The sequence below is a fragment of the Lutra lutra genome, chromosome 10 (genome assembly GCF_902655055.1).
Source record: "Lutra lutra chromosome 10, mLutLut1.2, whole genome shotgun sequence".
Taxonomy (NCBI): Eukaryota; Metazoa; Chordata; class Mammalia; order Carnivora; family Mustelidae; genus Lutra; species Lutra lutra.
The window spans coordinates 14,682,515-14,942,363 of NC_062287.1; the positions used below are offsets into that span (position 1 = coordinate 14,682,515).

General features: G+C 47.3%; 6 protein-coding genes, 3 long non-coding RNA genes and 2 pseudogenes across 32 annotated transcripts; 4 read left to right on the forward strand and 7 right to left on the reverse strand.

The window, feature by feature from the left end:
- Window positions 1-3,047: 3,047 nt before the first annotated feature.
- LOC125078991 (uncharacterized) lies at window positions 3,048-9,187 on the forward strand. The gene is made up of 3 exons (XR_007121026.1): window positions 3,048-3,578; window positions 3,728-3,952; window positions 9,064-9,187. It is a non-coding gene; the product is annotated as an uncharacterized LOC125078991 (long non-coding RNA).
- On the reverse strand, window positions 5,954-24,097 carry IFT46 (intraflagellar transport 46). Its single transcript, XM_047692293.1, has 12 exons — window positions 23,837-24,097; window positions 23,062-23,158; window positions 20,157-20,236; window positions 15,593-15,720; window positions 12,059-12,133; window positions 11,820-11,913; window positions 11,262-11,390; window positions 9,484-9,605; window positions 9,084-9,150; window positions 7,265-7,325; window positions 6,917-7,002; window positions 5,954-6,443 (listed from the first exon to the last, which is right to left on the reverse strand). Exons 3-12 carry the CDS (start codon window positions 20,199-20,201, stop codon window positions 6,348-6,350), a joined length of 903 nt encoding a protein of 300 aa, XP_047548249.1. The 5' UTR covers window positions 20,202-20,236; window positions 23,062-23,158; window positions 23,837-24,097; the 3' UTR covers window positions 5,954-6,347.
- A 1,888-nt stretch (window positions 24,098-25,985) lies between these two features.
- Window positions 25,986-30,003, reverse strand: LOC125078648 (60S ribosomal protein L7a-like; annotated as a pseudogene).
- On the forward strand, window positions 29,848-58,943 carry ARCN1 (archain 1). The gene is made up of 10 exons (XM_047692013.1): window positions 29,848-30,004; window positions 40,765-41,028; window positions 41,561-41,740; window positions 41,871-42,076; window positions 42,926-43,090; window positions 47,985-48,150; window positions 51,169-51,316; window positions 51,820-51,928; window positions 54,372-54,576; window positions 57,193-58,943. The coding sequence occupies exons 1-10, from the start codon at window positions 30,002-30,004 to the stop codon at window positions 57,280-57,282; spliced, it is 1,536 nt and encodes a 511-aa protein (XP_047547969.1). The 5' UTR covers window positions 29,848-30,001; the 3' UTR covers window positions 57,283-58,943.
- A 4,506-nt stretch (window positions 58,944-63,449) lies between these two features.
- PHLDB1 (pleckstrin homology like domain family B member 1) lies at window positions 63,450-107,068 on the forward strand. 19 transcript variants are annotated; one of them, XM_047690412.1, is made up of 26 exons: window positions 63,450-63,545; window positions 69,057-69,137; window positions 69,813-69,936; window positions 70,879-71,049; window positions 78,076-78,201; window positions 79,644-80,992; window positions 83,406-83,678; window positions 84,102-84,242; window positions 84,357-84,494; window positions 87,103-87,231; window positions 87,597-87,752; window positions 91,080-91,190; window positions 91,370-91,459; window positions 92,033-92,173; window positions 93,743-93,913; window positions 94,325-94,465; window positions 96,029-96,169; window positions 96,324-96,426; window positions 96,862-96,906; window positions 97,485-97,779; window positions 97,859-97,949; window positions 99,557-99,703; window positions 101,546-101,662; window positions 101,922-102,024; window positions 104,741-104,826; window positions 105,717-107,068. In XM_047690412.1, the coding sequence occupies exons 2-26, from the start codon at window positions 69,078-69,080 to the stop codon at window positions 105,855-105,857; spliced, it is 4,590 nt and encodes a 1,529-aa protein (XP_047546368.1). In that variant the 5' UTR covers window positions 63,450-63,545; window positions 69,057-69,077; the 3' UTR covers window positions 105,858-107,068. The 19 variants fall into 19 exon arrangements, with proteins under 19 accessions (XP_047546368.1, XP_047546369.1, XP_047546371.1 ...); XM_047690413.1 differs by having other exon boundaries at window positions 69,816-69,936; XM_047690415.1 differs by lacking the exon at window positions 63,450-63,545 and adding an exon at window positions 65,601-65,815 and having other exon boundaries at window positions 69,807-69,936.
- Window positions 107,069-107,275: 207 nt separating this feature from the next.
- On the reverse strand, window positions 107,276-122,640 carry TREH (trehalase). The gene is given in 16 exon segments (XM_047690430.1): window positions 107,276-107,466; window positions 107,711-107,764; window positions 108,054-108,166; window positions 108,552-108,663; window positions 108,934-109,150; window positions 109,681-109,810; window positions 109,813-109,854; window positions 109,952-110,001; window positions 110,211-110,333; window positions 110,441-110,557; window positions 110,677-110,769; window positions 110,918-111,018; window positions 111,791-111,878; window positions 111,959-112,103; window positions 112,239-112,339; window positions 122,485-122,640. Coding segments are annotated over 16 exon segments (1,722 nt in total). The 5' UTR covers window positions 122,568-122,640; the 3' UTR covers window positions 107,276-107,313.
- A 7,589-nt stretch (window positions 122,641-130,229) lies between these two features.
- LOC125078332 (uncharacterized) lies at window positions 130,230-131,654 on the reverse strand. Its single transcript, XR_007120864.1, has 4 exons — window positions 131,520-131,654; window positions 131,020-131,132; window positions 130,676-130,729; window positions 130,230-130,431 (listed from the first exon to the last, which is right to left on the reverse strand). It is a non-coding gene; the product is annotated as an uncharacterized LOC125078332 (long non-coding RNA).
- A 1,850-nt stretch (window positions 131,655-133,504) lies between these two features.
- LOC125078331 (trehalase-like) lies at window positions 133,505-134,513 on the forward strand. The gene is made up of 4 exons (XM_047690789.1): window positions 133,505-133,773; window positions 133,922-134,014; window positions 134,134-134,250; window positions 134,358-134,513. The coding sequence occupies exons 1-4, from the start codon at window positions 133,520-133,522 to the stop codon at window positions 134,482-134,484; spliced, it is 591 nt and encodes a 196-aa protein (XP_047546745.1). The 5' UTR covers window positions 133,505-133,519; the 3' UTR covers window positions 134,485-134,513.
- A 3,036-nt stretch (window positions 134,514-137,549) lies between these two features.
- Window positions 137,550-156,705, reverse strand: LOC125078330 (DDB1- and CUL4-associated factor 13-like; annotated as a pseudogene).
- Window positions 156,706-156,792: 87 nt separating this feature from the next.
- DDX6 (DEAD-box helicase 6) lies at window positions 156,793-191,639 on the reverse strand. Of its 6 annotated transcripts, none has more exons than XM_047690785.1 (14): window positions 191,550-191,639; window positions 188,052-188,524; window positions 184,128-184,191; window positions 182,898-183,002; window positions 174,200-174,329; window positions 172,923-173,069; window positions 171,749-171,843; window positions 170,522-170,644; window positions 169,912-170,040; window positions 168,734-168,850; window positions 166,978-167,041; window positions 163,645-163,746; window positions 162,820-163,002; window positions 156,793-161,193 (listed from the first exon to the last, which is right to left on the reverse strand). In XM_047690785.1, exons 2-13 carry the CDS (start codon window positions 188,249-188,251, stop codon window positions 162,827-162,829), a joined length of 1,452 nt encoding a protein of 483 aa, XP_047546741.1. In that variant the 5' UTR covers window positions 188,252-188,524; window positions 191,550-191,639; the 3' UTR covers window positions 156,793-161,193; window positions 162,820-162,826. The 6 variants fall into 6 exon arrangements, 5 of the variants coding, with proteins under 5 accessions (XP_047546741.1, XP_047546740.1, XP_047546744.1 ...); XM_047690784.1 differs by lacking the exon at window positions 191,550-191,639 and adding an exon at window positions 191,336-191,472; XM_047690788.1 differs by lacking the exon at window positions 191,550-191,639 and adding an exon at window positions 191,304-191,412 and having other exon boundaries at window positions 162,796-163,002.
- A 31,625-nt stretch (window positions 191,640-223,264) lies between these two features.
- LOC125110222 (uncharacterized) lies at window positions 223,265-242,809 on the reverse strand. The gene is made up of 3 exons (XR_007130528.1): window positions 242,643-242,809; window positions 240,189-240,290; window positions 223,265-223,575 (listed from the first exon to the last, which is right to left on the reverse strand). It is a non-coding gene; the product is annotated as an uncharacterized LOC125110222 (long non-coding RNA).
- Window positions 242,810-259,849: the final 17,040 nt, after the last annotated feature.

The window sequence follows — 259,849 nt, forward strand, 5'->3', positions numbered from 1 at the left end:
AGCCTGCTTCTCTTTCTCCCTCTGTGCCTTCCCCTGCTTGTATTCTCTCTCTCTGTGTCTCTCTCAAATAAAATTTTTTTTAAAAGTTAAAAATAAAAATAAACTCTACTCCATTGTGGGGTTCAAACTAACAACCCTGAGATCCAAAGTCTCATAATTACTGACTTGAGCCAGCCAGGTACCCCCCTTAGGTACTTTTTAAAAATTTTTAATTGTTTATTTGAGAGAGAGGGAGAGAGAAAGTATGAAGGGAGGGGCAGAGGGAGAGAACAGACTGCTGAGCACGGAGCCTGAACCAGGGCTTGACCTCACACCCTGAGATCATGACCTGAGCTGAAATCAAAGAGTTGATGCCTAACTGACTGAGCCCTCCTAGACACCCCCCTTAGGTACTTTTTTTAAAAATTGAAGTATAATTAACACAGAGTGGTATATTAGTTTCTGGCATACGACATACTGATTTAACAATTCTATACATTACTCAATGGTTATCCAATTTGTTGGCATACAGTTGTTCATAGTACTCTACTTCTTATTTATTTTTTAAGATTTTATTTATTTATTTATTTGGCAGAGAGAGAGTGAGAGAGGGAACACAAACAGGAGGAGTGGGAGAGGGGGAAGCAGGCTCCCTGCGATGTGGGGCTCAATCTCAGAACCCTGGGATCGTGACCAGAGTCAAATGCAGACTATGACTGAGCCCCCAGGCACCCCCCAGGTACTCCTCTATTTTCTATTCCTGTGGAATTAATAGTACTGTCCCCACATTCATTTCTGATTTTAGTTATTTGAATCTTTTTTTTTTTTTTAGACAATTTGGCTAAGGCTTTTCAATTTTTTTAATGTTACTTTTTGTCTCTAATTTTTAAAAAAGATTTCATTTATTTGAGAGAGTGAAAGTAAGAGAGATCACAGAGGGAGAGGGAGAAGCAGACTTGCTGCTGGGCAGGGAGCCCAACATAGGGCTCAATCCCAGGACCCCGAGATCATGACCTGAGCTGAAACCAAGAGTCAGATGCACAACCAGCTGAGCCACCCATGCACCCCTATTTGAGTTCTTTTTCTTTAAATGCGAATTCCCCCTCTGAGCACTGCTTTTGCTGTATCCTGTAAGTTTTGGTATGTTTTGTTTTCATTTTCATTTGTGTCTAAGTATTTGCTAATTTCCCTTGTGATTTCCTATTTGACTCATTGGTTAACACTGTATTCTTTTATTTCCCCAGATTTGTGAGTTTTTCAATTTTGCTTCTGTTACTGATTCTGACTTCATCTTATTGTGGTCAGGGAAGATACTTTGTATGATATCTACCTTTTAAAATCTATTGCGAGGCGCCTGGGTGGCTCAGTGGGTTAAGCCGCTGCCTTCGGCTCAGGTCATGATCTCAGGGTCCTGAGATCGAGTCCCACATCGGGCTCTCTGCTCAGCGGGGAGCCTGCTTCCCTCTCTCTCTCTGCCTGCCTCTCTGTCTACTTGTGATCTCTGTCAAATAAATAAATAAAATCTTAAAAAAAATAAAATAAAATCTATTGCGACTTTAACTTGTGGCCTAAAATATCACCTGTCCTGAAAAATGTCCCATGTACACCTGAGAAGTATGCCGTTGCTGTTGGACAGGTTGTTCTGCCCATGTCCATCAGAGCTGGTTGGTTCACTTTGCTGTTTAAGCCCTTTGTTTGCTTATTTACCTTTTGTCTCATTTTTCTATCCATTATTGACAGTGTGTTTTTTTTTTAAGGTTTTATTTATTTATTTGATAGATAGAGATCACAAGTAGGCAGATAGGCAGGCGGAGAGAGAGAGGAAGGGAAGCAGGCACCCTGCTGAGCAGAGAGCCCGATGCTGGGCTCCATCCCAGGACCCTGGGATCATGACCTGAGCCGAAGGCAGCGGCTTTAACCCACTGAGCCACCCAGGCGCCCCTGACAGTGTGGTATTTTTTTTTAAAGGATTTTATTTATTTATTTGACAGAGAGAGAGAGAAAGAGCACAAGCAGGCAGAGTGGCAGGCAGAGGGAGAGAGAGAAGCAGGCTCCCTGCCAAGCAAGGAGCCTGATGCAGGACTGGATCCCAGGACCCTGAGATCATGACCTGAGCCGAAGGCAGAGGCTTAACCCACTGAGCCACCCAGGCGCCCCTGGTCTATGAGTATTATTAATTTTTTTCCCCCTTAGCTTACCTGCTTTGTTTCTCTGATTTACTTTGTTCTGCCAGTTTTAGTCTCTATTTTTCTGGCTTTCTTCGAAGTCCAGAGATCCCCGATTGTACATCCATGTTTAAAATGAGAGTTGCAAACAGGTGTACAAACACAAGAATGAGATAACCAGAAAACCGATTGGAAGCTGATGGGGAGGTTGGGGTCTGGACATGTGCTTAAAGATTCCATGTCAGTATCTAAAGGTCTTTTCTCTTTGGCTGATCCGTTTGCTGAGAGGATTTTTGCAATAATCTGCGTTGGAGGTATAAATAAGCATGGGAAAGGGTGACTGTCTCATTGCTCACTCTGTTTTATCCACTTCTTTTGAATATGGCCCCTTACGGCTGTCCTCATAGTGTCTTGGTGTTCTCATGTCCAGAGCCTTCCTGGTTCAAAAGTGACTGTCTTCTGTTGGGATATAAGAGGTAGGGTCTGCAGTGTGACATGGCTCACTTCGTACCAGTTTCTCTGTCTCTCTCCTCTGTAGGTAAATTTCAGAACCCCCACCCCCTTAAATTAGTTACCACTTCTCCATCTTCCGAAATTGTTGCTGCCTAGTCTCCCGTCATTTCCTTTCCTATTATCTATCCTTGCTGGTCTGTATCTTTTTCAAAATTATTATTCTTGGGGCACCTGGGTGGCTCAGTGGGTTAAAGCCTCTGCCTTCAGCTCAGGTCATGATCCCAGGGTCCTGGGATTGAGCCCCGCATCAGGCTCCCTGCTCAGCGGGAAGCCTGCTTCCCTTACTCTCTCTCTGCCTACTTGTGATCTCTGTCAAATAAATCAATAAATAAAATCTTTTAAAAAAATTATCCTTACATCGTCATTGTATATATAGGGTTAAAGGAAGGAGTGAAGATGTAAATACGATGTTCAATGTTTGTTTATTTCGAAGTGTTGAGAGCCTACGATCAGCAGAGAAGGAGGAGGACACTTCCGGCTGGGGAATTAGCCAGCATAGAAGTTTAGTTAGAAGGAGGACTTCCTGAATCCCGGGTAGAGCCTGGCAAACAGATTGGTTTTGCAGTTTGCCTTGAGGGATTATGGAAAATGAGGATCTACAGGTAGGGAGAAAGTTGCCAAATGCAGTCTTCAGAGGCCTAGTTGAAAATTTATACTTAGTAATATAATTACTACATATGACATTTTGGGGCACTTAATCTTTTCACATAATTTTACCCATGGGACGAGCCTCACAGTTAATTAGTGTTTATTGTAACTGTTTCATAGCTAGGTTAACTGAGGTATGGAAGTTACTGGCTTTTTTCTAGGGCCACAGAGCAAGGAGCCAACGGGGAGGAAGGACAGGCGTTGAGGCGGAGGGAGGTGTGCAGGCGAGCCGTGTCTGGGTCGGTCGCTGGACGGTGGTGCTGGAACAGAGAGGTAAGCTAAGGCTGTGGCCGGACAGTGCCTTTGGCAGGAAGTACCCTTGATCTGTGTGACTTGCAGATTCTGCCTTTGTGAATCCACTTTCTCACTAAATGTGTTTACTATCCCAAATCAGTACTGGCAGTGTTTTCACTTACTTGCAGACATGCTCAGAGCAGTGAAAAATTTGTCACCCGACACCTATCTTCCCTGCTGAGGCTAAAAAGAGAGGGACATTCTGGCTCCTGGTTTCAGCTCTCCTACTGTAAACACGTTCTATGTATTGCTACGTTTTCTGATCGCTGGTGATTCAGTGCACTAGAATGACCCCTAAGCGCTGACGTGGTGGCCAGCGCTCCTACATGTCATAAGGCCGTGTTGTGTGTCAGGTAAGCTTCGGTACGGCACGATTCAGAGGGCTGGTGGTTCTGAGTTCAGCGAATGCGTGGTTGCTTGATGAACATGGTGTGACCAGGGGCTCATAGAAACCTTGCATTTCCCCGAGGAGCAACGGTTCAGTGTTTGCTGGTTGGGTGTTTGCTGTGATTGGGAAGAACAGAACCACTGTGCATAACGGGGCTCCTGGCGGCCTTGGTCCGTAGAGCCTGTGACCCCTCATCTCGGGGTTGTGAGTTCAAGCCCCACATTGGGCTTGGAGCCTGGTTAAAACAAAACAAATCTACTGTGGATAACGAGAATCAATGGTATTTATTAGTGCTGACTCTCGGCTCTAGCTGAAGAAAGCGGTCTGAGTGTTCGCTGAGAAAGGAATGGAGAATTTGAGCTCCTGTCGTGCTTTACCTGACTTCTCCCCTATGAGTTAAATGTCCCAGTGGGATGTCACAGTGAGGCCTGAGCACGGATGTTCCGGCTCCTCAGACTGAAGCATGATAGGACCGTCACGCCTGGTGGAAGAGTCTGTGGGAAACAGTCCCCTCCCATCTCCGTGTTCACTGTGCATAGATTAGGCTGACAGGGTAGCACTGTAATGTAATTCTCCCTTCCAATCACTTCTTGTCCCCACATCCGTTCTTGGTTCCTTTACCCCTTTGGCTGCTCCAGCCAAACACCTGGGTGTCATCCCTAATTCCCTTCCTCCGTCCCCTGCATCCAGTCTACCAGCAAGGTCTGTGGATCTACCTGTTGCCTCTCAGCCCCATGCCCTCCCTTCCGTTCTGTTTTCTACTGCTGGGTTTTCCAGATCCCCTTGCCACCTGTTGATTTCTGCCAGTGGGAGGCGCCAGCAGGATATGAGAAGGTGGGAGACAGGAAGCAGCAGCTGTTACTCATAGTTGCCATGGTAGTGGGGTGAAGGTGTGTGGACTTTAGTGTCTTGGTGTGGCACCCCCTCAGCCACTCAAGACCAGTGCAGCACCCCTTCTGCCCCAGCACCTGCAGCAGATACCTCCCCTTGCACCTCTCCTTCCTGCAGTCCACCTTCCCGTCTCCCTTTTGCTCTGTCAGCCCTTCCAACGCTTTGTGACCGATTTCCCACATTTAACACCCCATGGTAGAATAACTAGCATGGGGGCCACCTGGGTGGCTCAGTGGGTTAAGCCTCTGCCTTCGGCTCGGGTCATGATCTCAGGGTCCTGAGATCGAGTCCCACATCGGGCTCTCTGCTCAGCGGGGAGCCTGCTTCCCTCTCTCTCTCTGCCTGCCTCTCTGTCTACTTGTGATCTCTGTCAAATAAATAAATAAAATCTTTAAAAAAAAAAAAAAAAGAATAACTAGCATGGGGGTGCCTGTGTGGCACAGTCGGTTAAGTGTCCAACTCTTGATTTCAGCTCAGGTCATGATCTCAAGGTCAGGAGACTGGGCTCCATGCTAGGTGTGGGGCGTGCATCAGATTCTCTCTCTCTCTCTGCCCCTCCCCACCCTCTACAAGAGAAAAGAAAGGGAAGGGAAGGGAAGGGAGAAGGAAGGGAAGGGAAGAGAAGGGAGAAATAAGGGAAGGGAAGGGAGAGGAGAAGGAAGGGAGGGAGGGAGGGAGTGAAGGAGGAAGAAGGAAGGAAGGAAGGAAGGAAAGAAGGAAGGAAGGAAGGAAGGAAGAACTAGCATGATTTCTGATTTCCTGACTGGAGCATGGCTGATGTAGCCTCCAAATTATTTCCTGAATTGCCCCGTCTCTACTTCCACCACTACTTCCTCCCTCATCTGGGGCACAGTCACCTGTCACCTGGATGGCGCACCAGCTCAGCTGTCTGGAGACCACAACCACACAGGTCTGGAGCTAGACAGTCAGGGAACCCGTAAGGCAGCGGCAGTAACTGGTGAGAGACCCCAGGAAAATCAGTTCCGGGAGAATATGATTCCCTTAATGCCATTATTGGGCCCGATCCTTATCTCGGCCTGCATAAGGATCAGTCTGTCCTGTCTCTTTCATATTATAGAACAGCACAACAACCTGAAAGAGCATTTTATTTGTGAAATCTTTACCAATAACATTAAGAATAGAAGAAATTGTCACTGTCTCAAAAAGAACATCTTTGAAACTTTCCTCCCAACCTGAGCACCCCAGCAATCCCAGACATTCCAGTACTTCTATTCTTCTAACATAAGTCCCCACAGCGGTGTAGATGCGTATTCCCATGGGAAGAAAGCCGGAAACAGGCAGAAGCCGTTTAAAGAAGCCGCACAGTATGTTCTGGCAGAGGGGGCAGCGGACTTCAGTGTCCGATCAGGCTGTGGTGCAGGCACGGTTGCCACAAGGCTGATGACCGTCTCTCCTCAGCCAGGGCAGCGGCGCCAGCTCAGCCTTGGAGCAGAGAGACCCAGCATGTCTCAGCTGAAGGTTAATGTCTCTGCATCTCCAGCTTGGGAAGCGGAGTTGGATGGAGGGGTGAATGCTTTCTTGCCTTCAGCAAGAGCTTTAAAATGCTGTGAGGAGAGAGGAGAGGGTACCTGGAGTATTTGGCATGCTAGCGGCTATATTTGAGCAACAACTATCCTCTTGATAACCTGTTCAGCTCCAGTATTTTCCCAGTTCTACTTTTAGAACAATTCCTTGGTGTTGTCTTTGAAAAACAGCTAGGAATTTGCCCCACCTCCTTCAGAGATGAACCCCTTTTTTCCTTCTGCCCTGCGTCCATTCATTAAGCCCTGTGGTTCTCCCACAGGAGGGAGTGTCCCTGCTGGACCCTCACAGGCTTGGTCACTCCAAAGGCCCACAGCTCTTCTGCTTCCCTGCCTGTGCAAGTCCCACCCTTCCTGCTTGCTGTTCTTTGAATGACGGGGAAGGGTGAGTTACCAGAAACATCCTTCCTTGTCCAAGGACGAATCCCAGCTGGCTGGGAAGAGTGGAGACTGGAGCGCTTCTCACTACAGCGGAAGACACTCTGTGCTGGTCTTACCTGTGAGTTCTTGAATTCCGAGTAGAGGGAGAAGAGCAGGTGCAGGGACTGAATCCGACTCTTGTAGACAGGAATGTCTAGGATGGCTGAAATCAAGAGCTTGCATGAGCAGAACCAAATGCAACTGGGCATTAACGTTTAGGAAAGCCATGCCCCTCCCAGATGGGATGTGTCGCTGTGACTCTGGGGGCATAAGCCCAAATACACCTTCAGGGCTGCCAAACAGCAAAATGGCTTGGAGTGTGGGGTGTAACTCAAGATACTATCTTCCCAGAGCAAATGAGCTTTTTCAAAAGCCCACGATGTATTCGTTCAGAGACGGGGACAGGAAGGGACGGAAGAGCTTACCACAGATCATGTCAACGTACTCCGCCAGGCTGCAGTCGATCTCTGCCGTGGGCAGGCTCACCTAGAAGTTAACGCGGGGCGGACCAGAGTCCGAAGGCTGAAGTTTCAGTGGGGCCAGCACCTCTGTCTTTCTCTCTCTCTTTTTTTTCTTCCAAAGATTTTATTTATTTGAGAGAGAGAGAGAGAGAGAGCGCACACAAGCAGGGGGAGTGGCAGGCAGAGGGAGAAGCAGACTTCCTGCTGAGTAGGAAGCCCAAAGAGGGGCTCCATCCCAGGATCCTGGGATCATGACCTAAGCACAAGTCAGATACTTAACCGATGAGCCACCCAAGGGTCCCTTTCTCTTTCTCTCTGAAGGAAGAGAGCTCCTAGCATAAGGTGTGTCATGGGCTGAATTGGGTTTCCCCCAAATTCATATATTGAAGTCTGAGTGCCTAGTACCTCAGAATATGACTATATTAGAGACATACAGTCTTAAAAGAGATAATTTTTTTAGAAGCTTTTATTTATTTACCTATTTGTTAGAGAGAGCACGCACAAGCAGGGGGAGCAGCAGGCAGAGGGAGAAGCAGGTTCCCTGGTGAGCAGGGAGGGACTCGGATGAGGGACTCGATCCCAGGCCCCCAGGATTATTATCTGAGCCGAAGGCAAACACTTAACCCACTGAGCCACCCAGGCGTTCCATCAGTTTCCTTTGCTTGATATTGAAGAGCTCTTTGCTTAGACAGTAATTGTTTCATATGTATATATATATTTAAATAATTTTTTTTCAGTCTATCACTCTTTTGTTTGCTTAACAGTAACTACTGGTACTTAGAACTCCATTTTTGAATCTAAATTGTCACATTTTTCCTACTATGACTTTTAACTTTCTTTCTAAAAAAATTTTTTTTTCTTTATTTACTTGAGAGAGCAAGCAAGAGAGAGAGAGAGAGTGCACACGAGAAGGGGGAGGGGCAGAGGAAGAGGGAGAAGCAGGCTTCCCGCTAAGCAGGGAGCCTAATGCAGGACTTGATCCCAGGACCGTGGGATCATGACCTGAGCTGAAGGTAGATGCTTAACTGACTGAGCCACCCAGCCACTCTGACTTAATTTTCTTAAAAGCAAGAGAAATATGACGCAAAAGAGGATGATAAGATTTAGACAGCACATAAAATAGGCAGGTTGGTCTGGGCTGTTAGAAATCAGGACAGTGATTACGTTGGGAGGTGGAAGCATGAATGGGCCTCCAAGATGGTAGTGATGTTCTGTGTTTTGATCTGATGTGTTTGTTACACAAAGGTGTTCGGCTGCTGAAAATTAATGTGTGTGTGTCTCTGAGTGTGAATTATATTACAATTAAAAAGCAAATGATAATAAAAATACAGGAAAAGGGGCACCTGGCTGGCTTAGTCAGTAGAGTATGCAACTCTTGATCTCAGGGTTGTAAGTTTGAGCCCCACGTTGGGTATAGAGATTACTTAAAAATAAAATCTAAAAAAAAGAAAAACTTAAAGGGCACCTGGGTGGCTCAGTTGGTTAAGTGTTGGACTCTTCATTTTAGCTCAGGTTGTGATCTCAGGGTCATGGGATCGAGCCCCACATCAGGCTTTGCACTCAGTGGGGAATCTGCTTCTCTCCCTCTCCCTCTGCCCCTTCTCATGCTTTTGTGCTGGTGCTCACACACACTCTCTCAAATAAATATAAATAAATAAATAAATACATACATACATACATACATACATACATACTTAAAATTGGTCAATTAAAAAAAACTTTAATACAGGGCCTTCAAGTAAATGACACACTTTTTTTTTTAGCTCCTGCTCCTTCCACTTACCTTGCCCAAAAGCTCTTCAAACTCTGGGGACCATTCCTGCATCAGCGTGTCAATATCAGGCATGGGCCTACATGGACAGAGGTAAGTATGAGCAAGAAACATGGACCAATGATATCAGCAACCTCTGGGTCAGGAGATTGTAGGATGAAGGGAGGTGGTCATTCTGAGAACACAGACTGGGCCGACGTATCCAGGGTCTGGGGGTCTGGAAGAATGGTTAAGGAATACCAGATAAATCACAATCTTTATGTCTGCAATTTCAGCCAGTAGCTGTCAAGATCGACAGGACCTCAGGTTAACCCAGTATGTGCTCTGCCTGTGGGCCTTCCTCTCAGAAGCAATGGGTCTGCGGGTGGTGAAGGTTTCCGGGGGTTACTGTGGGGAGGGTAGTACTTCTTACCTGGTATAGTGCACAGTCGCAGGGGGCTTAGAACGGTGTAACTCCGAGATGCTCTCGATCCACGTGTCAATGGCTTTGGGATTCTTCTCTGCATCTTCTAGGCTCTTTACTTTCATATGTTGCTATAAAAATAAGGGGAAACCCTGGCTGATGGGATTAAAATAATTCTCTTATTTTTTTTTAAGATCTTATTTATTTATTTGTCAGAGAGAGAGAGAGAGCACAACAAGGGAAGCGGCAGGCAGAGGCAGAGGAAGAAGCAGGCTCCCCGCCAAGCAAGGAGCCTGATGCGGGACTCAGTCCCATGACTCTAGGATCATGATCAGAGCTGAAGGCAGCTGCCCAACCGACTGAGCCACCCAGGCATCCCAGTAGCTCTTATTTTAACGGCATGGCTCATCATTGCTACTGTTTCGTATATAGCAGGTAGCTGATGAATGGGGAAGCGTGACGGCAGCCAATGGAGATGAGAGGAAACTCTGCTGAATTTTCTGGAGCCATGCAAAGGGGGCAGCTCAACAGGATAGAACTGACCACACCAAGATGGTATTTCACACCACTAGGATGGCTGGACTAAATAAGACAGGCAGTGACAAGTATTGGCGAAACTGCCACTCTCATTCATTGCTGGTGGGATTATAAAATGGTTCAGCTGCTTTGGAAAACAGTGCGGCAGTTCCTCAAAGTGTTAAGCAGTTAGCATGCAGCCCAGCAATCCCTCTCCTACATACATACCCAAGAGAAATAACAATATATGCCCAAGCAAAAACTTGTACGTACACACAAGCTCACAGCAGCATGTTAGTAAAAGTGGGAACAACTGGAGAACGGATAGCCACATTGTGGTATGTCCACACAACGGAATATGAGTGAGCCATAAAAAAAGGAGTGAAGGGGACGCCTGGGTGGCTCAGTTGGTTAGGCAGCTGCCTTCGGCTCAGGTCATGATCCCAGCGTCCTGGGATCGAGTCCCGAATCGGGCTCCTTGCTCAGCAGGGAGCCTGCTTCTCCCTCTGCCTCTGCCTGCCACTCTGTCTGCCTGTGCTCGCTCTCTCTCCCTCTCTCTCTCTGACAAATAAATAAATAAAATCTTAAAAAAAAAAAAAAAGGAGTGAAGTATGATTTTACTTATATGGGGAATCTTAAAAAAAATGAATAAACAAAAAGCAGAATCAGACCTACAAATACAGGGGACGACCTGGTGTTTGCCAGAGGGTAGGAGGTGGGAGGGATGGGCAAAACCGGTGAAGGGGAGTGAGAAATACAGGCTTCCAGTTATGGAGTGAGTCACAGGAGTAGAAGGCACGGCCTAAGGGCTACAGTCGGTAGTGCTGTAATAGCGCTGTGTGGTGGCAGACGGTAGCTACGCTTGCGATGAGCACAGCACAAGGTACAAACTTGTCCAGTCACTGTATTGTACACCTGGAACCACCGTAACATTGTATGTCAGCTGTACTCAAACAGAAAAAAGAAGGAACTGAAGTACTTAGCAGGGTCTAGGAGGAGTGGGGAATGAGGAGTGACTACTAATGAGATTTCTTTCTGGAATAATGAAAGTGTTCTTAAATTAGACAGCAGTGATAATTTGTACAGCTCTGTGAATACACTAAAAATCACTGAATTGTACAATCTAGAAGGGCAAACTTCATTGTAAGTAAATTATATCTCAATGAACTGTTTTTTAAAAAAATAGGGTTGGCCTGAAACCACAGCCATCCCTTTTGATGGGCAGTAAGTCAAGTGCACAGATACCAGCCTCTCCTGGGCCATTATCTTACTGTGATGTTGTGCTGTTTGGAATTCTCAGTTAACCAGAGCGAGAGCACTGTGGGGTCCGACTGCTTTGTAGAAGGCTCGTCCAATACCAACAGGCCAAGGTTGTCAGGCTTTCCATCAGGACGTGGGACCTGGTTAAGAGAAAGGAAGATACAGAAAAAAATGGGAGGGGGCACATAAAAAGGTCAGACCTGTTGTTTCCAATAAGTCGAAGAGGAAGACCTCTTCCCACTCATCGTTAATTACTGGTATTAAAAGGCATGCTTGTCTATCATGCAGTACTAAAGCACTATCTACAAAAAAACACAGATCTACTGTGCCTTTAATGTAAAGCTAATAATTAGGAGGTCAATGAACGACAAGTTTTTAATATATAATGATTCAATCAAGTATTACCTAAATAGCAATGAGTAGAATTAGGAGAACCAGATTGAGAACGCCAATGAAATGAAGAACATATAAAGGTAACCAATGCTAGCCAAGGGAATTAGTTGGATTGTTAACAGTAATAGGCCAGAAGAAACACCGAAGAGGTCATTTTTAGGATGTGCCAACTGTACCTTTAAGAATGCGTCAATATCCCCCACAGCAGGGATAAAATCAGGAATGAAAGGTTTCAGTTTGTGGTCCAGGTCAATCAACTGAGGTGTGTACCTAGGAGACATCACCAAGGGAAGGTGGAGAAAGTCAGAGGAGTGGACTTTACCACTCAGGCTGAAAAAAATCTAGGAAGAACGGGCTTGTTCCAGACTAGAGGTAGGAAGGGGTGGGGGTCACGGGAGGAAGGCCTCGTGCTCACCTGCTGATATACTGGAAGAGTTCCTTAATCTCCGCGGACACTGGCAAATGCTCATAATCTGCGGGATCGTAGGCCCTGAAGAAAGGTGGCCAGAGAAGGGCAGATGGAGCAGATGTGGCCGAGCCCAGGTTCAGGATCAGTCATTGCGGCCCCCCGCTGCCCAACTTTGACCACAGACCCTGGGACTCTGAACCTGGTTTGGGTCCCACTGACATCTGCCTTTCCTGCATGGTTGGCAAGGGAACTTTAAAGATTTTTTTTTTTTTTTTAATTTGACACAGAGAGAGAGAGAGTGTGTGTGAGAGAAGGAATACAAGCAGGGGGAGTGGGAGAGGGAGAAGCAGGGTTCCATGGAGCAGGGAGCCCGATGCGGGGCTCCATCCCAGGACCTTGAGATCATGACCTGAGCTGAAGACAGAGGCTCAACCCACTGAGCCACCCAGGTGCCCTTAGGCATCCCAAGATTTTATTTTATTTTAAAGATTTTATTTATTTATTTGACAGACATAGATCACAAGTAGACAGAGAGGCAGGCAGAGAGAGAGGAAGGGAAGCAGGCTCCCTGCTCAGCAGAGAGCCCAATGCGGGGCTCGATCCCAGGACCCCGAGACCATGACCCGAGCCGAAGGCAGAGGCTTCAACCCACTGAGCCACCCAGGTGCCCCTATGTTGAAGATTTTAATTATTATGTTCTTAAATTTTTTTTTAATTTTTTTTTTAAGATTTTATTTAATTATTTGACAGATCACAAGTAGACAGAGAGGCAGGCAGAGAGAGAGGAAGGGAAGCAGGCTCTCCACTGAGCAGAGAGTCCAACGCGGGGCTCGATCCCAGGACCCTGAGATCATGACCTGAGCTGAAGGCAGAGGCTTAACCCACTGAGCCACCCAGGCGCCCCAAGATTTTAATTTCTGACATGAAAATAGTTTGCCTCAAGAGAAATAAGAATTTTTACAAAGATGTTTTTAACAGTTGTATTTATAAAAGTAAAAAATTAGAAACAAAATATCCAATACTTAAAAGATGGTTAGGTATATTAAGTTGAATACTATATAGTTATTATTATTTTTAATTTTTAAGTAAGCTCTACACCCAACATGAGGCTTGAACTCACAACCCAGAGGTTAAGAGTCACACACTGTACTGATGAGCCAGCCAGGAGTCCCAGATACTGTATGGTTATTAAAGAGTATTTGTATTGATACAGGAAATGTATGCAGTAAAAAAAAAAAATAGAACACATTAATTATAACAATTATTATTTTTTAAGATTTTATTTATTTGACAGAGGGAGAGAGGGAATATAAGCAGGGGGAGTGGGAGAAGGAGAAGCAGGTCTCCCACTGAGCAGAGAGCTCGATGCAGACTCCATCCCAGGACACTGGGATCATGACCTGAGCCAAAAGCAGACACTTGACTGGGCCACCCAGGCGCCCCAATTATAATTAAGTGAAGTGTAATGAACACTGGCTAAGTACATAAGTGACTTGAAAGTTATTTAAAAAGTCCTTCTGGGGAGATTAGCTTTAAAAATTAAATATATTATTGATATGAAGTTTCCATTTCCCCAGATTATAATTTATGAAAGCAGGATATGATCATGAAGTAAATTGGGAAGCATGAAAAGTCAGTCTGGAATTAAACCTTTGTCTCATTAACTAGTGTCTACCTGCAGGTGAATAATCCACAGGGAACTTATCTTTATTAAACTATGTCATAAGTGATACATACAGATGATATAAAGTAAAAGGAACAAATGTATACAGTGAAAAGTCATGGCTCACTTCCACCCTTGTCCCCTTGCCACCAAGTTCCTCCTTCAAAGTAATCACTATTATTAGTCTCTAATGTTTCCTAGAGATAGTCTCTGTAATATCTGTCTTATACACATGGTAGCACAGCATAAACATTCTTTATATCTATTTTTGTTTTTATTTTATTTATTCTTTTATTATTATTATTATTTATTTATTTGACAGACAGAGATCACAAGTAGGCAGAGAGGCAGGCAGAGGCAGAGGAGGAAGCGGGCTCCCCGCTGAGCAGAGAACCTGATGCGAGGCTCGATCCCAGGACCTGGAGATCACGACCTGAGCTGAAGATGCTCAACCATCTGAGCCATTCAGGTGCCCCTCTTTATACCCTTTTAAAATTTAACACTCTCTCTTGGATATTGTTCTTTACAGTGTAGAGAGTGCTGCCTTATATTTTTTAATGGCCATTTTAAAATGGAATCCTACTGATTGGCTACACCAACTTCACTTTGTTTAACCAGTAATGGTATTTGAAATGAATGGGTTTTAGAATCCACTCTGATTAAAACTTCTAGGGGTGGGGCGCCTGGGTGGCTCAGTGGGTTAAGCCTCTGCCTTCGGCTCAGGTCATGAACTCAGGGTCCTGGGATCGAGGCCCGCATCGGGCTCTCTGCTCGGCAGGGAGCCTGCTTCCCCCTCTCTCTCTCTGCCTGCCTCTCTGCCTACTTGTGATCTCTCTCTGTCAAATAAATAAAAAAAAAAACCTTCTAGGGGTAGGTCATGACTCATCTAGCTCAAGGGCTGGAACAGGGTAAGGAGATTTTTTCAAAGATTTTATTTATTTATTTATTTGACAGAGTGACAGGAGACAGGGAACACAAGCAGGGGGAGTGGGTAAGGTAAAAGAAGGCCTCCTGCTGAGCAAGGAGCCCGATGTGGGGCTCGATCTCAGGACATTGGGATCATGAACCGAGCTGAAGGCCGATGCCCAATGACTGAGTGCCCTAAGGAGATATTTTTAAAAGATTTATTTAGTTATTTATTTGATAGAAAAAGAGATAGTGAGAGAGAGGGAGAAGTAGGGAGCCTGACTCAGGGCTCAGTGCCAGGGTCCTGGGATCATGACCTAGGCCAAAGGCAGATGCTTAACTGACTGAGCCACCCAGGCATCCCAGAGATTTTTTTTTTTAAGATTTTATTTTATTTATTTGAGAGAGAGAGAGAACATGAGTGGGGGTGGGAAGGCTCTCAGTCCCAGGACCCCAGGATTATGACCTAAGATGAAGGCAGATGCTTAACTGACTGAGCCACCAAGGCAACTGGGTAAGATTTTTTTTTACCAAAGCATCACCAGGGACATCTGCCTCCATGTGGGGCACCGGAAGCACTTACTCTCCACTCTCTCAAAAGGTGCTGAACCTAAAGCAGAAATGTTCCTGTGCATGTGTTTTCCTTGCTAAACAGAATTGCTTGGGTATGTATATAAATTTTATTTTCCCTTTCCCAAAATAAGAGCTCCCTGAAGGCAGGGACCACCTTTTAGATTTATTCAGCAAATCCGCATGAACCCCCCGAGCCCACAAATATTTCAGATAATGCAAGTGACATCACAGAACTCAGTGAGGCAGTGTAGCCAGGAAAGAAGGAAAATTCATTCTGTTGGTTTCTGAGACATCTGATAATCCTAAGTAAGGGAGATCAAAAGAGATGCTAGAATTTCACTCCCAACTCATCTCCTCCCAGGCCAATGTCTTCCTCCCTGCCAGGGGGCTTTCCTCACCCTTCCAGAGGGGCCCCGTGCTCTTCGTCATCATCATCTTCATCAGAATCTGTCTCAGATGAGTCGTCATCATCATCATCATTTTCACTGAAGGCCCGCTGAGGTGTCAGCTGCGAGGTCTTCTTCTCCTGAGATGGGGCAGGGCAGGCATGAAGAGAAGCTTAGTATACCTATGCCCGTCCCTCCCGCTACTCCCACAGCTACCCTCCCACCTGGCACCACTTTCTGGTGAAAGAGAAAGCCCAGAAAGGCTGAAAGAACTTTTGTCTACTCCTGCTTAGCTACAAACTGGGTCCTCACTTTCTTTTTCTTTCTTTTTTTTTTTTTTAAGATTTTATTTATTTACTTGTCAGAGAAAGAGCACAAGGAGGGAGAGAGGCAGAGGGAGAGGGAGAAGCAGATTCCTCCACTGAGGAAGGACCCCGATGTGGGACTTGATCCCAGGACCCTGGGATCATAAGCTCAGGCGAAGGCTCGGGTAGCTTAACCAACTGAGCAGCCCCCCCGACCCGGCATCCCGGTCCTCACTTTCTATAACTATATTCTATTTTTCTCCTTGAGGCTTCAGTATAAATTTTATCCAATAATTGTCCATTTTGTCTATTACTTAGGAGTAACTTGTCCAATCAGCTTCAACTCTAAAAGTTAGCGGATTTTGCATAAGAGGAAGGCACCTGGGATGAGTTATTTGGAAGGAGATGGGGGAACATGAAGTTGGAAGACAACTTCACACTCACAAGGATCACAAGAAATCTAGCATTTAATTTGCAAGACAGCCCAGGGTTAGCTGCTTATAACTCTCAGAAGAAGGTGCATAATGAACCCTGTGCCTGAATTCCGACCCGCAGTTCCAGGACCTGGGAGTCTTCTATTCTATTCAGTGATACTTCTCTTTGGTGGGGAGCCGCCCTGCCTGTGTTTCCCTTTCCCTGCCCCATCAGTTAAATGTAGTGACTACATGTTCTATCTCAAGATGAGAGACTCTTCCATTCTTGGCATTACATCCTGACCTTTCTGGGTCTCTAAGTACCATCTTATCCTCTCAAGTGTATGAGGGGTCTGCTTTGCGGATTTGCAGGGGCTTTTGGGACGGGGTCCATGTCTTTGCCTCTGTGGCCTGGAGCCTGTGGCATGCCCTCCCTTAGGACCTGAAGAATAGCCAACTGGCCCCCTTTGTAAGTAGGTTTGTTTTTTTCAATATAAGTAGGTTTTGAGGGGCCCCTGGGTGGCTCAGTTGATAGGGCATGGACTTTTGGTCTCGGGGTTGTGAGTTCAATCCCCTCTGTGGGTGTAGGGCTTACCTAAAAATAAATAAGTAAACAAAAGATTAAAAAAATAAAAGTAGGTTTTGAAAGCTTGATTTCCATATACCATATGACTTATACTGAGGTTAGCAGACGTTTGGTTCTAGTTTTAAAAATTATTTAATGTTTCAAAAATGTGACACATTACAGGACATCAGAAATGCTTTTAGTCGCATGTTCTTCTAAGCATAACAGATTTGTTATACATGGATAAAAATATATTTTAACGGGGCGCCTGGGTGGCTCAGTGGGTTAAGCCACTGCCTTCGGCTCAGGTCATGATCCCAGGTCCTGGGTTCAAGCCCCACATTGGGCTTTCTGCTCAGCAGGGAGCTTGCTTCCTCCTCTCTCTCTGCCTGCCTCTCTGCCTACTTGTGATTTCTCTCTGTCAAATAAATAAATAAAATCTTTAAAAAAAAATATATATATATATATATATATTTTAACTAATCTGTAATATGTGTGTGACAAAAAGTTACACAATTTATTTAGTGACTATGACCTACTGATATACATTGATAAGAATCTCTTAATGTGTTGCTTTTTTTTTTTTTTTTTTCCTAAAGAGGAAGAGTGGGGAGGAGCACGGGGAAAGGGAGAGAAAGAATCTTAAGTAGACTCCATGCCCAGTGCTGGGCCCAGAGCAGGGCAGGCGGCGGTGGCCGGGGTTCTGATCTCACTCCCTGAGATTATGACCTGAGCCAAAATGAAGTCTGATGCTTAACCAACTGAGCCACCCAGGCGCCCCAAATTGTTCTTTCTCAATTCAAAATCTGCCAAAGCTATCTTTGTTTGGCAAAGGGAGCTTTTTAAGAATACTGATGGTCAGTTTAAAGGTCATTCAAAAATATATCCTTTCGGGGCGCCTGGGTGGCTCAGCTGGTTGAGCGTCTGCCTTTGGCTCAGGTCATGATCCTGGAGTCCCAGGATCAAGTCCCACATCAGGCTCCCAGATTCATGGGGAATCTGCTTCTCCCTCTGATGCGCGCTCTCTCTCTCTCACAAATAAATAAATAAAATCTTTAAAAAACAAAAAACCAAAAAAACCCCAAAAATATATCCTTTCTGCTGATTCTGGTTGCACACTGAATTAGAAAGATGAGTCTTGAATATTGGCCACAGCATGATTCAGACTAGATAAATTTAGGGTGAATATGCAAAATTAGGTCAATTTAGGAAAACTCATTTTTTTTTTTTTTTGGTCTGCTTTTTCAAAACTGTGCTTTGTTGGGACGCCTGGGTGGCTCAGTGGGTTAAGGCCTCTGCTTTTGGCTTGGGTCATGATCCCAGGATCCTGGGATCGAGCCCTGAATCGGGCTCTCTGCTCAGCAGGGAGTCTGCTTTCCTTCCTCTCTCTCTGCCTGCCTCTCTGCCTGCTTGTGATCTCTGTCTGTCAAATAAATTAAAACAAAACAAAACTGTGCTTTGCAAAATCTCTGATCTAAAGGCTTTATATGCCATAGACTAATGCCTAAAAAATTACTTTGTGGGTAAGGTGTTAAAACAGCACACTAGTCACAAAGGAGGAATACTTTATTTACTAAAAAAAAAAAGATTTTATTTATTTATTTGAGAGACAGAACAAGAAAGAGAGCATGAGCAGGGAGGAGAGGGAGAAGCAGGCTCCCCATTGAGCAGGGAGCCCGATGTGGAGCTCAAAACTAGGACCTGGGATCATGACCAGAGCTAAAGGGAGATGGTTAACCAACTGAGCCACCCAGGTGCCCCTACTTACTTCTTAAAAAAGATTTATTTATTTATTTGAGAGAGAGTGCACATGCATATGCATGAGTGGGGGGTGGGCAGAGAGACAGGGAGAGAAGCAGACTCTGCTGCTCAAGGAGGTGGAGGCCGGGCTCCATCTCACAAACCGGAGATCATGACCTGAGCCAAAATCAAGAGTCCGACATGCAAATGACTGAGCCACCCAGGTGTCTCTACTATTTTTAAAAATACTTTATTATATTTTTTAGTAATCTCTACACACCCAACGTGGGGCTCGAACTCAGGACACTGAGATCAGGAGTCACATGCTTTTCCCACTGAGCCAGGCAGGTACTCCAATGTGGGACTACTTTAAAATGTGACCTTTTAGGCTTTTTATGCTATCAGTCTACATTACTACAGCTTTTTGCATTATTTCAAATATCCTTCTTCACTTGTTTGCAAAGCTCCTGTTGTTGAAGGACAATTAAAATGTAACCATTGGGGGCGCCTGGGTGTCTTCCTTAAGCCTCCACCTCTTGACTTAGGCTCAGGTCATGATCTCAGGTTTATGATCTTAAGGTCATGAGATACAGCCCTGTCTAGGGCTCCCTGCTGAGCAGGGAGTCTGCTTCTCTCCTTCTCCCTTTCCCTCTGACCCCCCTCTCTCAAATAAATAAATCTTTTTTTTTTTTTTAAAGATGCTATTTATTTATTTGACAGAGAGAGAGAGAGAGAGCAAAAGCAGGGGGAGCGGCAGGCAGAGGGAGAAAAAGGAGCCTGATGGGGAGCTTGATCCCAGGACCCTGGGATGATGACCTGGGCCAAAGGCAGATGCTTAATGACTGAGCCACCCAGGTTCCCCCTCAAATAAATAAATCTTAAAAAAAAAAAAAAGTAATCCCCGGATTATGTGCTAAGACCGAACACAGTGGCAGTTAAGCAGAGCACGTGCACAGCTTCAAAGGCCTGCCTAGAGCTATAGACATCGTTCCATCTTTCATTCAGTAATCCTCCAGGTTCACAGAACAACAATGAAGCGACAACTTCAAAATTAAAGTCTCTTTCACAAAATATTGGCAGTATCCTGGGCGCCTGGGTGGCTCAGTGGGTTAAGCCGCTGCCTTCGGCTCAGGTCATGATCTCAGGGTCCTGGGATCGAGTCCCGCATCGGGCTCTCTGCTCAGCGGGAAGCCTGCTTCCCTCTCTCTCTCTCTCTGCCTGCCTCTCCATCTACTTGTGATCTCTCTCTGTCAAATAAATAAATAAAAAATCTTTAAAAAAAAAATATATTGGCAGTATCCCAAATGCTGACAATGAACAGATGCTAGACCAATAATTCCAAACTTGCTTTACCATAAGACTTACTTGGAGTGCTTGCTAAAAATACAAATTCTCAGGCTTTTTCAAGATTCTGATTCAGTAGTTCCAAGTGGGAACTATTGGAGAATGTATTGTTAAAGATAAGTATCCTACTTGACTCTTATGCCCAGTAAAGGTTGCAAAACACTGGCCTGTATTTTTTTTTTTGCGAGAAGCTGTGGCTTGTACTATACCTTGTTGTTTTCCTCTTCATACTCATCACTGCTGTTGTCAGCCATAGTCTTGTTAGGAAGATCGGTGGAATGAAGAAGTCCTTAGAAGACAAGTTTTCTCATTAGATTATTAAGATGATTTTTAAAGATAAATATTTTTAAGTTTATAATATTTTATGTTCTGTTTTATGGAACAGTGTCTTTAAGAACATCTAGTTAAAGGAAAGGAGACTGAATTCTAGCCATGGTTCTGTCAACTCAATTCAGGATACATTTACTAAGTATTACTGTGCGTAAGGCATTAGATTAGACATTATACTAGTCGATTATCTGCCATTACATAAATCATATAAAATCTTCCCTTAGTTTATACATTGGTAAGATGAGGTTAGTAATTAATAAAATGACTGGAGGGCTGGATTAATGGTCAGAGACTGGGATTAAAGAATAACTCTAGGGGTGCCTGGGTGGCTCAGTCGGTGAAGGCGATTGCCTTCAGCTCGGGTCGTGATCTCAGGGTCCTGGGATCAAGCCCCACATTGCGCTCCCTGCTCAGCGGGGAACCTGCTTCTCCCTCTTCCGCTCTGCCTGCTTGCACTCTCCCTGTCTGTCAAATAAATAAATAAAATCTTAAAAAAAAGAACAATTCTCTGACATGTACAAAATGACTTAACCTGAGTCTCAGTGTTCCCACATCTGAAGGGAGGCAGTAATATTTATCACTCAGAACTGCTATGAGGATCAAATGACAAAACTCAAGTGAAAAGATATGACCCCGCAAATGGCAAATAATAGTCACAGGTATAAATCTGAATCCATATAATAAGAGGAATAAAAATATTCTGAACAATTAAAAGTATAATCAGATGTAAGATAGTAACCTGCAAGAAAATCATGTTCAATGATCGCTTTTTAAAAAAGACTTATTTTATTTTAGGTGTGGGCAGAGGGAGAGGGAGAGACAATCCCAAGTAGACTCCATGCTGAGCGTGGAGCCCGACCTGGGGCTCGATCTCATGACACCGAGATCATGACCTGAGCCGAAACCAAGAGTCAGACACTCAACCAATTGAGTTGGGCGCCCCATGTTCAATGAATTCTAAATCAAATTAATGCAAATTAAACACCACTTTTCAGCCTACTACATTACCCAAACTGAAAACAAATGATAATGTCCATGGCCAGCAAGATTATATGCATGCTCAAATCAAAAACCTTGTCTGTGTGTGTGTGTGTGTGTGCGTGTGTGTGTATCTCCCCCAGAAGACTGAAAGCAGGAACTCAAATAGATTGTACGCCCATGTTCATAGCAGCAGAGTCACAATAGCCAGAAGGTGGAAAAACCCAAGTATCCATCAACAGACAAATGGATAAACAAAATGTGGTTATACATACAATGGAATATTATTCAGCCACAAAAAGGAAGGGAACAAACACAGGCTACACCATGGATGAACCATGAAAACATTATGCTAAGTGAGATAAGCCAGGCAAAATAAACCAGGCAAAAGGACAAATGTTGTATGATTCCACTTTTGTGGAGCACAGAATGGATGAAGTCATAGACACCAAGGAGAACAGAGGCTACCAGGGCCTGCCAGGGACAGGGGAATGGGGAGTTATTGTTGAATGAGTACATTCGGTTCAGGATGATGAAAAAGCTCTGGAAATAGACAGTAGAGATAGTTACACAACAATATGAATGCATCTAATGCCACTGCATTGTACACTGAGAAATAATTAAAATGGCAAATTTTATGCTGGGTATACTTACTGCAATAAACAAGCAACCCCAGATGTCATCCTTGATTCCTAACTCAAGAGCCAAACCCAACCCATCAGCCATTTACAACCCAAATACATTTCTTGTATTTGCCTCCACTCTCTATTCTTATCTTCCTCATCATATCCAAGTCACTGTCACCTCAGCCCAGCCATTGCAACAGTGCTTGCAACTGCCTCCTGACTTTCATCATTGCAACTTTCAATCCAAGACACACATACCAGCAACATGACCTCAAAAGCTCCTCTTGTTAGGCCTCCTGCCTACCTCTTGCCTACCTCTGCCTACCTCTTGCCTGCCTGCCTTTGATACCACTCCTTCCTACCATATGCTGGTCTCTTTAAAGTCCTCAAACGAACCCAAGTTCTTTCTGGCCTGAGGTCCTTTTCACATTTCACTGCTGCTCCCTTTTCCTGGCCTACTTCTCCTCAAAGTCCGTCTGGATCCTTCCTATCTTCCGGTCTCAAGTGTCACCTCCTCAGATCTTCCCTGACCATCCCATTAAAAGTAGATCCCCTGCCTCACCGTTATTCTCCATCACATCAAACCCTTTGTCTCCATCAGTGCACTTACCACATTTGTAATTATGTCTGTTTACTCATTTGTCATCGATGCTTGTCTCTTACAAATATCAGGATGGCAAGGTCAAAGTCTCTTTTAATACTGTATACCTAGTGCCACACATAAAGCTGACACATGGTAGGTATTCAAGAAATGTCTGCTGAATAAATGACCGTGTCAAGTCCTGTTAAAAGATTCTACTGAGATTTTCATTAGGATTGCAAGGGCAGGTTACTGAAGCGTCTTCAAAACTGAGCAAGACAGTTTTGATACGTTCAAACCAACCAATCAACCAGCCCAACCAACCATGAATCAGTGGCAGATTGTGAGCAGAGTATCATGAAGCAAATGGTAACAGAGAACACTGGTCAGGTTGGAGGAAAATCCTGAATCTGGGGGGCTGTGTTTTCTCCCCCCTTAACTAGTTAGAAAACACAAATAATGGCAAGCGTTTGCCAAACTGGATTCTGAAAGCCAACATTTGCTATTATAAAATGGGGACTTCTTGGAAACTATCACGGATCCATCCTGTTCCTTGTTCTGAGAACCGTTTCTCTTCTTTCCTCTTTATTCGTCTCTTACCTGTGTGTCTTGGGGTTGGAGTATGAATACTTGGAACCTCTTCAGAGTCGTTAATCTCTAGACGCTCATCATACGTCTGGTTTTCAACAATCTTGGTCTAAATGAAAGGAGACATGACTACATAGCTCATATCACAGGATATGAGCTGATTCCTGACCAGCCTTGGTTCCTCCTCCTTACCCAAGTCACTGGTCTTACATGTAACCTTCACCCCCATTCAAACCATTCTGCTGCCGCTCTTATTTAGCAACTGCCGGCCGGCTGGCTGAGGGAGGAGGGAATCGTGGAGGGAAACGACAGCTAACTTCGGCAGCAGCTCCCCAAAGCTGTAGATACACGCGCGAGAGCGCTACACTATTCGTCTTAGAGGGCAGCTCTCTCCTTAAGTTCGGTCAGTTTTCCCAAGGATGCTGGGGTTTCTCGGGATTGGCGGTGGGGTGAGAGGGAGCTGCAGAGGCTCTAGAAAGAATTCTGTCTCCGGAGTCACCTTGTTTAGCAGAGGAGAGGGTGAACTCCAGTCTCTTGGTCCCATCCATTAACTCCAAGAGCATCACCCCCATCTCCACCCCCTGTCTTGGGGGTCGGGTCCCACTTAAGTTTCTTGGGGGAGTGAAGGAAGCAGAACGGTTGCTGGTGGCGTGAAGGACGAGGAGAAGGAACGGTTGTCAAGGAGATGGGAAGAGATGGGGAGTGTTGGAGGGAAGGGGAGTCCCTTAAGATTCCTCTTGGGAGGGAGAAAGGCAGTGCTGTTTCTGCTAGGGAGAGTACGAATTACCTGTAGCCCCTCTGAATCCGTCTCCTCTATATGGGAAGAACCCCAGCCTAGGGCCAGGGTCTCACTCCAATATTAGGCCACTTGAGGGGCTTCGACGTGGAGCTACCGGCCTTGTTGTCAGTCGCTAGGCAAAAAAAAAAAAAAGAAAAGAAAAGAAAAGAGAAAAAGAAAAAATCGCGAGACTTGCTTTCAGTCTCGTGAGACTTCCCCACTCGCGCTTTGCTTCCCTTCCAGTGGCAAAGGGATCCGAGGAGGATCTGGCGGCGTTTGGATAAAGCCTCTCGGGGCAGTCTAGTCCCCTGTTTTTCTATGGTTTTAGGAAATGCGTTTGTGGCGGCATCTAGCGACCACGTCTTGGCAAAGCCGGCTGATGAAGCCCTCCGATCGGGAAATACCGTGCACGTTTCTCCCCCAGGATAGGGAGTTTTTCCTCAATCAGAATTTAGGTCGACTCTCGAGGGAGCATCCCCACAGCCCTTCGTATGTCCCTTTACAGCATTTCTATTACATTATAGTCCGTCCCTTTCACGCTGTCTCATTGTCTGGGACATGTCATACATGTTATACCAAGAAATTATTCGTTATTTGAGATTTAAATTTAATTTAGTTTCCTATATTTTTATTTGCTGAGGAAGACAGAGCTTCTTTAGACAGGGTCTGTGTCTAATTTTTAAGTTCTTTGTAGCAGCAGTGCCTTGCATAAGTTAGGCACTTCATGTTTGTTGGATGGGGGAATTTGAGGGAATAAGTGAATGAAGATGTAAGGAACAAATATTTCAAAACTAGAGGCATAGTTAATTTGGGGAGTCAGAGAGAGAAAGAGAGAGAGAGAGAAAGAAACCAAAGAAACAAAGTATTGAAATTTGACCCTGAAAACCTGCCAGAGGAAAATGGGATGTCGCTTTAAAAAGGAAAATGAGAGACACCTCTTCTGAGATATTTCGCGTTAAAAATGGAACTGCAAAACTTTCAAATTTTTGTGTCACCTGTTATTGCTAATAATAATGCATACGTCTTGTTGAGCACTTACTATGCAGGAGCACTTAGATGATATAATCTTATTTATTAATATATTATCTAACTTCACAACCTTATGGGATAGATGTTCCTGACAATTGACAGATTAGATAAGAGTTACCTGCCTGGAGTCACTCAGCTAGTAAGTGGGCAAAATGGAAGTCCAACACAGGTCTAATGCCCAAGTCTTGGCTTCTAACCATTATGACATATCACCTGTAAGGCTCTTGTCAGGAAGCACTTACGGGGTGCTGTTCTTATGCAGTGTAATTTAGCTAATGTCTTATTTCATAAGAATCACCATCAGTTGGTCTTGGCTGAGCTTCGGTGGTCCATATCAAAGGCCCCTGGAAGCTGCCACAAAAAAACGATAATTCCAGGCAAGATTTTTACTTTTTTAAATTAAGAATTTGTCTTTTTTACAGTATTTTCTTTACAATATTTTTATTTTTAAAAATTTATTTATTAGAGAGAGGGAGCATGACAGATCAGCATGAGAGCAGGGAGGAGGGGTAGAGGAAGAAGCAGACTCCCCACTGATCAGGGAGCAGAATGTGGGACTCCCATCTCAGGACCCTAGGATCATGACCAGAGCTGAAGGCAGACACTTAACAGACTAAGCCACCCAGGCACCCTACAAGATGTTTTTATAACAAAAATATAAAACACAGTTTGACATATATCCTCCCAGACATGCCAAGTTTTTAAATATACGAGCTTCTATAATGCAGTGCTTAAGAGCACAGGTTCTAAAGTTGAATAGCCTTTGTTTGAATCCTGGCTTTGCTACTCTGTAACCCTGAGATCTGTGATAGAAGTTTTCCTCTTTCTGTTTTTGTTTTCATTTTGTTTTAAGTAGACTCTTCGCCTACTGTGGAGCCCAACTGGGGCTTGCACTCACCACCCTGGGTCAAGCCCTGAGCTGAGATCGAGTCGGATGCTTACCCAGCTGAGACACCCAGATGCCCCTAGGTTTCCTCTTTATGTCTTGGTTTCCCCACCTGTAAAATAAGAGATATTGGGGGTACCTATTTCCAAGAATTCTAGTGAGGTTTTTTTTTTTTTTTTTTGGACGCTCACTGAAAGACAACTTTTTGTTACTTTTATGTACAGAAAATTCAAAAGCATCCACTTAGCCTAGTTTGGTGGCTAGTTCTTTAGCCTTTGCCTTTTCTAAGTTGGCAATGCAAGCCACCAACTTTGCACCCTGGACGGTGCCTCCCAAGTGTCGGCAGATCTCGTCATATCTGTCAGTGTCATTTGTCCTGATGGCTTCCACCAGCTTAGCCAGAATCCTTTGTCTTCTGAGTTAGCCTGTGTGAAGGCAATAGTGGTGCAGGTCTTCCTGTGCACCAGACGCCCCAGCCTGGCCTTCTCCTTGATAATGCTAGCCGGGAACCCCCATCCTATGACACAGCGCAGGCAGGAAGACAGCCAGCTCAATGGGATCCATACCATATGCAATCACTAACAGCTGAGACTTCCTGTTTTCCACCAAGGTGGTGACAGTGTTAACCCCAGCTCAGAGGACAATCACCCTCTTAGTGGGGACATTCCCTTTGCTGACAGCTTTCTTCTCAGCCCCAGCCAACAATCTCTGCTTCTTCCTTGCTTTGTCTCTGGTCTGTATTTGTGGGCCAGCTTAAGCAATTGAGTGGCCATTTGGTGGCCTAACAGCTGGGTGAACTTGTTAATCACAGGAGGCGCTTGTAGACATTTACAGAGCAGCCCTTTGCTGCTGCAGCCGGAGGTAGTGGAGCCATTTGACAAAGCAGGTGAGGTCCCTTTTAGATGGGATGTCCTGTCCAATGCCAAAATCATTGGGCCTTTTCTCAAACAGGGGATTGACCACCTTCTTGGCCTCCTGCTTCTTCACAACAGCAGGGGCTGGGACCACCTTGTTCCCCTTAACCATCCTTTCTTTTGTCATCTTGAATGGCTGGAGGGAGTTTTGTAGGGGAACTAATGAGATAATCCATGAATGAGATAATGCATTACTTTAGAGTAATGCCTGACTCATTTTAAGTGTTCAGTAAGCATTAAGGAATATACAAGAGATAAAAAGAGACAGTGTCATCAGGAGAAAAGGTAGCTTTGAATCCTGGCCCTACCATTCATTTACAGACTGGAGAGGTGTTTAACTTCTTTGATCCTCAGTGTCCTTATCTGGATTGTTGTAAAGGGTTAGAGATAACGTATAAAGTACCTGACACAAAATAAACACTCAATAGGGGCGCCTGGGTGGCTCAGTGGGTTAAAGTAAAGCCTCTGCCTTCGGCTCAGGGCATGATCTCAGGGTCCTGGGATGGAGCCCCACATCAGGCTCTCTGTTCAGCAGGGAGCCTGCTTCCTCCTCTCTCTCTGCCTGCTTCTCCACCTACTTGTGGTCTCCATCTGTCAAATAAATAAAATCTTAAAAAAAAAAAACACTCAATAAAAGAATGCTGTTTATCCATTTCAGCAGTGGATGCGTGCTGTAGAGCCGAGCCAATGGTACGGGATGAAATGATATAGGATGTCCGAAAGAACAGGTCTACTCAAAGTCTGACTTTTGGCTTTGGAGAATTGCCAACAGAATCAGAAAACTGGATCTGAGTTTTATTTCCATTATAAACTGGCTTAGAACTTTGTGTAAATTTCTTTTCTTTAAAGATTTTATTAATGGGGAGCCTGGGTGGCTCAGTGGGTTAAAGCCTCTGCCTTCGGCTCAAGTCATGATCCCAGGGTCCTGGGATCGAGCCCCCATTCTGGCTCTCTGCTGGGCAGGGAGCCTGCTTCCCCCCACCAATTGCCTCTCTGCCTACTTGTGATCTCTGTCAAAAAAAATAAATAAAATCTTTAAAAAAAATAAAGATTTTATTTATTTATTTGAGAGAGGGCAAGAGAGAGAGTGTGAGCTGGACAGAGGGAGAGGGAGAAGCAGACTCCCCAGTGATCAGGGAGCCCAATGCAGGGCTCAAATCCAGGACCCTGGGATTATGATCTGAGCTGAAGGAGGACACTTAACTGACTGAGCCACTCAGGCACCCCTGTGTAAATTTCTTAAACTTGTCATCACCTTCTTCATCTATAAAATATCCTTTTTTAAGGTATAGAATTTAGGAGCACCTTCCTGGCTCAGTCTGGGAGCACCTACCTGGCTCTGTTGGTAGAGCATATGACTCTTGATCTCCGGGTTGTGAGTTCAAACCCTACGTTTATTTAAAAATAAAATCTTTATTTTTAATTTAATTTTATTTTAAAGATTTTATATATTTGATAGAGAGAGACCAGCAAGAGAGGGAACACAAGCAGGGAGAGTGGGAGAGAGAGAAGCAGGCTTCCCACAGAGCAGGGAGCCCGATGTGGCTCAATTCCGGGACTCTGGGATCATGACCCAAGTCGAAGGCAGACACTTAACGACTGAGCCACCCAGACACCCTAAAAATCTTTTAAAAAAAGATATAAACCATAAAAATTCACTCTTTTAAAGTGTATAATCTGTGGTTTTTAGTATAGTCACAAAGTTGTGCAACCCTCACCTCTAATTGCAGAACATTTTCTTCACTCCAAAAAACAAATCTTACTCCCCATTCCTTCCCTCTCCTAGTGCCTTGAAGCTCTATTTCCTATCTTATGGATTTGCCTACTGTGGACAGTTGACATAAATGAAATGAACAGTTTCAGAGCAAGTCCTCCCATATAAGATATGGTCTTTCATGACTGCCTTCCTTCACTTAACATACTATTTTCAAGGACAATCCATGTTGTATCATGTATCAGTATCTTTTTATGACTGATACTCCACTGTACAGATATACCACATTTTGTCTTCCATTCATCTATTGATGGACATTTGCATTGTTTTCACTTTTTTGGCTATTATGAATAATGTTTCTAGGAACATCATTGTAAAAATTTTGTATGAACATATGTTTTTTAAAAGTTTATTTATAAGTCATCTCTACATGCAGCATGGGCTCAAACTCACCACCTGAGTCACATACTCTTCTGACTGAGTCAGCCAGGCGCCCCTGTATAAACATATGTTTTTAATTCTCTTGGATATATTCCAAGGAGTGAAATTGATAGGTCATATGGAAACTCTATGTTTAATTTTTGAAAAACTGCCCAACTGTTTTTCCAAACATCTGCACTATTTTACATTTCCACCAGCATTGTGAGAGGGTTTTAATTTCTCCAAATTCTCACCAACACTTATTATTATAGCCATCCTATTGGGTGTGAAGTGGTATCTCACTGTGGTTTTGATTTGCATTTCCCAAAGAACTAAGGATGTTGAGCATCTTTTCATGTGCTTTTTGGTTATTTGTATACTTTCTTTGGAGACACGTTTATTTTGCCCATTTATTCATTTATTTATTTAATATGTGTATGTACGTATGCAATGTGTACAACCAGCATGGGGCTTGTACTTAGGACCATAAAATCAAGAGTCACATACTCTACAGACTCAGCCAGCCAGCCAGACATTCCTATTTTGCCCATTTTCAAATTAGCTTTTTTTTTTTTTTATTAAAGATTTTACTTATTTATTTGAGAGAGATAACGAGTAGGGAAAGGGCAGAGAGAGACAAGCAGACATCCTGCTCAGTGGGAAGCCCCACAGTGGGCTTTCATTATGGCCTTAGCCAGAGTCAGAGGCTTAACCGCTTAACCCACTGAGCCACCCAGTCACCCTAAAATTACCTTATCTTTTTATTGTTGAGTTCTAAGAGTTCTTTATATATTCTGGATACTAGTCCCTTAGGCACATCAGTTTGTTTGTAGATTAAGTGATATAGTGGCTATGAGAGCTTTATAAACTGTAAGAGGTGTCACTAATTAAACGAAGGTGATTACAGACAGTGAAAGGACAGCAACATGAGGTCCCACCGCTATAGAGCGAGCCCCCATACCTCCTCGGCAAAACCTGCCCAGCAGCCGGGTACCGACACATTCCCCACCCCACGGAGTCCCGCCTTCCGCCCTTTGACCCGCGCCATTTCCGGTTGGAGACGTGGCTCGAGGCCGCCATCTTGGCAAAAGGCAAAGCGGTAGCGGCTCTTGACAGGGGGGCAGCAGGTCTGGAGCGGCCGGTGCTCCCCTTCCCCTGACCCCAGCCCCAGTGGAGCGGGAAGCGCGGGTGAACCCCCCACCGTCCTCACCATGGTAAGACCCGAGCCAGGCCGAATTCCGAGGATCTGGCTTCGGTCGGCCGCTCTGCCTGCGGGACGGCCTGGTGCTGGAGACGAGGAGTCCCGCCCCGAGGGCCTGGAGCCGGGCGCTTCCCTCAGGGATCCGCAAGCAGTGTGGCCTTCCCCGCCCTGTGTCCGACCTCCCGGGAGATCCGAGGGACCTGCCTGCAGTCCCTCTCCCGTTGCTCCCACACCCCTTCCCCCGCCCCCAACTGGGCACCCTCCTCTGCTGAGCCCGGGGTGTTTCCTGTTCGAGAACCTCTTGGTGGTGTGGCTTGGACCCTCGCGCTGCAGACCTCGCACCTCGACGCTAGTGTCCAGCGGGTTTTATGGGCGCCGGGCTCGGCCGATTGGGCTTCTCTTGTGGGGGTGGGGGGGCTCCCTGTCTTAGGGAACCCGCTCTCCTCTCATCCCCGGTGTTTGGTAGGCCCGGGATACTCGAAATCCAAATCCATTGGTGTTCAGGGCTTCTTTTGTTTGCTCGGAAGGGGGAAATAGAGGAAAGTTCGAAAGGAGGCGTAGAACAGGAAGGAGTAACTTCTAACACGAATCTGTAGGACCCAGGTGTCCCTGAAACCTTCCACTACTACAGAACTTAGGTGTGTCCGTTTGTCAGTGTTAGTATCTGCGGTGTATGGAGCGTTGGGAAAAGGTGAGCGAGTCCTAGAGAGCACGGGCTTTCTGTTTTCAGGGAACTTAGGGTTCTGGTGAAGTTAGATGTGTTGTTGGCATATCCTTATCAGAAGTCTCAGAGAGGAGGAGGAGGAGTAAGAAGGGATTATACCGAGGGACCTGTTACTTGCCCTCAGATGCGTGATCTTTGTGTTCTCATCTGGGGTAGAGGGGGAAAAATTAATGTGTGTGAGGATGGGACCGACAAAATACAGTGGTGACTCCACGAAATCTTGCTTTATCACATTTGCGGGTATCTATGAAGTAGGAGAAATTCTTTGGTTTCAAATGAGCCAGTAATTTATTTTTTTAGTGTACTTTATGCCTTTCAGTCTTTTGAAGGATTTTCTTATTTTCTAGTTAATAGATTAATAGTTGATTTAAAGCATCTTCCTACATACTTGAGATGACGTGTAATTTGGTGCCGGTCATATTAAGTTCTGCTGACACCCCCCCCCCTTTTTTTTTTCTTTTTAAAGATTTTATTTATTTGACAGAGATCACAAGTAGGCAGAGAGGCAGGCAGAAAGAGAGGGGGAAGCAGGCTCCCCGCCAAACAGAGAGCCCGGTGCAGGGCTGGATCCCGGGACCCTGAGATCATGACCTTAACCCACTGAGCCACCCATGCGCCCCAGCTGACAACCTTTCTAGATGGGATGGTGGTCTTTCAACTTGGTCTTTCAACCACTGAAAGGTTTTTGTTTTCAGCTTCAGGCAAATAAATTGCATCTAGACTGTTTGCTTCATAAAACTTTACTGTTGGACATAAACTTTCCAAAAACTCCTTTGTTCATTTCCACTAGGAGTCTCAGTATTTGGATGGTGATTTTTTAATTCCTTTTCTGTTTACATCCTGGTTGTATTTGTAGTACATTTTGGAGGATATTATAATTTTAATAGCAAAATTAAACCCTTGTATTATATAAAGCAGATATAATCTTTACAAAAATCTTGTTTGTTGAAAAGTTCTTAAACTTAATATTTTTAATTCATTGATAACTGAAAGATGGTAAAGCCCTAGTTGTTAAGTGATAAACATAAAATATGTTTTGCATGTCATTTGGATATCTGTGCATATACATACAGTTGTGTCATGTATAAATATGCATTTTTAAGAAATATATGGGACTTGACCCAGATACCCAGATTGGTGTATTCTAGAGAAAAACTTAGTACATTCTGTTCTGTTGAGTCTTAAAAGTTACTAAGTATTATTTCTGTGTAATGTTTTTGGGTCTTATTCCTTTACAGAGAGATCCCTGGACAGTGGAATTGTCCAAATAGGGTGACATTTTGTAAGATTTCTTGGATCTAAAAGTTGTGTGAAAACTTCTGAAAGTTGGGGTGCCTGGATAGCTCAGTCGGTAGAGCATACGACTCGGTCTCGGGTGGTGAATTCAAGCCCCACATTGGGGTGTGGAACCTACCTAGAAAAAGAATAATAATAAAATAAAACTTCTGAAAGTTGATTTTTCCTCAACATTGTATTATAAATTTTAATTTTTTAAAAAAGATTTTTAACATTTATTTGACAGAGAGATAGCAAGAGCAGGAACACAAGCTGGGGGGGGGGGGTGAGAGAGAAAAGCAGGCTTCCTGCTGAGCAGGGGCCAGTTGCGGGTCTTGATCCCAGGACCCTAGGATCATGATCTGAACTGAAGGCAGACGCTTAGACTGAGCCACCCAGGCACGCTAAATTTTTCAAACATCTAGAAAAGTTGAAACAACTTCACAGTGAACACCCATATGAGGAGTAGCGAGATTCTGTAACATTTCACTGTGGTTGTTCCATCACTCATTTAATCATCTAGCCAGCCAAGCCTCTCTCTCTCTCTCTCTCTCTTTTTTTAAATGCATTTCAGAGTAATTTGCACATATAAATACATAAATGTTGTGTGTGGGTTTTTGTTTTGTAGCTATATCATGTCCTTATTTCAGATTTGTAAAGTTGATACACAGTGGTAGCATAAGTTTCAAGTGGGGGAGCCTAGGTGGTGCGGTTGGTTGAGTCCAGCCCTTGGTTTCTGCTTGGGTCATGATCTTGGTGTCCTGCGATTGAGCCCTAAGTCAGGCTCTGTGCTCATTGTGGAGTCAGCTTGGGACTCTCTCTCCCTCTTCCTCTTGCTCCCTACTGCTTGTGCTCTCTCTCTTGCAAATACATAAATCTTTTTTTTTTTTTTTAAGATTTTATTTATTTATTTGACAGACAGAGATCACAAGTAGGCAGAGAGGAAGGCAGAGAGAGAGAGGAGGAAGCAGGCTCCCCATGGAGCAGAGAGTCCGATGTAGGGCTCGATCCCAGGACCCTGGGATCACGACCTGAGCTGAAGGCAGAGGCTTTAACCCACTGAGCCACCCAGGTGTCCCTCAAATACATAAATCTTAAAAAAAAAAAAATTTAGCCAGATGTAATAAATGTTGATTTTTGAAAAATAAATTACCTTTGGCTTTAGCCTAAGATCTTATCTTAGCTGAAATTAAGAGTTGGATGCTTACCCAACTGAGCCACCCAGGCGCCCCCATAAATTTAAATTTGAATAAATGACATGAAGTCTCATGGTAGCAACAGTCTGTAAGATCTTTGCTTACCTACAGAATGCTGTTCTTATTCACTCAGTAGAGCAGTGAATGAACTAGAGTGGACACATTCAATATAAATAATAGTATTCAGTTCCAAAAGTCGTTAGTTATTAGAAAGCTAGATTTGGGTTTGTGTGGGTGATCTGTACATACTGAGGGAGAAACTGAAATCCTACACGGTAATAGCAGTCCCCAATTAGGGGGTTATTATTGCTTTTATTTTCTTTTGTATATAATACAGCAGCTGCACAGCTTTTTGTTTTCTTTATGTATCTTTTTTATTGTTGTCTCTTTTTGAGAGAACAGGAAAGAATGAAAATGATTTTCTTGAGTTTCTGTTGATTTGCCATCTACTTATTCTCCAAATAGAGAGTTTACTGCAGAAACTGAGAATAGTGTCCTTTTATTTTTTTTTCTCTACAAGAAACTTGTGATGAGCTTAAAACTCTCACTGAGTAACTTTCCAAGTTTTAGGTTTTGTATGTGATCTAGACTTTATTGTAATTTTCCCTCTGCTTCTCTCATGCAAACAGGAAAGAAAAAATGGTCCTCTATGACACTTGTAGAAACTACCCTTAATATGATCATGAGTCATATATATATGAATATACATATATATGACAATATTTATATATATATATATCCTCATTACAGTGAATTACAAAGGAGAAAGTGACTGCCTAAATCTGAAAGTGAGAAATATGAACGTATTTAGAGCTTCGAGGAACTCTTTGGCTTTTTTTCTTTAGAGAATAATGCATGTTTATGCTGAATTACTACCTGTTATTTTCGGATATCTGTCACTAGTGAAGATGAAGGAATGGTACAGCAGCTCGTCTCACACACCTACTGTGCACACTCATGATTTGTTTGGAGGAGGTACTTGCCTTTTAGCAGCTTAGTATTGATGTAAAATACTGTTCCGAAGTAGTTGCCACTGGAGCAGTGGGTGTAAAGTGGAGGTATTGTACATTTTTAGTTGCTGTAAAGTTTTCAGATGCTTAACTTGTAAAATCATAAAGATGGGAAATCACTTTAGATTTCATATGAACTAATCTCTATTTTGGGGAAGCAGTTAAGTGACTTATGCAATACACAGTGATAGAAGAACAGAAACCTAATTCTTTAGGTTTCTTTTCTTTTTTTTTTTTTTTTTTTTTAAAGATTTTATATTTATTTATTTGACAGACAGAGATCACAAGTAGGCAGAGAGGCAGGAAGTGATAGAGAGGGGAAGCAGGCTCCCAGCCGAGCAGAGAGCCTACCACGGGGCTTGATCCCAGAACCCTGGGATCATGACCTGAGTGGAACGCAGAGGCTTTAACCCACTGAGCCACCCAGTTGCCCCTTAGGTTTCTTTACTCAAAGAACTTTCTGATTTGTGTAGTTAAATCTGGGTAGTAGAGAGTTGTTATTTAATCCAAACATAAATTATGATATATTCAAACTGTTTAAGTATTATTAAAAGAAAATTTGGGGCGCCTGGGTGGCTCAGTGGGTTAAGCCGCTGCCTTCGGCTCAGGTCATGATCTCAGGGTCCTGGGATCGAGTCCCCCATCGGGCTCTCTGCTCAGCAAGAGGCCTGCTTCCCTCTCTCTCTCTGCCTGCCTCTCTGTCTACTTGTGATCTCTCTCTGTCAAATAAATAAATAAAATCTTAAAAAAAAAAAAAAAAGAAAATTTGTCTGACAAAGCTCAACTTAATGTTTTTTTTTTTTTTTTTTTTTTTTTTTAAACTAAACAGTCTTGGAGAGATCATCTAACTTTTGGGCCTTCAGTATCTACATCTATAAAAACAATCAAGGGCTCTTGAAGGGTCCTGTTAGGTCTAAATGTTCTTTTCCAAAAATGAAAAAAAATTAAAACAATTTTATAGAGAATCATACTTACTCTTCCCCAGAGAAAATCAGATCAAATTACAGTTGGAAAAATTAACTTACCTTTTAGTGTATACTGGATTTTAATAATTGTTAAACATTGGTAAACCCTGATGTGAAGGGAAGCTTTATTATTTCAAGGCATTTAAGGAAATGAATATTAACTTAGAATAGGTTAAATTTACCTTGTTTAGAGGTGACCTTATGTTCCAGAGGTGACATGAATAACATAGTGCATAGAAACCTGTATCAGCTTTGTTGTCTCTCTGATCGTGGTATCTTGGGTATTTCCAGGCTTAGAGCCATACTTAAAGTGGGCACTTTGATCCTACTTTGGGAGCCTTATTTTGCTTGTACCTGTGTAATGGAATGACTCAAAATCTTAGTTTTCCAGCTTAGGTCCTACTAAAACCCCAGTGTTTCTTCATCTTTACACACTCAGATCCCCCAGTTAATCAAAGCATAATTCTTTTTTTATGGGAGGGGCAGAGGGAAAGGGAGAAGTAGACTCCCCACTGGGCAGGAAGCCCAACACGGGACTGGATCCCAGGATCCCTAAGATCATTACCTGAGCCAAAGACCGACACTTCACCACCTGAGCCACCTGTGTGCCCCAATCTTGTGACCAGGAGTCACAAGCTCTACTGACTGAGCCAGCCAGTCGCCCCTGCCCTCCTTTTTGTTTTTAATTGAGCTATAATTTACATACCATAAAATTTAGCCTTTTAAATTCTATGGTTCAATAGATGTTTTAGTATATTCACAAAGTTGTACAACCATCACCACTATCTAAACTTAAAACATTTTCATAACCCCAAAGAGAAACTCCATACTCATTAGCAGCCACTCATTTCCCTTTCCCAGCCTCTGGCAACCACTAATCAATCTACTTTCTTCTCTGGATTTGCTATTCTGGATATTTCATATAAATGGAACCATGTAAGATGTGGTCTAGTTTCTTTCATTTAGCACAATATTTTCAAAGTTCATCCATGTTGATTTATTTTTATGATTGAATAATATGCCATTGTATGGATAAACCACATTTTGCTTATTCATTCATCATTCAATAGACTTGGGTTTTCACTTTTTAGCTTATTTTCATTATTATGAATAATGCTGCTATGAACAAGTCTTTATGCAGTACAGCTATTTTCTCAGGGATAATTTTGGAGCAAAATTCTTACCTTCTTTGGACATATGTGGCATGTAAGTCTTCATTGACTAGCACAGAGACTTACCTGCTTGTCAGGTATAAGCTGAAACAGTGATGGGATTTTTATTTAAAAGAATTTTTTTTTTTTTTTTGCCAGAAATATGTAGATGGTTGAAACATGAACCTCCTATAAAAATTAATGTGAAATTGAATTTCCTTGAGTACATTTGGTTTTAGCCTTCTGAACAAATAACTTGGCCTGGTTTTAGGTCAGTTTCATCTCCTTAGTGATTAAAATATTACCATTATTTGTGTACTAAAAATTACCCCTCCCCTTATCTGAAGAAATATTTATTTCGTATTGCTAATTTAAAGTTAAAGACGGGGCGCCTGGTTGATTCAGTTGAGCATCTGCCTTTGGCTCAGATTATGATCCCAGGGTCCTGGGATCAAGCCCCACATTTTGGAGAGGTGGGGGGGTCCCTGGTCATCGGGAAGCCTGCTTCTCCCTTTCCCACTCCCCCTGCTTGCTTTCCCTCTCTTGTTGTGTCTGTCAAATAAATAAAATCTTTAAAAACAAAATACAAAGTTTGGGGCGCCTGGGTGGCTGAGTGGGTTAATGCCTCTGCCTTTGGCTCAGGTCATGATCCCAGAGTCCTGGGATCGAGCCCCGTGTCAGGCTCTCTGATCGGCTGGGAGTCTGCTTCCCTTCTCTCTTTCTTCCTGCCTCTCTGCCTACTTGTGACCTCTGTCTGTCAAATAAATAAATAAAATCTTTTAAAAAATATGTATATATAAAGTTAAAGACAGGGAATTGCCACAATGTAAACTTTAAATATCTTATGATTTTATATGTCATTTATATCTTAATAAAACCAAATTAAAAAATAAAAATCTATACCCAAAATAAAAATAAAGTTAAAGACATAGAATGGAGGATTTCTTTTGAGAAATATGTGTTATAACCATTTTGCATTTTTATTCTTTCTCTGGTATCCTTTACTGTACTCAGTATATCCTCTTTCCTCATACAAAGGTGATGGCAAAAACCTCCCAACTGGTTAGTGATGGGAAAACTACATTTCTTTTTTTTTTTTTTTAATATTTATTTATTTGACAGAGAGACACAGCGAGAGAGGGAACACAAGCAGGGGGAGTGAGAGAGGGAGAAGCAGGCTTCCCACCAAGCCGGGAGCCCGATGCGGGGCTCGATCCCAGAACCCCGGGATCATGACCTGAGCCGAAGGCAGACGCTTAACGACTGAGCCACCCAGGTGCCCCGAAAACTACATTTCTTGAGTACAAAACTATTTATTTTAAATAAATATAAATATCTGGGGGAAAGTGACTGGTTTTGGACTTCTAAACTAGCTTATTTGCCATTCTTAAAGTAATCAACTGATAATTTTTATACTCTGTACCTCTCTAAAGGCCTAAAACATTTTCTGCTCTTTTAATTTATTTTAATTTTAATTTAATTTATTTATTTGACAGAGAGAGCACAAGTAGGCAGAGCAGCAGGCAGAGGGAGAGGGAGAAGCAGGCTGTATGCTGAGCTGGGAGCCAGGATCCCAGGACCCTGGGATTATGACCTGAGCCGAAGGCAGCTGCTGAACTGGCTGAGCCACGCAGGCGCCCTTGCTCTTTTAAAAAGTAACTGATTTTAAAATAAATAAATTAATTAAATAAAATAAAAAGTAACTGATTTATAAAACAAGATTCTTCCTAAGAGTATTTATGATCTAGGACTTTAAAAAAAATGTATTTATTTGACAGAGAGAGAGCACAAGCAAGGGGAGTGGCAGGCAGAGGCAGAGGGAGAAGCAGACTCCCTTCTGAGCCGGGAGCCCAAATTGGGACTCGATCCCAGGACCCTGGGACCATGACCCAAGTCGAAGGCAGACGCTTAACTGAGCCACCCAGTCCCCCCGATTTAGGACAATTTTAAAAACTTTTCCCTTACTTTCAATTCTTCTTCTCCCTGCTTTTGGTTTTATTTGTATTTATTTTGTGCAGAATTTACTCCCAGGCCATAAGTCTTTGTTTCTTCATTTTCTTCTGGGGTATTTTTTTCTTCTGTGCAGCCTCCTCTTCTGGTTTAGGAACAGCCTCCTGTTTTTCTTTCTTTCTTTCTTTCTTTTTTTTTTTTTTTAAAGATTTTATTTATTTATTTGACAGAGATGACAAGTAGGCAGAGAGGCAGGCAGAGAGAGAGGAGGAAGCAGGCTCCCTGCTGAGCAGAGAGCCCAATTCGGGGCTTAATCCCAGGATCCCGGGATCATGACCCGAGCCGAAGGCAGAGGCTTTAACCCACTGAACCACCCAGGCGCCCCAGTCTCCTGTTTTTCAGTAAGGATCATCTCAGTGGGGCAGAGTGAACGCATGTCTGGGTAAATCCGACCATGGGCTCTCCAAGTTCTTGCTGCATCTTGGGGGCTTTGTTCCATTGGATGTGCTCAGTGACCAGAGAATCTGTGTCTAAACCCTTAAGTTCAGTAATACTCTGCAATTTTAGCATTTGCAGTAAAAATTCAGCACTCTTTGGGCCACCAACCTTGTGTTCGGCTCCACTGTTTGGCTTGGGCACATCTACCAACTCCACCAATACAGTGACGGGATGGCACACATTGCTTCTGTAAAGTGACTTCCTTCAGGTACTTTGTGGCTTTCAGATACACATACCCTTGATGGCTTGGAAGGTTTCACATGTGTTCTTAAAGTGAACACAAAGATGTGAACCTATTGATTTCCATGATTTTTAGGGTTGTCTGGGTCGAGTGAGTAGTGAACCATTTTCAGAGATCACCTCAGGCTGCTTATGGGAACAGCTAAAAACTTTTTAATTCTGTGCAGCATAAAAGTAATTTTAAGCTGGGATAATTAAGTTTCTGTGTAGAGTTGATAGTAGCAAAAATAAAAATCCATTTGATAGAGGGAAATTATTTGTACAAGATACAGATCACTTTTCCAGTATAAATTTTTTTTTTTTTTTTTTTTTTTTTTTTTAGATTTATTTGACAGAGATCACAAGTAGGCAGAGAGGTAGGCAGAGAGAGAGGCGGGGCGGTGGAGGGGGAACAGACTCCCTGCTGAGCAGAGAGCCCGATGTGGGGTTCGATCCCAGGACCCTGGGATCATAACCGGAGCCGAAGGTAGAGGCTGAACCCACTGAGCCACCCAGGTGGCCCGGTATAAATTGTTCTTACATGGCTGCTTGGAAAGAAATATGATGGTAGTTATCTCCCAAATACCTGGTTACCTATTCTTGATGGATAAGGACATTGTGTTCTCCTATTATTATTATAGAACTATTTTGATGTACTTAGACTGTAAGAATATTTGAATTGACTAACTTGTTTTTTCTTCCAGTTGTTCACCTGTAGAGGACAGGTTTCTGCATAGCTGAGAAGCCTGGCCAGTGGGATGTTGATATTTCAGAGGTTGTATTGTAGCATTGAGGCTTCCAAAATGTTACTTGTATTTGTGAATTCTTGGGATCCTATACTGCAGGGACGATAACACTGTCCTTAATTTCCTTACTCCCTTGCTAATGACATTTGAGGTCTCTTGTTCTTCCTTTGGTGCTTCTTTTTTTTTTTTTTTTTAAGATTTTATTTCTTTATTTGAGAAGAGAGAGCAGGAGCGCACAAGCAGGGGAAGTGGCAGAGGGAGAGGCAGGCTTCCTGTTGAGCAGGGATCCTGATGCAGGGCTCCGTCACAGAACCCTGGGATCATGATCTGAGCCAATGACAGACACTTAACCGACTGAGCTGCCCAGGCTCCCCTGGTGCTTGGTTTTGTTAAATGAGTGCCATAAAAAAGGCAGTTCATCTTTATCCTTGACCGGTGTCAAAACCTGTGTGAAACATTGAGTCACTTAGTTTTTTTATTTTATAGATTGTTTACATATGTAGAAGTAAGATAGTGGGATGGGGTTTATTAAAGAACAAAAGATAAATTTGGACATGCTAAATTAGTTTCATGTTCTAGAGAAAAAAAAAGGAAAGATCAGGGGCTTATATATGAACCTTTAATCTGTCTGGTCAGACCTCTTTTTTTGCTGTGGAGACTTCTGTTCCAAGAAAAAGTTTGAACTATTCTTTATGGGTCTGCCAAAGCAGAAAGCAACCCATTTCTGAGTCATTGGAAATCTGTTAACAAATGTATTTGTAGACTTGGCAAAAGTTTTTTTTTTTTTTTAAACTAAGTTTTTCTTAAGGTAAGTTATTGAAAAATAGGACTGATAGTTCCATTTTGCTTCACTGTAGTTTTATTTTATGAATTATGTACTAGAATTAAAAGAGCAATGAAGGAGAGTTTGGAAGTCAGCATTCTAGTAGTCATATCACTAAGTAACTGCGTGTGTCATTCTTTGGAAGATCTGAGGGTGCTAAAAGAGAACAGATGTGAAGAAATAATTAGTACTTACTTAGACATATGTTTCTGGCAGGTGCTGTTGGCAGCTGCGGTCTGCACAAAAGCAGGAAAGGCTATTGTTTCTCGACAGTTTGTGGAGATGACCCGAACCCGGATTGAGGGCTTATTAGCAGCTTTTCCAAAGCTCATGAACACTGGAAAACAACATACGTTTGTTGAAACAGAGAGTGTAAGATATGTCTACCAGCCTATGGAGAAGCTGTACATGGTGCTGATCACTACCAAAAACAGTAACATCTTAGAAGATCTGGAGACCCTAAGGCTTTTCTCAAGAGTGGTAAGAGTCTTTTTGTAATCGTGGGTCATAGTTTTCTGCTTTAAATTTTCACTGTGAAACTCCTTTTTCCCCAAGTGGCTGATGCTTACCAGTTTGCCTGCTGTATGCTTCCCGCCCCAACAGTTTATTGTTACAGCTGTTTATTCGTTCAGCAGACACTGTGTGTCCTCCTAGGCTAGGGTACCCCAAAAGAGAATGTGTGAACTGACCTTTCATTTCTTAAGCTGTTGCTTCAGTCTGTTTTTGTGGTTCTGACACTTGTTTGTCCGTATTTTTAGATAATATTCATTAGGTAAGCCTTATTGGTACAGACACAACACACACACACACACACACACACACACTCTCTCTCTCTCTCTCTCTCTCTCTCTCTCTCTCTCTCTGCCAAAGTCGTGCTAACTTGCTATTTGGGTTCTTTGAAATTTGTGTATTTTATTTTATTCAAAATTTTTGTATTTTAAAGGTTAAGACTTAGGAAACATAAAGGCTACTAAGTCTTAAATGTTTCTTTTCCGTCACTGCCCACAATTAGATCCCGGAGTACTGCCGAGCCTTAGAGGAGAATGAGATATCAGAGCACTGTTTTGATTTAATTTTTGCTTTTGATGAAATTGTTGCCCTGGGATACCGGGAGAATGTTAACCTGGCACAGATCAGAACCTTCACGGAAATGGATTCTCATGAGGAAAAGGTGTTCAGAGCGGTTAGAGAGGTAAATACATAGGGTCTTCTTTGGGACTTCTTGTTTGTGTGTCTTTCTTTTAGGCTTTACTGTTTTCCTGTTCTCATTTGCTGGTCCAGACTGTACTCAAAGCTACGTCCACGGATGTCTCTTTTTGTAGACCCAAGAACGTGAAGCCAAGGCTGAGATGCGGCGTAAAGCGAAAGAATTACAACAGGCCCGAAGAGATGCAGAGAGACAGGGCAAAAAAGCACCAGGATTTGGAGGATTTGGAAGCTCTGCAGTATCTGGAGGCAGCACAGCTGCCATGATCACAGAGACCATCATTGAAACCGATAAACCGAAAGTGGCACCTGCACCAGCCAGGTATAATTCAGTGTATCACTGGCAACCCTAGACAGGCAGATGAAGGCTGTATGTGTCTCTTTTGGAGTGATACCTGATTTCTGGGCAAGTTGAAAATAATGAGTGACTTGATGTAAGATGTAATATTAAATTTGGCTACATAATAACGGGATAAGGGAGAAATCTGAATGTGGTGGGGGATTTTTTGTGTAAAAGAGGTTTCTTTTATGGATTATACCATGAGAGTTGGCTTATATATTTTGGGAGAAGAGGGGATATTTAATTGTTTATAGAAAATGGATTTTTTAATCTTGGTGTGAATAGATTTCTGGGAGAATCTGTCAACTACCTGGAAGTATATGTAAGAGTTTTTTAATGCACGGGTATATTTATCAGGATGGAAAGTACAAAGTTTTCATCCAATCATGCATGCTTTTATAAATGTACCTTTGGTCTTTAGGTCTTTGAAGCTTATGTATTATTTTATTTATTAGAGAAGGAGAGAGAGAAAAAGAGGGAGAATGAGCAGAGGGGAGAGGGAGATGCAAGCTTCCCACTGAGCAGGGAGCCCAGTGTGGGACTCAGTCCCAGGCCCCTGGGATTATGACCTGAGCTGAAAGCAGACGCTTAACTGACTGAGCCACCCAGGCACCTGAAGCTTACGTATTAATAGTGACTCAGCTGCCAGTTTGGGCAGGGAATAGTCTAATGTTCCACTAAACCCTAGGATGCTTGAGTTTTTCCTTTGATATCTTCACTTTTGTCTTAAAGAACAGTTTCAGGGAAACCTTGAATGCTAGGGGGTTATTAATTAATGTTTGTTAGTTGTGATGTTTTTCTTATTTTGTTATTTCTTCTTATTTCACCTAGGCCTTCAGGCCCCAGCAAGGCTTTGAAACTTGGAGCCAAAGGGAAGGAAGTAGATAATTTTGTGGACAAATTGAAATCTGAAGGTGAAACTGTCATGTCCTCCAATATGGGCAAGCGCACTTCTGAAGCCACCAAAGTGCACGCTCCACCCATTAATATGGAAAGGTAAGCAGGAGCTCTTTCAATAAGAACATACCACATAATGTGTAAAAATGTTTATTTCAGTGCAATACAAATTTTTTGTGTATCTTTTAATTTTTCCTGATTTAAAAGACTTAGAATATACCCTAGATTTAACATGGCATTTTTTTTTTTTTACTCCCATTACCTTGACTGGGGGGCTCTCAGCTATTTATTTTCTGTGGGATTTAGAACTTACCTTTCATGAAGTCTCTGCTGGCTAAGTTTTTGTTTTTGTTTTTTTGACATGTGTATGGAGGAATGCAAAGGGAAAGGGAAATTGTTTTTTAAGATTTTATGGGCGAGAGAGTTCATGGGCACAAGCATGGGGAAGGGCAGAGGAAGAAGGAGGGACTCTCAAGCAGGCTCAGCACTTAGTGCAGGGCCCCATGGGGGGCCATGGTGGGGCTCGATCTCAGGACCCTGATATCATGACCTGAGCCAACATCAAGAGTCAGACACTTAGCCGACTGAGCACCCCAGTCCCCCAAGTGTGCTGGGTAAATTTAATAGTAACTTGTGGGGCGCCTGGCTGGCTTAGTTGGTGGAGCACGCAACTCTTAATCTCGGGGTTTTAAGTTTTAGCCCCGTGTTAGGTGTAGAGATTACTTAAATAAATAAAACTTTATGTAAATAAAAACTTGAGATAAAAAAACAATAAAATAAAACTTAAAAAAAGAAAAGTAATTTGTCTTTATGCCAGGTGTATGTCTGTTCTCTTAAAGTGTACTTGAATTAGAGCGCTAGAGCTGTGGTGTCCTCTGTGCTGTATTTTGGCAAGTCTTCTTTTAATTAAACTTTAAGGGGATCCAGTCTTTAATACAAAATTTATAAATATCTCTAACAGCAAATTAACATTATCTTTTGCCTTTTCAGTACTTAAACGCAGTAGAGAATTTTTTTTTTTTTTAAGATTTATTTATTGGGGGGGCGCCTGGGTGGCTCAGTGGGTTGAAGCCTCTGCCTTCGGCTCAGGTCATGATCCCAGGGTCCTGGGATCGAGCCCTGTGTCGGCCTTTTTGCTCGGCAGGGAGCCTGCTTCCTCCTCTCTTTCTGCCTGCCTCTCTGCCTATTTGTGATCTCTGTCTGTCAAATAAATAAGTAAAATCTTTAAAAAAAAAAGGTTTATTTATTGGACAGAGAGATCACAAGTAGGGAGGTGGGGGGAAAGCAGGCTCCTCGCTGAGCAGAGAGCCCGATGTGGGGCTCAATCTCAGGACCCTGAGATCATGACCTGAGCTGAAGGCAGAGGCTTAGCCCACTGAGCCACCCAGGTGCCCTGAGAATTTTTTTTATTTATTTTATTTATTTTTTTTAATTTGTTTATTTTGAGAGACAGAGTGGGAGAGAGCATGAGAGGGGAGGTCAGAAGGAGAAGCAGACTCCCCATGGAGCTGGGAGCCCGATGTGGGACTCGATCCCAGGGCTCTGGGATCATGACCTGAGCCGAAGGCAGTTGCTTAACCAACTGAGCCACCCAGGTGCCCCTGAGAATTTTTTTTTTAAGATTTTATTTGTCAGAGATAGAGAGCAAGTGGACAAGCAGGGGGATTGGCAGGCAGAGGGAGAAGCAGGCTCCCTGCTGAACAAGGAGCCTGATGCAGCACTCGATCCCAGGACCTTGGAATCATGACCTGAGCAGAAGGCAGATGCTTAACTGACAGCTACCCAGGCATCCTGAGTTTAGAATATTTTGATTTGTCTCTTATGTCAGGACTGGTTCATAACATATTTAGTTACCAAGTTCACATATTCATGACTCAGATTTCTTCACTTGAAGCCCAGGCTTCTCTGTTGCTGATAGTTTTGGGGTCAAGTGAAAGATGAGTCTGAGGGGCGCCTGGGTGGCTCAGTCAGTTAAGCGGCTGCCTTCAGCTTAGGTTGTGATCCCAGGTCCTGGGATCGGGCTCCCCAGGGAGCCTGCTTCTCCCTCTCCCTCTTCTTCTCCCTCTGCCTGCTGCTCTGTTTGTGCTGGCTGTCTCTCTCTCAAATAAATAAATAAAATCTTAAAAAAAAAAGAGATGAGTCTGAGAGGGTACTTTTATCAGGTGTGTGCAAGGTTATCTCGTATGTCCTGTTCTGTATGAGATGAACAGGGTTGCATGGATACAAATCTGAAGTCACTACAGCCCCTTGCTGCTCCTAGTGGCTTTGAGTGAGACAGAGACTTGACACTATTTAAAAAAGACGTTGGGGGGCGCCTGGGTGGCTCAGTGGGTCAAAGCCTCTGCCTTCGGCTCGGGTCATGATCTCAGGGTCCTGGGATCGAGCCCTGAGTTGGGCTCTCTGCTCAGCAGGGAGCCTGCTTCTGCTTCCTCCTCTCTCTCTCTCTCTGCCAATTTGTGATCTCTGTCTGTCAAATAAATAAATAAAATCTTAAAAAAAATAAAAAAATGTTGGAAACCATCATGTATCAGAGAGGGCTTGAGACTCTTTTTATTTTTTATTTATTTTTTAAAAAGATTTTTATTTATTTATTTGACAGAGAGAGATCACAAGCAGGCAGAGAGGCAGGCAGAGAGAGAGGAAGGGAAGCAGGCTCCCTGCTGAGCAGAGATCATGATGCGGGGCTCGATCCCAGGACCCTGGGATCATGACCTGAGCCGAAGGCAGAGGCTTAACCCACTGAGCCACCCAGGTGCCGCTTGAGACTCTTTTTAAATGATGAAATGTTTCTTGAGCATGGAGCAAACTCTTGTGAAAGTAAATGGGATCCTGTGTGTGCGTGAGCAGGGGAGGGGGCGGAGACAGAGGGGCATAATTGTAAGCAGACTTGCTGGTCCGTGTGGAGCCCAGTATGGGGCTCGATCTCACGACCTTGAGATCATGACCTGAGCTGAAACCAAGAGTTGGAGGCTCAGCTGACTGAACCACCGAGGTGCCCTAACCCTGCGTTGTTTTAAGATACACTCCTTTGGGGCAATCCTGTTGGGATGACTCTCACTCTTGAGAGCTTTTTCTGTATTTCCACTTAATAAACTTCTGTGGCTTTACTCACTAAACAAAACAAAACAAAAAGATACACTCCTTTGTGGTCTTGTGTATCATGCCTTTGTTTCTGGGAAGACTTTTATATGTTGGAATGAAGTAGGATGCCAGAGTATTCTTTTTAGTGTCTGCAGTTCACCCAGTTAAAAATAGCTTTAGTAAAAAAAAAAAAAAAAAAATAGGGATAGATTGTACTGAGTAATTGCCCAGAGCAGTAACACTTTTCATTTTACTGATTTTTTATTAGGTTATACATTCATATAGTTCAAAATTTAAAAGATTCAAAAAGTATTACAGGGGCCCCTGAGTGGCTTAGTCTGTTAATTGTCCAACTCTTGATTTCGGCTCAGGTTGTGATCTCAGGCTCGTGAGACTGAGTGCCGTGTCAGGCTTATGCTCAGCATGTAGTCTGCTGGTCCCTCTGCCTCTGCTCCTCCCCCTCCCTATTTAAGTAAATTAATTAAATTAAATCTAAGGGGAGAAAAAGTATTACAACAAAAAGTCTTCCTCCCACCCATCCCGGCAAGTTTCTCTTTTTGGAGGCAACTAGTATTAACTAGTTTTTTGGTATATTCTTTGGAGAGTATAGTCTATATGTAGGTGAATAAAAACATGTTTTCTTCTTCTTCTTTTTTTTTTTTTTTATACCTAAGTGGTAGCATACTAGACGCATTTCCCAATTACTTTATTCACTTACTTATTTTGGAGATGAAAATATTCTTATTTGAAGCTATAAATACGTAACATCTCATAATACTTGATCCTAGATTGGATCTTGTACTACTTTATTTTTTTCTCCTATTATAGCTTTTACCCATTTATTTATCTCATAGAGACACTGAACATGCTTGAGTGGGGGGAGGAACAGAGGGAGAGAGAGAGAGAGAAAATCCCAAGCAGACTGCACTGAACGTGGAACCCAGTGCAGGGCTCGATTCCAGGATCCTGAGATCATGACCTGAGGCGAAATTAAGAGTCGGACGCTCGACCGACTGAGCTGTCCAGGCGCCCTGGGATCTTGTACTACTTTAAAGGACATTACTAGGTCAACTGACAGAACTGGCATATGGATGGTTGAGTAGAGAAAGTATCGATGTCAGTTTGCGAAGTTAGTAACAGTGCTGTGGTTACGTAAGAGAATATCCTTATTCTCATAGGATGTACTCTGAAGTGTTCAGGGGTAAATGGCCAAGAGGTGTATAATCTGCTTGTGAGTGGATCAGGAAGAAAATAGTAGTTGCAGAGAGTATGCAAATGATAAAACAAATAGTGGGATAAAATGTTAACAGCATTTTTAAAAGGTATAAATGTATTCCTAATTTAATTTTAATTTTTTAGTTTTTGAAATTATTTTCAAATGAAAAGCATTTTTAGTTTTTAACCTCTTTTCACAACTGCTTAGGATTCATTTTTGTGGATATACCTTTATGTATTTTAGCAGCTCCCTATTAACGGACATCTGTTTCCAAACTTCTCTTGTAAACAGTTCTTCAGTGAATGACTATTATTGTTCGCACAGGTGGGAACTTTTCCGTGGGATAAAAGGTTTAATGCTTTATTTTTTAATTTTTTTAAAAGATTTTTATTTATTTGACAGATCACAAGTAGGCAGAGAGGCAGGCAGAGAGAGAGAGGAGGAGGAGGCAGGCTCCCCGCTGAGCAGAGAGCCCGATGTGAAGCTTGATCCCAGGACCCTGGGATCATGACCTGAGCCGAAGGCAGAGGCTTTAACCACTGAGCCACCCAGGCGCCCTGTTTAATGCTTTAAATTCTGGGTATACAGCAACAGCACCTTAAAATAAGTTGTTGATGGCTAATCACTGTTAAACCCTGGAGAAAGGGAATTCTGGTTTCTGCCTTTATGAACAAATTTATTACTTTTTCTCTACAGTGTGCACATGAAGATTGAGGAAAAGATCACACTGACTTGTGGACGGGATGGAGGATTGCAGAATATGGAATTGCATGGCATGATTATGCTTAGGATCTCAGATGATAAATTTGGCCGAATTCGTCTTCATGTGGAAAATGAAGATAAGAAAGGGGTGCAGCTACAGGTGTGTAGAGGCTGTGGATAAGTATTAAGACTTCGGATTGTCTGGGATGCCTGGGTGGCTCGGGCTAATAAGTGTCTGCCTTCAGCCCGGGTCATGATCTCAGAGCCCTGGGATCCAGCCCTGTGTCAGATTCCCTGCTCAGCAGGGAGTCTGCTTCCCCTTCGCCTTCTGCCCTTCCCCCCACCTGTGCTCTTTCTTGCTGTCTCTCTGTCTCTCTGTCTCTCAAATAAGTAAATAAAATCTTTTTTTTTTTTTAAAGATTTTATTTATTTGACAAATCACAAGAGGAGAGGCAGGCAGAGAGGGGAAGCAGGCTCCCCACTGAGCAGAGAGCCCAATGCAAGCTCGATCCCAGGACCCTGAGATCATGACCTGAGGCAAAGGGGGAGGCTTAACCACTGAGCTACCTGGGTGCCCCTAAATAAAATTAAAACAAAAACAAAAAACAACGACTTCAGTTTATTTGCCTAGCATAGTGTTTTTCAACTGGAGTTTCTCATGTGAACCACAGAACACAGAAAATTAATTTAGGTAGCTAGTGCCATTCTAGATGCCTAGGAAAGAAGTTAATTTATTATATACAGTGGATACCTTGAGGCAGTATATCTGTTACCAGGTGGGTTGAGAGCAACTGACAGTTGTATTATAATACACTTTTAATAGTAGAATTAAATGAAAGGTCATTTTGAAATTGAATTAATGACTTCATACTCTTTAAGAAAGATACAGATAGATGCTTTTTTGTTACTGTTACGCAAAGAGTAAAGTAGTTCAGGATATTGCTTGAAATACAGTTTTTTAAAAATCGCAAAGTTTTTTAGATTTATTTATTTACTGAGAGTGCGTGTGAGAGCAGGGGGAGGGGCACAGGAGGATGGAGAGAAGCAAACTCCATGTTGAGTGCCGAGCATGCTTTGGGTCTCAGTCCCAGGACCCTGAGATCATGACCTGAGCTGATGTCAGAAGCTTAACCAAATGAGCCACCCAGGCGCCCCTGAAGGGCAATATCTAGTGGTGTTTTTGAAAAGTTAATAAAAATCCTTACAAAATAAATATGTATGTCCTTCTGCCTGGATATGTATGAAGCTTCTTTGTATCATTGCAGTTGTTTTGTCACATTTTATTTAAACGGCTGATCTTGTATTTCTTGTCACAAAAACAGATCATTTTCAGGGAAGAATATATTTTTGTCTGTTTTTCCCCCATAATCAGCACAAAGTTGCCTTTTGGAAGTACTGCTTTATAGTTTTGATAACAGCTTTGCTGGCTCTTAAAGTATATATAGGCTACTGTCCAGGAGTTATTTCTTTTCCCTTTTCTGTCTGTCTGTCTCTCTCTCTCTTTTTTTTTTTTTAAAGGTTTTATTTATCAGAGAGAAAGAGAGGGTACAAGTGGGGTGAGGGACAGAAGGAGAAGCAGACTCCCCACTGAGTGGGGATCCATCACTAGTCTTGATCCTGGGACTCCAGGATCATGACATGAGCAGACGTTTAAGTGACTGAGCCACCTGGGCGCCCCTCCCTTTTCTCTCTTAATCTGACTTCTTTTTAAAAGATTAGTCCATCTTGTTGGCCTGCGTTGAACAATTTATTGCTGTGCGCAGAATTGCAACTAACTTTCCACAGAGCTTTTCCCTCTCCTGCCTTCTGACTGTAAGGCCAGGACTGCTATGTGACCCAGGCATCTGATCAGTTGTCTTCTACTTGGCTTGCTTGGCCCTACCAGGATGTTGCTTCCTATGAAGTATTTTTAGAAAGGGCTTGGTTACAGGTCTTCAGCTTTTTAAATTACAAAATTATTAACTTGTTCAGTTACAAACAAAACACCTTAGAGTTGAAGTTACTTTTTTTAATTACTATTTTTTTAAAGATTATTTATTTTATTTTATTTTTTTTAAAGATTTTATGTATTTGATATAGCACAAGTTAGAGGGTAGGAGAGAGAGAAACAGGCTCGTGTGAGCAGGGAGCCCAATGTGGAGCTTTGTCCCAGGCCCCTGGGATCATGACCTGAGCTGAAGGCGGATGCTTAACCAACTGAGCCATCCAGGTGCCCCTAAAAGATTTATTTTATTTATTTATTTTATATAGAGAGAGTGCACTTGTGAGAGTTCAGGGTGGGGGTGGGGACAAGGGACAGGGAGAGAGAGAATCTCAAGCAGACTCCTGTCAAACACAGAGCCCGATGCAGGGCCTGATCCCGTGACCCCAAGATCATAAACAGAGCTGAAATCAAGAGTCAACCACTCAATGAACTGAGCCACTCTGGTGCCCCCAGTTCCTATTTTCAAAATGTCTTAAATCTTTTTAAAAGTCTTTAAAGAAGGGACATCTCTCTTTAAATCAAAAGAAATTGACATTCTTTTAGGTACTCTATTTTTTTTTAAGGATTTTTTTTTTTTTGAGATTTTTAAATTTATTTATTTGACAGAGAGAGATCACAAGTAGGCAGAGAGGTAGGCGGGGGGGGCGAGGGGAACAGGCTCCTTGCTGAGCAGAGAGCCCAATGTGGGGCTTGATCCCAGGACCCTGGGATCATGACCTGAGCTGAAGACAGAGGCTTTAACCCACTGAGCCACCCAGGCACCCCAGGATTTTATTTATTTATTTTTAAAAGATTTTATCTACTTATTTGACAGAGAGATCACAAGTAGGCAGAGAGGCAGGCAGAGAGAGAGAGAGGAGGAAGCAGGCTCCCTGCAGAGCAGAGAGCCCGATGCGGGGCTCAATCCCAGGACCCTGAGATCACGACCCGAGCCGAAGGCAGAGGCTTTAACCCACTGAGCCACCCAGGAGCCCCCAGGATTTTATTTTTAAGTCATCTCTACACCCAGTACAGACCTTGAATAAGAACCCTGAGATCAGCAGCTGCGTGCTCCACTGTCAACAGAGCCAGCCCGGTGCCCCGTGGTCCTCTATTTTAGATGTTTAGATTATGGACCATGTAGGACCAGAGGGAGTTTGTTTCCTATCTTGTCATGTCTGAACTCAGAAGTTTTTCTTTTACTTTTCATTTCAGACCCATCCAAATGTAGATAAAAAACTTTTCACTGCAGAATCTCTGATTGGCTTGAAGAATCCAGAGAAGTCATTTCCAGTCAACAGTGACGTAGGAGTGCTAAAATGGAGGCTACAAACCACAGAAGAATCCTTTATTCCACTGACAAGTAAGTGCTTCTGGTCAGTCCCACTAAGCTGGTCTGCACTGAGAACAGAAATAGCCTGGCCTTGTGCATGCTTATCTTCATTGCTGTAGCCAAATTCTTGTTGACGAAATGTCTTTCTTTCAAAATGGGCTCAGTGCTGCATTTTGTGTATTTTAATCACAAGTTTTCATTTTTTAATAGCTTTAATTTTGCAAGTTTTTTATAATAGTTTATGCCTGCAGTTAGCTGTCAGCTTTCATTTGCCATTTTAACTTTTCTCTCCCCCCCTTTTTTTTTAAAGATTGTATGTATCTATTTGACAGAGAGAGACACAGGGAAGAGGGAACACAAGCAAGGGCTGTGGGAGAGGGAGAAGCCGCTTCCTGCTGAGCAGGGAAACCGACTCGGGGCTCGATCCCAGGACCTTGGATCATGCCCTGAGCCGAAGGCAGCTGCCACCCAGGCGCCCCATTCTCCACTCTTTTTCTAATATTCGAGTATTCCTGCTTTGCTTTTCTTCTCAGTTAATTGCTGGCCCTCCGAAAGTGGAAATGGCTGTGATGTCAACATAGAATATGAGTTACAAGAAGATAATTTAGAACTGAATGACGTGATTATCACCATCCCGCTCCCGTAAGTGGTATCCCCTACATAATCTTTTTTTTCCTGTACTGAGTTCATAGAAATAGTCTTTTGGAACTTGTTTTGGAGGCAGCACTTAGTTGGCCTTCCATTCTAAGATATCTGCTTCTTAAAATGTCCAGTTGTAGAAGAAAGCAGTTACAAAAGTCCACAGTACCATATGCTCCTATGACATTGGGACAACGTTTTTCTTTTGGAGCAGAAACCAGGAGGTGGAGGGGAAGGCAGTTGACTGCAACAGGGCACAAGAGAACTTTCGAGGACAGGGAAATGTTCTGCGATTTGACTGTGATGGTGTTTATAAGGTTACATACATTTGTCAAAGTGTATTGATCTGTACACACTAAAAGGAATGGAGTCTACTGGTTTTAAAACCAACTCAAAGCCCATTGTAGTAGAGCTGTGTTTCCAGATGTTGGGCCTGTGTTTGTTCTTGTAGTAATGAAGACTTCCAGAAGGAGGAGCCACTTCTCAGTCCAAAAAAAAAAAAGTCTTGGTTTTGTTTTGCAACTGAGAAATTGAATCTGTCGACTGAATTTTTTCTCTTTCACTTGGCTCACTAAACTTTCAGCTAAAGATGAGAATATGTTTTCAAGGGAACTATTGATTCTTGCTGGAGCACATATTTACATTAGTTTTCATAAATTTTCTAAGTTTTATTGGTATAACTGACATACAGTAAACTACACATATTTAAGTTGTACAGTTTGATAAGTTTTGACATGTATACACCTGTGAAACTGTTACCACTTTTAAGATAATGAAAATGTCCAACATCCCCCAGAGGATTAGTTCTAATAAGTTTTTATTTTTTTATTATTATTTTTTTTAGTTCCAGTTAAGTTTTTAATGTGTGCTTATTAAATGGCCTACTTTCTAGGATCATCTGGAAATACTCTTTCCCTAAAGTTTATCTCACTAGCACTTGCAGTGACTGGGCCCTGTTATTATGTCACCAGTGAATCCAGCTCCTTTCTTCCACCTCTCAGCACCTGCCCCTCCCACGATTAAGTACAAGGTGTAATTATGAACACCCAATAAATGTATTCTTAGTGTGTCTTTACTGTTATATTGCTTAATTATTATTGCAGAGAAAATGATATTAATTTGTCATTTTGTTTCACTGTTGATAATTCAGCCATTTACACGGCCATGTCTGGTTTTTTCGTCATAATTTTCCATTTTAAAAAATATGCTCTGTTATCAATCTGTCCTTGATTGGAGTAACTATCTTATTCTTCACAGCTTGGTTATTCTTTCGGAACAATAGATGGCTGCCTTGAACCAATGTAGGGCTTGGGCATTGCTAACAGGTGCGGGTTTTGTTTTGTCAAGATTTATTTTACTAGGCTATTTTTAGGATTCCACAATTTTTAGGCCTCTCCATCTACCCTATAATTGTGGTTATGGTGGTTTCCTGTGTCTTAGTCTACTTTTGCAATAGTCTCCAGAAGAGACCCTTCCTTACACAACATTTTACCCTATTGTCTAGAACTGTTGTCTAGAACTGATCAAATTTGAGAGATCGGAATCGGAAGAACAGCAGAGAGAAGAAATATATGTACAATTGGGACCATAGAATTGAAAGGGAAGAGCTGATCATGTTGTTAAATTCTTCTCTTTGTCTTCCTTATTTACTCTGCCCCTAATACAAGCACTGAGTGGCACTGGTGAATGAAAAGATAAATTTGCAATGTGTAGGAGTGGGTGACACTGCCTGTCAGCCACATGTGAGGGTGCAGAGTACATCCTACCGCCCTGGTTCTCTAGCAGATGAAGGACAGCTGTGTGTCTCTTTTTCTCATCATGTTCACATACTGGGCAGGGCTGATTGTGTTTTCACTTATCATGTAAAAAGTCCACTTACTGGATTGTAAATCAGACCCACTGGCGTCATCTACAGGTTTTGAAACATTCTAAAATCTTTTGAAGACATCTTCTCACAGGCCCAAATTCATCTCCATTTTAATTAACCATATAATGATGTATTTTTTTTTTTGCCCTGATACTATCAACCTGTTTCCCCCCATGGTCACCAATAAAGAGAGCTGCAGTATGGTAAAATTCCTTCTTGACAAGGCAACAAACCCTTGGTGCAGAATTTTTGAAAACATGTCCCACTTCACACATTTGTCAGTTTTAGTCCCCTGCTAGGTCTGGATCTAATCCACAAGCTGGAGCCACCCATGGATCTCTCTGCCAGTTAACTGTGGTTGCATGTATCTGTATCTGTAAAGGCAGTGAGTGAGATCCTTGGCCAAGGTGCTAGGACTTTGTTTGGTCCTTGAAGTTATTAGGGAGCCTCATTTTTTTTCTAGAGCCATAAAAAATTAGGCAGAATTTGAGGAACATACTGAAATTCAGGGCTGATTTTCCTTGGCAGAGTTCTTCCAGCTTTGAACAGCTAAGGTGACACAGGCGTTTCTCATGACAGATCTGGGGTGGGCGCCCCAGTGATTGGGGAGATTGATGGCGAGTATCGACACGACAGCCGACGGAACACCTTGGAGTGGTGCCTGCCAGTGATTGATGCCAAAAATAAGAGTGGCAGCCTCGAGTTCAGCATTGCTGGGCAGCCCAACGACTTCTTCCCTGTTCAAGTCTCCTTCATCTCTAAAAGAAACTACTGCAACATACAGGTATTCCCTTTTAATCAAGAGCACATGGTAGGACGGATGCCAGGTAAATAGAATGGCATCAAAGGTTAGAAAAGCTGGGTGCTTGCCTGGCTCATTCCATAAAGCATGTGACTCTTGACCCTCAGGTCATGTGTTCAAGTCCTGTGTTGGGCTGAGAGCTTTTTTTTTTTTCTTTAAAAAAAAAAAGAAAAAAAAATCAGAAAAGCTGGTATTCCCTGTGGATTCCATTATTGAATTTCATTGTGTGATCTTAGTCAAATTCCTCTCCTGCTTTAACTCAGTTTTCTTCTCTAGATTGGACATGGTAAAGAAATTGAATATGAATACATATAAAAGTATTTATGGATTGTGCAAGATTTGTATATCTTAGTTGCCTATTTTTAAAAAATAATCTCATGCATTTTAAAAGCTATTTACCAAAACAGCCAACCCATGGTTTTATAATGCCTCTTATTTTTAAATTTTATTTATTTATTTCTTATTTTATTTATTTATTTGACAGAGAGTGCACAAGCAAGGGGAGTGGCAGGCACAAGGAGAAACAGGCTCTCCCCGTGGAGTAAGGAGCCCAATGTGGGGCTCGATCCTGGGACCCTGGTATCATCATCTGAGCCATCCAGGCACCCCTATTTTTTAATTTTTAAAATTTTTTTTAAAAGATTTTATTTATTTATTTGACAGAGAGAAATCACAAGTAAGCAGAGAGGCAGGCAGAGAGAGAGGAGGAAGTAGGCTCCCTGCTGAGCAGAAAGCCCGATGTGGGGCTCGAACCCAGGACCTGGGATCATGACCTGAGCCGAAGGCAGCAGCTTAACCCACTGAGCCACCCAGGCGCCCTAATTTTTAAATTTTTGTTTGCGCTTTGTTTTGTAATGTCTTGTATATGTTGCTTGGTTTGAACCCAAGGATGGAAAGAAAGTTTTGTTTCATTTTGTTATTTGTTTATTTATTTTAAAGATTTATTTGTTTATTTGAGAGAGAGAGGGAGAGAAAGAGCACGAGCGGGGGTGAGGGCCAGAGGGAGAGGGAGAAGCAGACTCCCCACTGAGCAGGGAGCCTGATCTGGGCCTTGATCCCAGGACCCTGAGATCATGACTTGAGCTGAAGGCAGATACTCAACAACCTGAGCTACCAGGCGTCCCCAAGAAAGTTTTTTATTTGTAAGGTAAAATTACTTCCCTGCAAAAATGATTCTAGTACAAATGAATATAATATTTGGACTATTCAGGGCACCTGGGTGGCTCAGCCAGTTAAGCATCCAGCTCTTGGTTTCAGCTCCAGTCATGATTTCGGTCCTGGGATCAAGTTTCCATGATCAGCATGAAGTCTGCTTTTCCCCCTCCCTCTGCTCCCCTCCTCGCTCATGCGCGCACTCTCTCTGAAATAAATAAAGAAAATCTTTTTTAAAAAACTCATAATAGGGGCGCCTGGGTGGCTCAGTGGGTTAAAGTCTCTGCCTTCGGCTCAGGTCATGATCCCAGGGTCCTGGGATCATGCCCCGCATCGGGCTCCCAGCTCAGCGGGGAGCCTGCTTCCCCCTCTCCCTCTGCCTGACTCTCTGCCTACTTCTGATCTTTGCCTGTCAAATAAATAAATAAAGATCTTTAAAAAAAAAAAACACCAAAACAGTATTTGGATTATTTATGTTGCAGTTTCATGAATACAGAAAATCATGAGCCAGTTCTGTTGCAGACCTTGTCCTTTAGATAAGCAAAGTGATGGATATTTGTGAACTGTTTCTTTAGATCATTATTTTTAACTCATTGCTCCTCTTTGTTTTTTGAAGTTGCATTACAAGGGCCCAATTTATGTTTTCATTTTCCCCTCTGACTTGTTGATTTGCTGGTTGTGGCACTATCTTGTCTTCCCAGATGGCCTCTATTTCTCCTATAAGTACTTAGGAGATTACAGTTTCCTTCCTGTGTTGGGTAATTCCAAAAAGCACTTCTCTCTCCACTCTCAGTTATTGGCATAAGCCCATGATTATTGGGAGTACAAGACATGAGATAGAAATGGGTACATTTTCCTGTTTGGGACAATTCAAAGAGTACGGCTCTCTGAAAACCTCATTAGAAAATATAATCAGTGGTTCAAGCTTGTACTGATGCCATTACAGGCACTAGTGTTACAGGTAATTCGTTGAACTAGACATTTGCAATGAAAAAGAGAAAACAAGATCTCATAGAAGGATCCAGCCATGTCTAGAAATAAGTGTGATAGGGCACCTTAGTGAGACTTGGAGAGCAAATCAGGCAAATGAAGTTGAAGAGTCAGAATATTGCATTTTGGGTCAAAATATTAATCGATCAGCCTAATTAAATGTCTGTGAACTTTCCTTTGGGGCAGGACCTGAGTAGTGGCCACTCATTCTAGATCTTTTACTTGATAGCACTGTACATCTCATGCAAACGGCTGTCTTTTCTGCCTAGAAAGTAAGTTAATCCTGTTGGTGGGAAGAGTGATGCTGTAAGCCATAATTGTGAATTGAACTTTTTAGTGTTTTTGCGTTATTTTTAATATTGCTGTAAGGGAGTTTGTTCTGTCCAGAGAATATAGTCAGCACCGTGGAGACTCACTCTCCTGCTGCTTTACCTCACTCTTTGTTTGTTTCCCTAGGTTACCAAAGTGACCCAGGTAGATGGAAACAGCCCCGTAAGGTTTTCCACAGAGACCACTTTCCTAGTGGATAAGTATGAAATCCTGTAATACCAAGAAGAGGGAACCAGAAAAGAAAATTTTCAAATTAATAAAGAAGAAGCCAACTGTGGCTGAAGAGTTTTTTCCAAATCTACAAGCCATTGGAGACCCTTTTTTTCTGGTACAATGCACGATTCTCTGCGCGCAAGGACCCTCAACTCACCCTCAGTGTTCAAGTGTCACAGAGACGTTCTTTGGCAAAGAAAGACACAAACATAAAGGGAAAGGCTGCTGATTTCTTTGGCAGATTTTACTGGCCAGCAGGAAAGCAAGCTCTCCAGAGAAAGCCCCCCAGTTAAACAGCTTCTCTTCCTTTGCCTCATTGTTGCTCCTTTGTTTTAATCCCTAAATATGGTTACATTTCATACTTCATTTTTAAAAAGTTTTCTCTGCAAATTTTCTTTTTCTCTTTTTCTCTGCAAATTTTAATCTTTCATACTCCTTTCCTTTACCTTCAGTTTTTCTCTTTCTGTACCTCAGTCAAGTGCTAGGATCATCGTATATAAGCATTGTATTTGTTTGGCACTCCTGGGAACTGGTTGAACTAATCCATCCTCGATCTTTGGACTATATAGGTGAACTGCTTAAGGGGTATGAGGTGTAGAAGTGAACAGATAAGGGTATACTTTGTCCTTTTCCTGTGTCTACTCGTCCCTCCATTCCTTTGCATGTTATTTTCCTTCCAGTTGTGTCCTCTAGTTTAGAACAGTACTGTGAATCCCACTTGTGCCGGTAGTAAAGACCACTGAGAAGCAGCTTTTGGATGGCACAGCCCCGTTATGTCCAGTGAGGGCTTTCACATCTGCAGGTAATCCTGTCTGCTGCTGGTGCTACCCAAGCTTCTGGTTCTCTGCACTCTGGGTACTTCAGCTAAAACATAAAAACTCATGGTCTTTGTAATCCATTCACATGTCCTTGAATTCACCACCTCCTTTTTCCTGGCTCTTCTCTGTGTTCTCAGTCCTTTCCTGTCTTTTCCTGTCTCTGAAGTCCTTCATTTTTGTCCCTTGAGCCCTCTTTGATGAGTGTCCTCATGTCCCCTCTCATCCATTACTTGTGCAATGGAGAAGGCTGCATCAGGCAGCCCAGCGTTGGCTTTCTAACTCAGTATTGCACTCGGTAGGGTTGCTGGGGCTACTGCTAGGCTGCGGCCCCAGGAGGGGGGAGAGGCAGATGACGAGATGACCTGCTGCACTTCCAGCTGGCTGGAGAGGACCACTCCCACTTGGGATGACATCGGGCCTCCCCTGCAAAGAGTGTACTGTCCTCGAAGCAAAGCAGTCACACACAGATGGCCATGGATGGAATTGTTTGCCAAAGAAATTTCTGGCCTTTCCCTTTCCCTTAACTGCATCAGGGAAGAATCCTTATCTCTGGCTTGGTTTCCACATGAGGTTTTTTTTTGAGGAAGGGGACTGGGACAAGAAATCTGTCATGTAGTTAAGTAGGCAAGAGATCTTATTAATCCAGTTTTGTTTGAAAGTTGCTTGTCCATATGATTTTTTTAAAGTTGTTTAGTTTCACAATTTTTTTTTTCTGAAATTACTTTTGGGGTAATATTTAAAATGAGAGATGTTTTGTAACCCTGTAAAATACATAGGGAATATAACATTCCAGTGTACACAAAGAAGGAAAATTCTTTAATCAAATAAAGAGTATTATAAAATGAATGTTTATTAGATTCTTGACTGTCTCATCCTCTGATGTCTCCTTGCTAATTCGAGATAATGTAATGGGATCTAAGTTTAAAAATTAATGATATGTTTTTTTTAAGAGAAAAGAATCTCTATCCGAGAGTACTCGCTGCCTTCCCCTACATTACAGGCATGATGCCTCTGCGTGTGTTCTCTGAGCACGCACATGCGTACACACGTGTGCTCCGGTCCGTGGAGCTTCTGAGGTTGATGCTACTTAGGGACTTTGGGTTTTAATTTTGTCAGGGATATTTGTAGAGTCGGAAACATGAGGCTTCATCTGTTAAAGAATAACAATGATCGGTGATCTCTCAGAGCATTCTCTTCCCCATTAGAGCAATGGTGATAAGAAGTAAGTGATCCCGTGGTGGGGGGGATAGATGCTTGGGGAGTTTTGCTAATTCCCTCAGGGAAGATTTCATCCTAACTTTGTTTTTATTTAACTTAAAAGAACTATTGACTGTCAACAGATTTTTTGGAAGACAAATTACTCTCTGTAGTGAATAATGAGTGGGAATGATGAAGTTTTTATCGCCATGGTGAAAGCCAAGAGTGAATTTTTTTTTTTTCCTTAAGAGAAATAAAGTCTCCGGTCCCTGTCGCTGCAGTGTGGCATGGCTCTCTGACAATGTAACCTTAGCCCAGGGAAGCTTACCAGGGCGGAGCGACGGCCCTGACTGGTAGCTAAGTCCCACCACCGCGTCCGGTGGACTTCTTGTTGGCCTCCTGTGAGGGAGACTAACAAAATAATTAGATCTGACTGAGCATTCTGTTTAATGTAGGAGGTTTGTACTTCCTGCTTTGAATTAATTCCACACAGAGGAGGTAGGGAACACACCTTGTGGTCAGGAATTCCTTTTTAAAAAGATCTGTAATTCATCTACCCACAGTAGTTTCTAACCCCTGGATCTATCAGCCGGTGCATCTGGGACTCGGGAAGCTTTGCCCTCCAATTAATGGGAAGTTGTTCACACTGAGTAGCGCCTGAGAGATTTCTAGGGTTGATACAGAGTAGCTTTTTAAAAATGTTCAGATCTAGTCGGGCTCATTGGAGGAAGACAGAAAAATAGAAAAAGCCCCTATCCTCAAGAAGATGAAAGTCTAACTAGAAGCAATGGCTGAATCTGCTTACAAAATCTTTTCGCCTCAGGTAGACCAGACCAACCACAGCTGGTCTTAGTGAGGGTGAGGAATAGGGAGGGGTCTGCCTTGTAGGCTTCAGAGGAATCTCTCAAAAGAAAGTAAAAACTCCGAATTAACTCCCCTTTACTATGCACATCTCATTGCAACCATCCTCTCCCTCCATTCCCTCCCCCGATGCCCCCTTTGGTAAATCTGTTTGCCGCTACAGAGCTTTGAAAGTCCTAGAAGCTCCACAGCAATTGCGTGCTGTACGTTGCTCTTACCCAAGGTTAGAAAGCCTCCCCCCAAGTGTCTGTCTCCCGTATTACCCTCGGGAGTTCGGGGTTTACGTGGCGCTAGACCTTAGGAAGACTGTACCCTTCCAAACTAAGCTTCTGCCCACTCAGACACGAGGTCAGGCAATCCAAGTTTTCAGGAGCTCGGGTCACTTCTCACCCCCCCCACCTCCCACAGACACATTTTTTTGCCTTGCTGCTCATAGGGCAGGGGCTAAATGGTTAATTAGGGCTTAGTCCAATTCTCAAAAGCTCCCATAATCGAACTCGGTGTGATCAGGTTGCTAACCAAACGGGCTAGTTGAAAAAGAGGCATTACAATGTCAAGGCAATGAGGGAAGTGGAAATGGGTCTTGTTTCCCATTCTTTTGCCCAAATCAGTGCTTGTTCTATTCAGCTCATAGGAAGGTCCTGAGCCTACACGGATGTAGATGAGACAGTCTTCCCCCATGACCCAAACTGCCCACTCAGCTCCCGTGTCTCTCAGCTTTGGGCCTAAGCATGGATTGTGCAATTTTTAGGAGAGACCTCCTGCTGAAGAAAGGTTTGAACTTTTCCCCAAGTCTGAGGCAGGGAGGAGTCACTTGGCGTCATTGCTGTCACCGCATCAACACCAATGCTGCCTGACTTCAGGACCCAGAGAGGCCAGAAAGGAGAACTTGAGAAGATGTGACTCTACAGGGTTGGCCTGCTGTAACCAGCAACAGCTGCCGCCTCCTGGGGCTGGAGGGAGCGTGGTGCGAGAGGAGGGACAGAGGTGGGAAGAGGGTCTAGGCGAAGGCAGGAGGGATGTGGAAATAGACTCCTGACATTCATAGCCAAGTGCAGAGCCTTTGCAAACCCACTCTTCCTTCCACACCCAGCCTTTGCCCTCTCCCCGCTGCTTCCACTTCGGAAAGTCTGAAGCATGCTTGGAAAGCTGTTTTCTGCTTTCTTCTCTCTTCCTCCCCCTTTCCTGAGCTCCCAGCTGCTCGACCTCTTGCGTAATTGTGAGAGAGCACTGAGTTTTTTGATGGGCTCCAGATGTGCAGCGGGTGGGGGTGGAGGGTGGGGCGGTAGGTCCCCGGTCCCCTGAGTGCTCTAACTGTGGGAACATAGGGCCTCAACCCAGCAGGAGGACACATTGCACAGAGCGTTGGGGTTAGCTGGTCCCTGAGTGGGAGGACAGAGAAGGTGGGTGCTGTTTCACCCCCTTCCTCAGCATCAGCTGCCTTGTGGCAGGCTCCATCCTTCCCTGAAATTCCTCCCGACCGAAATGGTAAAGAAGATCCGGGAGTTGTGAAACAGTTACGTGAAAAGACTGAGGTACCCCAATCAGAGCCCCTTCCCTCAGATGCTGGGTCTTGGCATCTAGGATACAATAGTTTGGGTTTTGTTTCTTTTTCTTTTACCAGAATAGTCTGAAACTTACTGTTGTGATCTGTCTCATGAAAGGTGGCCAGAGTCAAAACACTTTCATGAGCTTCAAACAGTATGAAGAGAGGAAGAATAAGAGGCTTCCTCCCCATCCCCCAAATTCTGAGGCTTCCTGGTACCCACGACGCCTGCTGGAACCTTGCTTGTTTGACCTCTGTTAGCCACAGCTGGTAAGTGCAAAGTGTCTTTCCCCTCCCCCTCCTGTCCACTGCCTGGCTCCAGTCAGTCCCAGCCTCCAGCAGTGGGGGGCCCCCCTGCTAATGCTGGCCCTGTCAATGAGTGACCAAAGACCAATGCAGTTCAGCCTCCTGCTGTTCCAGGGTTAGGGAAAGAGGGCACAAACTGAAGTCACTGAATCAGAACAAGATATGTTCATCCCAAAGAGGGCAAATTATTTTCTGCTCTCTGCCCCAGCTAGAAGCCTCCTCCCTCATTCAGCGAGGAGGAGTCTCGGGCTTCCCTTGAGGGCAGGTTGAAGAGGTCTAGCCTAGCTGAGGTCAGCTCCCTAGGGTCTCCCCAGTCAGTCTCCTGGGGCAAGAGCTGGCTTTGCAAGGTAAGGATCCACTGTCAGCTGAATTTCGGGGTGGGGGTTGAGATGAAGAATGACCTCAACCAGGCTAAGTTTCTAGACTCCTCTTAGGTTTTTAGTCCCTCCTTCTCTCTCTTTCCTTCTCTCTCTCTCTCTCTCTCTCTCTCTTTGTTTCTTTCTTCTCTCTCTTTCTTTATTTTTAAAGATTTTATTTATTTATTTGACAGAGACACAGCAAGAGAGGGAACACAAGCAGGGGGAGTGGGAGAGGGAGAAGCAGGCTTCCCCATCCCAGGACCCTGAGATCATGACCTGAGCCAAAGGCAGACAATTAATGACTGAGCCACCCAGGTGCCCTGAGTCCCTCCTTTTCTTCCATATTAACCCCCTACTCCTACAGAGACCCAAATTGCTCTAGGATGGTGTGCCCAGTTGTCTGCCTATAGCTTGCCTCGCCCCAGTTGTAAGTCAGCAGGTGGTAGTCAGATGGACCTACATGGATGGGGGCAAGATGCTGATTCAGTTCAGGTTTCTGTGCTTTACACTTTCCATGGCACTTTAACATGTCTTCCACCTCTCAGAAAAGTCTGTGAAGCTGGATGTGGAGGGTTATCAACCCCATTTACAGCTCTTCATGGCAGGGCTTGGAGGTGAGCACGAGAGGGTGTACCTGGGTACCTTCAGCAGATATTTTCTGGAGATACTGAGACCATGTTGGAAGGCTCTATGACCATGAGGTTCACTGGGAGCTACCGAGGACTCAGGCACCTAAGGTTTTAAAAAACGGAGCGTGCAGGGGGAGAGAGTGAGAAAACACCCTTTCAGAAGAGCCTTAAGGCCTAGGGGTGGAGGGTGGTCTAGGGGAGTCGGAAGGGGAGGGCAGGAGGGAGGAGGGGTGTGCGTGTGTTGATGGTAGTGGAGAGCCCAGCTGCAGAGAGGAACAAAGCGGGCGCTGTGCAGGCGGGGGGTGGGGGGGCCTTGGAGGGAGGTGCTGCTATGGGAAAGGGTGGGTGGGGGGACCTTGGGCTCCAGTTCCACAAGGGCGTCTTTGGCTAGCCTGGCAGGACGGGACGGGGGCGGGGACTGGGGGCGGGACCTTCTCGCTCTCCTCCCACTCAGCGGGCTCCCAGGGAAAAGCAACAGTGTCCTCCAGAGCCCGAGGCCGCGGCGGCCGAGCAAGGCGAGGGAACCGGTGTCCCCCTCTCCCCGCGCGAGGTAAGGACGCTCTCTACCACTAGGCCCGTGGGTCTCGCTGGCTGCGCTGCTGGGACTGGATAAGGGGAAGTCCCAGGGCCTGGCGGGAGCCCTCAGATCAGCTTTGGGCTGGAGGGCCCAGAAGAAACCGTGTGGGAGGAGGGGGCGCCTCAGGTGTGTGCGGTGGGGTGGGGGGCGATAGAAAGGGGCTTTGTGGGGAGCCGGCTCCGCGGCTTTTTTGCCAGCTGCTTGCTTTTGCCCTCCGGAGCCTCTGTCCGCGCAGCCGCCAGAGGGGGCCCTCGCGCTCCTCCCCGGGAGGGACGCTGGTCCTTGCCCCATCCAGACTGTCCTGCAGGCACCCAGATGGCCGGCCGGGAGGATACTGGCGGAGTCTCGTCCGCCCGCGCCGCACGCCTCCCACTCTCTGGCCGACTGCAGGCAGAGAGCCCTGCACCGGGCGAGGGGGCCCTCCTGGGCCAACTCCGCTCCTGCCCCGGCCAGGCCGCCTCTATGGACGAGGAATGTGTGTGGAGTCCAGCCCGGAGGCGGTGGGAATCCGGGAGACACTCCTGGGTGTGTTTAGGTGACGGGAGGCACGTCCCGGGTCTCCCCAGCTCTCCTCCGAGACCCCGCATCTTTAGGGGTCCGGGAGGCCGGACGGGGCACGCTTAGGAGAGGGAGCCCCAGGCTCTTGCCACGCCCGTAGGGTCCGGATTCTTATTCCTAGCGGAGTTCCCCGAGGCGGGGGCTGAGCCAGCCATCCGGGTTCCTCCGGGATGGGGAAGTGCGGGCGGGCCGGGGACTGGGGGCCGGGGGTGGCGGGGCCGGAGAGGGGCCGCCCCGCGCGGGGTTGCCGAGGCGCCCGCCGACGCTTCCGCGGGGGCTGGGATGAGCGGGGGCCTGGACAGGCGGGTGACCGCGCGGCCCGGCGGGGGACCCAGGGAGCCGGGGCGGGGCTGCATTCTGGTCCCGTTAGCTCAACCGTCCCGGAGGCTCCCGGGCTGACTCATCCGACCGCTCGCACACAAATACAAGCTCCCCACCACGTCAGGCATCCCACGCAGCGGACACGCACCGCGCCCCACCCCGTGTCACCCACGCGCGCGCCCTCCTGCCGCGCGCGCAGCCCGGGTCTCGGCCGCCGTCGCGTGTGGGGCAGCCTCCAGCACGCCGGGACCTCCGCCCGCAGTCCGCACGCGCTGCGCTCCCGGCACCCCGAAGCCGGCGCTCGCACGCGGGGCCCGCCGCGCTCACGCAGTTCCCGTCCGCTGCCGCTCACACTCGCACCTCCCGTGCACCCTCGGGCCCCCCTTCCCGCAGCTGCCCCGCGGGGAGCGGGCGGTGTCGGAGCGGCCGCCCCTTTCCCCGGCCGCGTAAACAAGCGGCTCCTTCTCCCCGCCCGGCCAAAGAAAGGCCGCTTGTCCCGCGTGCGCGGCGGGCGGGGCGACCCAACACTGCGGCCTTGTCCCACCTGGCGGCCCTAGGCAGCACAGGCTCCGGGCCAGCGAGGAGCCGCGCCCCGGCGGCAGTTCCACCCCGCCCGCAACCTCGGAGAGGGGCGTTCGCCAGCACCCCCTTCTCTCCCCCTGGAGAACCGGAGCCCCACTCTACACTCCCGCCTCTCCCTGGCTCTGCCCTCTGGAGCCTCTGCCGCCCACCTGCGGTCCCGCCCCAACTTCAGGGCCGCGGCTGCCCTCAGCCCTCCTGCTCCTCCCTTCCCCTGGCTCCCCGTCCCTCCGTTTCCCCCTCCACTGCCCTCTGTACCTTCTAGGGCTGCCCTTGGCCGTCGTCCCCTTTACTCGAAGACCTCCGTGTTCTCAGTCTCGCCATCCCCTTCTTTGTCCCCCAGGCCCTCCGCCTCTCTGTCCCTCCGTCTCCACCTAGCTCTGAGTCCCGCGGAGAGTTTCCCCACCTTCTTCCCCTCCTGACAATCTCCCCAGCTCTCATTTTCTCTCTATCCCTCAGTCTCCGTCTTCCATCCAGCCCCTCCATACCTGCGTCTCCCCTTACCCACCTGGTCCCGCCGCTGAGCCCTCATATCCCCCTTTCTCCAGTTCTCTCCACCCGGCCTTTCCACGCCCTTCCCCGGCCCCCGCCCTCGGGGCTCACAGCCTCAGTTTCCTTCCCGTCCCGACTCCTTCCCCTGCCGGCCGCCCTTCCTTGAGGGCGGATGTGCGTCGGGAAAGCGAAGGCGGCGGCAGGCGGAGAGGGTCCCAGCTCGGCCACGCAGGCCTCCGGCCACGGCCATGCGACGCCTGGGGCGAGGGTCCGGCTGGCCCCACCGGCCACAGGTGAGGGCTGGAGCGGCCCCGCGGACTCCGGGAAGCGCAGGAGCAGGGCACCGCTCGGGGACTCGCCTGGGACCTCTGGCCAGGGGCCCGATTTGGAGCCTGGACTTCCTCCAGCGCCTGCTGGTTACAGACCTTTTCGGCCCTTCCTCGGGCCTACCTTCACCCTAGTTCGGGTGCCAAGACCCCAAGCGGTGACTCTGGACACCTACTAGGCGGAGAGGTCTGGGGACAGGCTGATCCCGCGTGGCCTGGGTGCCCACGCGTCCCCTCCCGGGCAAGGAGGCCGGAGGGCCCGGGCCTTAGCGGGGTCACCCGCGGGAGCCCCGGCCTCGCCCGCCACGGGGTCCCCGCCTGTTGCACAGCGGCTCCCATCTCCCAGGCCTCCGCCGCCCTGTCCCCAGGAGGTGCGGGAGGGCTCCGGAGAGCCGGGGCTGACCGCGGCGCCTCCCTCGCGTCCCTCCTTCCCGGGAGCCGGCCTTGCGCCGCAGGGGCCTTTTTTTGGCAGCGGGGCCGGGCGGGGCGCTCCGAGTGGGTAATTACTGCCGGAGGTGGTGGGTAGCCATGTCCACAGAAGCGGGTTGGCGGCTGGGTGCGCCCGGGCTCAGCGCCGCTTCGCTAGCCCTGCCCCGGCTGGGGTCCGAGGAGAGCGCGCCCCCAGGTGGCCGCGGGACAGCCCCTTTGTCAAAGCGCCGCCCGGGTGCGAGTGGGACGCGTCGGTCTGGTGTAGCTTTCCGCTTCACCTGGGTTAGGTTCCTGAGCTGGGGCCACGGCCTCGAACATGCTGATTTCTACATCTTTCCCGATCTTCTCCGTCTCTCCCCACACGCCCCTCCTGGTCTCCCCCTCTCCTTCACATTATTATTTCCTCCTCTCCTCGCATCAGTCTTGTTCCCCATCAACCTTGTTCCTTTACAATCTTTATCTCCGCTTGAAATTCTTTGGTGTAAATAAATGAACAGGGTAATGGTGACGAATTTGATAGAAAATGGTGAAGCGACTTGTTCTAGATCTTGAAACCCATACTCATAACTGGCATGTTTACGGTGCTTTGTGCTTCACACAATGTCATTTAATATAAGAGCTGACTCTCTAATCTTAAAGAAAAGAAAAGGAACAGTTTTATTGGGGCACCTGGGTGGCTCGGTTGGTTAGGTGTCTGCCTTCTGCTGGGGTTGTGACCCTCCCCTTCCGGGATCAAGCCCTGCCTTGGGCTCCCTGCTTGGTGGGGAGTCTGCTTCTCCCTTTCCCTCCCCCACACCCCACTTGTGCTTTCACTTGCACTCTCTCTCTCAAGTAAATAAAATCTTTAAAAAAAAAATAGGACACCTGGGTGGCTCTGTGGGTTAAGCCTCTCTGCCTTTGGTTCAGGTCATGATCTCAGGGTCCTGGGATTGAGTCCCGCATGGGGCTCTCTGCTCAGCGGGGAACTGGTTTCCCTCTCTCTCTGCCTGCCTCTCTGCCTACTTGTAATCTCTGTCAAATAAACAAATAAAATCTTAAAAAAAAAACACCAGTCTTATTGAGGTATAACATATATATCATAAAATTCACTTAATTAAAGTGCACATTCAGTGATTTTTTAGAGTATATTTACAGTTTTGTTTGAGAACAATTCCCTCACCCCAAAAAGAAATCTTGTGCTCATTTATAGTCACTCTCCATCCTACCCTTAGCCACAGGCAAGCACTAATCCAGACAATCTTTTGTGAAAAAGTCACTATTCCACTTTTATAAAGAATGACTTGACACTCAGAGAATTTAAGTAACTTGTCCAAGATCCTGCAGCTAATAAATAATAAAGTCAGGGTGAGAATTTAAGGCTATTGCATTCCAGCCTAAATCTCTTTCCACTAAATGGTGATGCTGTTTCTTTCCCCATTATTTTTTTGTTTTCTTTTCTTACTCCCTCTTTTATGTAAACTCCCCATTCCCAACCCACTCTCTCACCTCCCTTTCCTCGGAGAATGCTGAGGGCTTTCCCCAAGTGTAAGGAAACAGGACAGCAGGCAGGCTCTAACCCTGGAAATTCTTCTCCACAGCCAGATCTCCTGGGGAGGTGCCGGGCCAGCTTGAAACTTGGTGTAGGTTAACTGCCTTTGCCTTCCCTCTTCCCAGGCGGAGCTGGGGTGGGCCCCAGGCCGAATTCCGGTTTTTTTTCCGCCAGCTTGGGTGGACACAGTGACGGACATGATGTCGTCTAGGTCCGGAAGGGTGGAAGCTGGGAGGGTAAAATTAGTAACTCTCTAAGGCTGAGGCCTTTGGGCCCCACAGCTGGGGTTAGGCTCTCCTTGGAATGCTGGCTCCTGCCCCCACTTCCTAAGTCACTAGGCCATGGTCCAGGGTTGGACCTTCTTGGGTCTCCCTCCCACCTGGAGCCACTCTCAGTTTTCCCCAGCCTTATGTCCGCAGCAAATGGGAAGCTTGTCACCTTAACAAGATGATCAAGGGACGGGCACACAGGCCCACATTCGTACCCAAAGGTACCAAAACCGTGAGGGAGGGAGAAAGGGATGCGTGGAAAGAGCTTCAGTTCTGGCTCTTGAATCTATTTTACCCTTGGTTCTAAAGACCTAAGCTTCCTACCACACCAGATCAGATGAAGAACCTAGAAAACTGTACTGTTATTAGTCACCACTGAGGGGTTTTTCGCTGATTGTCTGGGGGTGAGACTGCTTTCTGGGGAAGAGAAGGCGTAGGAGTTGAGACATACAGAAGGCAGGAGTGCCTGAGTTCTTCCTGTGCTGTCTCCTTTAAGCAGACACCCTGTGGAGACCCCTGGGGAAAAGAGACAAAGGGAGAGGCAGGAGATGGCCGTGGTGGGGGGGTGCCTCAGCTCTACCACCCACCTGGGGGGGTGTCTCTGGCTACCAGTGTCCCCTGGGGAGTTCTTGGACCCCAGCTTCCCTTACTGAGGTAGATCTTCCCCACCTTACCTCTGGCTCCAGATGTCTGAGCGTCCTTTGCCGCAGAAGCCTAGCTCCTGGATTTCTGAGGCAAGAAAGCGTAGACATACAGGCGGGGCCTCTAGGGGTCTTTGGCTTATGGTGGCAAGGGTGAGGACAGTGTGCTGGGTGTCTGCCTCTGAGCTGCCTCCACTTTTTCTTCTGCATGAGCCTGCTGGGAATGAGGGTGACTGGTACCGCCCCCACCCCTGGGAGCATGGCCGTAGACCCTATTCCTTTCTCTCCCCCACCCCCACCCCCGCCTCCCTGCCAACACCTGCCTTCTGCTGTGTCCCCAGGAGCCGTGGAGCCCCAGGACCATGGACGCTCTTAACAGGAACCAGGGAGGCCCCGGATGCAAGACCCAAGCAATGATAAAGGTGAGCAGGTCAAGGCCAAGGGGCAAGAGGGCTGTTGGAGAGGGTGGGTTTGGCTCCTCTCCCCACCCGTGGCCCCAGCCAAGGCCCCAGCCCAGGGAGAGCAGCAGCTCCTCTCCACCCTTCCCCAGGTCCCAAGCCTATTAACAGCTGAGGCGTTATCTGAATCAGGTTAATTGGTTCACCCAGAATATACCCTTTGGAAGTCAGGAGCCGGTTTACAGACTGACCCTGGGCTATGTCTCTCTCCTGGATCCCAGGCTCTGTCCTCCACTGTGATTCAGTTTCACGGAGGCAAGCAGTGGCCAAGGGGATGGCCACGGACAAGTCTACAGGGACAAGTCTGCATTGGCCCTCCTCCGCAGCAGCCCCTTCTCCTCTCCAGCACCCACCTGCTCCTCTCACTTTCTCCTTTTTTGTGTCTTAATAGACAAAGGGGGCAGTTAAGCCAAGGCTTGAGAAATCCAGTGGGACGAGTTAGTGGCCTAGATTCAGATCTCATTTCAATTTAGTGTAATAATGCTCCGTGCAAGATTTTGGGCTGAGCCTTTTGACACCCTCAGAGTCCTTTGGAGAGGACAGGTGCCAGAGGGAGTGCCGGTGTGACGGGGGCTCGGGTGCTCAGGTTCTGGCCTGAAGGGTCTCATGATGCTCATCCCTCACCCCCACCACCTGCTGAAGGGGCCCTTGGACTTGATTGAGACAGGCAAGGGGCTGAAAGTGCAGACGGACAAACCACATCTGGTGAGCCTGGGCAGTGGGCGGCTCAGCACGGCCATCACCCTTCTGCCTCTGGAGGAAGGTAAGTCTGGGGGGACGGCCCCTCCACCCCACCACCCCTTGGTCCTTAAAGACATTCCTGCCCTGGATCCCAGGCACGCGCGGGGGCCCTTCTGCCCTTTGCCAGCCATGTTCGCCTCCCCCAGATGTGAAGCCGCGCCACCAGCTCGCCCCCCTTGTCCTGGCCTCCCTGGACTGCCTGGCCCCCTTTGGTAGATCATCTGGCTCCATGACTGGGATTAAAGATTAGTTTAGAAACAAGGAGGAGAGCACTGAAACAGGAGAGCCCATTGCTCTTAGCAACCAGTGTGGCCAAGAAGGAAGGGGCCCCATTCCAGGGCTATGCCTGGCGTGGGAGCAGCTACCTGTGGAGCATGGAGGGCTGGGAGGTGGGGGGAACGACCTCCTGAGATAAGGCCCTGGCACGGCCCCCTTCCCCGCTGGCTTCTGCCTGGCCTCCTTGGCCTCCTCACTTCTCCCCTGGCTGCACTTGTTGCCTGGGTGATTCTACATTCCCCACATTCTCCAAATACCAGTCCCAGGGGCTCTGCCAGGGGGAGAGCTGTGTAAGCCTTAGCACGGAGGGGAGCCAGGGAGAGCAAGGGGTGCAGGTGCAGAAGTTGGGGGGAGAGATGGGGAGCAGGAGAGCAGGATGAAGGAGGAAGAGGACTTGGGGACCAGGAGGTGGAGGGACTAAAGAAGGTCTGCAGGAAAGAAGTTCCCCTTCTCTGTCGGTAGAGCCTGGCTGCTCTGTGTCCTCTGGGTCCCCCCATCTGTGAGCCAGTTTTCTCTGCCTGCCCAGAGCTTCTCCCCCTGACCTTCTCCATCAAAGGGGGACACCAAAGGGGCCCAAAAAGGGTGGCCGGTGGTAGGCAGCAATCCTTTGTGCAGGAGGAGGTGGGCTTCTGTCTCCTTGGCCACCCTCCTGGCCCAGCCTGGGACTCAGTTTGCCCTCTGTCTTCAGGGAAGACGGTGATTGGCTCCGCGGCCAGGGACATCTCCCTGCAGGGTCCCGGGCTGGCCCCAGAGCACTGCTACATCGAGAATGTGCGGGGCACCCTTACCCTCCACCCTTGTGGCAACGTCTGCAGTATCGATGGGCTCCCTGTCCGGCAGCCCACCAGGCTCACTCAGGGTAAGGTGTGCTGCCCCCAGCGGGAGGCGGAGGCGAAGATCTCGGTTGAAAAGCCTGGGCTAGGGGCGTTGGGGGGGGCGGGGAGCCTGCTGTGGCGGTTGCCATGGTAACACAGAGCCAGTGGGAGGCTCAGGGGCCTCTCCATGTGCCTCAAGAACACCCCCAACTCCTCTAGGATCCCGATTTGTCTTCAGCCTGCTTTTCTTCTCTGGTCACTTCTTGGCGGGGAGGGGAGACGTCCTGGTGACCTCATTCAAAGGGCAGGCGGAGTGGTGCAGCGGTCAGGTCATTAGTGAGATGGTTAAGGGAGGGCAGTTGGAACGACAGGACAACCATGGGGTTGTTTCATGATGCCAAGAGGGGGTCACTCTGAAAAGAGGTGGGGAGGTGGGGAAGGAGGCCGCTCCCTCCGGATGGGGATGAAGCAAAGGTGAGATCCGAGGACACGGCCACTCCATTAAAACAGCGTCCACAGTAGCTCTGGGATCATGAATACGGTTAGCACCCTGTCCCCCAAAGCCACAGGCCACTCTGTTGTGTCAGGTGGCTCTGAAAATCGGGCCCCTTGTTCTTGTGACTGGGAGTTCAGGGGTCAGCCCAGGTGGTGCTTTGACAGACTGGGTGTGTCTGCCCTGGGCATCCATTTATACAACAAATAGTCACATTAGGGGAGTGAGAGAGCAGGCCTGGGGTGGGGGGCAGAGGTGGGGTTGACATGAGGATGGGAGCTGTGGGCCAAGCCTGACTCTGAGCGGGAGGACTAATGTCTCGCCATTGTCTTACTGGCTGAAAGCTCTTTGGCAGTGGAAATCCCCCTCATTCCTTTGTTTCCCTCTGTCCTTCTGTTCATAGCCCTTAAGCTTCTTTAGATGCCTCTCCCTTTACAGCTCACCCAGGAGACCCAACTTTGCCCTACTCCTTTCTTCCTGCCCTCGGGAGTGTGAGGGGGCCACGTGGCTTCAGGGACCCAGGTCCCCCAGCAGCAGTGGCAGGCCCTTGCCTCTTCTAGGGCCTCAAGTTCTCCACCTCCAGCTGAGGGGAGGGACCCCCACAAATTGGGGCTTTGGCTGTGATGCCGTCTGGTTCCTGACAGTCCCTTTCAACCTCCCAGAGAACATCTTCCCCAAGATTGGGTGTGTAGAAGTGAGCTGGTCCGGCCCCAGGGAGAGGGAGGGGCAGAGTTCAAAGGAGGCTGGAGAGAGAGCCCGGAGCTCACTCCCCCAGCCCCAGATCCCCCGCATTCATGGGCACACACACGTGTGTTGTGAGCAGGATGCAGGAACGGATGCTCTGAAGGGCCCTCTTGGGCAGTCTGCCCGGAGCATCCTCTAGCTCCCTGAGAAGAGGGAGCGCCTGGGTCAAGATGGAATTCTTAGGCATTTCCTGTGGCCCTGGTGACCCCTAACTCTTCCCCAGCCAAGGTTCCACCCTGCCAAGTATGTACCCTCCCACTCTCTTCTGACCCTAAACCCCCTTCCCTTTTGCTCCCTCCTACTCCCACAGCCTCCTTGTCTGGGCTTGCCTGTCTCAGGAGCTTGGCAGCCCCGGGAGGGGTAGGCAGAGGCACAAAGGAACGGGTGTTCTTCTCCCTAGCACTCCCCCTCCCCTGGGCTCCCGGGAGCTGAGGCTTTCCTTGTCTCATCTCTGGAGCAAGGCACCAAGCCCAGCCCTGCCTGGCCCCACTCCGGACATTCTTGGGAGTGCGTTTCCCTGGAAACTGGGTGGTGGGGGCTGTGTGCGTGTGCTATCTCTGTGTGTCTGTGTAACTGGAGTGTGTTTATATATCTCCGGATGTGTTTGTGATTCGGGGCTTGTGTATCGCTGTTTGTGCCTTTCCTTGTGTTTATGGATCAGCGTGTTCACTTGGGGGACGGGGGTGAACTCGGGACTGAGGGTACCAGAGTGTCCATGTACGTAGTTCCAGGTGGATCTGAGAACTCGCTGGCCCCGTGCCTGTCCATGGGCATATGTACAAGAGGATCGGGTTCCCTGTCTCGTTCCCCGACCCAGGCACATAGGAGGACCCTCCTCTTTGAAAACAGAGGGCTACCCTACAAAGAACAAGGAACCCGTTCTAGCTGGGCCAGGCCGTCCATAGGTGCATCGTTCTGGGCATTGTGCCAGCCAGAGGCAACTTGGACAGGCACATGTCAGGAGGAGTAGAGATGGCGGTGACAGGCTCTTCCAGCAGGACCTTGCCCGGGCCCGGGGGTGGGGGGGGCAGGCAGAGGCAGAAGCTGGCCTTTGGCTCTCACTAAAGCCATGGACACTGCAGCATGACAGGAGGGAAGCGAGGACAAGCCCGATTCCACCTCCGTACCCCGGTTTTCTGGCACACCTCGTGCTGCCCTCTTCTTTACGGAGCAAGAGCTGGAGATGGGAATGTGAGCGAGAAAATAAGAAGGAATCTCAACCGGGCTGAGGTTGCCCCACCCTGGGACCACAGCGCCAGACCACATGAAAGCTCTGGGAGGGGACGGATCAGGGGAGGACCCAGAAAGCCACACGGCTTAGGGCCCAGGCTGTCTAGACAGTAGGTCCCTGTCCACTCCCAGCATTCACTGCCAGCCTAGTCTCCATGTCTCCTTCACTCCCTAAGCCCTTCATTGGTGGGTAGGGGCTTGTGTGAAGGCCAGAAGTGGGAGAGCTCCCTGGAATGTGGCCGGGGAGCTGGGCTTCCTGGGTAATCCAGCCAGCTCCCTCTGGGATCCAGGACACTGAGCCTCTTCCTCTCCCACCCAATTCTCAGTTATTCCTTCTGTGAAATGGGAGTGAAGCTTCCAACCGTGCTCTGCTAGAAGATAAAGATCAAAAGAAGGAGAGAAAGAGCAAAGGCTCCTAGCTGCTCCCTTCTTTGTGCCTGCCTCCTGCCCTATTTCTCACTGGCGGGTATCCTCCGTGTCTGTCTGGGTCTGTCCAGCTGGCTGTCACAGTTTCCAGACCGATGAATCATTCTTCCTGAGCAGATTTTTTTTTTTTTTAAAGCTCCCCCTATTTTGCATTTAACCCTACATGGTTCTCCCATTTCCTTCAGGAGAGTGAGATACATGTGCGCGTGTGCGTGTGAGCATGTGTGGAATATGGCAACGTGGGTAGGTGTTTAGCAAGGGTGGAGAAATGATTTTTTTCTCTAAGGAGGTTGGCTTTTGATTCCAGAGTCTCTCCAGGGACTGAGTGAAAGGATGTCTGTGCCTGAATGAGTGTGTAACCAAGAGGGGTATTATGGGGGTGAGAATAAGCACATGTCAGAGATGGTGTGTTTGTGTGTGTCAGTGTGCACAGCCAAGGTGTGGTGTCCATGTGTTGGTGTGTGTGAGGCGTGGGAGCTCTGAGCATATAGAGTACATCTGAGACAGTGTGTCCCTTAAGGTTCTGGTGTCCAGAGGGCAGGTCTCTGGAAGACAATGAGCTGTCCAGAGGTGTCCAGAGGCAGGTGGCACTGTGTTTTCCAGGTGGGAGGGTGCCTCACTGGGGTGGGAGAGCTCTTCTAGGAGACTAGCACAACTGGTAGTAGGGGTTGGGAGGAGGTGAGGTTCGCTCCTGGAGCCCCAGGGGAGTAGGCTGGCTGGGAAGGGATAGCACCTTGGTCCAGCCTGGGGGTGAGCTGAGCTGCTGGGAGTGTGGGGAGCAGGGACAGAAGAGGAGGTGTTTAGGATGGAGACGGGAGGGAGACTCAGTGCTGCCCAGCCTAGGCCTGAACTCCCAGCGCAGGAGTGACCTTGTCACAGTGGCACAGGGAGGGCAGGAGCTGAACCTAGTGACCTAGCTGGAGCCCTGGGAGCCATGGAATGTCAGAGCTTAACCTTTGCTGTCAATGAGGACAACCTCCCCATTGGTAGATAAGGGATCTGAGGCCAGAGGGTGTGATTGGCCCCAGGTGACCAGCCAGTGGGTTCGGGGCTGGCCCCTTCCCAGGCCTCTTGGGAGGCCAGCCACAGAGGGCTCTCAGTGAGACCCTGCTTCTCCTCACTCCTGCCTCCCGAGGACGCTTCACCCTCCGGCCTTCACTTACCTCTTACCTTTCCTTCCGTCACCTCCCGGCACCTTTCCTCCCGGTCTCACTTCTGCTCCCACAACCCCCGACTTGGAGTCCCCGGGCGGCTGGCCGCCCGCACCCTCCCGCCCCGCCCTCTCCATCCCGCTCCCCTCTCCTCTCCTCCATCACTTCCTCTTCCCCTCCTCCTCTCCTTTGTCCCTCCCTCCCTGGCTCCCTTCCCCCGCCGGTGGCCGGCCCGCCCCTCCCCGGGCCCTGGCGGCTGCTGGCTGCCTGGCGGCTGGCTGCTCCGAGACCGGGCCCCGCGGTGCGGGAGGTCGGCCCGCCCCCTCGCAGGCCCGGGGCGGGCGGGGAGCCCCGAGGGCCCGAGCTAGCGGGGGCCGGCGCTGCGGAGGTCCGGGCTCGCCGGTGAGTGCTCCGCCCGGCCGGCCGCCTCTCCCGGGCAGCGGGCGCCAAGGGGCTGGGGCGGGGGGCTGGGAGGGGCGTCTGTGGGCTGCGGTGGGGGGACTCGACCGCGGGTGGGGGGGTCCGGCTCACCTTGGGGAGCTGGGGGGCTGTGAGACTCGGTGGCATGTGTGCCCTGAACATGTGAGTGGGAGGTCTGGGCTCGGGGCCACCCCTCGGCCAGCCAGACCTCGTCTTCTCTCCGCGCTCGGAAGTCCCCTCCATGGACCCGCCTCCGGAAGGGGTAGAGGGGTCCTGATGGGGACGGGGAAGCCCGTGCTGGGGCCCAGAGGGGTCTCTGATGGAAGGGCGGGGGCCCTTCCTCGCATCTCCCCGCACCCCAGCCTCCCTTTGGCGGGTCCATTCCGTTTGTGTGGCAGCTGCGCCGTGCCTGTCAGTCCGCGAGTGCGGGAGCGGGTATGCCTCTCTGGGTGTTTCTAGCCGCGGGTATGTGTGCGAGCTTGTAGGAGAGTGTGTTTGTGTGTGGTGTTTCCCCTCCGTGTCTCTCAGAGATAGGATCCGCCCTCTCCTTTGCCCTGGTTTCCACCCCCCCCAACCAGATGTGCAACTTCTCACCACCCACCTGCACACACACAGCTGGGCCCTTTGGGGATGAGGGCTTAGACCTCAACTTTAACAGGGAGGAGAGGTTCTTGGGGTTCCCTGAGTGGCTGACTCTTGGAGGTGCCAGGCAGGAGTGGACCCAAGGAGGTTTCCTTCCAGAAACAGGCTAGGCAGGCCCTTGGGGCAGGACAGACCGGAGTTGGGGCCATGCCTGGGGCCCCTGAGTTCAAATAGAAAGTTAATTTGGGCAGGAGGGAGCTGCTCTGAGGCCTGTTGCCCTCCTGCCCGCTCTATTAATACAGATCCAGCTCTGCTGCCTGACATCACCTATTTATAGCCTAGAGGCAGCCAGGCCACACCCCCTCAGTGCAGGAGGCTGAGGGGCAGAAGAAGGGGCAGGGAGCTCTCAGCTGTAGAAGCCAGAGCTGAGGGTCCCTGGGTGCCCACCGCCTCCTTGGGTGGGCCTGGCAGGATGGGCTGGAATCCACTCAGACTCCACACCTCCGTCCAGACTGGGCTGTGTGATCAGGCTCCCATATCTTCCCCCACCCTACCCCACCCCACCCCTCCTCACCCCCATCAATCTAGAATTGAGTGGGTCTGTCTAGACCCTGCGAACTCGTTATTAATTAGCTTGTTAAAGGGCTGAAAGGAGGGGGAGGGGCCAGCAGGGCTTTTTCTGAAACGGCTGTGGTTGTAATTAGGTGTAAGTGTGGTTGGCTATTATTTATTCCGATTATGACTACTCTGGAATCAGCTCCTCTGATTGGCGGCTTGGTGGGGAAGGCTCCCCTCTCGCCTAACCACCCATCAGTCTCTAGAATTGTTGGTGCCCGCCCGCTTGGGAGAGCCTCTGGGCGTGCCGGAGTGGTGGGTGGCTTTGCCCACTCCGGTTATGTGCTAGGGACTGCTCAGCTGGCTAGCCCCTGCCCCACCAGCGAGGGCGGGCTCCTGAGCTTCTCAGTGGGGGGCCTGCCACGGTATCCACGTGGCCTGGATGCCCCTTGCCCTTGTGGCTTGCCTGAGCTGAACTGTCTCAGCGTCCAGGAATGTAGACTTCCCTGCCAGTCTTAGCTCAGACTGGCATGAAGCTTTGGGGGTGCCAAGTGGCACCAGATTGGGTTAATAGGCTGGGGGCATGGGTGTGGACAAGTTGGGAGGGTGGTTGTAGAGGGCCCTGGGCTCTGGTGTCTCCCAACACAGCATCTTTTGCAGGAATCCTGTAGTGTGTCCAGGAGAAGGAGTGCCGTGAGCCAGGCTCAGGTGCCCGTGGGCACACCTGCTGCTGTGCACACTCTTGGTGCCCCTGGCTACATTTTTGGCGCCCACACACCCTCCCCTCTCCGTGGAGTCACACTTACTGGGCAGGACTGGGCTTGTGTCTGCTGCCTGGGAATGTGCTTGGCTGAGGCAGGGCCCATTGGCCCTCGGCTTGGCTGGATTCCAGAGAAGACCAAGGAGCGGGAAGATGTCAGGCCAGAGCGTCCTTTGTCCAAGAGAAAGAGGGTGATGGCTCTCCCTAGGCCACGCAATGATAAGGAGGGTGATAAGGAGTGGGAGCCAGGAAGCAAATTCTGGTTCCTCGGGGGGCATCTAACTGATTCATGGGTTTTCCCTGTCCCCTGTCTCAGAGCTTTTTTTGATCCTGGAAATTGCTGCTCTCAGACTGACTTTTCCACCCAAGGGGCAGATGGATGGATCATTGGTACAGCTTAGGGGGGATGTGGGCGTCTGTGTTCTCTGAAGAACTGCTGTTCCCAGGACGCCCTCTCATACGTTGTCTTACTAACTCTGCAAGGTCCGTGGTACTGTCCTCGTTTCTCTACCGAGAGAACTGGACTCGGAGGGGAAGTGACTTCACCCGAAGATCTCACCACTAGCAACGAGAGTTAGGACGTGGGACTCACACACTGCCACTGCGGCACGCGCAGTGCGGGGGGCGGGGCTCTTCGGAGCCCGCTAGTGCTTTGGGGTGACGCTGCCTCAGCCCTGCCTGCCCTTCTCAGCATTTGCTTTCTCTGTAGGCTGTATGTTGTGCCTGGGCCAGTCCACCTTCCTCCGTTTTAACCACCCAGCCGAAGCCAAGTGGATGAAGAGCATGATTCCGGCAGGAGGCCGGGCCCCAGGGCCCCCCTACAGTCCTGGCTCAGGTAGACGCCCAGTTGGGGCCGGGGGTTGGGTTGGCGGTCCTCCTGGACTGTCCTCCTCCCTGCCCCTTCCAGCCATGCTCGTGGTGTCAGGGCAGGACAATACCCACGATCTGGGCTTGCTGCCACCTGCCATTGGGCCACTGGAGGAGGATGCCAGGCAGTCTGCTACTGGGAGAGATCCGAGAAGTGCTGCTTGGCTGGGACTGGGGAATCATGTGCCCAAAGGGACAGAGGCTCTGCCAGCCCCACTGCCCGGAAGATGCCACCTCAGTGTCTGGGACGCTAACCACTAGTGCCTCTTGTGTCACCACCGGGAACCTCGCCCTTGACGGTGGCCTTAGGGGGAGGAAGGAAGCCTTAGGTAGAACCCGTGCAGGTGCAGGTGGGTCCCACCTGCTGGTGATTAGGTCTGTGGGCCCTGCCCTTACCCCAGACCAAGCCAGCCAATTGCCCAGCGGGCCGGCTGCAGTTGGTGTGTGAATTGCCAAAGTTCAGAGGAGACTCGTGCTTGCTGCAGGGGACCAGCGCCACTGAACCCAGCTGCCTAGGGGGTGGGGCTGGATGGAGACCAGGAGGCCGCCCCTAAGCCCAGCACCCAAAACTCTGCAGGGGCATTCAGAGGGCTGTGGGATGGCAAGTGTCAGTGTGGTAATGGGATAGGTGTCCACCTGTGTCTGTCAGGTGAGCCCCTTGGGAGCCTGCGTTCCCAGTCCACACCCGGGCTGGCTTTACCGGGCTCTCACCCTCGCCTGGTCATGCCACGCCCACTTTAGGGGCAGCGGTTCCAGGGACTTCTGGTTGGTTGGCGAGGCCTGGGGCGGGGCAAAGTCAGGCTCCTGCTGGCGTGGCTTAATGGGCTGATAATTGGAGGCACTGATCTGCGGCCAGCCTGGCTTCCCCTCTGACTGCGCAGAGGGGTGTGGGGCACGCCTCCTGCCCAGCGCCGAAGGTTCGGTTTGTGTTTTTCCCTGGGTTTCCGCTGCTGTTCTGGGAGGCCCTCGTGTCCTATTAGACTGGATCCCCCCACCCCAGACTTCTGGCCAGCTCCACAGCGTGCCCCCTGCCCCTTTACAGAATGTCCGCCTGCCCTTCCTGAAGGAGAGGGTTGGGAGGCTGGGGAAACCAAGGCAGGGAGGACCCTCATCTTGGGGTGAGCCCACCACCACCAGGCCTAGGAGTGCCTGGCATTGTTAGCAACCCTGCCTTGAGTCAGGCAACGTCGGAGCCAGCAGAACAGCCCCCATCCCCTTCCTCTATAGAAAGGGGAACTGAGGGCAGGTGATCTAAGGCTGCCGAGCAGGTCAGGGGCAGAGAAGCACCCAGATCACCTGTCTCCCCTGGCCCCTGCTAGGAGGAGGTCGGAGAGCGCCCTCCTTCTTGTGCACCTGTAGCTCCCCAGAGTTGAAGACGAGGGTCTGAGGCATCTTTGCATTTCTCACCAGCAGAGTCCGAAAGCCTGGTGAATGGCAACCACGCCCCACAGCCTGCAACCCGGGGACCCTCCGCCTGTGCCAGCCACAGTTCGCTGGTGAGCTCTATTGAGAAGGACCTGCAGGAGATCATGGATTCACTGGTGCTAGAGGAGCCTGGAGCTGCTGGCAAGAAGCCTGCGGCGACTTCCCCACTGTCGCCCATGGCTAATGGTGGGCGCTACTTGCTGTCCCCACCAACCAGCCCTGGTGCCATGTCTGTGGGCTCCAGCTACGAGAACACCTCTCCAGCCTTCTCTCCACTCTCCTCACCGGCCAGCAGTGGAAGCTGCGCCAGCCACTCACCCAGCGGGCAGGAGCCAGCACCTTCTATGCCCCCGCTGGTTCCCGCCCGTTCCTCCAGCTACCATCTGGCCCTGCAGCCCCCACAGTCCCGGCCGAGCGGTGCCCGCGCCTCTGAGAGTCCCCGGTTGGGCAGGAAAGGGGGTCATGAGAGGCCTCCAAGTCCTGGCCTCCGAGGTCTGCTGACAGACAGCCCTGCAGCCACTGTCTTGGCGGAGGCCCGCAGAGCCACCGAGAGCCCCCGGCTGGGAGGACAGCTGCCCGTGGTGGCCATCAGCCTGAGTGAGTACCCGGCTTCCGGTGCCCGAAGCCAACCCACCAGCATTCCTGGCAGCCCCAAGTTCCAGCCTCCAGTCCCTGCTCCCCGAAACAAGATTGGCACACTCCAGGACCGCCCTCCCAGCCCTTTCCGTGAGCTGCCGGGCACCGAGCGGGTGTTGACGACCAGCCCCTCTCGCCAGCTGGTGGGCCGAACCTTTTCCGACGGGTCAGCTGCCCGCACCCTGCAGCCTCCCGAGAGTCCCCGCCTGGGCCGGCGTGGCCTGGACAGTATGCGAGAGCTCCCTCCGCTGAGCCCCTCTCTGTCCCGACGGGCACTCTCCCCCATGCCCACCAGGACGGCTCCAGATCCCAAGCTCCCCCGAGAAGTAGCAGACAGCCCCCGGCCCCGGCGCTGGGCCGCCCACGGGGCCTCACCGGAGGACTTCTCACTGACCCTGGGGGCTCGGGGCCGGAGGACACGGAGCCCCTCACCCACACTTGGGGAGTCCCTGGCACCCCGCAAGGGCAGCTTCAGCGGCAGGCTGAGCCCAGCCTATAGTCTGGGCTCTCTGACAGGGGCTTCGCCCCGCCAGAGCCCCCGTGCCCAGAGGAAGCTGTCCAGTGGGGACTTGCGGGTGCCTGTCACTCGGGAGCGGAAAAATAGCATCACGGAGATCAGTGACAATGAGGATGACCTCCTGGAGTACCACCGGCGCCAGCGCCAAGAACGGCTCTGGGAGCAGGAGATGGAGAGGCTGGTGAGCGGATGCCGCAGAGGCACCACTGTCCACAGAGGAGTCTCTGCCAGGGCGAGGGCAGGCCAGCTGGCCGGGTGGGGGGGTGCTTGGAAGGGCCTGGGCTTCACCAGCTTTTCTACTTCCAGGGGGCACCTTAGTGACCTGTAGCTCCAGGGTCTGGTGCCCTGAAGAGTTTTGCTTGCAGTCTCAAAGGCTTTTTTTTAAGTTCTTGTTAATTTTGCTTTTCTTTGATAACACAGCATTTGTTTTAATGTATAAATTGAATTTTGTGTTATTGACCTATGACAAAGCTATAGGAAAACGCACCATATTTCTGGTGAGGCCTTGCACCTCTCAGTCTGAGAAGCCGGTCTTAATGATGACGAGGCTGAGGCCCAGAGAGGGGAATAGGTGTGTCCAAGGTCACACAGCAAGTTCTGGCAGAGCGGGAATTGGAATCTCCTGTCTTTCCAAGGCTTGTTTTTTTGTTTTATTTTTTTTTCTTTTTTTTTAGAAAAGCCCCCTTTTCTTTAGAAAATTTCCTTCTTTCTTTCTTTCTTTCTTTCTTCCTTTCTTTCTTTTTGTTTTTTTTTCAAACGGGTGGGAGCTGCTCACTGTGGCCCAGGCAGGATCATCTGGGAAGGTGGGTGGCAGGGAAGGGCAGCCCCAGGCCTGTGCGATTGTGATCATGTGCATTGGCGTGCGCACATGTGGCTGCATTTGGGGGCCGGGTGTGGCTCTGGGCAGCTGTCCTGGAGCCGGCATCTGAGCTGGGTGGGGGCCAGGATTCCCCGGATAGCGGATAGTGCAGGGAGCTCATGGGGGCTCTACATGTGGACAGGAGAATGGATTGTGAGCAGCGCGGGGTTGCTGGGGGGCCCAGCGACCGTTAGATTGGTTTGAGGAGGAGAACCAGAAATGAGGTTTGTCTGGAGGGCTTTTCAGAAGAGGTTGGGACTGCTTTGGGTGAGGTGAGGGCGCTGGCCAAGGTGTTTGTGTCCGGTCTGGGAAGAGATGAGACCAATGAGACTGGATCCCCAGTGTTTTCTGGAGCTTTATCTCCTCTTCACTGTTGTTGTCTTGGCCTGGAGGAGCGTGCTTGGACCACCCAGGGGGCTCAGCCTGGAATGGGAGCAGTGAGTCTAGGAAGGCAGAGTGAGGGCCCCAGCCTCCCCACGCCCAGGCACCAGTGCACACCTCATCGCTAGCCCTGACCTGCCCCACCTGCCACTTTAAATCTTGGAGGCTGTCAGCCCGGCCCTTCCCACCTCCAGCCAGCTGCTTATCTGGGTCCTGGGGCAGGGGCGGGGCACTGGCCCTGCCTCCCCGGGGGCTGAGGCTCTGTTCCTGGTTTTGTTTTTGACATGGACCTGAGGAGGCAGCAGGAGGGAAGCTGGGTACGTGTCTGGGGACCCAGCCACACTGTGCAGTGAGAGACCCCCGAGGTTGAGGTCTCTTGCAGAACTGTGGGCACCTGGAGGGGGTGGAGCTTCATGACTCTGGTGCTGTGGATGAGAGAGGGAGCCACAGATCGTGAGCATGATTGCACAGTCCCTCCTTGACCCCATGGGCCCCTGAGAGGTATCCGGCTGGGGCTGTTTGTGGGGTGAGGGTGGATGGTGGCAAGCACTCGGAGCACTCATGGCTGGACCTGGGTGTTCAAGGGCAGGCAGCAACTCACCTGGCTGGTATGACGTGGGGGGCTGCCTGAGTGCCTTATAGCTGGGGTGGGCAGGAGGAGGACTGTGTCCCAGGTCTGTCCGGCCTGCTGTACAAAGGCTGAGCACAACGTTGCGGGAACCTGAGCTCCCCAGCTGCCTGTGGGCCTGTTTTCCCACCCCGTCTAGGTCCGTGCCCACCTGTCTACACTCTAGACTGTGTTTATCTGCGTGAGTGTGTGCCGGCGTGCGTCCGTGCATGCCAGGGCTGGTGTCTGTGTGGGCCTGCCTGAGTGTATATACAGAGCACGCACGTGTTGTGTCCTTGTGGGTCAGGACTGGTGTGTGTGTGGGGGGTCTGTGTATCTTTGTGTGTGTAGACGGCTGTAGATCCGAGTCAGCCCGAGCACCTGCGTGTTTGTCAGCATTGCCTTGTGGTCCTTAGCCTGCTCCCTGGCTTGGGTTGCTGGGTGTCCACAAGGAAGCCCCCTCGGGGACAGAACGAAAAGGGAAAGGAAACAGGAAGATGGGAGGGGCCAGCCACGTGGGCAGGTGGCACAGTGGCCCGGTTCCTCCTGCCTGCTCCTGGGACACCCTCCTTACCTTTGCTTCCTCCAGCCTTGGGTTTGGGGCTCTCTTGACTTCCTTCTGAGCCCCTAGAACCTAGAGTCCTAGTTCTCTCTCCTGATGGCTCGCTGAGCCTGGCTGCAGCTCCACGAGGACCTGACCTCCCTCCTTCCCTCCCTCTCATGCCCTGCTCTGTGCACCCTTCCCAGGAACGCCAGCGCCTGGAGACCATCCTGAACCTGTGTGCCGAGTACAGCCGGGCTGACGGTGGGCCTGAGGCTGGGGAGCTGCCCAGCATTGGGGAAGCCACTGCAGCATTGGCGCTGGCAGGCCGGAGGCCCTCCCGGGGCCTTTCAGGGGCCACTGGGAGGAATGCCGAGGAGCCTGGAGGGGCCACCCAGCGCCTGTGGGAGTGTGTGGAGCGCTCAGACGAGGAGAACCTCAAGGAGGAGTGTAGCAGCACGGAGAGCACCCAGCAGGAGGTGGGGCGGAGGGGCACCTGGTGAGAGGGGCTGGGTCTGACCCACTGGGGGGCCATGGGGGGCAGAGGAGGCCACAGTGGTGGAGGCCAAGGCTCAGTGTGGGGGAGGTAACTGAAGGGGCAGGTTTGGGAAGAGACTGGGTAGGAGAGGTATAGAAGTGAGGCCGTCCTGGTGCATTTCCCAGGCTACAGAAATGCTTTCTGACCCGCCTTTCCTTGGGGCGTCCTCCAGGCCTGGCCCTCAGTGGGGAACCTCCGCTGCCTTTACCTGAGAGGGTACGGCTTCCCTTGCAGGGAGGGGAGTTGGCCTCCTTTCTCGGTCTAGCTACTCCTTCCAAGAGCCCTGAGGAATGGGGCTCCATTCCCGGAGTCTGATGGGGGAAGGCTCCAGGCTTCCGCAGCTGATGGCTTCCCTCCCCCCCAGCATGAAGATGCCCCTGGCACGAAGCTCCAGGGGGAGGTGCTGGCCCTGGAAGAGGAGCGGGCCCAGGTGCTGGGGCGCGTGGAGCAGCTCAAGGTCCGAGTGAAGGAGCTGGAGCAGCAGCTGCAGGAGTCGGCCAGAGAGGTGAGCCAGGAGGGCCCCGGCCGCGCTCCTTCCTGCGCAGCATGAAGGCCTCCAGAGCGGTCTGAGTCCACCCGCCCTGACAGGCCTTGCTGGGGACCTCGGTGTCGCCCCCAGGCCGAAATGGAGCGAGCATTGCTGCAGGGGGAGAGGGAGGCGGAGCGGGCCCTGCTACAGAAGGAGCAGAAGGCAATGGACCAGCTGCAGGAGAAGTTGGTGACGTTGGAGACCGGCATCCAGAAGGAGAGGGACAAGGTAACGCACAGCTGGCCTGGCCCAGGACTGGCTCCCGGCGGCCTGGGAGTGGGGCAGTGCCTCCTCTAGGCCTCCTACCCCTTCCCTCATCAGCCATCCTGGAGACCTGGTGGTCCCTGTGTTGCCCAGGGCAGGGGGCCTTGTCTTCTGTGGAAGGTACCAGCTTGAAGGGCACTGTCAGGGGCTGGGCTGGGGTCTGGGATCTCCTCTGTCTGGGTCTCTGTGCTACCTCTGGGCGACTGCCATTCGCGGTCCTTCATGGCCCTTCTAGGCAGTACCAAAGCCGCTTCTGGGGCAGTGAGCACAGCCTGAGGGACTGGTGCTGGGAAGTGGTTCTGGAAGGGGTCCCTCCATCAAGAGAACGTTTCCCTTCGGGCATGCCTTGGGTGCTCAGGATGTGATCTCTGGGAGATGGCCCTCACGTCTCTGCTTCCCCGGAGCCTTCAGGATCTGCAGCCTCCTGTCCCAGGTGGTCCCAGCTCCCGCCCCTGCCCCGTCAGAGTCTGTGCCAGCCTGCAGGGGGCGCTCCGTCCCATAGCGGCCCTGCCGCCAGGCCTCAGATGCCCAACCACGTGCCAGAAGCTAGAGTGTGGAGAGGGGTCACCTCTTTCTGGACTGGACAGTATTTTTTCCAAGAATTAATTTTCCTTTTGAATTTTTTGAGAGTATCTTCCTCCTATCCCAGTTTTGAGAGTCTTAAAAATTCTTTGACACTGCCCCCTCCCCCATTTTCTTTTTCTTTTTTTTTTTTTTTTTTTTGGAGCTTTGGTTCTGGCCCCCAAAACCACACTCCCAAATTCTGTGCCAAAATTAACTCCATGCTTACCAAGCAGGCCTGCACTAACGCCCCCTCTAATCACTGTCCTGGGTTCTCCGCATGCCCCTAACTGCCAGTGCCACCCAGGCAGGGCTGAGCCACGCCTGCTTTTGTACTAACTCCGGGGGCACCGCTGTGCCCTTGACCTCTCCCCATCTAATTCTGCCTCCTTCCTTTCTTGGTGTGGGACTCCAGGGTTTTGATTAGAAAGGAATGGACAGGGGCACAGCTCAACTTTACTTGGTGGTGCATTGGCAGGAGGGGTAAAGCTTGGGGGAAATGCCTGGCTGAGAGCTCATCAGCCTGAAGAGCGCCCCCCTTTGGAAGAGCCCCTGGGCACTGCCTCCAGAGACTGTGGGTGGTTTCCTACACAGCAGGGAGAAGCTGGCTGTCTGCCAGCCATCCGCCTCCCTTCCCTCTCTTCCTTCCGGATCAGCCGAGGGTCTGGAGGTGCAGCTGGGGTAACGTGGCCCGTGGAGGGCTTGGATAGGTTCCCTGTGCCACATCGTGGCTGCCCTTCCTAGCTTCCCCCACTGGGGTTTCCCAAATTGAAATACCCCAGCCAGAGGGAAGGAACGGGTAGGCCTCTCCCCTTCTCCCACCCCTGAGCCCTCTGGAACATAGGGTGTTGTAAAGGCTGAGTCCAAGGAGGGGGAATTGCTTGGACCCCAGGAAGTGGGCTGATTGGGTCCTCCTCTCCCTAGATGGGGGGTGGGTGGGTGGGTTGGGATGGCGGGGCAGGATCCCACAGAGGGACTTACTTCAAGCAAGCTCAGCATTTCTGAGGGAAGCTGCCTAACTTTATGTCTCACTTATCTGGCATTGCCTGGAGTCTAGGACTTTGCCTTCTTCCTGGGCCCAGTTATTTGAGGTGGTGGTGGGGGGCAGGGGGAGGAGGTAGTGGCCGTGGGGAAGGTTCACTCGGCTTTCCTCCCCAGCCCATGGCCCCACTCTGGTTTTGGAATCAGTAATCATAGTTTCTCCTCTGCCTGTCCTTCGGAGGGGTGACTCACCAGATCCACCCCTCGTCCCCCTTCCCGCCCTCAGAGGTGTCATCTCGCCCCAGACAGAGCTATGTACCTCCTCTCTGTACCCACTCCTGGGGCTCCTGTTGCCACGGCAACGGCTGAACTAATTGCAACCCTCATCCCGCTGGAGTTCAGCCTGCAGTGCCCCAGCCCCCCACCTCCACCTTGGGCAGGAGGGAGGGAGGCCCAGGGAGTCGGGCTGGGGTCCCTGCTGCCCTGCACTGCCCCAAGCTTTAACATCTCCCGCTGTGAGTCACGACTTAACCCTCACCGGCTCTACCCTTTGCCCCAGGGTGAAATTTTGGTCTCCAGGCGGCGGCAGGGGGAGAAACAGCAGCCAGAGGCTGGGTGTTTGTGACGGGTTTGGAGAGAAAACAGAGGGCTTTTCTTCGGACCCCCCCCAACAGTTTTTAGCCCAGGGGACTCCAAGAGACCAAAATTTCTGCCTGAGACCCGCTCCTCTGGCTGTCTCACGCGGCCCGAGCACCTGCGAGTATCCTGTCTCCCACAGCAGCTCCTGGCCTCTCCCGCTCATCGCCTCTTCCACGCGCCTTCCCCCCCTCTTCCTCTTTCCTCTGGCTTATCCTCCTCTGCTCCTCCTTGGCTTCTTCCCCCTCCCCCGCCCTCTCCCTGCTGGCTCTCTCTCTCCCGCCCCTGCCGCACCCCCCACCCCGCACGGCCGCACAGCCCGCGGGCCGGAGTTGAGGAGTGTGTGTTCTGTTTCTCCCCTGTGCCCGCCCTCCCCCCCCCTCCCGCCGACCAGGAGAGGGCGGAGCTGGCCACGGGACGGAGGCACCTGGAGGCCCGCCAGGCGCTCTACGCCGAGCTCCAGACGCAGGTCGATAACTGCCCCGAGTCAGTGCGGGAACAGTTACAGGAGCAGCTGAGAAGGGTCAGTTTCACCAGCCCCCCTTCCCTGGCCCCCGAGGGCCACCCACCCAGAAGAGAGGAGAGCGGTGGGACGGGACCACCTGGGCCCTGCAGTACCTGCCGGACACCAGGGTCGGTGCTGTGGCTTGGAGGGGACAGGGCAGGATGGGGGGAGTGCTTCTCTCCTTTCTGCTATTCCAGGCGCTGAGGCCCCCAGCAAGGGGCAGAGCCAAGCAGAGGAAAGGGAGTTGGGTGGGTGGGGGGGCAGGTCCCTTCCCCGATTTCCCTGGGGCCAGCCCTCCGAGCTCCCACCTCTGTGGCCTGGCCTTCCAGGCCTGGAGCCGTATCCTGAGCACCACCTGACCCCCTCTGTCACTGTCGTTCAAGGAGGCCGAGGCCCTGGAGACGGAGACAAAGCTGTTTGAGGACTTGGAGTTCCAGCAGCTGGAGCGGGAGAGCCGAGTGGAGGAGGAGCGGGAGCTGGCGGGCCAGGGGCTGCTCAGGAGCCAGGCCGAGCTTCTCCGAAGCATCACCAAGAGGAAGGTGTGTCCCGCTCCATCCCCTGGGGGGGAGGGACACCTTAGGGCCAGGTGGTTGGAGGCCAAAGAACTGGATCCCAGCTGATGATCCCCAGTAAAAGCTAACTTTACCTTTCTGAGCCTCAGTTTCCCTCTCTGCAAAACAACAGGCTGTGGAGAGAATGCAGCGGGGCAGTGTGTGGGGACAGCACGGGCTCTGAGGGTAGCGGGCAGAGTGGGCAACAGCAGCTGGTCAGCGACTGTGGGCTCCCAGTGGAGAGTGGACGGGGCTCCCGCTCGGAGCTGGCCCTGGCTGGGCAGAGAAATGAGAGGTTCAGACGGGGGAGGAGGAGGCTAGGGGGAGGCTTGCTGCTGCCCTTGCAGGTCTCTCTGTCTGGTGGGCGTGCTGGGAAACATACAAGGACCTGGGATCTGGACGCTGACCCAGCCAGGGGTTCTAGGAAGCGTATCCCCTAGGTTCCAGCTGTGGCTCAGCCTTAGCTCTGCTGAGCCAGAAAGCAAGGGGATTGTGGATGGTGTCCTCACGGGTTCTGGAGCTCCAGAGGCAGTGATCCTCTGCTCCTGCTCTCAGCCAGACCAGAACAGGGCAATGGGGCAGGGGTGTGTGTGTGTGTGTGTGTGTGTGTGTGTGTGTGTGTGTGTATAATACATTCAGGAGGAGGAAGCTGTTAAATCAGGGAGGAGAATAGGGAGGATGGTTAGCAGCTCACATGCCTGCGGCTGAGACAGCTGAAGTGAGTGGGTGGGAGGTGAGGGCAGGGAGATCAGGGGAGGGGTGTCGAAAAGTGGTGGCTGGCGTCTTGAGGGCTAGCCTGAGCCTGGTGGTATGTGGGGAGCTCCTGGACCTCCCCCTGCGCCCGGATCCCTTGCCCCTATCCCTGAGTTTCTCTGCCTTCCAAATGCATCTGCTTCTGGATGCGAGACAGATGGAAGGAAGGAAGGAAGCGAGCATTTCCCGAGCACGAGGGTGTGTGCCAGGAGGCTTTCTTGGGTTAGCTTATGCCAACCTCATGGTCTCACAGGCCAGTGCTCTTATCCTCGTTTCATAGACAAGGAAACAAGGGCTCCAAGAAGCCCCATGTCTGCCCCACACCTCAGCTTATAAGCTTCAGAGTCAGCATCCCAGACCTGCCTGGCCTGGAAATCTCTCTTCCTTACGCTGTACTACCCTGGGGCCAGGGGCTGGCTCTCCCCCAGCCTCTTCCTCTTCCCTTCGGAGAGGATGCAGCAGGGAGCCCTAGATCAGCTCATCCTATCCCTTTGAGGTCCTGGTGGGTGAAAGCTCCAGGGACTTTGGGAGGGGTCAGTGGGACTGGACTCCTGTTCTCTCCTCATGCCCATGTTGGCTTCTGGGAACCAAGCTCAGCCACTGAGACTCTGGGGGTCACATTCTTCCCTTTGCCTTCTCTTGACCTACTCAGCCTCCCCTCCTCCCTCAGCTCCCAGTGTCCTACCCATGCCAGACTCCGTCTGTCCTGGCGTCAGGTGCTCCCCTGTCATCTCTGCTGTGAGGCAGAGTGGTTCAGAGGACTGGTTTTGGAGTCCCAACTAGATTCGGTCTCTTCTCAGCTCTAGCACTCATTAGCTCCTAAATATATCAGTGTTCTTTTTTTTTTTTAGAGAGAGATTTTATTTATTCATTTTGAGAGAGTGTGGGCACGTGTGTGCACAAGTGGGGGGAGGGGTAGAGGGAGAGGGGAAAGCAGGCTCCGCATTGAACAGAGAGCCTGATGCGGGGCTCGATGCCAGGACCCTGAGATCATGACCTGACCCGAAGTCAGATGCTTAACCATCTGAACCACTCAGGTGCCCCTATGTCAGTGTTCTTAATTGTAAGATGGGCACAAAGGAACCTGCCTCAAAAGAGGATTAAATGAGGTAACAAAATGCGGAGTTCTTGGGTACTAACAGTTTCTCAGTAAACAACAGATCTTCCTGTGGGGATTACCCCCTGGGCTGACCCCAATTCTGGGGCAGCTCCCTTCTACCCTCCCTCCTCATTCAGGTTTTGACTCTTTTTTTTTTTAATTAAAAAAAAATTTTTTTAAAGATTTTATTTGACAGAGAGATCACAAGTAGGCAGAGAGGCAGGCAGAGAGAGAGAGGAGGAAGCAGGCTCCCCACTGAGCAGAGAGCCCAGCGCAGGGCTCGATCCTAGGACTCTGGGATCATGACCCGAGCCCAAGGCAGAGACCTTAACTCACTGAGCCACCCAGGCGCCCCCAGGTTTTAACTCTTAATGGTATTGGTTTAAGGCCACTTCTTTCAGGAAGCCTTCCTGGGATTAACTCAGCCCCTTTTTTCCACCCCCCATCCTTCTCTCTCACGTTATTCTCTTTTCGTTTCCTTTTAGCACTGGGCTAAGCCCTGCTGGGGATATGGGGACAGTGACCCTGCCCTTGGATCAGACAGCAGTGGGCAGGGTGGTGATGGAGACACGTGTTGACAAGTACCAGTAGTATGAGGCAGAGGGCGCTACAGAGTCATCTGAGCACAGAAGGAGGAGCCGAGAAATTGAGTGGTGATGAGGAAGGTGTTGGGAGAGAAGGGAGCGCTCAGCTGGCCTTGGAAGCTAAGCGAGCTCTGAGGGTGGAAAGTTGGGGCTGCTCTGCCGCACTGAGCGGGGCGGTGTTAGGAAGGCCTGAGAGCATGCGGCTGCACAGCTTACTGTACCCCACGGCCAGGCTGGGGGGACTCGGGGGCTGAAGAGTGTAGGCCCCGTTCCGGGAGCCCTCAAATGCCGGCTTCGGAGTCCCTGCTCTGGCCTGTGAGTAATGAGGAGTCACTCAAAAGATTTTGGGGAGAGGAGTGACCTAACCTTATGTGTGGATTTAAAAAAAAAAAAAATTCAAGTAATACGTATATGTTTTTAGAAGCGTTCGAAAATTTAGAGAAGCAAACAAAAAGCTCCAAAGCCATTTTAAGAAGGTGTTTGTGGCAGTGGGAGGGTGGGGGGTGCACCAGACGGTCACGAGAGTGGGAGCAGGAGGCTGGTGAAGAGGTCCCAGCCGGGGAGGCAGCTGACTTGGGGGGTGGCCGTAGGCGTGAGGGCTGGTGGAGAACTCTTCAGTATGCCCTGGGTTTTGGACTTGTTGACGGCAGGGAGGGGGCGTCTGGGGACTCGGCTTCTAGCGGGTGAGCCCGATGGCACAGGTGGCGCTGGTTGAGGCAGGGCTGAGGGGAGGAGTTGACTGTAGTTGCCGCTTTTCCCCGGGGTGAGTTGAAGCCAAGGGCAAGAGCTGGTTGGTGCCCTCCACCCAAGCCATGGGTCTCCCCGTGGGCTCAACCCTGTGGTCGCCCAGGCCGAACCGACCACTCCCCTGTCCTCTAGGAGCGTCTGGCAGCCCTGGACAACCAGGCGGGCCAGATCCGGGCCCAGGCCGTGCAGGAGTCCGAGCGCCTGGCACGGGACAAGAACGCCTCCCTGCAGCTGCTACAGAAGGTACCCCGGTCAGGGTGGCGGGGTGGGGGGTCAGGGCTGGGGTGGATGTGGGGGACGGGTGTGGAGGGGCCGCGGGGGGACACTTTGCCGGCCACGCGGGACCCCCTTCCTTGGCCTTCCTCCTCCCCGCCCGCCGTACCCTCCCGCCCCGTGCTGACTCTACCCATTGGGGTTTGCAGGAGAAGGAAAGACTGACTGTGTTGGAGGGGAGATACAACTCGCTCACAGGAGGCAGGCCCTTCCCGAAGACCACGTCCACTCTCAAAGAGGTAACGAGCTGGGCTCAGCCCTAGCTTCAGGCCCAGTGGGTCTCTCGGGAGGCTCTGGAGCCACAGGGGGGCACCTTCGCCCCTGGGTTGAGTATGGGGACATTTTCGCAGACTGGAGAGGTTGAGTGGGAGTGGCCCTGACGTCTGGGATTTGACCCTCTGTGGCTACCAGCTGCTGCTTTTCAGATACCTTCCTGATACTACCATTTGGGGGATTAAATACACCTGGAGGAGTCAGGCAGCCTGACTGGGGAGGCTGGGCAGCCCTCAGGTTTGGTAAGGGCGGGGGCTGGGCAGACTCCCCTTGATGGGGAGCACAGGACTCTAGGGGGCCTGAGCTGGGCGCTCCTTGGGCTTCAGTCTAGAGCTGGGCTCTTGGCCGAGAAGTGGGCACTGACATCCCTTAAGCCGTTCTTTCCTGAGGCCTTGCACGCTTGGGGTGTAAGGCCCAATGAGGACATGCCCCAGTTCCCAAGCTCTTTTCCCCGCCTCCCTACATGAGCCACCAAGGCTCGGGGCGGGGAGGCTGGGCTGTGTGAGGGGAGAGGCCCTCACCACGTACCTTCTCTGTAGGCTGAACTGCTCATCTCCGAGGCCTCAGAGATGGGGCCTGGGTCTGCGACTCTGGTCCCTTTCCCAGGGTCGTCAGAGCCTGCGACCTCCTCTGTCCCCCTAACCCCACCTTCCATTCAGCTCTGCCCCAGAGCACAAGAGGTAATCATAGCTGACTGCCTGCTCTGCCGTGCCCACTGCCTGCCTGCCTGCTTGCTGAGCTCCTGCCTACAACTTCTCCCGCGGGCCCGGCTGCAGGGCGTGTGGCCGTTACCCTCTGGCCAGAGCTTGTGAGAGTCTGAGCGAGTGTGCCATCCCACTCTTCTGGAGGGGGCCTGGGAAGCCCATGCAAAACCAGAGCACCGATTTGCGTATTAATTTGAATGCCTTCTGCATGCCATTCATCAGTTCTCACAACCCACTGGACCCCCCAGCTCATTTTCCTTTTCCCTGACCCTTGGAGGACAGTTGCCCTCAGGAGCAAGGCCAGGCTGGGGTTCCCTCTGGGTAGGGCAGGCTCAGGCTCCCGTGCACTCCGCATGCGTTCTAGATGCCTGCCATGCCTGCAGCACCTAGAGGAGCCCCAGGGGCTGAGGACCTGCTCGGGGGCTGTGCCAGGCCCTGACCTCCCGCCCCACAAGCTCACGTGCTAGTATCTCTCCAAGTACTAACCCATGGGCACTGAGCCCATGTTTCTTCTTGGGCTTTGAGCTGTTCCCTGCTAAGGTCTCTCTCTCAGAGCCCATCTAGCTCACCCCCTAGTGGTGTTTCCATCCCTCCCCTTCCAGCTCCTGCCCTAGCAGATGGGGTTCGAGGAGATGCTTGGGAGTGGTGGCCGTGTCCATGCTGTGTGTGTGTGCGTGCCCCACGGGGGATGCCCAGGGTGTCAGAGACCGAAGGCTTGTCTGGGGGCTGGGTCCTGATCCTCAGTGGACTCTTGGAAGGCCTCTCGGCTTCTCCTGTCCCCAGCCCAGACCAAACCCAGGGGTGGGCCTTCAGGGTCTGCCTGGGGCAGGGCCTGGATGCCAAGGCAGCTTCAAAAGGTAGAGGTCAAGAAGAGCTTTCAGACCATTCTCCCTGCCCTTTTCTGGTCCCCCGCCCGGCCACAGCTGTCTCCAGGCACAGTGGGCCACTGAGCTCCCCGCCCCTGCTCTGGATCTTGTATTGACTGGAATGATGGCCCTAAGGCATGGAGTTTGGGTGTTGGGTACCTGGTTGTACCCTGTTAACCTCTTCTCTGCCCATCCCTCCCCCGCCCACTGGGCCCCCTAGGAGTATGTGAGCCTGGCAGAGGTTCTCCAGCTGTGCTTCCGCTTGGACCCCCATGCTTCTGCCGCCTCCCCCGGCGCGCTCGCCCAGCCCCTGCCTGACAGTGAGGTACCAGCCACGGAGGGAGCCCACCGGTGCCTCCTTGTGGGTGCCCAGATGGTGCCTCCGGCCTGGGTGGGGCTTGGGGGACAACAGGGTCTCTTCAACAGTGAGGGAGAAGGGCCGCTAGCATAAGGGGGTTGGGAGTGGTTTCCTCCCTTCCCCGGGGCCTTGGGAGCATCAACTTCTGGTGGCTCAAAGCTGGGCAGGCCAACTGAGAGGACTCGCCTTGCGGGGCTCGGAGCGCCTCTGCCGCTGTGTGCTTCCTGTGATTATCTTCCTTGCCCATGGGCAGGGCTGGCGCTTGGGTCACAGTTCCATTAACCTCTCCTATTCCCTCCCGCATCCTGGCCTGCCCCCAAGTACGTGACGCTTGAGCAGCTAAAGGTGATGTGGGGCTCCTCGCCCGTGCCCACAGCCCCTGCGCCAGGCCTGCCTTTCTGGGCCTCTGCCTCCCGGGACCTGGTTCCCACCACCTGCCTTCCTCCCGCGCTGCCCTCTTCCTCCTCCGCTTCTCTCACACCTTCACCCAAGGTTGGTGGTCTGTGTGTTCCTGCCGTGCCCAGCGCGCTGCTGGTGTGGCTGTGTGTGCGTGAGTGTGAGTGTGTCTGTGTCCCTTCCCAGCTTTGAGCTCCAGGCCAGCCCCCGGGAGAGCTCCATGCCAGTGGGCGCTGCTGGCTGGCATCGTGGTTGGCATAGCATGAGTCTCTGGTCTGGGAGTTGTGTCCTGACTGTTCCTCTTTGCCCTCGGCGTGTTGACAGCAACTGTTCTCTGTTTTTCTCCTCCTTCTCTTTATGCTGTCCTTCCTCCCTTCCCTTCTTCCTCACCTTCCTGTCCCCCCTCCCATTGTGGCCTGCCTTTACTCTTCCTCCAACCTTCCCCTCCCTTCCCCTCCTCGCCTGTTCTCCACGCCCCTCCCCCCTCCCCCCTGCGTCCCACTCCAGATGGAGGAGCCGCTGCCCCCTGCTGTAGACTTAGAGCAGTGGTACCAGGAGCTGATGGCCGGGCTGGGGACCGGCCCCGCTGCAGCCTCCCCGCGCTCCTCTCCCCCGCCTCTGCCCGCCAAAGCTTCCCGGCAGCTGCAGGTAACCCCCTCTCTCCGAGCCCTGCTTCTCTCAGCTCTGGGTACCTCCTGCTGGTCCAGCGGCCACACAGCGCCACCCCAGATGGGGTGGGGAGGTGGTGGTCAGTCAAGTCAGGGCAGCAAGGGGCCTCTGGGCCCTGACATTGCCTCACGGGCAGCCGTCCCAGCCCTTTGGGCAGCTGGAGGGCCAGTCTGTGAGTCCACAGACGAGATGCAGGATTGCCAGTCCAGCAGAAGGACCTTCAGGAGCAGCGGTCAGGTTGGGATGGCTCTGGTGCCTCGTGCTAGGGCAGACTGTGGCTCTGCTGTCCCCGGCCGCCCTCAGGCCAGGAGTCTCTCACTTGGTCTGGGGGGCCTGACGCCCTCTTGGGCCTCTTGCAGCTGGAACTAGTGTGGTCGGCATTTTGCTCTCCGGGTCTCCCCATGGGTGACAGGCAGGGGCAGTACTGATGGGGCAGAGAATGAAGTGACAGCCCTGAGGACGTGCCCGGGCCTCCTCAGTGTCTCTTTGCAGGGCATGGGCCTGCCTGTGGCCAGCTGCTGACCGTGGGTGGGGAAGGGGTCAGGGCGCTGACCTGTGGTTGTGCCCAGGACCCCAGCGCTCAAGATTCCCTCCTGGGGTACAGGCACTGCACTCTTTGTGGCCTCATCTCGAGTTTCATGTTCCCTTTAGGAGGAGTTGGATTCTTCTAGCGTGTGGGGCAGCTGTACTTCATGTCCAGCTGGTTAGAAGTTTGTTTTTTTTTAAAGATTTTATTTATTTGAGAGAGAGAGCATGAGCAGAGGGGAGAGGCAGGCAGAGGGAGAAGCAGGCGCCCCACTGAGCAGGGAGCCCAATGCGGACTCAATCCCAGGACCCCAGGATCATGACCTGAGCCGAAGGCAGATGCTCAACCGACTGAGCCCCCCAGGAACCCCGAGATTTGTATGTGTTTTGATTCATGTGACCATCAGCAGTTCACTCTCTGCTTTTACAGAGCCAACACTGGGGCTCGGAGAAGTCAGTCATCCCCCCAAGGCCCCATGACTAGAAAGTGGCAGAGCTGGTGCTGGGAGTCGGGGTTCGTGCCTCCAGACCCCGTATTCAGCCAGCGTGAAGGCTGGGAGGGAGCTGGGCAGTTCCTTCGGCTAGTGCCGCTCCCTCCTTTTGCAGATAAGGAAGCCAGGGCCCAGAGCTGGGAGGTACACAGCCCAAGGTCACAGAGCCTACTAGCAGCCAGGCAGGACCTGAAGGAAGCCTGACCTGCTGTTGGTCTCCAGCACAGCCCTGCCCAACAGATGTGAATGCCTCCTCCCAAGGATCTTCTCTCAGACCTGGGGTGGGGCCGGGGATTGGCCCAGAGAGGAGCTGCCTGGAAAAGGCTTGGCGGCTGCCTATAACACCTGTCCCACCTGTTGCACCTGTCCGTTGGGCTGGCCCAAGAAGCTCGATGCCGTTGTCTGTTGAAACAGCCTGGGAGTCCTGGTGCCAGGGCAGGACCTGGATCACAGCTGGCCTAGGTGACATGGGGTTGGCAGCCGGTGGGCAAGCCAGGGCTGACCAGGCAGGATCTCTTCCCTCCAGGTTTACCGCTCCAAGATGGATGGTGAGGCCACCAGCCCCTTGCCCCGGACCCGCAGTGGCCCCCTCCCCTCTTCCTCTGGCTCTTCTTCCTCTTCCTCCCAGCTCAGCGTGGCTACCCTGGGCCGGAGCCCCTCTCCAAAGGTCTGAGGACATTGGGTGGGCTCCTTGTGTGGCATGGCGGGGGTAGGAACGGGGAGGGTATGCTATGGGGGAGAGGTCAAGGCCACCCAGGAAAGCTTTGGGAGGTGGGGTCTTCCAAGAGCCGGGTCCCAGTGCTCCGTTCCCCCACCCCCAGAGTGCTCTACTCGCCCAGAACGGGACAGGCAGCCTTCCTCGAAACCTGGCGGCCACGCTGCAGGACATTGAGACCAAGCGCCAGCTTGCCCTGCAGCAGAAGGGTGAGTGGCTGCTTTCCCAGGCGCCCTGGATATCTGCCCCGAGCCCCCTACACCACACTTGCCACGGCGTTTCTTTGCTTTAATGGAGTTGTAGGCAAGCGCAGGAAACGTTTAGATTGAGTATCTGAAGAGCTTCCTGGACATTTATCAAGAGACTGAGGGCTGGGGGCCATACAGACCTTCCCAGAGAGCTCAGCAAAGAAGGGAGATGCTTGTCGGCCTGAGCTGGGATGGACGTCACCCTGTCTGGAGATGGGGGTGGGGTACCCGATGGCCTCCAGAGCTGGTTCTCTGAGATACCAGCTCTGGGGACCCAGGAGGCCTGGTTGCCTGTGTGCATCTTGGTTGTTCTGAAAGCCCATGTCTGTGCCTCTCCCTCGTCTCATCCCCTCTGTGTCTCTCTACCCTACCCTTTGCCCGGGGCCCCCACACCAGGCGAGTCGCTTCCTGCCGAGCCCCCCCCAGCCGACAGCCCAGCAGGTAGAGCCGTGGTCACTGGGGGCATTGCTTTGGTCAGGCGGCCCCACCTGGGCATCTGCATGAAGTGTCCCGTGCAGGTCCTTGCTGCGCCTCCCCGGCCCCCTGTGGCCTCCCCGGCTGAGCTGGGATGGGGTGTCTGGCTGGCCGCACCCCTTGAGCCGGACTGTCCCCTGCCTCAGCTGTGCTCTGCCTCGTCTCCTCTTCTTTGCTGCGGGTGTCGCTCTTGCTTGTGCGTCACTGCGGGCGCTGCATGGACACCCTGCTCACGGACCTCGCCCCCCGCCCCTTCCCCTCCCCAGCAGGCGGGTGGTGCATGAGTCCTGCCCTGCTCTCCAGGTGATGATGGTGAGCTGGAGGCACCGCCCGGGCAGGGTCTGTGCCCCGCTGGGCCCAGGATGCAGAAGGAGCGCTGAAGCCACACGACGTGGCCGTGTCCAGTCGTGCAGGCGACCGCAGTGCTGGCGGGGCTTTAGGGAAGCTGGTGGGGGCCGAGGGCTGGGCTCACCTCGTCCCTCTGTGATGCTGCCCTTGTCCCCCAGAGGGCCCGCTGTGACACCACCCCCCTACCCCCTCCGCAGGACAGCAGGTGATTGAGGAGCAGCGGCGGCGCCTGGCAGAGCTGAAGCAGAAGGCGGCGGCCGAGGCCCAGTGCCAGTGGGATGCCCTGCACGGGGCGGCCCCCTTCCCGCCGGGCCCCTCCGGCTTCCCCCCGCTCATGCACCACTCCATCCTGCACCACCTGCCGGCCGGCCGGGAGCGCGGGGAGGACGGCGAGCACGCCTACGACACGCTGAGCCTGGAGAGCTCGGACAGCATGGAGACCAGCATCTCCACAGGTGGCAACTCTGCCTGCTCGCCCGACACCATGTCCAGGTACCTGCCCCGGGGTGCCGGCCCCGCCTCTGCTAGCCGCCTCCAGCCTCCTGATGCCCCGCTCTCCCTCTCCCTCCAGCGCCAGCGGCCTGGACGTGGCCAAGATCGAGGAGATGGAGAAGATGCTGAAGGAGGCGCATGCCGAGAAGAGCCGGCTCATGGAGTCCAGGGTGAGGCGGACCTGCTCCGGCGACCCCAGCCTCTCTGCCCCCAGCGCCTCGAGACCTTCCCTTGAGGGAGAAAGGGTTTATAAGTTCACGTTCCTCAAGTGGAGGAGGCCTGGCCACATGGCAGGTGTCCCAGCTCTCAGGACAAGGGGTAGCAGCATGGTCACTGCCAGGCATGTCCCGGACAGCAGCTTCCGGCCCCTGTGTGTTTGGCTCGGGGGTGTTTTGGCCACCACGGGAACTGATTCTGGTCTCCCCCAGGGGCAGGAAAGGTGGGAGTGGGAGCCTGAGGGGTCAGACTAGAAGAGCAGGCAGGTGTCCAGGCCAGAGCAGGGGTGTTGGTGGAGGGTCTGCGGGGAGTGTGAGGGGTGGGGGTGGGGCGGAGCGAGGCCGTGGCTCCTGCCCGCAGGCCTACAGGTGGGACCAGAGCGGTGTCCCAGGCACAGCCAGGCTGAGGGGCCCGGGCCTGCGGAAGGGGGTTGTGGGGTCTCTGCAGAGGCTGTTCTGTCTTCACCCGCTGGGCGCTCTGCGTCTCTGGAGGGGTGAGTGGGGCTGGGGGCAGGAGGCCTCCGCTAGGCCAGCCAGAAAAGAAGGCCTCTCAGTGGTACTCCCATCGAAGGAGGGCACATTTGCAAGCAGCTTGGCAGACGGAGAGAAAGGAGACTCTGGTCAGTTTGGGGCTGGGGAGAAATGGCAGCCAGGAGCGGATGGTGCTAAGGTCATCAGTGTTATTGAGGACACAGCATGCCACAGACGGGCTCTGTGTTTGAGGATTTGTTCTAATGACTTTTAAACCCTTTTAAGAATGGCTTCTGTAAGTTTGTGTCTTTTTTCCCCAGAAATTTCATCGTCCAACTAGGAATGTTTGTATTTTGCTTTCAAAGGGCCTTAGTGGTTCGGGAGGGACTATGGAATATACTCAGTACTAGGGAAAGTCAGGTGGCCTGTGTGCTAGGAGCTCAGGTAAAGCGTGACGAACCCCGTTTATCTGGCGCTTCTGTGCTGCTGGCATCTCTGATGGGCGTTTAGCTACATGACCTGGTTTAAGTGTCACTCTAATCCCTGAAGGGAGGTGTGCTCGGCCCCATTTTACAGATGAGACCGCAGAGGGTGAGGGGGTTTAAGTGGTTTTGTCAGGCTTGCAGAGCTCATCCTGGCAGCAGATCTGAATCTGAAGCCAGAAGGTTTCTTTCTCTCTCTTTTTTTTTTTTTGGTAAAGATTTTGTTTATTTACTTACTTGACACAGAGAAAGATCACAAGTAGGCAGACAGGCAGGCAGAGAGAGGGGGGAAGCAGGCTCCCCGCCAAGCAGAGAGCCCGACGCGGGGCTCGATCCCAGGACCCTGAGATCATGACCTGAGCCGAAGGCAGAGGCTTAATCCACTGAGCCACCCAGGCACCCCCCAAAGCCAGGAGGTTTCACATCAAAGCATTTGACCTGACTGGCGAGGTGCCTGCAGAGGGTGGGTTTTGGGGGTGATGCTCTCTGGTGCCGGGCTGCCCCCTGAGGTGGGTGCTGCCTGTGGCTCTGCCCCAGCCTGAGGAGGGGCAGCAGGGGAAGGGGCGGGAGAGGGCAGCCGTGGGCACTGACCCCTGGCTTTGGGGGCAGGAGCGGGAGATGGAGCTCCGGAGGCAGGCCCTCGAGGAGGAGCGGAGGCGGCGTGAGCAGGTGGAACGGAGGCTGCAGAGCGAGAGCGCCAGGAGGCAGCAGCTGGTGGAGAAGGAGGTCAAGATGCGGGAGAAACAGTTTTCCCAGGTGCGTGGGCGCTGGGGTGCACTGGGTGGTTGGCTTGAGGGTGGGGCTGTGGAGGGCTGGGGATGCCCCAGGCTGGTCCTGCGGGGTCATGCAGCTTGTCCTCCAGAAAAGATTGCTGTTGGCTCCGTATGAGCAGTATTCTGTTTGAGACTCGTTCAGCCCTCAGGAGCAGAGACCTGCGTGTGTGTGTGCGTGCGTGCGTGGGTGCGCGTCTGTATCTCGTGGCTGTCCTGGCCCTCGCTGCCCCAGACTCGGCAGCTCCAGGCGCCCCCGCTCCCAGCAGATGGTGTCACCCTGACTTCCGGTTTGCCTCTCCGGGAGAGAACTGTATTCATTCTGGGACGGGCATCCTGAGCTTTTTCTTTACGCAGAAGGTTTGAGTAGAATGGTTGAAGGCGGAAGGAGAAGTTGGGTTGTATAGGGAGATCTACGCTGTCTCTGGTCTTAGATCCTGGCCCCCGACTGTGAGAGCCTGTGGGACTCAGACAGGCTAGTCCTTCCTGCTGGGTCTTACAAGCTCCGCTCCAGGGTGGGGGGTCCGGTGGGATCTGCCCCAGCAGCGACCAGTGAACACAGCTCCCTGACGTCCTGTGAGGCAACAACATGAATTCTAAGGGGGTAGGCCACCTGGATTGGGTTTGGGAATTAAGAAATAACCAGGGGGTGCCTGGGTGGCTCCATCAGTTAAGCGTCTGACTCTCAGTTTCAGCTCAGGTCATGATCTCGGGGTCATGAGATCGAGCCCCACATCGGGCTCCGTGCTGGGTGTGGAGCTGGCTTGGGGCTCTCCCTCTGCCCCTGCCCCCTCACACTCCCTCTCTCTCTTTCAAAAAAAATACAGATGAAATAATCAGAAACTCTTGAGTTTTCCCTCTATGCTTGGGATCTCTGTCAGGCGTCCAGTTCCCCTTTCCGGCCTCTTCATTGGCCACTTCATGTCTGTCTCCCCTCGCCCCCTGCCGTGGGGCTCAGACATTGCTCCAGGGACAGCGGTGTCTGCTGTGGGAGTGGGTGCAGCCAGCCTGTCTTCGGGGGCACCTCCTGGAAGCTGTGCATTTTGTTTTTTCTCTAAATAATTTATGGTGTTTCCTTTTCTGGCCTTTCTAATATAGAGGAAGAGTAGGAAAAAAATTCCAGTGGACTGAGGGGTCTAGTTGGTATCAGAATTTTTTTTTAAATTTATTTATTTGAGAGAGAGATCACAAGTAGGCAGAGAGGCAGGCAGAGAGAGAGGAAGGGAAGCAGGCTCCCTGCTGAGCAGAGAGCCTGATTCGGGGCTCGATCCCAGGACCCTGAGATCATGACCTGAGCCGAAGGCATAGGCTTAACCTACTGAGCCACCCAGGTGCCCCTGGTATCAGAATTTTTGAGATGGAACAGACCTTAGTGATTATCTAGTTCAAAGCTCTTGTGTTACTTTTAAGGAAAAGGGAGGCCCAGAGAGGCCACATGATCCAAACAAGGTCCCATGAGCAGTCTGAGGCCAGATGGCTTGTTGGGCTTTCCTTCCCAGAGCGTGCCCACCTCAGGCCTCTTGCTTTATTCTGCTCTGGAGATGAGGGGCAGGGAGAAGGCAGGGACAAGGCAGGGACGGCTGTGTCTTGCTCCTAGGTGGGGAAACTGAGGCATGGAGCCACTCAGTAGTTTGCCCAGGCCGGGGCTGCCTCGATGCAGGCCTGCTAGGTCTCTGCTCTTGTCATGAGCGCTGTGAAACCAGAGTGGTAGCCCTGGGGGTGGGAGGCGCGATGGCAGCAGTGAGGGTTTGGGACTGAAGCCAAGGGACCTGGACAGACAATGACATGGGGGAGAGAGAAGACTGCTGACACCGCCCTCTGCTTCCAGGCCCGGCCCCTGACCCGCTACCTGCCGATCCGGAAGGAGGACTTTGACCTGAAGACCCACATCGAGTCCTCGGGCCACGGCGTCGACACCTGTCTGCACGTGGTGCTCAGCAGCAAGGTGTGTGGCCTGTGGGGCCCCGGGGTGCTGGGGAGGGGACCCTGTAGCCTAGGCACCTCCTGGGCCCTTGGAATAGTGGCCCCAGTTCCTGCACTAACACTGGAGGTCTCCGTCCCGGGGCGTGCTTGCTGGCCTGAAGCAGTGGGGGGTGCAGCCCCCCAGAATCCAGGCACAGGTGACGGCTTTTATGGTACCGTTCCGGGAAGAGAGGGTCCAGGGGCTCTGCTCTGGGTCCTTCTTCACCCCCGCTCCTTGGCAGGTCTGCCGCGGCTACTTGGTCAAGATGGGCGGCAAGATTAAATCGTGGAAGAAGCGCTGGTTTGTCTTCGACCGGCTCAAGCGCACCCTTTCCTATTATGTGGGTGAGTTCCCGTCAGACGTCTCGGAGCCTGGACCCTTAAGCTGTCCCCCAGGGCAGCTGGTGTTCACCAGGCTTCCCAGTGGGCGGTGGGGGGGCCTGAGCGGGGCCTGTCCTCCTCTCGCTGACGGCGCACAGGCTGCACCTGGTCTGCCTTCAGTCTTGGTCGTTCACATATTTGGCGACATTCCCGAGCATGGAGTAAGTTCTGGGCCCTGCCGGAGGCCTTGGTGACTAGCCGGGTGGCTGCGGCTGTCCCTGCAGCTGCTGTCAGGGAGGCAGGTAGTGGCCAGACTGGGAAGGCCGGGCAGGATGGGCGTGCTGTAGGGGCCGCACAGGCTCCGTGGGCGTGTGGAGTCCTGTGGATTCTGCCCTGGGCACGTTCCCTCAGGAGACTCTGATGAGCCCCTGAGAGGTGCCAGGAGCACTCGGGATGGCCCTGGGGACAGGCCCCCTGGTGCGTCCTGCTCCCCCTGCTCCCTCCACGTCCTTGGGGTTCTTGTCTGGACGGTTCCCACGTTGAGTGCAGGACGCCATGTGGCACACCGGCCCGGAGAGGCCAGGCTGCGCTGCGGGACAGCTAGTCCTCAGATCCCAGGGGCTCAAAACCACAGTTTCCTTTCCTGCCCGATATGTGTCCGTGTACCTTGTGGGCCGGTGGGGCCCTGCTCCCCTCTGCGTCAGTGTTCCCTTTGTTCAACGGCGTGCGTTTTTAGAACGTTGCTGGCCACGGTGGCAGAGGGTAAAGAGAAGCTTAATTGTGCCTTGCATGGGCATTAAATGCCCTGGCTGGGGTCTGTCCTCAGGTCGCTAGTGGGGCTGCTCAGCCAGTCACCCAGCTCTGCCCAACTGTAAAGCGGGGAAGAGCACTCCTGTTCAGAGCCTGGAAGGAGAGGGCTGAAGTGTCTGGTGGCAGAGACACCCAGGCCCAGAGTGCCTGCCTCTGGTCTAACCTAGTCCCTGACCAAGTGCCACCCTCTCCAGGAAGCCTTCCCTGATTGCCTGGGCCCTGAGTGTGGGAGGCAGGAGAGGCCAGAGGCACATGTGTCCCCAAGTTTCCACCTGAGCTGGGAAGGGACTTTGTGGGCAATAGAGAGAGACGGTGGGGGTGGGGGGAGAGCTCTATTTTAGGCATATTGAGGTTGAAGTGCCCCTGGGCCATCTCCATTTAGGGGAAAGGTCAGGGTTAAAGTTGACTGTGCTGGAGTAATAGTTGTAGCAGATCATACCTGCTGAGTGCTGCGCGAACTGTAAGCACTCTGCGTGCATCATCTCATTGATTTTTCATCATTGTCTTATGCAGGAAGCACTATTTTACACCCATTTACAGATACGGAACATAGGTTCAGAGAGGTTAAGTAAATTGCCCAAGGTCTCACAGCTGCTGAGGCGCCAGAGCTAAAACTGAACTGGGGCGGTTGGACTTCAGAGCAGAGAAGAGGGAAAGGGCTGTAGGCTGGGGAAGGGGGAGGAGGAGGGACTGGCAAAGGGGTCGGGCAGGAAGTGGGAAGCCACAGGCCAGGTGCTGGGCTGGTGCTGGGCAGTCATGACCTTCCTGAATGTTTTTGAAATGAAGGAAGATCACGTCCTGATGAGGGGTGGAAACGGGGAGGGAAGCCAGCCGAAGGAGCAGACATTTACAGGCAGGGAGTGGCCCCAGCAATGAGGGACAATGCAGAAAGGCCAAGAACAACATGGACCCAGAGGCCCCTCCAGGGATTGGAGCTGCGTCCAGGGCGGGAGCCAGACTGCACAAGATGAGGAGCGGTGGGTGGTCAGGAAGGGGGAGCTGCAGAGCTTAGACTTTCCGTGAAGGAAGAGGTGGGAAGGAGCCGCTGTTGGAGGGATGGCCAGGCCTGGGGGCGGGGGTGGGGCTGCGACCTTGTCTGAAGCAGAAGTGTCTGATGGAGACAGGCCTGGGGCCTCATCAGGGCCCTGAGTGTGACTTGGCTGCTCCTGCCTTGAGCTTGTGGTTCTTCCTGCCCTGGCCCGGCCCCTCCTCCCACTGACTTGGTGGAACCCGTCTCTGCCACGGGGTCCAGATCAGATACAACCTCTGTGAAGGCTTCCCTGGCCCTGCCTTACCGGAAATGGGGTCCTGCCCTCTGCTCTGTAGAACCCTTGCCTCATGCAGGACTTGATCCCAGGACCTGAGATCATGACCTGAGCCGAAGGCAGAGGAGAGGCTAAACCCACTGAGCCACCCAGGCGCCCTACATTTCTGTATCATTTAACAGAGGCCTAGCGTCCCATCATGTGCTAAACTCTGATTTATTAACCAATCTCTACTTGATGGACCCTTGGCTTGTTTCCAAACTGCGAACACGGTTGTGGTGAACAGTCCCGTAAGTTTGTTGGTTGTGAGGTAATTGTTCGTAAGTGGGATCGTTGGCTTAGGGGGCAAACACTTTCCTCATTGCGGTAGACCCGGCCCATCCTCCTGTAGGGCTGAGGCTGTGCACGCCTGTCGTCGGTCAGACCTGCTGTTTCTCCAGCCTTGCCCAGAGCGTGCCGTCGCCTTTCCACCTATGTTTGCCCTTCTGATGGCTGTGCAGCTGTAATTTGCGTTCTCTAATTCCGAGCAAGGCTGGGCGCCGACCATCTCTTCGGGCTCCGTGTCGGGCTCCGTTTTGGAGTCCTGGGCACCTGCCCGTTTGCAGCGCGGGCGCCTCGCCTGAGGGACGGCAGGCCTCCTCAACCCGGCCCTGTTTTCCTTGCAGACAAGCACGAGACGAAGCTGAAGGGGGTCATCTACTTCCAGGCTATCGAGGAAGTGTACTACGACCACCTGCGCAGTGCAGCCAAGGTGAGGGCGGGCTGCGGGGACGGGGGATGGCGGGGTCCGGTGGGCTTCTGGGAACAGCCACCTCCAGCCCGTCTTCTTGAGTCCTGGACCCCTTCCTTGATCTCTGTGTAAACTCTCTTTCCCTCTCTCCCTCTCCCCTTCCCAGAAGAGGTTTTTCAGCTTCACTGTGGTGACTGAGGTACCCCTCCCCCGACCTCTAACCAGAACTACTGCACATTAATGCCTCCTGTCCCTTACTGGTCCCTGACCCTTCACTCTCCCCTCCAGCCCCCTCCCCCGGGCCCGAGGGAGGAGAGGCAGGGGCTGCAGGGAGCCCCTGTGGGCCCAAGGGGCTTGCTGGCCCCTCCTGAGAGGACAGCAGGCTGGGCCCCCTGTGGGGAGGTGGGCCCGGATGGCTCGGAGGGGAGGAAGGGGTTCTCAGGGATGGGGTGGGGCTGAGGGGATCAGTAAAGGGACATATTTGAGGCCTGGGCCCTCTGCTGTCACACAGATCAGCCTCCCAAGCCTCTGGTGCTGCCTCAGCTCTGACCTCTACTCTTCTGGGGTCCTGGGCCCAGCATCCCACTCACAGCTCTCTCTACCTGCTCCTCTGATGCCGAGCGGAGGCTCTGGTCCTCACGGGCAGGGCCCTCTGTGTCTGATTCTGTTGCTACTCACTTTTGTGCCCGGGGCTGCCCAGAAACAGGGCCCCTACATGGCAGGGTATGGCCCTGCCCAGGTCCAAGGATGGCCCAGGTGTGAGGAGGGGAACATTTTGGCCTGGGGCCCCCTTGACTGATGGGGACTCAGTCTCCAGCTCCAGGGCACCCTGGAGCTGGGGGTGGGGGGCAAAGGGCAGACAGAAGGTCAGAGGTGAGCCCTGTCTTAGACCTTCCTCTCTCCCTGGGCAGAGCCCGAACCCAGCCCTCACCTTCTGTGTGAAGACCCACGACCGGCTGTACTACATGGTGGCGCCGTCCGCGGAGGCCATGCGCATCTGGATGGATGTCATCGTCACCGGAGCCGAGGGCTACACACAGTTCATGAACTGACCATACCGGTCCCGGCGTGGGCCTGCTGCACTGCCCGGGAGACAGAGTCGCACTCTGGGCCCCAGGCCGCACGGCAGTGCTCCCAGAGGCCCTGGGAGGGCTCTTGTACAAGACTTTGTACCTTTCTGTAAGGAGCTGGTCCTGTGAATGTCCGCGCTCAGGGCCCCTGAAGAACCAGCCAGCAGATAAGTGGGGAGGCTACTGGGGACTCAGAACTCCAAGAACCCTTCACGGTCCGGCCCCAGGGCTGAGCAGCTGGCAGGGCAGGCCCAGCTCTGACCTGGCACCTGCGCTCCCCTAGCCGAAGTTCTCCTTCGCAAAGGACAAATTATGGTACCAGAATCTGCCAAAGATCCCTCCTTGCCTCCGTGCCCGCCCCCCTCTGCAGGGGCCTTGGGGGCTGGGGACAGCCACATCCGGAGTGGGGTAACAGCTCAGGCGGTGTACTTCTCAAACCCCGCTCTACCCTGCTCTCCTGCATTTTTGTTATCACTTTGTTCAAGGGCCAGAGACCTCAAGTGTCATCCTTGAGGTCCCAACCCCATCCCCTTTTTGCAGACCCCAAACCCTGATCTCCATAGTGACTGCTTCGTTGCCATGGTTACATACATGCTCATGGCCCCGGCTCTGCCCATGCTTCAGCTGTGGGCCCATCTGAGGGTACGTACTGCCATCTCTCCAGCCCAGGACCTTATGCATCTCATGCTGGGGCGGGGGGAGGGACCAACCCCCGCCCCGGTCGTCCCCTGCCTGTGGCTCCAGGCCCCGGTGCGCCGCCTGCCGGCCCGCCAGTCCAGCCCTCTCCCTTCCACTCGTGCCTTGCTTAGAGCCAGAGGGACAAAGCTCGGACATCCAGAGACTGGAGGAGGAGGAGGGAGGCAGATGGGAGAGGCGGCTAGATGGGTTGTACAGGCTGAGTTCCTAATAGGGCTGGAGGGCTGCTCAGACACCCCCAAGGGGGAACCTGAGCAAGAGAGGAGGTGGCAGAGTGAGAGGACCCTGAGGTCTGGCTGCCCTCCCTTCAGCCTCGGAAGGGTGACAGAAATGGAGAGCAGAGGACCAGGCCACCAGCTATCTGGCCTCGGCCCTTCACGCCTTAACACTAAGCCCACCTCCCTGCCCACCACTGGGCCATGGCTGCTGGGCCCCGGGCTGGGTGATGGTCAGTATTTGTAAGCATCTCAACAGAATAATAAACCATTTGGACTATGTGTTTGGGAGCAAGGCTGTGTGGGGGATGGGGCTGGGATACAAGGGGAGGAGGACCAAGTGTCCCCACAAAACAGGATTTCCTCCTCATTGATGTTCCAGGAGGCACAAGGGCCCAACCCATGACTTCTAGGTCCCTACTCTGACCCCACTCCAAGGACTGGCTGGAGGTAGGGGATGAAGAAGCAATGGAGAAGGTAGGGACTCACACAGAAGTTTAATGAGGCAGACGGGGCAGGGAGGCCCATCACTGCGGTAGGAGGCTGAGCAGGAGGCTGAGCAGAAGGGCAGCTGTGAGGCAGTGGGGCTCCAGGAAAGCTGTCTGGGTCCCCGAGGTCAGCCGGTCACCGTAGCGGTCCAGGAGCATCAGGACCACTCCATTGGTCCAGCCAAAGCCCTCCTGGAGAGAGGCAGGACCAGTGGACCAGGATCTCTGGGGAAAGGCCCCACAGCCTTTTAGGGGCTGTGAGATCTCCACCCAGAGGCTCTAGGACTGCCTAGCCCCAGGGCTGCAGAGAAGCTCCAGTCAGCCTCCCGTGGACCCACATCCATAGGAGGAAACACAGGCCTAGGCAGGGAAGGTCATGGCCAGGTGTGGGGACAACACAGCCCTGTCATTCCCAGTAGGGTGTGGGCCCACTCACCTGAACTTCATACTCCCCTCCTCCACCTGGCTGCCCACCATTGCTGATGTCATACTGGGAACAAAAGCACAGGCTCTCAGGGGGGCACTACCCCAGGCTCCCTACTTCAGCCCTCCAGGGGAGCAAGAGATGAGAGCCCCTTTGGGAGAGGCTGCTCTGGCCTGCAGCTCTGACCCCTGCAGTGCCCAAGAATGGCCACCGGGCGTCACCACTGTCCCTGGGCTTGGCAAAGCCTGGTACTCATCCCTGCCCACCACCCCCACCGCCCCCCCCTCCAGTCCCCCACCCCTCCAGCCCACCATGGGGAAGAGCCCAGGAGGCTCTGTCCTCAGGAGCAGCTCACCTTCTCAAACATGGCTGACTTTTGGGAGTACACCTCAAAGTTGGTTCGGATCCAATTCTGAGCCAGCTGGAAAGCCACTTCCTGGGCCCGAGGTGAAGGAGACTTGGCCAGACCTAGACGCCCCCCCCCCGCCCAGGCAGGACTCTGAATCTCCTAAGTCCCCATCCCAGGGGGAGCGGAGGCCTGAGCCTTACTCTCCTCTAGGAGGGAAAGAGGCCTGGGCCTTAAGACCTTCATCATGAGCTGCGTGAAAAGCCAACGTGCTCCTTCCCCAGGGCCTGGGTTTGGAGTGAGAAAGGAGGGCTGGTTCCCCTGACAGGTGGGGGTGGACACACATGTCTGCTGAGTGGGGAGCTGAGAAACCAGAAGAGCCAGAGAAAGACCCCACCTGCTATGTTCACACCTCCCCTGCACCAGGAGGCTGACCCTCCAGGCTGACCAGATGCAAGGGGGGGAAGGTCCTGGGATAAGCCCCATCCCTGCCTCCCTACTCCCTACCTCTGATGACCAGGTCCTGCAGGGGGGCCCAGGCATTGGGGAAGTCCCACTGCTGGCCTGTCTTCTGGAGAGAGGTCGGGATCCCGTACTGGTAGGTCAAGATCTGGCTGTCCTAGGAGGTTTCAGACATTTTCAGGACTGTGGGTGGCGGCTCGATGAGGAGCCAAGAGGCTGGGCCCTCCTCAAGACAGGTGTCCCCCTCCCTGGACTTTCTCTTCTTGCTCAGGGCTGCCCCCCTGGTGGCTTCAGCGGGACCCACAGGCTCAGACTTGGGAGTGGAGGAGAGGGTTGGCTGCCACTTGCCAGAGATCCCTGGCTCTGAAGCAGGGAGAGAGCAGGTGGTGCTGCCCCCAGTAACCCGCCCGCCCTGCTGCCCCCTCACCTCCAGATACTTCAGAGCCTTGTCCACGGCGTCCAGGTCAGAGAAACAGCCAGACCAGAGAGGAGTGAGGTTGGATGGGTAAAACTCTAGGTTCTTCTTTCCATTCTCAAGGTCATAGTCAAACCAGGCCCCTTTCTCTTCATCCCACAGGATGGCTCTCATGGCAGCCAAGCGCTGTTGCTGCAGATTTCTGTACTTTGTGGCTTGGATGTCATTCACCCTGGGGTGAAAGTCTCTTTAGGCTGAGCTACCAGGAGGCCCTGACCTTGGGTCCCATGCCTCCCCCTGTTGTCCTCCCCGAGGGCTAGAAGTCCTGACACCAAGGGGACGTGCAGACCTGGAGCCCACATTTCCGGCCTCTAGGAGCTAAGAGTTCCTGAGCTATGGCCCTGTAGGACTTTCTAGACCCACATCTGCCTGCTCCTGGGTCCATCCTAGGAGGGCACCGGCCATGTGCATTTCCCTAGCTCTGAGAGGTCCGAGGGCAGTTTTTTGGGGAAAGAGAATGGAGAGAGTTTGAAAGCGTGGACTCAGGTGTCCTCTCACATACCCTCGTAGTTCCTCCCAGTAAGAAAGGGAGGGGGTGTGGAGAAGGGGGCCTATTTGTACTCTTGCCCTAGAGGTGAGCTCCGGAGCCAGCCAGGAGGTTGGAGGCCCTTCAGTCAGGGTCCTACTTCCAGCTCCACAGCCAAGGCTGAGGTAGGACCCCAGCTGGGTGAGCTCCACCCCCCCCCACGGGGCTGCTCACCCAGCCTGGTGTAGAAGTTGCTCATCAGCGCCTCTGCCTGGCACAGAAAGGCATTGAGGTCAACAGGCACGAATTTGCTGGTCCGGATGCTGCTGAGCAATGTAGAGTTTGGGCCTCTGACGAGCCAGACTCAGCCCCAGCCTTGAGCTCAGCCCACAGGGCCACCAGGTCCTCTGTGAGGACAATGGGGCAGGGAATGAGGGACCAAGACCTGACACCCAACACCAGACTCCCTGCCCCACCCCAGTTCCTGCGCTTGTTGCTGCTTACCTTCTGGCAACGTGTCCGCCAGCTCAAAATCCTTGCTGTAGGCCTCTGGCCTGGAAGAGGAAAGTGGGCATCCTGGCACCGGGAGGCTCCAAGGCCAAGCTGGAGGCTGAGCCATGCTGCTTCAGCTGCCCCTGGATTGCCCTTGGTGGGCCCTGGATTGCCCAGGGCTTTCAGTATCAGCATCCGAGAGGCGGGGCTGTCATGGCCCTCAGACCGGAGTGAGGAGCTAGAGACCGAGAGGCTGGCAGCAGCTCCTTACCTGGGGCCCCCGTAAGGGACAGCATAGTGGTTCAGGATGTAGCTCTGGCCCTCCGAGCTCACAGAGATGGTCCTGTTCTCCATCCAGAAGTCCAGTTCCAAGGCTAGGGTCTCTATGTTGTCCCTGGGGTGGAGCAAGTCATCGCCTCAGCCCAGGCACACCCCTCAGTCCCGCCCTGGGAGGGCCCAGGTAGGGGGGCCTGCAGGGCAGCAGGGGGACTGGGGACCCACCTGAGGAAGGCGGTGTCGTTGGTGTGGGTCACGTAGCGGTCCATCATGAGAGTCAGGAGGGGAGGCTGGCTCCGCTGCAGGTAGTACACGCGGGCCCCGTTGGGGACATGTCCATAGCTGCCAAGAAGGACACCCGCTGAGGTGCATCTGCCCAGCGGCCAAGGCCAAGGCCAATCCAGCGCCAAGCCCCAGGCCCGCGCTTCCCCGCCCCAGCCTGGAGGGGCCGCCCCGCTTACAGCCGCACCAGGTCCAGGAAGTTCTGCAGCATGCCCTTCACCGTCTGGGGCATCTCAGACAGGAGCAGCCCCTCCATCACCCAGTAGGAGTCCCTGCGGAAAGGGACAGCTTGAGCTCCAACCCCCTACACCACCCCCTCTCCCGCCCTGTGCACCGGGCCAGTCAGGGTGCCCCCCTCTGCTCAGGACAGCCCGCCGGCCCGGGCTCCCCGCCTGCTGCCCGGTAGCTCTGGCCGCTCACCAGTAGGAGAATTCGACGAAGCGTCCACCAGGCACGATGGAGGGGTGGGCCGAGTAGATGAGAGAGAACTGCTCCGGGCGGCTGAGGACCTCTGGCTTCACCTGCAGTCGGGAGAGAGGGCACAGGGAGCCCACAGGCCCCTCGGTGTGGATGCCCTGGCAGCGGGGGCACGAGTTCGGGCTCTGCTGCTGGTCAGCCGTGTGGCCTTGGTCAAGCCAGAGCCGCTGGGAGCCAGGTCTGCTTGGCCCCCACATGCCGGCCTCCGGAGTCCCTGCTAACTCAGCCCGGCCTTGGCAGAGGCTCAGCAAGCACTGGCCAGTATTAGGACCAGGTGGGGGACTGTTTCCTCCACTCCCCTTCCCCCATCCCTGCTGCCACACTAGCCCCAGAGGCCCAGGAGGCCCCATCCTCTGGGAGGACAGGTGCTGTGCAGCCTTGAGCAAAGCACTGCCCTCTCTGAGCCTTAAAGGAGAGAAAGTGTCTAACAAATTGTACTGACCACGGCCCACTAGCAGCATTGGCAATTGTTCCGGAGCAGAATCCTGACCTGACTAGCTCTGGGGAGAGAGAGCCTATGTGGGTGGCCTGGAGGTGGCAGGTGAGGTTAGTTTTGCATAAGCAGCAGTTGGGGTGACAGGGGGGTCTGGTGGGTAGGATGGTGAGGGCTTCAAGGGGGAGGTAAGAAGGTAGAAGTAGATGTTCCCTTTTCTCCCTCCAGAAATTCTTTCTAGAGAGCTGCATTCACGGACCCAGTGGGTGTGGGGCTGTCTTCTCAGGAAATGCATTCCAGTCTGTGATCTAAGGGCAATGGGGGCCCTAAGCTCGTCTCCCCTTCTCCCAGCTCTATCCCCCTGAGATCCAGGACGTGGATACCTTCTTTCCCAGTTTCTTCCAGAGCTGGTGGAGCTGCCCTGCCCAGGCTCTCAGCTTGGGGTCCGAGATCTTCTGCAGCGACCGGGGGCTGGAAGAACATGGACCCCGCGGGGTTCAGGGAGGCAGGCCTGCCCGAAGGCCCCCTCCTGTTTCCTGTCCAGGTAGTACCTGTCCTTCCAGTCCTCGGGAGTCCAGGACAGCAGCTCCTGTCCCGCGGCCTGGAAGTGCTCTTGGATGAATGCCTGCAGCTGCTGTGGGGGGATGCGGTGCTCGTGGGCGGCCGCCAGCTCACGGAAGTCCTGCAGAACCTGGCCTGGGGTCCACCGGCAAGGAGGGGTCAGGTGGACCCGAGGAGCCCTGCCCTGATAGAAGCTCTTCCCTGCCTTGTCTTGCCCTCTGTCATCGTTGGTGCAAAAGCTTCAGGCGGTGGGGTCCCCTGGTGCCTTACCTGGAGCGGAGGACAGTGGCATGTCCACAAACTGCTTGTCATCCCGGTGGAGTCTGGCCATCTGCCCTTGGTGCAGGAGCTCCTCATGGCGGTAAATCTGGCTGTGGACAGTGTTGGGAGGCGGCCAGGTCAGGTCACCACCATTAGGGGGGGAAGAAAGGCTCGAGTCTGGGCACATTCCCTGGCCTGGGGCTACGTGTGAGTGTCCCGGGGAATGTGTGTGCGCCCATGTGTGGCAGGGGCATGTGGGGGGTGGGGACACACCCCGCTGAGAGAATGAGGAGGGCCCTCTGCAGTAGACGACCTAAACAAGGGCCCAAGGCCACCCTGGTTGGTAATTTGGCACGGTAGACACCCAGTGAACAAAAGAAAGGACCACTTGAATCAGAGACTCGCCAGAAGGGGTGGGACCGACTCTGCACAGCGGCCCTGGGGGAAAATGACCCTGGGGCTTAAGGCAAAAGCCTGTAGGTTACACCCAGTGGCAGCTGCCGAGACCTCCGGCGGGAAATCCACGGACACCACGCGGGATACACATCATTCAGGCAGTGACTAGCCTGCTAGTGGGTGTTTATAACAACCACCTCCATGCCTGGAGCACAGCAAATATTCCTGCAACCAGAGTCCCTACCGGGTCCTGGGTGCCATCCCTGATGAAGAAGGCAGTGCCCCCAAAGAGTTCCTTCATACACAGAAAGGGTTTACCCGGGAACAGGTACACGGGGACCGCACTGGCAGGGGGCCTCTTCCCACAGGGCAGCGGGAAACACCCCAAGAGCCACAGGAGAGCCCTGCGGCGGCTCTCCACGACTGACAGAGCTGCTTGGCCATCGATGGCAGTGCCAAGGTGCACAGACGGTACCTCGACAAGAATCTTTGAACAATGGAAGAACAGATCAGCTCAGTGGGCTAAACTGTGTGCTCTTTCCCTTGCAGCGATGGACGCTGAATGTGAAAAGCTCCCACACTGGTTTTAAGTAGGCTCTGTGCCCAGCACAGAGCCCAACATGGGGTTTGAACCCATGACCCTGAGATCATGACCGGAGCTGAAATCAAGAGTCGGACACTTAACTGACTGAGACACCCAGGCACCCAAGTTGGGGTGTTTATGGACTCAGGGGCAGGGAAAATCTGGACTAGGAAAGGGGGTGCTCGCATGGGGCCTGAACCTCAGGAAGTCACTCCAGAAACTCAAGGGGTCCATAAGGTAGTTTTGCATTCCTGACTGTAGACGAATACGCTTAAAATACTATATTGGAACAGAAGACACTGTGCCAACTGGGTCAGCCCGTGGTTCCCACAATGGGCCAAGAGACGTGTCAAATGGACACAACGTGCTCTGTGTCACCCTCTGAGCACTGGCTCGATACAGACCCGCAACAGGCAACTGACACATCTGTGGTCTGAAACGGGCCGAGAGAAAAGCATGAGGGGCGCGCTTACACAGCGTCACAAGTGTGTGCGCACACTCAATATGGGGTGGGTATTTATATATAAAGAAGAGGTTCCCTGCTGGCTAGATTCATCTGCTTTTCTGGGGGACATGAGGAGAGGCTGAGAGCAGGACAACACAATTTTTTCCCACATCGTCCTACTAGGACCCGACCTGCCACTGTGGTGTCAGAAGCATGAATGCTCCTTTAGTAAGAGACTGTAGCTCTTTTCAAATCCTGATGCCACAATCCCCAAGGGCCTGATGGGGCATGGTATGCCCAGGGCCCACATGGCTAAGTGGGGGCTCCCAGTGAGTGCGGCTATGCTGCCCAGTGGCAGGAATACCCCCCTCATTCCGGGACGTGTAACCCTATCCTCTAAGGCCCTCGCAGAACTGGACATGCTGGCGGCGACCTGAACAGTAACAGTACCAGAACCGGACGTCCCTCCCACAGCGGGGAGGGGGAATGAAGAGCAGTGCCACACAGAGAGGAGAAATGGTAGCTGAGGGCAGAGAGAGGAATATGAGAGTTTTTAAGGAAAATGGGAGATCTCGTGCACCACGAGCGCCCAGACAGAGAGGTTACCGCCGTCCTCGGCCCAGTCATACGGGTTGCCTGAAACGGTGGGGCCCTGCGCCTGCCGCACCCAGCCTGCCTCCGGAACCTGCCAGCACTGAGTGGAAGCCTGCAGACAGAGCTGGAGCGGCTCTGGGAGACACTGTGGTCTCGGGACAGGATGCTGAGCTGGGCTACCTGCTGATGCCTGAAGCCAACCTTAGTGATGGGCTGGTGTTTTTCAACTTTCAGTTTTTAGATGTCATTTGGGAAGGAATTTCCTGGAACTACTCCCCACTGGGTCTTTGGACTGGGTGGTCTACAACTCTTGGCAGATTCGTTGCCCTGGAACTATAAACCTTGAAAATCAAATACTTAGAAAGGCCCCTGATTTTGGGGTGCCTGGAAGGCTCGGCCAGTTGAGCACCCGGCTTTTTTTTTTTTTTTTTTTTTTGAGAGAGAGCATGAGTGCGAACACAGGGAGGGGGCAGAGGGAGAGAGAATCTCAAGCAGACTCCATGCTGAGTGCGCAGCCTGAGGCGGGGCTCGATGTCATGACCACCCGACCGAGCCACCCAGGCGCCCCAAGCGTCTCACTCTTTATCTCAGCTCAGGTCTTGATCTCAGGGTCGTGAGTTCAAGCCCCAAGTTGGGCTCCACACTGGATGTGGAGCCTGGTTTAAAAACAACATCTCCCAATTTTAGTGGACAGAACACAGCAGCACGTGCAGTGCTGAGAACAGAAAACTAGTCCACAGCACAGAAACAATGGGGTTCTCGTGGGATGAAAGCAGTAGGCATCATATAGTCCGTCCAGATCCCCGTGGGGAATAACCCCACCATAAGATGAGGAAGGCTGTGGGAGGCCTCACCGCGTACTCACAGTAAACGGGATCCAGGCGTGAGTACCCCTTATCTCAGCCTAGTAGGGGGCACCTGCCATTTCTGGACACCAAACCTGTCTCCCAGAGGCACTCGGGCTTTTAGCACTAATGGCAACAACATACATGGTAGATTAAACAGCACTGGACCATGAGCCACACAAGGGCTGCGGGGTGGCTGGGTGGCGCAGGCAGGTAAGCATCCGATTCAGTTTCAGCTCAAGTCATGATCTCAGGGTCATGAGATCAAGCCCTGTGTTGGGCTCAGCACCGAGCATGGAGCCTGCTTAAAACTCTCTCTCCCTCTGCCTCTCTCCCACGTGCTCTCATTCTCCTTCAAACAAAGGGAGGGGGGCTTTGCGGGAGACGGGTCCCCCATTGTGGAACAAACTGAATTTGATTTTAATGAGGAGAGGCATTCAGAGAAAAAAAAATACTAGCTAGAATCAGCAGACTAGAAGGAGTTTTCTTCCAAGAAGAGGCAAAGGCTAGGAGTCAGGCTGGATGGATGATGAGGCTTTAGTGAAATGGGTCAGGCCAAGGCAACAGGTAAGGCTGAGGAATGCCAGGGTCCAGCACTGGGAGGGGCCTGCGCCGTCAGCCAACAGAGCCTCCTGACTGTTCTAATGCAGACTGAAGCCGAAGTAGCCACAGGGCGATGGCCTTCCATACTAGCGACTGAGGCTCAAGAGCCAAGGCTGTGGGAATCTTCTAGACCTGCCCACCGAGTTCTGTGGACACGTGTACTTGAGCCTGATGTGCTGCGACTGCCCTTGCTCTGGGAACAGATCATAAGAAGATACGCCCTGTTGTACAATCGGCAGAACTATTCTGAAGACCACCGTGTCCTCCGCTAGGGAGGAGGTGGTTGTAATAAGTAATAAAGTCACAGCTACCTGTAACGATGCCCGTCTGTAACAATATTTGGTCTAAGGGCAAAGATCGAGTCCCTGGAGAAGGCGCAGAGGAAGCTCTGGAACTCTTCCAGTCCGTTCTGTAATGGACCTCACTGTACTATGACTGACCGCACCGGGATAAGGTCTAACACTGCTATTATGTGTATGATTCCACCAGCCTGTGTAAATAAGGCATGTGGGGAACGGAAACTGATGCCTGCATAGGTTCGGAGACAGAGCGAAAGTCTCCTCAGAATGTCAGGCCAACGGGAAACGACAGGCCGGAGGAAGGGCTGGGTTTAGCGAACTTCTGCGCTAGGCAGCTCTGTAAGCCTCTCGGTGAGACACAAACGGGGGGCACCTCGGTGGCTCAGTCTGTTGAGTGTCTGACTCTTGATTTTGACTTGGGTCATGACGCCCAGGTCCTGGGATAGAGTCCCTCGTGGACTCCTTGCTCAGCGGGGAGCCCGCTTCTCCCTCCGGCTGCCGCTCCCCGACCCCCGCTTTTGCGCATGCGCGCTCTGAGATAAATAAAATCTTTTTAAAAATCATTCTCTAACCGACCATGAGGTGTATCACCATCTCACACTACGGCAGACATAAGCTGGAACAGGAGAGTCAGAATTACTAGAGTCTCATACAGTCACGATTAGTCTAGTCCAGCCTCATCTGGCCAGAACCTCTCTGGACGAGGCCACTCAGGCTTGCCAGCTTCCATCTACCCTCGTCAGGCTCCAGAGCCGGGGAGGTCTTGGCTGCACATACAGTCACCCCTTTGGGCACGCGAAACGGAGAGGCGGCCTCCCTTCCAGCTCTGGGCCTCCTTCAGAGCGGTCGGTGTAACAGTGGGTCTCTCCCGCCACATGACCGTCAGCCATGCGTTCAGTTCTTTACCTTCAGCTGCTGTTTCTCCTTCTCCCCATTTATATCCGAGCTGTTCCAGCTTGGGCCAGACTGCAGCAGCAACGCTAGTCTAGCGAGTGCCTCCCCGCGGTCCCCTCCGGCTCACGGGGGCTGGGGCCACGTGGGTTCACTTCAAGCAGGCCATTCCTACCCCTAGGCCTGCGTGAGGCCTGAATACAGCCCTTTCCAGTGACCCCCTGCATCTGGCCAGATGGGGCGGGCACAATGCACTGCATCAGTCTCCTGGGGGATCAGACCTAGCAGGTTAAGGGTAGAGCTCTGCCTTCTTACCTAGGAACCATCCCCGCTTTCGCCACATGTGGCTGCTGCCTCGGGCCCAGCATCTCTGCATCGGGTAGAGAAAAAAAGGCTGAAGCGATTTGGGGGAGAAAGAAAACAGTGCGATCTACCGTCGTCTTCCTCCCACGTGGGAAGAGCCGCAGGGTCCTACCAGCCTCCCCCCCCCCACCCCCCCCTCCACCCTCAGCCCGCATCGATCGCCCTGGCCCCTAGAGGTGGAGCCATCTATCCCAGGAGCCCCTCACGCCTGAGTGTGAGCGCACACTTGGGAGGCTGTGTCAGCCGGCCCTACAGCCGGCCCTTCACGTCCGCATCTGCCCTTTCAGGCAGCCAATGTTGTTATGATCCGTTCTAGCTCCCTATGGAACCACGGCTGGGGGTGGGGGGGGGAGTGTGCTCCCTGGTGTGACAAGATACAGCCCAGGGGTCCAGACAGGTGCAACATCTCCTGGTCTGTTCCTCTAACAGTATACTCAGCATTCATGGCGACACCTAGGTCAGACTACCTGCTCCCGCCGGGGTCTCACCAGCCAACTCCAGGCATGTCCTCTCCCCAAGGAAACCTGCCCTGTAGCCCATCTCTTTTGTTGACACAATAGCTCTTACTGGCATTTTGTGCCTCAGCTGGTGCATCTAGATCTGGCCCACCTCTGCATGGCTGCGACCTCCCAACATCCCATCGGTTCACGACCCCACGTGGCCACCTCACATGAACACACTGGGATACCTACTTGCTGGCTCTAATCACTTTTTGATCAAGGACAGGGGTTCCTCTGATGGGTATCAAACATGTTCTACCTGGGGTGCCTGCATGGCTCGGTTGGGGGGCTGCCTTCGGCTCAGGTCATGATTCCAGCGTTCTGGGATCAAGCCCTGTATCGGGCTCCCTGTTCAGTGGAGAGCCTGCTTCTCCCTTTACCTGCCGCTCTACTTGTGCTCTCTCTCCCTGTCAAATAAATAAATAAAATCTTTAAAAACAAACAAAAAACAAAAGTCTTCTCCTTTAATGAACTTCTCAGATTCCCAGTGACTTCCATAGGACTGACTGTACCACACATGGGCGATGTTTCTACAAACTACCTTCCCATCGCCCTTCTGCCTGATCGTATGGCCAGGATGGTGGCCACTAAGAGTAGATGAAACCCCAACACAGTGGCAAATACTATGCAGTTCAGCCCACTGAGCTGATTTGTTTTTTGGTTTTTTAAGATTTTATTTATTTATTTGAGAGAGAGAGGGAGAGAGAGAGAGACAGCATGAGCAGGGGGAGGAGCAGAGGAACCAGCAGACTCCATGCTCAGTCTGACGCGGGGCTCCATCCCACAACCCTGAGATCATGACCTGGGCTGAAATCAAGAGTCAGATGCTTAACTGACTGAGCCACCCAGGCGCCCTGGTATTCTCACTCCTGGCCATAGCGGCAGCCCTCCAGTGCTATCTGTTCACCTTGGAACGGCCATCCATGAACAAACACCTTTTCTAGGGAACAGAACCTCCTGCTCTCACATCCAGGTCATGGAATTAACTCTACATTCTCCCAGCAACATGCTACTGGATAAACCCTTTCCATTGCATTATGGAACTCTTCCGGGCCCTGCCCTCCCTCTTAGCTCATTTCTCCAACATCACCCAAGATATTATGGATGTTTCAGGTTTTAAGATTATCTTAGGTCTTGGGGTGCCTGGGTGGCTCAGTCGGTTAAGCCTGTGACTTTGGCTCCGGTCCTGATCTCAGGGTCCTGGGACTGAGCCCCGAGTCCTACTCCCTGCTCAGCATGGAGCCTGCTTCTCCTTCTCCCTGTGCACCTCCCACCCCATGGGCTCGTGCCAATAAGTAAATAAAAACTTAAAAAAAAAAGATATTCTTATGTCCTTCAGAGAGGGGCAGTCTCAATGTCTGATAACAAGCTAGTAATTGCCTCTCAAATGGACATTTTTCTAGTCCAAAGTCTGGCAGGAGTGCTGGGAGGGGCCCCGAGGCTTCTGCTCTAAGCCGCCCTCTACACTCCACGGAAGGGTGTGATCTGTGTGACCTCAGGCAATTTTACTGGTGCCCATTTGGAATGTCCAATTAATACAAGAAGCGAGAGCATGATGGGCAAATTCACAGGCCTTTTGTTGTATATCACTAGAGACTGGAAACACTCCTCGCTTGGATACAACGTCCACCCCTGTAACGCACTCAGGCAAAGTAAAAGCAATCACTTCACAAGAAAAGTGTTCAAACACCAAAGCAGCTTTTATCTCAGCCCCTTTGACCCTGGTGTTCCTAACCATGGCTTTGCAGACAGGTTTAGGTTTTATAACACTAGGAAGGGTAAGTGATCCCTGGCCAGACGTGACAGCCACGTCTGAGACACATTCAGGAGAAGGAGAAACCCCTTGATATCAGGTCTGTCTAAATATTCTAATTTCCATCTGAACATGCACCTAAAACCCACCAGCTCTTGCACTCTCTGTCCTCCCAACCCAACTGTTGCCCGTTTAAGGACTTTAGCCACGCATCTGCTACCACGGTGCGCGGGACCCCACAGCACAGAGTCAAGAATCTTCTCCATCCTCTGACCATTTTGCCACAAGCGTAACGTTTTGAGCCCCCTGCAGGGACACAGCTAAGGGACTCTAAGCTTTTCACCAATCTTTTTTTTTTTTAAGATTTTATTTATTTATTTGCCAGACAGAGATCACAAGTAGGCAGAGAGGCAGGCAGAGAGAGAGGAGGAAGCAGGCTCCCCGCTGAGCAGAGAGCCCGATGCGGGGCTCGATCCCAGGACCCTGGGATCATGACCTGAGCGGAAGGCAGCGGCTTTAACCCACTGAGCCACCCAGGTGCCCTACCAATCTTTATCTTGATTAAATTGTGGGACCTCTGCCTCAAGAGGTGGGAGGTCAGGTTTCTCATTAACATCTTTGCCTTGCAAAGTTTTTTCCTAATTCCTCCAAAGTAGGGTGAATAAAACAGATTTTGGTCCCTTGCATTTGGGGGGCCTACAGGAGCTCCCAGTGGTCCCTTCAATTTCTAAGAAGTGCTGCATTAACACATTTTGACCCTATTTCTCAATAACTGTTTAAAGATTCTACCCTGCTGGGATGAGTCCATTGGCTCCCTCTGCCTATCCTATTCTCTTGGAAATTGGTCTAGCCTGCTTCATTATTTGTTATTTTAGAATTTTTTTTTTCTTTTGGAAATGGCTCTAAGGTTAATGGACATACCTCAGGCCAGCTAGAAATGGGATCCTGTCCCCCACATTCCTTAGGCAGGGGCCCCGAGAAGAGAGGCTGAGGTTTGGACTGGCCAAAACGTAGCCATGACCCATCTCTCACTTCCATGTTTGCTATTATAGGACAATAATAACCCAGGGGTTGCATTTTTAGATTTTTTTCTTATTATTCTGCATTTTCTTAGGCATCCAGAGAGCCAACACTCTGGGAGATGGACCCATCATCTCCAAATTCCATTGATAACTTTCACCTCCAGGAACCGACCACAACACAGCTGCCACTCCGAAACACGGGTGACCCTTCAGCCAAGCAGGAACCAAGGGGTGCTCATCCCCTGTCCTTCCATCTCGCTTTCCCCGAGCCACATGTCCCAACCAGGCAAGGAGCCACATTTTCTGACATCCACCACAGTACTACAATGAAACTCAGTACTAACCGATGAGCTCAGGCCATGGCCCAGTCCCCCACAAGATGGCCCTCGGTCCAGCTAACAGGGGCTGGTTTGGGGGGCCCCAAGCTATACCCACTTTGGACCAACTGGCTACAGACTGGGAGGTTCCCCCAAACCCATCAGGTTCAGTAATGCGCCGACTCACAGAAGGACCGAGGGCCACCCAGTATCACTCAGGCTTAGAGACCCGCAGACTGAGTAAGATCGGACGCACAGATACTCCCTGCCTCTGTCACAGGCCCCGGGTGACAACCCTGAACTCGAGGCCCTGGGTGACCTTGTGCATGATGTCACACGGGTTGCTGGGAAAGTTAGCTGCTATTCATACACATCCACTGGAAGAAGACAGCTGGAGTTTTTGTTTCTTCTCTCTTGGACTCTGCCCTATGTGCCTTCTACCTTTCTTGATTTTAATCTGTAACCCTTCACTGGAATAACTATTTGGTGAGTAGCAAATCACCAGCGCCGCGGGTGGTCTTACCCCTGACACAGCAGCCTTTCCTTACTGTCAGCAACTGACCTCATGCTTGACAAAACTCTTGATCACACAGCCTCTCTGAAATCCTTATTACAATTTCTCAGAATAAAATCTATGAATCATCCCGAGTAATCCCTTTCCCTTTATACTCCTTCATCAGCGAGTCCTATCAGCTCCCTTTGCAAAATATACCCCATCCTGAACGACTTGTTACCTGTCTGGTCCTACCACTGGCACCCGAGCCCTGCCTCCTCTCTCCCGTGGCCTGTTCCCACCTTTGTCCCAGCCACAGAGGCCTTCTTCCTTGAATCATGACCTCAGAGCCTTTGCACGGCCATTTCCCTGACTCCTTGCCTGGACAGTCTTCCACATCCACACAGAGATGATGGTTCCTTCCACGGTTCTGCTCAAATGTCTTCTCCTCAGACACCGTCCCTCTCCATCCCCTCGGACACCCCCTCTGCTCACCCCGAGCGGCTCCCCCACTGCTTCTGACTTCTGGCTGTGTTTCCGTCAGTACTGTCCTTGCTAATTACATAAGGTCCCCAAAGACAGGGACCTTGTTTCTCTTGTTGCTGCAGGCCAAGAGACACAGTGAGAGCTAAAGAAACCCATTTAGGTGAGAAATGGATGACGTCCTGTGAGATTGGGAAGCAGGACAGGCTCACTCATCTGTCTAATTTGGGGATGGGAATGATGGCTCTGGAAAGAGGTCTGACTTGGCTCTTGGTCACCGAGGTCAGAGGTTAAACTAAGGAGGGCTTTCGGGCCCTGACACTGCTTCTTACCTCCTGGCTGGGGAAACTGGAAAACCGGAGAACGGGCAGAAAGTTTCCCAGAACCATCTGAGGAAAGCCCTGCACAGTCTGAGGAGGAGCTTGGAGCCAGGGGTGGAGGGAGGGAGGACACTGGGCAGCCGGCGCCTGCATCAGGAGGCAGCCCTCCTCCTTCTCCAGCACTGGAGGTCCGGTGGTGTCTGGCACAGAGCCTGCCTGCCCCCGCCCCTCCGAAAGCTAATTTCTTCCCTCCACTTCCCTCCCCAGGGATGACACTCCAGCACCTGAGATCTGATCCCAACCTCTGGACCCTGTCCTTCCTGCCCCAGCCACCTTCCCCACTCCTACCTGTCACAGGGTGGGGGCAGGGTGCCCTGGGACCCCAGCCCCAACAGAAGCAGCAGACACAGCTCCCGGGTCCTCCCCTGCATGGTGGCTGTGGCCGTGGTACAGGAGTCAGCTCTGGCACCTCTTATGCGCTGAGGTGCAGCGTGACTCACCCACTTACCAGAGGCAGCCGAAGTCCACATGTGGGGTGTGGTAGCCCGAGGGGCTGGATGCCAGGTCTGTGCACTGAAGCTCCCTGCTTCTGCGCTCAGCTCATAGAGGCCTGCCCCCTACCTTGTCCTTGTTCTCCTCTTTTAGTCTCCACAGGTCCGCCAGCACAGGCCCTTCCCTCAGAGTCATGTGGTGGGATGGCAGTGGGGGCAGCAGTCACAGGAGTGTCAGGGGCACAATTAGGTCACACATCTATGACCCAGAGGACCCCAGGATCACCACTGCAGAGTGTTACCTTTTCCTTTAACATTTCAAACAGAATGGTGTAACTGTCTCTCAGAACAATGTATTACTTAAAATATAACCCATGGGACATTTTACTAGTTACCAAGCATGTCAAGAAAAACACATACTGGCCGCAGGCCTCTAGGGGAGAGGCGGATACACGGCCTTGAAGCCGAGCAGCTGGGAAGGCCCGGCGCACTCAGGGCTGAACACCCCTGCTGCATTTTTCCTGCATTTTTCCGTTATCTCCCCCCTCCCCCCACGAGAGCGCCTGTGGCTAATTAGGTAAGTCCTTTGAATGTGCTTGCTCAACTATAAACTTTATACCGCTTGACCAGACGTATTTTGCCTTCCTTCTTATCTACAAGGCATATGACCAATGTTTGGCCTTCTTCGGCTCTTCTGTTGGTTACTGTTTCTATCTAATAAAAGCGGGACTGAGGTGTTGTTCGGGGCCACAGTCTTCTCTACTGTTGTCCCTGCTCCCTTTCTCTTGCAGCTGACTTGTTTGTGCCTCATTCTTCTCCCGTGCACCATCAGGAAGCGACAGAATGGCTCACGATTCTGCCCCAGTGTGGCATGAGGCCGGGCCACTCGAGGAGGTCGCCGCATGCTTGTGGACGGATGACTCAGGCCTGAAATGACACAGGGGTGGGGGTGGAGAGTGTGCACGGTAAAGGGTGTTGTGAACTGGTCACCCCCTGAGATTAGTGACCTTGGGACCTTTCCTTTAGGACTCAGGCTTGTTGTCCGCACCTGAGTGGGGTCTGCCACAGGACAAGATGGCCCTGTCCCTCCCCAGCAGGTCACCTCTGCCCTGTTAGCCCCCCTCCTGCCAGCCACCCCTGCCTCCAGATGCTACATACTTCCTTCCTTTTTTGGTGTATTTTTAAAAATCTAAATTCAATTGCTTAACATATAGTGTGTTATTAGTTTCAGAGGTAGAGTTCAGTGAGTCACCAGTTGCATGTAACTCCCAGCGCTCATTCCATCACGTGCCCCTCTGCATGCCCATCATCACCCAGTGACTCCGTCCCTCATCCCACTCCCCTCCAGCAGCCGTTTTTTGCTACAGTTAAGAATCTCTTATGGTTTGCCTATTTTCATCTTATTTTATTTGTCCTTCTCTTCCCCTATGATCCCATTTTGTTTCTTAAATTCTACATATGAGGGATGCCTGGGTGGCTCAGTGGGTTAAAGCCTCTGCTTTCGGCTCAGGTCATGATCCCAGGGTCCTGGGATCGAGCCTCACATCAGGCTGTCTGCTCAGCGGTGAGCCTGCTTCCCCTTCTCATTCTGCCTGCCTCTCTGCCTACTTGTGATCTCTGTCAAATAAATAAATAAAATCTTTAAAAAAATTTTTACATATGAACGAAGTCATAGAATTCTTTCTCTGACTTATTTTGCTTAGCGTAATACCCTCTAGTTCCATCTACATTGTAGCAAATGGGAAGATTTCATTTTTGATGGCTGAGTAATATTCCATTTACTGTCCGTGTGTGTGCACACATGTATATACACACACACACATCTTCTTTATCCATTCATCTGTTGATGGGCATCTGGGCTCTTTCCACAGTCTGGCTATTGTGGACATTGCTGCTATAAACATTCAGTTGCATGTGCCCTTTCAGATCACTACATTTGTATCCTTAGAGTAAACACCCAGTAGTGCGATTGCTGGGTCGTAGGGTAGCTCTAGTTTCAACTTTTTGAGGAACCTCCATGCTGTTTTCCAGAGTGGGTGCACCAACTTGTGTTCCCACCAACAGTGTAGGAGGGTTCCCCTTTCTCCGCATCCTTGCCAACATCTGTTGTTTCCTGACTGGTTAATTTTAGCCATTCTGACTGGTGGGAGTGGTATCTCACTGTGGTTTTGATATGTATTTCCCTAATGCTGAGTGATGTGGAGCACTTTTTCATGTGTCTGTTGGCCATCTGGATGTCTTCTTTGCAGAATTGTCTGTTCATGTCTTCTGCCCATTTCTTGATTGGATTATTTGTTTTTTGGATTTTGAGTTTGATAAGCTCTTTATAGATCTTGGATACTAGACCTTTATCTGATAAGACATTTGCAAATACCTTTTCCCATTCTGTTTCCCATTCCAAAACAAAATCTGTTTTGAGGTTTGCTTTGCTGTGCAAAAGCTTTTTATCTTGATAAAGTCCTAATAGTTCATTTTTGCTTTTGTTTCCCTTGCCTTTGGAGACGTGTCTAGCAAGAAGTTGCTGCTACCAAGGTCACAAAGGTTTGCTGCCTGTGTTCTCCTCTAGGACTTTTTTTTTTAAAGATTTTATTTATTTATTTGACAGAGAGAGATCACAGGTAGGCAGAGAGGCAGGCAGAGAGAGAGGAGGAAGCAGGCTCCCTGCCAAGCAGAGAGCCCGATGTGGGGCTTGATCCCAGGACCCTGAGATCATGACCCAAGCCGAAGGCAGAGGCTTAACCCACTGAGCCACCCAGGCGCCCCTCCTCTAGGATTTTGATGGATTCCTAGCTCATCCATTTTGAGTTTATTTTTGTGTGTGGTGTAAGTGGTCCAGTTTCATTCTTCTGCACATGGCTGTCCAATTTTCCCAACACCATTTGTTGAAGAGACTTTTTTCCACTGGACATTCTTTCCTGCTTTGTCGAAGATGAGTTGACCATAGAGTTGAGGGTCCATTTCTGGGCTCTCTGTTCTGTTCCATTGATCTATGTGTCCATTTTTTTTTTTTAAGATTTTATTTATTTATTTGACAGAGAGAAATCACAAGTAAGCAGAGAGGCAGGCAGAGAGAGAGGAGGAAGCAGGCTCCCTCCTGAGCAGAAAGCCCGATGTGGGGCTCGAACCCAGGACCTGGGATCATGACCTGAGCCGAAGGCAGCGGCTTAACCCACTGAGCCACCCAGGCGCCCCTATGTGTCCATTTTTGTGCCAGGACCATACCGTCTTGATGATTACAGCTTTGTAATACAGCTGGAAATTTGGAATTGTGATGCCGCCAGCTTTGGTTTTCTTTTTCAACATTCCCCTGGATATTCAGAGTCTTTTCTGGTTCCATGTAAATTTTAGGATTATTTGTTCCAGCTCTGTGAAAAATGTTGATGGTATTTTGATAGGGATTGCACTGAATGTGCAGATTGCTCTGGGTAACAAATATTTTAACAATATTTGTTCTTCTAATCCATGAGCATCCTTCCTTCCTTTTTAAAAATATTTTTCTTTTTTAAAGATTTTACTTATTTGACAGAGACACAGTGAGAGAAGGAACACAACCAAAGGACGTGAGAGAGGGAGAAGCAGGCTTTCCGCTGAGCAGGCAGCCCGACATGGAGCTTGATCCCAGGACTTAACAACTGAGCTACCCCGGCGCCCCGTAAAAATATTTTTCTTGTGGTTAAATAGAGATCACATAAAATCTGCCATTTCAGCCATTTTAAAGAACAGAATTCAATTTACATTATATTCACAATTATTTCCCAACTATCACCACTATCTATTTTCAAAAAAATTTTAAAAAAGATTTATTTATTTTAGGGGTGCCAGGGTGGCTCAGTGGGTTAAAGCCTCTGTCTTTGGCTGAGGTCATGATTCTGGGGTCCTGGGATCCAGCCCCGCACCAGGCTCTCTGCTCAGCAGGGAGCCTGCTTCCCCCCTTTCTCTGCCTGACTCTCTGCCTACTTGTGATCTCTGTCAAATAAATAAATAAAATGTTCTAAAAAAAAGGTTTATTTATTTTAGAGAGAGAGGGATGGGCGGGGAGTAGAGAGCACATGCACACAAGTGCGGGGGCAGAGTGAGAAGAAGGAAAGAATCCTAAGAAGGCTCTGCTGGTACAGAACCTGATGAGGGGCTCAATCTCATTACCTTAAGATCACTACCTGAGCCAAAACCAAGAGTCAGACGGATGCTTAACGAACTGCAGCACCCAGGCACCCCATCACAACTTTTATCATTCCAAAGATACATTCTATAACATCAAACAGTAAGTCCTCAGTCATCTCTCCCCACAGCCTCTGGAAACCACTCCTCTGTGTGTATGAATTCACCTAGTCTAGATACTTCACGTAAGCGGAATCCTACAATTTGTGTCCTCCTGTGACTTTTGCAGCATTCAGTGTAGAAGTCTTTCATCTCCTTGGATACGTTTATTCCTAGGAATTTGATTTCTCAGATGTCTGCACGTGTGATGGCTTCTTCGGTTTTTCAGATTGTTCTCGGCAGGTGTATACAAGTGCAACTGATTTCTGAGTATTAATCTTCGGCCTGCAGCTTTGCTCAACCTGTTTACCAGACCTAGCAGCTTTGCTGTGGATCTTCTGGGATTTTCTATGTATAAAATCATGTCATCTGTGAATAAATTCTTCCTTTCCAATTTGAATGCCTTTTCTTTTTCTTGTCCTGTTACTTTGGCTAGAACGTCTGGTACAGTGTGGAAGAGCAGAGGTGAAAGTAGACATCCTTGTCTCATTCCTGATTTTAGGGAGAAAGCTTTCAGTCTTTCACCATCAAGTGTGATACTACATGTAAGTTTTTTCATAAATTCCTTAAATTGCTCTGAAAAACTTCCCTTTTATTCCTAGTTTTTAGAATGTTTTTATCATAGAAGGGTGTTGGGTTTAGTCAAATATCTTTTCTACATCAATAATCATGCAGGGTTTTTTTTCCTTTGTTTTATTAATGCAGTGCATTGTACTGATTTTCTTAAGCTGAACCATCCTTGCATTCTTAGGATAAATCTCATTTACATGGTGTATAATCCTTTTATTATGCTGTTGGATTTGGTTATCTTTAAATTTTTGCTTGCATGATTGCAGAGGCTTGCAAGTCCATAATCTGCAAGCCAGAGACCCAGAGGAGTCTAAAGGCAGTCTGTTGGGCAGAATCCCCTCGTCTTCTGGGGAGGTCAGTGTTTTTCTATTAAGACCTTCAACCGATCAGACGAAGACCACTTATAGTATGGAGGGTATGAAATGAATAAAGGAAAATCTCATTTCAAAATACAGTTGGGAAGCCCTGAAGGGGGCATGCTCACAGAGGTGCCACTCTTCAAAGCTAACTTTCCACATCCCAGCAGGAGGAAAGGTTTTTCTCTTTGTCCAGCAACCTAGCCAATGAGAACCATCACAGCTCAGCCAATGGAAAGTCCCTACAACCATGAATTCTTGCTCTATTTGGAATGGAGTCTCATTCCAAACTGCCCCTCTCAACTTCCTTCTTCTATAAAAGAACACTCCTCCTCCTTTGTTGTCTGGACTTGCCTATGGTTTGCATGCCCTGAACTGCAATTCCTCTGCTATTTCCAAATAAACTCATTTTCTTGTAAGCTAATTGGCTCTTTTTATTAAGGCTCACAAGATTAATTTACTCTAAAGTCTCCTGATTTAAAGGTTAATCTCATCTAAAAATACCTTCCTAGAAACATCTAGAATAATTTTTTTGAAGATTTTATTATTTGAGATAGAGAGACACAGTGAGAGAAGGGACACAAGTGGGGATGTGGGAGAGGGAGAAGCAGGCTTCCTGTCAAATAGGGAGCCCAATGTGGGGCTTGATCCCAGGACCCTGGGCTCATGACCTGAGCCAATGGCAGATGCTTAACGGCTGAGCCACCCAGGTGCCCCTAGAATAATTTTTGACTGAATACTGGGGTAGCTTGGCCTAGCCAAGCTGATGCATAAAATTAACCATCATGGAGTTTTCATTGTTGGGTGTTTTTTTATTATAATCTCTTTACCTGTTATAAACCTGTTGAGATTCTCTATTTCTTCTTACATCATTTTGGGCAATTTGTGTGTTTCTAGGAATTCGTCCATTTCATAGTGGTTATTCAATTGTTGGCATATAATGTTCACAGTTTTCTCTATTTTTCTAAGGTCTAGAGTAGTGTCTCCATTTTCATTTCTGATTTTAGTTGTTTGTATCTTTTTCTTTTGTCATTTTTTTTTCCATAGCTAAAGGTCTATTTTCCTGGGGTGCCTGGGTGGCTCAGTTTAAGTGTCTGCCTTCAGCTCAGGTCATGATCTTAGGGCCCTGGGATTGAGCCCTGCATCGGGCTCCCTGCTCAGTGTAGAGTCTGCCTCTACCCCTCCCTCTATTGCTCCCTCTGCTTATGCTGTCAAATAACTAAATAAATTTTTAAAAAAGAAATTAAAAAAAATAAAGATCTATTTTGTTTTTTTTTTTTTTTTCGAAGAAACTTCTGGCTTGATTTTCTCTTGATTTTCTATTCTCTATATTATTCCCTTATGCTCAATCTTTATGTGCTCTTCTAGTTTTGGGTTTGCTTGCTTTCTTCTAATTCCTCAAAGTATAAAATCAGTTATTGATTTAAGATCTTTTGTAACGTAGACACTTGCTCCTTTAAAACACCCTTTGAGAACTGGCTTTGCTGCATCCTATAAATTTTGGTATGTTGTTTCCTTGTTTTCATTCACCTATAAGTATTTTCTAATTTCCTTTCTTTGTGATTTCTTCTTTGACTCTTTGGTTGTTTAAAGGTCAATTTCCACATTTTCCAGCTTTCCTTCTGTTGTTTATTACTAGCTTCATTATATTATGGTCAGAGAAGATACTTTCTATAATTTCAATCTTTTAAAATTTACTAAGACTTATTTTGTGGCCTAACATAAGATCTATCCTGACGAATGTTCCCTGTGCACTTGAAAAGAATGTGTATTCTACTGTTGTTGGGTACGGAGTTCTATATATATTAGGTCTAATTGTTTTATGGTGTTATCTTCTATTTCCTTTATGATCTTCTGTCTAGATGTTCTATCCATTAAAGTGGCACGGAAGCCTCCAACTATTAACACAGAACTCCTGTTCCTTCAATTCTGTCAAATTTTATACTTTCACCCGGGGATGACAGTGGTCTTGGCAGGGCTCCCTTCCTCTCTGAGCACACAAAGCTCACAAAGTAAGTGCCAGTATTACTGTATTGTTTTCAAAAGTGCTCAGGGGCATAAAATGATCTAGACTAATACATTCAAATTTGGACTTTTTGAAAGGATAGCTCACAGAGGCAGTGTTTGATCCCACTTCCCTGCACTCCTTCACAGCACCTGGGGCCCACTGTAGCTGGGAAACCAGGACCGGGTGATTTTCAGTATTTGTAAGCATCTTAACAGAATAATAAACCATTTGGAGTACATTTCTGGGAGGCCAGGTCACATGGGGTATGGGACTGTGTCCCCACAAAACAGGATTTCCTCCTCATTGATGTTCCAGGAGGCACAAGGACCCAACCCATGACTTCTAGGTCCCTACTCTGACCCCACTCCAAGGACTGGCTGGAGGTAGGGGATGAAGAAGCAATGGAGAAGGTAGGGACTCACACAGAAGTTTAATGAGGCAGACGGGGCAGGGAGGCCCATCACTGCGGTAGGAGGCTGAGCAGGAGGCTGAGCAGAAGGGCAGCTGTGAGGCAGTGGGGCTCCAGGAAAGCTGTCTGGGTCCCCGAGGTCAGCCGGTCACCGTAGCGGTCCAGGAGCATCAGGACCACTCCATTGGTCCAGCCAAAGCCCTCCTGGAGAGAGGCAGGACCAGTGGACCAGGATCTCTGGGGAAAGGCCCCACAGCCTTTTAGGGGCTGTGAGATCTCCACCCAGAGGCTCTAGAACTGCCTAGCCCCAGGGCTGCAGAGAAGCTCCAGTCAGCCTCCCGTGGACCCACATCCATAGGAGGAAACACAGGCCTAGGCAGGGAAGGTCATGGCCAGGTGTGGGGACAACACAGCCCTGTCATTCCCAGTAGGGTGTGGGCCCACTCACCTGAACTTCATACTCCCCTCCTCCACCTGGCTGCCCACCATTGCTGATGTCATACTGGGAACAAAAGCACAGGCTCTCAGGGGGGCACTACCCCAGGCTCCCTACTTCAGCCCTCCAGGGGAGCAAGAGATGAGAGCCCCTTTGGGAGAGGCTGCTCTGGCCTGCAGCTCTGACCCCTGCAGTGCCCAAGAATGGCCACCGGGCGTCACCACTGTCCCTGGGCTTGGCAAAGCCTGGTACTCATCCCTGCCCACCACCCCCACCGCCCCCCCCCTCCAGTCCCCCACCCCTCCAGCCCACCATGGGGAAGAGCCCAGGAGGCTCTGTCCTCAGGAGCAGCTCACCTTCTCAAACATGGCTGACTTTTGGGAGTACACCTCAAAGTTGGTTCGGATCCAATTCTGAGCCAGCTGGAAAGCCACTTCCTGGGCCCGAGGTGAAGGAGACTTGGCCAGACCTAGACGCCCCCCCCCCCCGCCCAGGCAGGACTCTGAATCTCCTAAGTCCCCATCCCAGGGGGAGCGGAGGCCTGAGCCTTACTCTCCTCTAGGAGGGAAAGAGGCCTGGGCCTTAAGACCTTCATCATGAGCTGCGTGAAAAGCCAACGTGCTCCTTCCCCAGGGCCTGGGTTTGGAGTGAGAAAGGAGGGCTGGTTCCCCTGACAGGTGGGGGTGGACACACATGTCTGCTGAGTGGGGAGCTGAGAAACCAGAAGAGCCAGAGAAAGACCCCACCTGCTATGTTCACACCTCCCCTGCACCAGGAGGCTGACCCTCCAGGCTGACCAGATGCAAGGGGGGGAAGGTCCTGGGATAAGCCCCATCCCTGCCTCCCTACTCCCTACCTCTGATGACCAGGTCCTGCAGGGGGGCCCAGGCATTGGGGAAGTCCCACTGCTGGCCTGTCTTCTGGAGAGAGGTCGGGATCCCGTACTGGTAGGTCAAGATCTGGCTGTCCTAGGAGGTTTCAGACATTTTCAGGACTGTGGGGGGCTCCATGAGACATCTGGCCCTCCTCCAGCCAGATGTTCCCATTCCTGGGCTTTCTCTTCTTGGCTCACAGCTGCCCCCTGGTGGCTTCGGCGGGACCCTCAGGCTCAGACCCAGGGGTAAAGGAGGGTGTTGGCTGTCACTTGCCAGAGGTCCCTAGCTCAGACTTAGGAGAGAGCAGTTTGTCCTCTATACCAGCCTGCTCTGCTACCCACCTCACCTCCAGTGTCCACGACACCCAGGAGTAGCAGTTGTCCCCAAAAGAGGTGTGCCTGAATGGGTAACAGTCCCAAGTCCTTCTGTGTTCAAGGTCATAGTCAAACCAGGCACCTTTCATAGGTAACCTTCAAAAACAGCCCAGCACTATTTCTGCAAAGTTCAGTAATTCATGGCTTTGGTTTAGACAGAAGGTCCCAACACTATTCTACTGCAGCTCTCTAGAAAGAAATTCATGGGCGTGGGGGCAGGGGGCTTGGAAGGGAAAAGCACTTCTAACTCTTTACCTCTTCCCTGAAGCCCTCACCAGCCTCTCCCAGGCAAGCCTAGCCTGTCCTGCCACCTCCAGGCTACTGAGACCTGCCTCTGACACCAGTGGTAACTGTTCACTCCCCAGCAGGGCTCTCCATTCCCTGAGCTAACCCAGCCAGCCTCTGCCCAGGAGTAACTGCCACTGCTGATCGCAGCCTGTGGTCAGCACAGTCTGTTAGAGGCTTTCTCCCTTTTTCTGAGGCCCACAGAGGGCAGTGGTTTGCCCAAGACTGTCCTCCCAGCCAGGCCCCAGGGCCCTGGCACCTGCTATCTCTAGGCTCCTTCCTGGCTTGGGCTGCTTCCTCACCCAGGCCCCACAGGAACAAAGCCAAGCTCTGTTCCCCTCTGTTCCCCATGACAGCTGACCCCTCTCCAACTGAAACCACACTCACTGGTACAGAACCAGGAGGCAATGGACAGCGAAAATACTTGGCAGAGGCAGGTCCTACCATTGCTCTCCCGAAACCATGGTCATTCACGTCTGCCTCACTGGGGAGACGGTTTGGGGTTTCCTTCTGTTAAAAATAACCTTACAAAAAAACCTGCCAGTATTTTGCCATCAAAAATGGGTTAACTTTGGGGGCGCCTGGGTGGCTCAGTTGGTTAAGCAACTGCCTTCGGCTCAGGTCATGATCCCAGAGCCCTGGGATTGAGTCCCACATCGGGCTCCCAGCTCCTTGGGGAGTCTGCTTCTCCCTCTGACCTCCCCTCTCATGCTCTCTCTCACTCTGTCTCTCTGTCTCTCAAAATAAACAAATAAAAAATATTTAAAAAAAAAAAAAATGGGTTAACTTTGGACTAGCAGAGATCGCAACCCGGAACAAAGAAACTACAAAAAAATGAGGGGCAAATCAGCACAGTGCCCCAGAGCCCTGCTCCTTTATGGAGGAAAGCGGGGAAAGGCTGTTATAAAAAAAAACTCCATTGGAGTAAACTGGGAGTTCTGAGTATAGTAGCTTTTCATTGGCTGAGCTGTGGCTGCCACTCATTGGCTGGGTTGTTGCTGGGGCAGAAGAAACCTTCCCCTCTGGCGGGGATAGTTGGATAACAACCACCTGGGTCTGCAATTGACAAAGGGTGGTAGGGCAGGAGAGCTTCACCTGCCAGGCTCCCCAATCCATTCTAAATGAGGTCTCCTTCCATTAATTTTCACATGCCGCACCTGTGCCTGAGGATGGGGCCTCCTGGGCCTCTGGGGCTAGTGTGGCAGCAGGGATGGGGGAAGGGGAGTGGAGGAAACAGTCCCCCACCTGGTCCTAATACTGGCCAGTGCTTGCTGAGCCTCTGCCAAGGCCGGGCTGAGTTAGCAGGGACTCCGGAGGTCGGCATGTGGGGGCCAAGCAGACCTGGCTCCCAGCGGCTCTGGCTTGACCAAGGCCACACGGCTGACCAGCAGCAGAGCCCGAACTCGTGCCCCCGCTGCCAGGGCATCCACACCGAGGGGCCTGTGGGCTCCCTGTGCCCTCTCTCCCGACTGCAGGTGAAGCCAGAGGTCCTCAGCCGCCCGGAGCAGTTCTCTCTCATCTACTCGGCCCACCCCTCCATCGTGCCTGGTGGACGCTTCGTCGAATTCTCCTACTGGTGAGCGGCCAGAGCTACCGGGCAGCAGGCGGGGAGCCCGGGCCGGCGGGCTGTCCTGAGCAGAGGGGGGCACCCTGACTGGCCCGGTGCACAGGGCGGGAGAGGGGGTGGTGTAGGGGGTTGGAGCTCAAGCTGTCCCTTTCCGCAAGGACTCCTACTGGGTGATGGAGGGGCTGCTCCTGTCTGAGATGCCCCAGACGGTGAAGGGCATGCTGCAGAACTTCCTGGACCTGGTGCGGCTGTAAGCGGGGCGGCCCCTCCAGGCTGGGGCGGGGAAGCGCGGGCCTGGGGCTTGGCGCTGGATTGGCCTTGGCCTTGGCCGCTGGGCAGATGCACCTCAGCGGGTGTCCTTCTTGGCAGCTATGGACACGTCCCCAACGGGGCCCGCGTGTACTACCTGCAGCGGAGCCAGCCTCCCCTCCTGACTCTCATGATGGACCGCTACGTGACCCACACCAACGACACCGCCTTCCTCAGGTGGGTCCCCAGTCCCCCTGCTGCCCCGCAGGCCCCCCTACCTGGGCCCTCCCAGGGCGGGACTGAGGGGTGTGCCTGGGCTGAGGCGATGACTTGCTCCACCCCAGGGACAACATAGAGACCCTAGCCTTGGAACTGGACTTCTGGATGGAGAACAGGACCATCTCTGTGAGCTCGGAGGGCCAGAGCTACTTCCTGAACCACTATGCTGTCCCTTACGGGGGCCCCAGGTAAGGAGCTGCTGCCAGCCTCTTGGTCTCTAGCTCCTCACTCTGGTCTGAGGGCTGATGGTTGGACGCTGATACTGAGACTGTGGGTGCCTGTGTTGTCAGAAAAGAAGGGCCAGTGGGAGCCATGGGAGCAATGTGGCCCCATGCTGACCCAGGTGTCTCTCCACTCCCTCCTCCCCTAGGCCACGTAACACCCACGGGAAGGCTGCAGAGGAAACTTGCCCCAAGGTATTGGGGTCGTAGTGGCAGTGGCCCCATCGCTACTCTCCTGGGCTATCCCTGGGGCAGAAGAGGCCCCAGAGGACAAAGACAGCAGGCGGGGCACCACGGGGACTAGGGGCTGGGGACAGCAGAGACAGCCTGTCCTCGAAGGAGAGGGGCAGCTGGCAGAGAGAGGACACAGAGGAGGATGGCAGACCAGGAAGACCACCGTGGGGGCTTTGCTTCTTTGTTGCTTGGCCACCAGCCTAGGCTGCAGCGCCCCTAGCCCCAAGGCCTGGAGCAAGGGCAGGAGCCTCAAGGCCCCACCCCCTCCTCTTGTGCTCAAACCACAGCCATCTGGGGATCAAAAACATCTCTCTGTCTTTCTCTTTCTCTCTCTCTCTTTTTTTAACCCTGAGTTACCTGAAAGATATGCACGGTTGGGCTGGGGCTTAGTCACTAGGGCCGCCTGCATACATAGGAGGGTGGAGGCTGACTCCTGAGCGCTGGCTCTCAGACATTGCACATTTCTATATTTCTGCACAAAGCAGCAATTTTTGCAAGAAAGGGTGAAGAGGGTGCATCTGGGCCAGGGACCAGCCTGCTGCAGCTGCCTGTGGCTGCCTCTGCCCACCCAGGGCAGCCTCACGTTCTCACCTCAACCGCTGGGACTTCCGCTCCCCGTGGGAACAGGGCCCCAGGTCGGGGGCTCCCGCTGCGCCCAGCCTACTGGGCATCTCTGTGCCCGGCCAGGAGTTCCACAGACACAGCCCGGTGTCAGCAACGTTCAGATGCTCCCAGGTGACCCGGACTCATGGCCCTAAGGGCAGTGGGTTCAGCAATGTTTATAATGTCCATGAGACATGTTTTATTTTTTAAATTTAAAAAAATTTTTTTACATCCCCAGAACTATTTATTTATTTATTTATTTATGCCACGTATTTCTTTCTTTCTTTCTTTCTTTTTTTTTTTTTTAACATGTAACGTATTATTAGCCCCAGGGGTACAGGTCTGTGAATCGTTAGTTTTACACACTTCACAGCACTCACCATAGCACATACCTTCCCCAATGTCCATAAACCAACCCCCTTCCCCCCAGCAACCTTCAGTTTATTTTGTGAGATTATGAGTCTCTTATGGTTTGTCTTGTTTCATTTTTTACTTTCCTACCTCCCAAGCCCCCCACTTTGCCTCTCAACTTCCTCATATCAGGGAGAGCATATGACAATTGTCTTTCTCTGATTGACTTATTTTGCTCAGCAAAATACCCTCTAGTTCCACCCACGTCGTCGCAAATGGCAAGATTTCATTTCTTTTGATGGCTGCATAGTATTCCATTGTATATATACCACATCTTCTTTATCCATTCATCTGTTGATGGACATCTAGGTTCTTTCCATAGTTTGGCTGTTGTGGACATTGCTGCTATAAACATTGGGGTGCACTTTCCCCTTCGGATCACTACGTTTGTATCTTTAGGGTAAATACCCAGTAGTGCCATTGCTGGGTCGTAGGGTAGCTCTATTTACAACTTTTTGAGGAAACTCCCTACTGTTTTCCAGAGTGGTTGCACCAGCTTGCATTCCCACCAACAGGGTAGGAGGATTCCCCTTTCTCCGCATCTTTGCCAACATCTGTTGTTTCCTGACTGGTTAATTTTAGCCATTCTGACTGGCATGACATGAGACATGTTTTAAATCAGGCCTGGGTCCCAAGAGATCCTGACTGTGGACTCGACTATGCCATTACAGGCTCTGTGTCCTGGCAACTCACTCTATCATCCTAGGCCACTGGTGTAGGAATTGGAGGCTCTGTTCTCCATTAGGGGTTGCAAACTTAAACCCTAGTAACACAAACATACAGAAATACACGGGGATAAGGCAACAACAGTAGGAGAGCACCATCTTGGGGAGCGAGGGGGACTAGGATGAGCTGGCTGTGCTTTCCTCAGTGAAGAAAGTCTCCACTGCAGAAGATGGTTGACTTAAGGCAATGCGGGCTTCTTATTTGCTAGATCTGATTTTTCCAAAAGTGGAAACCCATATTTTGATGCAAAATATGCCAATTTTTAAATGTCTCAATGTCCCAAGTTCTGACTGGGAGTGCTTCCTTGTGGGAGTGAGGGGTAGTGAGGAGGACGCCTGACCCCATCATAGGGGTTCCCCTGTTCTCCCCAAAGTGTTCGGGGCCCTTCCCACCAGTCAGACCTCAGCCTGCGTTGTTGACTCTGGACCATCAGTGCCCCTTTATCCTGAGGTATTCTGGACGTGGTGAAGCCCTCTATAGAGGGAACTCTTAGAAATCAAAATAATAATAATAAATTTTACAAAGTCAAAAAGTAAAAAATAATACTGTCATACTTAGAAAAAAGCTATAGAATAGCTATGGATGGTGGATAGACGGAACACTTTGGTCGTTCTCTTCTGCATCTGGATGGGCCTCTGCCCACGAGGATGCAGCTTCTGGCTGATCTCGGGGGTCTGCGCCTTGACCGTATCAGATGCCTCCCTCAAGTCTTACCATGTAGCCTCTCTTAACACATTCACAAACAGGTGCATCATTGGTGGGAAACAACACTCTAAAACATTTATTCGGCTTTGATTTTGCAGTGAGGCTGCAGGCTGTGTGTGAGAAGGGGTCCCGAGAGATGGCATACCCTTTCCTTAGTCCTTTGTAATCCAGCTCTGGGCCCAGACTCGCAGCCCCACTGAACAGGAGCCCTGGGGACTTCTTACTGGACCCACCGAACTTGGGAGGCATTGGTCATCAGGGGGCAGGGCAGCGGTCTGGGGTAGGTTTTCACTTCCCAGACTCCAGAATTTTTCTTTGAGGAAGAACACTACGAGTTCCCTTCTCAGTATCTATTCTTGGGGTAGTGGTGTGACCAGCTCTTTTTAAAAGTTGATTTCCCAGGCTCCCCTGCAGTTAGGAGTGGCCAAGGACCCAGTTCTTACAAATGAGAGGTCACTGGAAGAGGCTTCTTGAAAGGGGAAAGTCTCAGCGGGCTTTGCCCTTTGTACTTCCCCTTCCAGCCCACCCGCCTTGAGCACAGCCGGAGTCCTAGGAACGGTGGAAGCCACCTTGCAACAATGAGGCAATGTACCTGAGGCTGAGTACCACATGCTTCAGATGGCAGAACGGAAAGTTGGAGACGGACTGGGTTGTCCGCAGTACCTGAGTTATGACAGCCCCCGGGGACCCCGTTATATGAGGAAAACAAACCCCTTAGTTGTTTAAGCCACTGGCTTTCAGTGTTTTGCCACTTCTGGCTGGAAAGTCTCAGCCAGGTCCTTCCGCTGAGGCCTTCGGGTCAGGACACATTCCTTTGTTCCCATCACACATCCAACCAGGTTCTGATGTCCCAGCCGTGTTGTGGGGCTCTGCCTGCCTGGCCTAATCTCAGGTGTGAGGAGCAGACCGATCCATCCAGCTGTGTCTGTCTGTCTGTCTCCCTCCCTCCCTGGATCCATGGATCCATTCATACCAGGTGATGGCAAGCTCGCACATCAACTACCTCCCTCCCAGCCTTTTCTCCCGGGAAACAGCCCCACACCCCAGACTTCTCATCAGCCTGCATGCAGGCTCCTCCTGGAGTCTCTGAGAGCCGGGAGGCCAGTACGGGGTGTGCCTGCCAGCTGGAAAGTAATACCCAGCTTCTGCAGTGCTGGTGAGGTTCCATTTCATGACCCAATGACCAGCTGTTTGCTTTACAATGATCTGTGCGCTGCTGGACGCATTTTACTCAGTTTCCTCCATTCTGCATTAGTTCATAATAAAATCATTTGGAAGCTTAAACCAGAGTCCATCAGCCTGCCTGGTGTGGCCCATTTGGCTCCAGGAGGGGCAAGGGCCTGTGGCAGCTGCAGCGGGGGCTGGGACTGTAGCAGCAGCAGGGCAGTCTGGGGCCAGAGGGGGGCGGGGCACGGCCAGCCACAGAGGCTTCGGAGCTCTCAGAATAGTGGCCCACCTGCAGATAAGCAGTTTCTATTGTGGTGAGGAGTTAAGAAAACAAAAGGGCAGGCGAAGAACAGGCTGGTCTGTAAGGCGACAGCCCTTTCCAGCTGTGCTCGACTCTGCCGCCTCCAACACCGCCCACTCCCGGCTTTGCTGGCTGCAGCCTGCCAGCCAGGGCCTTGGGCACCTGCGCCCTGGCCCGGAGCCTGGTGCTGCAGGGGAGCCCCCACCCCCAGACCCGGCCCCCGGCCCGCCGTCTGGGTCCAGCCAACTGGCGCTGCCTTCGAGCCTAGTTCTGCCACATCTGGGGTCCAGGAGGCCAGGTGACTCGTGCCAACTCCGTGAGCATCAGTTCCTTCGTTTGTGGAGTGGGGACGGCAGCTCTTCGAGAGGCTGTTGGAAGAACTGGCGGTGATGTTTTAGGCATGCAGGTAGCCTGCCCAGGGTCCTGCCTGTCTGGTTCACTCCCTCCCAGCAGCTCAAGGCTGGGCAAGGGGCCAGTCCCTCACTCCACCATGCAGGCCCGATGGGGCAGAGCCCACAAACATGCCCGAGGGCTCCAAAGAGGTGCTCTTAAGGCCAGGCTTCGGCTGGAGGAGCTGCCTGTCAGCCAGTCACCCTTCGTGCTTGAACCCTGTGTGACATGAATCTGTGGCCAGAGGATGGACAGCGGGCAGCCACCCAAGCATTACTTGCAAGGATAACAGGGGATCAGAGAAGCCAAGATCAGCGTCAAGGCAGGCCTCACAGTCACAAAATAAGACTGACTGCACTTGGGCAGGAGGCTGGGTGAGCCTCTTGCCTCCGCCATCTGCATGGCAGTGAGGAAGGACAAGAGGGACTGCTCAGAGCAAGCCCAGCCACAGAGGCCTCGGCTCAGCACAGCCGGGGAGACCCTTGTCAGAAACATGGGGGTTCATCATAGTCTACGTAGCACATAGTCTGCAGGAACACTTCCCCGTTTCCCCACGAGAGGCAGCCTCTGGCACCCCGAGCTCACACACAAGGCTGGCGGGTAGCTTGGGTTCCTCAGGTGGTTTCTCTGTCCTCCCACTGCCGGGGATTCGTGCAAGAAGGATGTGGTTTGGTCAGCCTGTGGAGGGTGGGCCTTGAACTCCCAGGCTCTGCTCCAGACTCGCCAAATAAAGGAGGCAGCTCAGGTGACGTGAGGAATGTGGGTGCTTATCCTTAGGGTCCTGTCTCCAAAGAAGCCGTTGATGATCATAGGGCAGGCAGGGCTTCGGTGCGATCCTAATTAGCAGGTGTTCATGCTACCTTGTTCCTTCAGATGACGAAAACCTCAAAGCATATTAAAAATTTTAGAGTAAGGGTGCCGGGGTGGTTCAGTTGGTTAGGTCTGCCTTCAGCTCAGGTCGTGATCCCAGGGTCCTGGGATCGAATCTGGTATTGGGCTCCTTGCTCAGCTGGGAGCCTGCTTCTCCCTCTGCCTGCTGCTCCCCGTACTTGTGCTCTCTCTCTCTCTCTGTCAAATAAATGAAATCTTTTTTTTTTTTTAATGAAATGTTTAAAAAAAAATTTAGAGTATATTAGGGCCCCTGGGTGGCTTTGTTTGATGAGTGTCCAACGCTTGGTTTCAGCTCAGGTCGTGATCTTAGGGTGGTGGGATCGAGCTCCAGGTAGGGTTCTGCGCTCGGCGGGGAGTCTGCTTGAAGATTGTCTCTCCCTCTCCCTCTGCTCCTCCCCCCACCTCTCAAAAATAAAATAAATCTTTTTAAAAATGTTATAAAATCGGGGCACCTGGGTGGCTCAGTGGGTTAAGCCGCTGCCTTCGGCTCAGGTCATGATCTCAGGGTCCTGGGATCGAGCCCCGCATCGGGCTCTCTGCTCCGCGGGGAGCTTGCTTCCCCTCCCCTCTCTCTGCCTGTCTCTCTGCCTACTTGTGATCTCCGTCTGTCAAATAAATAAAATCTTAAAGATATAAAATCATTAAAAAACTAATGATGAGAAACACATATGTCTCCCACCTAGCTTTGTCCTATTTTCTTCATAATTTATCAAATGGAAACACCCAGGGGCCATTACAGCATCTTGTCTACTCGTGCCCACCAGCATTCCTGCCCCCTCTCCGTGTAACTGCCCTCCTGATGTTGTGGTTCACTATTTTCATGCCTGTTTTTATGCTTTGGCTGGATACACCTGTGTGTAGTATTGCTTTGCATGTTATTTTTATTGTGGTTAAGATACATAACACAAAGTTTACCATTCCCCCATTTTTACGCATACAGTTCAGTGGTATCAACAGAGTGCCATGCAACCATCACCACCATCCATCCACAGAACTTTCTTATCTTCCAAAACTGAAACTCTGTACCCATTAATCAATAACTCCAATCCTCCTCCCCATAGCCCTGCAACCATCACTCTAGTCTGATTCTGGGAATTTATGTTTCTTTTTTTTTTTTAATGATTTATTTATTTATTAGAGAGAAAGAGAATGCAAATGGTGGGAAAGGCAGCGGGAGAGGAAGAGAATCTCAAGCAGACTCCACGTTGTGAAGCCCAACGCTGGGCTCGATCTCACGACCTTGAGATCATGACCTGAGCCAAAACTAAGAGTCAGATGCTTAACCGACTGAGCCACCCACGTGTCCCTGTGCTTCTTTATATAAATGAAATTACACAATATTTGTAGTTTTGTGTCTGGCTTATTTCATTGAATGTAATACCCTCTAAGTCCATCCAGGTTGTCACAAACGGCAAGATTTCATGCTTTCTTATGGCTAAGATTCCTAGGCATGGAATCACAAGGTCAAAGGGTTCACAGATGTTAAGCTTTTGATATAAATTAGATGATACTCTTTTGAATAACAAAGAGCGGAGGCCTTTGGCCCTGGCATTGTGTGGCCGAGGACAGCTCTCCGGCCATAAAGTAAAGCAGCAGTGTCAGAGGTTGTGGGCAATGGGGAGGTCTCACTGGGAGGTCAGGTCACTGCAGGTGCTCTGGGAGGTGTGTGCCTGGGGCCCCTTGTGCTGCACCTGGACGTGAGTCTGCGTCCATAATCCCACACGTTCTGGATCGTGGGGGAAGCGGAGAGGCTGCGGGCACTAGTGTGCTGGCTGTGGGCCTTGCCTGTCGTACAGCACAGCACACAGCTGCCAGAAGCCCCTAGTTTGTTTGGATTCCTCCAGAACACACGTGACTTCTCGTGGTATGAGCTGGCAGACAAGGAGGCCACCAATGCAAAAATTTCACTGTGTCCCGGAGAGGACACCAAATGTAGTTACTTCCCTGCAGGGTGGATCCACAGCTTTTGTGGGGCCTGAAGATTAAACAATTTCTGTGTGTGGGTGGGGGGTCTGTCTTTAAGAAGCAAATTATGGGGACGCCTGGGTGGCTCAGTTGGTTAAGCAGCTGCCTTTGGCTCAGGTCATGATCCCAGCATCCTGGGATCGAGTCCCACATCGGGCTCCTTGCTTGGCAGGGAGCCTGCTTCTCCCTCTGCCTCTGCCTGCCACTCTGTCTGCCTGTGCTCACTCTCGCTTCTCTCTATGACAAAATAAATAAATAAATAAAATCTTTAAAAAAAAAAAAAAAAGAAGCAAATTATGAATGCACAGTTAGGTATGGGACTGTCGAGGGGCCCTGTGTGCAGGAGGGGTCCTGGGACTGAAGTGTAACTAACTTCATGGGACAGCTGCCCCTGTTCCCCTGCTGGGACTGGGCCTCCCCTGCCTAGGAGCCCACTTTTGTTTGTTTCCAAATGTATTAAATTATGTATTTTCCTTTCTTGCCTTTTGCAAGTGTATGAAAATTTAAGAATTGAGCAATAAAATAGTTATTTGGTAAAATAGTCATTTTGGGGCAAATTTCTCTAGTTTAACCCTTCCTACCCAAATTGCTAACATGCATCTTTCATAAAAGATGTCAACACACACACACACACACACACACACACCCAGCTTCATCTGCAGTGCGGAGCCTGGTACACGGAGGATGGCTTGGGACAGTGAGAGAGTGGGAGTCAGGAGATCCTTCTAGCATTTACTGAGACCATCTGCACAGGCACTGTGCTGGGGACTGCATTGTCTTAGTTCACCCTTTCGCCTGGCATGGGACAGACCCTCCTAGGGGCCTCAAACAGCTCCCATATACGTGGGCAGGGGGAAATGCCAGGACACCACAAACTGAAGTTTAAATATGAAAATGTTAGCAGAGTAATTTTGGCATCAAACCCACTGCATCAGTCAGTCTCCCAACAGGAAACAGACAGCATGTTCAAAATAGGATAATGAGAAGGGTTTATTTACAAAAATGATGTGGGTGTCAGGGAACCACACGGATAGGGCAGCCACCCAAGTTCAGTAGCAGCCGAGCACTGCCACCGTGAGGCTGGAAGGGATGAGGGAGGAGATGGCCACTGGCCTCCACAGGGAGAGAATGGCACCACAAGGTCACTGAGAGAAGACGTGACCTTGGTTGAGGGACACAGCCTGTGCATGGGGAGAACCTCTCCTCTCTCTCTCCTATCTCCTGTGGGGCTCTCCTAGGACACAGAAGACATTGGATGTGGCCCACAGTCGGCCTCCTGGGGCAGAGGGCGGAGTGGAGAAGGTGACAGGGGTCACGGTGGATCTAAAGGGCAAAGAAAAGCTCAGTGGCAGTCTACCCCTTTGGACCCTCAGCATCCACCGAAGACTTTTTTCCAGGTAAAAATCTTATCTCTCCAACACAGGGGACCTGCAATGTCCCACCAGCTATCACGTCCTCATGGGGTAATGTTAGCTGGTCACACTCCCAGCTGAAATTACTGGTGTTCCTTAAAGTAAAAGGTGAAAGGGAGACAAAGAAATATGGCCGTGGGGTACCTGGATGGCTCAGTGGGTTAAGCCTCTGCCTTTGGCTCAGGTCATGATGTCAGGGTCCTGGGATTAAGCCCTGCATTGGGCTGTCTGCTCAGCAGGGGGCCTGCTTCCCACCCCTCTCCCTCTGTCTGCCTGTCTCTCTGCCTACTTGTGATCTCTCTCTGTCAAATAAATAAATAAATAAAATCTTTAAAAAAAAAAAAAGAAATATGGCCGTGATAGTCTCCACCTACGGCTGGCCCCAAGGCCAAGGTAATCCTAAATGTCTTCTTATAGTTCCCATTCTCTGGTCTCTTTCACTTCCGCCAGCACTTTTTGGGACAGGGTTTGTTACTGAGTGGGGTGACTCGAACATTCATTCTTGCAGGATCTGAGTCCTTGGTTGCCTTGTCTTTAGGGTTACCCCAGTTTTCCATTACTAGGACTATCAGATGCAGGATTGCTCCAGTCGTGCCCCTCATTTCAGACAGTGTCCTCGATGCCCCCATTCAGTAGCAGCAACCCTGTTTCACCCTTGTGGCCAGGATCAGTCCCTCCACCCAGGACTGTGAACCCCTCTCTTTGCCTGTTGGATCAGTGGCATGCAGAGCCCCAAATGAGCTAGGACCATTTCAGATTCTGATTCATCAGAATCATGACCATGTTTCCTGGTAACTTTTCTTCTTAGGGCACCAGAAGCTCCAACTCAGCAATCTCAAGGCAGTGGAGAGATAGGAGGCAAACATTTTTCTAGAGGGTTATTAGGAATAGTAGTGAAAGAGACCATTCTTACCTCCATCACATAGTTCTTGGACCCACGTATGGCACCCTATATTGGCCACTGGTTTAAGGCACATACTGTGTCTTATAGGACAGCACCCCAGTCTTGCAGAATGTTGTCTCTCAGTGGAAAATTCCACCACCCCATCAAGCCAGAGTATCCCAGGGGTCTCAATGAGACCAGGTGAAAAAAATGAATCTCACTGTAATCAATAAACAATACTAGCCACCAGTAGAAACCTCCCTGGAAGTCATGAGAGCCATGGTTTTAAAGCAACACTATTAATCATTATTTTTCACGCCACGACCAAGAAGGGGTACCCTGCAAATATTTTAGCTAAACAAACAGCTCGGGCCAATCCCAGGTCTCCTCCATTACCTGGTCACAAGGAATACCCTGAGGCTACAGGTGTCTTAGTAGAGAACCTATAGTCATCTAACCACTGCCACTGATCTGTATGTTTCAAAACACTCCATGGCCATTGTTGACCTCAGTAAAGAGGTAAATAGAGGTACACTGAAAAAACAAGTTTATTCTGGACGAGCAGAAGAATTCAGGACAAGCAAACAGTAGCAAGCTACTGATGAGTCTGTTGAGGGTTTGGGGTAGGTTTTATTTATGGGCAGGGAATGTAAAGAGGGGTGAGCTCAGTGTGAGTCAGTTCAAATAAAAAAGCAACGGAGAGGGGCGCCTGGGTGGCTCAGTGGGTTAAGCCGCTGCCTTCGGCTCAGGTCATGATCTCGGAGTCCTGGGATCGAGTCCCGCATCAGGCTCTCTGCTCAGCAGGGAGCCTGCTTCCTCCTCTCTGCCTGCCTCTCTGCCTGCTTGTGATCTCTCTCTGTCAAATAAATAAATAAAATCTTTGAAAAAAAAAAAAAAAGCAACGGAGACCAGCCTTGAAAATTTTCCTAAGCAGACAGCATCGGTCAGGCAGTCACACAACCAAACCTCAATTCAGCCCACTTTGTGAGACCAACCCCACCTGGGTCAACTCCTGTTCATGCCTCTGGCAAAACTTCCCGAGGTGGTTTCAACCTCTAATCAACCTGCCATCATCCAAGAAAATTCCAAGACTATCTATTTTCTTCAAATCAGACATTTACTGGGGCGCCTGGATGGTTCAGTCAGTTAGGCGGCCAGCTCTTGATCTCAGCTCAAGTCTTCATCTCAGGGTCATGGGTTCAAGCCACACCTCCCCCCCAAATCAGACATTTATAGAAAATCAATCCTTTAGTCCCTAAGTTTTGTCTTTCTGAGGGCACATGAGATTCTCCGATGATGATGGTTTCGATGATGGTTTCACTGGGTAAGTCCCTCTGTGAAAGAGACCCTGTAATGGTGGTAGTTTTCAAAAACTATTATGAGCAATAAATGAGAGAGACCGAAACATAGCATGTAAAGCTTATATTTAAATTTGATTGATTCCTAAAAGATAAGAATTGTTATTTTTAGGATTGTGTTATCTTTTTAAAGCTCAAGTATCTCCTCCAGTTCTATTTTATATCCTCCAGTTCTATTTTATTGTATTTTGATTTTTTTAAAAGATTTTTATTTATTTATTTGACAGAGAGAGATCACAAGTAGACGGAGAGGCAGGCAGAGAGAGAGAGAGAGGGAAGCAGGCTCCCTGCCGAGCAGAGAGCCCGATGCGGGACTCGATCCCAGGACCCTGAGATCATGACCTGAGCCGAAAGCAGCGGCCTAACCCACTGAGCCACCCAGGCGCCCCTGTATTTTGATTTATTTAGTTTTACTTTTTAAAGAAGATTTTATTGTACTTATTTGTCAGAGAGAGAGAGAGAGAGGGCACAAGCAGGGGGAGTGGCAGGCTCCCACTAAGCAAGGAGCCCGATGTGGGACTCAATCCCAGGACCCCAAGATCATGACCCAAGCCAAAGGCAGACGCTTAACAGACTGAGCCACCCAGGCGCCTCTATTTATTTAGTTATAAGACAAGCTGCTAGTTTACTCAAATTGTTTAACCTGGTGTTTTCAGGCTGAAGTTAAAGCTATATGTTGGTTTGCGAGTGATTGGTGGTGATAAAAATCATCCAAAATAACGAGTCATGAGATACTTGAGCTTTAAAAAGATAACACAATCCTAAAAATAACAATTCTTATCTTTTAGGAATCAATCAAATTTAAATATAAGTTTTACATGCTATGTTTCGGTCTCTCTCATTTATTGCTCATAATAGTTTTTGAAAACTACCACCATTACAGGGTCTCTTTCACAGAGGGACTTACCCAGTGAAACCATCATCGAGCACCACACACGTCACCACGCTTGATCTCACACGGGCTCTCTGTCGCCCCATCTGATTGCCACACTCTTCCACCCTTAAGAAAATTGTCATTTTCATAACCACTCCCCAGACTATGGGGTCTGTCAAACCTCAACCCTCTTCCTGCCCCACCCACTGCTCCCCACTCCCACCCACACATCCTTTGTTACAAATTGGTACATGCATCAAACAACCTTAAAGAATTTTAAATCTGCCCTTCTGTATATCAAGTAGCTCTTTAAAAACTTCAGTAAGCATGAAGTCACCCAGAGAACTTGTTGCTTGAGGCAGATTTTCATGCCCACTCTCAGAGCTTTTAATTTCCTAGTTCTAGGTGAGGAACCATCGTGTTGGTTTATCTTGAATCTTCGGCAATTTAATTTCATGCGTCCTGGTGTGGCCGTCCTTGGCTTCACCTTGTTTGGGACTCTCCATACTTGTGGACCTGGATATCTGTATCCTTCCCCAGGTTAGAGAAGTTTTCAGCTATTTTTCTTCAAACAAGTTTTCTGCCCCTTTCTTCCTCTCTCTCTTCCTTCCGGGACCCCTACAAAGTGAATGTTTACTTGATGCCGTCTAAGACATCCCTTAACCTACCCTCATTTTAAAAAATTCTTTTTTTCTTTTTTGCTGTTCAGCTTGGGTGCTTTCCCTGACCCTGTCTTCCAGATCACCCATCTGTTCTTTTGCGCCCTCACATCTGTTGATTCCCTCTTGTGTATTTTGCATTTATTGTGTTCTTCAGCTCTGGTCGGTTCTTTTTCACATTTTCTGTCTTGTTGTTGAAGTTCTCACTGAGTCATCTGCTCTTTTCTCTAGTCTGCTGACATCTTTATGACGGGTCCTCTAAACCCTTTATCAGGTAGATTTGCCTATAGCTACTTCATTTACTTCTTTTTCTGAAGTTTCACCTTGTTTCTTTAGAGCATATTCTTCCAAATTTGGCTCGACTCCTCATTTGACTTTGCGTGTATGAATTAGGTGGGTACAGATACTTTTTTTTTAAAGATTTTATTTATTTATTTGACAGAGAGAGATCACAAGCAGGCAGAGAGGCAGGCAGAGAGAGAGGAGGAAGCAGGCTTCACGCCGAGCAGAGAGCCCGATGTGGGGCTCTATCCCAGGACCCTGAGATCATGACCTGAGCCGAAGGCAGAGGCTTAACCCACTGAGCCACCCAGGTGCCCCCAGATATTTCTAAACTTGAAGTAAGAACTTTAATCTTGGGGCACCTGGGTGGCTCAGTGGGTTAAAGCCTCAGTGGGTTAAAGTGGGTTAAAGAAGGAGCTGAAGTGGGTGCAGGCTGGGGCAGTGCTGGGGCTCTCCACACAGAGGACACCCTGGTGGGACAGCCAAAGCTAAAGTGGGTGGAAGCTGGGGGACCCCAGGGCTCTCCATGCAGGGGTGCCCTGGCAGGGCAGCTGGAGCCAAGGTGGGTATAGGCTGGGAGTCCTGGGGTGCTCTGCTCTGGGGGTGCCATGGCAAGCCATCTGGAGCTGAAGAGGTGTGAGCCTGGAGTGTTCTGGGATGTTTTGCACCTGTGTCACCTTGGGGAGGTGGCTGGAGCTACAGTGATCGCTGATTAGGGGTATCCTGGTATACTGATTGGCATCCAGACCCTGCTTCCACCTCTGCGATCAAGGTAGACAGTGGCACTCGCCTAGCTCCTCCAACGAAGAGGAAGTTCTAGCAGCTCCCCCATCTCTCGAATGGGTTCTAGGGCGAGTTCTTTTATATCCCAGTTGCCCTTTTATTCTTTTTTTTTTTTTTTTTTTGATGATTTTATTTATTTGGCAGAGTGAGCACAACCAGGGGGAGCAGCAGGCTTCCCGCTGAGCAGGGAGCTCGATGCGAGGCTCCATCCCAAAACCCTGGGATTATGACTGAGCCCAAGACAGACACTAAACTGACTGAGCTGCCCAGGCACCCCATCTAGTTGTCCTTCTAAACCGCAGGTTTTTCTTATGCCCCACAGCAGGTCCTTCAGCCCTATCCCTCCCCACCGCAGTTCACAGCTCGGGGCTAGGGTACACTAGCTTGCCTTCTGCTCTCTTGCCCTTCTCTGTATGGTCGCTCTACCTTTTGTTGTGCCGAAGCCGTTCAGTCACCCCTCAGGTCTTCTTCAGGCGGACTTGCTTTCTAAGCAAGTGTAGATTCCGTGTATCTGTGGAGAAGGTGCGTTCAGGGCCTTCCCGTGTCGCCATCTTGAGCTGGAACTGAGCCCTCCTCCAGTTCTGTCAGACCGAGGCTCTATCCCACCACGGAGGTTCCGTGGCTTGCTGTGGTAACTAACCTGTCTCTGCTGGTTAAGCACGTGGCCTTTGCCACTCAAAGTCTCCATTATCCACTGAAATTAGGATCTCGCTGTCAGCTCCAGTGGCTATGATGGATTTCTTCAGGGAGCTGGTCACCGACTGAAACTGTAATAAGGGGCGAGTCTTTCAGTTCTCCCAGAGAGTACAGGCAGGGGACGCTGAGTAGGTCGCATGTAACAGATCCATTTCAACGTCCTCGTTACCTGGAGCCTTAGGAATTCTTTCCTGAGGAACTTATGCTGGGGAAGACCTGGCGTTTTCACCTCACTGACTGCAGGCCCGCGTCTCAGTGTCTATCGCAATCACCTCAAGGGCTTCAGATTTGGGAGGTCTGGGTTGGGGTCGGTGAACTGCGTTTCTAACAACTTCTGAGGTGCTGCTGGTACTGCTAGTCCAGGAACTCCACTTCGAAGCCCTTAAGAGCCACTGCTGTGGCCACTCACAAGTCCAGGCTTTCATCAGCCAATTTAGCAAATTGCAAATGCTCCTCCGGGCTGCTCCAGCCAAACCTCTAGGGATCCGCACCCGTATCAACGAACTGGCTGGATCGGGTCTTATATTCCGGCCCCTTTACTCTGATAGACTGAGAAGTCCTTCTCACGTGTATCCCCCCAGGTTCTTATTGATACAGATTAGCAGATCGTGTAACTCTGGTCTATAACCAGGCCTTGTCATTGAGTTATGCTGGGGTCTGATGGTCGTCGGCCATCATGGGCCTAGAGGCAATGACAGGTGAAGCCTGAAGAGACTCCTACCTGCTTGCGAGATAATTAGCTATCGCAACTGGCCATTTAAAAGCCTTTATGTGGGGGCTCCTGGGTGGCTCAGTGGGTTAAGCCTTTGCCTTCAGCTCAGGTCATGATCTCAGGGGCCTGGGATCAAGTCCCGTATCCGTTCTTTGCTCGGCAGAGAGCCTGCTTCCCCTGCCCTCTCTGCCTGTCTCTGTCTACTTGTGATCTCTCTTTGTCAAATAAATAAATTAAATCTTAAAAGAATCTAAGGTTAATGGTTTTTTCTTTCAGTAATGATGTTGCTCTACTGACTTCTCTCTTGAATTTTTTATAAGAAATCTACTTTCATTTTTATCTTTGCTCCTCTATATATGTCAGTGTGTGTTTTTTGGCTGCTTGTAAGATTTTCCTTTATCATTAGTTTTGAGCAATTTTGATTATATCTTATTATTTTCGTATTTCTTGTGCTTAGGTTTTATTGAGATTCTTGGATCTGTGGGTTTATAGTTTTAATCAAATTTTTAAAATTCGGGCCATTATTTCTTCAAAAAAATTTTCAATCCCTTCTTTTTCCCCTTCTTTGAGGACACGTATTACACAGATATTAGGCCACAATTGAAATTGTTCCGTAACTCACTGATACTGTTCATTAAACAAAAAAAATTTTTCATTTTGGATAGTTTCTACTGCTATGTCTTCAGGATTACTCATCTTTTTTTCTGCAGTGTCTAATCTGCTGTCAATCTGCTCTGGCATATATATATATATATATTTTTTTACAACGCTGAGAAAAGGATGTTTTATTATCTTAACTTGACCATAAATTATAATGATTATTTGTAAAAGTTATATAAATGCAACCTATCTTTAAAGTCTCAAAGAGCCAAATACAAATAAAGCACAGAAAATTAAATGAATTTAAAAAAGTTCTGACATAATTCTTCCACACATTATATGTAATCACCGGAAGAATCATTGCAATAATTACTCAAAGTAATACTAAAGGTAACAAAAGAGATGTTTGGTCATAAATGCAAATTCATATGTACAGTATACCTACAATAATAGATCAAAGTAATCTGCAATTTCTAGCAGTAATAAACATGTTAGTTGGCAATACTGTATTCTTCAATGAAATAAGCAAGCAGATCAAGGATAAAATGTTGGATAGTCTTATCAACCAGGCCATCTTTCAGGACAGTTTCTCAGGGTAGTGTACTACACATGTAACTGAGCTGTTTGTCATTATTCTAGAGCCAGTACTTTATTTGCACAGTCTGCACATCAAAATATAACAAATAATTATACATCAGGATTGATAGGAATACCAAGTATTATTTCACAACTTGCCACTACGTGTTTCTTCTTCTTTGACACAATTGCCACAGATCCAGGCTTGCTATGTTTGAGACGATTCACCTCTTTTCGTCGGCGAGCTTCCTTCATGATCCGCTGTTCCTGGATCTGACTATAGATAGATTTTGGTAGATGTCGGTGACGAGCAATGCGTTTTATATAAGGATGATGTTGAAATTTCTCCTTTAACTTCTGGTTATAATCTTTGGCTGCTTTTTCTCATGATGTAAGCACACCCAATTTTTCAGAAGCATTAGCTTTCCACAGATGACATTTCATCAGATCCACACATAATATATTTGCTGTCAGAAGTCCATTTTACACAGACAACATGTTGCATTCTCTTTGTGTGATGGACTTCCCTGCTTCTACTTTTGTCCACAGGAAAGATACGAATAGATTTATCAAAACTAGAAGACACAAACTCTTTCCCTGTGGGAGAATAATCCTCATCAAGCACCGCAGACACGTGATCCATATGTACCATTACAGGAGTGTCCAGCGCACGCATATCAAACATATGTTGTAATCTTCATTTGCTGCAGTAAAAATGAAAGCTTCCAAAGGGTTCCAACAAATTGTATTTGTTCTCATATCTAAGATGACCTTTTTCAGAAGAGTAGCTTGCCTCATATCATCTAGTACTATATTCCTGTCAGAAGCACAACTTCCCAAAGAGAAATGTCTCAATTGGGTTAAATTTAACGCTACTTATACTGTCGAATCCCCAGGTCATTGAACAGATAGGACTTGTTCTTTGTTCATCCCAAATGTCTACTTGCTGTCCACATGTGGCAAAAACAGCTTCTTTCCAGTGATGATCAATTCCAGTATACACTGTCTTTCCTAATATTGTATGTAATGGTTCCTCCTCTTCTCCGTAGCCCGGTCCATCCGTTTTCCATTGTTTCACAGTTTTGTCATCGCCAACAGTAAAAAAAGAAGTCCCACAAAAGCGAGTACATATTCCTCGTACAAAACCTTCATGGGCTTGTATTGTATGGATACATTTCCGTTTAGTCAAGTTCCAAATTCTAATCTCTCCATCACATGCCCCAGAAAGGACAGTAGCCAGGCTCTTTAGATGCTTTGCCAAGCAATTGACTCCATCTCGGTGACCATCCAGAGAAGCAAGGAATGGTTTTGCAAATACCCGTTCCAGTTTGGTAGCATTTAAAGCTCTTACATATTCTCGTGGGATCTCAAAAGGATGTAAAGTAGGATCATAGTTTCTTGGAACTCTTTGTAAGTCCAGTTTGGTTTCGCGGACGTAGTTGTCCGGTTCCGGCTCAGCATCTTCACCTTCATTTTAGTTGCTAGTTGCCCCGGAACCCCCCAAGGCTTTCCTCCGCGTTCGGATTACCGCTCTGGTATATTTTTCATCTCAGACATTGTGTAGATTTCATCTCTAGAAGTTTGAGGGTTGTTTTAACATCTATCACCTAACTTTTGGACTCTCTGAAACAGTTATAATTTTTTTTAATGTCCTTGTCTGGTAATTCTAATATTGGGGTCAGTTTTGACTGATGGATTATTCTTATTATGAGTCATACTTTCCTGCTTTTTTGCATGCTTTTTAAAAAACCAGCGGTCAGATATTATGAATTTTACCTTGTTGGGTGCTGCAGTTTTTATACTCTTATATTCTTGAACTTTGTTCTTGGATAAATTATTTGGAAAGTGTTTGATTCTTTCAGGTATTGCTTTTTAAGATTTGCTAAATGAGACCATCTGTGCTCATTCTATTTTCCACTACCGAGGCAGGACTTTTCTGAGTACCCTATCCCATGCCCTGTGAATCATTAAGTTTTCCAGTCTGCCTGGTGGGAAGAGGCCACTATTCCAGTCCCATGTGAGTAATGGGCATTCTTCCCCCTAATTCTTTTGAGTGGTTCTTTATTCTGCCTCAAGTAGTTTCTGCACATGCTTGAGCTGTATTCAGCCAGATACTCAAGGGGCCCCTCTGCACATTTCTGGAGTTCTTTTTCTGTGCAGTACTCTTCCTCTCTGGTATTCTGTCCTGCAAACTCCATCTGCTTCATCTTTTCAGAATCAGCTCTTCCCTCAGTTCAGTTTGTTGGGCTTCACTCGGGTTTCCTCTCATGCATCATGTCTGGGAAACTCTTTCAGGGCAGTAAGCTTGGTGATCATAACAATAGGGCTCATCTTTTCTTTCTCATCTTCGGGTTTCACTGCCTTTCATTGGCGGATGTCCAGTGTCTTGAAAACTACTGCTTCATATATTGTCCATCCTTGGTTGTTTCAGGAAAGAAAGTAGATCTGGTTACCGTTACTCCATTTTGGCAGGAAGTGGAAGGCAGTAGTCCTCCTCCTCATCCTCCATTGGTATGTTCCTAATTGTACATTTATAGTTTCAAATTTCTTCTATGTCCTCTAGGACTCTGTACTGGTCAGAATTATATCAAGAAAGGAGAACTACAATGGATATTACGAAGATTTTATTATAGAATTTCGATTTTACTTCAGTGGTTCTCAAAGTGTGGTCTAAACCAACATCAATTATCAGTATTACCTGAGAGTTATAAATGTAAATATCTAGGCCCAACACAGACCTACTGAATCAGAAGCTCTGAAGGTGAGACTCAGCAAACTGGTGTTAATAAGCCCTCTAGGAGATTCAGATGCATGTCGAAAATTTGAGAGTCACTGCTTTACATATTGGAGAGAGACTGGGGAAGTAATGGTCCAAATGAGGGTGTTGGAAAACCAGGGGAAGAATCACTAATCAGCCCTCTTAAACATAACCCTGGGTGAACAAGTTAGTGCTTTCAGGGAAATCTGGGAGTGAGGCACATCAGCTGCTAGAATATGATCATAGAATGGACCAGAGTAGATAACTGAAGGCTGTTTTCTCTTCACAACTACACTCTGTGAATTCATAGCCAAGTGGTCTGGCAATAGGTCTAGGGTTGTTGTTGTTCAGAACAACAATAAGGAAAAAGAGCTGGGCATGGAGCAAGAACAAGGATGCACAACAAGGAAAAACAGCAAGAGGATACTAGAAGTTTCTGGCAACTGTCACCTCTGACCACGATGACCTTCAGATGGTTAACGCAAGTTGTTTTAGTCCCACCTCCCAAATCCTGTGCAAATTTTCTTTGGGCCAACGCTGACTCCTGCCCAAACAGGGAAGGGAATTCTGGGAAACGTAGGTCTATATTAGCTATGTAGACAGATTACAAAACTATAAAGTTCCATCCTATGTTAACCTGACATTTGGTCACACCTCTTTTAACCATATTTAACTCCAAATAAACAGCAAAGTCACGCTTCTGATTAACATACTCCATGGTTCATCAAAAAATCAAAACCAGGGGCATCTGGTTGGCTAAGTCAGTAAAGCATTCAACTCTCAATATTGAAGTCATGGGCTCAAGCCCCACATTGGACACAGAGCCTACTTGAAGGAGAAAAAAAAAAAAAGATTCAGAACATGGTAACCCTCTCCCCCAAAGAGAATACAAAATTCTCAGTTTGCATTATCTTCAAGTGATATTCAAGCCTTTTCTTAAGTAGGTCAAGACCCCTCTGATCTCTATTAATACTTTTTAAGATTGTCAACAAGAAGAGAGAAAACGAAATCAGTTGATACATACCTAATAGGTTTATAAGAACGTTCAATACTATTATACTCATTTCTACAACTTGCCATGTGGTCATAAATGGTATCTCTAACTTCTTCCTTCTCCCACCACCCATTTTTGGCCCTATACAAGTGCCTTGGATAGTCCTGATTCCTTGCTTGGTGGAAGGACCCAAACCTTCATTCCTGAAGGGTCTGGGTTCTTACTAGTCCAGTCCGCACTAAGTTGTAGTTTTCCACTAGCTTTTATCACATTTTATTGTAAAATTAAGAGCAGCCCCATGAGATCTGCTGCATTCCAGACATACTCTCCCTTACCCTCTTTGTGTGATCACAACCTAATTCCCCCTTTCAAATCTGGATCAACACCAATAATCAGTCCACTTGTTCATCACCATAAGCCCAATGTGGCAATCTCCATTTCCAGTCCAATGGAACTTAGCCTGCTGAGTTCTCTGGAAGAGGCATTCCTTTCCAGGCAATTAAGACCACTGGACTAGCAGAACCCAAAGCTGCCTTATGACTCGAGTCAGGCAATATCCAATTAATGGTGGGCAATTCAAGTAATTTGGTAACGCTTGGTGGTCAAGCATTCAGTCCTTCCTAAGCCCAATACCAAGCTAGAAACTTTCTCAAAAGGTGAAATACTTTTTCTTCAGGGTATGGCATAGCTTTTCTTCAAAATCCTGAAGGACTCTGTTGTCATTTACCAAAAGAAGCCTGCTAGAGGTTCTATACAAGTATCTCTACCTGCCACAGGTAACTTCATCATTGGATCTGCTAGATCATAAGCCTAAGTGACAAAGCAACCTGTACTGAGCTTGGACCTGTTGCAGAAGCTTCTCTTGTTCTGGGCCACCCTTCTAAATGGCAACAATTCTGATTTCTCAGCAAATGAGTTAAAGTGACATATCCAAAGTATATATTGCCTTCAAATTCCAAACAGGCTCACTAGGCATTGTCTTTTTCTTAATGATAGGTGGCCAGATTTAGCAATTTGTCCTTCACCTAGAAAGGGGTATTACAACATGCTCTGGTCCTTCAGATCCCTAGAATTTCAGAGGCAGGTCCGTGATTTTTTGTGAAATCAATTTTCTATCCTCTAGCATGCTTGAGTTTTACTGAAGTATCCTGGTAGATGCTATATTCTGCTCACCATGTCTAGAATATTGTGGGCCAGCAGGACATCCTGCAGAATTCAGAGGTGATCAAAGTCTCTCCGCACCAGCTAGAAGAGTAATAAAGCCTTGATATAAAATGATGTATTGTTGGTCCCGATAGCTAATAGCAAATGATTTGTCATTACTATGAGGTTGGTGGGGGGAAGCATCAATACATCAGTAGATGTGACAGAGGATTTTTTCCCAGCGAAGACACACATACCTGGAACAGCAGTTGCAGTGGAAGTCATCACCTGGGTAAATTTGTGAAAATCCACTATCATTCTCTATAATCCATTTGTTTTCTGCACAAACCAAACATGCGTGTGTTGAATGAAGGTAAGAACCAATGTTTCATCTTTCAAGTCTGTCAGTGGCACCAATCTCTGCAATCTCTTCTCTGCTCTTTAGATGGAAAGGTTGAGGTCACGTCCACCTACGTTTTTCATACACAATGTACTGTAGTAAAAGAACAGTTTACAACTTCGCTGTAGCTTAGTCTTCAAAGCAGATTAATAATACCTTCGAGTTTTTCAAAATTGTTGTGGCATTGCAATCCATGAACACGGCACCTCTCAATTTCTTTCATCAGCGTTATTTTGCAGCTTTAAATGTTGTGTACATCTTATTAGTTACACCGATTTCTTTTGGGGTTAGAGCAAAGGGGCTGTGTTTCAAGTGTCTGAATTTCTCACTTGGGTCTTTTGATTTCTTTCATCAGTATTTTGTTGAACTTAGCGCACAAATTCTGTTCGTATTATAAGAGTTATTCCTAAGTAAACTCTGTAGGCATGTTCAGTTTACTGAAACATCTGAACAGTTCTGGAGGTGATTACTTAGAACCCACTTCCATGTATCACAAACTAACATCTCCCCAAATGATTATCTTGGTTCACTATTGAGGCAATGAAAACTGAAAAAGTGAAACGAGGACAGTAGGACATTATCTAGAGGATGAGGGTGCACTGAGATGAGCCATCTCAGATTTTACTCAACTGGGCTTATAGGTGTAGTGTTGAGAATGTTCTACTGTCTCACCACGTGAATTGCTTTAGTAAAATATTCTTAAATGCAAGGATTCCTAAATAGCACAGCCTGCTAAGGACATACTACACACACATATGGAGTTCCAGTGGGCTTTTATTGAGATAAATTAACAAAAATCAAGATTTTATCAACCATTTTTTCTGAACCTTATAAACTCAGAAGACTCTGGTCCATATGTGTACACACAACATAACACATCCCAACAAAAACAGAGTCCCACTGGAACATTTGCCAATTAACAGAAAGCCAATTTTCCCTTTCCCCAAATGTTTTCAAAAATTTGAGTCCCCACTGTTCACTTCTCAGTGGAACTAGTCCCTTGTGGCTAGGGACATTGGAGTTCAATCCCATTTTTACTCAACAAAAATACCTTTTTTTTTTTTTTTTAAAGTTTTAGGTTGTTTCAAAAAAAAGGGAAGTGACTTTGTTTTTTCCAGGCACCCCTCCCCCACAACCACTGGTTAAAATACAGTAGCCTGTATCTTAATAACCCAGCCCTGCCCCCTCCCTTGCCCTGCCCAGTATTGTCTACTGGAGAATTTAAACACACTTCTGCTGGAATCTGTCAGCTATGGAGGGGCAGAGTCCAGGTGCCAGGCTAGCTCCCTCTAATCTCATGAACTGTTACAGCCTTTGGACACTTAACTCTTTACCCCAAAGATGAGTTTTTAAGATCAGATATTTTCTTTGGGAGTTTTAAAAAACTATCTTTAAGGATATAAAGTAGAACTACAAGCTCACCAAAGTCCACTTAATTTCACCAAAAAGTTGACTTCAGCTCCCATGAAGCCAAAAATTTTGCTTGACAAAGGTATTGTCAGAAAATGATTCCACGGTAACAATTTTTTAGATAGAACGTTGAAAAAAGTAGCAAATTAAAACAACATGGCTTAATTCCCAAAAAATTATTTCATTTTGTTACTCATCTATAAGGTCAGGAGTGTGGCTAAAGGCCATTTCTGATGAAGTTTTGAGCTTTCAAAGTGTTTCTAAATCCTTAGTGCAGACACCCTCCCTTTTGGGGCATAGTAACCTCCCTCCCACCCCTATTAAAAAAAAAAAAAAAGAAAAGAAAAAAAAAAAAAAAAGAAAAAAAAAAAAAAAAAAAACCCCAAGTGATCAGAATGAGATGTTTTGATTCCAACAAATGTACACTCAAGGCTTTGTGCTGAGTTATCTGGTTCTAACCCAAGCAGGATGGTATCAAACACAAAGCACACAGAAAAGGAAAGATGCTCCCATCTCATTCTGAAAACGAATTTTGATAACCAATTGCCTCCCCCCTGCCCACCCCCCCAGCCATTGGGGCCCACCCATATTATTATGCTGGGACCAACTGGAAGATAATTGAGAGATATATTCAGATTTGCTTCTCTCTTACTTCTTCCCATGGAAGATCATTTCAGAGTAAGTTTATTCTATTCCCAAGGGAAGGCCAAGAAAGTTTCTCCACTGGAATGTATGGGAAGATAAAAACAAAACATAGGCCCAGAGGCAGCAAGGTGTGTAACAGTCCATAACCCATTACACAACTACAACCACAGGCAAAACCAGGAGTTGGACATAATTTAAATATTAAAAATAGGGAACAGTTTCATCCAAATGAACCACTGGAAAAAATATTACCGTTACTTAAAACAGATACCCAATAGTGGAAATAACACAAAAACAATTTCCAAACAATGCTCCTTATAGTGATGGGGATTAAAAAAAGAAAAAAAAAAAAAAAAAAGAAAGACTAGGCTTTGACCTAGTCCTTAGAGCATCTTTCCATTTAACAATTCCTTTTCAAGAGTCAAGCACCAAAACTGGACAGCTGCCTCTACAGGACTGTGTCCAATAGTGGTGTCCCAGATAGTTTTAAGTGCCACTCCTCATCAGAGGCTGTACTTCAGTAATACTTTCAATTAAGTCTGTGCTTTAAGAGGGACCCACAGGCATGTGGCACCAGGCACAGTCTGAGGATGGCAAAGAAGACTGTGCGGTTTGTTTTGTCACCCACACACTCTAGCGAGATAATCAAATTGCATTTACAAGCCTTTCTTGCTTTTCTTCTATAATGAATGATCCCTCTTATCTCGCCAGAGGTGGGAGAGAAAGAGAGAGCTGCATCAGTACAAGAGGCAAGATTTTTTTGGTCAAAAGTTGATGCCTTCTAAATTCCCTCCCCCCACCCCTCCCTGGAAAAAAGTTATTCCTTAATTAGGGCTTGTATTTAGTAACCAACATTGGCTGGGTAGAACATAGCTTGGATACCAAATAAATGAGCTTCCTCTTTTTTGGGTTTGTACTGTGCAGCTCTTGCTACAGTTTTTTAAGGAGTTAGGGCTATGTCTGATCAGGAGGCATCTGCAGGATTTTGATCCTAAGGAGTTTTGGGTGAGTCACAAATAGTTTCGCTTAGAACTAGGCAAGAGTCAAAAAAGCAAACTTTGAGTAACTGATTTCTTTATCCAGATGAGTTAAGCACGAAAGCATATGCAGGACTTATCTTGTAATATTTTAGGGTTTTAAAAAATGGAATATGGAAATCAAATTTTTTAAATTTTATTTTATTTATTTTTTTTAAACCCTAGATGCCTCCTGATTGACCTAGTACACTGGGTTAAAAGGGAATTAAAAACATTTAAAAAAAAAAAGTTCACTGGTTTGATTCATCTCACTCTTTTTGCCTGGAGATCAGGCCAAACATCAAGCATGTTGGGAGGGGCACAATTTAAAGCAACACTATTGACTGTAAAAGCATTTGCCAGCAATTTACAATGCAAAATGACAGATAATTCTTGTCACAAAGCAAAAGGATGGCAAGCAGCTTTCTGTAGCATGAAAGTTAACAGCTCTCAGGAGTTGCCCATTCCTGCAAGTTTATGTATCAAGGTGGGCAGAGGGCAACACACAGAGTACAGGAAGTGATCCACAGAAAGTAAGCTCCAGAACTGCTAACATTACCAAAGCTGGTACTGGCTAATATTCTGAAATGCAAAATCCATGCTTTGTACATATACTGCTCAGACACTGCCACTCAATTGAATTCCACACTGCAAGGGAGATTAATCGTTGTCCCCTTTTGCTGAGCTCAAAAAGTTCCTCGAACTTTTTTTAAAAGGGGAGAAAGAAGCAAAGCAGAGAGCTCCTCAAAAATAACATCTTGAGTCATAGGTTTTTGAAGTTTCCTTGCTCTCTCTGGCAGGTGTTCTCCAAAGCTATTAGATGATACAGTGTGGTAGCAACAGTGAATCCCAGACTTCTGGGTCCCTCTTCTAACACAGGGTCACCACAGAGGTCTGCACTCTACACAAAGAGACCAAAGTACTTTTTAGAATTTAGTGTTGCGGAAAACTGAGCCCCTCTCATCTTTAGCTGCTCCCATAATCATTCTAATCCCCTTAATCCCAGCAACCTTCATCCAAAAAAAAAATATATATATATGTATATATATATATGAACCCAGAAAAAAACTTATTTACAAAGTTTATACAAGTATACACACCCAATTTTCTATGGGACGCGCTTTGCCACAGAGGAAAGAGGGTCAGGCTCCGACACGTCTACACATCAAGTGCCATAACTGCTAATGGAAGCGTATGTAAACCAGTCTTTAGTGTTCTGCTATAGAGCACAAAGGCTTGTCATATGGCTCCTGCAATGATAGACTGCTCTTTCCTTTGGGAGCGATGATGTTGTAATCTACTCAGCCCAGAAGAAATTTTTACTTGGGATTGTTTTTTTTTTTAAATACATGTATTTACAGTGCGGATGAACTGCAGTTGCATATCAACTCCTCCACATAAAGAAAAAGAGAATGGTGTTTAACAGTACTAATACGTGTCATCTTCCAGCCCTGGGCTTGAGTATCGGGTAAAAAGGGAAGAGAGAGACTTCAACTTGAAACGAAAATGAAAAGACAAAAGATTTAAAAAGATAGGAAAAAAAAAAGAAAAAAAGTAAAGAATTACTATTGTTGACTCCTTGGGCTGTGTCTAAAAGATGATATTCTGAATGGTCTCATAGCATAAGGCACTTCGCACAAATAAGTAATAAGCTCTTCAGGCTTAAAAAACGGATGAGTAATAAGGGAGAAGTTGAAATGCACTCAAGAGTCAGCTGTTGGAGAATTTTGAAATTGTAGACAAGCTTGTGTGTTCATCAAGATTCTTCTCTTTATAGGGTTTCTCCCCTTCTCTTCTTTATCCTCCTTCCTTGTCCCCCTTCCCCAAAAAACATTTTTAAAAAACCAGCGGTTAGTGCAACTAATGTTCAGTCAGCACACAGTGCAAACAAGTGGAACAAAAAAGGTAAATTCCTTCTTTTCAGCTTTTTCTCTTCACCAGTTAAAAAAAGAAAAAAAATGTCTGAGCTCTTTTAAGTCTTTATAGTTCCAAAATAAAAAGAAGATGAAAAACCCACAAAGAGAAGAGCATCCCCCCCAAACGATGTGTCACAGATCCAAACGAGCGTTCTGTAGTTTGTCAAAGCCTAAAGAAAGAAGAAACCTAAAATTAACTTATGTGAAAACAATATGAACCAGGATACCTAGGTTTTCACAACTCCAATCCAAATGCTCTCTCTGTAGTGGCTTCGACTGAGCCTCTGCCTGCCGTAGAATCCATTTAGGATTAAGGAATTTCTGCTAGTCATTCCAGAGATAGAACAAGAGCCTGAAAGTTCTGATATCCAAAACAATTAAATTTAAAGAAAGATTTTTTTTTTTAACTTCCATAAACTCGACAGCTTGCCAGGATACGAGCAAACACTGGCTACTTTTATGTTTGAGGGTTTTGCTTGACATTTTGGGGGGTGGGGGGGGGGGGAAGAAACTAAAATGAAAAGAGTAACAGAATCTCAAGAGTAACAGGTAAATGGGGTGCCTGGTGGCTTAATCGGCTGATCATATGACTTAGGCTCAGGTCAAGCTCCTAGGATCTTAGGGTCCCCGCCCGGCAGGGAGTCTGCTTGTCCCTCTTCCTCTTCCTCTGCCCCTGCTCTCTCTCAAATAAATAAATAAATAAAATCTTTAAAAAAAAAAAAAAAAAAGAGTAACAGGTAAAATGCTCATTGCTAATTTGGAAACTACCTTCTCTCAAATAAAGTTTCATTTTCCTTAGAAAAAACTGCAAAAACAGCCTGTATTCAGTTCTGCTGAGCCTTCTTTTGAGCATTATTACCAGAGTCCAACAGTCACCAAACAATAAAAGATAAGGATGGTGCAGGAGACAAGAGTGGGCATTTATAAAAAGACATCCTCACAACCCGATTAAACATCTGGCAAGAAGGCACTGCAGACAACCTGATTTATTAAGACGCCCAGCAGAAATTAAGAGTGATGCTAACAACAGAGAAATGACTGAGTGATAAAGGAAAAGACAAAAAATATTTTCATATTCAGACTGATGAAAAAGATTCTTCTTTGCTTCGTTTTGGAAAGCCTTAGATTTGTCTTAAGTACTGCTAACATATCACATTATACAAGAAAACTGCATTCAACAGCACCATGTAGGGGCGTCTGGGTAGCTCAGATGGTGAACCATCTGCCTTCAGCTCAGGTCATGATGCCAGGGTCCCGGGATGGGGCCCTGCATCCAGCTTGCTTCTCCCTCTCTCTGCGCTTGTGCTCTCTCCCTCTCTGTCAAATAAATACATCAACCCCCCCCCCAAACAAAACAAACAAACAAAAAAGCAGCATTTATGAATTCTCCAATGGGACCACAACTTCATAGAAGCAATACATCCAGTTTATGGTCATTTATGCCAACAGGTGTTCTACCCTATCACTGCTATTAAATTTCCTCCAGGAAAGAGTATCTTGATTTATTTATTTATTTTTTTTAATTTTTTAAAATTCATTCTTTTTTTTTTTTTTAAAACATTTTATTTATTTATTTGAGAGAAGAGAGAGACAGTGAGAGAGAGCATGAGCGAGGAGAAGGTCAGAGGGAGAAGCAGACTCCCTGTGGAGCTGGGAGCCCGATGAGGGACTCGATCCCGGGACTCCAGGATCATGACCTGAGCTGAAGGCAGTCGCTTAACCAACTGAGCCACCCAGGCGCCCGAGTATCTTGATTTAAACACTATGCTTACTTAGCTGTTCTGTCAGGTATGCACATGCTTGTTAAGGTTTCTCGTCTTCTACAGGCTCGCTGTGGTATTCTGCCACATAAAGGCTCTTGTCAATGTTGCTTGGGATCGGTTTAATTTCTGTTCCCAGCTGCTCCTCAATACTTTTCAGGTTGAAGCGATCATCATATGTGATCAAGTTGATGGCTAAGCCAAGATGACCAAAGCGACCTAAAAAAGAAGAACATTTTTTAATTAATAAAAAATTGAGTTAAATAGGAGAACTGATGTGCACATACAAATCTATCAGTGGCAAAACCATACAGGACTGATGTTTTTGTTCAGTGCCATTCTGAGTTTATAAAACTGCTTCTTATGATAAGGACACCTCATACACACATTACAACTTCAGGTTTCACAGCCCAAAGTAGTATACTATTACTCCTTTTTCAAATGACAAAACAGATGTCAAAAATTGCCAAAATATGTACTCTAAATAGTAGTTACAGACTGCACCACCTAATGAGAAAAGGATCTCACTTGTGAATTTTATATCAATTTAAGTATACAGTAAAGTTGTTTTTTCTTAAATGCTCTAGAAGAACTGGGTATTGATCTTTTTTTTCCTTTTAATATTTTATTTATTTACTTGAGAGAGACAGAAAGCATGAGAAGTGGAGGGTCAGGGGGAGAAGCAGACTCCCTGCTGAATAGGGAGCCTGATGCAAAACTTGATCCCGGGACTCCAGGATCATGACTTGAGCCAAAGGCAGTCCCTTAACCAACTGAGCCACCCAGGGGCCCCTAGAAATCAGTCTTAAAAGAGCATCTTCCCACCCCACCCTCCCAAAAGGGCATCTTCCTTTTCCTCACCTGATCTTCCAATACGATGGAGATAGGTCTCTGCCAGCTTTGGGAAGTCAAAGTTTATTACCACATTCACAGCTTGTATATCAATACCTCGGGTAAACAAATCTTAAAAGAGAAAAAAAGAACCTCTATTATATCTTTCAATTTAAGCATGTTTCTTGGCACCATAATACTCTTTAACATGTATTTCTAGGTGCAACCTAAGTTTTAGTCACTTCACTCAGTAATTCAAATGCACTTGCAAATTACTAGCATTACCTTTCATGAACATTATCATAAACAACTTTCTGCTAGCAAGTTACCTTTCCCAGTTCCATAAAGTTTTTTTATTTTTTATTTTTTAAAATTTATTTGTCAGAGAGAGAGAGAGAGCGAGAGGGCGAGCACAGGCAGACAGAGTGGCAGGCAGAGGCAGAGGGAGAAGCAGGCTCCCTGCCGAGCAAGGAGCCTGATGTGGGACTCGATCCCAGGACACTGGGATCATGACCTGAGCCAAAGGCAGCTGCTTAACCAACTGAGCCACCCAGGCGCCCACAGTCCCATAAAGTTTTAAAAAAATGGTTAAAGTAACTGCAAATCCAAGAGGTCAGAATGACTGGTAAACTATAAACTCCTAATAAGTATCATAAGTAACTGTCTTTTCATCTATTTTTTAGTATGTAATCTAAGATTAAAATAGATTGAAAACTTTGTTGTGTAACCAAGAATACCTCAAAAAGATGACATAATCCACTCATAGTCATTATTTGTACTTTTTAATTCATTCATTTCACCCTACTAAGTGATTTACAAGACTGAGGCAAGCACAAGGCCACCCCTTCTCTTTTCTACTCCCCACATTAACTATGCTAATTTAGGCTCTGAAAACTACAAGACAATTACAACAGACTAACAGCTAGGTTTCAAGGCTTCTATCAGCTCCATACTCAAACAAAATAATCCATTATGGTGACCGGTTATTTCTAAAATACTGCTTTCAATGTGTACTCATTCCTTTAAATTGCCACTGGATAAAATTAAAATTGATATACAAGGTCCTCCACTCTACACTCTGGTCCTATCACAGTTCTCAAACACATCTCTTCCTCAAACCTTCCTCTCCATGAAATTCATCTACTTACCGTTCCTTAAACCTATCTTCTTGAAGCCCTCAATGGATTATATTTATGCCAGTTCCCTAACTTAAAACTCCTTCCTGTTTCAAGTCTAAAATTTATCTAGTTTACAGAGCAAGTTACAATTCTGTCTCTTCTCAGATCATCATACCCAGTTAATTTCCCTTCCTATTAAAATTTAGGATTACTTACTACACATACCTCACATTTGCATATTAGTATTACTCCCTTGTAGATCCAGCCTAAATCCTGTAAATCAGGTTTTACTGCCACAGGACCATGCCCATTTGCTCATGTACTGTTTAAGGGTGCTTTTGAGATGGACTGGCAGAGTTGAATAACTTGTAACAGACCAAATGGTATACAGAGCCTAAGATTTCTATGATCTGGCACTTTATTTTTTTAAAAGATTTTATTTATTTATTTGACAGAGATCACAAGTAGGCAGAGAGGCAGGCAGAGAGAGAAGGGGAAGCAGGCTCCCCGCTGAGCAGAGAGCCCGATGCGGGGCTCGATCCCAGGACCCTGGGATCATGACCTGAGGCGAAGGCAGAGGCTTTAACCCACTGAGCCACCCAGGCGCCCCCGATCTGGCACTTTAAAGAAAACGGCTGCAGGGCCCGTCTTCTTAATGTTATCTTTTTTATCTGATTAAACTAACAATGATATTTCACATGTACTTATTTATACACCTATGTTATTCAGTACTTATTTAATGACATACTAAATACCATTCTGTTTGCACATTCTGAATTTGCTTAATTCAACATTTCACTGATGAACTAGTTCCTCTTCTACAGGCTCCCTAAGTGCAGGGAGTGTGTATTTAAAAATCTTTGTGTTAAAATATACATAACATAAATCTGAGGAGAAGCTGTATTTTTTTTTTTTTTTAAGCATCAAGCTAACTAAATACCTGGCACAGAGTAAATAAATATTGAGTATCAAAAACTATTTTCGAATTAATAAACTACAACAGATTTTTGTGCAGAGTTCACTTTAAGGCATTCCCATTTTACAAATAAAAAAAGGCATAAAAGAAAAGTATGACTTGCCCGAAGTCATACGATTATAAGTTAAAAGGGTGGGACTTGAACTCCAATTTAAAATTCTAGGAGTCAAGTATCCTTTCCACCAAATCAGGTATTTTATATTTGAATACTTTGATACAAAGGTTACAAGTGCTGTATTAATCACAGCTGTATTAAGTGTCCTTTTAGATATAAAAAGCAGAGAAACAAGATAAACTGGAAACACTCAGAATATCAGACAGCCCTGTTGGTTTTTCTTATTTTAAGATTTTATTGATTTTTTTTTTTGACAGCCAGAGATCACAAGTAGGCAGAGAGGCAGGCAGAGAGAGAGGGGGAAGTAGGCTTCCTGCCAAGCAGAGAGCCCAATGCAGGGCTTGATCCCAGGACTCTGGGATCGTGACCTGAGCTGAAGGCAGAGGCTTTAACCCACTGAGCCACCCAGGCGCCCCTCCTGTTTTGGTTCTTATAAATTAGTGAATTCAATATTCTGCTAGTATAAATTTGAAGTTTATTTCTATAGTAGTGTTCTTAAAAATCCAAGTTGTGTGTAATCTAAAATTTTGATCTGGGTGCTAGTAATACGGGTATGTACACTGAATATCCTTATAATTACTGTATTTCTGTGTATAGATCAACAACAACAACAACAAAAATTCCAGGTTCTTCTATCTACCCAGAAGCTAGTTGAGATGATTAATCTCAAACCAATACTAAGATTGTATTTACAATGTAGAGATGGGAGGATACTCAATCCATTGGTTCTGTCTTATCTGACTGTCCACCTGCCTCCCCAATTTGTTCATGTACTGAAATACACCAAAATACAGACTAGCCTGTTTCTGGCAAAAAGTTTAAAAGACCACAGTAAGTGACTTCCAAAATGTAGTTTCTTAATGTAATTTATTTTGCACATGGTACAGATAACGCATTCCTGTATTCAGAAAACACGCAAATTCCAAAACTAGCTTAAAAGATAAAGATGAGGTATGAGTGCCAGTAACAAGTATTCTGCAGTTTCAGCTACAGAAACTAATTTCAGGAATTAACTATAGCTCATTCTCAACTTTAGAAATTCCAGAAATGGCGTAAGGGTGAGCTGAACTCTTGTCACAGATTCTGTTGGGAGATACGGACAGAGAAAGCAGAAGTGAACCAGGAAAAAAACAATGTGTAAAGGAAATACTTACCAGTGCAAACAAGATTGCGGCATAAGCCATTTCGGAAATCATGAAATACACGATTTCGATGTTCCTAGGAACAAAACAATGCATCTGATTTTTTTAAAAACTCATACACACAGCCCTAAAAATTTCTCATCCCTAATTTCTCTTATCCAAAGTTTTGCATACCCCAAATTTATACAAATGAGAGATGAACAAATTCAATACCCCTAAGTTAAAAACAGAAAAGTAAAAAAAGTTAATCATAAATTAGTCTCCCAAGGGAATTAATAAGCAACTAAAATATCTACTTTGGGGCACCTGGGTGGCTCAGTCAGTTAAGCATCTACCTTCAGCTCAGGTCAAGATCCTGGGGTCCTGGGATAGAGACCCACGTCAGGCTCCCTGCTCAGTGGGGAGCCTGCTTCTCCCTCTCCCCACTGCTCATGCTCTCTAATAAATAAGATCTTAAAACAAAAACACCTACCCATATCTTTATTTAGCATTTATTTAAACTGTTAAGGATATTCTTACCCTTTCTGCTGAAGTGAATTTTAATTAAAGTGACAACTCTCACCATCTTTTTGTATATCCGTTTTTAAAATGTTTCAAACAGAAGATGACAGAAGTTTGCCTTGACCAAAACACTATTTATTTTACTCACTGTACGCAAAAACAAAAATTTATTTTCCTTTTTTTTTAATCTGAGAGTGAGGGAGCATGCAGGGCAAGCAGAGGGAAAGAATCTCAAGCAGACTCCCCACCAAGCATGGGGCTCGATGTCACCACCCTGAGATCATGACTGAGCCAGAATCAAGGGCCAGATGCTTATCTGGCTAAACCATCCAGGTGCCCCAAAAATGTACTTTTCAATTAAAAAAAAAAAAAAAAAATGAAAACACGTGCATAACGATTCTAGCACAAGTGACAAATCTGGAACCTGACAAAGTGGTCTTCCCTTTCAAAGCAATGTTCTTCCATTCTGAAACAGTCTCTACAGCTTAACACATTAATTTCCTGTAACAATTTCTAATATTAGGGTCTACATGGTGGTATCTGATCCATTATCAAGCTCCTTTGAAAACAAAAGTTGAGTTAACTCAAATTCTTAATCTGTTAGTCTACAGAAACCGTTTTCACAAAATTTCAATGTTTAACTACCACACACAATACAAATGTTTTTATAGTTTTGAATTTATTTCAATTGCTAAATCAAGTTCTGAAATCTAGGGAGACTGCATCCTAAAGGCAAATAAAGAAAAAAAGGGCTGAAGAGGTACATAAATTGAAAATCTAGAGGAATGTTGTCCAATAGAACCTCCTGCATAACAGGAATGTTCTGTATCTGTACTTTCTAAAACCACAGCTGCTAGTCACATGTAACATGGCACTTAAAATGTGATTAGTGTGACAGAGGAACTAAATTTTAAATTTCATTTAAACTCACATTGCCACATGAAACCAGTGGTTACTGTATTAAACAGTGCAAAACTACATTACTAGGGAAAATAAAATCTTGTATTTCTATTATGCTTGACAAAATACTCACATTTATGAATTATCTCAATCTTCTTAACAACCTCATGAGCGAAGAGTATGTTTATACCTATTTTATAGTTAGGAAACTGAACCAGTGGTTAAAATGAAAGGTCCTTTGCCTACTAAGGAATAATTTATTCTTAAACTTAGGGCATATGGAGGAGCATTAAAACAAAACAAAAATCCAAGAAATACTTAGAAAAAGTTTTTAAACCCACACACGGAGTTCTAGTTTTAGACTCACCTGCCTCATTTTAGCATGGATATAGAAGCAAGAATAACCCAGTTGAGAAATCTTCTTGGCTAGCAATTCAACTCGCTGAGAGGAGTTACAGAAAATGATCGACTGGTTTATCTGAAGCTGAGCATGGTGGGGGGGGGTGGGGGATAGAAGAAAGAAAAACAAAAACCTTCATCTACTTTGCCAAATCTTGAAAATATTGACTGACAAATGCTAAAAACATCTTAGAATCTCATAATACAAGAGACGCAAAATATCGTAAAATGTAAATATCATAAATATTACTCATTTACTTAACAGCTGCAGGTAAGTTGTAATTTTATTGTAGAAGAGTATACATATTAAGAGCCACGTAATTGCCAACATGACTGAAACATTCAATTCTCATTATCTGTAGTAATTCTGTTCTATAAAGTTCTTACAGACACTGAAAATGTGACTGTAGAACCACTGCTCCTAGAGAGATACAGGGAAAGGTTCCTGAGAGCCTCTAGTCACAACTTTTTCATCAACTGATCAACAGATAACCTTGTTTTATGTGTGCTACTGTTCAAATCACCTTATTTACTCGTGGCCAACAACACTGTTAACTCCTATCTATATAAAATTTATCTTAAACACATTTTCTCTGCAAACCAATCTTCTTGCACTTAGGAGCAATGAACAGCACCTAAGCTTTGGAGCCATTTTAAACCATGAAATAAACCAAAAAACAAAACAAAACAAAACCACACACACAGAGAAATGCAAAAAATGTGGCACAGACTGTGAGAAAGACATCTGTTTATGAGAGCTGAAACAAGAAGGCAGTGTGTCACTATGTTCAATCTCAGCTGGGAATATGCGCAACAGCTGGTATTTCCCATAGTGTCCACAAAGGACTTCAAAAGCACACGAGTATTGACTGTAGGGTTACAAACTTTGGCATGTAGCTGAATTCGCAAATACAGAATATGCAAATAATGAGGACTGACTATAATTAAGGTCCAAGTATTTTAGAATTTAATTAAAAATGTCTTTGAGGTCTATCATACAGTATCAACTTTAGATCCACAACCAAAACTACCTTTTAGGAAAAGCTATGGACTATTTTTACACTGAAAATGGTGGGAAAACAGACACAACTGGTTTTGGGGGGTTAAGTAATGGGTAATATTCAGCAACTAAAGCCTGTTACTTACCCTGGAGAAAAGTGTGTTGAGGCAGTGTACTTTTTGGCGCTCAGTTACATAGGCGTAGTACTGGGTTACTCCCTTCAAAGTTAGTTCCTCCATCAGGTTAATCTCATAGGGTTTCTGCAAATGGGAATTCTGGAAAAAAGAAGAGTCACATAATTAAAAAAAAGCAGAACATATCTTTTTAAACTTGAAATAAATCCCCCAACATTTCTGATCAACTCGTGCTTAAAAGGCATGCATGGAGTTTTCTTCAGAGTATAAGTAATCCATGACAGTAAAAATATGTTACCATATAATAGAAAATCTAACATTCAGATATGTAGCTAAATTCCTATTTTGTACTTTGTATACAGGATTACATTGTAATCAAAATTTATCCAGGATCAATGGCTGTATGTCAGTCTGACACCAAATGCTAAGTGAATACAGAATTTAATCAAATTACTGTTTTTAAAAAATTAATTTATGCAAAACTAACCTTAATTCAACAGCTGGCAAGAAAGCCAAAAACCTGAAATAATCAGCATAAACTGATAATAAGATGTTATTATGAATAAAGGTATTCTCATGGGCAAGAGAACAGCACTGCTTCCTAGTACAGATTTATACTCACCATGAATTTCTGTACACTAAGAGGGAAAGTAGCGGAATATAATAATATCTGTCTGTTTTTAGGTAGCGTGAGAATAATATCCTCCATTATCTGCACAAAATCCTGTGACAGCAACTTATCTGCCTGCAGTACAAAGGAAAGACAATTTCAAAAACAATTAGTGTCCAAGGTCTTCAGCCACAGGAGCACTTTTGGAACAGTGCTGATTGTGAACAGTACTCTAGGACACTCCCTACTCCAAAGGCACCAAGACACATTTGCAATGATTCAGAAGAGGGAAAAGCTATTAATACCATATTCTAGAGGAAAGAGAAAACTCTAGATAGGTAAAATCCTTGTTCCCTTAACAAAATTTTAATGTGATTTCCATGAGAGGAAATACTTGGCTGAGAGTACAATCTAGAGTCAAACTACCTGGTTTGAAATCTTGTCTCCTTCACTTATTAGCTACTTCACACTTATTAGCTATGCTGACAAGTTATTTAACGACCCAATACTTAAGTTTCCACAACTTTAAAATTAGCAGTAGTAACTGCTTTATAGGATACCTACCTTACAGGGTTGTTGTGAAAAGCAAATGAAGAAACACTACAGCACTTAGTGCTACACACAGTGACTAACAAACATTATCTCTCTTACTCAAAGATAAAAAACCTGTCTGAATTAGACTATGATTGACCTAATCTAGTTATCTAAAACACCCAAAGAGGAAAATCACTTTATCTCAAAATATTAACACCAGTACAGTGTATGTATAAAAACATGGCCAGATCCCCAAAATGTAGAGTACAGTAAGTTCTTAAAAGGCACTTACAACCTGATGAGATAACAAGTATACCAGAGACAAAAAAAAAAACCAAACAATACAAAGGATATACTAAATGAGGGGTCAGAGACATCAGATGTTTTTTAAGATCACTGACTTTAGAAAGAGACTTAGAATGAACTTGCCTTTGAGATATTCAACAACTCCTTTCCTTGAAAAATAAAAACAAAACCTATAATCTTGCATCCCTAAGAAAAAGACACAAGGCTGAGCTATTGCTACAAATGCCTACCATCTATTGCCTTTAATGGGCAAAACATGTTTTATAAAAAGCGACTTAGTTTGAATTGACAAGAATCATGCATTTACTAGAGGTTCATAAATACGAAGAGCTTTTGCTTTATTCACTGGCAGTTATAAACAAAGCACAGAATAGTACTTTCCAATTGAAGAGACATTACCTCATCCAATACTATCATCTGGACATGATCAACTTTTGCTACTCCTTTCTTGATAAGATCCAGGATTCTTCCAGGGGTAGCTATCACCACGTGCACTACAAAAGATTAGAATATATATATATTCTCATTCATTTTAGCTTCGGCAAAGAGGATACAGTAAAGGTTTATTATACATATTTTATCAGAAAATTGTAGGGGTAGGAATAATACAAACAGGCAAGGATGTGTTTTAAGATAAGAATTTTCATTTCATCTTAGGTTGGTAAGAGAACAGTTGTTTCACTGCTACATGGGGCAGGCTAATAGCTTGCCAAACCATCTGCTCCAAATAAGGGGGAATACTTGTCTTAAAACTATCCCCAATCAATAACAAAGACATACCAGGCATCTCACATACAGTTGCTTGCCTCTGAACTACAGTAATCGTCTTCAGAAGATTGTTAAAAGGAGGAAATGAGATAACCATTTTAATTAAGTGTGCAGTATGAAGCACATAGTAATTTACCAAATGATAATCATATATAAAATTTTAAACTCAAACTTTATGTATAATTTTATATAAGGGGATTTCAAGCTTGTGTTTCGTTATCTTTTTTCATTCTGTGATGTATCATGGAGAACTCAATGAAAATAAAGATAGATCAGCTTCACTGCTTAACAGCTTCGTGGAATTCCATTCGGACTATACCCCTGTATTTAGTTCTCTGACATGTAGGATATTCCAATTTTTCAGTACTACAAACCACACTGCAGTAACCCTGTATTTGCCCAATATTTCTTCAGGAATATTCTTGAAAATACACATTTATCATTTTAAAACACAATGCCAAATTGTCCTCCATAAAGATCATACCAATTTATACTCTCAAGCTGCAAGACAGCCTATTTCTTCTCAAACTTATTATTGGTTACTAGTATCTTTTAGCCTTCCCAGCCAGATACGGTACCAAACTATTTTTATTTACATTAAAAAATTATCAGCAAGGTTAACTATCCTTTCAATTACTATCAATTTATCTTTTTTCTCCAATGAAATGGTCACTTCCTTTATGCATTTTTCTATGGCAGTGTTTCTGGTCCTTAATTCTTAACGATTTTTAGAGAAGTTCAGGAAACACCCATGTCTGCAATTATACTTGAACAGCTAGGCCACATTATATCAGTCATTCCCTACCTGTGTCATCAAGCCTCATTATGTCATCCCGTAAATTGGTTCCTCCTGTGGTTGCCATCACTTTGGCCCCTCCCATGTGCTTGCTGACCTGGATGCAAATTTGACTGACCTGTAGAGCAAGTTCTCTAGTGGGAACAATCACCATTGCTGGAAAAGACAAAAAAGAAACATATTTTAAGGGTATAATAAGCTACCGAAATACTGGCCCTTGCAATCTAGACACTCCGGACATTCTAAAAAGTTGAATCATAATAAGCCTAATTCTGAAAAGTCAAAAAAGTAAATCTCCTTTACAAAAAAAAAAAAAAAGAGAGAGAGAGAGAGAACCTATTACAGGGCTCTAGCTTTGGACTTTTCTGAGCAGCACAGCTTTATAAACCTGGTACTCCTTAGTTACAAACCTTTAAAGGGTTCTCTGCCTTGGCAACCACTACCTCAAAGTTTATTAATATTTCAGTAAGGGGGGACGCCTGGGTGGCTCAGTTGGTTAAGCAGCTGCCTTGGGCTCAGGTCATGATCCCAGCGTCCTGGGATCGAGTCCCGCATCGGGCTCCTTGCTTGGCGGGGAGACTGCTTCTCCCTCTGCCTCTGCCTGCCATTCTGTCTGCCTGTGCTCGCTTGCTCTCCTCTCTCTCTGACAAATAAATAAAATCTAAAAAAAAAAAAAAAAAAAAAAAAAAAATTTCAGTAAGGGATTCACTGAACACCTGAATAAGAACTCCTGCTGCCCAGATTCCATTTACATCACACGCATGTAGGTAAAAGGAAGACAGGAGAAATGATCATTACAGATCAAGATATATTTATGAAAATTTCAGAAAAAGCTTTAGAGGTCAAAATTTAAATGTTAGCTTACTCTGCATAAAACTATGGAAACTTGTTTCTTCCTACTTCCTAAGCTCTTAAAACCACAAGGCTTTATAGAACAAAAAGTTCATGAGCTCTTGCAGACATGTAGGTGCCCCAAGAAACAACTTAGTTCCAGTTTTAAGTAGCAAAGTCAGATAACTTTATGATTCTTGCTTTCTTATCTATAAGCCAATACCTATTTTGCCTATTTCACTGGAATACTATCAAAACTGTGTGCTATGTAAAAGCCCTCTGAAAACTTAACAATCTTTTTAGAAAGCTGGGTATTTTATAAGACAACTGGGCCACAAGCCGTGAAAAGAAAAGGTAAATACTAACCACAGATTATGTAAGTTCTAAAAAAAGATGGTAATATCTTCCACATACCTGTAAAGTAAAACCGCCATTTTTAGTTTAAACAAACTAACCTTGTATATTGTCCTTCTTCAGGTCTAGCCGTTCAAGTAAGGGAATGAGGTAGGCACCGCTCTTGCCTGTTCCATTTTTTGCTCTAGCTAAGATATCCCTACCAGATAAAGCAATGGGAATGCTCTCCTCCTAAGAGACAAGAAAATGCAAATTACTTGTGAATAAAAACAGTACATAAGTAAATCATTCTCTAAAATATAATGGAAGTATACCTCTTTGGTATGGCTTTCAAGTGTCCCACATTTGCATAAGAATAGAGGCCAAGTAAATTACCAGTCAAGATCACCATCATTATCAACCAATATTTATGAGAACTGCTTATAGTGTATTATTAAACTGTATCCCAATGTCATAAAAACAATATAGATTTGCATGTGTGAGAATGTGTAGGACTAAGGGAGCTGGGCATTTACAACAAAGAAAACAAATGAAGAGGAACCCAGGGTGACACAAATAGGACTTGAATAAACAGAAAAAGAAGTGAAGGACCTTTCACAATGTAAAACTGGGAGGAAAAAAATGGCACAAATAATACAAAGTTAAGACCGTATATTCTGAGAAAAGTAAGCCAATTTAACCACAATGAAAAATTGCAGCTTTGACAACCCATCCTTGCAAAAAATAGGAATCGGCTGGCAAAGTTTAAGTCCTATTTGATTTATCTTACCATATAAGCTTACAATGTCAGTGTCCTATATTCAACTTCTCTGTCCTGAAATGTACTCAACTGGAGGCTCAATTCTATTCCAGTCATCTTAATCCATGGTCATATCAGAGAGTGACTTTTCATTTTCACATTTAGCTTACTTTGTCATACGTGTTTTGCAAGGATAACATTTCCTATTAGGACAAGTTACCTAAACAACAGCAAAGGATTCCCCCAAATTACTGAAAATTGAATACACACATACATATATAGATAGAATAGATATAAAGAGGGAAGAATAAGAACATTTCAATTTCTGAAACTAAAATTTTTAATTTTAATTTATAAAACCAGAAAGTTAGTAAAGTAAGTTAGGAGATTCATAATCACTGTAACAATCAGTTCTGTGTCTAAGCTAATGACCAAAAGAACTATCTCTAGGGGAGCCTGGGTGGCTCAGTGGGTTAAAGCCTCTGCCTTCGGCTCAGGTCATGACCCCAGGGTCCTGGGATCAAGCCCCGCATTGGGCTCTCTGCTCAGTGCAAAGCCTGCTTCTCTCTCTCTCTCTCTCTCTCTCTGCCTCTCTGCCTACTTGCGTTCTCTGTCAAATAAATAGATAAAATCTTTAAAAAAAAGAAAAAAAAGAACTATCTCTAACAGTTTAAAATCATTATTATAGGAACATCTAATAAACATCATGACTTGCATTTCCCCTCATAATAATCATCCTACTTAGAATGCATCAAAGGAAAACAAACAAAGAATGCATCAAAGGGGTCAGATGGGTTCCATATGACCAGAAAAAGAAAACACAGCTCCCAGAACTGTAAATATGGTCCAGTAACAATACTGTTACCCTCTGTTCCTATAACCAGCATTAAATAGTCTGCTTATTATAATAAAGCAGGTCAAAGAAAAAATCCTTGGCTTTGACCCTTTGGTCTTAATCTCTTCGTTCCTACTTTGAGTCAACTCTGTTAATCTACAGTTGCTCTGGGGGTTTATTACCCCCTTGGGTTCATTTTTTTCTGTGTTTTTTAAGATCTTATTTTTATTTATTTGAGAGAGAGCGAAAGGAGAAGGTCAGAGGGAGAAGCAGACTCCCCATGGAGCTGGGAGCCCAATGTGGGACTCCATCCTGGGACTCCGGGATCATGACCCGTGCCAAAGGCAGTCGCTTAACCAACTGAGCCACCCAGGTGCCCCTTTTCCATGGGTTTTAAATAGGCTACTAGCACACTACTCAGTTCTATAACAGAATAAAAGTCTAGGTGGTCTCCAAGGGCCTCCAAATGACTTAAGTCAGGTTCTTTAAAATAAAACTTTTGAATGAAGTGAGGCAGGTGAGAATTAGCTTAAGGGTATCCTAATTTCCCATTTTGGGAAATCTAACTCAGATTAAGGCCACTAAATTCTACTCCCTTGTACTCTCTGATAGGGTTTATGCTCTACAGAAACTGTTTAAAGATAGGCTTTTTCTTTTTCTTTTAAACAAAGTAAGCAAGCTAGTCTCCAAGTTAAGATACACTAATAGTTTGCCCCATATAGTGACCATTATGATTAGCAGTAGCAGTCACGGAATTCAACACATCCACACTGTCTCTTACTACTATCCGCCAGAAAGATCAGCTAATATAATGAAAGAGAATTCAAGTCAGGCTCAGACAACTGTGAAACCCAAGAGAAAATCATGGGAGCTACCAGGGAGAAAACAGAGGAGGAGGAAGCAAAAAACTTTAAAAACTGTCTGCTGGGCACCCAGATACTTTTATTTATATCCTTTCAAGTTAGGTATTTTTGTTTTATAATAAAAACATTCCCACACAAAAACTTGTTATGTGAATGTTCACAGCAGTATTCAAAATGGCTAGCAGTGGGACGCCTGGGTGGCTCAGTGGGTTAAGCTGCTGCCTTCAGCTCAGGTCATGATCCCAGGGTCCTGGGATCGAGTCCCGCATCGGGCTCCTTGCTCAGCAGGGAGCCTGCCTCTCTCTCTGCTCTGCCTGTTTGTGTGCTCTCTCTCTTTCTGACAAATAAATAAATAAAATCTTAAAAAAAAAAATGGCTAGCAGTGGAAACAACCCTATCAACTGACTGATAAACCATAGGTGGTACAGCCATACAATGGAATTATTATTCGGCAATACAAAGGGAAGAAGTACTAATACATGCTACAACATGGATGAACCCTAAAAAATGCTAAGTCAAAGAAATCACTCACAAAAAACAATGTATATCTCCATTTATATGAAATTTCCAGAACAGGCAAATTCATGGAGATCAGTGGTTGGTTAGGGCTAGGGGAAAATGAGGGGAGACTGCTAAAACAGTTTCTCTTTAGGGTGATTAAAGTGTTCTAAAATTGATTTGCACAACTGTGAATACATTCAAAACCACTGAATTGTATACTTTAAATGCATAAATTGTGTGATATGTGATTTGCATCTTAGTCAAGTTACCAAACCCATGACAACCCCACAACAACCTCAGGTCTGATTCTGCCACCTTACCTCTCCAAGGCCGTGTTCCACCATTAAAGTGGAAATGACCCACTAAGTTATCTGTTGTGTTTCGGTTACCCTAGGATCCACCTTCCCTAGGACCTCAAATTTCTTCTGAGGAATTACATGTCCCCACCCCACCGGATAGTCTAGGTAACCTCTCCAGCTAAACAGGAGACATCAACTGAACCCAGGCCAGCTCCATGCTCTCTTCTAAGAATTTAAATTGTTATAGTAGATCCTGTAACAATTTGTAGCTTCCCAAGCCCTTCAGAACTGCCTCAGTCCTTGGTCAATGCCAAGTGTGACTTTTCTCACTCTAGTGAACTCCTCTGATATTCTTTCAATAAATTCCCCTTTGCTAAAGTCAGCCCAAGTTGGTTTGCTGCCTACAACCAAAGCACAGTATACCTTCCAATTTCCTAGTACTGAGAGGCATTCGACAGAAGTGTGGTACCGAAAAAAGCTGAAAATTGCCCTATTAGCTGCTTTTAGGGTAGTTGTTTCTAACACTTCCTGGGTCAGCTGACCTTAAGAATCTTAATTTTAGCGGGAAAAATAGTATGAGTATGGTAGAGGAGATAGCAATGGTTATCACAGGTTATCTACTGCTGCCCAGAAAAAAGAGTCTGGAAGATAATAATTTCAAAAATATCTCTAACTTAAGGAACACACCCCAGTTTTACCACAGTAACTAATGAGTAAATGCATTTAAAGATTTTTTTTCTTGCAAATTTTGGAAAACAATTCCTATAATCCTAAGAAATCCACGTTAGCAAGAGAAATGATTTACAAAGGATTAAGAATGCTGTAATTCCTAACTATCAACAATAAGCTATTAATTCTTAATTAAAACTTATTACATCTAGTTGACAAAATAATTTCTCAAAATAGTTGAGACTCTTGACCTGATGTGAAATTTTTTTGCCAACAATAAGGAACTCCCCTATTTCCCTCAATAGTGGACTAGCTGCCATTTCATCATTATCTTACCGAAAAAGTCTTCAAAAGGTGTGCCTAGGGTCTGGAAGCAGTCAGAGTTAGAGTTACCATTTTCAATCATCTCAAAGTTAATACAGCTGACCCCTGAATGTGGGGGTTAGGGGTACTGACATCCCACACAATTAAGAATCCACGTGTAACTTTGGACTCCTCTAAAACTTAACTAATAGCCTACTGCTGAATGGAAGCCTCACTGATTAACATAAACAGTCACACATTTTGTATGTTAGGTGTAAATAAAGTTAGAGAAAAAAAATGTTATTAAGAAAATCGTAAGGAAGATACATTTACAGTACCATAAAAAATCTGTGTATGGGGCGCCTGGGTGGCTCAGTGGGTTAAAGCCTCTGCCTTCAGCTCAGGTCATGATCCCAGGGTCCTGGGATCGAGCCCCGCATCCGGCTCGCTGCTCAGCAGGGAGCCTGCTTCCTCCTCTCTCTCTGCCTGCCTCTCTGCCTATTTGTGATCTGTCAAATAAATAAATAAAATCTTAAAAAAAAAAAATCTGTGTGTAAGTGGAACCACGCAGTTCAAACCCTTATTGTTCAAGGGTCAAGTCTGTAAGGTTTCATAATGTTAAGCAGAATGAAACAGTAGGTTCTTACACCTTCCAAAGAAGTCTGCGCTCCTATAAAGCTATGCTTTAGAGTGGCAGAGTTATGCTAGCTATGGGGCATAGCATTCAGAATTAGAACTAGAGTCACACACAGATGGCTACACCACAGAAAGATGTGTAGGCGCAAGCTGTAGTATGTCTGGTTCCAGCCTGTCAGTGTAAAATATTCTTTCTGGAGGATATAATTAAGTGCTTCATTGACAATAATCTTATAATCAATAAAATTTCACCTCAAAGAAAATTCAAATGCAGAGGACACCCACCATCTGATCAAGAAGGCTTCTTCAATATTTGGGGGAAAAAATGCCTGCATAAAACTGTAAACTAAGTACTATGGGAAAGAATACCTTAAAAACAATAGGAAGGCAAGGAGAGAGAGCATATAAGAAGAGAAATGAATAGAGGGCAGCCGGTAATGAGGTTAGATTTCGCTACAGGACTTCTAAATTTCTTTTTGGTTCTAAAATCCTAACATTTATGGTTTATTACACTGAATAGTTCTAAGGAACATCTTGTGTTTTCCATAGATTCTTGGGCAAAATAATAGTGAGAAAAAGACAATGTGAATGGTGGTCTTAGATATCTAAAATAACACTTTGTACTTGTACACTGCTTTGCTATTTCACAACATTGTTTTAGTTACATTTAATCCTCACAAAAACCCTGTGAAGGAGATTATTATTTCTACTTCACCAAAAAAGCTAAATGTGAGACTGGTTAAGTGATTGGAAAGATAACTGCCTATATATTATACTAATACTGAAAGTGCAAATAACAAAGTCAATTTTAAATTTTAATACAAAGGTGGAAAACAGGAGTCCGCAAGAGTCCATTAAGAATTAAGTCAGCTGGATGACACAGTTGATTGTGTGTCTGACTTGGTTTTGGCTTAGGTCGTGATCTTGGTGTCATGGGATTGAGCCCCACATGGGACTCTGTGCTCAGTGCAGAGTCTGCTTGGCTTTCTCTTTCTCCCTCTGTCCCCCACCCCATAAATAAAATCTTTAAAAAAAGAATGAATTAAGTTTGCTATGAATGAACCAATCTTTTTTTTTGAAGAAGGCAGGGGCATTTATTCCTTCCTGCCTCCCCATCTCCTTTTTTGATAAAACTACTGTATGGAATAGTAACCTAAAACAATTATAGAGCATTTATCATCTACTAGGCACTATACCAAGCATACTAAAATGAACTACCTCATTTAATCTTCACAACTCCTCTATGATAAATAATATCTTAACAATTTTACAGGCCAGGAAACTAAGGCTTAGAGAGATAACTCAAAATATCAACTTATAAAGGACTGGAGTTGGGATTGGACCTGGGCAGTCTGACTGCCCATACTAGTTCTTCAACAGTTCTATAGACAAAGTTAACCTGCAGACATGTCAACCATGATTTCAAAGCATTCTAAACACCACTGAACATCTGAAAGCCCATTTCCTGCCACCTACTTTGCTAAGTACTAGAGACACAAAATTGAATGATATAGTCCCCTCAGTACAAGACTCTCATAAAAGTTTTCACCCCTGTAAATAAGATGGATTAACATGAACTACATAACGGAAAAATAAATTTCCAAAATATTTTCAATATTTGCACTCAAACTGCCTATCTGGTGATGTATATAATCTTATCTTGACACTTTCTCAGCCATAATAAACTTTAGTTTGTCCACAAAGGCACACAAAGATAAAAACCCCTAAGCAACCCCTATCCCAGTATTCTCTGCTTGGAATATGAATCACCTCTAGGTCATTCTGTCTTTCTCTAATGGCTACATATATACGCAATTTCAATGAGAAAGGGGCTTATGATATCACACTGAAATTATCTGTACGATTAGCTGTCTTATCCCCATGACTGTGAGGGCAGAAATCCTGTCTTGTTCATAAAAACATCTCCAGTCTAGGTCACGCAGTACGTTTGCTCAATGAAAAAGTACTCAATGATGTCATCGGGTTTGTCCTTATTACAGCTTGGGTTTAACAGTTTTAACATGTGTGTTTATGTTTACATGTATGTGCCCACATATTTCCTTGTTCTAGTCACTGAAAGGGCCAAGGAGCAAAGAATGTACTTGGATTTAAGTCTCTAATACTACTACCCCACTAAGCAGGGCTCCTTGGAGAAATGGCTGATTCCAAGGCTGGGACAAGACAGGTACAGACAGGCTCAGCATCATGATATGCCAAAAAAGAAGTACTCAAGAAAAATGAAGGGGTAAGGGAGGTGAGGAGTCAACAGGCAGAGCACAGAGGGTTTTTAGGGCAGTAAAACTACTCTGCCTGATATTACAATGATGAGTACATGTCATTACACATTTGTTCAAACCCACAGAATGTACAACACCAAGAGTAGACCCTAATATAGATTATGAACTTTGGATAATGTTAACTGAGGTTCCTCCAGTTGTAATAGATGCGTCATTCTTGTGAAGGATGTTGATAATGGATGTTATGCATGAGTGGGGACCCGGGTTAAGGGAAATCTCTATTTTCTGCTCAACTGCTGTGAACTTAATATTGCTCTAAAAAACCAGTCTATCAGGGAAAAAACAAGTGTGGGTACATTATAAACACACAGGGACCAGCTTCATGGAGCTCACAATAGCCAAAAAAGGGACAATTTGACCACAAAAATACCACGGGGGGGGTGGGTGGGGGTGGATTTTTGAGTCCACACTGATAATATACAAATACATGAAGATATAGGGAAGGCTTTTTTTTTTTTTTTTTTAAAGATTTTATTTATTTATTTGAGAGAGAGTACAAAAGGGGAGGATCAGTGGGAGAAGGGAGCCCAATGTGGGACTCCATCCCGGGAATCCAGGATCATGACCTGAGCCAAAGGCAGTCGCTTAACCAAATAAGTTACCCAGGTGCCCCAGGGAAGGCTCTTCTTTACAAGGCCAAATGTGGAAGGAGTGCTAGCTAGCACTGGTAACTCATCATAATCTATCAGAGCAAAGATCAAATCATGCAAGAATCAACAATAGATTGCTAAGACTAGGAAGAAATTTTGGTGGAAGAGTAAGATACCTGCATGGCCTTAAAGTTCTTCTCATAGACTACTTATTAGTTTCAAGGGAAGGGCGGGGAAAGCAATTAATTATACAGTAGAAAAATCAGACACCACCTTGAGACAATAATGAAAATTAAATTCATCAATGAAAACTATATGGACACTGTGTATACCTTCAAATGTGGTAGCTGGAAAAGGCCATAACTCAACTTCTGCAGTAGTTTGACTAAGAATGAGTAACTTGAGGCTAATCACGTGGAGACACAGCACAAACCCAAAATGAGGAATAGTCTATTAGGAAAAAAGAGCTGTATTTTTTAATGTCAATGTCATAAAAGACCAAAAAAAAAGACTAGGGAAATGCTCACAACTAAAAGAGGTTAGAGATATAACTAACTAATGCAATACCTGATCTTAGGAGGCATTCTGTACAGAAAAGAAAAAAAAAAAATGCTATAAGGGACATTTTGGGGTCATTTAAAAATTAGAATACAAATGACAGATAAGATAGAAATACTGTATTAATGTTAAACTGACCAAATTTAACTCTGTACTATGTTTACATATGTACCACGGTTACACAAGAAAATATCCTCAGGGGCACCTGGCTGGCTCAGTTGGTATGGCATGTAACTCTTGTTCTCAGGGTCTTGAGTTCAAGCCCCATGTTGGGCATAGAGCTTACTCAAAAAAGAAAAAAATCCTATTTCTTAAGAAATGCACACTGAAATGTTTAGAGGTAAAGGGCCATGATTTTCTGACTTTTCTTTAAAAGGTTCAGAAAAAGTGTGTAGGTGCACATGTATACACATGAGAAAAATGCTAATTTTACCATTCACACAGATCAAAAAATATGGAATGCTTAACTTCTAACATTACATCCCAGTGGATGAAACGGGAGAACGTACCTGAATAGGAGATGGCTTTTCCCAGCCCATTTCAAAAATTCCCATCAATAACTCCCGTTTCAAACAGTAATCTTCAAACTCATTTCCTTTTGTGGAGGTCACATCCTAGTCAAACAAACAAAACAACAAAATGAAGTGCAACTGTGTTCCTTTGGTAGTTACTATACTTAAGAACGTTTGTTTGAGAGACTTATTCTCCCTCTACCCCATTTAAAATACAAACATATGCAAATGAGTTCTGTCTTGATCTGTATTTCAAGAATTCCTAAGGAATAACCACTCTTTAACACACACAGGCCACTTAAAAACTGTTTTGGGGAAAGGCCACCCTGTGGTTATATTCTTCTGAGGACTGGTTGAGTACTATTATTTCTATGTAAGTATCATGCTTTGAAGCTTTGAATTACAAATAGCAAGAGGTGAAGTCAAACTCTGCTCCACCCCTTACTGTCTGCAAATATCCTATTCTAAATAAAGATTTCTCAAACTTAGCACTATTGACACTGGGCCAGAAAATTCTCTTTCATAAGGGGCCATCCTGCAGCATCCCCGTAAGTTGAGTTTAACAAGCTATGATAACTGGGGCGCCTGGGTGGCTCAGTGGTTTAAGCCTCTGCCTTCGGCTCAGGTCATGACCTCAGAGTCCTGGGCTCCAGCCCCACATGGGGCTCTCTGCTCAGCAGGGAGCCTGCTCCCCCCTACCCCCGCCTACTTGTGATCTCCCTGTCAAATAAATAAATAAAATCTTTATTAAAAAAAACAAAAAACAAAAAACAAGCTGTGATAATCAAATGTCTCTAGCTACTGCTAAATCCCCACTAAGGGACAAAAATTACCCCCAGTTGGGAACACTGGGCTAAGAGAACGAATCTCTCAACTTCCTTGTCCTCATCCACAAATTAAGGATAATACCTAACCTGAATCTTACTGTACTGCTAGGGGCATAAGAGAATTTTGAGAAAATGTCTTGCAAACCATGAAAATACTCCATAAGTTAGATAAAATATACAGATGTATAAATACAGCATTGACTATACAGATACACATTATTATATTAATGTAATTCCTCCAAAAGGTGAAAATTTTTGGCAATTCATATATATGATCCATACAATTTCAACCACTTCAATCTAAGAGTAAACACACAGTGCCTATTGTCATAATTAAGTAACTAATTCACTTTTAGAGTTTCCATACCATTTTTCCACTTGAATTTTACAATCAACTTACCGAAGTTTTGATTCTTAGATCCTTTGGAGGGAGTTTTAAAGTCTTTTTCCAGTCATCACCAGGTCTATGGAGAATATAGTAAAATTGAAGCATGAGAATTCATAGTATTGCTATTCTAATAATACAAAGATGATTCACCATAATTAATTATAATTAAGTTCTAAAAAGCACAGTAAGTTTAATATACTGCCATTTACTTTGGAATATAGTTAACAGAAATAAACAGCATTAGGAAAACTGCTCTTCTCACAAAAGAACAGTCTAGAGAGGATAAAAAAAAAAAATCAAGAATAGAAGGGAATAAGGCATCCATCCTTTTAAGAGAAGCCGTGTAATATGTAGTGCAACTGTTGTCCAATCTGGTAACCACTGTGTTTTATTTGATATAAGTAGTGTGTTTCAATTTAAATTAGTTGCCAACATTTAAAAATTAGAAGATTTCATATAAAGTCCAGATTCAGGCTTTTCTTAGGAAAAAAAAAAAAGGAAGCTTTAGCAACACTGGTTCCAAACTTCTGCAAGTCAACAGTTTGACAGAGGTCAGTAACTGGGGACTTAAATCAAGCAGCAGACTCCTTTAGATAAAGCAAGTACCTGCTCACGTAGCACAGTCTCCTGTAAAGCATCGGAGTTTCTAACTTTTGATGACTAATTAAAACCAAGGGCTCCAAAGTTTCAGACCTGAGGCCAAGCTCTGACTCTACTACTCAGTATTTTTGTGACTTTGCAGCAGTTATTTTTCTAAGCCTCCAATTCTCTTATATAAAGGGAGTTGAGAATTATATCAAGTAATTTACATAAAACACTCAGCATAGTTCCTGGCAAAATAAGAACTCAGGAGGTGCCCGAGTGGCTCAGTTGGTCAAGCATCTGGCTTGGCCTCACGTCATGGTCAGATTGAGACCTACATCTGGCTCTGTGCCCCCCAACAAATAAAATCTTAAGAACAAAAACAAAAAAACCCTCAGTATTAGCTGTTAATGACTATCTCTCAGTCTTTTTTTTTTTAAGTGAGAATGCTTGAAACCAAGAAAACAAGAGTAAAATTCTCTTTTTGGTCAAGTAAAAACCTCAAGTAATACTGAAGCACCTAATGGGGAAAAAAGGTCAATAAAGCAGATAATGCTTCCAAATGTGTCATCTTTAAATAAAAGTTTTTGCGATTTCATTATAGCAACGCTTACATAATCAGAGCCTCCAAAACCTCTCCAGAGTCTTGATTTAGAAAGATGAGGACTTATTTTACTTAAAGCTAGGTCCCACATAATTTAAAGTACTCTAACACAGTTAACTATTTGCTCCCAATTTCAAGGGTACCAAAGCCTTTCAATTCTGCCTATAATTAACACACCAAAGTCTCTGAGCAAAAATGTTAGCTGAACATCGTAGTGTGCCAGCCTGCCATTGTCAAATTCAATATAAAGTGAATAAAAATGCAGAAATACAATGGAAAATCTTATCACAAGGAATTTATAATCTTAGGAGTTAGAGGACCCAAACTATTTAAAATGAGTAAGTGACAGATTAAGTATAAGAATGAGTACTGAAGACAGTGATGGGATCTAGAGCCTTCTAGATCCCAGAGATGACAAACAGATTAAAAAAAAAAATTACTGGGGCGCCTGGGTGGCTCAGAGTGTTAAAGCCTCTGCCTTCAGCTCAGGTCATGATCCCAGGGTCCTGGGATCGAGCCCCACATCGGGGTCTTTCCTTGGTGGGGAGCCTGCTTCCTCCTCTATCTCTCTGCCTGCCTCTCTGCCTACTTGTGATCTCTCTCTGTCCAATAAATAAATAAAATCTTTAAAAAAATTTTTTTAAATTATTTATTTATTTATTTATTTATTTATTTATTTATGGACAAACAGATTTAAAGAACCCACAGAATGAAAAAGAACCCATTGAGACAAACCATAAGAGACTCTTATCTTAAGATAGGGTGTCTGGGTTATGGATGGTGGGGAGGGTATGTGCTGTGATGAGTGCTGTGAATTGTTTAAGACTGATGATTCACAGACCTGTACCCCTGAAGCAAATAATACATTATATGTTAGTTTAAAAAAAAAACTAACAAAAACCACCATTAATCCCAGGCAGACCAAAAATAAAAAGCAAAATCTGTTGTCTGAAATCAGAATTTAAGTAGAAAATAATGAAATAACACAGCTTTACGTTTAAAAATAGCCTAAATCTTGCTAGCCTATTCATATATTGAAAAGACACAACTACAATTTAGAGAATATTCTTAATTTCTATACTAATTAAAGCTTAAAAATAGAATATGCAATAACAGAATATGCATTAATACTAATTCTTCCAATGACCAAACCAATTCCAATGGAAATTAACTCTTAGAGGTCACTAGCAAACCACATTCAAGTAACCATCTATATGATATTCTGGTAGCTTGTAAGTGCTACTCTTCTTTAGAGTGCTTTTTAGGCATGGAAAAGACCTAGGTTGTAATATAACACACATTAGTTCAGTGACCCAGTTTCAACATCATATGAAGATGTCAAGAGAATAGATCGATCTCTATGGCTAGATATTAAAAGTCAAATATGAAATGGGGTCAAGAGTCTATTTTTTTTTTTTTAAGATTTTATTTATTTGACAGAGATTACAAGTAGGTGGAGAGGCAGGCAGAGAGAGAGAGGGCGAAGTGGGCTCCCCGATGAGCAGAGAGCCTGATTCAGGGCTTAGATCCCAGGACCCTGGGATCATGACCAGAGCTGAAGGCAGAGGCTTTAACCCACTGAGCCACCCAGGTGCCCCTGGTCAAGTCTTCAATGTTAATTTTCTATTAACTGAATCTTAGAGTGATAGTTAACAGTAATAAAGTGTACACTTAGGGGCGCCTGGGTGGCTCAGTGGGTTAGGCCTCTGCCTTCGGCTCGGGTCATGATTCCAGGGTCCTGGGATGGAGCCCTGTGTCGCCCCGTTTTGGGCTCTCTGCTTAGCGGGGAGCCTGCTTCCCCCTCTCTCTCTGCCTGCCTCTCTGCCTAATGCGATTTCTGTCAAATAAATAAAATCTTTAAGAAAAAATAAAGTGTACACTTAGATGATGGACAGCACATTTAAAAGAAAAAATATTCTGTAGTAAGATGAGGCAACAAAGTTTTTAGAGTCAACAAAGGGGCCTGGAACTATTCAGTTCCATGCATTTCCAAGAGTTCAAAATCTTGAAAACCCTAGGAATATATAATGGCTTGTAATCTTGTGTATAAAAGGAGAAAGCTTATTTTTTTAAAAGTAGAAAACTAAAGTTCCATAATCTTAAAAAAAGAAAAAGTTATGGATAAATTTTCTCTCAGTATGTCTGGGACAGTCTTTAAACTTAAAACTTGAGGGGCGCCTGGGTGGCTCAGTGGGTTAAGCCTCTGCCTTCGGCTCAGGTCATGATCTCAGGGTCCTGGGATCGAGTCCCACATCGGGCTCTCTGCTTGGCAAGGAGCCTGCTTCCTCCTCTATCTCTCTGCCTGCCTCTCTGCCTACTTGTGATCTCTCTCTGTCAAATAAATAAATAAAATCTTTAATTAAAAAAAGTTAAAAAAAAAAAAAACTTAAAACTTGAAACTGGCTTTAACTGCTATTTAAACTAGGATAAGGTACAGTTTAACACTAGGGAAAAAGCCATACTGGCAAAAACAGGATGAATCCAAGCTAATTATGAAAGCCAGAAATGTTTCAAACAGTAATGTATACAAAATGAATATATATCATCTGTATCTATATTTTGTTAATGAACCTGAATTATGACAAAAATACATTATTCAATTGCAAATACCCAACCGCCATAAAACAGTCATCTGTCTTTTCCTTGCAAACAAAATGGTTAAAATAAGGTTTAAAGTAGTCAACAACAAAGTAGCAAAAAGATACCACCTTGGTCTCCTAAGTCTGTTTATTATTCATTCTAACACTTACTTAATAGTGGTGGTCATACTCTGTGCTTGCTGCTGAGTGCCATTATTGATTGTGTTGGTATTTTTCAGCTGGTTCATCTGTTGCTGTGTCTGTGTGCCCCCTCCTCCGGGGCCACCACTGGGCTTCACAGGGCCCCTCAGCTGACCATTTTGACTGGACAGACCCATTATAACAGGGTTCTCTGTTCTGGCCGTGCTCATGCTGTATTAATTGTAAAGATGTCTCTTTCAAACTTCAAAACTTTTGAAAGTCAGTAGAGAAACTGTAATAACAGTTTATTAGGCTCTCCAAAATGAAGAGATAAATATAAGTCTTGCTCAATATATGAGTCCTTTATTGCAATGCAGGCAAGCACCTGTAAGTCTCTGAACGGTAAGCAGCAGTAACTTGCTCTCATGCACCGAATCAACTTTTTATTTTTAAAAAGCCCTCTAACAAGGTTGAGTTATAGATCTGAATTCACTCACTTCAATCTGAAACAAAGAGAAAGTTTAATTAGCAAACATAGGAAAGTTAGAAAAAACTTGCCCTTTTAAAAGAACCCCTTTAGAGGAAATCATTCTATTAAATAAGAATACAGATGTACTTAGACCAAAACACTAGTCAGGCTAGGAAGAGACACAAAAAGATGGACTGCCTCAAACCACCCGCCCCCCAAGAAAAAAAGAACAAAACAAAAAAAACCTCCACCAAGCCAAATGAGACCAATCTCAAACATTTAAAATTGTCAGTTCAAAGTAACCCAGAGAAGATTAGGTAGAAAGATATTGTGATTAAATTAGCATTAGCTGTCAAATGGCAATCTCTTCCTTCAGTTTCCTCCCTGATGAATACTCTAAAAGTCTTTGCCACCTCGAAAAGTCAATGATTCATTATACTTAATTGTGTTACAACTGAATGAAGTATCACACTATTTTATTAATGTAAATCTACGTATCTTGTAACAAGGCAAGACAATTCATTTTTTTTCCTATTTCTGACAGCAACTGCAAACTCTTGAAATTAAGTGCTATACTATGCTTTCAGAAAAAAAATAACTTGTGCCTTTATGAATTTTAACCAGAGGTTCAACTTTACAAAAATGAATTATTTTTTCTCTTAAATTTTGCCCCTTAAAACAGTAACTGAAGAAGTCAAGAGATACAGACATGTCTACATGTCAAAATCCTTCACTTGAGAAACAGCCAAAAAGAATCTTTAGCTACCTTAATAAAATCTGAATATTAAAAAACTATTAGCTACATACATTTCAATAACACTTTTCAATAAGTGTATCCTAACTTAAAATATCTGCTGTTATTAAAAATATCTACAAAAACACAAAAAGGAAACTGCCTGTTTAAAAAAAAAAAAAAAGATAAATCTGTGAAAGAAAAAAAACACACTGGTAACTTTAACCAATCTTTCCAAGAAACCCAGAGTACTAATAAACAGTTGTTTTAAAAAAGAACTGGCCTGGGGCGCCTAGGTGGCTCAGTGGGTTAAGCCTCTGCCTTGGCTCAGGTCATGATCTCAGGGTCTTGGTATGGAGCCCCGAATCAGGCTCTCTGCTCAGCAGGGAGCCTGCTTCCCCCTCTCTCTCTGCCTGCCTCTCTGCCTACTTGTGATCTCTCTCTATCAAATAAATAAATCTTAAAAAAAAAAAAAAAACTGGCCAATGTCCATTTTTAATTAGTCCCAAAATCGAATTCTTATCTTGAAATGTAGTAAAGAAAAACAATTTACAAAGGCCAGAAAATAAGGACTACTACCTCTGTTGGGTTTGTTCTTTTTAAACTCCTTTATAAATCCTTACCAAAAACTGCGAATTATTGATTTTTTTTTTTTTTGCAAATACCAAGAATTCCAAAGTAATACATCTTTTCTAAAAGTCAACTGGCTATGTCTTTTTTAAAAACTGAAAATAAAGTTGCTCAGAAGCAAATCCTGGTTATCATATACACAAAGCTGTATATTTCTAAGTCTCTTAGAATCTGATGCCTTAAGCACACCGTGGTTACCAGCCACCTAATTTCAGTTCAAGGTGGTAAATGGTTTCCTGTATTGACAGATTTATATTATGATCAACAACCACGGAGTTCACACAAGACTTGTTCTCCAAGCACTAAGAGAACGAAGAGGGCAACCTCTAAAGATTAAAAGATATCATTATTGCCCCTCGAGCTCTAAACCTAAGACCATTTATCTCCCTAGATCCAAAATGTGACTATTACTCCCTTCTTACTTGAACCGAAACCTGCACTGCAGCTTTATGTCTCAGAGAAGGAAATATTCCTCCTACCCCTTCCCAATTTAGACTTGCAAGTTACATTCTACATTTTCAAAAATACGAACGAAACGTAGACTAGTTGGGAGGAGCCCCTCGCGGAGTTAATTACAGCACTTCCCAAATTGTAGTTAGCAACTGACAGTTTCACACCCAAAACACTCTCGTCATCTCAGACAAGAGCTTTTGTTTGCAAATGCAGCGCAGTTTCTCTAAGCTCGGTCTGCAAGTTGGAGGGACTGTTTTATTCTGAAGGGAAAAGGGGACTGTGGTAGAGAAAAGGGAGTGAGCGATGAGGGAAAGAAACAAGCCAATGATTTGAGCCCCGTAACTGTGGGGCAATAATTTCTTGCTCCCCAAAACGCCGCCCCAAACCAACACTTCTAGCCAGCCCTCTGTGACCATAAACACAAAAGGGCTGGGGCCCTATAATCGCAGCTGCGCCACAAGAGCAGGGAACCAACTCCGCGGGTAGGAAACAATAGGGACTCCCCCTGTAAGGCCCCAAAGAGAAACCCTTAAGTGAGGAAGCCCCTCCTTTTCCCTCACGACTCGGGGGCTCCATAATCACCCTCCTGTTACCGACCTACGAGGCCTTATTCCAAGCAAGCAGCAGCGGGTCCTCTTCCGAAACCAGCCCTCCGACACTGCATATCCCTGCCGCCCCCTATAGGGCCGCCTCGTACCCTATAACCTCCACCATCCCCCTAAGTCCTTGCCACCTTGTGGTCCCACATCCCCTCGTCTTCCACAAAGCTCCTCTGAGTACTTCGCCCGCTCCTTCTCCGGACCCCACCGCGCACGACATTCCCATATTCGACTCTTCTCAGGCGCCCCCACCCCACAGGGCTGCCGCCCGCCGTCCGCCTTCCTCCCCGGGGCCCGGCCAGGCCTCAGGCCTCCGCCTCAGAGCGCCTCCTCCCCCGCCGGCCGAGGGGCTTCCCGCGGCCCCGACCGCACCGCTGACCTCGACCTCACCACCTCACCCCACTCCCCGAGGTTCGGGCCCGAGTCCTACCACCGAGGCCACTCCCGCTCGGCACCCTCGGTCCTTTATTGTTGACTCGAAGCTCCCAAAATGGCGGCGGCTCCTTCCTCCTCGGAAACCTCCGCCCGCCCCCACCCGGCCCCTAGCCTCTGCCTCCTCCTCCCGCCCCCGCCCCCGCCCCGCCCCGGGGGCTGCTCCGCAGGGCCGCCCGCGCCCGCCGGCTCTCCCGGCCGCCCACCCCTACCTCCGCCGCTGCCCGCTCTCATGGCGCCGCCGGAGTCGCCGCCCGGGCTGAGCTAACTCGGTTGCTCTGCCCCTCCCCCGCTCGCCCGCCGCCCCTCCCCCTCATCTCCCCCTCCCCCTGCCTGTCCGCATGGCGGCGGCCGCGGCTCCTCCTCCACTCAAAATGGCGAGAACTCAGCTACCGCCGCCGCCGCCGCCGCCGCGCTTGTCGCGGCGTCACGGCCTCCCCGGCTTCGCGGCGGGAGGAATGCGGGCCGGGGAGCCTCCCTGAGGAGAAAATGGACGGCCGTGCTCTCACATCGACTGGGGACCCCAGAGACTGAGACTCGAAGGGGAAGTCGGGTTCCTTTCTGAATGGGAAGGAGAGCTAGCTTTTTCACAGCTGAGGAGAAATGAGTGGGGAATGATGGCTGGGAAGACTGTGCCCTGCCTTCGCTCCCCGCCAGGTGGAAAGCAGGGGTTGTGACCAGAGGATGAGCTGCTTGTTCCCGAGCAAGGACGCGTTCCGAGAACGAGGCGTCCGGGTCGCGGCTCGGGAACGGGAGAGCTGGCCTGAAGTCCCCCGCGGGCGGCAGAGGATGCTGCAGTACTGGGGGAGGGGGAAAGGGGGACAGGGGGGCAGCCGAGCCCCTCCGGGCGCGCTTCCGTCCAGGAACGCACGGAACTAGTGGCCCGGAGGCGTCGGCGCGCGCCCGGGAGTGGGGGCCGGAAGGGGGGCGACGGCACGGGATAGGGGGCGGGGGCCCGGGGCTGCGACCTTCTCGGCCCGAGAGGGCCAGCCTCCTGGATAGGAAGGGAAAGCGCTGAGGAGTCACTTCTCATGGAAATAGGAACCAGAAGGCGGCCGAGGGCGATTCGTTCTCCCGCCTGCCTGACCCTCACTAGAAAGCTACTTAATGTATTTCTGTATCTGTCTCCTAAGTCCTTGTCATGTCCTAATGTCTCCACGTAACGGAAATATCGGGAGCACTGTTTGGTTCCAAGCAAAACAAAAAATCTGAAGCTAGGAAGCTGGCCGGGCCAAGGGAAAAGAAAAACCTGGGCCTCACCCAACTGAGAGACAGACTGGATAGGACAATGGCCAGACCGTGTGTGACAACACACCTCCGACCCCAGTCCCTGCAGCAAGCTGCCCCGGGTAGCCCGGGATCGGCCCACAAGGAGCAGCACTCTGGTCATTGACTGCCAGCTTCCCCAATTTTTGCCCCTGCTTCCAACTCGGGGCCAATCAGAGAAAGCCAAATATGTTCCCCAAACCAATCACATCACACGCCCCGCTTCTAGTTAGCCTGCCTCCTGCTTCCTCATGCCAACGACCTCCAATCAGAGCGCGCCTCGAGACTTCCCTGTTTTCACTGCCTGCTTCTGAGTCTCCACCAAACTAAATGAAGGTGGCCGCCTGCCATGCTTAGCAAGCTCTGAATAAATCGCCTGTTCTCCTCTGGTCGTCTTTATTTCCACACAGCCAATGCAAAGGTGGTTGAGAAGTGTGAACAGCCTGTCCTTGAGGTTATGAAGAAGGTTCCCCTTACAATTTTTTAAATTCTAAATTTGTAGCATGTCATCTCCCAGATTTTTTAAGGATTTTATTTATTGGAGAGAGAGTGAGTGAGAGGGAACACAAGCAGGGGAAGTGGGAGAGGGAGAAGCAGGATTCCTGCTGAGCAGGGAGCCCGATGAGGGGCTTGATCCTGGCAATCAGGGTTCATTCCCTGAGCCGAAGGCAGACCTTAAGGACTGAGCCACCCAGATGCCCCCTCCCAGATTTTTTTTATACCATCATTCATGAAAGGGAATAACCCTGCACCTTGTGCCCATTCTAGAGAGAGGATGGCTAAGTTGTTAATGAAAGGTTAAAATGTGAGGCCTGTCTTTCCAAGTAGCAGGAAATGCAAGGGGAAGGAGGGTAGAAAGTAAATGGGAGGGAGAGGAGCCTAAGGATTTAAAATTGGCCACTGCCTGGTGATGGATTTCTTTGCCTAGGCCACTCAAAAAACGAGACTAGGCAGAGGAAAGGATTGCGTTCACAAGTGAATGCCTTCAAAAGGGGCCTGGCTGAGGTCAAGACCAAAAACAAGACTGAGGAGGGAATATGAAATAGACGACCCCGTTCTCACCTTGAAATCTGCCAGGGTTAAAACCTTTAATGATCCTGAATGTTCTTGCAAGACACTCAGATATCCTTAAAACTTAGCCCTTTGCAGTTTTGTGGTGAGAAGCACAGATGGTGCAGAATTAAACTATGAATCATGGGGTCTTTCTTCTGGGTTCAATTTCAGTGGTTGGTAGGTCCAATCCCAGTATCTCAATACAAGTTTTTTTCTTCTTAGTTCAAACAGATTAATGAGAATCATAGAAAATGGGACACTTTAGGAATACAGATGAATTATTTGCTAATGTACACAGGATCTTTGTATTTATGAGTTATATTTTAAAATATCACACAAAGGCTCAGACTCTTGAGTTTGGCTTAGGTCATGAACTCAGGGTTGTGAGATGGAGCCTTGCACTGGGCTCTGTGCTGGGTGTGGAGCCTGCTTAGGATTCTCCCTCTCCCTCTGCCCCATCTTTTACCCCCCACTTTCCCCCCACCCCCACTTGCTCCATACCCCTCTCTAAAAAAAAAAAAAAAAAAAAAATCACAATTCTGATCCTTTGGCTTTTTAGTTAATATTGAATATGATAGTTTGGGTGATGTGCGGTAACTATGGCTTCTGGAGGGCATCTTGTCCCCAGTGAGGTCACCTATTAATTGTAGTAAAGTGCTTCCCAAGATATATTGGTCATTTCTACTTTGTTTTTAGTCACTGGCTTTTCCCTGGTATCCTACTTATTGGGTTTTGAACTATAAAGCTGTTAGCTAAAGTGTTAGGTCTGCCTTGTTGGCTGGCTCCTAGAGAACTGGTCTGCAGGAAAGATATTTTTAAAAAGAGTCATATATAGAATTGAGGTTTTCAGCATGTTTAAAATACAACAGAATTCTTTTTTTTTTTTTTTAAGTCATGAGCTGCAACTAGAAAATGCTACTTGGAATTTGATCACAATAATGGGTCCCCCCAGCAAATATTATTTGTCAGTCTCATGTCCTGTCCTCATTTACTTACCTAAAAATAACTAGAAGGGAAAAAAAAATCACAGGTTAATTTATACTTGATTTCATTTAAACTTCAACTTAAAATATTTAGAATCTAGAATTCCAAGTAATTTCAACCTGGAATATATACATCTGTGATACTATCTTAAAAACCCCAAATGTTTTCAACATGCTAAAATGGATTTCACACTTTTAGCTTTCTATGAGTTTTTTTTTTTAAGGAAACATGATAGTTGGTTTTTTTTTAATTTCCAACTACTTCATTACTTAGAATAAAAAAGATTTGCCCATACTATATCCTCAGTAACATGATTATATCACACCTGCCTAAGCTTTATAGTACAGCATTTCTCCCTTTCATGGTTTGCAGGATAATATTTTGATTTTCCAAAAGAAGGTTCAACATTTAAAGTTCTTCTCCAAATATGCTCAAAGCAACATCTGGTAATTGCTAACCAAGACTAAAGGCTAATGAGCCCAAGATGCCAAGTACAATTTTATTTGGACCCATCGCAGGTAAAAATTGCTGCTTTAACTTATACACCTGAAGAAAATGAAGCAGCATCAGGCTACTGAGGACTTAGCAAAGCGATCCTCAGAGAGGTACAAGTACTACACAGAAGTTAATGCATACTAAGCAGATGTCTTTAATCACTGAGAGACCACACCAGGCACATTTTGTTGGAATAAATGTTCCACTTCTAGAATAAACTTAAGTTGAAAAGTAGGAAAGCAATATTACAAACAGAGAGGAAGTGGGTGGGTTAAACACATTTTCCCCAAACTGCCAGCTTTAGCTGCAGAATTTATATTCCCTTTGACAGAAAAAAAAAAAAAAATCTCTCCATTCCCAGGGTACCACCACCAGCTAGCTCCGCTCACCAGGTTTCTTTCAATCTCATTAAGTTTCAGCATTGTTCTGGTCAGCACCCAGAGAATCCTAGCTATTCACATCGCCTCTTTGGTTCTCCTAAAATCGAGGTGCACCAACAATTTTAACTTACTCATCAATCTGAAAATAATGCATGGCTAGGAAGACATTGAAATCTGAAGTCCAGCTCATTAGGTACAAATTTAATTCGGTCTACTCAGATCAAGAAAGAACTTCCACCATTCCATCTATGGTGCCTTGGTCCCCTTGGGTATTTCTGAATTAGTTCAGGGCCGGTTGCTGACAGGTAATGTTGATGGGGGTCCGTGGTGACCTTGTGGAATGGTCATGGTATTTGTATGTGTACCATCCTTCCTTTGTACCCAGGACCTTGTAACAAAACTATGTTTCTGGGGTGCCTGGGTGGCTCAGTGGGTTAAAGCCTCTGCCTTTGGCTCAGGTCATGATCTCAGGGTCCTGGGATCGAGTCCCGCATCGGGCTCTCTGCTCAGCAGGGAGCCTGCTTCCTCCTCTCTCTCTGCCTGCCTCTCTGCCTACTTGTGATCTCTGTCAAATAAATAAATAAAATCTAAAAAACAAAAAAACAACAACAACAACAAAAAAACTATGTTTCTGAATAATCTCTCTTTCTCTCTTTTAAATTTGTCTATTTATTTTAGAGTTAGGGCTTGCACATGTTGGGGGTGGGGGGGAAGAGGGAGAGAATGCTCAAGCAGACTCTCTGCTGAGCACGGAGCCCAACCCGGGGCTCGATCCCATGACCATGAGATCACGATGCCCAACCAACTGTACCACCCAGGTGCCCCTGAATAACCTTTTCTTGCAGGGGTAGCAACAATCATGACTAGTGTCCCCCCTGACTTCCTGCCACTAGTCATTTTGCTGGACTTTTACTGGTCTTTGAAGATAGACTGGGATCTTATGTATGAGCTCTGGGAAGGTACCTTATAGCTGAAGAGTGGGTGGTCTCTTCAGTCCTGAGTGCCAAGATTGGATTAAATACCATCTGTAGCTACCAGGACAAGACAGGGAACATGGGGAGAAAAGAGTATTTCAGGGTGGAGGTCTCCCCAGTGACCTTCTAGCCCTTTATCTGCTTGATGAAGTTTAAACATTACTCTTTATCATGCCAAGCACCCCCAACATGACCCTTTAATATCTCCTAGTTTCTTTTTCCACCTGGAGTCTGTACTCCATTGACAGATTGGGACTGCCAATGTGCCCAGCCAATTGATTTCTCACTCTTCCTCCAATACACTTGGGGCTCCGCTGTCTTGATAGGAGACCCATCCCCTCACCTTCCATTGTTTCCCTTGAGAAACCTCTCATTTTCTTTCCTCTATGTAAAACCTTCCCGTTCCCTTGCTCCCATCCAGCCAGAGCTCAGATTCCAGAGTCAGGCAGCTATGGGTTCAAATCCCAGTTCTGCCACTTATTAACTCCATATATTAACTCCATATTATTTATATATAAATATATATAAATTAGGGCGTCTAGGTGGCTCAATGGGTTAAAGCCTCTGCTTTCGGCTCAGGTCATGATCCCAGGGTCCTGGGATCAAGCCCTGTATCAGGCTCTCTGCTCAGTGGGGAGGGAGCCTGCTTCCTCCTCTCTCTGCCTGCCTCTCTGCCTACTTGTGATCTCTGTCAAATCAATAAAATCTTCTAAAATAAATAAATATTAAAATATATAAAAATAAATTTTATATATGTAATACATGTATATGTGATTTATTTTGATAAATAATTTTAATAAATATTTAATTAAATAAATTTAATTTTAAAATAAATAATTTATTTGTTTGTTTGTTTATTTAAGTAATTTCTACACCCAACACGGGGCTCCAACTCACAACCCCCCAGATCAAGAACTGCACGCTCCAGGGGCACCTGGGTGGCTCAGAGGGTTGGGCGTCTGCCTTCAGCTCAGTTCATGATCCCAGTGTCCTGGGATCGAGCCCCACATCGGGCTCTCTGCTCAGCGCGGAGCCTGCTTCTCCCTCTCCCACTCCCCCTGCTTGTGTTCCCTCTCTTGCTGTCTCTGTCAAATAAATAAATAAAATCTTAAAAAAAAAAAAAAAAGAATTGCATGCTCCACTTACTGAGCCCGCCAGGTGCCCTGGGAAACTTTTCTGAACTTCTAAGCTTCATACTCCCTGTTTATAAGATGGGGATAATAGGACCTAGAGCTATGTAAGAATAAATGAGAATTTACATAAATCCCTTATTTTAGTAGTTTGTAGATAGCACTCAAAAAAATTACTTGGCATTGTTATTATTATTTTATTAGATTTTGTCTGAATCTATTTTTAGTCTATTGGATTAGAGCCTCTGGTAGTCCAATTCAATTCTTCTTTTCTCCAGCCTCTATTTTCACTTACTTCTTCAGCTTGGTGCCTTACCAACCTCAGATAAACAAGTGCTACGCTCTAATTTCACAGCTTCTGCTCCAGGAATGCTGGTGCTGGAGAGAGGCGCGTAACCTAGCTGATTGGCTCCACGACAAATTCCTGTTCCCACACCTCAGCTGAGCCCTTTCTGCAGCTCTGCAAGCCTCACTGGTGTTTCCCAATCATGTGCTCATTAGCGTCAACACAGGCACTTTGGAAAACACGGGTGCCGGAGCCCCATCCCTAAGGAATTAAATCAGAATCCTTGGGGCAGGGGATCCAGCATCATCTTCTGTTTTAAGGCTCCCCCAAAGATCCTAATGTGCAGCTGAGGATAAGAACCACTGTTTTTAAAGGACATTTTTCCTCCCACAGTAGCATTCCAAATCTCTTCTATCCATACCTCACCTTCAAATCAAAGCCTTACCAAGGAAGCTTCATTAACTTTCCACCTCCCTTGCACAGACTTCTGATTATTCCCATCTTAGAGGATGAAGTGCCACACTTCCAACCTCAAGCTAATCTGGCCTTGACATCTATCCCTTTTTAAATAAAACATCCAGGGACCCTTGGGTGGCTCAGTCGTTAAGCGTCTGCCTTTGGCTCAGGTCATGATCCCAGGTTCCTGGGATTGAGCCCTGAATCAGCCTCCCTGCTTGGTGGTAAGCCTGCTTCTCACTCTTGTTAACAAGGTGAGTGGGAGACGAGGGAGGAACTAGCAGGAATTATGTTAGGTGATATCCATTCTTGCTCTGGGGTTTTACTTCCATTTCTGCTTCTCTGCTATTACTTCAACCCAAACCCCATGAGTAGGAGGCTGGCCCTACTGACCTTCAGATCACTGCTGGGATAAGACTACTCTTGTGATTTTTTTTTTCTTTTGTCTTTGAATTTCTTGGTTCTTCTTATTATTCAAGTTTCCGCTTAATGTTACCCCCTTTGAGATGCTTTCCCCTGACCATGCTTTTTATTTTTTAATTTATTTTTATTATTTTTATTTATTTATTTGACAGACAGAGATCACAAGTAGGCAGAGAAGCAGGCAGAGAGAGAGGAGGAAGCAGGCTCCCTGCTGAGCAGAGAGCCCGATGCGGGGCTCAATCCCAGGATCCTGAGATCATGACCTGAGCCCAAGGCAGAGGCTTTAACCCACTGAGCCACCCAGGCACCCCCGACCATGCTTTTTAAAGTAGTCCTCCCTACCCGCCTTCACTCTTTACCCCCCTTTTAAGCAACCTGAAATTATTTTGTTTACATGCGTATTGTCTGTACCCTCCCTTGCAGCAAGCCCAGCTCAAATCCATTTCTACCCCTGGGCTTCCCTGATTCATCCCAACTGTTCCTTTGTGTTCCCACCACTTCCAGCTCTTTCACTGCTAAGGTGATAACAACCTGGTTTGTTGAGAACAGTTTGGGTTTATGCTTATGTTTGTCCTCAGTAATTATTAATGGTGCTCCTGTTGATTCTCAAAAGTATCACAATTTGGATAGTAAGTTGTAAAACCAATATATTTATAGCCCTGAATCATAGCCAGTTGTATATGTGTCTAATTTCTAAACTCGTTGAGGACAGGAACAAAGTCATGTTCATATTTCTTTGACCAATAACACACAGTAAGGCATTTTGTATAAATAGAGCAGAAGCACGCAAGCGTTTGTTGAATTGGATTGGATGATGCATTAAAATGAGATCATGTATGTGAAGAGTCTAGCACAGTATCTAACACATAGTATGTTAGGTTAAAAAAAGGATTCAGTCAATTAATCTTATTTTCCTTACCCTAGATGATGCCAAAAGTCATGTCTTCCTGCCTAGTCCCCAAGAACACTCTGGCTAGTTTGCTTTGAGTTTTTCGAGGCCTTATTTCTTTGTGCTAGATCGGAAGCTCATTGAAGACAAGTATCACATCTTACAGCAGAACTAGTTCTTCTGTAAAATTGCTTGATATTGACATGCCCGGTACTTTTCAGTGCATTAATTTGCAGGAGAGAGTGAAATGATAACAATGGGAGGAAATATCAGGTTAGGTGTCCACAGTCAGTGGCCCTAGAATCAAAGATCGCCGTCCCTCCTTGTAGATGCATGTTCTTCTTCCAGCCAGCAAAAGTAGGAGCTCCAGATTCCTCCATTCCTAACATTTTCAGTAATTAAAAGGGCACAGGTTCAAAAGTAATGTTTATGCAAAAGCACTGTGTCTTTTGGAAGTGGGAAAGAATGAAAACTATATATAGTGTTGAGATCTGACTTTGGAATAATTAGACCTGGCTTTGAATCCCTAAGCCATCTATCCTCCAGGAACCTGTTTTCTCATCTGTAACATCAGCATGATGCATCTGCCTCTGGGGTGATTGTAAGAAGGGTAAAGGAGAAACATACGTGAAATGCTTAGCATAGGGCCTGACTCATGGCAAATGCTATTCATGTTTATGGTGCACAGGCTAGCCTGTTCTGATGCTAAAGGTAGGGCGGCTAAACATAGAACTGTTACCAAATTTTCAGTTAAACCTTGTTTCTAATGTCAATGACAAGGTGTAACTCTTGTCCATTCATTCAACCACTTATTCTTTTGTCCATTCACTCATTATTCATTCATTTATTCTATGCCAGGTACACAGTAAATACTTACTAAATGCTGTTGAATGAGTCACAGAGTAATAATAAGTAACTTGGGGGAAATTAAGATTTGGGGGGTGGAGGGGCGCCTGGGTGGCTCAGTTGGTTAAGCATCCAACTCTTGGTTTTGGCTCGGGTCATGATCTCATGGTTACGGGATCGAAAAATCGAGCCCCACATCAGGCTCTGTGCTTAGTGCAGAGTCTGCTTTAGATTCCCTCTCCCTCTCCCTCACACAATCTCTCTCTCAAATAAATAAATTTAATTTAATTTAAAAAAGATTTGGTAGGCAGGGATATACCCAGGCCCTAGATGATATCTCTCTGGATGATAAAAGTTCCTTTGACTAGGGGCTCCTGGGTGGCTCAGGGGGTTAAAGCCTCTGCCTTCAGCTCAGGTCATGATCCCGGCGTCCTGGGATCGAGCCCCACATCGGGCTCTCTGCTCGGCCGGGAGCCTGCTTCCCTTCCTCTCTCTCTGCCTGCCTCTCTGCCTATCTGTCTGTCAAGTAAATAAATAAAATCTTTAAAAAAAAAAAAAAGTTCCTTTGACTAGAACCCGGACATCACACTGGAGGCTGCAGACCCAGCCGTCTCACCTACGGACAGCACAACCAAGAACACAGAGCATTCCTTCCAGGCCTCTGCTACCTGCTCCCAGATGGTGACTGCCTCATTCTTCATGCAGAAAAATCGATGTCCTAGAGAAAGTGCTCTCATTTTCCTTCCCCACCTGTAGACTCATTGTCCACAGAACCCAGCCTCACCTTCTTCCCCGATATCTCTCCCCTCCCAGGCGGGGTGAAGCACTCCACACCTGTGCCCTCACCGTGCAAATTTCTACTAATGTGCCAATCAGTCGGTGTCAGAGTTAATGCGGTTGTAGGTTTGCCCTCCACAGGGACTGGATGTACCTGTGCCTTGGTCTCCTCTGTATGCCCAACACCTATCCCGCCGCCTGGCGTGCCTGGTGTTCGGAGGTGCTAGGTAAATGCTTATTAATTAGGCTCTGGAGTCAATGGCACCTTCCCTTTTTGTCTCCTTCTCAAAAACAACCTTGCCCAAAGGCCGACGTATAATCTCAATCTCTGCTTCCTCGTCTGAGATCGTGCCCTCACCTCCCATTTCCAATCCATCACCAAGGCCTCTGGGTTCCTCCTCTAAAATGTTTCCTGCATCTGTCTTCTCCGTGTGACCCCAAGGGCCTCCCTCCTCACCCCCAGAGCTGCCTTTCACTGGCCTCCTGACTGTTGTAGTGCCCAACCTGGCCCCCTTCTTTACTCCCTCTTGCCTTCCCCTAATCTGTTTTCCACACGGCCTCAGTGATATATTTTTTAATGTAATTGAGAGCATCCCCACCGCCCATTTTCAGCAGCTTCGCGAGGAGCTGAGAGTGCGCTCCACATTCCCGAAGAGCCTGCGTGAGCTGAATCTCGCCCACCCCTCCTACTTCAGCCCAAATTGCTGTACCCACCACGGCCCTTGGGAGTTCTTGGAACACCTAAACTTCGTTCCCACCTCAAGACATTTGTATCTACTGTTTTCTCTATCCCCCCACCTCCTCACACAGGTGGTTCCTTCTTATTCTTCCTATCTCCAAAAACATGTCATTCCTTCAAGACCTCCGTCCCCTTACACACACCCCACCCTCCCTCCCAGGACCTGCCTTCTTCTTCTTCTTCTTCTTTTTTAAGATTTTGTTTATTTATTTGACAGACAGAGATCACTAGTAGGCAGAGAGGCAGGCAGAGAGAGGAAGGGAAGCTGGAGCCCGATGCGGGGCTCAAAACCAGGATCCTGGGTCATGACCTGAGCCGAAAGCAGAGGCTTTAACCCACTGAGCCACCCAGGCGCCCTACTGCCTTCTTCTCTTCACAATCCTTATCATAGTTCTGAGTGTTATTTCTTCACAGGCTGATCTGGCCGTCTTCCCTGTTAGAACATAAGCTTCAGGAGAGCAGGAACCACATAATATTTTGTTCCCTGTTGTACCCCAAGTGCCTAGGACAGTCCCTAGGGCAGAGAATACAACAAACTAAATTTGCAAGTGAATCCACGAATGAGTGCCCTCAGTCATTATCTTTAATTGCAAACTGTCAAGTTCTTCTCATTCCTTTCTTTCAACTTGTAAATTGGTGTAAGAGTCCCCGGACTAAAGACAGCTTGTCCTAGACTTTGTGCCTCTCCCCCCACCCTCCACCCTGCTGCGTAGTTTCTTCTCTTAGACCGCCAAAGAGTAGATTATTTGTCTAGGCTTCAGCAGCTCCCACTTGATGAAACGGCTCTCACTAGTATCATCAATGACTCCTTTATCATTAAATCCAAGGACATACGCTCCAGTTCTCAGCCTACTTGACCTTTCCACGGCCAGATTTCCTCAATTTTGTTCACAAAACACTAGTCCCTTGACTGTGCTAGTGAACAAGTGTCTCATGGTCCTCCCATTAGACGCTTTTGTACTACGCTGTACTTCGACTCCGTAGCATTTCGCAGAATGGCAGTTAATTAATTTGTTTAATTAGTTAATGTCTGAATTTCCTGAGGAATGTAAATTCTTGAGAACAGGAATCTTGTCTGCTCTGTTACTGCATTAGCCCCATAATTCCAGCACATAAAAGATGTTTAATTTTTACAAAATGAATGAATGAATATGTTTCCCTTTGGGAAATTTACAGTGTGGATTAATATATTAAATGTAAAATCCTAAATGAAAGAAATGTGTTCAGATTTGTTTAGCACAGGATTTTTCAAGCTGGACTGCCCCAAGCTCTCTTTGTCCTCTCACTCCCTGCAGAATAAGGGCAAACCTCTCGTGGGATTTTATCAAACACACATTAGCACACTGGGTATTGTTATGCACTGTTTCTCCATAGTTTCCTTTCTTGGCTCGCAAAAAAAAAGCCCTACTTTTCCTCATTCTCTTTCTTCTTTTAAGGTGGTCTCACCCACAATCGTGAGGTCACCAGGCATTAATTAGTGTGTGGACAAGGGCTCAGATGCATAGCCCCCAGCCTTGTGTCCCCACAGAGTGCCTCTATACTATTGTGGCTGTCTCACCAGCTCTTCAGTCTGACGGTGGCAGAACCCCTAAACTGTCCTGCCCCTTTGTCCTGTGTATCTCGTTTAACGGAATCACCAGCCATCTAAGCCAGAAACTTAGAGGTCTCATCCTTCATTCCTCCCATGATCCTACTCCTCTGAATTAAAGTGATCCATCTTTATTTCAGAAATACTGTTGGGCACCTGGGTGGCTCAATCATTTAAGTGTCTGCCTTCAGCTCAGGTCATGATCCCAGGGATCTGGGATTGAGCCCCGAGTGGGGCTCCCTGCTCAGCTTGAAGTCTGCTTCTCCCTCTGTTCCTCTCCCCCATTCTCTCTCTCTCACTCTCTCAAATAAATAAATAAAATCTTAAAAAAGGGGCGCCGGGGTGGCTCAGTGGGTTGGGGCCTCTGCCTTTGGCTTGGGTCGTGATCTCGGGGTCCTGGGATCAGGGCCCCGCTTTAGGCTCTCTGCTCGGCAGGGAGCCTGCTTCCTCCTCTCTCTCCTCCTGCCTCTGCCTGATTGTGATCTCCGTCTGTCAAATAGACAAATAAAATCTTTAAAAAAGAAAAAAAAAGTACTGTTTACAACTTAGCTCTTTGGTCTATACCCACTGCCGTTATCTTGATGTACATATTCATTATCTATTGCCTGCTTTACTGCAACAGTCCTCAGAATGACCTCTCCCATACCAGTCTTCTCTCCATTCCAATCTACCCTTCCTGCTTTTAGAACTGACTTCTTGTGGGTTTTTTAAAAAGATTTTATTTAGTTATTTATGTATTTGAGAAAGAGAGAGAGTGAGTGGGCACACCAGCAGAGAGGAGCAGAAAGAGAGGGACAAGCAGACTCTGTGCTGAGTGTGGAGCCCTACATAGGGTTTAATCCCAGGACCCGGAGACCATGACCTGAGCCAAAATAAAGAGTCAGATGCCCAACTGACGCAGGCACCCAGGCACCCCAGAACTGGCTTCTTAAGACAAATTTGTCCAAATCACTCTCCAGCTTGAAGATCCTACTATTTGCAGTTTTCCATGGGTGAAATCCAGCATTCACAGACTAGCACGCAAGGTACCTTCTTCTCCCAGCCTCTCCAAACTTAGCTCCCACCCCCCTTCTCTCAATATTCTCTGTCCCTCCACCTTCGTGACTTGCCTGTGCAGAACTGCAGCTCAGTTGAATAAACATTAACTCAGGGGCACCTGGGTGGCTCAGTCATTAAGCATCTGCCTTCGGCTCAGGTCATGACCCCAGGGTCCTGGGATTAGCAGGGAGCATGGGGCTCCCTGCTCAGCGGGAAGCCTGCTTCTCCCTCTCCCACTCCCCCTGCTTGTGTTCCCTCTCACTCTGTGTCTCTCTCTGCCAGATAAATAAATAAAATCATTTTTTAAAACATAGTTTTAAAAACCAAAATGAGGGGCCACCTGGGTGGCTGGGTGGGTTAAGCCTCTGCATTAGGCTCGGGTCATGATCTCAGGGTCCTGGGATCGAGCCCCACATCGGGCTCTCTGCTCAGCGGGGAGCCTGCTTCTCCCTCTCTCTCTGCCTGCCTCTCTGCCTACTTGTGGTCTCTCTCTGTCAAATAAATAAACAAAATCTTAAAAAAAAAAATAAAATAAAATAAAAAAATAAAAAGCAAAATGAAACATTAACTCGACATCCACCATGTGCCAGGAGTGGTACTGACTCTGAGGAGTAAATATGTATGAAAGCAGATAGCTGACCTCAAGGATTTCACACTCTAGTAGTAGCAAAGATAGACATATGAACAAAATAACATAACGATGCATTCTAATGAAAACATGAGCTTCTGAGAAGGAGGAGGAGGAGGAGGAATGTGCTAAGCCTGGAAAGATTACCCAGGAGGGAATAATTAATTCTGTAAGCGGGCAGGAGTGTGGTATTTCAGGGAAGTTTTCAAGATGAAATTCTGAGCAGGATTTTGAAGGTTGAGCAGGGATTGGTCCAAGGGGCCAAGATGGAAGAGCATTACTGCCACAGTCAATAACAAGTGGACCAGGATGGGGAGTGCCCCCCCAAGTAGCTTAGGTGGGTACACGTGTTTTGGGGAGACAAGTGGCAATAGCTGAGTCCTGAGAGCCAGTCAGGAGTCGCTCTGTAGACAGTCTGTGTGTCGGCATTCAAGTTTGCATATTATTCTGTAGGTGAAGGGGAACCACTGAAGATTTCGAAGATGGGGGTGACTTAATGGGAGATTAGGACTATTACTTTGGCAGTTCAATAGAGATGGGTTTTAGAGGGTCCAAGGAGATCACTTAGGAGGGCTCTCATCATCTCTCCCTTAGACTGTTGAAAACACCTCTAACTGGTCTCCTTGGTCCCTCCCATCCACCCTCTACCCAGCATGAGGTCTAAGGAAGAGAAAGCAGATTTGAAAGATCAACAGTAAGTTAAATGACAAAACATGGAGATGGGTTGGATTTGGGAAAGAAGGGTGAGGAAGGGAGAGAGAATGATGTCAGGGTGTCTAGGTCTGTGGACTTAGTGAGTTTGGAGGCAACACCCACTGTTAGAATCTAAAAGGCAGATCAGGCTTCAAGGTGGAGATGGGTATATACTTTCAGAGATGGGTAAATTGAATGCTGAGTTTGAGATGCCCCTTAGACACTGTCTTAGTTCAGACTGCTGTAATACAAAATGCTATAGACTGGGTGACTCATTAACAATAGGAATTTCTTTCTCACAAGTCTGGAGACCAGAGGTCTGAGATCAGGATGCCAGCATAGTCAGGTTCTGGTGATAGCTTTCCCCTGGGATGTGACAACAGTTGACTTCTCATTGGTGGGAAAGAAAGCTAGCTAGCTCCCTGGCATCTTTTTATAAGGAAGGGGATTAATCCTATTCATGAGACTCTACCCTCATAACCTAATGAGCTCCCAGAAACCTCACCAATACCATCACATTGGGAGTGGAGTTTCAACATATAATTTTGGGGAGACACAAGCATTCAGTATATTATAGGTATCCACCTGGAGATTCAGAACTGGAGGTCAGGGGAGAGGTCAGAAGTGGAGATAGGAAAGATATATTCTCCATAAGGATGAGAGTTAAATGACCGGAGTGGACATCACCTCCCACGAAAGGTGAGTGGAACTGAGGCAGGAGAAGAAAGGATAAACTCAAAAAAGAGCATGTTGGGGTGGGGGTAGGCAGAGGAAGAGGATGGAACAAAGAAGGCCAGGAGAGACAGCAAGGAGAAAGTGGGGATTCCAGAGAGGGAATTTCAAGGAAGATGTAGCGTCAAGAGTCACAAGAGTCCAGTGAGATGAGGACTGAAAACTGTCCCTGGGTGTGGCAATGTCAAGACCATTGTTCACGTTGGCCAGAGCATTTTTGGTAGTCTACAGGGCAGAATATAGATTTTGGTGGCACAATACTAATGTTTATTGAATGCTTTTTATGTGCCAGGCATGTGCTAAGTGTTTTATGTGAAGCATCTAATTTACTGCTCATGGCAGCCCTCTGAAGTGAGGCAGGCACAGTTACCTTTTCCCAGGCAAGGAAATTGATGCTTAAAGGAAGGAAACACTTTGGGTTACTAATGGCAAGAGTCAGTTTGGATGTAAACCCAGATATTCTGACAACAAAATTTGTATTCTTAATCACTATTCTTTCTTTTTTTTTTAAGATTTATTTATTTATTTGACGGAAAGAAACAGAGAGAGAGGAAACACTAGCAGGAGGAGTGGGAAAGAGAGAAGCAGGTTCCCTGCTGAACAGGGAACCCGATGTGGGACTCGATCCCAGGACTCTGGGATCATGACCTGAGCCGAAGGCAGACACCCAACAACTGAGCCACCCAGGAGTCCCTTAATCACTATTCTTTATCCTTTCTTTCAAATGAATGGAAAGTGAGGGACTGGAGACATACTCTTTTACGAATCTTGGCTGAGCAGAGGAGAAAAATAGGGTGATTCAGAGAAGGGAGAGCAGGACTGACAATTATTTTAAAGGCATGGAAAACTAGAGCATGCTTGTGTGCTCAGAGTATGTCTTTAAAAATAGTAAGAGGACTAACAACTCATAAGGAAGTCATTTCTCTGCCTTTCCTGTAGGGAATGTGTTGTATCACAGCACATACTAAGTACCTGGGTCTTTAGTGTGTGTTGAATGAATGGGGCAACAGATGACAGTGAGTAGGACGGTTTGAAAATAGAGGGGCTTTCAGAGGAAATGGAATGGCCATGGGGCTGGGTTCCCAGATAAAATACAGTATGCACAGTTAAATTAGAATTTCAGATAAACAAAGAATAATTTTTTTAAGATTTTATTTATTTATTTGAGAGAGAGAGAGAGAGGCTATGCATGTGCAAGCAGGGTGGGGAGGGGCAGAGGGAGAGAGAGAGAATCCCAAGCAGGCCCCATGCCCAGTGCAGAGCAGGACACAGGCTTGATCCCACAACCCTGACCAAAATCACAACCAGAGCCAAAACCAAGAGTCAGATGCTTGACCAAGTGACCCACTCAGGTGCCCCAAGAATAATTTTTTATATAAATATGTCTCAAATATTGCATTGAGACAATACTTGAACAAAAAAATAACCTGTTGTTTACCTGAAATTCACATTTAACTGGCTTTCTGTATTTTTACTTGCTAAATCTGATCGTCCTACCTGGGAGAAGCTGTGGGGTTCCACAACAATGCTTCCCAGCCTCTGGACCTTGTGCACAACATGGCATGAAAGAATGAATTATCTTGGGGACACCTGGCTGGCTCAGTTGGTAGAGCATGCAACTCTTAGTCTCAGGGTTGTGAGTTCAAGTCCCATGTGGGCATGGACCCTACTTAAAATGGGGGGAAAAATAATAAAAGAATGAAGGGTCTGAATGGGCACCATGAGAGAGCAGGTGCCTGGGGAAGGCCAGGTCTCAGTCCAGAAGGACAGGACGGCTGCTCTCTGAACCAGATTAGAGTAGTAGTAACCTAACTAGTTGGGAGCGCAGGTTTCAGGGCCAGACAGACCTGTATTTAACCTGGATCATGTAATAGCTTCGTATTTCTTGTTAAGTAGGCTCCATGCTCAATGTGGGATTTGAACTCATAACCCTGAAATCAAGAGTTGCATGGTCTATCGACTGAGCCTGCCAGGGGCCCCCACTTTATATTTCTGAGACTTGATTCCTCACATAGAAAATTTAAATTATAATAATAGTACCTTGTCTAAAGTTATTGTGAAGACAAAAGGAGATTATATATATACACAAAAACTTACCCGAGGGGCACCTTGGTGGTGCAGTCAGTTAAACATCTGACTCTTAGTTTTGACTCAGGTCATGATCTCAGGGTCATGAGGTCAAGCCGCATGTTGGGCTCCATGCTCTGCGCAAAGCCTGCTTTCCCTCTGCTCCTCCCCTCTTCTAAAATGAATAAATAAATCTTAAAAACAAAAAACAAAAAACTTACCTCACCGCCTGACCCATCCTAAGCCACCTAATAAATGCATTTATTAATTCAAAAGTAGGTAATGATATCATTGTGTGATAAGTGCCATTACAGAGGAAGTAGATAGAGTACCTACGGAGAGCCAGCAGGAGCGGCACAGAAGGGGTATGGCTTCCCAAAGGCAATTACACCTAAATTGAGACCAGAGTCAGAATTAGCCAGATGAAGGGCAGGAGGAGGGAGAATGAGCACAGCATATAAACAGCCTGGAGACAAAGTGGAACTTGGTAAATTTGAAGTAAAAGTAGTTCAGGTTGGTTGGAGTATTTAGAGGATGGGGAGAGGTGAGCAGAGGCCAGATCCTGAAGGGTCTTCTAGGCCGGACAGATTAAAAAGCAGTGGGATGTCCTGAAAGCAGGGGTTGAAAGCTCAGATGCCTTCAGGGAAAGGTAGGTGACCGAAATGAGGGTGAGGCAGGAGGGTGTGGTGAGGCCTGCAAAGACTTCAAGAGTACAAGCTTACTTGAAAGCATGCAATATGAATTTTAAAACCTGTGAAATTCGAGAAAGGATTTTATGCAGTAGTCATGGTCACATTTGTATTTTATTTTTTAAATTATTTTTAAAGATTTTATTTATTTATTTGTCAGAGAGAGAGAGCACAAGCAGGGGAAACAGCAGGCAGAGGGAGAAGCAGGCTCCCCAGTGAGCAGGGAACCTGGCATGGGGCTTGATTCCAGGACTCTGGGATCATGACCTGAGCCGAAGGTGGACGCTTAACTGACTGAGCCACCCAGGCATCCCTATTGCATTTGTGTTTTAGAAAAAGAAACTGGTGGGCATGGAATGGAGCTAGAATCGAGCCAGGAAGACCAGAAGGTGATCCGGATGAAAATGAAGTTGTGAGCTAAGATCAAGTATGGAGGGAAGGAAGTGGCAGATTCTAGAGATGTTCAGGAGGAAGAATCAACAGGCCTTGGGTGTAAATTTGATGTGAGGTGAAGGGAGAAGCCAAGATTCCCTTATTATTATTGTTACTGCTCTTACCACAATGAGAATTCTATAGGACACAGGGGAAAGATGACACAGAGGTCAGTGGTAAGAGAAGCCAAGCGGAAGGAAACACAAAGAAGTAAAAGGATGAGGAATCAAAAGAATATGTGACTCAAAAGAATGGCATTTGGGGGGCGCCTGGGTGGCTCAGTGGGTTGAGCCTCTGCCTTCAGCTCAGGTCATGATCTCAGCATCTTGGGATTGAGCCCCGCATCGGGCTCTCTGCTCTGCCGGAAGCCTGCTTCCCTCTCTCTCTCTGCCTGCCTCTCTGCCTACTTGTGATCTCTGTCTGTCAAATAAATAAATAAAATCTTTAAAAAAGAAAAAAAAGAATGGCATTTGGGTCTTTGACCCTGGATGCCGAGTCATGGAGGCCATTAGAAACCTGAAAGTTCACATTGGAGTTTCTAGTAAGAGGCCAGACTAAGCTCGTATTTAAAAATTCCCCACCCTTTCAAAACTTCACTGAAATGACAGAAAAAGGACAAAGAGAACAGGAGAGGGGATGAATGTTAACTGTGTTAGCAGAACCAGGAAACCTGTATCCCAAACTATCAGAGAAAAAACCATGAAGCAACTTGATTTTCACCACAGAACTCCCACTCAGGAACTGAGGGCACAGGAACCCCACAGCCATGCGGGGAAGGGACTACATATTAGAGATGGGCTCAATCTCTTAACATGCAGGTAGGTATCCAGAACTGCTCGTCCCTCATCCCTCATCCCAGTAGAAAGCTAGAAACAGAAAGCTGGTACAACAGAGGAGACCTGAAGATACTACCTTTGGATGTTCCACCAAACAGCCTAGCTAGATCAGTGAAGTTCCCAAAGGATAAAGCCAACACCTTCCCTCTGCACCCCCCCCCAATATAAACATCCAAGAATCACAGGGTAAATGAGGAATTCCTCTTATATGAAGGAGAGACCAAAATAAACAGAAAAAAGTTACTTAAAGAAAACAGACTGGGTAGAAACCTAGTTTCTGTCTTCCTTCCTCCCTTCCCTTCCTCTTGACTAATTTAGTCCCAAAGCCATGGGCAAGGTAGATATCTATGTAGGGGTTGGGGGTGGGGAGGGTATCAGGGCAGGGTGAGCAGGACTTCGGTAGGATGAGGGTAAGGGGTGGTGACTTTTGGTGTGACCCAGGTGTGGGGGGTTGCAGTCTAAGTACGGTGCCAAGGAATCCACACAGGTATTGAGCTCATCCTTTCTTTCTCTCTAAAACCAAAAAGCATGATAAAGATTTCCGAAAAATACAAGAGACCACAGCCATCTGAGGAAGGTGATCTTGCCTCGGGGTCGGGGGTGGGGGCCTCCCTGTACCTTGTACAAGGTGTACAAGTACACGAGTGTACCTGGTACACTCCCTGTACCTTGTCCTTGGGGAGCTTGAACACCAGAAGGACCAGAAGGACCAAGGCTCCATGGTGAAGGCTGACTTGTGTGGAAGGCATGGATCTACCCTGTTAGAACAAGCCATGCAGGAACACAGGAGGTACCAGCAAGAGAGGGACAATTGCCAGTAGAAAATGGCATTCCTGACAACCGTACCCCCCAACACCCTGCCAACCTGCTCCTGAGGTCAAGCCTTGTGGAGATTCCTGAGTTGCTGTAGATTAGAACGTTTCTTCAGCCCCCCGCACCCGCCTCCCGCCCCCCAGCCAGCAGCCTGCCGGAGGCCAAGCTGTGTGGGGGACACTGGGGGCTGAGCCTTGAGTGGGAGTATGGAGGGTTCTGGAAGGTCCTCTGAATAAAGCCCCCTGTGGGGGAGACCTTGAAAAAAAATATTCAAGAGAAAGTCTGCAAGATAACATTGAAGAACTCTTATGGAGAAGACAAAGATAGAAAATAGAGGGGAAAAATAAAACAAAACAAAACAAAACAAAATAAGCCCTAAGATAATTAGATGAGACCAGGAGATCCAGCAGTAAATAAAAGGTACTCAAGAAAAAGAGAACAGAAAAATCAGAGGGGAGAAAATCCCCAAAGGAATACTTAAGAACATTACCTAGAATTAAGCGATGTGAATTTCAGGATTGAAACATCCCATCTAGGGCCAACACAGTGAATGAAAACAGACCTACAGAGAAGGTGCATCGGCAAGGAAAGAAAAAAAAAACTAATCTAAAATAGGCTACATAGGAATTTAAGAAACGAAACAGAGGAGCACAGGGGCAGGGAGGGAAAAATAAAACCAGAAAAATTGGAGAGGGAGACAAACCATAAGAGACTCTTAACTCTAGGCAACAAAGTGAGGTTTGTGGGAGGGGAGGGGTGGTGGGGGGATGGGGTAACTGGGTGAAGGGCATTAAGGAGGGCACGCGATGTAATGAGCACTGGGTGTTACATAAGACTGATGAATTACTGAACCCTACCTCTGAAACTACTAATACATTATATGTTAATTATTTAAATTTAAATAAAATAAAATACATTTAAAATAAAATAGGCTACATAGAGAAGCTTAAGAATCAAAATGATTTTAAGATTTTTTTTTTATTTGACAGAGAGAGAGGGAGATCACAAGTAGGTAGAGAGAGAGGGGAAGCAGGCTCCCTGCTGAGCAGAGCCCCCCCCCCCCCCAATGTGGGACTCGATCCCAGGACCCTGAGATCATGACCTGAGCAGAAGGCAGAGGCTTAACTCATTGAGCCACCCAGGTGCCCCTCAAAATGATTTTAGATCTATTAGAGCCACACTGGAAGACGACCAGAAGGGACATCTTTAAGATTCGGATGGAGAATTTCTTACCACCTAGAATCCCAAATATAGCCAAGCTGTCAATGAAGTATGAAAGCAAAGACATTTTCGGGGCACCTGGCTGGCTCAGTCAGTAGAGCGTAGTACTCTTGATCTTGAGGTGTGAGTTCGAGCTCCATGTTGGGTGTAGAGGAGAAAAAAATCTTAAACAACAACAACAACAAAAAGAAAATAAAGACATTTTCGAGCATGCAAGTTCTCCAAAAATTTATTTCCTAACTACACTTTGTCAGGAAGCTACTGAGGGACATGTTTCACTGGATATGAAGAAAAACACAAGATGAGACAATGCAACACAGAGAAAGGTGGGGGGAGGGAATCTTGGTGAGAAGTTGAGGGGAGGTCCTCAGAAGACAGCTGTGCATCAGGGCCAGAACAGCCAGGCCAGGCCGGAGTGGGGCAGGCTCTTTCTGGAGAGATGTCTCTAGAATGAAACCACGAGGACACCCAGAGCGCCTAGTACATTGAGTGAGGATTTCATAGTTGGAGGGGAGTTGGGGACTGAATTAATCAGTGCATAGAAAACAAAGCATTCAAACAAACAAAAAGGATAAGTATTAACTTTGGGGAAGCTAAAAGTTCTCCAAGAAAGGAGAAGCAATCACAGTACACAAGCGCACTATGACTCAGTTGTGACTGGCATTTACATAGTCTTAAGGACTTAATGACCTTCATAAGACTAAACAACCCAAACTAGGGCAAGGGAGGTGCGACAGGTGAAGGTGTGGTTGTGGTGATGATGCATGGGAAGGAGAGATACATGTTCATCTTCCCTAACAGAGAAGCCAATAGATAGTATCTGAAACAGAAAAGTTAGTAAGTAGCAGTATAACTGTGTTTTCACGACCTGCTGGAAAATAGAAAGGAATCAACTAAAAGAGTACAAAATGAGGAAGTAAAGTGAGGTAGAGGAAGCAAGACACTACTATTTTTGTTTTTTGTAGAAAAAAAAGAAAGAAGGAAGGAAGGAAAGAAGGAAGGAAGGAAGCACAAGAGGACATAAGAAGAAACCTTTACCCACTGGGAACAAAATGTTCAAATGGAAACTCATTTGAAGACTTGTTTTGAAGGCCTTTGTTTTAGAAAATCTGTCTCCCAGGCAGTGTTGGGGGCCTTACCGGCTAGACTCTTTCACTGACTGTTGGAAGTTTCTGGCATGTGGTGAGCTGCAGAGGGTGAAGATTGACCTCAGCAAATCTGTCCTCCAAGTGCTCATGAAGCATTGAATATTTAGACTTTGTGATGCTTTACCTGTGGGCCCTCTCTCAAAGCACACTTTCTCTTGCTTTACATGCAATTTTAACACTTTTGGTTATTTGAAAAGCAATGGATTATAGCCCACTAAGCTCGAGATTAAGAAACACAAGATCTGGGTGGAAGTTCTTTTCTTATATACAATGAAGTATATTTGCTTATGTAGTAAGTAATTCGTTTCTCAACCTTAAAACTCACTGATATATTCCTATTATCTCAAAGTACTGATGTGAACTTTGTATTGGACAGAGCTCTTTTGGGTATAAGTGACAGAATTTCAACTGAAACTAGTTTTTTGTTTTTGTTTTAAAATAATGTTTATACTCAACATAGGGCTCAAACTCACAACCCTGAGATCAAGAGTCACACGCCTCATTGACTAAGGCAGCCAGGCGCCCCCTGAAATTAGTTTAAACACAGCAAAATTATAAACAAAGAGTTGATACATGTGCTGGGATGGGTGTGGGAGCCCATGCAAGCTGTCAAGTCCAGGATTCAGATATTCAAATGACATCTTCAGGTCTGTCTCTCCTAATCTCTCAACGCTTTTCCTGTATGTTAGACCCTTTCCATGGGGCAGTGAGATGGCCTTGGGCAGCTCCAGGTTCATCTTTTTTTTTTTTTTTTTTTTTAATAATGTTAAGCTAACCCTCAGAAGAACTGCATTCCTGAGCACTCTGGCAAAAGTCCCAGGACAGATACTGATAGGCCCAGTTTGGGTCATGTGGCCATTCCCCAAAACCAGTCATTGGTGGAGGGAGATGGAATATTCTGGTTGGTCAGGCCAGGCCTCGGGCTATGACTGACAGGCCATGATGTCAGGTGCAAAGGTCAGATGAACACTTTATAATTGGTGAAGTATGGTACAAATGTAAGTAACACTTATCATCTGCCCATAGCCAAATCAGAAACTGTTGGAAGGGGGGTGCCTGAGTGCCTCAGTGTTTAACCCTCTGCCTTCGGCTCAGGTCATGATCCCAGGGTCCTGGGATAGAACCCCGCATCGGGCTCACTGCTCAGCAGGGAGCCTTCTTCCTCCTCTCTCTCTCTGCCTGCTTCTCTGCCTACTTGTGATCTCTGTCTGTCAAATAAATAAATAAAATATTTTAAAAAGAAAGAAAGAAACCATTGGAAGGGAGGAGGGTCTGTGCTAAGCAACTCTAGCCTAAGACCAAAGAGAAGTGGGAGCTGATAAGACAGAAGATAACAGGAAAGACTGTAAAAATCTTACATAAAACCTTCAGTAGTGCAGCATTCTGAGACATTGAGTGTACAAATAGCTTTATGAACTTCATTATACCCTGTTGTTACTAGTTTAGAAAAATTTTATATGCTTAAAAAAGTTAGTGCTTGCCTAAGTGTTTAACGTGTTTTTCCAATATGACTTTTCTCAAAGTTCCCAGATAGCTGGTGACTTAACAGAAATTCTGTCCCGGCAAAAAGTCAATCTAGTAGGGAAGACAGTGTAGATTTATTACAAAACAGCATACAATGAGAACTAAACTAGTCATTTGTATGAAAGCTCTACATAATAATTAAGTTTTTGGTTCCAATCTCAAACACAGAACATGAAATCGGGTGGGTCTTTTGAAGTAGGGTAATACTCATGTTTTCATGTTAAGCTCATTTGGCCAGAACTTGCTACCCTAAAAATAAACTCACTCTACCTACATATAGGATGTAAACACCTCTCACTGCAGGTCTCTGCTTAATCTTCTGAGATCTCTTGTGTAGTTTCATCATTAGTAGGGGATCTGTTGGTGGAACTTGCTTTTGGCAGCACAAGGCAGAAGCAGGTGCTTAACACATGGATTTTCGTGCTGATAGTGCTTATCCCAGTTGATGAAATGTTTACCCATTTTCCCATCTCACAAACGGCTCTGACGTTAGATCTTCTTGTTGCTTCAGGACATTCCAGGAGCTTCCATTCAGAGATGGAAATCTCCTCCCCAGCTGATCTCTAGGGCACCCTAATAGGAATGTCCCAGTGTATGTGATCACCTGTTGTCCCAATTTATGACCATATTAGGTTGAAGAGTGAGAAGAAGAAGGAAAGAGAAGGAAATGGCTAATACAGAGTTCGTTTATAGCTTTCCAGATTATAACTGTTCCCCTCAATCTATACCCTTTGTGTTTGGGTTGCAGAGTAACCTAATTATTTTTTTTTTAAGATTTATTTATTTTAGGGCTGGGGTGGGGCAGGCAGTGGGAGAGGGAAAGAGTCTTAAGCAGACTCTGGGCGGAGTGTGGAACCCAACATGGGACTTGATGAGGGAGTCAACTCGGGGCTGGATCGCACAACTCTAAGATTACCCTGAACTGAAACCAAGAGCTGGGGCTTAACTGACTGAGCCACCCAGGCATCCCCAAGGTAACCTAATCCTTTTTCTTTTTTTAAGATTTTATTTATTTATTTGACAGACAGAGATCACAAGTAGGCAGAGAGGCAGGCAGAGAGAGAGGAGGAAGCAGGCTCCCTGCTAAGCAGAGAGCCCTATTTGGATCTCCATCCCAGCACCCTGGGATCATGACCCGAGCCGAAGGCAGAGGCTTTAACCCAGTGAGCCACCCAGGCACCCCCAAAGTAACCTAATTCTTAATTTTATGGATCATTATTGCTCTGAATCATTATTTTGTACCAACTTGTATATATCTTACTACTTCCTTCATGCTCTGGGCCACTTACATTCCTACTCATAAAAATTTATTACTATTTCCTTATATAGCTATTTAATAGAAAACAAAACATCAATACTCAAGGTATTCCTAATTACAATCAATATATATTGGACCAGTATATACCAATATCTATCTATCATCTATTGATACATTGCTCAATCAATATAACTAAAAAAAAAAAAAAAAAAAGGGTTTTGCAGGAGTCAATCCCACCGGTGAGAGGTAAGGTTGCAAACAGAATTTATAAATTGGGAAGCCAATATCCATAGTTATGCACACATTCGAGTGTGTTACCACACCAGGAAGAGAGAGCAATTGGGAGAGAAAGTTGGAGGTGTGGGGAGGAGACGGGTTAGTGGCAAAGGCAATGGCTAACTGCGGTGTAGTGGAGTGGCCATGAGAGAAAACAGAGAGGTAGAGCCCAGGGTGAATTCAGCAGCCCAACTAGAGGAAACTAGTTGTATTTGTTTATGTCTCCATGGCAACCAAAGTACCTTAGAAACAGGAAATAGGCCAGGTGGAGAAATAAAGGAAGTGAAAATCTCTGAATTATAATATCCTTAACTGGACTTTAGGAGGGCTGGTTACAGAGTTTCTTTAAATTACCTTTATAGAAATCACTTGTTTCTAGTTTTAATGTTGTGAATCCCCCCCCACCCTACCCTCTCCCCACCCCCACAAAATGTCTTTCTGTCTGGGCACATTAAGAGCTATTTCTGAAAGAAGGGGCTACACTGTATTGTGACTTTATTTCTACCCAGTCTTGGGTTCTGGAAAATAGATAAAATGCAAAGTGGAAATGCCTGAAACACCCTTCTTCATCTTTTCAATTTCCTTTTTGTAACAGGTGAGGATCTGCCTCCCCTAAAAAGTTTATCCAGACTAGAGAAAATTTGGTCACAGCGACATTACTGCTGACATGTTAATACAAATACATCTCTGTCAACGCAGATTTAAATTGCTAATCTCATTGCAGACTGGATACTTTCCCTTGGCCTACACTCTCTCCATGACCATCCATCCTTCTTACTGGCCACCAGAGTGGTAAAATTTTACGTAAAATTTACACACAATTTTAACGACACTCTGTTACCTAACAAGGGACCGAACTCTTTAAACACATCTTGAACCTTCCTCACTGTATCTTAATATTCTCATTTCCCATGACATTCTTTATCCTTCTCCATTCCACCTACTTAACCTCAAAGCCTCAGCTCAAAGCCACCACTTCTCCCAGGCCTTACGTTTAGCTGCTTACATGTCCGCTTCCTCCATTAGAACAGAAGGCCCACAAGGCTGCCTTCTGTATGACCCAGTTTTTAAAACCCTCACTCCTACATCTTTTCCCTGAACCTATCATTCCTCCATCCATTCAACACCTATTGATTGTTTACTCTATGCCAGGTGAAGAGTATAAATGAGTCATTTTCCTGTTCTAGTAATTGTAGAGACAATTTAAAAAAGAACAATGGGGGCACCTGAGTGGCTCAGTGGGTTAAAGCCTCTGCTTTCGGCTCAGGTCGTGATCCCAGGGTCCTGGGATTGAGCCCCACATCGGGCTCTCTGCTTGGCAGGGAGCCTGCTTCCTCCTCTCTCTCTGCCTGTCTCTCTGCCTACTTGTGATCTCTCTCTGTCAAATAAATAAAATCTTTAAAAAAAAAAAAAAGAACAATGGTTACGTTTCTTGAGCACTTACTGTGTATCAAGTGCTATGAGAAATGTTATACATTTTTTAAACTGCTTATTTTGAAATAGTTACACCACAGAGCACTGAAACAGCAGTACACAGAGTCCTATCTGCCCTTCACCCAACCTCCCCTAAAGGTAACATCTTATATAACTGAATGCAATATGAATGCGAGGACATTGACATTGGAACAGTGTTGCTAACTAGACTACAGACCTTATTCAGGTTTTGCCATTTTTTGTATTCATTCATCTGTGTGTGCGAGGTCCCATGCAATTTTAAATTTTTTTTTAAATTTTATTTATTTCTTTGACAGAGACAGATCACAAGTAGGCAGAGAGGCAGGCAGAGAGAGGAGGAAGCAGGCTCCCCGCCGAGCAGAGAGCCCGACGCGGGACTCGATCCCAGGACCCCGAGACCACGACCCGAGACGAAGGCAGAGGCCTCAACCCACCGAGCCACCCAGGCGCCCCATGCAATTTTAAATCGTGAACAGATTTGTGGAACCATGACCACAATCAGGATCAAGAACTGTTTAGTCACCACAGAATGTCCTTGTGCTAGCCCTTTACATTTTTAAAGATTTTATTTATTTGACAGACAGAGATCACAACTAGGCAGAGAGGCAGGCAGAGAGGCAGGCAGAGAGAGAGGGAAACAGGCTCCCTGCTGAGCAGAGAGCCTGACGTGGGGCTCAATCCCAGGACTCATGACCTGAGCTGAAGGTAGAGGCTTTAACCCACTGAGCCACCCAGGCGCCCCCTTTACATTTTTAATTAATTAATTAATTTCAGAAAGAGAGAGAGGTGCATGGGGGGGCAGTGGGAAAGGGAGAGAGAGAATCTCAAGCAGACTCCACACTTGTGAATGCGGAGTCCAGTGAGGGGCTCAATCCCATGACCCTGAGATCATGACTTAACCCAAAATCAAAAGTCAGAAGCTTAACCGACTGAGCCACCCAGGTGCCCCTATCCCTTTACATCTGTGAGACACACACACACACACACACACACACACAGTGTCTGTTCTCTACCACCCGCTGATCACTTCTCCATCTCTATAGTTTTGTCATTTTGAGAATGTCATGCAAATGGCATCACTCAGCAGTTGACTTTTCTCACATTTTACATAGAAATTCATGATCCGTTTTGAGTTAATTTTTGTATATGATGTGAGCTTTAGGTCAAGTTTTTTGCATATGGATGTCTAATTTCTCCAGTGCCATTTGTTGAAAAGACCATCATTCTTCCTTTGAATTGCTCTTGTCTCTTTGTGAAAATGCCAAAGGACCTATTTATGGGAGTCTCTCCTGGGCACCCGGATCTGTTCCATTGACCTATGTGTCTATCAGTCCACACTGTGTGAATTACTGAGGCTCTGAAGTGAGTCCGTAGCTACACTGTTAGCTTTAACATGACACAGAGTGATTCCTCCCACTTGATCTTCCTTTTCAGAATTGTTTTAGCTATTCTCACTCCTTTGCCTTTTCATATGATTTTAGAATAAGCTTGTCTATACCTATAAAATATCTTTCTGAGATCTTGAATTCTAATAATTTAAAAAGTTTTCAGGGTACCTGTTTGGCTCAGATAGTGGAGTATGCGAGTCTTGATCTCAGGGTCATGAGTTCAAGCCCCACATTTGGTGTAGAGATTACTTAAAAACAAAATATTGAAAAAATAAATTTTTTAAAGATTTTATTTATTTATTTGTCAGAAAGAGAGAGAGAGAACAAGCATAGGCAGACAGAGTGGCAGGCAGAGGCAGAGGGAGAAGCAGGCTCCCCACAGAACAAGGAGCCCGATGTGGGACTCGATCCCAGGACGCTGGGATCATGACCTGAGCCGAAGGCAGCTGCTTAACCAACTGAGCCACCCAGGCGTCCTGAAAAAATAATTTTTAAAGTTTTCTTCATTTAATTTATTTTGTTTTTATTAATGTTTCTTTTTATGGGGTGCCTGGGTGGCTCAGTCGGTTGAGCATCTGCTTTCAGCTCAGGTCATGATCCCAAGGTCCTGGAATCAAGCCCTACGTGGGGCTCCCTGCTCCGCAAGGAGTCTGCTTCTTTCCTCTCTGCCCCTCCTCCTGCTCATACTCTCAGTGTCTCTCTCTCTCTCTCTCAAATAAATAAATAAATAAAATCTTTTTAAAAAATGTTTCTTTTTTCATAACAGTTTCAGCTTTAACTTTTTTTTCCCAGTGTTCCAAGATTCGTTGTTTATGCACCCCACTCAGTGCTCCATGCAATATGTGCCCTCCTTAATACCCATCACCAGGCTCACCCAAACCCCCACACTTGTCCCCTCCAAAACCCTCAGTTTGTTTCTGAGAGTCCACAGTCTCTCATGGTTTATCTTCCCCTCTGATTTCCCCCAACTCACTTCTCTCCATCTCTTAATGTCCTCCATGTTATTCCTTATGCTCCACAAATAAGTGAAACTGTATGATAATTGACTCTCTCTGCTTGACTTATTTCACTCAGCATAATCTCCTCCACTCCTAATTTAATCTTTGACAAAGCAGGAAAAAATATACAGTGGAAAAAAGACAGCCTCTTCAATAAATGGTGTGGGAAAATTGGACAGCTACGTGTAGAAGAATGAAACTTGACCATTCCGGGGCTCCTGGGTGGCTCAGTGGGTTAATGCCTCTGCCTTCGGCTCGGGTCATGATCCCGGGGTCCTGGGATCAATCCCCATGTTGGGCTCTCTGCTCAGCGGGGAGCCTGCTTCCCTTCCTCTCTCTCTGCCTGTCTTTCTGCCTATTTGTGATCTCTGTCTGTCAAATAAATAAATAAAATCTTTAAAAAAAAAAAAAAAGAAACTCGACCATTCTTTTACACCATACACAAAAATAAACTCAAAACGCATAAAAGACCTCAATGTGAGGCAGGAATCTATCAAAATCCTAGAGGAGAACATAGGCAGTAATCTCTTCGACATCGGCCACAGCAACTTCTTTCAAGACATGTCTCCAAAGGCAAAGAAAACAAAATCAATAATGAACTTTTGGGACTTCATCAAGATCGCAAGCTTCTGCACAGCAAAGGAAACAGTCAACAAAACAAAGAGGCAACCCATGGAATGCGACAAGATATTCGCAAATGCCACTACAGACAAAGGGGTGATATTTAAGATCTATAAGTAACTCCTCAAACTCAACACACACAAAACAGATAATCACATCAAAATATGGGCAGAAGACATGAACAGACACTTCTCCAAAGAAGTATACAAATGGCCAACAGACACATGAAAAAATGTTTCTTTTTATTACTTATTCTACTGTATGTCACACAGATAGTCAGAAGACTTCAATTTTCCTGTGTAGATAAGACAAGCCCACTTCCAGCATAATGTCCACCAAACCATCCCATACATTATCTTTACATGTGTTCTTTAAACTTCACAGTAACCCTAAGAGGAAGATACTAGCATTATTTCCATTTTACAAATGAGGAAACTGAGGCCTGGAAAGATTAAATAGTTTGCCCAACATCTCCTAGCTAGTAAGCAGCGGAGCTGGGATTTGAACCTCAGCAATCTCATTCTAGAACACACACTCGTATCCTCTGTGCTATGCTGCTTTTCTTTATAAACAGTTATTTCATTCAAGAAATATTTATTGAGTGCCTGTTATGTGCCAGGGACTGTTCTAGGTGCTGGGACTACAGCAGCTGTGAATAAAATTAAAAAAAGCAGTGAATAAAACTAAATCCCTGCTCTCGTGCAGCTTATATTCTAAGGGGTGGGGGGACTTTGGAATGAACAGAATAATTATTCTTTTGTTAAAGTATTATTTATTTTTTAAAAGCTGAAGAACATCTTTTAATATTTCTTTTAAAAAAAGATTTATTTATTTGAGAGAATGAGAGAGAGAGAGAGAGCGAGCACGTGCGTGCACAATGCTGCGCGGAGGGACAGAGGGAGAAGGAGAAGCAGGATCCCCACTGAGTAGGGAGACCGATGTGGGACTCGATCCTAGGACCCTAGGATCATGACTTGAGCCAAAGACAGATACTTAACCAACTGAGCCACCCAGGTGCCCTGTTTTTTTAAAGTATTATTTTATTATTGGGTTTATATTGGGGGCATGGCCACTCTTAAATATAGAGGCTGGGATCTCACCCAAAAAAATCTGTCTGTTCACTGAATAATTTACCATAGTCCTTCCAATTTTCTGGGGTCTGGAATATCTTTCAGCTGGGACTCAGGAACTGGCTGGGAGACCCAGGGAAATGGTCCAGGGAAATGGTAAGCTAAGCCACCAAGGGGACAAGACTGTCTAGACTTTAGCTCGTCTGTGGTGGGAAATAAGGCCACATCTGCTCCCAACTAGTGTTCAAAGGCTTGGGAAATCAGGAACACATGCAAAAGGCTTAGGCACTTGTCCAGTCCGAGAGTGGGCTATAGCGGATTCAAACCAAGCTCCTGAGTGAGTTAGCGATAGGGCAATCAGGAGGGCAGAGCCTTCTATACTGTTCTCTAAAAAACATTTTGTTGAAGTACAGTGTACATACAGAATAGTACACACATCGTAAGTGTGTATCTTGATGAATTCGTGTAACCAACATCCAAAGCGAAGAAATAGAATATCACCAGTGCCCCTGGAGTCCTTGTGCACCTTCTAGCCATTAGCCCCAAAGACAGTTATTATCTTGACTTCAAACACCATCGATTAGTGTTGCCTATTTGGGGGGCTTTTGATGATTGGAACCACACCGTGTACCCCCTTCTGCATCTGGATTTCCTCATGTAACAGTGTGTTGCTGAGGTCCACCCATTTGTTGCATAAGGTTGTGCTTTGCCCATTTTTGTGCTGTGTAAGAAGAATTCCATTGTGCGAGGATACTCTAACCTGTCAATTTCATTGCTCATGGCCATTTAGGTTGTTTCTGTTATTTGGCTATTATAGATAGTTCTGTTATTAACACCCTAGCATATGGTTTTAGAGAGCAGACATACCCAAAAAACTGCCCACTGGGTGTGTTCCTGGGAACAGCTTCGTGAGGTCATCACATGCTCATATGATTATGATCAGCTCTAGTAGGTATGGTCAGTTTCCCAAGTCATACCATTGCTTCCCATCGCTTCCAATGATATCCTTCAGTTCTCCCTTATTACGCAGTAAAATCTTTAGTGGAGGATTCCAACCCGTTTCATCTACAAACAAGCGTTTTAAAATCTACGTTTGGACTAAAGGATTAGCGAGGGAACAGTGAAGAGAGGAGCCCTGAGGGGAAGGGAACCTGGGACAGACCAGGACTCTGGTCAGCCAATTCTTCCTCTCCAGATACTGTCTTCCAAGAGCTAAGCTTTGGAGGTTCTGGTTCTGCTTAATAGAACACAGTGTTCCTTTACATAGCTGAGTCGAATGGTTTTTCAATGAATACTAATTAAATTGCCTCCTTATTTCTTTTAGATTAAATCATTAAGCTGTAAGCTTAGGTGGTAAGAGACCTTGTGTGTCTTTCAACACTGGAGCTTCAGACATAATAGAGGTTCAATAAATGTTAGTGGGAATAAACAAACAAATGAACAAGTTTCCTAAAACTTCACAACTAGGCAACATGGCGTGATGTAGTGGACTTGGTTCATTATGCAGATACTCATTCTCTGTCTCAAATACAACCATTCAGGCCCTTCTCCCAAGTCTGTCCCAAATACCATGAGACTGCCTTTGAGCTCTCTTGGGATGATGCATGTAGGATCAGTCAGCTGGACAACTACACTGCCTCAGGGGGTACATCCTGGCCCCACCCTCATAGAGCTCAAGGTTAAAAAGCAGAGGCTCATTGAGGATATGCCTGCACAGAATGAAGCTGCTATCACTTAACTGTCCATGAGCATGAACAAGGGGCTCATTTACATAGAGGATCACATTTAATCTTCTTGAAAGCCCTATGGGCACGTTATTCATGTCTTCCTTTTAGAAAATAAGGCAGTTCAGAGAAACGCAGTGACTTGGCCTTGGTTACAATTCGTAAGTGGTAAAGCCTAGATTTCACTTATGTCTGTCTAAATCAAGATCCTCAGATTTTAATCATTATCTGTGCATGGACATTTAAAAATTAAAGTTGCCTTAGCTCTCAAGGGCAGTGGTGTTTTGCATGTGATTTCAATTAAGTTAAACACATTCGGTGCCTGCTACGCACAGGAAGAGCTGAGTGTGACTTAAGCTAATAGTAAACTCTATTTACTTTCTCTAAACACTCCTTCAGTTTCTCTGGTTAGGAGAAACCCGGACTGGGTCCTAAATGAAAACTCTTGTTTGGCGATCTGTGATCGCCAGAGACGAACCAGAGCCCGAAGGAGTGGGTCTTGGGGTTCAGAAAGGCTTTCCAGAAGGGAGATACACAAGAGTATGATGGAAGGGAGGAAGATGACCTAGCACCAAAAAAAAAAAAAAAAAAAAAAAAAAAAAAGCAGGGGAGAAGGAAGCCTGAAAATATTTTCCCATCAGAGCTTTCTTTACTCTGTTTTCAAGACAGCTATTCACTTCTGGAAGGCCAAAGAAAGCAGAACAGACTTGAGGATCATTGGCAGGTCCTTGCATGACAGGACTGCAGAGAACATAAGCACTCTGGGTTACAGATGACGTGGCTGGCCACCTCAGCCACACTTTTGCCCTCTGGGTCTGGGCGATGCCAGCTCCTTCGCAGCTTGGCAGGGCTGCAGAGGGGAGGGGCTGTAGGACGGGGGAGGAGCAGAGTGGCAGGTGACATGACAACATTGCAGTATACCGGAAGCGGCCTAAGAGACCTGTGGTCCTCAGGTCCTGGGACGGTCCAGGGGACAGCAAGAATCCCAGGGCGGGGGTGGAGAGGGAGGGCTAGAATATCACTGTTGGCATGGCTCTAGCCAGGAAGAAAATGCTATAAAATTCTGCTTTCTGGCCCGATTCCCAGCCTAGCTAATGCTTGGAACTGTCCAGTTGCCTGGACAGCTTTAAATCTTTATTATATGCATTCATGCCTTGGTGTTCAGTTTGCTTTTGCCACTCAGTTTCAGATGGCCCGCTGTGGCCCCGGCTCATGATTCAGACTGAAATAGCGGCCTGCTTTGCATGCCAGTTCAAGCTACATTTCGGTTCTTGTTTCTTTGAAAAGGTCCTGCCAAGGATGCAATATGAAATGTCAGGTTCCGGTCTGGTATTCCCCCACATAGCTTCATCCTTGTAGTGTGACTTCTGTGGGATTCCCACTCCTACCCAGAATCCCTGCATGTTAATGGGCTTGTCTAATTCAGAAATGTCTAGAAGATGTGATGATGTCATGGCCCTATGAGATCAGACATTTGCACCTTATGTCACCTTCTGTGCCAGCTGGAATTCACATCAGTTAGCCCATCTCGTTCTCTATTGGGACATGCCTATTACAGACAAAGAATTATCAAGACATTATCAAATTCCTCCTACAAAGTAACCAAAGAGGTGTGTACTGATTTTTTTACAATCATCTGTTGCTCAGACTCCCACCTCTGACAGTTGGCTATTCCTTGATACTACCCCACAGCTGTCCTAAGGCAGCTTAAGTTTAGACTTTATCTTCCTGTGTTGGGCGTAAATAGATAATGGCTTCCCATCACTTTTGCTATGTCCCTATCCTACCCCCTTGAAGGTCTGTTCCCATATAAGACCACTTAGATCTTTATCACAGCCCTGAGAAGCTTAAGTTCAAAGTTATATGTAACACACTGGGAACTTAAACTTGGAGATTTTTAAAAGTTTATTTATTTAAGCAATCTCTACACCCAACGCGGGGCTTGAGCTCACGACCCCAAAATCAAGAGCCATATGATCCACTGATGGAGCGGGCCAGGTGTCCCTTAAACTTGGAGATTTTTAAGTTGAAAATTCTCAATACCTTAGTGATTTGCTTAGGGCTACATTTGTCAACTTTTCTGGCTATTAGAGCTGATCCGAGATGGCTAATATCCCTTTCAGAAATGGGGTATTTTTACTCTGATCCCCTTTCTTGAGCCTTCCACTTTCCGAAGAAGAGCCCCTTTCCAGATATCTATATATTCTTTAATATTCTCTTTATTCAGAAAGCCCCTTTCTGGATGTTCTGAACAAACAACCCAGGTGTGTTAAGAGTTGGTTACTGATAGGAAAGCCAGAATCCAGAGTAATCAGTCAGAATTCGTCAAGAACCCCACTGAAAAATAAATGAACTTGAACGGTTCACAAAAGAGGAAATATACAGGACTAAAAGACACGTGGGAAAATGTTCAAGTTCACTAATAACAAAAGAAATGCAAATTTTAAAAACCAGTTACCCATTTTTTATCTATCAAACTTGCAAAGTTAAAAAAAGAAAAGAAAAAAAGAAGATGAATATCCAGAGCTGGCAAACAATGAATGCGGGGCAGGGCGGGGGGGAGGTCTCATCCTTTGCTCTGCTGGAGATAGACTGATGCTACACTCAGAGGAACCATCGGTGATGTGTATCAATTTTGTTCCTGTTTAATTATCCCAAGAATATCATCCAAAATAGATACAAAAATTTATTCACAAAGATGCAGTGTTTTTTATAAGTCTCAAAATGGAAACAACTTAGATGTCAAAAAAGAAGAGATTGGTTAAATAAATTTCAGTGTATTCCCACAGCAGAACATTAATGCAAGCCATTGGAAAAGACGTTTTGTAAAGTTTCTAGTAACACGGGGAAATGCTTCTATTGCAATGTTAAGTAAAAAGAGCAAAATACTATATTGTATATACATTATAATCTCAGTGTGTTAAAAAATAAAATCCAAAAATATAGAAACAAGGAAGGGATAAAATATACTAACTCATTAACAAGGTTATCTTGCCGTATTGGAATCGTTGGCAATTTTTCCTTCTTCTTCCCCTTTTCCTCTAATGTTCTATAATGATAATATGTTGTCTTTATAATAAAAACATTATTCAAAAATAATAAGGGGCTACAGAAGTCAAGACATGCAGTACTAGCGTGAGAACAAACGTACTGGTAGAAGAGATTGGAGAGTCCCAAAATAAATTGTTACATTTATGGTCTATTGATTTTCAGCAAGGGCGCTAAGACAATTCAAAGTTGTGGGGGAGGGATTGGTCTTTTCAATAAATGGAGCTGGGTGAGGTGGATATCCACTTGCAAAAGAATGAAGCCAAACCCCTTCCTCATACCATGCACAAAATTGACTAAAGGGGGGGGGGGCACCTGGGTGGCTCAGTGGATTAAGCCTCTGCCTTCAGTTCAGGTCATGATCCCAGGGTCCTAGGATAGAGCCCTGCATGGAGCTCTCTGCTCAGCAGGGAACCTGCTCCCTGCACCACTCTCTGCCTACTTGTGATCTCTGTCTGTCAAATGAATAAATAAAATCTTTCTAAAAAATTGACTAAATGGGATCATGGATCTAATTATGAAAGATAAAACTACAAAATCCTTAGAAGAAACATAGGAGCACATCTTCGTGACCTTAGGTTAGACAAAGCCTTCTTAAATATGACACCAAAAGCACAAACAACAAAAGAAAAATGGATAAATTGGACTTCATCAAAATTAAATATTTTTGTGCTTCAAAGAACATGACCAAGAAAGTGAAGACAACCTACAGAATGTGGGGAAATATTTACAAATCACGTATCTGATAAGAGAGTTTTAGCCAGGGGTGCCTGGGTGTCTCAGTCGGTTAAATGTCTACCTTTGGCTCAGGTCATGCTCCCAGAGTCCTGGGATCGAGCCCCATGTCTGTCAGCCAGAAGTCTGCTTCTCCCTCTCCCTCTGCTCCTTCCCCTGCTCGTGCTCGCTCTTGCTCTCTCTCTCAAATTAATCAAATCTTAAAAAAATTTTTAAAAAGAGAGACTTGTACCCAGATTATATTAAGAACTCTTCCAACTCAACAATGAAAAGATTAATAAGCCAATTGATAAATGGACATTTCGAATAAATATTTCTCCAAAGAAGATATACAAATGTCTAATAAGCACTCGTTTATTCATTTCTTATTGCTGCCATAATTAAATTACCACAAACTTAGTGGCTTAAAACAATACCAGTTTATTGTGGCACCTGGCTGGCTCAGTCAGTGGAGCGTGTGACTCTTGATCTCGGAGTTGTGAGTTTGAGCCCCACATTGGTTGTAGAGATTATTTAAAAACAAAATATATTTTAAAAAATTTAGTATCGGGGCGCCTGGGTGGCTCAGTGGGTTAAGCCGCTGCCTTCGGCTCAGGTCATGATCTCGGAGTCCTGGGATCGAGCTCCGCATCGGGCTCTCTGCTCTCTCGGAGAGCCTGCTTCCTCCTCTCTCTCTGCCTGCCTCTCTGCCTGCTTGTGATCTCTCTGTCAAATAAAAAAAAAAAATTTTAAAAAAATTTAGTATCTTACAGTTCTAGAAGGCAGAAGTCCAATATGAGGAGAAATGGAGACTGACTGACTGTTAATGGGTACAGGGTTTCCTTTGGGGATGATGAAAATATTTATTTTTTTAAATTTTATTTTATATTGAAAATATTTTTAAAGGTATTTTTAAAAAAAGATTTTATTTATTTATTTGACAGGGAAAGTCAGAGAGCACAAGCAGGGGGAGCAGCAGGCAGAGGGAGAGGGAGAAGCAGGCTTTCCACTGAGCAGGGAGCCCCATGCGGGACTCGATCCCTGGGCCCTGGGATCACAACCCAAGCCGAAGGCAGCCACTTAATCGACTAAGCCACTCAGGTGTTGTGATGAGAATATTTTAAAATTGATTTTGGTGATGGTTGCACAACTCTGTCAATACACGAAAAACCACTGATTTGTGTGTATACTTTAAATAGATGGATTATATATATGTAAATTATATCTCAATAAAGCTGTTAAGCAATAATAAGTGAATCCTAAGTAGGGTCCCATTTCAGTTTAACAAAAAAATCCAACTCAAACTGGCTTAAAGAATAAAGGAAATTGGGTGCTGGGGTGGCTCAGTTGGTAAAGCTTCTGCCTTCGGCTCAGGTCATGATCTCAGGGTCCTGGGATTGAGCCCTGCATTGGGCTCCCTGCTCAGCGGAGAGCCTGCTTCTCCCTCTCCCTCTGCCTGCCTCTCTGCCTATTTGTGCTCTCTCTCTCTGTCAAATAAATAAATAAAATCTTAAAAAATGGCTCGATGAACTGAAAAGTACAGAGTAAGGAAGGAGGACGTCAAATGCAACGTAGTCGGTAGCTCCCCTCTGCAGGAGCTGGAGTCCCAGCTGTGCGCACTGCTGCCCAAGGCGGAGAGGGTGGGAAGGATATTGTGGAGGTAACACCCACCACAATCCTAACGGCAGAGAGAAGAATATGGAAGGAGGTCAAGTTCAAAGATAGGGACTTTGGGACTGTGTGCACCAGGCTGATCCTAGAGAAGGAGAGGTGCGCTAGACTGAGGCGTGAGAAAATCAGCTAATGACAGTGATAAAGACACTTTAAAAGTATTTAAGATTGACTATGAATGGCTATGAGATTTCTTTAAGGCAGCACAAAAATGTTCTAAAATTAGATTGTTGTGATGATTTCACGGCTTTGTACATATAGTTTAAAAACACTAAATTATACCCTTTAAATAGAGGAACACTTTAAATGGTATGTGAATCATATTTACATAAGGCATTAAAAAAATGTTTAGAGCAAGAAGACAATTATTAATTTAGCATTTGGGCATATGGTGCCGGATTTACAAGTGACAGAGAGAAAACCATGCCTCTCCTATTTAGTGCTTTTCTAAGGAGAATAGAGTTAAATGTGAATCGAAGTCCAAGATGTGGGAAAGATAATAAATAAGCCTTTAAAATGTGTATTTTAAAGGAGTCCAAGACCCTACTGCCCAGATAATCTACCTCCTAGGGCACTGAAAGAGCTGTAGCATAGTCATTATTTATTCTACAATCTGTGAGAAATTATGGAGAAATGGGAAAGAGAAGTTTTGAAGACAGACACACATACAGATTTATTATGGGTAGGGGGAAAGAGGAAGGAGTCCTCCCAGAAATCACACCTATTTCAAAGAACACAAACTCTACAAGGCAGAGACTTCATCTGTTCATAACCATATCCTTAGCTCCTAGAACATTGCCTAGCCCATTACAGGTGCTCAAATATTTGTTTAAGGTTGAGTGTTGACTCTTTCAGGATTGGTTGTGGGGGAGAACCTTGGTACACCATGAAAAGCATGGAAGTTAGGCTATAAACAAGGTGAATCTTGGACAACAGAAATCTTAGTGAGAGTTTCATTGTTGTTGTTATACACTGGTTTTGAATTTGGCCAAATACCTTTTCTGTATCTATTGAAATAATCATGTGGTTTTTCTCCTTTATTCTGTTACCATGATGAATTACATTAATTGATTTTCAAATGTTAAACCAATCTCGCGTTCCTAGGATAAACCCACTTGGGAATGCTGTGTTATCCTTTTTACATATTGCTGAATTCAATTTGCTAATATTTTGTTAACAGTGAAGCCATCCTGGGACAAGGGGACATTTTTCATTACCAATCCAATTTATTTAATTGACCTAGGACTATTCAGGTATTTCATTTCTTCTTGAGTTAGTTATGATCATTTGTGTCTTTCAAGGACTGTATTTCATCTAAGTTCTTACATTTTTATTGGTATAAAGTTTTTCATAATATTCCATCGTTGTATTTATTTGTTTGTTTGTTTGTTTAAATAGGCTCCATGCCGAGTGTGGAGCCCGACACGTGGCTTGAACTCACAACCCTGAGATGAAGACCTGAGCAGAGGTCAAGAGTCAGATGCTTAACTGACTGAGCCACCCAGGCGCCCCCTGTTGCTGTCTTTTTAATGTCTACAGAGTGTAGTGAAGTCCTCTCTTACATTTGCACCAAAAACTAAATCTTGATACAAGGAAAGCAATAAAGTGCAGTAATACGGAACAAACAAACAAATAACCCCTAAATCTTGGGACCAGGGTCAGATTTGAAATTCTAGGCAAATTGCAATTGGTTGCTCTGTCTCTTACATCTCCTATGCTTACTCTCCTTCCATCGCCAACCCTGGAGGATCACTTTTAGATTTACTAATGAGAGCTACTAGGAAGAAAGGTAGCCCCCAGAAACAACAAGTAGCAAGCCCAGGGTCGATCTTGGGTGAGATTCTAGGATAGGTTTGTGAGCAATACAAAAAAATTGGTGATCACTGAGAGCTGTCATATATTCACTAAGAAGAATTTTGCTTTATTTCCTAATTGCTCTAATAGCTACCTCCCTTGACAGCTGAGATCGTTTAAACTAGTGTTTACTGTGGGGCTCTTTTGTACCAAGCATTGTGCTTGGGGCCGGCAAAAGATGGGTGAGAAAAAGACACACTGTCTGCCTTTACCATGTAGTGAGGGTGATCATCACGAACCCGGTTAGGTGCATGAATGTAACTACAAACTGTGGGAAGCACTGGGAGAGAATTGTGTGAGATCTTTAATTTAGGTTTGGTGGTGGGAAGGGGGAAGGAGGCTGGTCTAAGAAAGGCCTCCAAGAGGAACTCCCGTTTAAAGATGAGTAGGAGTTTGCCCAGGAAATGACAGGAAAACTATTCTCAGCAGCATGGGCTTGAGTCAGGAAAAGTGTCTGGTGAGTTTGAGGAACTTGAGAGAAGGCAAGTGTTGCTGGAAAGTAATGGGAGAATGAGATGCACTGCGGCCGAAGAGGTGGGAGGGTGAAATCCATCCAAGCTTTAAAGGAATGATCCCATAGTTGCCTTTTGTTCTATGGGCACTGGAAAGCCATTGAAGGAGTTTGGGCAGGAATGTGGGATGATCCAGTTTCGTTTTACTCATTATGGAAAAATTTAAACATGTGTGTGACAACAGGTACAATAGTAGTATGACCTGCTATGTGCCAGTGACCAGCTTCAAAAATTAACTTACGGCCAATCTTTGGGATTCCAGAATAAGAAATAGAAATTCCCAGAGATTCTCGATATTATAAGGGATTCTGTAATTTTTTGAAACACTTTCTTTACATGTTTTAAGTAATAATGAGTGGTTGGGGTGCCTCACTGGCTCAGTCCGGAGAACATGCAACTCTAGATCTCAGGGTTGTGAGTCTGAGCCCCGTGCTGGGTGTAGAGATTACTTTAAAAAATACAATCTTTAAAAATAGTAATAGGGGCACCTCGGTGGCTCAGTCGTTAAGCAGCTGCCTTCGGCCCAGGGCATGATCCCAGGGTCCTGGGATTGAGCTCCGCATCATGCTCCAGGTTCAGCAGGAGGCCTGTTTCTCCCTCTCCCACTTCCCTTGCTTGTGTTCCCCTTCTTGCTGTGTCTCTCTCTATCAAATTAATTAATTAATTAATTAATTTTTAAAAATAGTAATAATAATAATGAGTGATCGTGATAATAAACAGTGTACCAGTTTTCTGTGATAGGGGTATACTAAAGGTTTCACAGTTTTGCTATTAGAAAAAGCAGTGTAATAAGCGCACGTTTATCATTATTGTAAACCTATATATTGTGATAAGATTAAATGTGTATATATATATATTTTTTAAGATTTTATTTATTTGTCATAAAGAGAGCGAGCACGAGTGGTGGAAAGGGTCAGAGGGAGAAGCAGGCTTGAGCCAAAGGCAGCGGCTCAGACAACATAGCCGACTTAGCCGACTGAGCCGCCCAGATGCCCCACCCACATCATTCTTTACATGGGCTACATCGTAGTTCATGGTGAGCGTGTGGATCTCTTTAACCACCACATTCGAATGAGCGTGGCAGGTAGAGGAGAAGTTCCTACACGAAACTAGTAACCTGGACAAAAAAAGGGATTTGACACATCCAGTCACGGAGGGAGTAAGAAGAGCTCAGCCTTGCACTGTGGGTACAAGTTAGGATAAAATGGCAAGTAAGGGACTCTACCAAGGAAGGGACTTTACTTCTGGCCTATTTAAGGAACAAAATAGAGAGCATAGAAAACCATGATCCAAGAGTGAAACCTATAAATGCGAGAGCTTCCCACTAAATTAACATAGTTGGAGTGCCCGGAAGCCGCCAGCGTGGATCGCACACAGCCACCACCCCAGGAACAAGTGAAAGCAGCAAGTGTCTGGGCCCCATTCATCTTGGAGGAGAAAGTCCCACAGGTTTCCCAGTGACCAGAGAAAGTTACCCAAGTAAGTGCTGATGAAATCCTACCAGAAGATTTCTTTTTTTTCTTTTTTTTTTTTTTTAAGATTTTATTTATTGACAGAGATCACAAGTAGGCAGAGAGGCAGGCAGAGAGAGAGAGGAGGAAGCAGGCTCCCCGCGGAGCAGAGAGCCCAATGTGGGGCTCGATCCCAGGACCCTGGGACCATGACCCAAGCCGAAGGCAGAGGCTTTAACCCACTGAGCCACCCAGGCGCCCCCTTTTTTTTTCTTTTAATATTTTTTATTTATTGACAGACAGAGATCACAAGTAGGCAGAGAGGCAGGCAGAGAGAGAGGAGGAAGCAGGCTCCCTGCTGAGCAGAGAGCCCGATGTAGGGCTCGATCCCAGGACCCTGAGACCATGACCTGAGCCGAAGGCAGCGGCGTAACCCACTGAGCCACCCAGGCACCCCCAGAAGATGTTTCAAAGTCCATCAGGCTCCTTGCTGGCACCGCCCCCCCACCGCTTTCGCTTTCCTGGTCCTTTCCTCATGCACAGAAACAAGCCCGTTTTGCCTTGTAGCTCTCCTTCCTGAGAGCCCTCACCGTTCTCACTATTCAATCTTATTTCCTTCTGAATCTCTCATTCCCACCTTGTGTTCCACTCAGACTGTCACAGTCAACAAAACCATGATGTACTTTTAGTCTTTAGCACAGAATCTGTTAAACTGGGCTGTACTATCGGGATGGTATTTACCTATTCGAGAACACAGTGAGAACGTATCCATGTCAATTTCTCTTTGCTACCATGCTACAAGTGTGTGTTCGTGGTTCTGCTGCTAACAGCAAGTATTGTTGTAAATAAAATAAGTATAAATAAACTTAGAGGCATAATTTATAGAAATCCAGTGAGTGGTGACCCAAGAAATAACAAGCTTTGTAGGCAAAGGTAAGTCCTTAAATTGGCCGTTTGAATCTGGGATTCTGTCTAGTGCCAGGAAATCTGAGTGTTCCATAATTTGAATACTACTCAACAATGTTCACTGGTGCATTGGTGGTTTTTTAACATTTAAATATTCGCTATGGGTTATAGTCATTTGTAAATACTTCCACAGAAGAAATGCGAAGAAAGGAGAGGAGAATATTATAGATGAAACTGACACAAAATCAGAAACTGATCTAAGACCAAAACTCGCAAAAGTAATACCAATTTCAGCACTAAAACCAAATCGTTATAAAGGGAAATGAGCTTGTATGAAGCAACATGTATGCTAAAGCCTAACTTAAAGATGCTTTTGGATGTATTTTTAGCAATTCAACCAACATCAGTGCAAATATAAGAAATAACTTCTTATCAGATAAAGGGCTAGTATCCAAAATCTGTAAAAAACTTACCTAACTCAACACCCAAAGAACAAATAATCCAATCAAGAAATGGGCAAAAGACATGAACAGATATTTCTGTAAAGAAGACCAAGAGGGCCAACAGACACGTGAAAAAGTCCTCAACATCACTCGGCATCAGGGAAATACAAATCAAAACCAGAGTAAGATACCACCTCATGCCAGTCAGAATGGCTAAAATTAACAAGTCAGGAAACGACAGAAGTTGGCGAGGATGCGGAGAAAAGGGAACCCTCCTACACTGTTGGTGGGAATGCAAGCTGGTACAGCCACTCTGGAAAAACAGCATGAAGGTTCCTCAAAAAGTTGAAAATAGAGCTACCCTACAACCCAGCAATCGCACTACTGGGTATTTACCCTAAAGATACAAATGTAGCGATCCAAAGGGGCACGTGTACCCGAATGTTTATAGCAGCAATGTCCACAATAGCCAGACTGTGGAAAGAGCCTAGACGTCCATCAACAGATGAATGGATAAAGAAGATGTGGTGTATATATACAATGGAATACTATGCAGCCATCAAAAAGCCCAAAAACCTCGCCATTTGCAACGATATGGTTGGAACTAGAGGGTATTATGCTAAGCAAAATAAGTCAGTCAGAGAAAGACAATTATCCCCCCCACCGCTTTCGCTTTCCTGGTCCTTTCCTCATGCACAGAAACAAGCCCGTTTTGCCTTGTAGCTCTCCTTCCTGAGAGCCCTCACCGTTCTCACTATTCAATCTTATTTCCTTCTGAATCTCTCATTCCCACCTTGATCCCACCTATGATCTCTCTGATATGAGGAATGTGAGAGGCAGGGTGGGGGGTTGAGGTGGGTAGGGAGGGAAAAAAATGAAACAAGTTGGAATCAGGAGGGAGACAGACCATAAGAGACTCTTAATCTCAGGAAACAAAATGAGGGTTGCTGGTGGGTCAGTGGGGAGGGATAGGATGGCTGGGTTATGGACATTGGGGAGGGTATGTGTTATGGTGAGTGCTGTGAATTGTGTAAGCCTGATGATTCACAGACTTGTTCCTCCGGGTCAAATAATACATTATATGTTAATAAAAAGAAAGAAAGAAAGAAATATCTTTTATACCTGGATTATCTTTCATTAAACAAAAAACACAAAAAAATTACTAGACAGGGCAAGTAATACTTTGCATGTTTAAAATTTTCATTTTAGGGATGTCTGGGTGGCTCAGTTAGTTGGGCAGCTGCCTTTGGCTCAGGTCCTAATCCCTGGGTCCTGAGATCAAGCCCCACATCAGGCTCTCTGCTCAGTGGGGAGTCTGCTTCTCCCTCTCTCTCTGCCCTTTTCCCTGCCTATGTTCTCTCTTTCTCACTCTTTCTCAAATAAATAGATAAATTAAATTTTTTTTTTTATTTTAAGAATTCTACCTTTTGGGTGTCTGGGTGGCTTAGTGAGTTAAAGCCTCTGCCTTTGGCTCAAGTCATGATCTCAGGGTCCTGGGATCGAGTCCCACATTGGGTTCTCTGCTCAGCAGGGAGCCTGCTTTCTCCTCTCTCTTTCTGCCTCTCTGCCTACTTAGGATCTCTTTCTGTCAAATAGATAAATAAAATCTTTTAAAAAAAAGAGAATGCTACCTTTTAAATACTAAATGTTTATATCATCATCTTTCAACTTTTTACATGGTGTTTATTTGGCATTTACTTTGTGTTAACTTTTTAGATTGTCTTTTAGTGTTTCCTATTGTCAAATGACTATATCAAGTACAGATCATGTTTACATGTTATTGAAATATATAATCTTAGGCACCTGGGTGGCTCAGTTGGTTAGGCATCTGCCTTCAGTTCAGGTTATTACCCCAGGATCCTTCCCTGCCCATGCTCTCTCTCTCAAATAAATAAATAAAACCTTTAATTTAAAAAAAAAAGAATGATGTGGATCTATTGATACACTAGTGTGGAAAACTCCATGATATATTTTTTCAGTTAAAAAGAAATCACCAGGGATGCCTGGGTGGCTCAATCGGTTAAGTCACTGCCTTCAGCTCGGGTCATGATCCCAGGGTCCTGGGATTGAGTCCCGCATCGGGCTCCTTGCTCGGCAGGAAGCCTGCTTCTCTCTCTGCCTCTGCCTGCCACTCTGCCTGCTTGTGCTCTCTTTCTCTCTCTCTCTGACAAGTAAATAAATAAATCTTAAAAAAAAAAAGAAATCACCATTTGTTGTGTGTGTGTGTGTGTGTGTGTGTATGTGTGTGTTTATAATTGCATAGAAATAGTTCTGGAGGTGCTGGGTGGCCCAGTCAGTTGAGCGCCCCACTCTTGATCTACACTTGGGTCCTGATCTCAGAGCTGTAAGTTCGAGCCTCTTGTTGGGCTCCATGCTGGACGTGGGGCCTACTTAATCAAAGAGGAGAAGAAGGAGAAGGAGAAGAAGGAGGAAGAAATAGTTCTGGAAAGAGATGTCCTAAGTTCTTGACTCCACATGAAGGAGTATGTATACGATAGGAGTGAGATACCAATTTTGTTTTTCGCTTTGATTCTACACTAATTTGCATGCACTAGTTTTGTAATTTGAAACAAAAATTTTGAAAATCCAAAACCTTGCTCTCCTTATATTCACGTGAGCCTTAAACTTGGTGATATCCCTGAAGAAAGTTCCTCCATTAGACTTCTGTTCTTGACTGAACAGGGATTAAAGGAGCACCTATTCTGTGTCAGGTACAGAAATAAGTGCTGGCAAGTTCAAGGTGAGAGGAGTTTGTGTCCTTTAAGGACTTCAAATTTTAGAAATTTAGAAATTGAAGGGTAGGCAATGCAAATGCCTCAGAGCTGGGGATGCCTGGAGAGCAACAGGGTAGACATACGTGGAGAGAAGAGGCAGGCACGAAAGGCTTCTAGAGCAGGTCATAATCAAGAGAAATCTTTTATTTCCCTATTATTTCATTACTCAAAATTTCAAATGCAGTAGTTGAAACATCTGCAGATCTGCCACACAGATTCAACAACTGTTAACATTTTGCCATGTTCACATAAGAAAAAAAAAACCCAGATAAATAAATGTTAAACCATTTGAAACTTCACACTTGACTATATAAGTGCCTAACTCCTAAAAAACGACATTCCCTTACATAACCATAATACTTTTCAAGCATCAGAATTAACATTAATCCTTTGTAATTACCTAACAGCTAGTTCATCTAAAAATCATCCCTATTTCCCCAAAACGCCTTTCAGGGGCTGTTTGCCTTCCAAACCAGGATCCAGGCCAGATTCGCACATTACACTTGGCAGTGGTGGTTTGTACTGTGAGAACGTGGTTAAGCTGGGATTCTCTTTGCCAGAAGCCCCTCCTCCAGATGGTTTCAGGTTAGAGTAGGTCAAAAGAGGAACGCGCATGAGATTGGCAAGGCAGAAATGAAGCAGCAAATATTTTTCTCTGAAGGTCATTGTGGTTAGACGTGGTGAGAGTTGCAAACGTAAGTGTCAGTGAGCTCAAGCTTGTCCTTGCCTTGCTCTGATTAGTGTACAGAAATTCTTCCCAACTGGTGACCCAGCTGTCCAGCGGTGGCCCCAGGCCCACCTCCAGGGACTTGGTGGGGGGCCCAAGGATGAGGGCTCCACGAGCTTTCTCATCATGGGCCCATGCCAGCTAGATGGGGTTGTTGGTAACTCCTATTCTGATCCTCTTGACTTCTCTGCTAGTCCTTCACTTCCCCAGCTCCTTCCACGACTGTGGAAAGTCTGATTCTGATAGAAACTCCCTATCTTATAATTCACAGTGGTTCTGCTTCTCTGTCTGATATGCTTATTGGTACTGGCTATGGTCTCAGGGAAACAGAATCTTAAAGACAGGGAGTCTGGAATTGGTTCTTTGATCTGATTAAATTTAAATGCGTTAATCACTGGGGCACCTGGCTGGCTCATTCAGAAGAGCATATGACTTGATCTCCTGGTCATGAGTTCAAGTCCCACACTGGGTGTAGAAATTACTTAAAAATAAAATATTTAAAAATAATAAATGCATTAATGATTATTGCCAGTGGTCAAGGAGATATTGGTATTCCATGGCATTCAGTGGAAAAAATAGTCCCTTAAATTCTAACCTGCAGGCAGCTATGATAATTGCTTACCGAAGGCAAGCCTTTGGGTGATGAAATATTTGCTGCCGTAGAATATTTTGATAGAAATAGTAGCATAACGAGCCTTGCTGGTTGCTTCTAAGTATGCTAGAGAGTTTGGAGAAAGACAATGACAAGCTTAGGGCTTTAAATCCCAGCTTAAGATATGGGAAAGGGACCAAAAAAATGTCTTGACTACCCTAAAAGAAACTCTTATCTCTTATAGCCTTAGGGTCAAGACTTCTCATATCCCAAACCTTAATTTCTACTTACAGGGAACTGAATTCCAATAAATATTGAATTAATAACCAGATAGGGTCTCATGTTAAAAAATAAGACATTGACTGGGAAGGAGTAAGACCCTGAATCTCAGGGGACATAAGGACAGATTCTGATGATGTTGGAAACCTCAAACTACATGCTACTGACCTTCCTTCAGCAGGGAAGGTATAGTCCATCCTTCCTTATCTGAAAAAGTGTAATGGTCTCCCCAAGGCAGTTGCCTTGCAGGGGACTGCTGATTCTCCCAGGAATGTAACCGTACCACTTCTTTCAGATCTGCAACCAGACTCAAGTAACAGCAGGCTGCAGCGTGACCCAGCAGAAAATACCACACATACCACAAGAATATTGAGACTCTGTCAGTTTGTGTGTTGTTTCGCTTTTTGTTTTTTGTGGGTTTTTTTTAAAGATTTATTTATTTATTTGACAGACAGAATCACAAGGAGGCAGAGAGAGAGGAGGAAGCAGGCTCCCTGCTGAGCAGAGAGCCCGATGTGGGGCTCGATCCCAGGACCCTGAGATCATGACCTGAGCCAAAGGCAGAGGTTTTAACCCACTGAGCCACCCAGGTGCCCCTCACTTTTTGTTTTGACAAAATTTCAGGTTTGCTGAAAAGATACACAAGTGGTACAAACAACAATTCTCTTTACCTTTGATCAAGACCCCTCAAATGCCAATTTATATTGACAGAAACCCAGGGAATAGTATGAGAGTAGATCCTAAAGGTGTTGGGTCAGGCTGGAAGGAATATAGTTTTGGACTGGGCTGAATGCATTAATATGAGGGCACTGAGCAGAGATTCTGAATGTAATGTAGTTGTTCAGGTTGAGTGGGAATGGCTCCAAATAGTTTGCTGTTAAACTATTTTAAACACCCACAGAGGATGTGCGCCAATTGAGTCTGAGATGTCAGAACTTCCGATATGGAAGAGAAAGGTATCCAGAATGCGAGAATAGACTTACAAGGTAAAACTGCCTCATGATGTTCCTTGGTAGGATCCAGAGGACACTGCCTTCACCAGAGAAATGCATTAGTGGGAAGAACACTGGCATCATTGCAGGGCTCTAAAAGCAAAGCATAATGGGAAACACCATCATCAAAGTGGGCTCCCTGAACTGATGCAACAGGGATAATGGGATGTCAGAGGGTTGGGAATCAAGAGCAGACCTTTAGTAACTGAGACAAAGTCAGCTACTGTAATGGGCAGCAGGGCCAAAGCAGGCCTCAGAGTGGTTGGGCCTGCCGAGCTTTGGCATTGGCTAGGTGCTCACAGTGTCCCTAGGACAGAAATGCCTAGGCAGCCTACTGAAGTCTTACTTGGTTTGTATACATGGAAAGACTGCCATTGTGTGAACAGAAGTCTGACTCCTGATAACAGAGTAAGAGTCCTTCAACCAGTTCTTAGATTGGAGCCAGTTCATAAACCCCGACCCCCTGGAATGAAGGGACGACTGGGACCACTTGAGGAAGGACCTTACTCTATTGCCAAAAAGTCCTACTGTCAATCTTCCTTCTACCCTTTCCCCTAAAGCCAGGTAACTATGCATTAGGAATGGAACATAACCAGATTGTTGGGAGATTAGTGAACTGTGGCTCCAAACTGATGCTAATCCCTAGAGACTCAAAATGCTGCTGTTGTCCCTTGTCAGTGCAGGGGCTGATGGCAGTCAGATGATCTTTGCCAAGTTTTGGCTTGGCTCCATCTCAAAGCAAGATCAGTGGTTCCCAGTACCATCCCATTAGTATTTCCTCAGCTCCAGAACATATAGGTGGGTATCCATTGCCGAGTAGGTATCTGAGTAGATACACTTGACAACTGGTAGACTCCCTACATTGGTCCTCTGACCCACAGCATAAAGACTATGATGAAAGAAAGAGCCAACCGGAAGTCACTAGAACTGTGTCCACATACTAAAATGGTAAATTAAAACCAGTATCACATTTCTGGAAGCACCAAAAAGATTAATGCCACCAATGAGGTCTTGAAAGATACAGGGGTGGTGATTCCTACCCTTTGTCCACTCCAATCACCTATTCGTCTGTCAAAAGTCCGATGGGCGTTGGAGAATAACATAGAGTATCCAAAACTTGGTGGTTTTCCAGTTGCAGCTACTGTAGCAGGTATGATTTCTTTGCTAAAGCAAATAAACATAACCCATGGCACTTGGTTTGCTAGGGGTCCAGCTAGTGCTTTTCTGTCTATACCTTTTAGAAAAGACCACTAGATGCTGTTTTCTTTTAGGTGGCCAGGCCAGCAACCCACCTTCACTGATTTACCCCAGGGCTCTGTCAACTCCGAGCCTCCATCATAATCGAGCCTTTTCCTTCCAACCCAATGTAAATTAGTGCTGCTTATTGGCACGATGCTTCAGTTCTGCAACACATATGACTCTCCACAGGGATGCTTGAGTGTCCTTGAAACATTATGGGGGGGTATCCCCCAAGGCCATCTAAGAGCAACATGGACAACATTGACATTGTTGAGACTATGACAAAGTCTCAAAGTCACGCACTATCACTTCAACATACTGACCTAATGTCCTCTTGGTCCCACAGGTCAGCACTGTTGAATGGAGGTAGGGACTCCCAAGGCCATGGGTACCCAGAGGCAGAGATTATGAGGAGGCCATCCTGGGGGCTGGCTACCATAGTCATGAAACCTGTGAAAGTTCTTTGTTCTGTCTGTCCAACTTTTCAAAGTTTGGAATTGTTTCACAATAAGAATTTATTTTTACATGCTCTATCCATGCAAATACTATTTTTATTCATATTATCCACTGAGTAGATCAAGTCATAGGCAGAAGACAAGGACCCTGGCTTCAGTTCCTGCATCTTTTGCTGCCTCAGGACGTGGCCTTGAGCATTTCTTTCTCTTCACATCTTCGGACCTAAACTTCTCTGTGGGTAAAATAAAGAACAAATTCCTCCCCTTCCTTCCTCCCCCAAAGAGCTTTGTAAAAGTGCTTTTAGTCATTAAGAAATTGGACATTTGGGGCGCCTGGGTGGCTCCGTGGGTTAAAGCCTCTGCCTTCAGCTCGGGTCATGATCCCGGGGTCCTGGGATCGAGCCCCGCATCGGGCTCTCTGCTCGGCGGGGAACCTGCTTCCTCCTCTCTCTCTGCCTGCCTCTCTGCCTACTTGTGATTTCTATCTGTCAAATAAATAAATAAATCTTTTTTTTTTTTTAAAGATTTTATTTATTTATTTGACAGACAGAGATCACAAGTAGGCAGAGAGGCAGGGAGAGAGAGAGGAAGGGAAGCAGGCTCCCTGCCGAGCAGAGAGCCCGATGCGGGGCTCGATCCCAGGACCCCGAGATCATGACCCGAGCCGAAGGCAGCGGCTTTAACCCACTGAGCCACCCAGGCGCCCCTAAATAAATAAATCTTAAAAAAAAAAAAGAAATTGAACATTTACCTTAGAGGCCAATCCTCTAAAGCCCCTCCCTTTTACAGTGAAGACCCCTGGAATCTGGTCTCTAGAGATGTGGAGAGGTTTACCCGGGATCACACAGCTAGTTAGTGACGGAGCCAGAATTAGAATCCTGGGCTCTTCAGTCTCTAGTGTCCGCCCTGCTACGTTGCCTCTGCCTTAGAAGAAAGGTGCTCGGAACATTCTGTAAAGAATTTTCACATTATTTATGACAATAAGGCCTGGGTATCAGCCCAGAGACTATCTCTAATGTTGTGGTTCTTAACGTTGGTGGTCTCCAGATCCCTTTACACTCTCAAGAATTGTTGAGGACCCTCAAGAACTTTTGTTTACGTAGGTCATCTCTATGAACATTTATTGTAATAGAAATTAAAATTAATAAAAAATGTTACATGCTTTATTTATTCATTGCTTTTAAAAATGCTAGTGATAGACCCATTGCATGTGAACATAGCCTTTTTTTGATGAAAAATAACTTTTCCAAAAGGAAAAAAAAAGTGGGGAAAGCATGGCTCTGGTTTATATTTTTGCAAATCCCTTTAACGTCTGGCTCACAGAAGACAACTAGTTTGTTTTTTTTTTTAATTTTGTTTCTTTTTTTTTTAATTTAAAAAAAAATTTTAATAAACATATAATGTATTATTAGCCCCAGGGGTACAGGTCTGTGAATCGCCAGGTTTACACACTTCACAGCACTCACCATAGCACATACCCTCCCCAATGTCCATAACCCCACCACCCTCTCCCTACCCCTCTCCCCCCGGACCCCTCAGTTTGTTTTGTGACATTAAGAGTCTCTTATGGTTTGTCTCCCTCCCGATCCCATCTTGTTTCATTTATTTTTTTCCTACCCCCCAAACACCCCACGTTGCATCTCCACTTCCTCATATCAGGGAGATCATATGATAGACAACTAGTTTCTTACAACTGTTTCTGCCTGATCTATTGCAATCTCACACATTGCGTAGCCTCCAGATAACTCCAAGATTTGTGTGCAATAAAACGAGAGCGAAAAAGACATTTTTAGCATTATTTTGAAAATGGTTTTCATCTCACAGACCCTCTGAGAGGGTCTTAGGGAACCCTAGGATTCCCAGGCCACACTTAGAGAACCCCTGTCATGGCATCATGCCACAAGGCTCTGTTTTGCCCCATTTCCCATTTTCTTTAACTACTAATGAGTTTCTGCAGTCATTTTTCATTAACTGCAAAGTAATCAGTGCTCATCAGTTTTGCAGATGATATAAAGATAGAAAGGAAGAAGATTATTACAAAAGGTGATAGAAGAAAACACTGACATTATTTCAGCAGACCAGAATCAAACAAAACTAAAGGTGGAATGACCTGCATTAAATTTTGCTTTACTGGGCGCCTGGGTGGCTCAGTGGTTTAAGCCGCTGCCTTCGGCTCGGGTCGTGATCTCAGGGTCCTGGGATCGAGTCCCGCATCGGGCTCTCTGCTCAGCAGGGAGCCTGCTTCCCTCTCTCTCTCTCTCTCTCTGCCTGCCTCTCCGTCTACTTGTGATCTCTCTCTCTGTCAAATAAATAAATAAAATCTTAAAAAAAAAAAAATTTTGCTTTACTTTCATTTTTTTAAAAGATTTTATTTATTTATTTGTCAGAGAGAGTGAGCATAGGCAGACAGAGTGGCAGGCAGAGGCAGAGAGAAAAGCAGTCTCCCCGCTGAGCAAGGAGCTGACGTGGGACTCGATCCCAGGATGCCGGGATCATGACCTGAGCCGAAGGCAGCTGCTCAACCAACTGAGCCACCCAAGTGTCCCTTGCTTTACTTTTAATCAGTTGCACGCGTACTAGAAAGCTAGGATGGGGGGGCGCCCGGGTGGCTCAGTTGGTTAAGCGGCTGCCCTCGGCTCGGGTCATGATTCCAGGGTCCTGGGATCGAGCCCCGCATTGGGCTCCCTGCTCGGCGGAGAGCCTGCTTCTCTCTCTCCCCCTCTCCCTGCCGCTCTGCTTACTTGTGCTCTCTCTCTAGCTCTCTGTCAAATAAACAAATAAAAAAAATTAAAAAGAAACTTAAAAAAAAAAAAAGAAACCTAGGCTGGGAAGAAGTGGCCCAACAGAAGTTTGTATGAAAAAGATCTGGCATGGGGCACCTGGGTGGCTCAGTCAGTTAAGCCTCTGACTCTTGATTTCATCTCAGGTCTTGGTCTCAGGGTTGTGAGTTTGGATCCCATATTGGGCTCCACACCGAATGTGGAGCCTACTTATAAAAAGAAAGAAAGAAAAAGGCTAAATATGAGCCAGTAGCTTAAACTTAAGGTGAAGGAGCATCAGTAGAAGGGTACCCCCTGAGCTGGGGTTGCCAGGCAGGGTTACTGACTTGGAGGAGAGGTGGGAGAGCCCCCACCCGGATTCTCCGGAAGAGCAAGGGGCATGCCTGGGAGGCACCCATGCAACATTTGTGCTCTGCTAACAACGTTGGAAAAGTTTAAATAAAAGAAGGCTGTGCTATGTTGCACACCTGAAACTAATGTAACATTGCACGTCAACCACACTTCCAAAGCAAGAAGCAAGCTAAATCCACAAACAAAAAGTTCTCTTGAGTCCTACCTGCTTTCATGGCCAAAAGGACAAGGACATCCTTCCATGTGGAATCTGCAGGTCTTCACTCCGTGTCCAGCCCCAGTCTGCACCAAGGGACAGCCGTATCCAGGATGGGGCAGCATACTGCCGGTAGGGGCTCTTCTCCGATTTCCTCCAGCTCTCCAACATGGCTTACCTCAGCAGTTCGCTCTGGTCGGAGGCCTCTATCCAGTGGGCCATATGCTTCTGCGAGAAGGTCTGGCTCTCTGTCTCAGCATCGCTTTAAAGCCTTCCCCAATGTCGTCCCTCTGAACTTGATGTGGTCACCTGGATCTCCCTGGCCTGACCCAGAGGAAGAAAGGGTTTTGGCCCCTTCCTATCTGTTGCATCTGTGTGCCATATTTGTGAAGTGGTTCCACCCATTCCTTCCAGGCTGGAGAAGCAAGTCTCCCCAAAAGTCAGCAAGGACGGCCGCAGTTGGCACACACTTCACAGAAGCTCATGGCTTCTCCTGCTCTGCTCCAGTCTGAGTCAATCTTGAGCATGGCCTTCTAGTCTGGGCTCTCCATGTTAGGGCATTGTTAATGACCTGGAAGAATTCCAGAGGATGATAGAGGTGGACATAGGCTCTGGAGTCAGTCGTAGGTTTAAATCCCAGCTCTGCCACTTGCTGTTTGCAAGACCTCTGTATAAGTTACTTAAACTCTCAACCTCAGTTTCCCCAGTTATAGAATAAAAATTATAGGGGTGTCTGGGTGTCTCAGTCGGTTAAGCACCTGCCCTCAGCTCAGGTCACAATCTCAGGGTCCTGGGATAGAGGCCCCCTGTCAGGCTCCCTGTTCAGCGGGGAGTCTGCTTCTCCCTCTCCCTCTGCTGCTCCCTCTACCCTGCTTCAGCTCACACATGTGTGTTCTCTCTCAAATAAATAAAATCCTTTTTTAATTTTAATTTTCTAAAGATTTATTTATTTATTCATTTGACAGAGAGAGAAGAGAGAGGGAACACAAGCAGGGGGAGTAGGAGAGGGAGAAGCAGGCTCCCCTGCTGAGCAGGGAGTGGAATGTGAGACTTGATCCCAGGACTCTGGGATCATGACCTGAGCCGAAGGCAGACACTTAATGGTTGAGCCACCCAGGTGCCCCTAAAAATCCTTTAAAAAAATTATCTATTGTGTATTATGAAGATCAAATGAGACAATCCACGTAAAGTGCTTCATTTAGTATCTGGCACATGATAATTGTTCATTAACTATTATTGTAAAAGTGTATCTTATATCAGATTTTTAGGAAAGGAAACAGTGTCAGAAGACAACTTTCTGCCTCCAACCTGGGCTACTGCCTTGCTTCTACCAGGGGAGTGGAGCTCCTGGGCCATGGGTCACATGTGGCTCCATTTCAGAAGAGGAGCTCTGCTCTACATTTGCATAACTAAAAATCCCTGAAAGAGACTTTTCTAGGATGAAGATGGATCAATGTTTGCTTCGAAATGACAGTTTTTAATTTCCTCACCATTCCTATCAAAGCGGCAAAGAGTTTCGGGTCAAGTGTCAGTGGGAGCTGCAGCTCCAAGGGTTTGTGTGTGTCCTCACACCCTATCCTATCCTGGGGAGAAGGGTTCAGCCCCAGAAAGCTCATTATCCATCCGTTCAGCCTGGCTTGCCCTTGACAGACACAGACCCAGGGCAAGAGTGTAAATGCAAGACCCTAACCCGGAGATCTCATATTTAAAAGTTGTAAATCAAGCTAAGAGATTTGGATAAAACATAGTCTGTTCTCTGACCTTAGCAAATACCACTTTAGAACAATCAGGACTCACGTCATCCTTACTGTGGGTCATGGTCACAAAATGTTTGAAAGCCCCTTTATGGGATGAAATGATAAAACCGAATTGTTTTATCCCAAGTCAGCAAGTTTTTCCAGCATCCTTTGAAGAAGGGTCTTTTCTTTCACCACTGACTCATGAATCCTTCTTTAGCATGTATTAAATTCTAATTCAGGCAGTCAACAAATATTTTTTTAAAGATCTATTTATTGGGGCACCTGGGTGGCTCAGTTGGTTAAATGTCTGTCTTCGGTTCAGGTCCATGATCCCAGGGTCCTGGGATCGAGCCCACAGTTGGGCTCCCTGCTCAGTGGGGAGCCTGCTTCTCTCTTTCCCAACCCCCCTTCTTGTGCATGCTCTTTCTCCCTCTGTCAAATAAAAAAATAAAACCTTAAAAAATAATAATAAAGATTTATTTATTTATTCTAGGGAGAGTGGGGGAGGGGTAGAGGGAGAGAGTCTTAAGCAGACTCTGAGCTGAGGGTGGAGCCTGACGTGGGGCTCCATCCCTTGATGCTGAGATCATGACCTGAGCTGAGAAACCAAGAGTCCCACACTCAACCGACTGAGCCACCCAGGCGCCCCATTCAACAGATATTTTGAAGTATCTGCTATGTGCTACATGTATGGTAAGCATGGGGAAAATGACACGTGGTGAATAAAAACATAGTCCCTCTCCTGACCCCTGGAACTTATTACAAATGCCAAGGTATGTTTCCGGGTTGTCTATTTGGTGCCACTGGTGTTTCTGTGACTTTGTGTCCCAGGGCCACAGTCGTTATCATTGTACTTGCCGTTCAGGCTGGTCAGGGCTAGGCATTGCGCTGGTGCATTACACACAATATTCCACGTTAACACTCCTAACAGGGTCATCAGTAGTATCCTCCCACCCCCGCTACTGAACCCAGAATCTGAGGATCTTTCCCAGGACAGCTCTCTTCGTACACTCAGGCTGCCACACCAAATACCATGGACCATGTGGCTCACATAATAGAAATTATTTTCTCACAGTTGTGGAGGCTGGGAAGTCCAAGATCAAGGTTCTGATGTTCCGGAAGGGTTTGGTTTCTGGTGAGAGTTCTGTCCTTAGCTTGTAGATGGTTGCTCTGTGTCTCTGTTCTCACATGGCCTTTCCTTTGTGGTCATGTGGCAAGTGGGGGGGAATCCATCTCCAAATACAGTCACACTGAACATGAAGGCGTCAGCATGTAAATCTGGGCTGGGACGGTATAGACACAATTCAGTCTATACCAGTGACATGTCCAGGAAGTAGTGGGGCCACAGTCAAACTTCCTCCAGACCTGAATATTCTCATGTAATACTATTTCTGTCTAACAGGGAAAATCCCACCTAATTATGTTTACTTTCTTTAAAAACAACAACATTCTTATCTGTTAATCCTTTCAGAGGAACTATTCACAAATCACCCTGACATGTTCCACGTGGGTGAGAATGGATGTCTTCACACCACCGCTCTGCCCTATCCCAGAACACGCTACATGCAGTCATGATCCACGTGAGGAAAGTCACTGGCTTCTGCTCATCCGGGTCTCACCTACATTTTTTATGAAGGGTTTTCTGAGGTGATTTCTTTTCGTTTAGTGCTTCTCAGATGTTAACATACAGTCAGCCGGGGATCTTCTTAAGAAGCAGACTCAGCCGCCTGGGGGTGGAGGCCGGGATCCTGCATTTCTACCCAGCTCCTAGGCGCTGTCATGGCCATGCTTGGGAGCTCACCTGGGAAAGACATTGTAGTCGTGCTGGTCTGAACGAGATGGTTTAGTCTCATAGTTCAGAACTGGCTATCGTGATTATCTAGAAAAGCTACTCATTTTTCTTTGACCAATTTTGCATACCATTTCCTTCCTGAGCAGGTTTGCTTGTTGCTGTGGAGACCAGGTGGCACTGCCAGGGCCAGGGTCCGGGGCGAGGGGACGATCACGCAGGTGCTAACAAGGTATTCTGGCATCCGTGCCTAGAAGTCTGGGCAACCAGGCAGAAGCGCCCTTCCCACCCTCTCCCTTATGATGTTACCGTTCTGCATGAGTTATACTCAGACCCAGTGCTCTGCACATCTTAGCCTAGAATAGATGCTCAATAAATACTTGTTGGGTAAATGAATCTAGAGCAATCTCCTCCCACCAACAAATTGTTCTGGCGGATGGGGAAACTGAGGCCCAAAGAGAGGAAGCCTCTCTGTTGGAGCTGAGTTATGGGCCTGGTGGCAATGAGATCTCAGGTCTCCTGCCTTCTACGCGTAGGTCCACTGGGTGCCAGGCCTTGAGAGAGACGTCAAAGGAACACAGTTCAAGAGCAACGGAGGCTCTGGAACCACAGAGCAGGAGACCCGAGAGGAGACCTTAAGACCATCTTATCTAGGGTTTCTTAACAAGGTGTGTGTCCAAACCACTATACACATGCCTGGGCCTCAATCCAGAAGAGCTGGAGCCACTGGGTCTATTGTGGGCGAGACAGGATCCAAGCCATCCCCAGGAGGGTGATTCAGAGACGCAGCCAGCTTTGGGGACCACTGTCTTGACCCAAACTCCTTGTTTCACTGAAAACGGAAGTGAGGCTGGGAAGGGTAGCAGCTTGCTGATGGCCACATAGAACCATTCCGCCAGGCTACCTTAAGACCTGAGCTTCCAGAAGTCAGGAATCGTGTCTAGTTGTGGGCTTCCTGAACAGGAGAGGGGGCTGGGGAGGGGTGGTAGAGGTGGAGTTTCACTTGGCGGCTAGACCTGGCATCCCACTTCTCCGAGCATAGCAACGAGCCAGAAAAGTCTCCTGTGTGAGTGGGAAAAGCAGTTGTCTAAGGGCTATAATTTGAGAGACAGAGCAGGCTTTCTCCCCACCCTACAAATGTGCAGGTCACATGGCAGCGTGATTAACAAAGCAGAGACCCCCCAAAGAGTTAGTGAGAGAGTTCTGGTCCCAGCTCTGCTGCCAGTGTTAGCCAATTACTTCACCTAAGCCTCAGTTTCCCCACCCCTATAACCCAAAAGCAAAGTGCATGACACTTGGAACCAGACTGTTGGGGCGAATCCCAGCTCTGCTGCTTGCTGGCAATGTGGCTTTTGGCAAGTGAACCTCTTTATGCCTCAGTTTCATGACTTGGAAGATGAAGACATGAAAAGTAATTTCCTCAGAAGGTTGCTGTAAGCATTAATGAATGAGTAGAGGTCCTTAACCTTCAAACCCTGGTATGTCTTAGACCGCAGACCTTCTCTTGCCTGTCTCTTCTCTCCCTGGGCTGTAAATACCACTGGACTGTGCCAGATGAGCTCCTTCCTCTCATCTGAAATCTACATCTCAATATCCAACTGCCCGACAATTCCACACTCTGCTCACCTCGGAAGCAAAATTAGATGCATGGGTCGGGGGCTCCCTCTTCCCCATCCCCAGAACCCTCCCCAGGCACTCTCTTTCCCCACCCCCCAGCCCTAAGAGTCCTCTTTTTGCAGCTGACCAGGGCTCAGCACCCCCAGACCAATCTCCAGGACAGTGAGTTCACAGCCATCGGGCCTGGGCCAGGGTCCAGTTTCCACACACTGGGCTGGTCTGTCGGGCTCGGCGGGTTGTGGCTTCCTCCACCCTACCTCAAGCCTGCGAAGGCAAAAAGCCCCAGTTTGTTTCTGGGGTAGCCATCTCTTACCTCTTACTTGGGGCCATCTCCACAGCACCCAGCTGGGGGGCCTGGGGAGCACCCGTGCAGAGGACTAGAATTCTTCTGTTGGAGTTAGAACATTAGGAACAGCGACAGTTTATGTTCGTTTAGTTTGCAGAGCAACTTGCAAGTAGGATTTTAAACTCCAGAGACAACTGACTCAGTGACCGTGCACATGTTCCTCCTCCCATTCACCAGGCCTCTGGGGACCGCTGCCTCTACCCTGTGGCCTGACACCATGCGAGGTTATAATCCAGGAGAAAGGAACCTACGTGTACACAGATGTCTCTACTACAGACAGTAAGGCAAATGCCCGCCTGACCTCCACTCCCACCTAAAATAGAAGGCTAAAACATTACTCTCACTTGGATAACTGGTAAACACACTTTACTGAACACCTACTAGGTACTGACTGTTCCCGTGTATTGATCACGTACTGATTCTCATGATAATCTTTTGAGGTAGGTGTTACATGATTCATGGCTGAGGAAGAAGACAGAGACTTGCCCAAGGACACACACCTCCTGAGCATGGAAGCTGAGAGTCCAAGCCTGTGTTCTTTCTCCTGACCTTGTGGGCAGGCCCAGGAGAAGCCCTACATGCTCAGGCCACAGAAAGCCATGACGGAGAGCCCGATGTCTCTGGGCCCAACCCCATATTTCCCACCACTTCTCCACGGACCCCTACCCTCATTCCCTCTTCAGTCAGTCAGTCAAAGACAATTATCGAACACCTCCTGGTGCAAAGCTCTCGGGGAAAGAATGAATTATGTATGACGATTGTCCCGGAAAGCTCTCAGCCTAATAGAGTACATGAGTAACTACAGTGCAAGGTAAAGGTAAGCAATCCAGGGAAAGTGCTAGATTCAGTCAAGGGCAGAAACAATTACTTTGATTCAGTGGCGTATTCAGGAGGAAGAGGCACCAAGATGGGCCTTGAGAATGTTCAGGCTTGGATCTGGCCACAATGTGGGGACAGAGCTGCTGAGGTTCAGGAATGGTGTCAGGGGAAGGAGGGAAGAGCAGAGGGGTCCCCAGGAAACACACAGTGAACATTCAATAAATATTTATCCACCTGGAAAACCAAAACCATACATCGGGGACAGATCACAGGGGCCTAAAATGCCAAGCTCTGGAGTCTGGCACCTGTTGCCTGGCTTACAAGGGGCCACTGGTGTGATTTTCCAATGTCCCCGTTGGACAAGTAAGGACAAGGGGCAGCCCCTTATCAGCCTCTCCCGGCCTCCTCTCCAGAGCTGGTCCCACAGTGTCAGCAACCCTGTCCCCCACTGCTGTGTCATCATTTACTCCCTTTCAAGTGCCTGGCCCACACCCAGCAGCCCCCACACTGCAGCCCAGAAAGCTTCCTTCCTGGGGCAGCGGGGCCGAGTCATTTGGAAACCTCTCTCTGATGAGCTCCGTGATCAAGGTGCTGATACGGCAGGTGGGCCAGCCTCACCATGTCCCCAATCGCAGAGGTGAATGCGGTGGTGAGTTTCGTTGGCCCATCACCTCCGCCCAAGGCCTGGTACACTTTCACTGCCAGAGTTGGGTGTGGATGCCTTTGACAAATGTCATGTCACCATCCTGCTTCAGCCGTTTCCTGCCTTTGCCTGTCAAGACGGTTCCATCCTGCGGGCCCCGCCCTGGGTCATTCAGTGCCGGGCGTCCAACTCAGCCCCCTCCCTACTGACCACAGCTCTTCCCTCAAAGGGGCTCTGAGGACATGGGCATGGAGGAGATGAACTTTTTGCCATTTTACTTGACATCTCGTCTACGACAAGCCGGCTAAGCGGGCCACTGGGGGCCAGCTCATCTCTTGTCCACAGAGGACAGAGCACGGGGTCTGGAGTCAGAACTGGCTGAGCTTCCTTTCCAACTGGATAGACATGGGCTGCTCGTGACACCTGCCAAGCCTTGGTTTCCTTATACATAAAAGAAGTTAAGAAATCCTGGTCGGCTTTCTCCACGGGCTCGAGACGAGGTCCTCGTGAGACAAAAAAATGAGAAAGGCCTTCATAAACTATAAATTAATCTGGGAGTATGGCAAATGTGGTTATTAGTTTGTAAAGATTGAGTTCACGTTATTATACTCTCTCGGGGCACCCTGTTCTTTTTCTTTGTAGCCCTTTCAGATTTTTAGAATTGCAAGTTATCATTATTACTAGGCACATATGCTTATCTAACACCTGCCTCCTGTCCAGGCTGTACACTGCAAGAGGCCAGGAGTCCTGTTTAGTTTTGCTTCTTGTTGTTTTCCCAGCGCCTAGTTCAGTGCCTGGCATGCAGTGGAGGCTTAAGGAATAATGCGCTAAGTTATCCGAGGAGCCCACCCTCACTAGAGACATCCACTCGGCTAGCCTGTCTTGTTCACTGCTAAACCCGGGCACATACAGGCGACAGATTAATGTTTTTTGGAAGTTTGAAATGACAAACCTCCTTAAATCCGTTTCATTGTGAAGTTCTGTTGCTTCTGAAGACTACGCTGTGCTTCGCCGCAGCTCTGTCTGCAATCCAAATGCCCAGATGGGCTCTCTGTGCTGCTCGACCCTTGCTGTCCTTGCCTGTCCTTGCCTCTTGTCCTCTTCCCACGTTCTCCTCTGCTCCAGTCCAGACAAAGTGCCCGCCACCCTCTCCCCAGCATATATAAATGCTTTATATCACATGTTGACCTCTGCTGGGCCTGAGGCCATTCCCTCTCCCTTCCTTCAAAGTTCTGCTTAAAGTCCTTCCTTTCCAGGCGCCTTTTAAAAAGCATGTGTGTGGCTCAGTGGGTTAAAGCATCTGCCTTCAGTTCAGGTCATGATCCCAGAGTCCTGGGATCGAGCCCTTGTCTGGCTCTCTGCTTCCTCCTCTCTCTCTGCCTGCCTCTCTGCCTACTTGTGATCTCTGTCAAATAAACAAAATCTTAAACAAACAAACAAATAAATAAATAAAAATAAAAAGCCTGTGTGTGGGGATGCCAGGGCGGCTCAGCTAGTTAAACACCTGCCTTCATCCGCCTTGGGCTGGGGTGGTGATCTGCATCAGGCTCCTGAGCAGGGAGCCTGCTTCTCCCTCTGCCTCTGCCTGCCGCTCCCCCTGCTTGTGAGCTCTTTCTCTCTGTCAATAAATAAACAAATAAAATCTTTAAAAAAATTAAAAGCACGTGTGTGTGTGTGCATGTGTTTATCTAATGGCACTTGGTAGGCATGGAAGATCTCTCTCTGGAAAAGACTTTTGCATACACGATATTATTCAAGACAAAGAACAGCAAGATTCCCAGTGTAGGCATCTTACAAGTGTACAGATTAGGAAACTAAGGCTCAGAGAAGTTTTTTATTTTTTATTTTTTGGAAGGGGAGGGGCAGAGGGAGAGGGAAAGAAGCGGACTCCCCACTGAGCGCTGACCACGCCCCCTCCCCAAGATCACGACCTGAGCCGGCTAAGCCAATATTTGTTATTTACATACCTGGGATTGTAACTTATTTATGGATCCGCGAAAACAATTGGGTTGAGCGACCTCCATTAAAGAAAGAAACAGATTGTGAGAGAGAGAGGTAAACGAAGAGTACACAAGATGAGTATGTCACACACACCAGGGCTTGGTATTACTTGTGAAATGTGTGTGTGTGCGTGTGTGTGTACACACACCATCAACAAAGTTGTGATATGAAACCTATTTCTTTCCGGGGCCACGTCAAAGTGACTGGGTGCCAGGGCAGGCTGGAGATTACCTAGCAGAGCGTAAGCACCACCGATTGGAGCCGAGGCCGAGACCAAGCGGAGAGACGCCAGGGGTGAGAGTGACCCGAGCAGCCTATTGTAGATCTCAGTAGCGCCACGTGGCCCCAGGGAGGCTGGGTGCTCCAGGAGAAGCCGGCTGCGTGTCATGGCGCCGGCTGCACGGGGTGTTACCGGTTGTGCTAGAGAGGCCTCAGCTATGTAGCCTTTGCAGGGAGAGGCCGAGAGTGGTGCAGGGCTGGGTCGGGAGCTCCAGCCTGGGATACCCGCCATGTCAGGGTGAGCCTTCTCTGTGTAGCAATCCTGAGTACCCTAGGGAGGGCTTCTCAAAGAGTGTTCCCAGGCCGGGACCATCAGCATCACCTGAACACTTGTGAGAACCGAAGATTCTCAGGTCCCACCCCAGACCTCGGGAATCAGAAACTCTGAGGGAACACCCAGCCACCCGTGTTTAACAAGCCCTCCAGCTGATTCTGCGGCATCACATCTGAGAACCATTTTCCTAGGGATGCTAATGGGCATTCTGGGTTTGGGGTGTCTTTGAAGAGCTAGGCAGTGTCCCGTCTAAAAGCAGTCTTTGTGGAAAACAGAAGCACCGGGTCTCTGATGTGGGCCTCCTGGTGTAAATCCAGCGTTCTTCCACAGTTCCTACAGTACCTTCGTGCCCTGCACACGTGTGTGAGGGAACGCGGGGTTTCTCTTTACTCTGGTGCCTTCCACACTGCTGCACTCGGCCCGCACGGGTTCACTGATACAGTACGTTCACATATGTCGCTTTGAAAGCGTTCTCAAGGTGCGTGTGCCTATGAGTGTGCAAGCTTGCGCGCACGTATCTGTTCCAGCCTCCTCTGTTAGACAACGTGCTCCCATGATGGAGCCCGAATCCTGTCACCCTTGATCTTCACATTCACCCTCTGCTGGAGGTTCAGCTCCCACTCAGTATGTAAACACCTGATCGAGCACCCTGGCCACACAGCCCACCCCTGGGAACCTGTTCCCAAGGGCACTCATGGCCCCTGTAAACTTGAGCTGATCTTGATGTGCCTCCCAGCACCTGCAGCCCATTCTCTCCCTGTAGGTCTCCCACCTATTACCTAATCAGAGAGGAGCTGTACGTGGGTGCTAGTTCCCCGCACTGAGAACCTTCACCCCCCCCACTTCCTGTGTTGATCTGTATTGTGCTTCTGGGTCCCCGTGCCTGAGTGAGCTGTTAACACTCACAACTACTTCCTACTACCGCCTGAAGCTCAGTTTCCACATGTGTGATAATGTGATAAAAATACCTAACACTTAACAAGACTTCAGAGGAAGGAAGGAAATAATGTGTGTGGATCTCACACACTTCATGGCACGTAGTGAGTAAACCGCTGAGCGGTCCATGAAGGGCGGAGGCAGTTTTCCCCTCGGATAACCAGATTAAGTGCTGGTCCTTTGCAAAAACAATCCCGGAGAGAAGGTGGTGTGGTCGGGTGGAGAGAGCCTCAGGTTTGTTGTCCACGGGCCTGCCTTACGACCCTCACTCTTGTCAATTACTCTCCCTATAATCCTGAGCAAACAACTGAGCCCCTGCTTCTTCATTCCCCCACCCGTGCCCCAAAACAAGATCAGGGATGCTACTGGTATCTCCTACACAAGGTGTTTCGAGGATCAAATAGGATTAAATGTGAAATCAAGTTAAATACAAAGTAAAATTAAATGTCAAAACTGTAGAGCTCTATACATCTATAAATGCTATCCGAATGCCATTGTTGTTCTCCTTTGGTGCCTAGAGAGATGTCCAACACTCCTGCAGGCCCACTCACTAGGTGGGGACCTATGGAGCTCTGCTCTGAACAGTTGGGAAAAACTCAGAGAAAGCAGACACAAGATCCCTGCCCAGATGGGAGGAGAGTGTCTCAGGTTAGTGGAAGAACAGAGGGAAAGCCCCGATCCATTCCCTGCACCCAACATTCTGCAGAACAGCTTAATTTTTCTGTGGGATGTGGGAAATGAACTCCGAGACAAGCGATTATATCTGGTCTCTGGAATAAATAGAAATTTAATCTAATCCGTGAACTGTGAAGTAAAATCACTGAGAAAATTCACCTGAGCTAATTGATGGAAAGCAGTTAGTCCCGAAGGCAGACACAAGCCCACTCTTGGCAGAACCACCAGCAGTCATTTTGATGAGAAGCCTGGAAAACAATTCAGCCTCGGGTAGGCTGCCTGTGGTGTGGGGATTGGAAAACCACGCAGTAGAAACATAAACAAGTGGCACGTTGAAATAAAATTTGGGCTGCATGATCTGGAAGCTCGCCCCCACCCCCCAAAACCATGTGATTATCACAAACAGGTGGAACTCCTGCTATCTCATCCTCACAGTCAAGGAATTGTAGCCTAGGGATTGCTCTCTCTGCTGGGGGGGGGTAGTCTGGTTTTATGGGTTTGAAAGATGGGATCATCTTTTCTACCAGAGGCAGTTACTCTCTGAACCTGCCAAGACAACATCAGAAATCATGGTCAGGTGGTATTTATCCATTTAAGGCAACCATCGAGGTCAGTGGCTGGGACAAGTGGGCCCTGGGGACCTACAGTATGTCCCAGCATCTGGAGAGATGGGAAGGAACGTCTGAATGGGTCCACGGTGCAAGAAGCATGAGGAATTCAAGGACCCAGACAGTCACAGGTTCCTCTGCTCCATAAAACCCAGGTCAGCCATTGAGAAGCTCATAGATACCTCCCTGCCCCACACCATCACACCCGAGACTCCTGCCTTAGCCTGCTGCCACAACTAAGAGGTCGTTCTGAGCCTCCTCCCAGACTCCTCTTCTGGGCCCACAATGCATCAAGGGAAATGGTCAGCTATGAGAGAAGGGCAAGCAATTCCCATCTTGTCCAGCGCACACTACAACCTCGTCCTGCCTCCTCCTGCTACGACACCATCATCACCATCACTACCATCATCACACCCTGAACCTTGGGTAATTCTTTCCCTGTATTTTTTCATGCAATCCTCAGTATCTCCCACTAACCATGCTAACCATGCACCTTCCCCTCCAGGTACATCAATGTCCAGCTCATGTCCTGCTTCTCCCATGAAGTCTTCCCTGGCCTTTGAGAGCAGCAGGTCTCTAATGGCAGGAAACAGAGCTCTGTGTTTTGCATAGTCCCGCCAATATTTCCCATCAGGGCCGGGACAGACTGAAGAATGACACACTTATCTAAGTCATCAGCACAGCAGGGCTGACTGAACCAGGACTGCAGAAGTTCCCTTTGTAGGTTGAGATGATGCCTTCGAACCTTCAGAAGGAAGTTTCTGAGGCATGTTGTTGAGGGGAGTGGGAGCCCACAGGTAAGACCATTTAAAAAAATTATTTTTAATTTATTTGACACAGAGAGAGTAAGATCACAAGTAGGCAGAGAAGCAGGCAGAGAGAGGGGGAAGCAGGCTCCCCACTGAGCAGAGAACCCGATGTGGGGCTTGATCCCAGGACCCTGAGATCATGACCTGAGCCGAAGGCAGAAGCTTAACCCACTGAGCCACCTAGGAGCCCCAGGTAAGGCCATTTTAATTATAGTTATGTATGTACAGAGTCTTGAACAAGGAAATTCTTATCTTTATAGAAAGATATAGAAAGTCCTAGTCAGATAATATTTGGACCATTAACCAGAAATCACCCAGAGGCTGATTAAGGGACCCAGAAATCACGTCCTTTGAAGAAGGACTGAAGACACCCAGAATGTGTGTTTCGAAGTGGAGAAGACTAATGGGGAGGTGGGCTCTGTCTTCAGAAGGTGTTTATTAGACAATCTGAACAGAAGGCAGTGCTAGGACCTCTGGAATGAGTTACAGGGAGACACGCTTTGACTCAGCATGAGGAGTATGTTTCTAATGATTCAATCATCCTGCCTTAAACACAATCTTTTGAAAAGAACAAGTTTCTTACCCCTGGTGATGTTTGTCCAATTCCAGCTGGCCCTCTGATGAGGATGTAATGACAAGAATCTTGCATTTGTTGGGGGCAAAGGAGGGGGAATGAGGAGGGACTGGTGTATCTTCCAAATTCCCTTCTAATTCCTATGTGATTCTGTACACTATACTCCTTCCTTGGGGGAGGGAGGGGCAGAGGGAGAGAGAGGATCTTAAGCATGATCCATGCCCAGCGCAGAGCCCAGTGGACAAGGGCTCAATCTTACAACCCTGAGATCATGACTTAAGCTGAAATCAAGAGTCGGATGCTTAACCAACTGAGCCCCCAGGTGCTCCTATATTCCTTCCTAATCCATGTACTTAGAGCAGCAAAAATGAAGTTGAATGTATCAATGGTTTGGAGGGGCAGGGGTGTTCAGGCATGGGGCTGGAAGAATGGGGAGGGCTTAGCAAGCATGGGACACAGGAAACATCGGAGCAGCTTCCTCCTGAACATTTTGGGGCTGGAAGTATGGAAGAGGAACTCCTACCCCTTGTCCTGGGGTTCTTCCTCCTCGAAAGCCATTGCTGAAGCCAGTAAGTGAATGAAGAGGGGAAAGACGGGTCCCAACAGCACAAACAGAGGCCTGAAAACTCCTCAAATTGTTGAAACCCAAGAAAGCTGTATCTGTTGGGGCACAGTGGTGCTTATAAGCAAGGTGTATAGGAGAGAAAGAGGGGGGATGAATATGGAGGAAAAGATGAAGGAAGACACTCGAAAGGGGAGAATCCCAGCAAATGGTAATTTGGCTGGAAGGGAAGATGATGACAAGAGCAAAGAAGCCGCATGTACCTTGTGAGTGCCCCTGGGTGCTGTCATTATTTTTACGTTATTGGGGCTCAAAAGAGGCAATGCCCTCTCCTGGAAGAAAAGGCACAAAGAGGAGACATGGAGGGGACACTGATCAGTGCCTACAAAGGGGCTTCTTAAAGGAAGGGGTCTTCAGACAGAACAAAGTTGAGAGAAAGGAGAGGGTTGCATGAGCCCATGGGAGTGGCAGCTGGTGTAGAGAAAACACTGAACATGCGGTCAGGGAAGCTGGCTTCAAGGTCCAGCTCTGCCACTGGTTAGCTATGGGTCCTGAGGTTGTTCCTCTCCCATTCCGAACCTCGGAGTCCTCCTGTGTAAGAATCTACTCCAGCTGGGTAGTCTCTGATGTTAATAATCAGTGCCAGCCAAGTTCATATGCAGCTAGAACATCATTCTTTTTGAGTCAGAAGATGACTCTATGATTACTTACATTTTCTGCTGGTAATTTGGGTGATTTCATTTTTGACTTCCAGTAATGTTTTAGTGTTGTTCCCTTTGAAAATTTCTAACCTTTCTCTCCTGAACTTGAGCTGGAAAAAGAAGGGGTTTTGCCCCTGCCTGGGCAAAAGGATGGTAGAAAGTAGGGTGACCAAGTGTCCCCATTTGTCCTGGAGTGAGGGGTTTCCCAGGATATGGGACTTTCAGTTTGGGGGGAACCGGATGATCAGTCTCCCCAGTG

Bases quoted from the DNA above. Each gene is read 5' to 3' on its own strand.
- IFT46 (XM_047692293.1), bottom strand. From the start codon at position 20,201: ATGGCTGACAACAGCAGTGATGAGTATGAAGAGGAAAACAACAAG. The intron at 12,134-15,592 runs GTGAGGAAAGCC...ACCTTTCTTCAG, and splicing joins CACGGGGCCCCTCTGGAAGG to GGCCTACGATCCCGCAGATT. The intron at 9,606-11,261 runs GTAAGATAATGG...TTATTTTTATAG, and splicing joins CCAAACAGCACAACATCACA to CAACATATGAAAGTAAAGAG.
- ARCN1 (XM_047692013.1), top strand. The intron at 48,151-51,168 runs GTGTGTAGAGGC...TTTTCATTTCAG, and splicing joins AGAAAGGGGTGCAGCTACAG to ACCCATCCAAATGTAGATAA. The intron at 54,577-57,192 runs GTATTCCCTTTT...TTGTTTCCCTAG, and splicing joins GAAACTACTGCAACATACAG to GTTACCAAAGTGACCCAGGT.
- PHLDB1 (XM_047690415.1), top strand. From the start codon at position 65,771: ATGCGACGCCTGGGGCGAGGGTCCGGCTGGCCCCACCGGCCACAG. The intron at 65,816-69,056 runs GTGAGGGCTGGA...CTGTGTCCCCAG, and splicing joins GCTGGCCCCACCGGCCACAG to GAGCCGTGGAGCCCCAGGAC. The intron at 97,780-97,858 runs GTACCTGCCCCG...CTCTCCCTCCAG, and splicing joins TCGCCCGACACCATGTCCAG to CGCCAGCGGCCTGGACGTGG.
- LOC125078331 (XM_047690789.1), top strand. From the start codon at position 133,520: ATGTGGGGGCCAAGCAGACCTGGCTCCCAGCGGCTCTGGCTTGACCAA. The intron at 133,774-133,921 runs GTGAGCGGCCAG...CCCTTTCCGCAA, and splicing joins TTCGTCGAATTCTCCTACTG to GGACTCCTACTGGGTGATGG. The intron at 134,015-134,133 runs GTAAGCGGGGCG...CCTTCTTGGCAG, and splicing joins TTCCTGGACCTGGTGCGGCT to CTATGGACACGTCCCCAACG.
- DDX6 (XM_047690785.1), bottom strand. From the start codon at position 188,251: ATGAGCACGGCCAGAACAGAGAACCCTGTTATAATGGGTCTGTCCAGT. The intron at 183,003-184,127 runs GTAAGTTGATTG...TTGTTTGACTAG, and splicing joins ATCTAAGAATCAAAACTTCG to GATGTGACCTCCACAAAAGG. The intron at 174,330-182,897 runs GTACGTTCTCCC...CTTGTCTCTTAG, and splicing joins AAAAGCCATCTCCTATTCAG to GAGGAGAGCATTCCCATTGC.